The sequence below is a fragment of the Sminthopsis crassicaudata genome, chromosome 3, assembly GCF_048593235.1.
Source record: "Sminthopsis crassicaudata isolate SCR6 chromosome 3, ASM4859323v1, whole genome shotgun sequence".
NCBI lineage: Eukaryota > Metazoa > Chordata > Mammalia > Dasyuromorphia > Dasyuridae > Sminthopsis > Sminthopsis crassicaudata.
Window position 1 is genome coordinate 73365116 of NC_133619.1, and position 288358 is coordinate 73653473.

The 288358-nt window shown below is 33.9% G+C and overlaps 2 protein-coding genes across 48 annotated transcripts in view; both read right to left on the bottom strand.

The window, feature by feature from the left end:
* Nucleotides 1-2291: 2291 nt before the first annotated feature.
* Nucleotides 2292-220793, bottom strand: UNC80 (unc-80 homolog, NALCN channel complex subunit). 10 transcript variants are annotated; one of them, XM_074298820.1, is made up of 65 exons: nt 220630-220793; nt 219557-219605; nt 216148-216304; nt 214034-214335; nt 206922-207045; nt 206123-206196; nt 202509-202648; nt 183193-183454; nt 181689-181823; nt 180550-180772; nt 179563-179703; nt 177293-177561; nt 174883-175308; nt 169671-169817; nt 165266-165413; nt 160638-160786; nt 157702-157868; nt 155822-155911; nt 151545-151759; nt 151040-151146; nt 145573-145669; nt 141983-142155; nt 131474-131686; nt 125800-125971; nt 121024-121157; nt 109039-109204; nt 104380-104583; nt 103307-103407; nt 102205-102405; nt 95664-95771; nt 91921-92059; nt 80624-80805; nt 78137-78268; nt 76491-76677; nt 75575-75706; nt 73905-74048; nt 71943-72043; nt 69681-69767; nt 67757-67940; nt 66369-66463; nt 64568-64657; nt 63977-64078; nt 59859-60039; nt 58675-58943; nt 57051-57185; nt 55032-55170; nt 53426-53522; nt 51734-51904; nt 49852-49944; nt 47825-47860; nt 47262-47480; nt 43179-43379; nt 40837-40960; nt 39758-39883; nt 38410-38533; nt 37403-37609; nt 34020-34204; nt 32808-32973; nt 31702-31881; nt 24145-24283; nt 19567-19623; nt 11534-11615; nt 11329-11440; nt 7825-8030; nt 2292-6793 (listed from the first exon to the last, which is right to left on the bottom strand). In XM_074298820.1, exons 1-65 carry the CDS (start codon nt 220719-220721, stop codon nt 6518-6520), a joined length of 10086 nt encoding a protein of 3361 aa, XP_074154921.1. In that variant the 5' UTR covers nt 220722-220793; the 3' UTR covers nt 2292-6517. The 10 variants fall into 10 exon arrangements, with proteins under 10 accessions (XP_074154921.1, XP_074154926.1, XP_074154924.1 ...); XM_074298825.1 differs by having other exon boundaries at nt 169686-169817; nt 175072-175308; nt 220630-220792; XM_074298823.1 differs by having other exon boundaries at nt 151551-151759; nt 175072-175308; nt 220630-220792.
* Nucleotides 220794-242863: 22070 nt separating this feature from the next.
* Nucleotides 242864-288358, bottom strand: part of MAP2 (microtubule associated protein 2) — a 352478-nt gene continuing 306983 nt past the window's right edge. For 19 of the 38 annotated variants that reach the window (XM_074298861.1, XM_074298858.1, XM_074298859.1 and 16 more), the window contains 10 exons: nt 286469-288358; nt 286044-286250; nt 285735-285869; nt 280725-280786; nt 274648-274795; nt 268002-268342; nt 249650-249742; nt 247819-247900; nt 247140-247252; nt 242864-246967 (listed from right to left, as the gene is read on the bottom strand). The exon at nt 286469-288358 is cut by the window's right edge. In XM_074298861.1, the coding sequence (XP_074154962.1) occupies nt 246752-246967; nt 247140-247252; nt 247819-247900; nt 249650-249742; nt 268002-268342; nt 274648-274795; nt 280725-280786; nt 285735-285869; nt 286044-286250; nt 286469-288358 (3287 nt within the window). In that variant the 3' untranslated portion in view covers nt 242864-246751. The remainder of the gene's footprint in view (nt 246968-247139; nt 247253-247818; nt 247901-249649; nt 249743-268001; nt 268343-274647; nt 274796-280724; nt 280787-285734; nt 285870-286043; nt 286251-286468) is intronic. The other 19 variants (XM_074298853.1, XM_074298849.1, XM_074298851.1 and 16 more) reach the window with 9 other exon arrangements.

Here is a 288358-nt window from a genome sequence, read left to right on the forward strand (position 1 = left end):
GGTTTTAGTTAATTACTACTTATCATTCTAAGAAATTATTTACTTATTCCTCTCATTCTGGTATTTTTAATAGAAATGGGTTTTTTATTTTGTAGAAAGTTTTCCTGGAAAAAGTCAAAGTTTGTTCTGAATTTATTGATATAATCATATGATTTTTGTTAGATTTTGTTGGTAGTCAATTATGCTTTAATTTTCCTATTAGTTAATGAGTCCTATATTTCTGGTATAAAGCTTACTTGATGTTTTTGATATATTATTTTAGTCTTCTTATTAATGTTTTATTTAAAATTTTTTTTGTATCAATATTCATTAAGGAATTCACATAGTCACTTAGTTTGTCTCATCATGTAGACTGCCAATATTGATGACAGTTATTTTAAATGGAATTTCTCTTTCTATTTCTTCTGCAGAGCTATTGGTAACATACAGAAATGCTGATGATTTCTATTCTGCAACTTTGCTCATGTTGTTAATTATTTTAAGTAGTTTTTTAGTTGATTCTCTAAGTATATCATTTATAATCTCATGATGGATCTCTCTATCTTGAAGGAATAGTCCATTGAAGATTATAATTTGTTAGAATACACAACAATTTGCACTATGGGCATATTTCTCCAGTCTAGGACTCTCACTAGTTGTGTACAGGCCCTGGCCAAATCTCTTAACCTCTGTTTACTCTGTTTACTACCTTATTTCTATAGCACTTACCTCCCAGGGCTGTTGTGAAAATCAAATGAGATAACAATTGTAAAGCACTTAGCAAAGTGCCTGGCATATAGTAAACAGGAGGCAAATGCTGTTATTATCACTATCATTATTATACTTTTCAAGAAATCAGTGTCATATGCTGATGAAGTAGTACAGTGAATGGATATGGATAATAAATTTCAGAGTTGAAAATCTTAAGATATTTTCTAGGCCAGATGCATTTATTTTACAAATGTTTACAAATGCCCAGAGATCATGTAGTGGGTCAGAGATTTAGAATTGGAAGAGACCTTAGACTAATCCTTTTATTTCACAAATTAGGAAATGGAAGTCCAGAGAAATGACATACATTGCCCAAAGTCACAAAGTAAACAACAGAGCCTAGACCTAATTCCAATTTCATTGTATTTTCTGTGCATAAATTATTAGCCCTGGTTCAAGAAGAAAATCTGAATTCAAATTTTGTCTCAGACATTTACTAATAGTATGTTCCTGGGAAAGTCAGTAAGCTTCTTTTCCCTCAATTTCCTCAACTGTAACATGGGAATAATGATAACACCTTCTTCCTAGGGTTATTGTGAGGATCAAATGACATATTTATAAAGTACTTAGTATAGTGCCTGGAAAAAGTTGAAATTTAATAAATGTTTATTTGTGCCCTTTTCTAGTGTATTCTTCAAAATATATATTTAGTAAATATTTGTAGAATTAAATTCCATTATAATATAGACAGCAAAGTAATATGCTGACAAAGTCATATATGTTTATAAAACAAAATGCTCTGAAAATGGAGATTTTCTAGCAAGGATTCTTAAGTTGGAGCTCTGTGAACTTGTTTTTGAAAAATATTTTAATAAGTGTATGTATATCAATATAATTAGTTTCCTTTTGATGAGGTGTAGAGTGGTCTAGATTCTTGGTGGCCTAGAGATTAGTGGCTATGAGAGAGTTATTAAGAATCCCCATTAAATCAGCCACAGGTTCTAGGAGTTCCTAGAACTCATTCCTGAATATTAGTTGCAAAATGAAAGTTTATTGTTAGATGGAAATAGGTTTAATGACTGACTTCTATAGTGGCGGATCTATGGAAAATGGAGTTTTGCCTTTGAAGATGCAGTTCTCAGTGGACAGAAAGTCCTGGCAGCTGAGTGAACCACCAAAGTCTATCTGTAAAGACGTTAGTTGATGTATGCTTATTATATTGGGTATCTTAGTGGGGGTTGGGAAGCCTGAACTGGGCGGCCCAAGCAAGTCAGAATGGAGATTGGGACAACTGGAGCAGATTATAATCAGTGGGTGCTGGAACAAGCCTGGATCTACTATTAGAATTCAAAGGGATGCTTTTTTGACCAGGATTTGTGAATCAAAGACCCTGGCTTCCTTAACTGAAATGCCTCAGCCAGGAGGGGCTGGGAATTTGAAAGGAATCACAGATCAATAGGAAATACAGTTTCTTAAAGAGAACACAACCAGCTTCATTTTGTAGTTAAAAAAATTTAGAAAAAGTTAAATCCTGTTCCAGAGTAAGTCAGAATTGGTCTCGATATTCAGAAAAAAGGAAGTGAAGCACACTAAGACAATAATTTCGAGTGTTTTTATAATTACTTTATTATATGTGCATGTTCAAACAACAAATTCTAATATCTTTCATAAACATTTTTCAAATAATTTTCCATATGGTATTTGTCATGATATTTCTTCATATCCATGCTCTTTGGTCATTCAATATACAATTCTTCACAGTTATTCATCTTGGGGAAAATAAATTATTTTACTCTTTCTGTTTTTACCTCTAACATAAACCTTTGAGATGCCTAATGGGAAAATGTTCATCCTATGTTGTAATGACTATAAAAAAATACTCTGGGACAAACTGTGCAGTGATTTGACAGTGATCTATTCTTTAATACACATACATTGTTCTCAAACCTACTCAAGTACACTCTACCTTCAACTTGCTCTTATTCCCCTGAGTGAAAAATCAAAGCTTTCTGAAACATCACATGTGAGTCTACTTGCTGATACTAGAAACTGAGGCAAATAAGGAGGACAAACTGCTGGAATATTGTTCATAATAAGTGTGGAATTGTAAAAGGCAAGTCATGTTGACTGCAGCATTATTCATGGAGCCAGGCAGCAGATTCAGAGGTTCTGGTTTCTGTTACTTAGATAATTTGAGATAATCTGTGCATTGAGCTGAAACTGTACCCTTTTATGACCCTTCCTCCCAGAATCTTGCTTTTATCTTTACTGTCTTCTGAACCAGATGGCAGAGCAGAAGAATGACTTTTATTGACTAGAGAGGATGAGCTCCTCTTTCAAAGCAAGGGCCATGTGGTTATGGCTATAATAATTGTTCAAGGCTTAAACTTAGGAACTCTGAATCATAGGATTTAGAGATAATTTAACTTTCACTCTTCTTCCCATTTTACAAAGAAAAAAATTGAAGCCCAAAAGATGACTTCACCAAAAGGTTTGATTTGGGATCTACCCTAAAAATTCAATGCTCTTTCTATCAAGTCAAATCAAGATATTGGTTTATCCTGGCACTAATGTCCCACAGAATATTTTCTTGATTATATTTTGATGACTTGTGGTAAAATTCATATTATCAGCATAACTCTACATGCATTACTACAACCTTTTCTGTGACTGTTTTCCTCATTTATAAAAGAGTATCAAGTCAACAGATTATGAGGTACATCATAGGTTACAAACATTCAGCCCATGGGCCATATGTGACCCATAATACTCCCAAGTGTAGTCTGAATCATAATAAAATGTAATTAGGAAATATTTTGCAAAATAAATAAAACCGCAATAAAATATAGATAATGTAACATTTAAAACCTAAGCCAATAAGCCCATAGGGATCCTTATGTATAGTGGCCCCTGCTTTTATTAGAGTTTGATACCACTGGAGTACATGATATGAGAGAGACAAATGTTTCATAATTTGAAAGTAGGTGATTTTTATAAGAAAATGTTCAACAATCTATGCCAACATTTTAACTGACTAAATTAAATTTAATTGATCTGAACCCTTATCTATCAATATGGAATAAATAGTTTCAAGTTCTCTGAAAATCAAATCAAACTTGGACATTTTTTATGTTATTTTAGAAAGCAATTTTTGAATTTGAAGATTTATTCACGGTTGAGGCCTCTTATGTTTTCCCCAATATAAATCAATTACTGTTTATATACATGAAAAATTTAACAAATGATCCCTGTACGTAGCAACAAGCTATTCTGTTTATTCTTTCAAGATAAACAACATTTAGATTTCCATTCAGTAAAAGCACCTGCTTTCAAATGTTTTGAACATTAAGCAAATGGTAAAAATTCTTGTTAATTTTCTCCACCTTTGTTCCCTCCCCCACCATAAACTCCAAGACAATAATATTCCTGAAGATACAACTGTGACAGTTTTATGTACATACATATAAATACTTTACCCATACACATAAACATTCAACATAATTAAGGGCATCTGAAAAAAACATGGATACAGACAGCAGCAGAGACATAGTCCTAATAGGACAACACTCCCTCTGAATAAGGCCATATTTCTCAGAAGAGGGGCTTTTTTTTTTTAACCTAATGTACTGATACTTAAAACAGTGAAGAAGCTTCTAAAAGACTTCAACAGTAAAAGAGTGGAGGAGGGAATGGATAATAAACAGACAGGTATGATGTTACCTTTAAAAATAGCTCTGTGCCTTCATAACTATATGAAACTACTTAAAAGACACCTGTTGAAAATAGTATCATTTTTTCACATCTCATTTCTCTCCTTTTTTTTTTTTTTTTTTTTGCTCTCTTTTACACTTATGTTGGATTATGTCTAATCTGAATCAGTAAACTGGACTGGAACATGCACATACATTAAGACACTCACAGACCCAGACATTTGGAAATTACATAGACATAAGGCCCCTAACACTAATTGAGCAGCAGCATATTTTCTAAATAGCGAAATATACCAGCTTACTTAGAGAGATTCACAAAATCATCATAATAGATATGTACCTGCATTTGAGGGTTAATTGGCAGTAAGTGCAAGCTATATGAAAAATACTGTAAAACAAACAAAAGTACTTTTGGCCTCTCTAATTTTTGAAATTCTACTTAATCTAGGTGTAGGTAGTTATTTGTCTCTTACTGTTATTAGCAATAGATACTTATTCATTGCACTGAATTCTTGCTCAGGGCTATGAATAATTTCAATTACATTTTTACATCATTCAAAATATAATATAGGCCTATTTAGGCCTTCTAATTAAATTAGGCCTTTGAATAGAAGAATGCTATTTCTGTGTTAGATTTAGGTTTAATAGGCCTCCTCTGTATATGCAGATATAGTTTATGACCAATATAAATGAAGTATAGGCATACAGAATAATTTAAAATTCATTGTAATATAATTAAAGTTATGTTCAACTTCAGGATTAGAGTTTGCATTTACATACCATGTTAATTTAGGTATGACAAGTCAAAGAATCACAGAAGCATGAGTGTGTGATTTGCCTTATAAATGTGTTATTTTCTAATGTAAACAGTTAAATTCAGTTTTGTATTGTGAGATTCATAATCCTATGATCTTCTGATAGTAAGATGATTTGTTAGGGATCTGATTGTCATAATCCCTTTCATATTCCTTTGAATACTAAAGACCCATGTGAAAGCCGCACAAATAGGGCTGATAAAAACAATGATAACTTGTGACTGGGCCTTATAAATAAAGAAAATTTCTCATTTATAGGTATTTATCTTGTATCATGAATGTATACATCTGAGGGGCACTTGGAATCACTGATATCATAATGGAATGGCTATTAAGTTGCTTCTAATAATATAGTAATAACAGTAGCTAGAAGAGAGTTACATCTTTGAGGAAGGGCAACAGTTACTACCTGAGAATAAACATTTATTTCCAGTTGCCCCCATTGCCATGCACTGATGTAATCATTGCTATATAAGTGATATCATCATTTTTTAGCAGTTTTTTTCACATTTGGCTTTCATATCATTACAGTCTTTGCCTTTTTGAACAACTTTTAGCTTTGTAAAAAACTGTAACTCTCCTTACTGTTAATGCTGTACAACCAGTTATATTTTTTAAATGAATGGAAAGCTTTTATGACACTAGCTTTCAGTTTTACAAATATAATAAAAAGAACAACTAAAAGTAAGCATTATGAAGTCTAAAAAAATTGCCATTTTTCTCAATGATATTACTTTTGATTAGGAAAAATCAGCAGTGGACTTGCTTTTTTGTTTGTTTGTTTTGTTTTTTTTTTTTTTTTTTTTTTTCTATTTGCCTTTATGATTCTAGTATTTTATTTCATTTTAAATATAAGTTGCCACTCCTTAATAAGTCATATATTTATTTTGAAACTATAAAAATAAAAAAAGTCAGGTAAGATGTTAATGTGACCAATATCAAAGGGCTGGTTTCTTTGTTATAATATATTAATAAATTTGTTAGATAAACTTGATATTTACAGTACATTTGTAACAGATCAAGGCTTAATGAATCACAAATAACATGTATTGAAATGGCTCATTTTTCCATTCTTCTGTGGTATTTGTGATCTTCACAAAACCAAATGAGGGTAATCATTAATTTTATATTACTTTTTTGAAATATTCTACTGATTGGCAGCAACCTGCTTAGATTTGTGCCTTCTTATAGATATAAGGTGCTTTTTTAGTTGGCTAATGAAAATTTGTCACCAATCTCACCTAGACACTTTCAGCAAGATGATTCATTCTTCTAATCCCTGAATCCCTACTAAATCTAAAATTAAACATGAGACTCATCTAGGTCAATATCTGTCTCCCCCAGTTCAATATGAGTAAAACTGAACTGGCTTGTTAGTAGGGGATTCTCCATCCCATTTTCCTCACTGATATGAAGAATAGTGTCATCAGGCTGTAACAAGCTTGTGGTCTCAAGACCTGCAAAATCTTCAGTGTCTGAAAGCTGGGTAGATGAGGGGCTGTGTGCTGCAGCTCCTTGCTCTCCTTCGGCATCATCTTCCTTTTCTTTTTCTTTCTCTTCAGTTGGATGGACCTTACTCTAGAAGCAAATTAACCAGTTAGTTTGAGGTCTTCACAAAGTAGAGAAAACATTCTTTCTAAGATCCTTCTAGTGTCAAAAACTGTGCATTCTAAGATTGTGAGGCAGCTTGGTATAGCAGAAAGATTATTGGGACTTGGAATCAGAGGACATGAGTTCAAATTCCAGCTTTGCCAGTTACTACACATAAAATTTTGGGCAAATCACTTAGCCTTTTTATGACTCAATTTCCTCATCTAAAAAATGACAGAGGAAGACTGGATGACCTTCCATCTCTAAGATTATGATTCCCTGTGCTACAGAAGAGCTTCAGAAATAATTTTTTAAAACCACAGATAATCTCTCAAGCTTTCATAGAATATTATCAGAAAATAATATAATAATGATAGCTAGTATTATCAGACCTTTTTATGAAATGCTTTCATAAACACATTCCTTTGATTTTTCCTCTCTCCTCCTTCTTCTTATTTTTTTTTTCTTCTGTGAGGCAACTGGAGTTTAAGTGACTTGCCCAGGGTCACACAGCTACGAAGTGTTAAGTGTCTGAAGCCAGATGTCTAGAGTCAGAAGACCTGAGTTAATATCCAGCCTTAGACACTTAATAATGATCCTGGGCATGTCACTTAATCCTGTTTCCCTCAGTTTTCTCATTTGTAAAATGAGCTAAAGAAGGAAATGGCAATGCCCTCTAGAATTTTTGCCAAGAAAACCACAAATGAAGTTATTTTACAAATGTGAAAGCTGCATTTGAGCTGGTAAACATTTGGGGCAGGATCCAAACTTAGTTTTTCCTGACTCTAGGCTCCTTCTCTATTTACCATGCCTCCTTGCTGCCTCATAAGTATATCTTAGAGTTGCATACAGCATGTCTTCTTTCAAAACTTGTACCCAAAATGTTTTTTCTCTGTAAAACTAAGTATCTCATGAGGATTAACCAGGATTAAAATTTAGGAAACCAATACATGTTCAAATGATACCTAAAGAACAATACAGGAGGGAAGTCATTCTCAAGTCATCGTGAGAGCCATTACCTGGGAGGGACTCTGGCCATGGAGATCAGCAACTATGATGGCAGGGGAAGATGTGAGGACTGGTTTCTCCACTACTTCTGGTTTACCAGACTGACCAGGACTGCTCTTGCTGCAACACTGTTGCTGGGTGGTGGCAGGAAGGGTGTCTACTGGGGAAGATGATATCTCAGGCTGAGTCTCTGTGAAGGTCACTGATCGTTTCTGATCTGTTTCCATGAAGGCAGAAAATGGGGGATGAATAAAAAAACACAATTGATATCTTTGGCTCTCATTTGTCTGAACTAAATTCTCCCACCTTTATTGGCATAGTTACTATCAGTAAAAGTGAATGTTTTAATTTCATGCCTTTTCAATATAAGAAAAACTATTTTAGTCATTATTTTAGTAAAGTAAGGTCATTAAGGCACAGGGCATTAAGCTAATAAATTGTTATTCTTTACAAAATCTGTACTAACCTGACTTTAATTAACTAACTAATCACTTAGTCTTTAATGTGGCAGATGGACACTTACCACCTCATGCATTTATGCATTTTTATATTTTGTGTGTGCGTGCAAGATATCCATGCCCTAAAAAAATGGTCTGCCTTATGTTAATTTTTGTATCCTTCTCTTAAAACAGTCCTAAGCTCCAATACTTTTTAATAATTGAATTTCCTGTTTCAGTGTCTTTGCATTGACTAGTTTCCATGACTGGAATTCTCTCTTTCCTCAGCACTGCTTCTTAAAATCCCTGATTTCCTTAACTACTCAGTTCAAGTGCCATCTACTACATAGATGCTTTCCTAATCCCCTTACCTGCTTGTGTCCTCCATCTCAAAACTACTCTGGATTCATTTTGTATATGTTCTGTAAAGACTTACATTGGTATATGTTGTCTCACTCCTTAGAATGTAAGCTCCTTGTGAAACAAGGTTGCCCACTATCACCATTACTATTCAATATAGTACTAGAAACGCTAGCCTCGGCAATAAGAGCCGAGAAAGAGATTCAAGGAATTAGAGTAGGAAATGAAGAAATCAAACTATCACTTTTTGCAGATGACATGATGGTATACTTAGAGAACCCCAAAGACTCTGCTAAAAAACTACTAGAAATAATTCAAAATTTCAGCAAAGTGGCAGGATACAAAATAAATCCACATAAATCCTCGGCATTTTTATATATCACTAACAAAATGCAACAGCAAGAGATACAAAGAGAAATTCCATTCCAAACAAATGTTGAGAGTATAAAATATTTGGGAATCCATCTACCAAAGAAAAGTCAGGAATTATATGAGAAAAATTACAAAACACTTGCCACAAAAATAAAATCAGATTTAAATAATTGGAAAGACATTCAGTGCTCTTGGATAGGCCGAGCGAATATAATAAAGATGACAATACTCCCCAAACTAATCTATTTATTTAGTGCTATACCAATCAGACTCCCAAGAAACTATTTTAATGACCTAGAAAAAATAACAACAAAATTCATATGGAAGAATAAAAGGTCAAGAATTGCAAGGGAACTAATGAAAAAAAACTCAGAGGAAGGTGGTCTAAGTGTACCTGATCTAAAGCTATATTATATAGCAGCAGTCACCAAAACCATTTGGTATTGGCTACGAAATAGACCGGTAGATCAGTGGAACAGATTAGATACAAAGGACAAAAAAGGGTACATCTATAGCAATCTAATCTTTGACAAACCCAAAGATTCCAACATTAGGGATAAAAATTCATTATTCGGAAAAAACTGTTGGGAAAACTGGAAATTAGTATGGCAGAAATTAGATATGGATCCACACTTAACACCATATACCAAGATAAGATCAAAATGGGTCCATGATTTAGGCATAAAGAGGGAGATAATAAATAGATTAGAGGAACAGAGGATAATCTACCTCTCAGACTTGTGGAGGAGGAAGGAATTTATGACCAGAGGAGAACTAGAGATCATTATTGATCACAAAATAGAAGATTTTGATTACATCAAACTAAAAAGTTTCTGTACAAATAATACTAATGCAAACAAGATTACAAGGGAAGTAACAAATTGGGAAAATATTTTTAAAAACAAAGGTTCTGACAAAGGTCTCATTTCCAAAATATATAGAGAACTGACCCAAATTTATAAGAAACCGAACCATTCTCCAATTGATAAATGGTCAAAGGATATGAACAGACAATTCTCAGAGGAAGAAATTGAAACTATATCCACTCACATGAAAGAGTGTTCCAAATCACTACTGATCAGAGAAATGCAAATTAAGACCACTCTGAGATACCACTACACACCTGTCAGATTGGCTAAGATGACAGGAACAAATAATGACAAATGTTGGAGGGGATATGGGGAAACTGGGACACTAATACATTGCTGGTGGAGTTGTGAAAGAATCCAGCCATTCTGGAGAGCAATCTGGAATTATGCCCAAAAAGTTATCAAACTGTGCATACCCTTTGACCCAGCAGCGCTACTACTGGGATTATATCCCAAAGAAATACTAAAGAGCGGAAAGAGACATATATGTGCCAAAATGTTTGTGGCAGCTCTTTTTGTTGTAGCTAGAAACTGGAGGATGAATGGATGTCCATCAGTTGGAGAATGGTTGGGTAAATTGTGGTATATGAAGGTTATGGAATATTATTGCTCGGTAAGAAATGACCAGCAGGAGGAATATAGAGAGGCCTGGAGAGACTTAAATCAACTGATGCTGAGTGAAATGAGCAGAACCAGAAGATCACTGTACACTTCAACAACAATACTGTATGGGGATGTATTCTGATGGAAGTGGAAATCTTCAACATAAAGAAGATCCAACTCACTTCCAGTTGATCAATGATGGACAGAGGTAGCTGCACCCAGAGAAGAAACACTGGGAGGGGAATGAAAATTGTTAGCACTAATATCTGTCTGCCCAGGTTGCATGTACCTTCGGATTCTAATGTTGATTGTGCAACAAGAAAGTGATATTCGCACACATGTATTGTACCTAGACTATATTGTAACACATGTAAAATGTATGGTATTGCCTGTCGTCGGGGGGAGGGAATAGAGGGAGGGGGGGTAAATTGGAAAAATGAATACAAGGGATAATATTATAAAATATATATATATATATATAATAAAAAAAAAAAAAAAAAAAAAAAAAAAAAGAATGTAAGCTCCTTGAGGACAGAAACTATCACTTTTTTCTTTGTATCTCTAGTGTTTAGCACATCTGGCACATAGTAGGTATTTAGTAAATATTTGATTGCTTATGTGTTTGAAAAGTATCAACTTTTAAATAATAAACTCTTATCCAAATAGTATATTACTATCAGATAGAAAAGGATATGTGTATGGAGTCTCCCAAATCCTGGAAAATAACAGTGCTGTTTTGCATGGGGACTCTTCATCCTAAATTCTTACACTAAACAAAAGATAACTCTAAACTATCATCTTATACAATCTAGACACCCATTCCCCTTACTTAATGTTATTATGTACAAACATTATCATGTGAATGTTACCTTACCTGTTGGCTTTGTTTTAGGCTGTATGCTTCGGCGAGTAGTTGAGAGCCTAGCTCCATGACGACTTCGAGGTTCAGTCTGAGTCTTTTGCCGAGATAGAAGAGGTCGCCTTAGCTAAAAAAGAAAAGACAATATAAAGTCAAGAGAGACTTGAGAAAATCTACTGATTCTATCTTGAATGTAACATATATGTCATTGGGTACTTACCTGCCTCAGGCCTCTTTTCCTTCCCAGTGGTTGCTGAATAAGGAGATTCTGTTGGCCAGGTTCACTTTGTATACTTGCCACCCTGTTAAGTATCAGCAGTATTAACAGAATCAAAAATGCAGGAGAACTGACTCTAGCCAATGTGATCACAACCCATTAATGTGACACAGTCACTTCAAAGACAACAATGTCTTTGAAGGCTAACTGGGATAGGAATCCTTGGGTAGGGATTTCCAAATGTTAGAGGAGTTACGGAATTTGGCATAAAGCACTGTTCTTCCAAACTGTCAAAATTGAATTTCTTGTTTTTAAGCCATTCATGATGATGTACCCCATACCAAAATAATCATCTAAGGTGCCCCCAATTATGGAGTGTGCCATACACAGAAAGAGTATAATAGTATTTTGTAATCTCAAATTTTCAGAGGGATATAAAAAGGAAAAAACTCTCTCTGATATGAACACTGAATTTTTAAAAAATTTTAATTTAAATAAAAATAAAATGAACAAATGTCAAACACAACAGACACAGGTTCCATTTAGGTGAAGGGGCATGACACATGAACAGGGTCTACATTCAATTCATGTTTGCAGCCTGAAGTCTCTTTGAGACCAATGATTAAACATAATCATAAGTAGGTATGCTCAAACTCTTTAAAATTTTTTGATAAAATAGACTGTTATAGTGATCAAATTGACATCATTTGAAAATCTTAAATCTCACTTATTGTACTGAAATTTAACATGCAGTTTATAATATTGGCAATTTATATTCTTTCTTCCCTTCAGTTAATTAACTTATCTTTTGATTAGTACATTCTGATTTTTTTTTTTCATGGCATTGTTGTCAAACATAAAAAAAGAATTACTGGGGCAATGGGGTGTTTGTATGATTAGGTCAGTGATTCATGAGGGAGTATAACAATAGTGTCTTCTTAAAAAGAAGCTTAGAATCTTTGTACCTAATACACTGCTCTGTACACAGTAGATGCTTAATAAATGTTTGTTGAATCAAATTTAATCCTTTATATTCAAAAATGATTTGGCAGTGGGGTTTTTTTGTCTGCAAATGACTGACACATGAATGCTACTTTTCCCCTAAGTTGTATGCATATAGAGAATACTTTTAATAATAGGGAGAGTGAAAGTATTATAGACTTGGAACAAAATCTAATTCTGGTAATGAGGTTATCAGAACTCATTTAATATCTAATCTTTTTTACTGTGACCTTATAAAAGAGTTGTCACCCAATGTTAGTTCAATTATTTTATAGTGATTCATAATCAAATGTCCAGGAGAGAAAACTAATTATTATAGTAGTTGTTATTTTCAGACCCGTGATTTCACTGGTAAGGAACTAACTCAGTGAGAAAACACTCTCTATCAAGTTAATATATTGCAATGTAGAATTCTAGAGGATACTCTGGAGCATGGAAAAGTTTAGTGACTTGCCCAGGATCACATTGCTAATATGTATAAGAGGCAGGATTTGAATCCATGCTTGAGATTGACTCTTTATGTACTACCTTACATTACCTATCCACTTTTTTTTTTCTTCTAAGAAAGTGGCCGAATGCAGAAAGGTGGGAGAGGGAAGAATAAAGGAAGAACAGACTACAAGACACCCAAACTAGTATTTGGGGTCATATAAAAAACAGACATCCTATAGTGAACAAAATCAACCATAAATATGCTCAAATATTCCAAATAAACCATGTCATCTGTGGTCATGTCAACCATCTTGTTTCATCTCATTCATATTTTATCTAGACTAAATCAGTAATTCCCTAATGAGGTTGGTCTCAAAGGTTCCAAGTTAAGAACAAAGCTCATTTATCTGAGGGAACATGGTAGTCATCACTGAAACAAATAACAGTTGGAAAACATTTTGTCTGAGGACTAATAAAGTGATAGCAAAAGCTTATAACTAGTAGATAGGCTATCAAGTAATGAATTTAGAAGTGTGGGAGAATTGGGATGTATACTGAAAGAGGTGGTACACATAACACTAACGAGCCAATGGATTCTTAGAAGTGCCATAAAAAAGAATGCAATACAAATGTGAATTGTTACTAGCATTATAATTGGAATAAGCTACATACTGGAATATGAGAAAAATATATGAAATAAAAGAAAAAAAATTCACCTCATGCCAAGAGTGATAAATATACATGATCCAAATTCCAAAATAAGAATCATAAATAGAGGGCTTGCCTTAAAGAAGTATATAAAGTTTAAAATCATAGCAATTACTTATTTTGTATAAATGATGTATACATCAGAGTTGAAAGTATTAAATATGTCTTTGGAAATACACCCCTGACTGAGTAAGATTATAAGTGATGCTAAGATGTTTATATTCTGACACCAAATAAATGATACATATTTGTATAGACTGTAAATAGAGATTTAATAGTGAATAGAGCCATTTTGTAGAATGGAATCTAATCTTATAAATTTCTTCTTCAGGGGCTTATGGTTTAAATGTAGGCATATGGCTATATATCACATAATACTAAAGAAATTGGAAATAGTTTTGCAGAATTTGTAATATCTTCCTAGGAAAACACATAGAAGCAGAAATGCTATGTTAGTGAAGATCAAGTTGACTATACAAACTTTATCAAGCTCTTGTCTATACTATGTCTTATATTTCTAAACCAATTTATCTTTAAGAAGCAAAAGAAAATACATATATTTTACTTTATTGATGTTTTCAGCTATAAGAACTGCAACAACCAAATTTACTTCTTATGTCAAAGAATTTTTATTTTAAATTCTCAAGTTAAAATGCCTTACTTCTGGCCACCTGCATAACTGAGAAGTAGATCATTCATATACTAGTAATAGAAGTCCAGAACCTCCATCACTACTGTTCCTACCATATATGAATCAAAAGTGTCTACATTAGCATAATCCATAACACAAAGGATGCTTCAAAGAAGAGCAGTCAATATCAATCTTATCAGAGGACAAAAAACCAAAACAAAAACCAAAAACCTGAAAACAAATTTTCCTATCTGAAAGTTATTGTGTTATCTGAAGTTCTGAACCCTAAAAAAGAGCAATACCTAATCTTTTTTCCTTAATATTTAAAGGGAAATATATTAACTTATATACAGTAAAATTAAAGCACAGTAGAGTTTTCTAACCTAGACCTGAAAACACCTTTCAGAATTGTATTTAGAGAAAATTTTCACTTGTATTTTTGAGCTGCTAACAAAAATCACAATTGCAGAAAATATAATTCAGATTTTGTAGAAATCAACAGAAATAGGAATCCAGTTGAAAAAATTGCTGGATGACAGCAAATCAAACACCTTTGCGATAAAAAAAAAATTACTCCTTGTTTTCTCAAAAGGAATAAATTACAGGAGTAGCATTTTAATTGCAAAAGGAGCTAAGACAACCCTAGAAGGATTTTGTTATGAATTTTTCTCTCCTAGATGAATCATTCACTGTCTATATCATTCATAAATCTGCAAGAGACAGTTTTAGCAAAATAGACACCCTCATGATATTTTACAAAAATAAAATCCAGACAAGAATATACATGAAGAATTGTTTCATACATCAGGATGGTCATCAGTTCAGTACTAAATTTAGTTCATAGAGCTCACATTATAAACTGCCTTTCCTAACTTAAAAAAAAGTCACTTGACCAAAAAGAGAAATCATTTAAGTGAACCACTGGTGAGATCAATGCAAAATAAAACAAAACAAAACAACCAAACCCAAAACCAAGCAGGTGCTTTTCATTTCATTTTAGTCTCACAATTATAGGATGAGTCTTGGATATACTGGAAACTACCCAAATGGAGCAAAGCATCTTGTACATTGTTTATTCATTTTCTGTTATGTTTAACTCTTTATGACTCCATTTGGGGTTTTCTGGGCAAAGATACTGGAGTGATTTTACCATTTCCTTCTCCAGCTCATTTTACAGATAAAGAAACTGAAGCAAACAGGATGAAGTGACTTGCTCAGGGTCACATTCAGGAGGATGTCTTCTTGACTTTAGGCCCAGAGCCCTAAACACTTTGTCATCCAGGTGCCTATCCCATACATAGGAAATATTAAATCTGAGGTGAGCTTTCCACCACAGTAACAAAATTATGGTGGCATAGACAATGACATGGAGTATTCATGTAGAAGGGATGAAACAGAATCATACTGTTCCCCATAAACAATACTTCCTGTTTAATATTTATTGGGTACCCACAATGTACAAGATGTTATAGCCTAAACAACTTTGGATCATGGGATTTTGGTACTGGAGAGCTCATAACCTGATTGCTATTACTATTTATTAGAGGTAGTTTCCTTTTATAACCCCTTACATTTTTATCACAGCCTAAAGTTTTCAACATAATTTTATATATATCATTTTTTAAGATACTTAAAACAATCCTGGTAGGCTTTTATAGATAATGGTAGCTGAAAATCAGAGATATTTGACTTACTCCAAATCATACAGCTAGTAAACGCTAATAGGACTGTAATCAGGTCTTATCTCATTGAATACTCTCTCTCACATAATAATGATTTAGTTACAAAACAAGTGGGGTACATATTTCAAAAGAGATCTTTAGGCACTAATTTTCAGCTACTGAAAAGGAAATCCTTTTTGCCATTTCCTTCTCTACAGATGAGGAACTGAGACAAAAAGGGTTAAGTTTATCCAGGGTCACATAACTAGTACATGTATAAGGCCTTTTTTGAACTCATGAAGATGAGTCTTCCTGATTCCAAACCCAGTGCTCTAATTACTGAGCCAAGCACTAAATATAAATATTTTTATTCCATCTTGGTCTTTCCTTGATATATTATTAAACCTGAATAAATGCTCTCCTCCTCTACTATTATGCTTTAAATTGACTTTTCAGTAGGAAATATATTCTTTGACTAGATTATTTTAGTCTTCATTATACTCTACTTGGTATAAAAGACAATTTTGTCAATAAAGTATAAATAAGCATCTATTCCCACATGTATTAGTAGCATTCTAAAATCCTAAAATATTGAAAGTTGAGGAAACCCAAAGATTAGTTATCTAACCCAATCCTGACATTTTGAAAATGAAGAAACTAATATTCCTGAAAACAAATAGTGTTCTAGAATCCAGGTCATCTGACAGAAACCAGTGTCCTAGATCTGGGAGATCTGATAAAATGAATATTGTTTGCAGGAAATTTTAGGTTACAAAACTAAATTCCTATTCCCAAACCCTCTCTCACCCCCCTCCCCAATTAGATAAACTTTCAGTTTCCTCTTTTAAAAAATCAACTTGTTTATCAATGGCTACAGAGTCCTCAAAATCGCTGGCATTTCATTTTCCAAATAAAATTTCAATCATGTCTTGACTGTTCATGACCCCATTTGGGAATTTTCTTGACAAAGATATTGGAATAGTTTGCCATATCCTCTCCAGTTCATTTTATAGATAAGGAACTGAGGCAAACAAGGTTAAGTGATTTGCCCAAGGTCACATAGCTAGTAAGTCTCTGAGGCCAGATTTGAACATTTTAATTGCTTTAAAATGACTTATAAAAGCTGAGTTTTTCTTTGCATCAAAAAGCCTTGAGAAAAAACTTTCTTCTTCATATAAAGTTTTTACTGGTTTCATCCATATTTACCAGTGCACTATATTAATATAGTGTATATACAATATATAACCATTTTCATGAAAGACTAATCAAATTATGAGAGTGAATATATTTTAGTCATGCTGCTTAAAAATTTGTAGGCTCTGTAGTCTGATTTTCTTTGGGAATGATGTTCAATTTCTTTTATGTCTTGGACACATTAATTAATGTTGCTAAGACCTGTGCCTTTGGGAATGTAAGATTTTGTACTTTGAAGGGATGCCATGCAGAAAATATAAGCTAAGAACATTTCATCAGAAACATACTCTTCTGCTTAAATTGACCTCTTTTAAAATGCTCATATCTTGGTGACATAGTGAAGAGATGTCAGGAGATACATTTACCTGTGTATAGAAAAAGTGGATATGTTGCTTCCTAGTAGAACATCATTATGTTAACTTGGTTTACTTTCAGTAAAAATATTGCATCCCATTTTCAAGTTCAAGAGCTGAATCTGTAATTAGCTTTAAACCATATATATATGCATTGATAATTTATATACATAATACACATATAAAATGATGTTGAAAACTTTAAAAATGATAAAAAACGTACGGCGTTATAAAAGAAGTATAAAGAGGTAGAGTCAGACCATTCACATCTTTGTAACCAAGACTAGCTCAGCTCTAAATATTCTGACTAGTTGGCTTGTCTATTATTTTTCTTGCCCAAATGTAAGTAATCCTGAATATGTTTCCATGATCAATAGAGCAAAAGAAAACTAGATTGAGCTATTTAACTCCTTTAGAAAAATGCTCTAGTCTCTTAACCCAATTCCTTCCTCTCTCATTTTAAATGACATAAGGTAGTTCTTGACTACATAATTATAGGGCAAAATTCACAGCATGTGATCCAAACAGATTGATTTCAAAGATAGAGTAGGTCTAATGAAAATTTGATGTAATACATTATACTCCTACTTGGTCAGCAAAATTGTTTAGACAGTGATTCACTTTGAATACACCAGGGCTTTCCCAAAGACATTTCAATAGTTTTTTGTTTGTTTGTTTGTTTTTTTGTTTGTTTTGTTTTTTAAAGAATGTTATCTTGTTCAAACCTTAATTTAAGTGTAAACAGATAAGTTAAAAAAAAAAAAACAAGAAGATAACTGTTTTAAAACCCATTATAGACTATCTGCTTTCTTTAAAAATTATGCACAATTATACAAAATCATCTTGAGACCTGTTTCTTTTCTCTTATTTCCATTATGCCAAATAACTCTTATATTTGCTTCTTCTGCCAATGGAAGCAAGCTTTAGTTCTACAACTATTTCATGGTAAGAGATTGAATTTTCAAAGCTGGGGCTGTCAAACATAAATGAATGTCATGAATCTGGGCTAACAAAAGAAAAACAAAAACCACGTTTGATGATGGAATAAATTTCCCATATTCAACATGAAAGAAAAATGTGAAAAATGAACAAAACACCAAAAAAACCAAATGAGTGACAAAATTCTAAAAAGGCAAAATTCACAGGAACAGCCTCTCAACATCTCCTCATCTTTACTGATAAAGTAACAGACACAGGCATGTAACACTTGGAAGACAAGACTTAAAGAACAGATATTTACTTAAAATGGAAGACACTAGTGATGTACAGGAAGTATTGTCTCTCTCCTCCCCCCACCCTCCCATGAGGATCAGTTGAGAGGTATGACTATGAGAGTAAAATGGTAGGAACCATCAATGTCATTTATCTGAGTGTTAAAGGTGCAGTCTACCCCTTCTTCACAATCTTTAGATGCACAGCATGGTAAACTCCATATTGTGCTGGCAACATATAGCTTTTCTAATTCAACCAAGGAGCATACAACTCAGCAGTTCTGAGTTACAAATTCCCTATATAAGCAATATTTTGACAAGATTCCTAGAGTAAGACACTTAAGAAATTCCATAAAATAAATTCAGAAGGACAGTTGATATGTATATAACATTAAAATTATTTTTATAGTATTTTAAAAATGAATTATGATATAGAGTAAAAATCTGTCTCAATGTTTTAATAAAGGGTTTCTTGGTTGTGGAAACCTGTATTTAAATAAGTGAATTCATATTGATGATGTTCCTAGAAAATTACTAATGAGTGTCAATATGAGGGTAAAATATGTAACTGGGAAAAATTTAACACCTGGTACTTAAGACTGACATAAGAATTGCCCATAAAACTCTTCAGAACTGTTTCTGGGCTTTCAAAAAAAATCTTGTCTATAGTTGAAAATCTATGAAGGTTTGCTACACCTTTGACTTGCAGACTGGTATATCCATGAACAAGATGGGGAAAGGAATGGAAATAGAGGGAAAGAGGGAGTGAAAAAGAGACAGAGAGACAGGGAACAGTTAGTATCTTGGCACAGACACTGACAGACAGGTAGGATTGACACTGTACCTAGAGAGGCTGCCCTCAGCGGCCAGGCACTGGGAATCATCGAGGACATTAGGTTCACTGCAGGAGGGGTAGGGAGATGAAGCATTTAGGGAAAGAAAATGCAAAAAGGAAAAAAAAAGAGCATGCAATTGTCTGTTTTTCAAGAACTAAAAAGAAAAGGAAAAGTCAACAGAACAAGAAAGGAAAAAGGAGGACAATCAACCATTTGGCCTCACACTGGGTTCATTGGGGCACGGAATCACAGGGTAGGGAAAAACATTGGATACTAATTTAAATTTAATTAATTTAACTTAATTTAATTTAAAAACTGGATACCAATTTAAAGGAGCAATCTATCAAATGTTGGAGCCTAGAGTGCTCCAAATCAATATATGAATTTTGAAGTGTTTTCTAAAAACAATTTATAGAAAATCAAAACTAATATTTATTTTAAAATTATTTGGTTGATTTACTTGCAGCTTCATTGAAAATCATCTGTCTTTTGCTGTTGTTGTTGTTGCCTTTGGTAGTTTGAATCCAAAAGCCACTTACCATGAACTCCTAATAATAACTTTAAATTCTGATCATATATTTAAAAGGAACAAACAAAAGAAACAAAAGCAATATCACATGCTTAAGTTAACACTACAATGAGGATGCAAGTAAATTGGAGGGAATTGACCTAGGAAATTCTTATGAACTCAAAATATCTTCTCCTTCCTCAGCAATTAATATTGCCTCTATTGAAGTGATAAAAAGATAAATGTCAATAGACAAAAGCTATCAGATGGGCAAGAGACAAATAAGATCAATAGGTCATGAGTTTACTTTATGCAAAGAGACTTCCTTGAGGACTGGACTGGTGTCTCATACTTTGCTTGTAGAACATAGTGCTGGGCACGTGATAGGCACTCAGTAAATACTTGTTTGATTGTGCTGAAATAAATTACCATTATTTATGAAGTCTAGCTGTATTTATTTCAAAGTTTAGTGCACAATTGCACTAAAAAGACGGTACCACTCTACCACTACAAATGCGAGGGGGGGCGGGAATCCAAACCCTGATTTCCATTCTCTCTTCCATGAAAAAAATACAATAGAAATGAATGAATAAATATAGATTCTCTAATTTCAGCCTGTCTAGATTGCAATTCTGTTTATCCATCTATTCAAATGGATGGCAATGCAACATATTGACATATTGTCTTTTTTTTTTAACCGCTAAGTGTAAAACTAATTTCTTACAGAAGGCGAAAAAGGAAATGTTTGCATTTGTTGAGAACTGTTGAAAATTCGTATTTTAAATCTCCATAAAAATGTTTAGTGAAAATGGTTGAATGCTTATTTTCTTTTTAAAACCTTTGCATTTTAAATATTATTCTGAGGGCTTTCATCCCACTGTTTATTCTATGGTAAGCATAACTCATTGGTGGTGTTCAAAAAAAGGAAATGCCAGTAGATTATTTATTGGAATATCAGATTTGTCTTTTTTTGTGTTCATAACCAGTTCTCTGATTGGCTTCCTCCTTCTTTTTAAAAAATTTTTTTAAATACTTAGGAAAATCAAAATTGGAGATTACTAGTTTTTATGTCCCAAGGTTAATCCCCATAAGGACAAAATGAAGTTGCATCCTTACTGTTTGTAGAAAATGACAAATAATCAGTTTATCTGGTTAACTTTTACCAAAGCTGTGATAATTACTTGTTCATAGATCATAAATCTTGAGCTAGAAAGGACATTAAGTTTTACATTCTAGTTTTAGAGATGCAGAAAGTAAAACTTTAGGCATTTAAGAGCAAAGAAGGGCATTTTTGACTCCAGATCCCTTCAGAGTTCTTGCTATCACATCATACTTCCTATCCTGTTTACATGAAACAATGTAAAACATTAAATTTTATTAAATGTTGTTAGTTTTTTTTAAAGAATAACACATTTCCTCTCAATGATATCTTTAATAACTTACTTCCATATGATGCTTTATAGGTATGGAATATTTTATAGATGCTATTTCATTTAAAAAACTGATTATTCATTTTCTCTTATTCTTGTTTTTAGCTACTTAAAAATCTTTATTAACTTGGGCTTCATTTTATGAATTTAATTCTATATGTTTTGCTTAGCATTTATAGAACATTTCTTGATTTGCAAAATGCTTTATGTATTTTTTCTCATTTAATACTCATAAAATAAAACCCCTGAGAAGGAGGCTTTATACTTATCACCATTTTACAATTGAGGAAAAAGAGGCAGAGGCTACACCCAGGGTCATATGGCTAGTAATTATCTGAGGCCAGATTTCAATCAGGTTTTCTTGACTCTATGGAGCCAGCATTTTTTGCACCAAGTCATCTCCTAGGATCATAGAATGGTAGGTTTAAATCTTGAAGGGATCATACAGATAAATCACTGAATCTAATCTCCTCATTTTAAGGATAAAGTATCTGAGGCCCAGAGACATTAAGTGATTTGTTTAGGGTCTCACAGAAAATAACTATCTGAGATGTGATCTAGATCCTGATTTTCAGTCCAGTGTTCTAACTACTACTACACTATGCTATCTCTCATTGGTTTGGTAAATGCATTTACAACTTAAAAATATTAGATTCCAAACTATGGGAAGTTTGATAATTTAACTAATTTTTACAAATCTGAATTACCATGGCTCTGTTTTCTATTTCAAATATTTATATCATTATCTGTATCTCTCTCTTCCTTCTTCCTTCCCTCTCTCTCACTCTGTATATGTATAATACAAGGTCAGAGTTAAAGAACTGGACAACAGAGTATAATTAAGTATTTCTAGACCACTCCTTTGAAAGATTTGGCAAAATAATATATATTTTGATGTTAAAGGCTGTTAATGTTCTGCAGTAGATTTTTAAATTGTTCAGCTGAGCTTGGATTTTTATTATTTTCATTCACACTTATTATTGATTAACATGGAAGAAACTACTTTTAAGAAATGTTTTTCATCTGGGCCAGTGATTTCATCAGTGTAGGGAGCTCTCTTTGCTGTGAAAACTCCTTTCACTGAGACAGGTGGATATTCTAATTGCAATTTTCAGTTTTACAGAGTTTGTGACCCGAGACCCTGAGAGTTTACGTGATTTGCCAGGGTTACACAGCCAGTATCTGTCAGAGGCCAGATTGGAACCTTCTACCTACTACAGTCTATCATGTTAAATATCACCTTGAAGAACAGACTAAAAAAGATGGACAGAATCTTATAGAGTATCTAGAATGATAAGGAAGTTAAAGCTTTTGCTCAAAGTCCCTTATCTATTTAGCATCAAAATTCCTTTCTTGTTTCATTCAATACTAGAGAATGAACAGAGGTGCCTTCTAGAGAAGATACACACTTGATCAAATTCATCATTCCAGGAAAGTCCTCAGCCATTACACTTCTTATGAACCCTGATACTGAGGGATCACAGAGAGATGAGAGAAGGTCATTCACCAAGAAACATAGCCAGGTGCCTGTTTGATAGAAAAATTATTTCAGGTGTAAGGGAAGGAGATGACTGAGACAATCAATCAGACCTCTTAACTCTTATACCCTTGTCAGATCCAAGGGGGATGGAATGATAGATTGATTGCATCAATCAACCTGGGATAAGGAGATATACTAGTTTAATTGACCTCCACCCCTATAAAAGGACAATACTCAGAGCAGGAAGGATGCCTTTATATCTACTCAAATTTATAAATCTTAGACAACCACGTTGCAAATGAATGCATGCTCATTATGAAGAATCATAACTTTAAATTCACCCTCATATCATGCTAGTAAACATCACATCAATCATTTTAAAAATTAGCATAACTTTGAATGAAGCTGGATTATAGATAAAGTACTGTAATAATACTAAACCCAAAGGGGTTGTTGGAACTTAATACTGCTATATTATTAGAGTGGAGTTCTAGTGAGGGAGATGTATATATATATATACATATATATATACATACATATATATATGTATATATACATATACATATATATGTATATATGTAAAACTAAAGTGGCAAATACCTGTTAAATACATAAGACTAAGATCCCCATGCACTCTCTCCTTTTCTTTTTTTCTTTTGAGCTGAGCAGACCAATCAATCAACAAGCATTTATTAAGCCCTTACTATGTGCCAGGCACTGTCCTAAGCACTAGGGATACAGAGAAAAAGTGACAACAGTCCCTGCCCTCAAGGAGCTTACATCCTAATGAGGGAAATAACATGCACATACATAGGTATATATAAGGTACATAAAGAACAGATATGTTAAAATTAAAGGGAAAGGCACTAGCAGCTGGAGTGGTGGGAAGCAAAGCATTCCAGGGAGAAGGGTGAAGGGAATTTAGTCAGTGCAAAGGCACTGAAATATATTAAATTTTATTGTATCTAGAGGGAATTAACATGTAAGAGGCTAGAAAAGGTGATATCATGGTTAGTTTTAAATACCTGGGCAAGGAGTTTATCTTAAAAATTAATAGGGAGCCATTTGAAGTTTTTGATTGAAGTTCATAGTATCAAGTTTTGGATCATTTTAGAATTCCTACTTTAGGCTTAAAAAAGGGAATATAAAAAATAATGGGCTTTTTTACCTCTGACTGGGCAACATGCCCACCTCAGCCTGAGGTGCAGACATGCTGGAGACATGACTTGAGAATCGTCGCCTTCCAATGGCGCTCATGAGGTAAGCTTCTTGTTCACTTACCACACTGGGCATGCTCACCGAGTCATCTAAAAAGGACAAAGAGAGAAATGAGGTCAGAAAAAGTGACAAAATTAATATCAAAACTTCTATGGAAAACCTCCAAATCAAATACTCACTTGAAGGAACTATTCATTCATAATCTCTTCATTGACAAATTAATGACTAAAGCTAGCACTTATATAGTACCTTAAGGTTTGCAACGTGCTTTAAAAGTGTTATCTTATTTTCTCCTCATAATTATCCTGGGAGGTCGATGCTATTCTAATTGTCATTTTACAGATCAGTTTCCTCATCTTAAGATCACAGGGCAGTTAAGTTCGCTCAGGGTCCTACCACTAGTATCTGAGGTAGTATCTGAACTCAGGTCTTTCTGACTCTAGATTCAACACCTTATCCACTATACCTCCTAAAGCTTTTTTTTTTTTTTTTTTTTTTTTTTTTTTTTAATCAAAAGATCCAATATTGTTCCATTTTCTCATCTTCCATACTGCAAAATAATTCATAGCCTCTGCCAATTTCTTGCATGGTTTTCATGATTTACCTGGAAGTCAGTTGGAAATCTGAAAACTAAGGAACTATAAGGTTTTATATCTTTTATATTTTCCTAAGATATTTAGGGGAATCCTTTATTGAAATGAATTGCATAAGGCTATCGTTAATAGTTGTCTTTTTTTCCCCCTGAGGCAATTGGGATTAAGCCACTTGCCCAGGGTCACACAGCCAGGAAGAATTTAGTGTCTATGATACTTGAATGGGGGCCAGCCTTGAGGAAGGCAAGAGTACCAGCAAGGCTTGGGCTTTGAGGCAGCTCTACAGCAGCAGCAGTAGCTTTCGGAACCAGGCAACTGGTCAGAAAGAGATTTTGATAGCACTGGGTATGGATGTTGCTGATTGGCAATTTTGTTGTCTATATATAGTTCCAGAGGTGAGAAGAATGCTTGTGATTGGTCAAAAGGAGAAGGGACCCTGTTTATAGTTTTAGGGTCAAGATGAGCACCAGCACTTGCAGCAAGAGGGAAGCAGTGGCCCTTCTTGAGTAAATCATAACAACAGTGACCATACTTCTCCCTGGATCATACCCACTTAGTAAGTACCAAAAATTTGCAGACCCCCAGCACTAACTGAAAATAACAGAACAAAAAATGACTGAAACTTGGCATAGTATCTCCTCACTCTGAGTTGAGCAGAGCCCAACTTTAACAAAAAGTTCAAAGTCAAGAAATAGCCTGGAAAAATGAACAAACCATAAAAAACCTTGATTATAAAAAAATCTAATATAGTAGCAGAAACCAAGACATAAACTTAGAAGGTGGCAATAGTGTGAAAACAGATATAAACAAAGTCTCAAAGAAAACTGCTAGTTGGATTCATGACATTAAAGAAAGAGATAAAAAAAAAGATAGGAAAAAACTGGCAAAATAAATGAGAGTGATGCAATAAAATTTTGAAAACACCTTAGTAAAAGAGGTACAAGAAACACTGAAGAAAATAACATCTTATAAAACAAAATTGCTGAAATGGAAGAAGAGATACATAATTTCACTGAAGAAAATTATTCTTTAAAAATTGGAATTGAACCAATGAGAGCTAATGACTCTAAAAGACACCAAGAAACAATAAAACAGAGTCAAAAGAATGGAGAAAATAGAAGACAAAGTGAAACATCTCATTGAAAAAAAACCCAACTGATCTGGACAATATATAAAAGAGTGATAATTTAAGAATTATTGGACTATCTGATCAAAAAAGGAGCCAAAACATATGTCACGAAGTTATCAGAAAAACTGCCCTGAGATCTTAGATCCAAAGAGTAAAGTAGAAAAAGAATCTACAAACACCTCCTAAAAGAGAAAAATATCCAGGAATATTTTAAGCCAAATTCTAGACCTCTCAAGTCAATAAGAAAAATTTGCAAGCAGTCAGGAAGAAACTATCCAAATATGTGGTCACATTCAGGATCACATGAGGTTTGACAACTCAAACATTAAAAGAGTGGAGAATTTGGAATATGTTATTTGGGAAGGCAAAGGAGCTAGAATTAAAACCAAGAACAATCTACTCAACACAACTAAGTATAATCCTTCAGGAGAAAAAAAAAAGGATATTTAGTGAAATAAAGGACTTTCAAGACTTCCTGATGAAAAGATCAGAGCTGAACAGAAAAATCTGTCATTCAAATGCAAGACTCAAGAGAAGTATAAAAAAGTAAATGAGAAAGAGTAATCATACGAAACTCCATAAAGTTATATTGTTTATATCCCTATATGGGAACATGATACATGTAACTCTTAAGAACTTAATTCTTATTATAGAATTTGGAAGGAGTCTATATGATGATGATTACTTTCCCCTATGCCTCCACAAATAATGAAGGGCCAAGAAAGAGGGATACCCTGTAAGAAGGGGGCAGGAAGATGCAGAATGGGAAAACTTTTATCACATAAAAAAAATTTCAAGAAAGAGTTCTTATAATGAAAGAGAAAATGGAGTGTATGTATGGCAGATAATGCTCGAAACTTATTCTTATCAGAGTTGGTTCAAAGATGGAAGAAAATACATACACATATAACCCATATTTACAAAAATGCACTTGGGAATAGAAATCTCTCTTACAAATAAGGAATAAGAGGGGAAGGAGACAAGAGATATGGGGGGAATGATAAAATGAGGGCAGATTAAAGGAGTCATTGGTCAGGAATAAAACAGACTTTTGACAGGAAGGACAAAGTAGAAAGAGAGAAAGGGAAGACAAACAGAAGAAAATAAGATGGAAGGAAATACACAGTTAATAATTATAATTTTGAATAAGAATGGGGTAGTAGAATGGGTTAGAAACAGAACCCAACAAGCGTACATATTTGAAACAGAAAGACATATACCAAATACTGAAATAAAGTCTATTATTCTTTAGCTCAATAAAAAAAAAAAAGGAATAGGTAGCAACCATGATCTCAGACAAATCTCAGCATAAAAGAAAATTAGGGAAATTATATTTTGCTAAAAGGTTCCATAGAGAATGAAATAATGTTAAAAAGTCATTATAGAATATTTCTATGATAAAGGTCTCATTTTCTAAAATATAAAGGGAACTGAGTCAAATTTATAAAAATAAAAGTCATTCCTCAGTTGATAATGCAAATTAAAACAACTGTGAGGCACAATGTTACATCTATCAGAAATGACCAGTCCTGGATGGGATGAGGAAAATAGGTACACTGCTGGTGGAGACATGAATTGGTTCAACAATTCTGGAGATCAATTTGAAACTATGTCCAAAGGGCTATAAAATTGTGCATACCCCTTGATCCAGCAATGCTACTACTAGAACCGTATTCCAAAGAGATGAAAGAAAGTGGAAAATAACCTACATATATAAAATGCTTATAACAACTCTTTTTTGTGGTGGTAAAAAATTGGAAATTGAGGGGATTCTCATCAACTGAGGAATGGCTGAACAAGTTGTGGCATATAACTGTAATGGGATACTTTTATACTATAAGAACTGATGGGGGAAGTGGTTTCAGAAAAATATGGTAAGAATCATATAACCTGATTCAAACTGAAGTGAGAAGAATCACATCACTGTGTACAGTTATAGAAATGTTGCACTGATGATCAAATGTGAAAGATTTGGTTAGTCTGATGAATACAATGGTCTGAGACAATTCCAAAGGACTCATGTTGAAAAAAATCCTATTTGCCTACAGAGAAAGAACTGGTGAACTCTGACTGCAAAATGAAATTTCTCACTTGATTTATTTTGCCTTTTTTTTTTTTTGAAGGGGGGAGTCTATAGTTAATATGGAAATATATTTTATATTATTTCATGTGCATAAATTAATTGATATCAATTTCTTTGTTTTCAGTGGATAAGGTATGAAAGGGAGGGAGAGTATTTGGGACTCAAAATTTCAAAAGAATGTTAAAAATAAATTTTATATATATATAATTTTTTTTTTTTTGCTGAGGCAATTGGGGTTAAATGACTTGCCCAGGGTCACACAGCTAGGAAGTATTAAGTGTTTGAGAACAGATTTGAACTCCAGGCCTTCTGACTTCAGGGCTGGTGTTTTACTCACTGTCACCTAGCTGTCCTGATAAATAACATTTTAAAAAAGAATGTAAAAGGGTCCTGAGAACAAAAAGTTTAAAAAAAAAAACTAACATAGTGCTCATGGTTTATATTATTCACTTGGCAATTAATCCTATATTTCAAGGAACCTCAGAGGCCAACCCCTGTAAGAAAGGAACTCTATAACGTGTCCAACAAGTAGCCGTAATCCACTCTCTGCTTTATGAAGACCTCTAAAAGGTGGAAATTCACAATCTGTTGAAGCAATCCATTCCACTCTAAGCAACTCTAGTTGTTACAAAGTTTTTCTTGACTTCAAGTTTATTTTAGCTACTTTGCAACTTGTAGCCATTGCTATTGGTTCTGACTCAGGGACCAAACAAAACAAGCTCCATTTCTCTTCCATATGATTTTATTTCAAATGCTTAAAGACAGCTAACATGAGTCTTCCCTTCTTTACTTTAAACATGCCCATTTCTTTTAATCATTCTTTATATGGCATAGTCTCATGACCTTACACTACCTTGGGTGCCTTCTCTTCATCACCTTGGCTGTTGTATTTTGGATACTTTCTATGTTGTCCTCATATTATTGTCTTACATTGTTAGCTTCTGTGTAATTTCCTTTCCATAAGTTTATATCTTATTCATAATTCTATGTTCTGTATATGTTTTGTCTGATTCCTGTTAATAGGGAGTCAGAATAGGTAGTCAACAATTATTTGCTTATTGATATCATCTCACTTGATTCTCACTCAGTCATTTGTACTTCTCAAATCCCACCCCGCCCCACAAGTATGATGTCTTGATAAGGGCAGGGTAGGGCCAGCCCTGTAGAGAACAGTTATAGCTGGAGTTTATCACCATCCTGGGAGAAAAGCATTCTAACAAACTACTTTTCCCCAATTCTCTGCTCACATGTTAACTTTTGGCTTCTATTACTATTACTTCCATCCTTCTTTTACCCCAATTTCTTTCCTGGTGGGAGAAAGACCTCACATTTAGCAGGAAGAATTGATATTATTACAAAGAATCTGGGATGACTTTTCAGTTGTTCACAAAAAGTATCAGAATGTAACACTATTTTTCCTGCCATTCTTAAATTTCTAATAACAACCCCATCTCAAAAATTAGCATCTACTTATAAATTCTATTTCTTGGATTTAAGTAAAATTATTGTTACTGCACAGTAATGCTTCTGGGCTTCAGGAGTGAATAGTTCAGAAAAATACTTCACACTAGACTAAACTCAAGCTTACATCATTACCTAATATTCTGTATCTTGCTCAAGATGTGTGTGTGTGTGTGTGTGTGTGTGTGTGTGTGTGTGTGTGTGTGTGTGTGTATGTGAAGTAGCATCACTGGTGAACACTTTTAGGTACCAAACAGGCTACAAGTGTGCAATTGCATCATTACATTTGACTGGTCTCTTGCACTCATTTCATTTTCATTCTCACCACCATAGAGTGATATATCTACTTTCCATTCATTATCTAACTTATTGAAATTACTGGCAGACATGCTAGTGCAATCAACAGATGTGTGATTTGGCTGTTTCCAACAGGAAGGTCACAGGGCAAACTGTTCTGCCTATATGTGCCTTTGAGAGCCACATCTCCTTGTCACAATGACAATAACAGGATTTTTTGTTAGAGTTCTAGGTGTTTTTCCATGAGGAATTCTCATCAGTCTATAAACCAGTTGCTTAAGTACTTCAGAAACAAATGCACCCACAGATTTGATTTAGTATAACATTAAAATTATACCTTTGGGGGGGTTTAAAATTATTACTGGGTTTCTAAATGCAACTAAATATGGATTTTAACACTACACATTTTCCTATCAGAATTTTTTGATTCATATTTGTTACTCAAAATTTAATCTAGAATCCCCATCTTTAAAAGTTTTTACTAAATTCACGAGTCATAATGGCATAGTCAATAAAGAGGAGGTTGGGAAGATCTGGGCTCAATCTGCCCCTGAGACATACTGGTTGCCATTGTGGGCAAGTGACTTAACCCCTCACTTTCCAGGAAACTCTAAGTTCATGAGTTACAGAGCAACAGCTGACCTACATTGGTAGATGATGCTTTTTTAATTTAAATGAAATCCTTAAAAAGGCCTTTTCTTTTTGGAAATGTTCTATATTCTGTTCTTGGTACTTTGTTTTAATGAAATTTCTAGGTACGAACTTTTACACTGAGCGTCATATAATGGCCTATACAATATATCCTCAGGCCTAAGGGGAATCATGAAGAAAGTTCAAAAAGGCTCAAGAGAACTAATTGTTAAATTTTCGATGTGAATGTTTACATTTTGGGCAAAACTACACATCAGACCTTAGATTTATTGTTTTGTCCAGATTCTTTTAAGTCTAGATTCTAGGCTTACGTAAATATTAGAAAAAAAATGTTAAATGATAAAGACTATACTTTAAAGTTTCTCATGTATACATTATTTTAGGTCAATTGTTAAATATTTATCTTCCACATTTTCCTCCTAGATATATATGAAATATATCAATCTATTTCATTATACTGGATTTATGATCCCTAAAGAAGGACACTTTCATAGTTCAGGTCCTTGTTTAAAGCACTGTTTCCCACTTTAAGGTTTTACTCCCCTAATTCTTTGCTGGTCTCTTATGTCATAACCAGTATTGTTAGCTCCAGTAATTTAGGGATTACTGTCCAGTCCCCTGGTTCCATCATCTTGTTTCCTTTGCCTACTTTGGGGTTATTTTGGTGGTTTTGGAAGGGTTCCTGCATTTGAAAATAATAGCTATATATACATTTTATGACTTAAAAAGTTCTTTCCTCATGTCATTTGTGAGTTACACAGTGTATATACCAATAATTTTATTTTATATATAAGGAAACTAAGGCTCCTGCAAGTTAATTAAATTGGCCAATCCTATGTAGCTAGTTAGTATAAGGAAGAGGACTCAAACCTAGGGTGCTTGATCCCCAAGTTTAGTGTACATTCACCATATTAGTGTCTCAGGAAAGAAAGTGCAATACAAATTGTTTAATTTTATTATTTTTGTTTTTTGGACAAAAAACTTATGGTTGGTGGAACAGGTTGAATGTGAGCAACACTGCAGTTTGAGACCTATCTGTACACTTATTTTATATATAGTATCCCTGGACAATTATCATAAAAATTGAACTTTAATTACTTGGAACAGCTCAAGAATGATGGGATTAATAGGGTTATTATATGTTGATTACTTGTGTTGGAAGAATTATGAAAGTTTTCCTGATGAAACCACAGAAAGAGGAGCTGGGAAATAGACAAAGGTTAATAAATTCCCTCTTGGCTTTCATTATTTAGCTTGAAAATCCCATTTTCCAAATTTTTCCATGCTGCTTACTTTCTTCATCCTCCTCATCAGTACGACTCAGGGTATCTTGTGAAGCTTGCTGGGAGGGCTCACTGTCCTGCTCCCAAACAGTGCCAGTGCCAGTATTGGAGCGGGACATGGTAGCCAGGCTCAAGCGGTAAGCAGAAGTAGAGGTGCCCACTGTGCTAATAGATGTCTTCCCTTGATAGGCTATGAAAGGATGGAAAATAAATTTAAAAAATCATATTTAGAAATGCTCAAAACAAAATAAAACATAATATAAGCTCCAAAGATTTTCTCTACTCAAGAGTGTTACTTAGGAAAGGTAAACAATGCATTAAGGTCCCTAAATAGAAAAAAAAGTAAGTGGGACTGAGTAAGAAAAATGTAAGTAAGAAAAATGAATGGAAATATCAAGAATAATCAATTTTGGATGAAATGTGCTCACAAATGTATAAAGTGAAGTTGACACAGGTTACCTAAAATATTATCTAGAAAATGCTTTCATGTTGCTTTCTTGACAGATTGTATTTCTTTTTCTCTGGTTGATAGATAGGATATTGGTGCAGCCAACTCACCAATGTTCACCTTATATGCCTTGACAAAATCTGTCCAAAGTATCTCACGTTAAAAAAATACAAAATTCAAGAATAACTTCTACTTTTCTCCCCAGAAAATTAATTTTAATATCTCCCAAACCTATGTTGATTTCTTTAATTTTAAAGCAAAGATCTCAACAGTAAGCAGTAAGATTATTAAGTCACCAAGCCATGATTAAAATCTCTTAGTTTTTTTTTTTTTCTTTATCCCATTGTTATATTGAGCAAGGAAGACACAAATGTGTCATTTGCTGACCAAATGTACAGGTTATGGATGTCTCCTATTGGAAAAAATGTTTTATATGGGTTCAGTTCTGGGGTGGTAAGAATGGAGGGAATTCTTAGAACACTTTAGAGTGAGAAATTTCTTTGTTCTGTTGAAAAGAAATGCCTGATACATAGAAGATCTCTAACACATGTTAAAATATATTGAAACTAAAGAGACATTTTCAGATGAATTAGATCATCTAGGTGGAGTGATGTTTTGGAAAGACCAAAGAATGTCCAAATATAGTAGTTCTCATCAAGCATTCTTACCTGACCCACTGTGTACAGCTTCTTTTAGAATCTTAAGTTCACTGTTGAATTCGGTAATGAGAGAGCTTTTGCACAAGGGCCTAGGGATGAAGCGCCTCTCTAGCTGGTCAGCAATGTGTTGTCGGGCAGATAGCTCCTCATGGTTCTCAGCAGGTTGAGCTAAAAGCTGAAGGGGGAAAAAAAGCAACAGGATCTCCTCCTCCATTCCTAATACTGAATGATTGTTCCAGGAAAATTGTACATGGGGTGAATGGGGAAATGAGTTATTACTAAGCGTTTTCAAGTTATAAATATTTTAAAATAGGGTAATTATGTACTAATACTAGCTCACATTTATGTAGTGCTTTAAGATTTACAAAACATCTCATTTGGCCTTTACATCAAACTGGGATGTAGATTGCTGTTATTAACCCATTTTATAACTGAGGAAACTGAAGTTTATAGAGGCTAAATGATGTGGCAGTAATCATATATATATAGTAATACAGGATTTATATTCAGTTCTTGAGTACAAATCTAATCTATACACTGAAGTCTATGATTGTGTTTTTTCTTTAAAATATTTTGATAACTGTATATCAATGTAATTAGTTTCCTTTGTAATTCCATATATTATATTATGCATTTAAAAATATTATTCAGAAAAATTCAGAAAAAAATTTAGATTTTTCCAGACTGCCAAAAGGATCCATGAGATAAAAAAATGGTTAAGACTCCTTATTAGGGTGGATAAGAGTCTTATCCAAGGAATCAGAAGTCTCAAGTTCCAGTCTCACCTTTATCTCTTGGATGGACATTGCTAGTCATTTAACTTTTCATTTTGTAGGTGAGAAAACACAGTCCCAAATGGGGGAAGGAATTTGCTCAAAGTGTCAGAGGTAGCAAATGGCATATCTGGGATTTGATCCTACGTCCATAACTTTCCTTGGATAGTACCATTCAGTCCAGCTTTTTCTTTTTGGCATTTGGGATCTGCTGGAGACCTACAGACTCTGTGATAATGGATAATTTGTGGAGAAAAGTCAGATCTATAATTATAATTCCTTAAGTGTTTCCTGAGTCTCTATTAGTTGGCCTTTAGGATAGATAATACAAAACCTGTATTTATTCAAGTGCAAAAGTTTAGTAACATTTTTTTTTCTATAGAGATTGAATAATCAACTGTCAGGCAGTATTTGATAAACTCATCAACTTCAGAAGAAAAATACCCACCTTACACTGAATAAAGGGCCTCAGAAGAACAAAGATGGGAATCCGAGTTCGAACGATGAAGTCAAGGAAGTCCCACAGAGCCAACCCTCCCACCTTTCTTAGTGCCATCTCTTTGACTTGTAGACTCAGCCAATACCATTGACTACCAAGCTGTCTCTCAAAGCAAACAAGAATCACCTTCAGAGCTAGAGGTTGGGAAAACCAAAAAATGGCATGATTATTTAGTATTGCTATTGGGACAAGAAAGAGATTATAGGTACCACACTCAGTTATCAAAATTTGTGAGTATTTCAAAGTCAGAGACTTCAGAGAGATTTTTTTCCTCCCTCTTTTATGAGTGGTTAAGCCTTTTGTAAATGTAACAAGTTGGAGAACTAGATTCTAACATTTATGCTGACAGCCCAAACACTCTTCTAGCACACATTTAGTCAAAATTTTGTAAGTTAGTCAAAATTTTGTAAGACCTAGAGGGAAAGTAACTTAAGGAAAGAACAAAAGGGAATTTTTCAAAGCATGATTTATAATCTTTTATTATCTGAAATTTGTGGACTAGCTTATAACAAATAGTAATATTACCATTGATCTCCAAAGCAAAATGTATGAATTCCTCCTGGAATCTTCATTTTGAGAAAGTGTCCAGATTAGTCATATTTTACTTTCTGGACTATGCCACTGTGTGTCATCTACCTTCTCCATCTGTCCTGAAGCTCTTCTTTCCCCACTGGTGAACTCCTCTCAGGATCTCCATTCCAAGGAAGGGCCCAGACCAGCTCTTTCATTCTTTAGACTTGCTACTATGCCTTCTTCCCCTTCTTTTCAGATCCCTTTTATGTATTGTCTGTCTTTCCCCACTAGAATGTAAATCCCTTAATGCAAATCAAGACAACTTTGAGGTATCACTTTACATCTCTCAGATTGACTAAGATGACAGGAAAAAATAATGACAAATGCTGGAGGGGATGTGAAAAACTGGGACAATGATACATTGTTGGTGGAACTATGAAATGGTCTAACCATTCTGGAGAGCAATCTGGAACTATGCCCAAAAGGCTATAAAATTATGCATACTCTTTGATCGAACATTCTCACCAAAGAGGGAAAAAGGACTCATATTGCAAAAAAATATTATACAGTTCTTTTTTGTAGTGGCAAGGAGCTAGAAATTGAGTGATGCCCTGAGTTAGGGAGTGGCTGAATAAGTTATTGTATGAATGTAATTTGTTCTATAAGAAATGATGAACAGGCTGATTTCAGAAAAGCCTAGAGAGACTTGCATGAACTGATGCTGAATGAAGTGAGCAGAATCAATAGAACATTGTACAAGTAACAATATTATGTGATGATCAACTGTGATGGACTTGACTCTTTTTAACAATGTGATAATTCAGGGCAATTCCAATAGATTTGGGATGCAATTCAGATCCACTGAATGTGGATCAAAGCATAGTACTTTTACCTTTTTTTTTTTTTCTTTCTCATGTGTTTTCCTTTTGGTCTGATTTTTCTCATGCAGCATGACATATATGGAAATATATTTTAGAAGAATTGCACATGTTTAATCTATATTGGATTACTTGCTCTCTTGGGGAAGAGAGAGGGAAGAAGAGAGGGAGAAAAATTTGGAATAAGGTTTTGTAAAGGTGAATGTTGAAAACTATCTTTACATGTATATGGAAAAGTAAAATACTATTAAATAAATAACTATATGAATGAATAAACAACAAACAAATAAGCAAAAAAAGAATGTTATTTTCTTGAGGGTAGGTACTTACTTTTTGCTTATCACAGTGCCTGGCACATAGAAACACTTAATAAAGACTTGACTGTTGCTATTTAATCAATCAGTGAAGAAACATTTATTGAGCACCAACTATGTACAAGGCTCTGTATTGTGTTGGGGATATTAAAATATTTGAGAATTAATTTTAAAAAGATCCTTCAGAATAGAGATTTTTTATTTTTTATCTTCATACCCCTGTTATCTTACAGATAATTGGTGCTTAATAAATGGTTATGACTGTTAAAAATGACAAAAATGAAGCATTTCCTATACTTGATTCCTTGTGGCTTTTACTTATGCAACAACTTTTTCTGAGGCAATCACTTTAGTCAGTTCTGAGATTAGTTTTTATTTAGCCTATCTCTAAATTGAAGTATAGAAAAGACCTCACTTTGATTGTCAAGATGAGCTTTCACTTGTAGTGTTATTTGCAAAAATTGCCACTAAGACAGTAAAATCCTATGTTTACTTCCTTATTCCTTCCTTTACCAAATCAAAATCCAACTCACTTGAAAACTGGGGGTTTTCGCCTCCAATTCTGAGTCACATATGAGTCACCATACTGTTTAGTTTTGACTAATTACACCTACCTTCTGCTTAATTGTCAATTACAAATATGTTCTTTTTAAAAAATGTTTTTTTTTCAATTAAAAATAAATATCCTCTCCATTTCCTATTCTCTTTCCATCCCTGCAAGAAACATAGTAAAGCAAATCTATTACATTGACCACATTCAAGAAAATATTTGTTTCAATTTTCACCTTGTATCCATTATCTGAAGGTAGCATGGTTTAATCAGGAGTCCATGAGCATGGGTGGCCAAATATATTCTTTCCCCAAGTGTACTCACCATAAATACTCCTTACATTGTAGCCCTGCCTACTCAACTGCTCCAAGCACAAATTTTCTAATCCTTTCACTAAACTCCCTTATCTCCACCAAATTTTGTCTTAGGAAATGACAAAAGTATTGGGGATGCAGTAGCCTTGTCTATTGCACTATATTCTTCTTAAGACTTCTTCCCCCCTGCCATTACTTCCTGACTTCCAGTTCTCATTTTTTGCCTCCATATATTATTGCGTTATTTAGCCATCACTTTGATCATGGACCTCACTTCATGAGGCCATAATAGTGGCTTTTCACTACTATGTATATTATTATTAACATTATAGAAAGTAGAAAAGTTGAGAAATAGCATGACATAAGTGGGGGGACATCAGGCAACTTGGCTTCCTTAAAGGGAAGGGTTGTATTGGACTATAAGGAGACATAGAGTTTTGAGAGGCAGACTAATCAGCTAATAACAAACAATATTCTAGATTAGGTTGAGATTTCATATTATTCAAACCATAGCTAACTCTCATTTGTGAGTCATTGCTCAGGGATGGTGGGTAGATGGGTGAAGATTCTTTCCTACTTTTCTAAATGAAATTTTAAAAACCAAGCAAGCTAGCTTTTACATCATTGAAGATACTTTCATAGACAGTAATTGAGCCAAAAATATTTAAAAAACTATGGATTATGGACAAGTTTCATTTTCATTTTTTAGTATTGTTTACCAATTGCCAACTCTCTTTTTGCTATTGTTAAGATTCTTACTCACCTAAATATGCAGCCTGGCTGGTAGACTCAGCCAGACCTTCTCTGCGCAAATCCTTCCCAGCATCTCCAGGAGTGGAGCAGTGGGCTGGGGAACTCTCAAGCATGAAGTTCTTGCTGCGAGATGTGCTAATGATTCGAGGAGGTAGGAGGATATTGATAACCGTCTGGAGCAGCAGAAGGACCTCAGGCTGCTCTAACCATGGGCTATCTGAAAGGGGCAGAATTTGGGATGGGAGAGTGAATGGAAAGAAAAGAATTAAAATGCATGCTTCCTCCCCCCTTCATTACATACAGTAAAATTCAGCCCTGTTTCCAATTTCAAATTGCAACATCTATAATTGAGGACTTAACCTCCAGCTCATAAGGTTCTGAGGCACAGCTTCTCCTATGGACAAAAACAGCGTTATTGGTAGCCCAACATGTTTTTTCATAGCAGAACATGAAAGACTCAATGGTCTCAGAGAAATTACCTGTGTTCTCCTTTAATATACTCAATGACTGTTTCCCCTACATTTGAGATTAATTTTTCCCCAATAAGGGTAAATCCCCATAAGAAATGGAAGGAGGAGAGAGAAAGAGAGAGAGAGAAAGAGAATGCAAAATGATTATGTGACAATTGCCAGGTTTTAAATCAACTCCTTGATAGTAAAAACATCAATTCTGCCTCTTCCCCAGAAAAACCTCACCCTCCAAATGCCTTTCCCATATTGATACAAATCTTCAGTCAATGCTAATTAAGTTTAACCATATCCTCCTAACTTTTTGCTGTAGTGAATCATTTCCAAAGGGAAAAATCTCATCCAAAAAATGAAGCGGAGAAACTGTTGTTCCATATTGACTCTACTGAAAAGAAAGGGAATACTTTCTAAGGTATCTTTGGTTAAATCCCTCAGGCAACCTCCAGTGAAAGCCTTAGAAGAAACACTTTGGTCATTTAGGAAGACAACACCAATTACAACAATAAAAACAACAACAACAATGTATTTCCTTTCATTAAATTAATCAGACCTTTGCTTCCAGATCCTACTGTGAGCACAAATGGGATGAGCAGATTTAAAAGCATCCCTTCCCTTCTCTCCTGATTGGTGAATGGGGAGATCACATGGCTTAAGGGGAAATCTTCTTTTAAAGCCTGTGCAGTAATAATAAAAAAAAAAGAGATATTAATTGACTTCCACCCCCTCTTTTTCACAACACAACATAGGCGGTGATTTCTCTTTTGCTCCTGTAAATTATGAGTATGGTTGTGGTCTATGGAAACACTGGATTCACTCAAAATTGAAATCTGACCATGCATTTGCCAGAATAAGTATTAATATTACTAAAAAGAGAGTGGCAAGGGATATAATTTTGGAAATGGCATGGAAAACAATATTCATGGAAATTAAATTAATTTCCCCCTTACTTTTCCATCTCTCCCCACCAATGCCCTCTATTTTAGAGGTAAATGAGGAGAAAGAGAATGAAAACTTGCCACTTGAGAGTCATTCAGTCAGGTCTGACTAAAAAATCCTCTTACCCCTGAGCAGGGCACTCTTCAAGTCAGAAAGAGCTAAGCAACATGGGAAGAAATAGATAATATCTTTACACTGGTAATTGAAACCACATCATTTTAAGAAAATTTATCTTGTTCTAAGTGACAATTACAGTTTTGTGTTTAAACTCTCCTCTACAGTTTATACATGATCTGGTGACTGTTCTAAGCTGTTGGTTGCTGGTTGGTTGAAGGATGTCACCCCCTTCACATTGGTTCATCAGCTATTGGTTGTGCACTTCTTTGGGACACAGTATTTTTAATGACTTTGATCTCTCTGTAATTGAATGAAATGCAGACAAGCTAAGGAGCTTGCCATTCTGGCAGAGATAAAATAAATATATAAAAATCCCAATCACACACAGATAATCAATTGACAAAATTAAGAAAATTAAAATATTCAAAGTCTGTGATCATCTCAAAAAGATTTATTTTGTAATTATCTTTGATTCTTTTTGTCAGACTTTAAATATTTAGTGCAGCAATGAGCTTTAAAAAAATAAAAAGCAAATACTGTGAGTTGATTATCTGTGAGTGATATTTTCTTTTTCTGTGATGTCTATGTACTGGAAAGGATTTCTGTAGTGTTTACAGGTCCAAATGATTCAGCTGTTTTTGTTTCTTCGGGAGAATGAAAGAAATACAAGTGAGGGCTAAGCTTAGGGCTGATGCTTTAAGCTTACGTAAGGTTAATAGTGTTTAAATAATGTATTTTTTTCCACAGATTTTGCCCAGCCTTTGCAGCAAAAAAAAGAGAGCACCCATGATCTGGTGTCTCAACTAAAAAATTAATGAGCCTGACAACAGGCCAGGCAGTCACACCTGTATCTGCAATGCTACAAGCCGGACAACAGCTGTGCTGAAGGGCAGAGGTGGTGAGAGATAAGGGCTGAGATGAAGAAGGGGTAATCCATCAGCAACACTGGAAGGTCCTACTACTCCCATCACCTGAAATACAAACAGAGCACATGACCAGCCTTGGCAATTGCATTTTCATGCAGTTACAGTTGAAGGGTTAAATTCATTGGAAAAATATAATCACAAGGTTGGACATTTTGCTTTTAATATTTTCTCTTATTTTCTTCTTATAGTGTGTAATATCTGGAGTCTGGTCCATTTACTCCATTCAGTCACATCTTGAGTATTGTACAATGTTTAGATCCAACTAAATATACAATGAGATATGAACTGTAAAGCTATCTCATTATTCATAATGAAGAGATTGAACATACTTACTCCTTCATTAAAAACTATTCAAAATATATTTTGTGGTGAATGTGCTGATGACGATGATAATGGCAACTGATCTATTTGCATCAGGCATTCTAGTGATACAGAACTGATTACTCTACAAATTAAGCAACAAGCTAATCTAATGTGCTTTTATCTGATGAAATGCTCTAACATGGCATCTACACATTGCACAAAACCTCAGGACCAGACTCTTGATATTATTTAAGTGGTAGATTAATTGGTTTCATTCATATATATCTTAGCCTGGCCAACTCACAGTGCCATTTTGTACTTTTCTCCCCAAAAATATTTCTCTGGGGATTTGAAGTATCCCTTCTGATACTAATATTAGCCAGTTGTGCGGTCTCCACCACCCCACTCTCCAACTCGCAGCCCTCAACTCTCAGCTCAACATACTGAGGCAGAAGTTCAAAGTAGTGCGTGGGAAGCAACATACCTGAAACCCATTACCACAGGGATCAGTCCCAGCATCTCCCCATGCACTACTCTGAAAATGGACCTCATCATTTACAGTGTCACCTGAGCAGTCTGCTTACATGGATGGGCAGGGGTGGGCAAAGTGATTGATCTGTAATCTTCAGTCCAAAGAAGTCAATAGCAGAGTGAAGTTTAATAAAGTTTCATAAGATTGCCACTTGGCTACTCACCAGATTGACACAGACATTGATCAGAGACCTAAGGTGAGGCAGGAAGGATATGATTGGCTGCCTCTGAAGTGTCAAACAAACCCCTTCAATCAAATTGCTGGCAGGCTCCCACTCAACCTGTCGCCTGGAATACAACAGTAGGTGCCATTAGCTGCTTGTTCTTCTTTCTAAGATGCTTGGAGACAAGGTGAATGTGACACAGTGATTCTGACGGGAGGAGGAGACATTATAAGACATGATGGGTATCTGAGACAACAAAGTGCATCACACGGGATGGATTTTACCCATGTTGTTCCAAAAGTACAGAGCACACTGAGAGGGGAAGAAGATATTGGAAACGTAGCAGAGGCACTCCTGCCTCACTTGACTAAAGACACAAAATCTATTGAAGAAAAAACAAAGATGATGAATGGGTTTCATATTAAGTTCTTACTATTTTGTTCTAAAAGAGGGTCCTAAGAATGTCATTATGGACAACCCATCATAGAGTGAGTCATTGTAGGGGAACCATCTGAATGTATATTTCTGAACTAGTCTTGTCAGATGGCATGTGAATAGATGCCAATAAAACATCAGGGGATTATGTATTTGGGCATTTATTAGCTTCTGCTATAATGAAGATCATATTCAAAGGCGGTTAACTTGAGAACTATTCTTTTTTGGCCTTCCTAAAAATAATTTTGGAGAAGATGGGGGTTGCTTAGACTGAATGGGAAGGTGTCAGTTACACAAACTGACTTCTTCATTCAGGTTTTTTGGGTTTGTTTGGTTTTGTTAAGCCCAGTCTTCATGGTGCCCCAGAACTGAGAATTTAGTCTTTGCATTTTTTACTTTGACACTAGTAAAATAAATGGATTTTGGCTTTGCTAAAGCCAACATCAATTTCAGGGGTGTCCATGAAGTGGGGTTACATGACTTGTCTTTTCTTCGTTAAATGATCAGAGCATCATTTGGCTGCCTGACTTGAATGGAAATGTCTACTGACATCTGTGAAAGCCAAAGCATTCTAGGGACCCACAAACCCAACACAGTCAATTTCATCTCTTACAAGTCCTGAGGGGAAGCTAAGAAAACAGTGGGTTAACAGAACCCCTAGAGGGGAAAAACCCAGGAAGTGATTTAAGAATTGGTATTATTGGTTTTATGAAACAGACCAATTCTAGTCTATCTGCTCCAATAAGTAAGGTGTGAGGATCAAAAAAGTGAGATAGGAAGGAGTATAGTAGGTAAAGAAAATGTACAAATTGATGTTGCCAACAATGACTAGGAACATTTTTTGTTATTTTCTTCTGAAAATGCAGAATATCCTAAAATTTACCTAAATAAAGGAGTGACTCAGCTTGAATTGGAGTAATTCTTAAGAATGGGAGGAACATGAAAAAAATCACTAAATTTTGAGCAAGACTTTGTTTAATTGGAAAGGAGGAGAAATGCATCCGCTAAATTAAATTAAGCTTTTCCAAATCAGCAGGATGATTTCTGTGCTAATCATGACCCTGGCTTGCCAGACCTGATTGATGCATTACTTGATTAAATGAACTCTCAGCACTTGAGGGCATAGGATTATTCAGAAGAATTAGCTTTCCAATTGGGTTTGTAGAAGAGACATTAGTTCCAGAAAAGGAACTAATTTTTCAAAGGACAAAGTATTTATTACCATTTCTGAGGGTAAACTTGTCTTCATGTATTATTTTACAAGCTTATAACTGCACTAAGACTTTTGGGACACCTTTTACTATTATTTGGTGTAACACGTTCAATACTTTTACTAAATTTGCTTGGAGAGCTCTTATAAAGGGCAAATATTCCTCACTACTGGAAGTGATCTTCCCAATTTGCAGTGATCCTTTCCTTATCTGATCTCATGGAACTTTATTCTTATTTGTATCATAATTGATTTTTAAAAATATTATACTTAGTATTCATATTATACCGTATGTAGGGCAGTGTAGTGTTTGGGAGAGAAAGATGACCTTGGAGTCAAAATGATTTGAGTTCAAGCTCTGTCTCTGAGATATCCTGCCTATGTGAATGATTTAAATTCTCAGAGCCTCAGGTTACTCCTAAAACCATAAATTGCTCAGGAGATGCTGAGAAAGTAGATTTCAAGATTACCACTTTTGCTTCTTTAAGAAATTTCTCCCCATCATTGTAACTGAGAACCTATCACCTAAGGCAATTGTAGAAATAACACTATATGATATAATACTAGCAATATTACATTTGACTCATTGTTTCAATACATTGCAGTACATCAACATCAATAAAATGACATGGTTGAACATCAATGCTTGTAACACTAGAGACAGACTTAAATATTTGTTTCCATTATACCTGCTCACCTCAAAGTAGGCATCTTGTGAATTTTATTAAACATACGATCCAATCTCTTTAAGATGAGGATAAGAGCAGGTCTCACTGCTTCAGCAGTCCAATCAGTGATTGGCAGCATTTCCATAATATATCGTCGAAGCCCCCGGCTTTCCATTGTCTGGGTGTCATAAGGTGCCAGCTTCAGAAGGGAATGTGCAATTTCTGCCAACCTAAAATTATTGCCCATTAAGAAGAAGCATGGGATTCCACAATATGTTTCTCTATAGAGCAGCATCAAAACCACCCACTTTTCAGGAACACTCACTTTTTTCATGACTGGTCAAAATAACAATATCTCATTTTATACTTTTAATTTGTAGGATTGTGCAGTTTTTCTAGAGTTTTTCTAGTTTTTCCAGTTTTGCTAGAGTTTGCCAATAATCAGAAACATAATATACATATGATCATAACTATAAGAATACATAGGCATATATATATAAATATGTACAAAAATTCATATTCATGTTCTTGTATAACATTGTTTTTCATTAGGCAAAAAAATCATGTTTACTATTCAAAGAATAAGCATACATAATTTAATGTACAGCAAATTCATATTCTCCAAAGTGGCAATTTGCTTTCTGGGTAACTTAACATTCTGATTAGTATGAATAAGTTATTAATTTTACATAATCTGAATCGAATGAAAAACACAAGATGAAACTATAGCTGAACATTACTGAAATTTTTTTTGTTGTTGTTGCTGTTAGTCCAAAGTCCATATTAGGATTTTGTAGTGTTACTGATATAATTGGTAATACTTTTTTATTGCCAAACCAATCCTAAGTTACTTTTATTTGGCATTCAAGACTTTCCCTAGGGTGGCTCCAACATACATTTGTAGCCTTATCTTCTCCTTTTCCTGTTGATACTACTATAATGATTCTGTCATGAACTACTTCTCATTGTCTGAACTCATATCACTTTTTCAAAAACTGTCTCTGGAATATGTTCTACTTTCCTCACTTTTTCATCTATGTCTGTTGAAGTCCTTTCAAAGACCAGCTGAGGTTCATGTCCATGAAGCTTTTCTTAATTCCAGACAGCAGGAAAATATTTTCCCTCAATGTCTCTGTTAAAAGCACCTTTTTTTTTTGGGAGGGGGGTTTAATATTATCATATTAAATAAATTTATTTAATTATCATATTAAAGAAATATTTATTTATATTCTATCTTGTATTATAGAATTGTTGCACATTTCTCTCCTGGTAGATTATATGCTTTTTGAGAGTAGGAACTGTATTTTACTCATCCCTGAACTCATCCCTCATGGTTGTTGAATAATTATAGTTGGTATTAGTCACAGGTGGAGTAGGCAATCACCTACATAATGTGAACTGAGGGGAAATAAACTGCTTTCTTGTTTGTTTACCTTAATTCCTCATTCCTCAATATTTTTCTTACAAGTTATAAAATAATAGAATTCTAGAGTTGAAGATAGTTTCAGGGGTCAGTTGATCAAACCTTTAGGTGAGAGATCCAAGTCTCTTTAGTATCTACCTGATAAGTGGTCATCCTAAAATTCCTCAAAGACTTTTACTGAGAGTGAACATGCTTATTATCTAAAGTTTCTACATATCTAATACTTTTGAGTTACTAAAAACCTCTTTTATATTTATTATCACTATTAGACATAAATAATATGTGTGACTAGTTAAGAAATTTTTTCCTTGACAAGTGGTGAATGGGACAGACAAATTTTGATTAGGAAAGTGACCAGGAAAGGACCAAAGCTGTATGGGAGGAGTCATTTACTTGGAATGTGATCATGGAAAAACCTAGATAATTAGGTAGGAGTTGAAGGAGTAAGGGTGAGACTGAGCTTGAAAGAAAAGAGTCAAGAAGGAAAGAATGGCAAAGGCAAATCTTTCTTAATCTACAACTTTGCTGAGGGTAGGCTATGAATAACGATCCCTGGAAGTCACTTTTAAAATAAATATTTTTCTGTATATTTGATCAATAATGATTACTTATAAAAAAGTAATATGCATAAAATTCTAATTATTTAAACTTTTTGACACATTTGCAATTGCTTTTTTTTCTCCATAGAAAAAAACAAGATATCTATTCTCATTACTATCTAAGAATGAAGCCTAGAACATTCAAAAACAAACAAAAAAAAACTTATAAGGAAACAGAATGTAGCAGCAAAAGGAAGCTTTCTGAATATCTATTTGATTTTCTTTTCATTAAGATGACTGCCTTTTTTTTCAGGCCTTAGGCATGTTTCAAGACATAATATGTTTTAAATTTCAAACCAAATAACTAATTTTCCTATCAGAATGGTGTATGTCTTTAAGTTTAAATGATATAGAGGGTATTAGGCCTTAGATGCATGGACATGGATGAGAAGACATGTAATCTATCCCTATTCAGGGCACATGGAATTTTCTTTCTGATTGAAAATTTCAGTGTGCAAATTCTATTGCTTTTTGCAGTACTGCCTTAATTATATTGGATAAATTCCTTTAGAACAGACCATGTCTAATGGGGTATGTGCCCCAATTGTAGGTATCAATGGCAAGAATATCATATTTGGAGTTAATATGACCTGACTTTCAACCTCATCTCTGCTACTGATGGATGACCTATATGATTTTGGCCAAAGTGCTTCCCTGGGATTTTCTTTCTCCTCTGCATTATGAGGGGATTGGAATAAATGATCTCAAAGCTCTCTTTTAACTGTAACTCTAGTGTTCTACATTGTGTGAAAACATGAATACTCATTGACCTATTAGATTCACATATATTTTCACTCTGTTTAGGCTACCATCGATCCATTAAGCATTTTTTTTTTAAAGTGACAGCAAGTTCCTTAAGAAGCTGGCTCAAATTCAGCTGCCACATAATCCACATACACTTCTGATATAATATCATTGTTCAGCTAAGTCATATTACACTATTCCTAAGATTTATATTTCATTGTGCTCTCATGATTGCTCTTGTCCCTCCTCCAGTTCTTTATGACTTTCTTTTACTTTAGATTGCCACAAAATGGTTATTTAGAGATACTGATGTCACAAAAGTCTCCTTCTCTAGCCTACCAAAGCTGAATTGTGATTAAGTTTTATTTTAATGAATTATAGGATTTCAATATAAGAATTCTTGCTTGGCTGTTTAATATTAAATATGACTCATTTAGATAATACATGGAACAATTATATGTATTTATATAGGAAATATAAATTTCAATGTTCATGAATTCTTATTTTAAGCCTCATAATCTCTCTTCTTTTGCTCCAGTCACTCTGCACATGTCTATGTGACATTCACAATTCTAAGATATCAATGAAAGAGATTCAAAACAATTAGATCTACTATAAAGTACATTTATAAACGTAGTGATGAATAATTTTTTCTTGTAATTAACAAGTTTATGTTTTTCAAACTATTTTCACATGTGATTCTATAACTTGCCATAATGGATTAGTTTGGGGCCACTAAAACTTATGTAGTAATTGTTATATTGCATATTTTCAGAAGACATTGATAATTGGTTTGGTCATTAATATAGTTTTAATGATTTTTATAAACAATAGAATTTTGATTTTATATATATATATGCATATATATATATATATTTGATTAGCATTGCTTTGGTATTTGCCTAATCTACTTTTCAAAAAGCTCATAGTGGATAGTAAGGATTACTATTTTGTAATTCTTAAAATACCTTAGAAATAATTCATATTTCTTTTTGAACACTTCTCTTTCATATCCTTCAGGGCATTGACTATGATGGTGATTGTGAAATCTAGAAAAATGTCATCAGTTTTTGCACTTTACTTTTCTATATTCATTGATAAAGAATATGGGTCTTGATTGTCTGTCTGTCCCCAGTTCATATGTTGTTTTCCAAATGCAGGAATCTTCCCATTTTGCTGGGATAAAGCATAATTTCAAAAAAGCTTAGCAAGAGAACCAGTGTCCCAAACAATAAGATTTTCCCATCAAATCTTCTTATGAAAGACAATAAATCATATTTTTACTTCACTCTGAAGTTTCACATAACCCCCTAGACCCACAGCTTACTTGACAGTAAGGACAGTACCTCATATGAGATTTAACATCTAGCAGCTCCAAGGCAGTGACACGAGGCTCGCCTGCCAAGTTCTGTAAGATCTTTAATCTTGGTCCACAGTGTTTATAGAACTCAGTGCAAATATTTAGTAGGGATTCTCTGGGTCTCCGGAACTCCTCTCTAGCAATTCGTTCATCCAGCTCCTCTCGGGGAAGACCCTGCCCTTCCTCCAACAAGTGTAGGTTTTCCCTGGGGAATAATAAGAATTTTTAAAAAGGTTGGCAGAGTGGGATGAACTTTGTGGGTCAGGCAGCTGCAGGTAACCAAGAACCCTTCCTGCTGAACTCCTACATCTGAGAGAATAATTGTAAAGCGATAACCTTTCTGCAAGAGCAAAATAAGTGAGAAAGCTTAGGGGATGAGGGTCACTCCAACCCAAGAAGTTCTGTTAGTCTTCCTTGCTTAGACACCTTCTCTGGGCTTAACCAGAAAAGATCTTGCCTTGCCTCAATTATCCGCTGTACTGCAATATAGTTCAGAGTTCATCCTGTCATGGCAGAGAGAGGTGAGATAGGACACAAGCCTTACTGTACCTGATAAAGTGTAGCTTCGCTCCTTGTTCCTGGTACCTGCCAAGTGAAAAATGTAGCCTGAATCATTATTGGAACAACATGCAGCAGCTTAGAATTTCATCAGTGAACACACCTTTGTCAAGACACATAATGACACATGTACTAAACCTGAGTAAGGTTAAAACTACCTCATTTGGGGACTATAGATGGTAACTACAACAATATCTGTCTATTTTATTAGGTCTGCACATTCTGAAAATAAATAGATATAGGAAAGTTTAGCCAGAGGGAAGGGCATTTGAGATGTTTTGCAAATAAAGTGCATATGAGACAAAATTTTATTACAAGGTCTTCTATTTTTCAGTGGACTAGGGAAAGAAAATTGCTTTGGAGACATTTTATTCATCAGCTGATAAAAGAGACATCTAAGGAAATCTTTCTCCCTTAATAAACCCCTCAAAATTGTGTTTATCCAGATTTTCTGAAAATATCTCCTGAAAATATTATTTAAATTATAGTTAACTTTTAATCATTCATGCTAATGAACAGATCAGAGTTTTGAATAATCTGAAATATCACTTAATTTAAATGTCATTTATGTTTTATAGTTGTGTTTTTATATTTATGTTTGGATGTAGGAGTACATGATGTTTATTTGCCTTTTTTTTTTTTTTCTTCCTGAGAAAGTTAAGTGACTTGCCCAGGGTTACACAGCCAGGAATTGTTAAGTGTCTGAGATCACATTTGAACTCAGGTCTTCCTGACTTCAGGGCTGGTGCTCTATCCACTGCGCCACCTAGGTGCCTTGAGTATATGATGTTTAGAAAATTAACTGTGCATAATAATTTTGTCATACACAATAATATACACAGAGGCAGCTTGTAACAATGAAGAGATCACTGACATTGAAGGTAGGGAACCTGGGTCCAAATCATTCCACTGATATTTGTACCAAGGGTGACTTTAGGAAAGACATTTAGTCTTTGGTCTTCAGTTTCCTCATTTATAAAATGAGAGATCATAGGATCATAGATTTCAATCAGAAAGGGATCCTAAGGTCATCAAGTCTAATACTCTAATTAGTGACTTCCTCAGGGCACAGTTAATATCTGAATCAGGACTCGAAATCAAGTTTTCCTGATTTCAAGTCCAGTACCCTATTTAGGAGGTTAGAATAGATATGGCCAATGAGGTCTTTCCATTTAAAAACCTCTGATGATGAAAAGATGACTTATGAGAGATCTAGAGAATTTTCATTTTCTTTATTTTCATTCCCTTGCCACCTTCTTCATGCTGGAAAAGGTAGATCTTTCTAAATAATTGTCATTTTTTTAAAGGAGGGGAAATGGACAATCCATAACTTGTTTTAGTTGGTAAGGGCTTTCCTCCAGGTTACTGACATCCTGGGGAACACACTCTTCCACTAGTCCTATTCTATTTCCCCTGATTTGTTCACCTGGGGACCACCTTCTTTGCTAAATATATCAGCTTGATTAGATCCAATAAGAGAGGATTGCTCACATTAATCAGATTATCTGAAACTCAAAGGATTTTAAAAATCAAAAAAGATGTCAGGAGAAAAAATATACCAAAACATCAACAGATGGGTCAGTGGTATGACTATCTGAGGTATCAACAAAATATTTAAGTAAAATGCTAGTTGGCCAATAAACTTGAAAGCAAGCTTTAAGAAGTTAAATCATTATTTGGACAAAGTACAATGTGGTTAATTTGTCCACTGACATTAAGGAATTAATTATACTTAGCAGTGAGTAGAATTGGGCATTACCTTCCCATTTCTTAATCTCTCCCTATGAAAGTTAAGAAAAATGCATCTAGAAAAGAGACATATTAACCATCTAGCTCATTCCATACATGTGCATTTATGAAAGTCCTATGGACTTAATAAGTATTGATTACATAGCTACTATGTGCCAAGAATTCTCCTTCAATGAGCAGCAGGCTATAATTTAGAATGAAACAATTAATGTGTGATGATGAGCAAGGTTGGTAGAAACAAAGTAGAATAATAAATTACTGAAAATTACCTTGTGTTCACTCCAGATGACATAGTGTGGTTAGCCGTAGTGGTCCCTTTATGGCCTTGATCACATCTGCTCATCTGAGGGGCTGTCATAGGTCTACAAAAGGATCAAGCCACAAGCTGTGAGTGACATCTATATCCAAGAAACGATCTGGCTATGGTGGAGAGTGTTCTAGACTTGAGATGAACCTATAAGATCATGCACTTGAGCTAGAAGAAACCTTAGCGTCCATTTAAGCCAGTCTCCTTTCCCATCCCTTTCTTTTTGACAGATGAGGAAACTGAGTCTCAGAGAAGTTAAGTGACTTATTCGCAGGTACATGGATATAAGTAGCCAAAATGGGATTTGAAACTGGGTTCTCTAACTCCAATTACAACACTCTTAGATGACCTATATTAGGACTCATTCATTTACCAAACCAAGGATAATTATAACCTTCTAGAGCCTCAGTTTCCTTATCTGTAGAATAGACTTTACAGTCTAGAATAAAAACATTTTGAAAACCTTAATGCATTACATAAAGGTGAATTATTGTTAGCCTTTATTTCCATATTGGCAAGATGATAATCTATATATTTTATGAGAACTTTGTAATTTTTACGAGTATGTTGTTTAAGTTCAATTCTAAACCATGATTATTAAAACAATAGTGTTGTTGTTGTTTTTTTTTTTTTTTCCTGAGGCAACTGGGGTTGAGTGACTTGCCCAGAGTCTCACAGCCAGGAAGTGTAAAGAATCTGAAGCGAGATTTAAACTCAGGTCTTCTTGACTTCAGGGCTGGTGCTCTATCCACTACACCAACTAGCTGCTCCATCAATAGCGAATTTTTAAAATAATTAGTGAAATTCTTATAAATAACCCTGAAATGTTTATGTAAGAGGTTTTAGAGCTAAAAATTAAAACCTACAGAAACTCCAAATTTAGTGACTTGAGACCAGAAATAGAAAATATGTGTAGGAGACTCTAGTCATCCATTCCACACTCAGCTCCTCTACTTTTCTTAACAAATGATTACAGAATAATAAGTCAGAGAAGAATCATCAGAAACCATGTGGTCAATTATTTCTCTTCTTTTAGAATATATTGGAAAGAAATGGAACCAAATGAATCTCTAAAATGGTAATAAATCAACAATCTAGGCATTTTTAGGCACTGTAATGATGCCCAATTAGTTATTTCATTCCTACTATTTACTTAAAAACCTAGATAAGATTTCCTTCTGAATTGATACTTCAAGGATAAAAAGCATACATCAATAGGAAAAGACAATGATCTTGTATGTGTGTGTGTGTGTGTGTGTGTGTGTGTGTGTTGTATATGCATGGATGTGCACAGCTTTTAAAATCTATTTTTGTCATGTTCATTTCCCTTTTTATGCATACATATAAACTGTCAGTCTACTGGCATAACATCTGAAAATCTAGGAATATCTCTAAGCCAATCAAGACACTTGAGTATATTTTAATTCATCTAAATAGTTGAAAGAAAAAAAGTATAACCATGAACCATTAAAGCCCAAGTTTTCAATATTTTGGCTATTTGGAAATGAATCCTGGTTTGTGTTTTGTTTTCGAGTCCTGGGCGCTTGTGTTGTTGTCTTCCAGTCATGTCTGACTGTTTGTGACCCCATGTGGGGTTTTCTTGGCAAAGATACTGGAGTGGTTTGGTATTTTCTTGTCCATTTGATTTTACATAAGAGGAAACAGCTAATGGCTTGCTCAGGATTACATAATTAGGAAGTAATGTTTGAATCTAGATTTGAACTCAGATTTTCCTAACTCCACACCAGCTCTATTCACTGCACTGCCTAGTTGACTCATGACATTTTTTTTTAACCTACTGTTAACATGGTTTAAGGCTTAGATGTTTCTGTCAATAGGATTACCTGGTGAGAACTTCCACACTGTATAAGAGGGCCTGCAGGGATGTCGCCAGAGCAGCTGTGGCTGCAATCTCCTCTCGGGCAGCAGGTACTGTTTCCACTTGGGACGTCTGCCTTTTTAACTTTTGTAGGTAACATGGAACTAAGGCTTCTAAGACCATCAGCATCTGAAGACTTCATCAAAACAAAAATAAATCACAGTTTACATCATGTTTTCATATACCTGTTTTAGTTAAAGTCATGGAAAAATAAAATATACAAGAATTATGCAGTCTAGGATCCCTATTAATTCTTTCTTAGGATCATAAATCTAGAGTTGGAAGAAAACTCAAAGGATATTTAATCCAAGCTCATATATTTTTACAAATATGGAAATTGAGGCCTGGGTAGATTGTGACTTGTTTTAAGGTCACATAGCTAAAAAGCATCACTTTGATCACATAATTTGGAATCATGTCCCTGATTCTAGAATCAATATTCTTTCCACTGCTTCTTACAATAGTTATGATTCTATGCATTTACATAAATAAATATCTTTGAACCAATTCAGCATTATTTTATTGACACTGCTTATGACTAAAACTAGCTGATTTTACAAGAGAAATTAATGACTTAAAATGTAGTTTTGATGCTTTGAGATCAAGAAAAAACACAAAACATTACCCAAGATATTAGGTCTAAATCATATTTTTGGTATGTGAGAGTAGAAGTTATTCATTTGATGGGGATTGTTGACGAGCATAGCATTACGAGCAATGCTTCATGGCATGTGTGAAGGCTGGGTAGACAAGCAAATAAAATGAAAAAAGTTGAACTGATGAGGAGAAGGAAAATAGGCAGAGGTACAAACACTGTGAGGAGAGTAATAGGCCATAGAATTGGAAAGTGTGTAAAAGAAAGCTCAGAAAGATGATATTCAAATACAAATACTTTCCTAAACAGATGTTCGACTTTTTGGACTTGGAACAAAAATAATTTCTGATTAAGGTGTCCTTCATAATTTATAAAAAGTATAATATAGCCCCATTTTTCTGAAGTACAAGTAGTAACTCAAATTAGGTTGGCATAGTCCATTCATTCAAATTATTACTCTGTTTTTAGAGTTCTTTTAAAGTGAATAGTCAGTATTGCTTTTTTATTAGCATCTCAATTATTTGTATGTGAACGGATGTTTCTGTATGCTTATATGTATGTTTTCTGAAAATAGTTGTTTCTCTTGTATATGTCAAAATTATCTCCCATGTAATCTTATTTCTATTATTTGTACTATATAAAAGCACTTCATTTTAATTATTCCAAATTTCAAATTAGAGGCATTCAAATGAATGAATTACTAGAGTCTTTGATAATTCACTTAATTGACATTAGATTAAAATATGACTTTAAATATTTTAAATTTAAAATATAATTATATATATATATATATATAATTTCCTTAGTATATAGTGCACCAGATTTTAAGTCAGTAAAATCTAAATGTAAGAATTCCATTACATATATATATATATATATATGTATATATTTGCATATATGTATAATCCAAAATGATTCTGTTATTTTCAATTACAACCTTCACTCCATTTGCTAAAGATCATGCTTCCTGCATTATTTCTCTTCCCTCCACTTCCTCAGGTGACCTTAGGACCAGGCACAAAACACAGAATGAACAATGAAAGAACAATAAATAATTGTTACCTTCGGAATGATTCTGGAGCATAAGCTACCACAGTGACACAGAGTTTGATGGCTTCACTAATAGAGAAAGTCAGATCCTCATTCCCATAGCAAAAGTCTGAAGGGGCAAAAGTTGAAGGAACCCGATTTAGTGAATTCTTTTAGTGATAAAGAAGAGTTTGTTTTCTAACATTTATTTCAGTAGTTGTGTTTGAATGTTTCATCCCTTTTAAGTCATAGTCCTTAAAAGAAAACATTCCTTCATTTCTTCACCTACTAATTAGTGCTCTTTTATTTTTAATTATTATTTCTCCCTAGATTAGAAATGGAAAATTGATAACATCATTGTGTATTCTGCAAGTCTAAAGTCTGGCAGGCTCTGTATTTATTATTTCATCAGTGTAGGAAATTTCCAGTGTGGAAATTCCCTGAACTAATGCAAATTGGCAACTTATCTGCAACTTGTATTCTTAGAGAGGTGCCTACCACATTGGGAAATTAAATGACTTTCCTAATGTCATATAAAAATCATGTTGTCGGGAAGTATTGATTCCAGGTTTTCCTTATTCCAAGAGCAGCAATTTATTTACTATTCTGACTTACCTCTCTAACTAAGGATAAGAAGAGAAGATGATTTGTCTTTTAATAATGTAAATAATTTTCTTCCTTTGAACAAGGACTTTATAAAAATAGCATTTTTAATATATAAAGACAACTTTTAACTACAATTTTTAACATTCAATTAAAAAAAATTTTGAATTACAAATTTTCTCCCCCTATTTCTCACCTCTACCCTCCCTAAGATAATAAGCAATTTGATATGGATTCCACATATATAATACATATGTGGAATTATGTAAAACACATTTTCATATTAATCATGTGTGAAAGAAGAACCAAAAGAAAAAAAAAACCCTGAAAAAATAGGATGAAAATAGTAAAATCAATCTGAATTCAGATAACTGGATATGAATAGCATTTTTTATCATGAGCCCTATGGGCTTATCTTGAATCATTGTATTTTTGAGAATAGTTAAGTCATTCACAGGTGAATATCATATAATATTGCTGTTATTGTGAATAATGTTCTTGAATCAGGAGTTCTTAACTCTTTTTTTGTGTCATGGGTCCCTTTGGTAGTTTGGAAAACTATGTATCCCTTCACAGATAAGTGTTTTTTAAGAGCAGAGAATACATTTGATTTCATAGGAAGCCAATTATGTTGAATGTGGTCATTGAAATATTTTAAAAACATTCATGAATTGAAGTTTAGAAGCCTCCTCTATACTCAAGTTACTATACTTTGTGACAATGACAAAGATACATTTTATAGGGATATTCCCTTAGAACAAACTTTGAAGATGGTTCAAAAGACAAAGAAACAAAGTTTCATCCAATGTAATCTTTGTTTTTGATTGGCTGCAATTCTCCCTAGTAGTAGTTTAGAAAGCATTTTTCATGGCACAGGTGGTATTTCATGACATTCAAGAGAATACAGGAGAGGTGGAATGTCCCAGTCAGTTCATATTATTGGCTTATATGTCTCCTGCAGTCTTGATGCCCAAATCTAAATTTAAAAAAAATCAATGTTGTAGGGGAAAAAATTCCAAAGAGATTTGCTTTTTACCTAATGATTTCAGAGGCTTTTCTGCTTTCACCAGCTCCAAGATGTCCAATATATCTGTGGTTTCTCCCTCCAGAGACTGCAACAAGTCAAATAGGCATTGTGCTGACACACCTTTACTGGGCCCGTTATTGGCTGCATCCTGTGAATATGACAGTTTTTTTTTTAAACATGGATTTCTGCCTTCATATTGAAATCTCTGTTTGTTTAGTTTAATTGAGATTCAAATGTCAAATAAAAAAATTAAGCCACATATTTGCTTACTTATTTCTAAGTGAAATGAAACAGCAAGATGGCTTGGGAACTACCGTCTCTCCTTTTATTTATTTCTCTTTAAAAAATTCTAGGTCCTTTTGGGAAATAGCACAGTACTTTTAGTGATTGCTACTAATCACTGCTTGCTATCCAAAAAGACCAGTTCAACACCAATATTTTCTTAATACTAGCTGTGAATTGTGGAATGAATCAAAATTACATGTAACTCAGAGGGCACAACCTCATGGTTCTAAGTCAATCGAAGCATTATTTACCAATGTTGACATGCATAAAAAAGTCAATAAAAGACATCTAGGACATATATAACTGGAAAAGGAAATGGGCATTTTCAATATGCCTATTCATTTGAAAGAAGACATGTGGGAAGCTTGAGTGCCATACTGGAAACTCAGAACTTTAAAAGAATTAGAACAGGGTCTCCAGTATGTTGCATGAATCTTATATGAGCAGATTATTGCAAGCCATGACCAAGAATTGCACAGAATAAGAAAGCATGAGGGGATGACAATCTACATGAAACTGTAACTGCATCCACATGTCAAGGGACAATTATTAGATCTTGCTTCTCATCCTCTCAGAGATAGGACATTATCTCTAAGAAATGAATGGTGTGAAGAACATAAGAGAAAAAATGGATTTCTATAATTGTAAAACACTGAAACAATTCAGAGAGAAAAAATTATATTAACTACTCTTGAATAATCTGTAATTTTCAGTAAAGTCTTTTATGTTCAAGAATGCCTGAATGATCTGCATTTTGAATTCTGATTTGCAATTTAAAGGCTACATAAAAATACATCTACTCACTGTTCCTTGACACTTGATAGAACTTTAATTTAATGTAAATTGCCTTCCCTCTACCCCTTCTTATTCTATGCAATTCTTGGTCATGGCTTGGAATAAACTGCAATACAAGTGCACCACTGTCCAATACAAGATCCATACTAGAGGCTTTGGTCTGATTTTTTAAAGTTGTAAGTTTCTAGTATGACATTCAGGCACTCTTCTATGTATATTTAGTCACATTCAGGTACTTTTCTCCCATTTGAAAATACCATTGTTTCATATAGTTCAAAATATGGCTCCCCAATAATTTCTGAGAAGATAGATTACTATGAAAATATATTAGCAGATCTCTTATACTTCTAATCTATCTGTTATCCTGCTTCTCATGTTGGCTACAAAATGCTCTTGGGATGGTTTAAGTTTATTCTCATTTTAAAATGCCTAAAGACTCATTTTTTTTCCTTTTTGATTTTTTTGTAGTTCTATGAGATACTGTACATAGATTTTTGTCACTGTCTATTGATATATTTTGCAAATAAACTCATATGCTAAATCAGTAATCTTAAATGCTGTTCTCTACTTGACAAAGAGTTCATGTGTTTGAAAAGGCAGCTCCTCAACTCTTTCAACCTCTTTACTGTGATGATTATCTCATCAGTTAAGTTTCTTTAGAAATGTGGATAGTCTGAAACATCTTTACTTTTTTGGCCAATTCCTTTTTCATAATAGTTAATGATTTAAGTTGGATTGGAGTCCTTGGTTCTTAAAACATATTTTCTTACTTTTTCATTTTCAAAGTGAAAAAGAAAACAAGAGAAACAGCTTTTCTGGAACCTGATGGAGGACAACAGAAGCCAGCCTATGCTGATATCATGGGATGCATTTGTCTGCATGAAACAGAAAAGAATTCCTTTATTACTGTTGTCCCATAGATCAAAGAAAGGGAGAAACTTTACTCACAGGAAATTCTAGGAGAGGTGCCACACTAGCAAACAACTGCAGCACAAATGGCTTTCGATGAAGAATGTAGAATTGATGACATGCAAATTCAATGGCTTGACGCAGCTGTGGGTTACTTTCATAATCAGCATACACCTGAGTAAAGTAAAAGGACAAAAAACATAATTGCTTGTAACAAATTACTGTTTATAGTATAAAGAACTCTGGATCTAATGTCATAAAAACCAAGATTTTGTTCCCTCTTCTGCCAATTTCTAGTAGTGAAATTTAGGACACTTTAATCTTTCTGAGTCCTATGAGGCAGCTACTGGGCTAGTGGAGGGAGCTCTGGACCAGACTCAAGAAGATAGGAATTCAAATCTGTTCCAAGACACCTACTAATTGTATGACTATGGGCAAATCACTTAATCCCTGTTCACCTTGGTTTCCTTAATTGTAAAATGCACCTACCTTGTAGGATTGTTGTGAGGATCAAATGAGATATTTGTTAAACATACTTAGTACAGTACTGCTACATTTGTTCCTCGATCACATATTACTCTTCATGACCCCATCTGGGGTTTTCTTGGCAAAAATACTGGAGTGGTTTGCTATTTCCTTCACTAGCTCATTTTACAGATAAGGAAACAGAGGTAAACAAGATCAATTGACTTGCCCAGGGTTATATAACTAGTAAGTATCTGAGGACAGATTTGAGTTCTTATTGACTCTAGGTCTAGTGTTTAACAAAATGTACCACCCATCTGCTCTGCTACTTAGTGGGTGCTATATAAATGTTTATCACTTTCTTTTTCCTTATTTATAAAATGGGAATAATAAATACTTGTATTATCTATACACTTCTTATTCCACTATACTACATAGTTACCTGTATTCATAATATGTTTTTATTAAAATTGGGAAATAAAAACACAGTCTGAGCTGTTCTGTCAAGGAAAATACAGCTAAGGATGGGGGAAATCCAATTAGATAAGACCAAGAAAGTTTTACTTCATCCCACAACTACTAGTGCCCTTTCCCTTTTGGTCTGTTTTTTGCACATGACAAATATGGAAATACGTTTAAAAGAATTGTACATATTTAATCTATATTAAATTACTTGCTGTTTTGGGGATGGGGGAGATAAGGAAACAAGGGAAACAAGGGAGAAAAATTTGGAACACAAAGTCTTACAAAACAAATGTTAGAAACTATCTTTATATGTATTTGGAAATAAAATATGATTGAAAATTTAAAAAAACCCAACAACTAGTGCCTTCCCATTCAAATTACCATGTATTCAACTACTTTGTATATATTTGTATTTTTCTCTTTGTTGTTATTCTGTTCTATTTATATAGGTTCTTATATCCCCCTCACTTCTCCATCATAATGTTAGAACTTTGTGAGTAGGGTTTATTTCCCACTTTATATTTTGGCAAGTCCTGAAATGGTGTCTGGCACATAGACAACAGTAATAAAATTGTTGATTGATTATCAGAAGAACTCTTTAAGATATCTTATGCTACAGTAAGAAAACAAAGTGAAGCAATTGGAAACCTTGAATAGAATTCTTGTTTGAATATAATAAAGATTTTTTCTCTCCTGGAATTGAAAAGGGAAAGATGAGAAGCTTCAAACTCACTTGCAGCATGGTAGGGAGGATCCACTGGTATCCACTGAGAGAGAAAAGATGGTTGAAGTGTACAGCTGTGTTAATGACAGTAGCTGCATATTGCCTGAGCAAAGCACTGTCTTCAGGATGTAAGATCAATGCTCCATTAAACACATTGAGAAAAAGCATGATTTCATCTCCCCAAGGAAATTCACTTGGCATTCCTAGAAACATTTCCTCCAGAAGCTTAATCCATAGACTCTTTTGAAGAGTATCAAGACCAAATAGCTCCTTTCCAGCTGTTGAAGGCAGTACAGACAGAATAATGTATTAGCAGAGTCAGCTTCAGAAGGCAATAACAATTGACCTTTTAAGGGGGCTTCTTTAGAGGTGGTATGGCATAGTGGGTAGATAGCTAGCCAGATTTGGAGTTAGGAAGACCCAAGTTCAAAGCCTACCTCTGGCATACAGTGCTTGTGCACCACTGTCCAAATCTTTTAACCTATCAGAGGCTCAGGTGACTCTCTAAGACTATAAATTGAAGGACAGTTGCCAGTCTCTTTTAGTACAGAAAGTTTTCTTACCATGGGTTTTGAGCTTCAATGGAATCACAAGTTTGGACCAAAAATTATGTTTAGACTTGCAAACTGTTTTCTTTTATCATACCTATCATCCAGTTACTATGTAACTATGTAATACATAGTATTCATCATACTATGAAGTATATAATACAAATGATATTTTCTCCATTTTACATATGGCACAGAGAGAAGTGAATTGATTTGCTGTAGACACTTCTAGTTGATTAGTAATAGAGATTCAAATCTGTATCACCTGAATCTAAGGCAAGAGCTTCTTGTTGTTCAGCTGTGTTTTCTTGGCAAAGATTCTGAAATAGTTTTCCACTTCTTTCTCTGGCTTATTTTTCAGATGAGGAAATTAAAGTAAACAAAGTTGTCAGGGTCACACATTTGAGGCCAGATTTGAACTCAGGAAGATGAGTTTTTTGACTCTAGGCTTAGCAATCTATTCATTATATTGCCTAACTGTCATTTTATTATGGCACACTTGTCTCCTTTACAAGGTAACCTCACACACCATGCATTCTGAAAAGACAATGAGCATCCCAAAAGCTTTGATAAAGAAGTCCCCTCATATCAAGAAGAGAGGATGGGAGGCAGGAAAAAAGGAGGATAAAATAGTCTCCCCTGTACCTTGAGGATCACTGAAGAGTGAGAATTCAGCATCGATAGCACTTCGAGGGAAGGAAGGAAGGCGCAGAAGATCCTCCTGGAGCATTGAAACATGGGATTGCTTGTGGGCAATGGGGATTTTCTGGGTGAGGGATATGAGAAACAAGACACGTCCTACTTCCTCAAGCTTCCGGGTAAATACCTATTCAAACAAAAAACAGAAAAGCCAGAGAGAGAACTGGAGTTAAAATCTCTGAAATGTCAACACCCAAGGTAGAAAGAATTACAAAAAGGTCTTGGTGAAAAAAAAGATCTTAAGGCAATTTTTTTCTGGTATTGGCTCATTTCTTTCTTCTATCATTCTAGCAAAGAAGAGGGTTTCTTATATATTTCAAATTCCCATGGAGTATGGCATACATTAAAAGTATAGAGTTCCATTTTCCTTTTATATTGTCTCTTAGTAGTAGCTTCTTATGGCTAGAATTAATTTTTTTGGCTTATATATTCCCAATGCTTTTAGCACATAGTATTCTCTTCATAGATCTATCATCCATTTATCTATCTATCCATCTATCTATTTATCTATCTAATTTCTCTTTCTTTTTGTCTCTATCATTTGAAAAGAGATTTTTTTATTTTTTCTTTGTTTCTGTGTTGTGAAATAAAGGACTTCAAGTGGAAATTGGTTAAAAGTGCCAACATTTGCCCTTTCTTCTTCTCATTCTGTCTGCTGTTGCCTATTATCTCCACCATTGTTATCTTTACACTAACAATCCTAAGAGATCAGCGTAAGAATTCATAGCCAATGAACAAATCACATAATCAATTATAGACTTGGTGGCCTTTGGAAAAGTATGGTTCTTACTCTGAATTTATGTGACATGGACTAGGGTTCTCTTTGCCTTAACAAAATTCCCTGTGAAGCAACTGAATGGGGAAAAATCTTTGTACTTTTTGGATAGAAAATAATTAGAAACAAAGTTGAAATCCCTTGACTGAGGAATGGCTAAACAATTTATTGTCCCATTAAAAATTTCTCACCAATCTGAAACGTAAATAAGAGACAAAAAATACTGCCCATTTTTCTTTGAAATTTCAGTACTTTTATGATGTACATTTCATACAATTGTCTTTGAGAGAATAAAAGTGAATCTCATTCTTCTGTAGCTCCTCTTGATAAATGGAGTTTCCAGGCTCAATATCAACAACGAAAATAATTTGGAGGCCCTTTTATCTCTCTTCCTCAATCCATCATATTTCAGAACTCTGACTATAGATTTAACTTTGTCTTATGAAATTCACTTTGGAGGAACAAGCAGAAAAAAACTGAGAATTTATTGACTTATGTGTACAAAGTGAAGATTTTTATAAAGTGAAGAATTTTTTTTAAAGCATGTTATCAAAAATAGCAGAATTTTGACATATTGCCACTTTGAGTTATTTAAATTTTTTATTAGTATTTTTTCTAACAGATTATCCCAAAAGTCTGTGTGAAGCCTTAAGCTATTAAAACATTAGCTGGGACTAAACTTCAGGTCCCTTGATTTTAAGTCCTTTGGTCCTTCTTTGTCTCACCACTCTGATTCTTTTTCTTTTTCATCTAGGTTGATCTATAGCACTAGACTGGCTTTTCCTGTTCAGAATTCTATGTATTTTTGCTTTATGAAAAAAAAGCTATTATGATCCAAGTTTAGAAAGTAGATAAATTGAAGGAAATAGAGTTATTAAAACTATTTAAACTATTAAAGCTTAAATTGCCCTAACAATTTTGGAACATCCTGTTTATCACTCTTTCCCATAGAATCCACTTCTATATTAAAGTATACAAAAAAAAAAAAAAAAGAAGGAAAAATACAGTTCAACAAAATCAGGACATGAAACAAACATGGCAACTTATCAAAGTGGCACATTGGATTAGTTTTAAAAATAAAGAGACATTTCCCCTTTTCCCCCCTTTCTTCTCTCCCTCTTTCCTCTCCAATCCTTCCTTCCCCTTGCAGTAGCCTAATCTTTAGTGTTTAGACTTGTGGTTATTTTGTTTTTTCTTTTTCTTTTTTTTTTTGGTAAAAAGTTATTTAAAACTTTGCTTTCATTGCGAAGACTTTTGGATCCTGTTGTTTTGCTATTAGAAATAGGGACTAGAATGACAGTTTTACTAAAAAAATTTTCAGTTACTGATTAAAAATCTTGGAAATTTTTTGTTATTAAATAATAGATACAAGATATAAAACCATACACATACATATATGAATGATCTTCTATTTTTCATTTTCAAAAATAATAGATTATGTAAAGTAATGGTGACAATAATTTGAGAGTGACAATTTCATGCAAGTGACAATTTCATGCAAGTCTCACTGAAACTGCCCTTAAAGCTGGTCTGTATTTGATGCTCTGGCTTTGATTTAACTAATTTATCATTTATATGCATAGGATGATCAAAGTGATTAAAAAAAAGTAAAAATATTTTGAACACAACTCTTATTAATGCTAAATCAATATGACAACTAGGAGATTTAATTTGATTTTATAATTTAATGATATATTCAGGTATCAAAACAAGGTAGTATTGATGCTTAAATATCTGATTTTTAATAATTTTATTAAAAATAAATTTTGGTTCATTGTTAGACATAAAATGGATATATTACTAGAACATTAAATTTTGCTTCTAAGTGAAGGCTGATTTGGGATTAATTATGTTTACTATGTTTTTCTCCACACATATACTCCAAGAACTGAAGAAGCTTAATATAGATGATGAGACCCAGAGAAAAGAAATGATTTTTGACCAGATCTCACAGCATGTCAGTGGCAAGAATGGGACTAAAATTAAGGTTTGAATATTCCAAATCCATTGTTCCTTTTCCAGCTCACCATCCTGTCTGTCTTTCCTTCCTTCCTTCCTTCCTTCCTCCTTCCTTCCTTCCTTCCTTCCTTCCTTCCCTCCTTCCTTCCTTCCTTCCTTCCCTCCTTCCTTCCCTCCCTCCCTCCTTCCTTCCTTCCCTCCTTCCTTCCTTCCTTCCTTCCTTCCTTCCTTCCTTCCTTCCTTCCTTCCTTCCTTCCTTCCTTCCTTCCTTCCTTCCTTCCTTCCTTCCTTCCTTCCTTCCTTTCTTCCTTCCTTCCTTCCTTCCTTCTTTCCTCCCTCCCTCCCTCCCTCCCTCTCTCTCTCTCTCTCTCTCTCTCTCTCTCTCTCTCTCTCTCTCTTTCTTTCTTTCTTTCTTTCTTTCTTTCTTTCTTTCTCATTTATGTTGATCAACTGCAGACCAGTTTGGGGACTATTTAAAAAAATCACTGAAAGCTAACCTTATTGGGCTGCTTTTAATGCTTTTCAATATGATAAATATACCTGACATATTTAAAAGGTCAAATCATATGCAAATTAGAGAAATGAAGTTATATTTAGAATCTATTGATAGGGAAACAGTTCATGATAAATCAAGGATAAAAGAAGTTAACATAAGATAATATGAAGTAAACTAAATATGAAGTATAAACTAAAAATTTTTCACACAAAAAACCCAATGCAGTAAGATTAAAAGTAAAACAATTAAATGGAAAAATGATTTGCAGTGCCTTTCTCTGATAAAAGTTTCATTTCCAAGATATATAAGGAACTGATTAAAATTTACAAGAATAAGGGTCATTTTCCAATTGATAAATGGTGAAAGGCTATTACAACAGTTTTCATGTTCAGCTGTTTTTTTTCAGTTGTGTTTGCCTTTGTGACCCCATTTAGATTTTTCTTGGAAAAGATACTGGGGTGGTTTGCCATTTCTTTCTCCAGTTCATTTGATAGATGAGGAAACTCAGATTTAAGTGACTTGCCTAAAGTCACATAGCTAGAAAGTATCTGAATCCAGATTTGAACTTAGGACTATGAATCTTTCTGTCTCAAGGTCCAGCCATCTGAAAAATAATCTAAATCAGTAGTAGAAAAATTCAAATTAAAATAACCTGAAAGTACCTTAAAATAAATATGTATATATTTATGTGCATGTGTATGCTTTATATGTAACTTCATATGTACAAACATACATATATATATGCACACACATGCACATAAATGCTTTATGTAACTCCCTATAAAGAATCAAAATAGGTAACAAATTTATATTGATAGAAGAATATCATAGTACCTGTTTTTGAATAAGCTCTTGGCCTTTTTCTGGATGCATGTGTACAAGATTCAGCTGAGGTGATACAGACCTCCGGAAAGGATAAATGTCACGCACATAGGTCTATAATGGGAGCATATAAAAAGAAAAAATAAAAAAGTTTCAAAAGGTTATTTTTTTTTATATTAAGGAGAAAGGGAAACCGAAGGTCAGGCAAACAAAAAGCACATTTCTTTGTCTTCCTGTTTCTTGGATTTTTCTTGTAACAAATAAGCCAGAACAACTCAGGTGGAGTAACCTGGGTCAACTTTTCCAGGTCACTAAAGAAATATATTAGAAGCAGAAATACCCAAAGAGATGGGTAATTCACTAAGTGATTCTCTCCAAAGACGATATCCACTTCATTCATATGTTAGTCATCTCCCTGTGGCTTTCCTCCCAACCACTGGTTGGAACCATTTAAATTTAATGGTTTAGGAAAGTGAATTAAGAATTGCACAGGAAATAAAAACTTACCCAAGTTAATTTTGGTCTATTTTTTATCCCTTAAGTAAATAGGAGTTACAAAAATATAGAAGCTTTAAATAGAAGCTTTATAATAACTATCCATACCTTGTTATAGTGGATAAGGTTCCACCGTTTATCCATGAGAAAGTAGTGTGTTGATTGAGTTTCTGGTATGTTAAAAAATTCTAGACACTCCTAGAACAACAACAAAAAAATTTTAGGCATTTTTTACCTATTAATCCATATGCTAAGGATAATTATATTTGGTAACATGTTATTTATCCTGTATGAAATAGCAATGAACTATTTCATATAGATATTTTCCAGAAAACTGGCTTATTTCTTTTAGTTACAAATATTTTTAAAGAATTATTTTAGGCAGATTAAAAATGTATTCTGAGCTTTATGGGAGTGATTTCTAGCTAAAATATCAAAAAAGGGTTTATTAATTCTTTCCACTGGGTATTAAGACGCATCTGGTAGCAGTTTCAGATAATATTGTTTTTTTAAATTTATTCTGAGCTTCATAAGAGTGATTTCTTACTAGAATACCAAAAAAAAAAAGGATCTGTTAATTCTTAAAAAAAAATATTTCTGTGGGGAGCTTAGCATAGTGCCCAGGACTTGAAAAACTTAGTACATTGCCTTGAAACATATGAGCTATTTCCCATCTCTATGCCTTAATATTGTTTTCCTTTAGGCTAAGAATGTTTTACCTCTCATTTCAGCCTCTTATACCTGACATCCTTTAAAATAGCTCAAATGACACTTTATGTAGGATGCCTTCCTACTCCCTCTAAGTGCTAAGTACCTGGTATTGTCATGGTTCTCCTATGTAAGGTCCATAAAGGCTGGATCTATTTCAGCTTAGCATTGCCTGTCACTTAGTAAGTGATTAATAAATATTTGTTAATTGACTCACTAAACATAGTATACTAAATATAATGAGTACATGAGACTATAATTAGGGGATTCATTTCTTCACCATAATCAGGAATGGTAAGGGGATTTAAAATAGAAGCTAAAGGAGTGTCAATCTGTCTCTACACTGTTAAGTGTTCACTGCTTTTCTCTGTTTTTTTATGATTTTGTCTCCTATTGAATGCTAGCAGATTTTAGTATTCATTATTATGTTTAGATATACCTAATTGTTTGGGTGAAGGACTGAAGGTGGCTTCATGATTCTCCAACAAAGTAGAATACATAAATTTTATGTTCCCCCTGGCCAAATGGATTACCCTTGCATTTTTGGATTCTATTTTATACCCCAATTGAGTTTTTCTTATAGTAACTCCAGGTAGGGACAACAAGTCAAAGACAGAAAAATGACCCTTTTGGGATCATTCCCCAGATCTGAATCCAGTCTATGAGCCAGAGTTATTTTATTAGAGAGTATGTGTTAAACATCTATGACTACACTGACTATATTTATATCTATAGTAATTAGTTTTTTGTATACATGTTTCCTCTTAGTAGGATACAAACTCATTGAGACCAGTACTTTTTATGTTTCCGTATTTGTATTTCCTGTATATTGAATAGAATCTCACATATAATGGTCATTTGAAAATGTTGATTTCAGTGGATTTAATCTGATGACCTTAATATAACCAAAGTGGTTATGTGTTCATATTTTGATTTCTGGATGTACTGTTGCTGAGCTATTTTTGTATCTAAGAGTGTGTATGAGTTGTGACATTCTAATTTAAATTTAAATATCAGCAAAGTCATATGTAAGGAAAAACAACGTGCACAGAACATTATAGTCTTTTTTTCCAAAGCAAGTGAATTTAGACATTTGTGTAAAAGTAGCAAAGACACCAAGGAATTCTAAATAGATTTTCACTAAGATGAGTCATCCACATAAAGAGGAAATTATACACTTTTGTCAATAAGTCATTTCCACCTTCAAAAGAGCTTCAAATTGTGTGTCTTCATGTACAGGTAACTGGGTTGGGATATCGCATTCATTCTGCCCATGTACGACCAAAGTCTTGGTACCTAGGGAAAAATTTTCATAAACTGTCATTTTCATGACAGAAATGGTATATTTCTTCCATATATATGCATAAGATCAACTAAAGAATTCTAGTCAGTAATAGTAATCAGTTATTGAGAAAAGCTATTTTAATTTTTGGTACTCACCTTTTACTTTAAAGTTAATTCTTTAGACAAACAACCTATCCTTTAGCAATATAGAACTCTAAGAGAAAAAAGAAACTGAAAAAAAATCAGATCTAAGCTCATCTAACAACCAAGAATTTGTATCACAATTCAAAATAGGTTTATATTCTCTGCTGCTTGGTTCATGAAGTTATGCCCATGCATTTCCACTTTCTAATTGCTGATATGTTTAATTTTTCCATAATTAAACTTGATTTAATTTTGAGATATCTTAAAAAAGTAAGTAGTGTCAATAACTAGATATTACTTTGCAATTTATACTAATTTAACTGATTCTTTTCACTGATGATTAATACTCAGAATATTAGAAATGATATTTTATTTCTCTTCTCTAATTTATACAGGATCTCATAATCACTGTTATAATAAAATTATAAAAAAATAGAATACTTCAGAAAACTAAGTCATTCAGGATAGTTTAAAATTCTAGAGCTTAGATCATTCTCACTCTATTTTATTTCTTTCTTTAAGGTTATTAATCTATTCTTTTTTCATTGAGCAGTTACTTATGCAGGTTACAATTCCATGGGACCCCTGCCATGACTACTATACTTTATTCCTTTAACGCCAAAATTTCAATCAGAAAACCATTCAAATTCATCAGGCCACCCTGTGATAGACCTTTTAAATATACCAAATTGGAAGGTACTCAAGGACTGATTCACATGGATCTTTGTTTTCACATCTCCATTTTAATCTGGCAACTGCTGACTTTTAAGACATCATTTTATTCTCAGACTATATTAAACAAGAATTCTTGGATTCCAAGTGGATAGGACTCAAATTGTTTTTGCATGAAAAGAGCTCTCTAAGTTTCCAATTTTATGGTTAATGAACCTGTTCTTTAAATAGATTTGATGTAATCTTAAATATATACATATATTTACATATATACACATAGACATTTATACATATACAAACATATACATATATAGATTAATGCAACATGATATTTGTTTGCATGTTGTCTCCCTTATTAGAGTGCAAGCTGAGGGCAGGCACTGCCCTTTTTTGCCTCTATATATTCCCAGTTGCCTGGAAAATACTTGGTGTTTAATAAGTGTTGATTAATCAATCAATTAATTAATTAATTGAGAATGATTGGCTTACCTGGCATGGAGGCTGTGACCAAGAGTTTTACTTCACACTGCTCCTTCTTCATTGTCTGCTTGAGGTCTTTGAAGAAGAGACCTTCCACATACCCTACTACTTCCCAAAGGAAAGTCAAAGTGGCAGAAATGGCATCCATTCCCCATTCACAGGGTGTGCGCACAAAATACATGATTAATCCTACCTGGAAGGCATAGAATGCAAAGAGTTTATGTGGTCATGATGGATCTTCTGGAAACTATCAAATGGCTTCATGGGTGTGGATAGTCCCCCAACCACACATCATGATTGTGATTATGGTTTAAAAAAATACACAAGTCTGTGTCCATTCAGGCCATGAGTCTCTGATTTTCTTCCACTTTCTATTATGATCTCACTGGTAAAAACAATACCAAAATCTTGTGGCTGAAAATTTATGCCCATGGATACTAGATCTAGTTAACTGATTGACTATAGATTATGTTAATATTTCTACAGCCCTTCAAAATAAAACCACTTTCTATTTATGCATCCTTCAAACTGTTTGATGTCTTCATCTAGCAGATTGCATGATGGTACTCTAGTGATTTGATAACTGGGAAACTGATCCTAAAACCAAGCAATAATTTTTGATGTAACATTGAAAGAGGAAATCATTCAGTCAAGAGTAGAACTTCCTATTTCCACATCACATCAAGATTATTTTAAATTCTGCTGATATATATTTTGTGTATCATATTTGCCTAGATATTATTAACACAGTGGGAGTTTAATAAGTTCTTGTTGAATTGACTTGCATTTCAGATTGTGTCTATCTGCCTATCCTTGGAGCAATTCTAATTGGTGGGGTCAAAGAGTGGCTCCTAATGTCTACTTTTGTTTTTCCTATCTCCATATTATTTCTTGTTCTCTGACAAGGTCTGGGAGAAAATGATGGGGGCAAAAAAAGAATAGCATCAGTTTCTTTTATTCCCCAATGAGCACCAGCCTTGTCACTTGACTCCCCCCATATTAATTACCTCCATTTCTTTCTATAGGTTTTATAAAGTATTAGAATGAACCTTAGAGATCATCCAGTCCAATAACTTCACTTTATAGGAATGAGGAAACCCACTTGCCCAAGTTCATACAGCAACTAAAAATGGAGTTGTTATTTTCAGTAGTGAAAACATAGCAACTAGACCATGGAGGATTGTTGGTGATAGTGGAGAAAAGGGATCTATAAAAATAACATTTATTTAACATAGTCATTAAAATATCTCACATTTCTATGGTTATTTAAAGTTTCCAATGTGCTTTTCTCACCTTAGGGGTGTAAAGATTATCACCACTGCAGTTATCCAAGGTCATGCCTGCATTTGTCTGTCTGATGATCTCTCTTTATTAGTTATCTTTCAGGTCAAATGAATTACAAAAAGGTATCTTCAATTAATTTAGGTATTATTTTCATATTTCAGATCAAATGAATTACAAAAAGAGATCTTCAATTACTTTAGGCATTATTTTCATATTACAAATTATAAGTTGATTTGAGGGCCCACTTCCTGCTGCTTGTCCCAAGTCCCTATTGTAAGGCTATACTTCCTTTCTTCTTTGTTTTCAAAGTAAAGTAATACATGTAATGCGCCTTAACTACTAAGAATATTCGCAACAGTAAAATGCTGATAATACCTCTACCTTTTTTTGTTACCAGAAGTCATTGTTCGATTTCTTACTTATTTACTTCCACTTACTAATAAAAAAATGAGTAACAATGTGAAATATTGTAGATTTTTAAAAATCAATTCATGATTTTTTACAAACAAAAAAAAATTATAGGAGCCAAAGTAAGCCACTGTTATTGATGCTGAATAATGGAAGTACATATTTCTTTACTGTACCCAAATGTTGCTGCTTCCTAGTGGAAAAATGGGCACTCCCATACTACTTCACTGAAGGAACTCACCAGGTAGTTAAACAGGATATGTGATGTCTGAGCTGGAAAGTCTCCAATATTCAGAAGAAGTTTTCTCAACATATACATTAACTCATCCTGAAAGACAGAAAGTTGTTTAACTATATTGGACTATTTTTTTTCCTAGCTACCAAGTTTTGAGAACTTAATTCTATGAAGAATTCAGCGGAAATTTTTTTTTACTTTTGGCCTATGTTACAATTTTTTTTTCATCTGATACATTCTCAAAAAATAATACTCACAATACTCACATTTGCATAGTGTGCCTTCGCAAATATTCCTTGATATCAGTTGGAAAAATATAACACTCATTTTATAGGTAAGTAACTAAAATTAAGAAATTAAGGATTTGTCCAAGTGTATATAGCTACTATCAGAAGTGGGTTTCCTGAATCCAATGTTATATAGTACTACCTGTTATAGAAAAGTATTAGATAATCATGAAATAATGTAAGGCCTTCTACATCATTGAATCTTTTTCTAGGGACTAATTTTTTTAGTAATCAGATATAAGTAGGTTATTAATTTTAATACATAAAATTAACTGAGAACTATTTTTGCCACAAATTGGACTAGAACAATAAAATGTAGTCTGGTTAATTTACTATCATAATTAGACCCACCACCTTCTTCTACTCATATGAGCTAATTCTATAAACATGACTTTGTTTTACCATGGCCAAATAGAAAGTCATATTCATGAAAGGCTACATAAGGATATGAGCCCATGGATACACAGTGCTTTTCAGAAACCAAATACATTTGTCCAGGCACCATTATTGTAGCCCATCAATGAACAAACAACTTATCAGTAATGTTGAACCTCATTGCTAAGAAGACTATCTTTCATTGCTTATCTCATGGAGTTGTTGTGAGGAAAATGCTTTGTAGACTTGAAAAAAAATTTATTGTTATCTTTGATAACAAAGCTCAGCAAGCGTCCTGCATAGACTAGTTACTTAATAAATGTTGGTTGAATTGAATTGATATTTACAATAGACTATACAAAGCAGATATATTGGAAATTCTCAAAACTATTTGAAAAAATATGCCTGATTAAAACCATTTGGAATACAAATTAATATTTCTCCGGTGGTGCTTTATGAATGTTATGACTCATATGATCATCAATAGAAAAAGCAATTAGGTGGAAGGGCAAGTTCTCAGGGGTAAGAAAAGATTAGCAATTTATTCTTGGACATGTTGAATTTGAGATGCTGAGAAAAAACTAGGCTAAGCTATCTAGATCTCTAGCAATTATTTGAAACTATGGACCCAAAGCTTTGAGAAGAAGTTTTAAATAGATTTGGACATTACTTGCATATAGGCAATAATTGAAGCCACTCTCAGCAAGAGTGAGAGTGTATAGATAGAAGTTGATGACAGACAGAATCTTGGAGAATATATGCACCTTAAAAGAGTCCTAGCACTTCCTCTGAGGAAGAGACAGCAGCCTAGCAGCAGATGACAGCAACAGCTCAGTGAGGAATACAAAGCCTGACAATAGAGGTCAGCAGCAACTAAATAGAGATGAATATCTAGGTCAGTGATTCTCAAACTTTTTGTTCTCAGGACCCCTTTAATCTTAAAAATTACTCTTAAAAAGCTCCTCTCCCAGGAGCTTTTGTTTATATAGGTTACATTTATCAATAGTTATATTAAAAATGAAAACATATTGTCAGACAAATAGATTTTTTTAAGGATCCCTAAACCACACTTTGAGAACCATTATAGCAATTAATGTCAGTAGTAGCTCTGAGGAGCATCCAAGTCAGAGTAGAGTATTGGAGAAGTCTTGTTATCAGAAGGGAGATATCCTGGGGTTGATAAGTGACTGAACTGATAGAATCACAAAAAGTATTCCAGCTTGGATGTAACCCTGGGAGTAAGAGTTATCTAAAGAACATTTCCTCTCCCATTGTCACTAGGGAAGCTAGTGAGAGATTATTTTCCTTTTTTTGGAATTTTTTTCTTGTTCTTTACATCAGTATATCATTTAAATAAATGCCTTTTGCTCTGAATTTGTGCACTGTTTGGCTTAGTGTAGAATAAAAATATCATTGGGTAGATGATTTATGGGGCTGGTTTTTGTTTAGAGTAAATAACAATCCCAACAGTACTATAAGTGATTGCATAACTTTCAATGTAGTATGTTGAGGGGAACCCCAGGTTATATTAATATCACTTGTGAACTTAGCTTTATAAAGATATTATGATTTCCTTTTCTATAAAATCAGCAAATAATTAATTTACCTGTCTGTTGCTTATGGTGAGTTTTTCTAAGAAATGTCGAAGGACTGTTGAAGGATCTTCAATTAGACAATTCCACAGGACCTGCTGGGCTACTGCACTCACTTTTAAAGAAAAAAGAGTATTAAAAAAGGGAGAAATCTGGAGATTGCTTGTTAAAATTATGAATACTGAACATTTTCTAAGACCATGCCAATTTCTTTTTGCCTTTGAAAATCTCTACAGAATGATTATACCTCATTAAGTAGATATGCATATTCTTCTACATGGAGAAAGTAAGTAATAAACTGCATGACTGCTTTTGTGAGGTGTGGGTTATTTCTTTTGCATGTAAAATATTCAAGAATACATGTTTTTATAGATTTTCATTAAATGTGTCATGGAGGTATTGAGTAGAGTCGAATGAATATTAGATTTTGATTGAGGGAGACCAGGCTTCTGATTATATCTCTGACCATTATTAGTTGTGTGATTAAGGCAAGTCATTTAACTTTACTGAGCCTTGGTTTCCTTAAATGTAAAATAGGAATAATAATATCGGCAGAATCTAGGCTGGTTGTGAGGGAAAAAAAAGATAAATCACATTATGCACTTTGCAAATATTAAAGCACTATATGAAATAAATACTCTCATTTTGGAAAATTAACAAATCAAATGAATACATTAATATTAGGAAATAACTTTAATAAATGAAAATGAAAAAAATTGGGAGTAAAGCAGTATGATTAAGTAAAAAGAGATCTAGACAAATGTAAACATGACTTCTAATTCTAATCAGCCCAGTCACAAATATTTCAGAGGAACATAAGATTCAGAATTGAAGATGTAGCAACATAAATCCATATCTATAATACCCTGGAACAACAGCTCAACAAACACATTATGTTGATGGTGGAGCCAAGGCTAGGGGTATTACCTTAATTTATGATGGGAAATTCAAGTCTCGTTATGATTGACTTTCAAAGCTGTTATATAGAGTCCATAGGTCATTTTTATCTCTTCTAAGCTTTTCTGTTATTGTCACCCTGAATCATAACCATCTAATCATCTTTTACTTTTCATTCTCACTCACCTCACTTATCCTAGTCTTGTCATTTCTTTGCTTATCACATTCCCTTCATTCACAAAATCATCAGCCTAGTTTATGCTCTCATTAACTCTTGCTTAGAAATTTGCAATAGCTTTTTACTTCACCTCCCTGACCCAAGTTTTTCTTCAATTGAATCTAATTTCCATTCAGCTACAAAAGTGATTTTCTAAAGCACAGATCTGACCAAAACATCTAACCTCCCTACCCCGCAAATCACTAAACACCTGTGGCTTCCTTTTACTCTAAAATCATTATAAAGTTCTCTGACTGGCAATGAAAGTTCTTTATAAGCCTATCCAGTCTTACCTTTTTCATCCTTTTATACTTTTCTCACTTGCAGATGTTCTACAATTCAACTACAATGGCTTCTTTGCTGTTCTTAGAACCCAACATTTCACAACCCCCCATCTTCATGGCCATACATGCAAAGGCATAGGCTTGCTTGGAAGGCTCTTCCTCCTTATCTTGACCTTTTGATTTACTTGGCTCCCTTCAATATTCACTCAAATTATCCCTTCTATAGGAGGTCTTTCCTGGTCCTGTGAGCTGCTACTTCCTTCCTCTCTGAGATTATCTTCCATCTATTTTGTATGTATTACGTATGTTCCTAAGTAATTACATTTCATCTCCTCAGTTACAATGTAAGTAGCTTGGGAAAATATTTTTGCCTTTCTTTAGCAAAGAAGCGCTTGGCAAGTATTTACTTGGTAAGTATTTACTCAGAATAATCTCTTTTCTGCTAAAGAGCTGTACATGAAATCAAGAGCAAGCTTTAAAGGAAAAATAGAAGTGATTTGTGCAAGGAAGGATGAAAATGTGATGGGTTCCTGTCATATTTTTAAAGCATCATAGTAATATAATTTTCCAAATTGTACCTGCTACACCATCTTCCCGAACCTCTCCATCTTCCATCAAATGAACAATGGGCAGTACTGCAGCACAGATGCATGCTGGAAATACTGCCTGAGGAGGCTGTGGCACATGGTGATTGGGGGTATGCTCTGTAGTGTGTTCTTCATCTGAATGATGGAAAAAGGGACATTACATACACAAATACAGAGATACACAAATACACAGTATACACAAATACACACTATACACATCTGTATCTATAACTGTAGCCATATCTATGCCTCCCCTGTTAAGATATAAAGAGACACCCTGCTTTCCATAACTAAAGCTCAGCAAGCAAGCTGTGCTGTGAACTTGGCATTTCATCTCAGCTACAGCAAAATCTAGTTTCTAGTCATGAAACCATGCTATGAATCAAATTTGTTACTGTTATCCTTCATTGCCAGGACTATAGCTCACTGCACAACCATCTCTTCACACTATCTTGCCTCCTGCCCTCTGCCTTCTCCCTCCCCACTAGGCCTCCAGGACTTGTATCTTTATTTGCAAGGCATTTTCCTTACTTTGAAATTAAACTTCTGTTTGATTTTTGACTCATTTTTGGACTGCTTTGCTCTGCTCTGGGTTAGAGATTGTTTCTGGAATCATTAATAATCTATATCTATATATATCTGTATATCTACAACCACATATATATCTATATATATATATATATCTAAATTTCTCTTTCTCTATATACACATATATCTGCCTAAGCACTATTTTATTATGAAAGTACAACTAAGAAATCTAAAATATTGCTAATTGTTTTAAGCAGTGTAATTCTATGATAGCTTAAAGAACATTGATTATAACAATTTTCTTGTTTTAAAGGTTTATGGAGAAAAATTTACAAGCTGTCTAGGAATAAGAACTCTTTTTCAGAGACATTGAAACAGGGATGCATGAAAAAATAATTTCAGAAGTATTCCTAAATGAGCAGAAGCTAGTTCATAGCAGTGGCCTGAAAAGAATGGGATCCAAAATAAAAATTTCTCATAGCTTCAAAATTAATAACAACCATGTGTATATTCTTTTGAGGTTCATAATTTTGTCTTGTGTGGCCCTGAGAAATCAGAGAAGTCTAGTTACCCACTAAAATCTACGTAGTATTATCTGGTTGAGTAAAGTGCCTAGGTATAGAAGTTCTTCTTAGTTTCTAGTGACCACATTACAAATCATTTGTCAGTTTACTGTAGCCCAGAATCCATAAATATAGACCATTATTTAGTTTTCCATTCATGGGATATAAAAGCTATACAAATTCTATCAACTTCTATCAGAGAAATGTTACTAAGTTTGGCTTAAAAAAAGTAAAACAATATCAAAGCAGAATACCAGAGCAAATCCTATTCATCAAAAGTTGGCATGGTAGTAAGGGAATTGCTCACAACAAAAGTGGCCACTCACTAGTGGGATTGAGCCTTGTAATAATATTTAAAAAAACCAAACTGGCTCCATTTGCATAGGGTGATTGTCAGTTTGAATGAAAAATCATCCTATAGCCTTGTATCTTATCATTATTTCTAGATTGCTAAATGTCAAAATGTTCTTTATTTATGAAAATGCAATAATGAGACGTGAATGAGAAATATTTAATCCATGATTATTGTGAAGAATAGTAAAATATAAGATATATTTCCAATAGGCTCACCTTCTGCACTGACAGCTGATCGCACTGACCAAACAGAGCCACGGCGAAAGGAATAATTCCTATGGGAAGTACTTGATGTGCAGGATGGACTGACAGAAAGACGTCGGGATGCCAGGTTAGTGACTTCTTCTACTGACAGAAAAACCAGAGAACATAAATTTTGGTTTTTCAATAAACATTAACATTACAGTAATGAGGATTTTTATTTTCATAGTATCTTTTCTTTTCACAATACAAGTTGACTAAGTTTGCGCTTTTGGGAAAATGTGCACAGATGCACATGTACACACATTGATCCATCCCACTGAAAGACAAGAACTCTGTGCAATATTACTGATCTTAACAATAATTTGGAAATTGTATCCTTGGAGCTGTTTGCCAGACTGTTCCCTATATGTTATTCCAAGTCTTGCATAGTTAGTTGAGCTTGTAGGGATTCAAACTCCCAAACTCAAGGACATTCTTCTTCACTAGGTATTTTCTAAATTCTGTTTGCTTCATATGTACAGCAATTATCCTTTCTGGGTTTACAAACACAGCATTGTTCACATAATTTGGTACATCATCGTAAGAGTACTAGTGAATGAGTTAACTAAGACTAGCTCTACAAGTTTCCATCAAACAATAACATAAGCTTTCCATTGATCTTTGGAGGATATGAAAAATTTACTTAATTAATTGATTTCTTTATTATGAATAGTATATTTCATTTAAAACAGAACTATTGTGTTCTTAAAAATTCTTCCATTTCCCTTGAAGGTAGTGATATATGAGAAAGTAGAATGGAAGATTTGATTCTTTAGCTTTCCCCTTCATATAAGTAGTCAAAATGATGAACATTTTTAATCAAGACTTTTCACTTCCATGATCTCTTCCTATAGTCTTACTTGCTTTTCTAAGAGAAACTAAAACGCACCTTCTTCTTCCTGCTCTGAGTTGGGAGTGCAGGTGGGCTCATAACAAGCCTCTTGGGTGATGGGAATGGCAGTAATGAGGCTGGCTTCTCGACCAAGTCGCTTTTTCTCTTCCTCTTGCTGTAAATTCTTGAGGATATGCTCTGCTCTCTGATGGGACCGTGATACAGCTCGGGCAGAAAAAGATTTCTGAGGGTAAGTGAAAACAGAAACAAATTTATGTTAAAGCTACTGATAGGAGTCTTGAAAGGTAGATAAATAGCACATCTGGGATCAGGAAGATAAGGGTTTTAGCCTTGTGTCTTACATAGATTAAACTATTATACTATATAATCCAGAGAAAGCCATTTAAACTCTCAATACCCTATATAGTTTTCTAAGATTATAAATTAAAGAACAATTGCCAATTTGTACTGGGAGATGGAGTTTCCTTAATTAGAGTTCCTTAATCAATGAATAATATGTTTGAAAACAGAAAAAACAAAGGAAAAAAATACTAGATCACAGTTTTACACAAAGGAATGAATGGTAAGCATCAAGTCCAAATGAACTACATAAAGAAAAATAGCCATGCTTGGGAGAGTTCAAAGCGATGACTTCAGTTAATCCCACATTTTAAAATCTGTTTCACTTGGTATCTTAAGATTTCAGAGCTCAATGTAACTTTTAACAGTCATTTAATACAATATCCTCATTTTACAAATGAGGAAACTGAGGGACCAGAATTAAGATCAGGATCACACAGCTTACCAGTAGGTAACTTAGCCTGGATTTGAACCAAGTCTTCTAACTCTATCCAGTGTTCTTTCCAGAAGAGCTTTTTAGGAATACTTGTGATTTTTTTTTTTTTTTTGACAGTATCTATTTTAAATTAAGGGAAATTATGTCTTTGATTTCCTTCAAGACTTAGCTCAAATCTTACCTTCTTTATTATTTTTTCCCTTGGAGATTACTCTTTATTTTTGTATATATCTTGTAGGTGTCTATTTTATGAATATTCTATCTTCATTAAAATGCAATCTCCTTGAGTGCAGGGACTTTTTTTTGGGGGGGATTTTCTTGCCTTTATATTTTTACCATTTAGAAACAGTGCATAGCATATTGTAGGAACTTAATAAATAATTTTTTGATTGACAGTCTTTTAAAGAGAATTTATTTCTAATAACTTTTGAAATCTTACAGGAAGAAAAGGGTTCTCTTGACAAGAGGCACAATACTATTGTATGGCCAGTCTCTCTCTGATGATATTTTTTTTCTTTTTTATTGGACCTATGATTTCATTGTTAACAAAGTTTAACATTTTCTCTGTGACCTAGATTCTTAGAGAATAGTCTGGGACATGAGTCATTAATCAATAAACATTTATTAAGTACTTATTATGTGTCAGGCACTATGCTAAGCACTGGTGATACAAAGAAAAGCAATAGTCCCTGTCCTCAAGGAGCTCACAATCTAATGGCAGTATCAACAAGAAAACAAACTGTTTAACTTTCAAACCAGGTAGCTAGGATGTAGAGATGAGGAAGAACATTCCAGCCCAACCATAGAACAATCAACTTTGCATTAGAAAAGCAAGCCAGACATCATATTGAAAATTTTAAAAGACATTGCTTAAAGCCTCTCTAAAACCAAATTATGTGTCACTTACTGACTGATCTTCATTAATTGGATCTTGCACACTCCCACTACATTGTGGTACCCATGGGGGGTCAAACATGGGGACAGAAGGCATTCCCAGTACTGGTGAAGGCAGTGTGAAATTTATGCTAGGAGGAGGAATCTGTAAGGAAATAGAGAGATTCTCAAGTAGAAAGAGAAAAGATTATAGGAAGAGACAGTGTTGTAATGGCTGCTTCTAGGGATCCCAATGGTGGTGAGGCTCTGGTAGTAGTTCCCAAGTTCTTCAAGATTTTGATAACAAAAAAATATATTTACACAGCATCACTGGACTTAGGAAAGGTTTCAAGTGCCAACTCTGTCAACCTGCTCTATGATCTTAGATAAGACATTTATGTTCCCTGGACCCCAGTTACCTCCTACAAAAATAAAGTTGTTGGACTATGCATACATTTTTACAGTTTACAATATCACATATGTAATAAAAATATGTATATTTTTCATCCTTGGTCTCATTTTATTCTTCCTTCCCCTGTGAGATAGAATCAACATCATCCCTACTTCATAGAAGAAAAAACAGGTTAAAAATAATAATCTTTGTTTAAAGTCATGAAAAGTATGAAAAATATGAATTTGAAACTCATACCCAGGTCTTCTGACTCCAAGTCCATAATTATACTCACTGCACCATACTGCTACTGACCAAATGACCTCTAACTTAGATCCTTTGTAACTCTCAAATGCTTTATTTCTTGTTCAGAGCCCTGGAAGGCTCCATCAACACAGCATTTAAAATACAATCCCATTTTAGCAAAGCCCTATAAATTTGCAATAAGTTATCCGTATCTATATGTACAATTCTCCTTTCTTTCTTCTGTCACATTGATTTTCATAAAGCATATTTCCGACCATATCCCTCCCTGAAGTCAATAAATTCCATTAGCTCTTTGGGATCAAATATCAATTCATCTCTTTGGTACCTAAAGCCCTTCACAAGCTGGTATCATCCTACCTTTTCCAGCCTTATTACACATCACTCCCCTCCATTTATACCCAAACTGATCATTTTGCTATTTTTCACACTCAGCATGCCATCTCCACCTTAGCACCTTTGCTCTGAGCTGTCTTCCATGTTAAAAATGTATTCTCTCCTCATTTCTGTTTCTCAGTGTTCCTAGTTTTCTTCAAGGTCCAGCTGTTCTTTAAGAAGCTCTTCTACCTTGTATAACAGGGGTGGGGAATCTTTTTCTGCTAAGGATTATTTTGATATTTAAAACATCATCTATAGGTCATATAAAATTATCAACTTAAAAACTCAAACAATGTGACGGGGTTGTATCTGACTTTCAGGTCATAATCTCTGCAGTTGCCTTGGCAGGGCCAGATGAAATGATTTTGTGGGCCTAAAATGGCCTGCAGACTAGACATTTTCCATTTTTATTCTAAAAAAAGTCCTTTTTGATTCCTTTAGTTCCTAGTGCTTTCTCCCACCAAATCACTTTTCCCTCTAATGTCATATATGTTTTAGGACATATACACACACATATGATACACCCACATCATATAATGAGTGTCCTAAAAATCTTAGTACAAATTTAATATTTAACAGTTTAAAAGCTTTTGAAAATTTACTTTATAGCTCAGAATTTACAGCCATGTTACATAGGGCAATGATTTCTGATATAAAAAGACATTTGTCCAGATGAAATTAATTTCATTCTGCTTACTAGGACACAAGGAGATAATTTTGGCTATAACTGAGTATCACAGAGGGATTACAGCCTTCTGGCTCTTTGTAATGGAAAACTCTGTAATTACAACTGTAAAATGACCATTGAAATGCTAATGATAGGCACTATGGTGTGACAGAAAACATTATGGACCTGGGTTGAGGGAGATCTACTGTGGTACAAGCTATAATACTATTGACAAATCACTTAATCTTTGTAAAATGGATGTAATGTAAATTGTGAATATAAAATAGAACAAATAATTGTTGGATTATTGGGAAGACATCATGAGATAATATATAAGAAGTTGTTTTGCAGTCTTTAAAGTGTTATATAAATATTGTTATTATTAATGAAAAAGCATTATTTAGTCAAGCTCAATTTATAGCCCACTATTTTAGATTAGCAGGTATCAGGAAGTTTGAATTCTTAAGAGTTATTCCATTAAATGTTTTGTATGACTTCATAGGTATAATGGATACTGTATTTCTTGTTTCTTTATGAGTAAGGGAAGGGATGGAAGGAGGGAGAGAATTTATAACTGAAAATAAAAATTAAAAATTGCTCCACTTAACCAGCTTTGGCAAATGACCTACCATTTTTTAAAAAATGGAATTAAAAAATGAAAATAAGTTTGAAATGATTTCACCAAAAAGTTTGAAATAATATTATCAAAAGAACTTGGAATGATTTTATAGAAGTTTCCTTCCAGGTTATATTGGGTGGGTTTGAAAGTAAAAGCTTAAAGTTTAGAGTTTAGGGATGTTCTATAACTGACCCATGCTCACCTTAAAAATCTGCTGAGCTCCTTCCTCCATCCGAGGCCATACCTGATAGCGGAATCTCCAGAGTGTGTGGAACTTGAGGATGGCATTGAGCCGTTGTACAGTCTCTGGGTGATGGAACTCTGACATAAGCATGTCAGATACAGCCTCTGGGACTTTTACTGCACATAGCAGGAACATGGCAGCTAGAAGGAAGCAATCCAACATTAATCAAGGACATGTCACTGGGCTTATGCATCTGGAAAACAACTCTCCAGCTCTGGTGAAAAGATCCCTGAGGGGAAATGAAACCTGTCCAACTATGTGGGCAAAAAACAACCTCAATTCAGACAAGGGCATGAAGCACCATCTTTTATTCCACCCACCAGTTTCCAATTTGTGATTTTATAGTGCAATGACATTTTGACAGGGCCAAAGAATGGTGACTTTTGCTAGAACTACTCTAGTCTATGAGCTCCAGTCAAATAACTCTAGCCACTGACCTACTTATAGCAAACTTCTGGCTGTTTTTTAAAAATTGGATTCCTCTGTTTTTGTCATTTGATCCAAAGTGCAATTTTGTTTCAAATTAATAGCTTTTCTGAAATTTTGTAAGATTTTTAAAAATGAGGCTGGCCTTCTAGTGAAAAATATGTTAAAAAGCACATCAATTTTTCTGGATAATTTTTCAAAAATTCACATTTCAAACAATTCAGCTTTTATGAACAAAAAGGAAAATTCATAATTAAAACTATCCAAAGGTGATAAAATGAGCTATCTTGTGAGGTAGCATGTTTCCTCTTCTTGGAAGCCTTCAACCAGAGGCTAGATAATCACTTATTAGCTATGTAATGAGAATTCTTTTCAGGAAGAGATTAGAGTACAAGACTTCTGAGGTTTCTCTCAATTTTTAAACTCAAATTTTTAACTATGATGCCATTACTACCCCAAAATGAAAAGAGAAAAATATGGAAAGAAATTTTGTGAGTTTTAATAGTGGCTTTTATCTAAAAGAATCAGAAACAAGATCATGAACCATAATAATTATATATCAGAATTTAAAACATGAGCCACATAAATCCAGGTTGGAAGAAGGAACCAGTGCTATGGTGAATAGAGAATTTGCCAATCTATTGTTTTACTTTTCACCAACAATTGTCAGGTTTTGCTTATCTTAAGAAACTTTCCCTTCATTCCTATAGCTACAATTTCATTTTACATTCATAGATGAGGACTTGAAGCTCAAAAAGGTTGACTTGGCCACTGTTATATAGCTAGCAAATGTCTAACATTGGATTGAGACAATACCACTGGTAGAGTAGAAAGAGTACTTCATCTAAAGGCAAAAGTACAAAACACTTTCCACATAAATAAAGTCAGATACAATTGGAAAAATATTAAGTGCTCTTCGATGTCCTAAGAATATAATAAAGATGACAATATTCCCTAAACTAATCTATTTATTTAGTGCTATACCAGACTCCCAAGAAACTATCTTATTGAACTAGAAAAAATAACAACAAAATTCATCTTGAAGAACAAAAAGTCAATAATTTCAAAGGAACTAATGAAAAAAAAAAATCAAATGAAGGTGGCCTAGCTGTATCTGATCTAAAACTATATTACAAAGCATCAAAATCATTTGGTATTGGTTAAGAAACAGAAAGTTGATCAGTGGAATAGATTAGGTTCACAAAACAAAATAGTTAATAACTATAGCAATCTAGTATTTTACAAACCAAAGACCCCAGCTTTTGGGATAAGAATTCACTATTTGATAAAAACTGCTAGGAAAATTGGAAACGAGTATGGCAGACATTGACCCACACTTAACACTGTATACCAAGATAAGGTCAAAATGGGTTCATGATCTAGGCATAAAGAAGGAGATTATAATTAAATTAGAGGAACATTGGATAGTTTATCTCTCAGATCTGTGGAGGAAGAAGGAATTTGTGACCAAAGAATAACGAGATCATTATTGATCACAAAATAGATAATTTTGATTATATTAAGTTAAAAAGTTTTTGGACAAACAAAACTAATGGAGACAGGGTTTGAAGGGAAGCAATAAACTGGGAAAACATTTTTATATTAAAAAGTTCTGATAAAGGCCTCATTTTCAAAATATATAGAGAATTGACTCAAATTTATAAGAAATCAAGTCATTCTTCAATTGATAAATGGTCAAAGGATATGAACAGACAATTTTCAGACAAAGAAATTGAAACTATTTCTAGTCATATGAAAAGGTGCTCCAAATCACTATTGATCAGAGAAATGCAAATTAAGACAACTCTGAGATACCTCTACACACCACTCATATTGGCTAAGATGACAGGAAAAGACAAGGACAAATGTTGGAGGGATGTGGGAAAACTGGGACACTGATACATTGTTGGTGGAACTGTGAATGAATCCAACCATTCTGGAAAGCACTTTGAAATTATGCTCACAGTTATCAAACTGTGCATACCTTTTGATCCAGCAGTGTTTCTACTGGGATTACATTTCAGGGAGATCTTAAAGGAGGGAAAGGGACCCACATGTGCAAAAATGTCTGTGACAGCCCTTTTTATAGTGACAAGAAATTGGAAACTGAATAGATACCCATCAATTGGAGAATGGCTGAATAAATTATGGTATATGAATGTTATGGAATACTATTGCTCTATAAGAAATGACCAGCAGGATGAATACAGAGAGGCTTGGAGAGACTTACATGAACTGATGCTGAGTGAAATGAGCAGAACCAGGAGATCATTGAACACAGCATCAAGATTATACAATGAGCAATTCTTTTTTTAAAATTTATTTCTTCTTATTTATTTATTTATATACTTAATTAATTAATTAATTTTACAATGATCAATTCTAATGGACATGGCTCTTCCCAACAATGAGATGATTAATGCCAGTTCCAAAGATCTTGTGATAAAGAGAACCATCTACACCCAGAGAGAGGACTGTGGGAATCACAACATAGCATTTTCACTCTTTCTGTTATTGTTTGCTTGCATTTTTGTTTTCCTTCTCAGGTTTTTTTTTCTTTCTAGATCTGATTTTTCTTGTGCAGCAACATAACTGTATAAATATGTATACATATATTGGATTTAACATATAATTTAACATATTTAACATGTATTGGACTGCCTGCCATCTGGGGGAAGGTTCGGGGGAGGGAAAAGATTTGGAACAGAAAGTTTTGCAAGGGTCAATGTTGAAAAAATTACCCATATTTTGTAAATAAAAAGATATAATATCTTTATATCTTTATAATATTATTATATAACATATTAAAATTATTTATATATTATATAATATAAATCTTATAAAATATTTAAATATTTTTATTTATTTAAATATTAAATATTTATTTAAATTTTTAATTTATGTTAATTAATTTATATTTAATAGTTAATTTTTCATTTACTATTTTTATTATTTAAATATTTAATAATTTAAAATATTTTAAATTTTAATTATTTAATTTAATTTATTTATAATTAATATTTAAATATATTTTTATTTAACTTTAATTTTTATTCATTTATTTAATTTAAATATTTAAAATTTTTAAATATTTAAAAAATTAAAAAAAAATAAATTAAAAAAATGAGGGATTAAATGATTTCTAATGTCTCTACAGGTTCTGAAATCTGTACTTTTACCATTCAACTTTTATTCCAGCCTCATCCCACCCAACTGAAGTAACATTTACAAAACACGTACCTTCAGGGCACTTTTCTAGGGATTGGAAATTCATAGGGAAAATATAGTGAATTTTGAACTGGAAGACAAAATTTTAATGTCTAATGATGAGTTGATATATAAGATAAGAATAGAGATTGCAAGAGCATATAGTTGTCCTTGATGAATTCAAGTCACTTGGTTGAGATTAATTACATCCTCAGATTCTAAAGAAGCTATTTAGTATGATTTATGAGAAATAGCATTGATAAAAAGAGAAGAATCTCAAGAGCAAAGAAGTCAATTTTCAACAAAGCTTAGAGAACAGAGCCTACAAGCTCTAGGGCTTGATTTAAATTCTCAGCAAAATTCTAGGATTATAATTTACATTTATTTATTTATTTATTTATGATTAAGTTAATGTTTTATTAAAGAAATGGTGGTAAATATCTAGAAAACAAGCAGTGATCACAAAGATCAAGAATGTTTCATGCTAGTTTCAAACAATTTCCTTTTTAAATTTGTTTTTTCATTTTTAGATAGGGTTATTAAATTGGTAAATTGGAAGAATGCAAAAGATATAGATTACCTCAATTTTGATGAAGTATTTGATAAATCATTTCATTCTATTTCTGTAAGAAATATGGAAAAATGTGGAATAGATTATAGTACTAGTAGATGAAATTGGAACTGAAAAATAGTCATTAATGACGATGTCAGCTTGAGAGGTCTCAAGTGGAGTACCTCAGGGATCTATCTTTAATCCTGGATTATTTAAATATGTTTATTTTAAATAATTTTAATTTTTTAAATTAAATTTTTATTTAATTTTCAATCAGTGATTTGGATAAAAGCATAGATGGCATCCTTGCCTAATTGAAGATATAAAGCTGGGAGAGATAGCTAATGAAATGGATGAGAGTCAGAATCTAAAAAGACCTTGGCAGACTGAAATTTTGGAATGAGTCTAATAAAATGAAATTTAATAGTGACAAATGTAAAGTCTTACATAGGAAATAAGAACTTCCTCTTCTACCCAGAACAAAACAGAAAAGATGATTTTGGATACCAATTAATTGTAAAATGTGAGAAATTATTATTTCTCTCTGGTATTAATAACTAATCATCGTATTAGGAACAAGGTTTTTCCTCTTTTCTATTTCCTCTTCCAGTAATCAACCAACATGTGAAATCTCTCTTAAAGATTTACTCAGGTCAAAATCTAATTAGACTGTAAAAGAAATTTTAAATTTGGGCTCTCATTAATTGTTAAATATTAATGTTGATTGCTAGTCTGAGGAATATTTACTCTTTAAAGGGCTCACTTCAAAATGCAATCCAAAGCCACGAGGTGTCTTTGCTCTAAGAGAGATAGCCAAATGACCATCCTTTTATTAACATTCTGGACTTATTAATAAAATAATTAAAATATCCAGAAACTATGTCTCTTAAAACTTTTTAAACACCACAAAAGATGTAAGGGTTTTTATTGGACTATAAGAATAACATGAGTCAATGGCATGATGTGATTGCCAAAAAAAGTTAACATGGTCTTGAGAGAACTACATCTTCCCAAAGTAAGGTGGAGATAGTCCCATTATACTTTCCCCTGATTAGATCACTTTTGGAGTATTGTGATCAGTTCTGAAAAATGCATTTTGGAAAGGACCATGACAAATTAGAAAACATATAAAGAAAAGCAACCAGAATGATGAAGAGTTGAGTTTAAGACATGGGAGAATTGATTGAAAGAACTATGTCTGGCGAACAGAAAGGAGAGAAAGATAAAGTGGGTGGACATATTATTTAATCTTCAAGTACTTAAAAGATTGCCAAGAGGGAAAGAAGTTACATATATATTTTTATAATCAAGATGGTAGAAAAGAAAAGAGAATAATGGGTATAAATTGAAAAGAGTTGAGTTTGGGCTTGGTGTGCTGAAACATTTCTTATAAGTCATAGCTATCCAAAAAGGGGATGGGCTGCCTTGGAAGGGAGAGGTTTTCCCCTCAGTGGAGTTTTCAAGAAAAGATTGGATGACTACTTGTCAGTTGTGTTGCAGTAGGAATTCTGGTTAGAGTCTGGGCTGAATTAAGAGGTCATCAAGGTCCTTTCTAACACTGAAATTCTGTCATTCTGTGACAACATTGACAACTTTCAAGGTACACACTGTCAAGGATAAGAACAACATACACAAATAAATGTAAGTTAGAAAGTTATATGTATATAACGACAATAGATGGATTTACTTAGGGCTTGATGTATGCTATCTCTGATCCTCATAACAATCCTATGAAATAGATGCTCTATTATCTCCATTTTTATATAGGAAAAAAACTTAGTTAGAGAGAAACTAAATGGCTTGCCCAGGGTCATATATTTAGTAAGCATATTAATAAGTATTAGAATTCAGGTCTGAGATCAGATAGAAATAAGAAATTGGGATGGGAGAGGGCCCGATCTAGGAGGATCGGTCTAGGGGATGTTATCATTTTACTAGAATTTTTGACTCAAGCTTCTTACATGTCAGGTTCCCATTCAGCATGGGAAAATGCCCCAAAGCTCTAGGAGAATGACTTATTGTCACAAAGTAGAAAGAGAATTATGAGAGCCAAGAGAACTGGATTTTATGCTTTGCTATATTGCTGAATTTTTAAAAAGTCTACAGCAGGACTTCTTAAATTTCCACTTGTGACCCCTTTTTACCTGAGAAATTTTTACATAGCCCAAGATATATAGGTATATAAATATGCATACCCATCAAACACTTACTCATAAGAAATCATAATTTCATGATCCCCATATTAAATTATATAACCCCATGATGGTGGCAACTCATAGTTTAAGAAGCTTAGGCCTAGAGAATGTCACATGCCCTTGCAAAGATTAGGTTTCTTTATCTGAAAAATGATATAATTAAATTAGGTGATCCTCTTTTTAAAATTCTTTGTATATAGTCTTTTCTAACTCTTAAATTTTCTTATTACTAGGTACTTGAATAATAGATTTTCATTCCACTTGAGACAGAAGTAGGATGTACTGGAGATAATTCTTTTGGTTTGCAAGACTCAATTGTTAAGATTTCAATGTGAATAATTATATCTCAGAAATGAGAAAATGCTACAAATCAAGGCTGTATTTATTGTTCAAATTGTCTAGAATTTAAAGAGTGATTGAGAAAATGTTAATAATGCATTTTGAATTCTAAAATGTGTCATGCATACCTATACTTTTCTTCTAAAGAAATGTTTTAAAAAATTTAGCAGCAGACTATTGGGTAGAGGTCAAAGATCTCAATACCTCTCAACTTCTTTAAACAACCTTCATTCTCTGCTACCACTTTCCCATTATACTTGGACTTGTCAATTCTTTGCAGTAGAATGTCTGTCTTAAATGCTTCCCTGAAATTGCTCTTTCTTTTCTTTTTTTTTTTAAATTAAATTTTTTTATTTACAGAACATATCTATGGATAATTTATCAACATTGACCCTTGCAAAACCTTGTATTCCAAATTTTCCCCTCCTTTCCCCCACTCCCTCTCCTAGATGGCAGGTAGTCCAATACATGTTAAATATGTTGAAATACATTTTAGATCCAATATATGTAAACATTTATATAATTATATTGTTGCACAAGAAAAATTGGATCAAGAAGAAAAAAAAACTGGGAAAGAAAACAAAATTCAAGCAAACAACAACAGAAAGAATGAAAATGCTATGTTGTGGTCTACACTTGGTTCCCACAGTCCTCTCTCTGGGTGTAGATTGTTCTCTTCATCACAAGATCATTGGAACTGGCATTTCATCTCATTGTTGGAAAGAGCCACGTCTATCAGAATTGATCATCCTATAATCTTGTTGCTGTGTACAATGATCTCCTGGTTCTGCTCATTTCACTTAGCACTCACATCATTTAGAGACTTACATGAAGTCTCCCCAGGCCTCTTTAAAATCATCCTGCTGATTGTTTCTTATAGAACAATAATATTCCATAACATTTATGTACCATAATTTATTCAGTCATTCTCCAACTAATGGGCATCCATTCAGTTTCCAGTTTCTTGCCACTACAAAGAGGGCTGCCACAAACATTTTTGCATATGTGAGTCCCTTTTCCTCTTTAAGATCTCTCTTGGATATAATAAGCCTAGTAGAAATACTGCTGGATCAAAAGGTATGCATAGTTTGATAACTTTTTGAGCATAGTTACAGATTGCTCTCCAGAATGTCTGGATCTGTTCACAATTCCACCAACAATGTATTAGTGTCCCAGTTTCACACGTTCCTATTCAACATTTGTCATGTAATTGCTCTTTCACTAAAAATATTTATAGTGGCAAGTTCTCAGTGCTTGCAAGGAACTAGAAACAAAGACAATGTTCATCCCTTTCTTATTCCAAATTTCAAAGTTTCTGTCAAAGATACCATCATTCTTCCAGTTTCCCTGGTTCATAACTTTAGCAGTCTCATTGGCTCCTCCCTCTTTCTCAACTCACATCATCAATTTAGTTGCAAAAAATTGATGATTCTGTCTCACTACATCTCATTTCTGACCTTTTCCATTCACATGGATGACACTTTATTTCAATCCTTCAACACCTCTCACCCGTATTTCCTAACTGCTTTCAGAACTTCTAGGGTATCTTTCATGTTGTTTCCAAACTCACTTTAAACATTGATTTGACCATGTGACTATCCTGTTCAATCTACTGCTGGGGAATCACTTTTTTTTTTTTTAAGGATAGAATATATGTTTTCTGCTTAGTTTTTATAGTTCTTCATTGCTTGGTTCCAACTTATATTTCCGGTCTCATTGGAAATTATCTTCCATCTTTCCCCCTGAGATGCAGCCAAAATGTTCATGATCATCAATTGTTCATAATATAATATGATATGATATTTCCTGTCTCGGTGCTTTTGTGTTGTCTATCTCAAATCCTGGAATTTATTGCCTCCTTTTATCTATACTTCTGAGGCCACTGAGTGGTACAATGGTTACAGCATTGGTCCTAGAGACATGAAGGCAAATGAATAAGATGATTGTAGAAAAGCACGGGAAGACATATGAGCTACAGGAGAAACTAAACTAGGAAAACAACATATACAATGGCTACAATAATGAAATGAAAAATAAGGCACCAAACAATGAAATTTATTGGCATGAAATAAATTATAACCAAGCTTAGCCCCAAATAAGAGCAATGAAAATTACCCCCTGCCTTTCTAGCAGAGGTGGGGGAGACTAACAGTATTTAATACTATATATAATAATGGATTTTTTAATGTGTTGGTTAGTTTTGCAATCTTTTTCGTTTTTTACTCTTGGTAATAAGGTATGCCACTTGAGGAGGGAAAGAGAAAATAATAAAACAAAATATATCAATAAATATTTGATTTTTTTAAAGGAAAAAAGAAAAAAATTCTTATGAGAGACAGCATGATTGTTCAGTGCCAAATCTTGTCTTTTCTCATTTCTTGCTCTCCTTGCCTTCTTTATTCTATAAAACACTTAATGGTTTTTTTTCCTTAAAACTCTCCTTCCTTGGTTACTGTGAAATTATCTTTTTATGCCATCTCTCTTCAGGGAAGCAGTTGCTCCTTCTCTTTTCTTCCCAGCTCCCTTTGCTCCTCTTGGCATCCCACAGCGATCTCTAGATGTGCATACTTCAGTGCTCAGTGTGCTGTTGCTGCTAGCCTTACCTCCCTTTTAAGGAAAGATTTTATCCATCTTCATGGCTTCAAGGATTATCCATAGAGAGGTGATTTCTCAATATATCCCTCTTATAACTCCTCTAACCCTCTGCCCCACATCTCCAATTACCTTTTGTACAATACTACCTGAATCTTCCCAATCATCACTTTAAACTCAACATGTCTAAGATCAAGATCATTATTTTTCCTCTCAAATTAATTTCCTTCTGGAGTCTCTTTATGTCAATAGTATCATTGTTTTCGTAAGCATTCAGCTTAAAACTTTTGAGTCATCTTTGACTCCTCTCATCTCCTAACACTTCCCTAACTCTCCTCTTGCTCTCTCATTGTTTTGCAAATAGGGTATGTCCATTCCTGCCTCTACCCTTTGACTTACAAGTTTCTCCTGTCTAGAATGTCTCCCCATCTTTGATTGGCCAAGGTCTAAACTTCTATCACAACTCAGATTAAATATTTCATTTTCTTCAGTTTTAAGTATCATTCTTCCTTTGAACTCCTGTCTTGTTTCTTTTGCCCTTTATCTAACATAACATTTTCTACCTTATGTTATTGTTTTATTTCTGTCAGGCACAAAGGTACTTCTTAATTTGTTCAATGTCAACATGGCAGAAGATTTTTAGTGTAGTATTCCAGGCATGCATACTAGGGGACTATGGTGCACAATAAATAGAGCATTGTCCTGGAGTAAGGAAGAATTAAATGGCTTCTCACACTAACCAGCTGTGTAAGCCACCCAACTTCTTTTTGTATCAAATGGACAATTGAGGGATGATCAATTGGATAATTGAAGATAATTGTAGAACCTACCTTGTGAGGATCAAATATTTTAGCATTTATAAAAAAAGTGTTTAGTACACTGTCCACTACATAGTAAATTCTATATACATGGTTATTAGCTTTAACCTTTTTGTCAGTAATTTTTGTGGTTAGAGACCTTTCTATATCACAAATGTTTTGCACAGTGGCTTGCAAATGATGGGGGTTGAAGTCCCTTTAAGATTTCTTTCTGATTTCCCAACCCCCATGGCTGAATATCCGGGCCCAGCCCCCACCGGATCTGAGCTAGCTTGGGTTTTCTCAGCCCCCCACAAACAATTTCTTCCTTATCTGAAAAGCTCGACCAAGAACTTGGAACTGCCCACAATCTTTTAGGTATAAAAGAGCCAAGCCAGAGCTCTCTCTTTGCAGGAGTCCTTCCCCCAGCACATGGTATCCTTCTGGCCATGTAAGGGTTCCTGCCTGCCCAGTGGCCACCTTCGGCCCTGGCGTCTTTCTAACTGAACTTTACTTCCAAATTTCTACAGTAAACCTTTTATTTATCAATCTAGGGCCTGTAAATTCATTTACAGGAGACACTGCGCCTCATGGGATCTTTGCACCGACAAATGGGGTTCCCCCTTTCCTTTCTCTCATCACATATAGTAGGCACCCAATAAATATCAGCTGCTACTACTGCTGCTGCACAGTAGATACAGGGAAAGAAAAATAAACCAGAATGAAAAATATGCTGGAAGTATTGCTACAAGACAAAATTCTATATATTTTTTATCTCCAGAATGTGTTCATCAGCCCAGAGTTAAAAGCCAGTAGATCCAATCCCTCATCCTGGGAGATAGCAGCATGGCCTCCAGAGGCATGGATTTAAATCCCCAAGCTGCCATCTACTTCTCATATGATTTTAAAGTAAGCATTGACCTTTGAACTTCAGAGAATTGGACTAGATAATTTTGAAGGTCCTTACAGTTTGAAAATTCTATGATTCCTAGGAACTAGGAAAGATCTCAACTACTGCTATAGCCAGAACAATATGTCATGCTATTTGTTTGATCTAGGAGATCAGCCTGAATTAATAAAACCATCATTTTAAAATATGAGCTGCCACAATAAATGACTCCCGGGTGGGTCTTGTTTTTGTGTTACCTGCAGCTCCAGCCATGTGCTCATCCATACTGAGCAGTAGCTCCCAGGCTGCAGGCTGGATGTCTCCATACATCTCTTCGGTCAGAATTGGTGCTGCTTTGATTAGCAGAGACAAGGGAGCTGGGGACAGGCTCATAACCTTGAGACAAAAAAGAAAAAAAAATCTATCACATTTCAAAAACATTTAAAATGAGGGAGAATACTGACAGTTTCACAAAATTGACAGTCTGTTTAATTTACTTTTTCCTAGTTCTTTTTCTAAATGAGAATAAACCATCATCTGAAAGAAACTAGTTAGATGATGAGCTCTATTAGAACTCACTGTTATATCAAGGAGTCACTAGTTATTTGCAGATTGATTTAAAATAAAGTTGTATTTTAATATCTCTTTCTAAAGCTCTAGGGTAGAATCAGTGTAACAAACTGTTTTCTGGTTAGTGGAATGATGCACAGTAAGAAGAAAAATACCTCTTCATATCTAAATTCCCCATTGATTTTGGTTAGGGTGCACTGAACTGTTATAGACAGTTTTGTACTGTACTATTACATTTCCAGAATATTAGGAAGGATGACCAGGTGCAAAAAGTAGTCCTTACAGTTCCAATGTTAACATGGGAGGAGTTCTCCAATGTAATACACCACAAGAATATGTGCTTGACCATGTATTGTTGGATACTTTTTGTCAATGGTTTTAAAAATTAAGTGATATGCTTATCAATTTGTATATGATACAAAGTTGAAAGGGAAAGCTAACTAATAGTGGATGAAAATATCAGGATCCAAAAGAATTTTGAAAATCTAGAACATTGGAGTGAATCTAGGATGATAAAATTCAATAGGGATACATGAAAAATTTTTCATCTGAGTAAAAAAAATGAATTTCATAAGAATAAGATAGGGGTGTAGACAAAGTTTTTCTGATGCACTCCTGACTAGTTTCCACAGGACATTCTTTATAATAGCTCCTCTTATATGTGTTATAATCCTCCATTAGAATATGAGCTCTTTGAGGGTGACAAAAATAATACTAATGAGCTCCTGGGCTTCATTAGGAGGGTCAGAGCTTCTAGAATCAGGAAGACGAGTCCTACTGTCCTCCTATCTTGTCAGAATACTGTGCTCCATTCTGAGCATTACTGTTTAAGAAGGTCATTGACAAGTTTGAGAGAGAATAGAAGAGAAACAACTAGGAGGGGGAAAGCTGAGACCAAAGAATTAGTTGAAACTACTATATATGTTTAAATAGGAAAAAAAATCACTCAGTGTGTCCGTTGTCTTTAAGTATTTGAAGTGCTGTTATGTGAAGGAGGAATTAGACCAGTTTTGTTTGGACCCAGAAGGCAGAACCAACTGCACTGGGTATGACTTACAAGAAGCTAATGTAAGCTGATGTCAGGAAAAACTTCCTAATAATTTGAATAGTCCAAAGAGGCGAATCAACTGCCTCAAGGTCCAGTGGGTTTCCCCAGCCTCCCTCCTTCCTTCCAATACTATAAAGCAGAGATTGGACAACCATTTGTATATGGCTTGTTCTAACAGGTCCCTGAGGGTCTTTCCAAATCTTAAATTCTGTAATTTATTTCATTTTCCAAAAATACAAGCTGTTTCCAACTTACAAATGGACTATTCCAAAGTTTTATTTGTATGCCAGCTTCAAGACTCCAAATGCATTTTTTTCATTGAACTCATGTGATAAATTATGATTAAGTATCAAAAGTAGCCCATAAAAATCTATTTAGCATCAATTACCATTTCTGTTGTTCTGTAAGTTTTTATGAGCTAGCCTGGGAACTTACAACTTAAAACATTGTTTCTATGGAAAGAGGTGATCTAAGTTAGAATCTAGTAGCTAGAAAATATATCTTTTCTCTTTAGCTCTCCCTAAAGCTAGGATTCCCTTTTGGATAGGCATTAAAAAGGAGTACAGGGAGCAGAAAACAAAAAGAAAAACAAAATATTTAAAAGTTATTATGGTGACAAAGAAGAGCAAAACACACATTCAGAAGATAACAAAGTCAAAGTTCCTATTATTCAAAGCCTCCAAGAAAAATAAGAATTGGGCTCAGACCATGGAAGAACTGAAAAGGAACTTTGAAAATCAAGTAAGAGAAATAGAGGAAAAATTAGGAAAGAATTGAGAGAGATGCAAAAGGAACTACAAAAAGCTAAAGAGGAGAATGACTTAAAAAATAAAATTGGCATTTGGTGCACCATGGAAAATAATTCCTTAAAAAATAGAATTCAGCAAATGGAAGATGATGAAAAAATTATGAGAAATCAAGATACAATAAAGCACCCCCCACACACACATTTTTAAAAAGTAAAATATCTCATTGGAAAAACAACTGACCTGGAAATTAGTCCAGGAAAGATAATTTAAAAATTATTGGTCTATGTGAAAGTCATGATCAAAAAAAGAACCTGGACATCATTTTTCAAGAAATTATCAAAGAAAACTATCCTGATATTGTAAAACCAGAGTGTAAAATAGAAATTGAAAGAATCCGCTGATCACCTGAATATTTCCACATATTTCCACAAATACCATGCTGCATAAAAGTGAAAATACTATGTTATGGTCCACATTCAGTTCCTATTGTCCTCTCTCTGGGTGCAGATGGCTTTTGTCATCACAAGTCCATTGGACCTTTACCTCATATTTTACATTTAAAAGTTGAGGTAATTTGTTCACATCCAAAATTGAACTCATCATCTTTTTCCTTAAAGGGTCCCCTTTTCCAAATTCCCTGCTGTTATTAAGGGCACTACCATATCCCCTAATCCTCTCAGCCTCAAAAATTAGAAGCCATTCTCATCTCATTATCTTTCACACACATGTTCAATCTGTTGCCAAAATTTTATTTCACCTTTGCTTAAGTTTACCCTGTTCTATTGTCTGATACAGTACTACATCATCCTACTTATGATCTATCATAATAACCTGTTGATTGTAAACAGAACACGTGGAAACCTTGGAATACTTGGCTGCCCCTGGTATCTTACCATTCCAATCCATCTTCCATTCAGTCACCTGATACCTGGAAAAATGTGAATCAGCTCATATAACTCTCCCCCTGTATTCGATAAACTCTAGTGGCTCCTTGTCTTCCTCTATTTGGTACTCAAAGCTCTTTATAACAGTCCACTTGACATCTTTTTAATATTTTTACACCTTATTTATTACTATATACTCTTTGATCCTACGACATTGACCTCCTAGCTCTTCCATGAAAAAACACTCTAGTTCTTTACTCTGGACTTTTTTTTTCCTGTCTGTCCATGTCTGGAATACTCTTTCTTCACATCTCTGCCAAATCTTTCTCAACTCTTCTTAATTTTAGTGCTTTCCCTCTTTTAAAATTTCTCATTTGTTCTATATTATGCTTATTTGTGAATATTTGTCATCTCCTCTATTAAGATAGCGAACTCCTTGATCAGTGAACATTTGCTTCCTTTTATATCCTTCATACAAAGTCAACACTTAATAACAACTTATGACTGACTGAATGTATGCTGATATGTTGTGTGCTTTATTATTATTATTTTTTTCCTAAGACAATTGGGGTTAAGTGGCCCAGGGTCACACAGCTAGGAAGTGTTAAGTGTCTGAGGTCACATTTGAACTCAGGTCTTCTTGACTTCAGGGCTGGTGCTCTATCCACTGCATCAACTAGCTGCCCCTGTGTACCTTAATTTAGGAATGCCTGTAAACATGTTATTGAATGTGATGCAATGGTCAGTACCTGATGTCTGATGTATTTTAACATCCCAGAGTCCTTTTTGCCTTCTAGATTAGTCTCTGTAACTCTCTTCTTCAGAGAGGGCGTCCTCAGGCATGACTTATCTGAGCACTGAAAAGAATAAGATATTTAAGTTAAAAAAAGGAATGGATTCCATCCAGGGACATGCAGATCTGAAAAGAAATTAAAGTCATTCTCCAATCTAAATAAATTCCTCAAATCTTCTTCTAGTCCAAAAGTTCCTGAAAGTCAAGAGACATTTTCATTAATAAAAAGGTTATTTAAGATTTATTTGGCTTATCACATCTATGGAGAGAACATTTCCTCCCCTTTTCTTGCTAAGTAAGCCCTCAACTCAGCTCAAGTTGGGTTCAATCCTTCCTCAGATATTTAATAATAGCTAACATTTGCATAGCACTCTATGCTTGACAAAATACTCCAACATATAGTTTCATTCCTTCTTGACAATAGTCCTGTGAGGTTATTGTTAAAATTTTATTGATGAAGAAACCGAGGCTGAGTAGATTTGCTTAGGGTCATGAAGCTTGTCTAAAGCAGCATTCAAATTAACATGTGACGGAGCAAGTCACATAAACTAGTTTTATGATCTTGGTTAAGTCACTAAACTTGCTGAATTCATTTACTCTTTGATAAAACAGGAATAATAATACCACCCCCTCACCAGGTTATTTGTGTAGGCCAAATTATGTAATAACAATGTATGAAAAGTAATGTAAAGCAAGCTCCAGATAGTGTTATTGCTGCTATTTGTTATATTTTGATTCCAGCAGTGGAAAAACCACTGATTTTTAACTTTTTAACTTAAAAAAAAATTGTTGGTTGGTCCTTTTGCAATCAGAGAAGCAGCTGGAAGTATTGTTTCTGAATGAGAACATTCACTGATCTAAGTCCTTCTAATGAGAACATTCACTGATCTAAGTCCTTCTAACCTTCAGCCATGTTTCAGGGGCTACATCATGTGGGAAGAGATTAAATAACTCTCCTAACCCAGAGCCAGTACATGCTGGTCGTTTCAGTATTCATTCTTTCCTCTGGGCGTGGGTTTTAAAAGGCTGCTTCTTCAACCTACACAAAAAGAGACAAGTTGTGCTTCTGGTTCACTCTTGAATGGGGTTACAGGCAGAGTTTGTGAGAAACAAGGTAACTCTGAGACTACCCATGAATTCCAGAAAAGTATTTAAAGTGTTTGACCCCAAGGGTTTACAACATTGAATTTATGTGAATAGGATGGCTCCATCTTTACTAAAGAATATGCTTTGAAACTGTGAGTCAGAGCTCATGCCGTGCTTTCTAAAGACAAAAAGAATGCAGGTGCAGACTTTAGAACATCTATAATTTGTGCAAAGGAGATTTGTTTATTGTTTTTTTTTTCTGGGAATGCAAAAGCAATTCATAGAATAAAGCATGCTTACATAAGTTAATTTGGAGGCTGCTTTCAAATCATTTGTTTGTACAAGGAAAGTCATTCCTCTCATAGGAGTGCCAGGGGAAAATTAGCTTCACTTCTGAATAATTATAATAATGACAGCAGCATAACAACTTGCATTTATACAAAAGTCTTATTACAGTTTAAAGCTCTTAAAGCTTAAAACTTAAAACTGTATAGTATTTTATGCTTTACAGATTGTTTTCCTCATGACAATATGAAGTAGACAGGACAGGTATTATTATATATACTTATTTTTTGGATGAGTATGATCATTGTTTCATTGGAGTTTATTTGAAAGTCCCAGGGATGCAAGTCCCTTTACCAACACAATTTAGCACCCATCTTGGAACCTAGAGGTCTTATATAGAGTTGCCTTGGAGGGCATTGAAAAGTTTAATGACTTGCCCAGGCCCAGGCGTTCACTGTGTGTCAGAAATGGAAATGGAATGTCACCTTCCGGTTCATCTATCAAAATCTGCACTTAACAGATGAGGAAAATGAGTTTCAGAGAGATTAGATGATTTTTCATTTTAAAGGAAAGTTCCAAGGTCAGTCATGTTTTTCTTCCTCTTAAGTTTTCCAGGTTTCCTCAAGTTCGTTCTGGCCCCGGATTTCTCACAGAGGAAGTAATGACTCCTCCCTTGCATTCCCTTCCTTTCATTGGCTAGTTCCTCTCAGAACCTCCATGTTTAAGAAAGAGCCCAAGCTTTCCAGGTTTTTGTTCCTCTCCCAATCCCACATGGATTCTGGACTTGCTCTATCATGAATCTATACAGGCTCTTTCTTTCTCCAAACCTTTCTCCCTTTAAGCTTTTAAAAAATATTTTGTCTTCCCCTATTAAAGTATAAACTCCTTGAAGTCAAGGACACTGCTTATATTTTCAGCTTAACACAGTGCTTGATGTACTTAATAAGTGCTTGTTGATTTGATGTTTCCCATAATTTCCACAAGTTTTTAGAAGTGGAAAAATACTGAGAGATAATAGGATTTCAGGAGGGTAGAACAGCCATATAAAAGAAAGGTTATCTGTTTAGAATACTAAAAATGCTGATTCCTGGCTGTTCTATTAATGATCAGAATCCTTTAGCAGGGGTTTTGTTTATTTAAAAATATTTTAATTACCCTATTTCAATGATTAATTTCTTTCTTTTAATTCACAAATGGTTAAGAACTCCTACTTTAAGGTTTTCTGTTAAAATAAAGTGGTTTTATGAACATCTGGAAACATCACATGAACTTGAAGATAGCAGATGGTCTGGACTCAGGACCTATAGATAGAATTTATGTTAATAGAGGCCCCAAATTCACACATTATTGGAGCACTGCTCCCAGATGGAATTCTGGTCTAGTGGGAACTATTTTGGGAAGTTTACTGAAGGAGTTACAACATATCAGGAGATTATTATAGGTATCCATAAAACTGGAACCTTTCCCTAAATACTCCAAGAAACATTATGGAATGCTCCTTTTGGTATTTTTAGAGGAGCGTAGTTTGCCTTTTTGCTGAGACTTAATAGTTAAGATTTTTTTTTAAAAATATAACTTCTTTTTGGAATACTGTGACTGGGATAATAAAGCAAGTGATACAATTGTTGTCAGTACTACTTGATTATCTATTGCAAACATTTTCCCAAGTTCTTGTGGGGGGATGAGCCAAGCAAAATGTTATATCCCTAAAAGGTAATATTGCTCTTCTATGTTAGGAGAATCTCTAGTGTTAATATATGTTTTAATAAATTATGAAAGAAAACTAATGGATAGTTATGTTGCCCTACCATATATAAAGCTAATGTGGATAATATATCACTTTTATACACAATTTTCAAGAATAATTAGATCTGTAAACATTTTGCTTAGTTTTTGTAATATGAATTATTCTTCCTAGCAATGACAAGTAACTTTTTTTTCTCTTCCTTTTTAATGAAAAGCTTCAGCTTCTTTCCATATTAGTATGGTAATAACATTGTCTCATATTTATATTATACTTAAGGATTTTCCAAGTATTTTTCTTGCAAAAATTCTGTGAGGTAAGTAATGCAAGTGTTATCATCACTTTAAAAAATATAAACAAAGAAAATGAAGTTCAGATAAGTTTGATGATTTGCCAAAGCTCACAAGGCCAGTAAAAGTGTCAAATAGGGATTTGTTCAGTTCTTCTTATTACTGGGCCACAGTCTTTTTACTTATTCAGTGTATTATATTAATATACACTATATTAACACTATAGAGTATAATATACACTATAATCAAAACAATGTATTCATACATAATATAATTTTAAGATGTATGGTTATATATTATATAATAATATAGTATATTAATACATCAACATGTTAATGTTATTAATTAAATTATGTTTATTTAATTTAATTTATTATTATAATTATATTATTATGTATAATGTATTTATAATTATAATATTATAATTGAATGTTATTTAAATATAAATTAATTAAATAATAATTTATTAACATGATAGATAACATGTCAACCTATATTGTTATTATTTATTATATCTAGAGCTCTATACAAGAATATGAAATAAAGAGAAGAAATTTCTGTATTTGAGAAACTTCCAGTTTAGCTGGGCAACTGATGGACACTGATAAAATGATAGAAGTAAAACAACATCCCCAAATGAATGATATTATAATACAAACAAGAGCTATGAGTATAGAAACATGAATTAGAACAGTGATGAGACCCAAATGAAAATATGCTCATTTTTTCATAAATGCAATTTGCTCTACAAACACACCTGAAGAGACACAAGAATGAGAAAGTGCTGAATAATGGGTTGCTCATTAGACCTTTGTCTGATTCTGCTTTACTATTTTGCTATCCTGTTTTAATGGAAGCTCAGGTTTACAGACTAGGGGTCATTTTTATGGCTTATGAAAAATGGATAAATGTTAGAGTATCCTGAAAGAAAAGATAGATTGTGAAGAAGGCTATTCCCATTTTGGAAGACTATATTGTTCAAGTGAGAAATGAAGGACCACAAATGCCATATGGGATTGGTTTGAGAACTGGCAAATAATGCTATTGATGGCTTTTGAAAAGAATCAGAATTGGTTTTGTTTTCTTCTCAGGAATATAAACAAAGATCTAGAACCCTTTCCCATGATCCTGAGGTCAACTGTGGCTGAGAGGCACATGTGAATGATCAACAATCCATGCCTTTAAAATTAACCAAGAACAAACAAAAAAGAAAAAAATATATCACTCATCATACTTTGGTTAAAAACAACAACCAGGGAAATAATTTGGTTTTCACTTAAGCATGTTTAATGGCAAACAAACATCTTCATCTTTTTATATTCTCTAAACATTGGAATAAACAACACTTTTTTTTTCCTTTGGCTCCTGAAAATCATCTGTAAATCACGATGCTATTCTTCTTCCCTCTGAATTTAGGTACATTTTGTCTTGTGATATCCTACATTTGTTCCTGTTTCTGATGGCTTAATGTGGGTGTGTTTTTCACTCAGCTTCATCATAAACTCTTTCAGGGCAAATGCTCACTTCTCTTTTGTACCTCCCACAGTTTCTGGTATAGTGCTGAAACTTTGGCAGATGCACACTAAATACTAATTGAATTGGATAATCAATGAAGGAGAATCCTTTGGTGAAGCCACTGGACAAATGCAGATTATTAATAGTAGATGTAATGGCTATGGGCAAAAAGCAACTGCTATTGGTTGCTTTACCACTAGGCTGGCAGATTGAAGGTCTACTGCTTCTCAAGGGCAGGCTTAAGATTTTTGAGTTTTTATTAACTTTGAAAATTTCAAGTGCTCAAATTGGGTATTAAAATGTAGCTTCATATTGAAAAAATACCTGTTTTATATTCTTTATATTTATATTTAAAGAGAATATTCTCTTTAAAGCATTTCTTTCAGCTTAACCAGCATCACATAGCCAATCATTTGCCAGTTAATAGTCAAACAATTTCTTATAGTTTGATAGGGAGAAAAATATCTCTTTATTGTAGGGAGAGATGCTTCTTTTTGTTTTTGGAAATCAGAACAAAAATTTTGTCCTTCTTTCACCAATTTACATGTCTTTGTTCTGAATCATACATACACTGTAGTTTTATTTAAATTGTTGATATAATTTACAACTTATAGTTAATTTTTAAAGAAAGTTCTACCCCAGGGGAACAAAAATTTTAATGACATGGACTCTTGATAATTTTGTGAAATGAATGGATTCTTTTTCAGAATGATGTTTTTAAATACATAAAATAAATTATGTAGAATTAAAGATGAAAATAATTATATTGAAATATAAAAATTTATATTCATTTATAATACTAAAATATCAAATATTTTTTAAAAAGCAAGTTCATAAACTCATTACAATTGGAAGGTCCAAGAGCTGCAGATTAAAATTTTCTGTTGTATTTTCCCATTATTGTTATATGTCAGTTTTTACAAACAACAAAACTTAGTAATCATTTAAATTAATTTCAATGCATAAAGTATTGTAAGATCTATTATCACTCCTTCTAAAATCCTGTCAGAATTCTTTGTCCCTTAGTTATCATTTACATATGTCATCATTACACAAATTACACATTCTTATTTTTTCATTCTGGATTATTTTATAAAGATCTTTCAAAATTTCTCTTCATTACATCAATATATCACAGCTTATTTAATCATTCTTTCAATTATTGGAATTCAGATTGTTTCCAGTTTTTGTAATTACAAATAATGCTGCTATAAAAATCTTTGAACACATAGCTCCTCTTTATTTGTTTATTTTTTTGATTATTCTTTCCAGGGTATACTCCCAGCAGCAGATTGGTATTGGGTCAAAGAATATAGTTCTTTTTATAACTTTTATTGCATATTGTCAGATTGCTCTCCAAAAAGAGTTCTACAAAGTTAGTTTCACCAGCAATGTATGAGCATACCTGTTTCTCCACAGTCCCAACAGCAGTGAATTTGGTTGGTTTTATTTTTATTTTTTTTCCACTCTCTGAATAGTATCTCAAAATATTAATATGTTAACATTCATGTTCTACCTCAAATTATCAAAGAAATATAAAGCATAACAAATGCCATATTGAATTTTATGCCTCTTACCTCTTTTTGCTTCTTGCCCCGAAAGGCCACATTATGAACTGTGTTATCTTCTCGAAGGGAATCCACAGTGTCCCCATATAGCAATTTGATGGCCCGCACCAAGCGAGCACAGGAACGACTGTGGTGGAGGTAGCAGTGAGGGTGGCAATAGTCAATGTGTGTGCAGATGAAACTTTGCTGATTGCACAATAAGATCATGACCTGAAACACAAAAAGCCCAACAGCTTTTTTTCCCCTGGAAAGGGAAACTGCAGGTGATGGAAGAGAGTTAAAGAACATGTTAACTTTCTGGATATAGAACCACAATTATAATAATTGTATAACTAGTTTGCTTTTGTTTTTCTGTATTAACACCTGATCCAAGAAACCCTGTGAAGAAGCAAATGAAAGCTTGTAGATGACTTTTCAAGGAATTAACCCATTTAAGGATATATTTATAATAGATTTATGTTATATATGTTATATATTATTATTTATATTATATGCATGTATAGGCTGGCTTCCAAGTTTTGATAGAAATCTTAAACTGAATCCACTTAATAATCCATCTGTAACACATATAATTTTATTATTATATTATTAACATTATAATATATATGTATATATTGGTTTTCAAGTATTGATAAACAAAGATCTTACACTTTAAGCACAAATTTAATAACCTATAATTGTAAAGTATATGAAAGAGTATGAAAATTATTATAATCAAGAGGAAAAAAAAGGCAGGAAAGAACTCTTAGAGACTGGAAAAATCTGGTCTTTGACTCTGCTTCTGTTAAAGTATATTTCTTTTTTATATGTACTAGTCATGATACCTAGTCTCTACTTCCATTAGCTCTAGATAGTTTAAATTTTGGCCTATGGCTGATCTTAGAGTCATGGCTGACTTTGAATTAAATATGTCAATGTCACATCAACTTCAACTATTCTCTAGTCTTTAGTTAAAATAGATACCACAAACATTTTTGCCAATTTCTGGTCGATGGTGGGGTAAAACTGTACAGAACATCTTATTGAAATTTCTTTCAGTAGGAGGCCAAAAACTTGATTTAAGAAAATACACTGCCTACATCACAGATAGATGCTTGTTGACTTTACTCACATGAAGCCATGACATGTTCCTGTGGTAGTTTTCTTCAGTGCCAGTGTTGCTTAGACCCTCAGGCTCAATGCTTGGCTCACTTGCACTCCAGGGACTCCCTTCTTCAAAAGAAAAATACCAAAAATGTTTTATTTTTCTCCAGTTAGGATGAGTGTGTGTTTATGTATGTGAGTAGTAAAGCTGTCCATGCTTGTGAATCCAAGGGAAAACATTTGCTGTTGGACCACCTTTGCCCAGCTGGGTACCAAATAGAACAGAGGATCCATTGGTTTTATAGACTCTAGGAGACTCTCTCCCCCTTGGCCATCAACATGACTGGCAATGACAAGGAGAGTTCAAGTTCATGGTTACCAGAAGGGTAGGCCATGGCTCACATATAAAGGGTGAAGAAAGACAAAATTAAATACAATTCCTTGTGTTGTTGAGATGCACAAACTATTAGAGTTCAGTGTGATCAAATTAGGCATTCATTGGCTGGGCTGTGCAAGCTGAAGTTGAACAAGAACACCAACCCTCACAGAATGGCTTTCTACTCTGCTGCTTCTCTTGCTTTTCTTACTACCCCTTTGCTATTGTTTCTATGACTAGTGTTATCAACCTACAGGTCTATTAGTTCTGGAGAGCAAATCCCTGGGTACACAGAGCTAAGTAGGGAGATGAACTCTATACCTAAACTCACCAGGCCAGTCTTCTCCATAGGAATTCGTGAGGGAGGGATTCTTCTTAAAAAATATTACTCTAAAACCTTCTATCTTTTAGCTCCTCAACTTCTGTCAAGCAAGTATCTTCATTAGTATCCCTACAGTGCTTCTGGGTTGACTCTTGACTCAGGTGTCTAATGAATTTCATTAAACAATTGGTGAAGAAAACAATAAAGAGTTAATAGTAGGGCTGCTTTCCTTACATTGGATCTATTTTGCTGTGATGTCCCAAAGCCTAAGTGCCTATTCTTTTGTTTTTGAATTACTGCTATTTATTTATTTAGATATTGGCAATCTCTTTAGCCAAGGCGTACTAGAGGACACTGCCTTTTCTCCTCCCATTTCCCTGTCCACCCATGTCCTCTATGTTACCTATATCAGTGACAGTGTCCCTGCTCTGGGACAGCTGCAGCTCCTCATTCTCAGACTCTGAGTCCTGCCGTGATAGCTTGGTACTCTTTAAGCTGCCGGCCCGGCGAATACTGGATAAGGAACCCCCCTTCTTCACCCGGAAACTGCGGGTTCCTTTAATCTGGAGCAGGCGGGAGCCTCCTATCCTGATCTTCCTGCTGGGAACTGCATTAAAAGATAAGATAGGACTTCCCCCACTTAGTTCTCTTCATCCCAGGTTGAGATCCCTACCCTCCCCATTTTGTTCCTGCCCTACCCTGCCCCTTTTCTGTTGGCCTGTTGGTCAAGTGACTTCCTCCAAAGTCATTGCCATTGAAGACCTTTGTGAGTCAGACTTATGGCAGAATGAAGATCTGGGAAAAAGTTTGCCTAGTAAATAGTGTTTATCAATATCAGAACCAAGCTGTTTTCTTCCTTGCCCTGGGTTCACAAGCATGAGTATGCCTTTGAAGTAGAGTTATTTAGGATATTTAATATTCATCATTATTGTTCCATCCAAGAGAATGAATGACAACCTTTAAATAAAGTTTTTGTAATGGGACTTACACGGTTCTTTGAGCAGCCGTGTAAACCCATTCATTTTGGAATACCTTAAGCACTTAATACCCCAAGTGGTTCCTCTCTCTCCAAGCCAGCAGTAGATCTCAGCTTTGACTCTTCAGCAAGGCCGCTAAAGGATCTGTTTTCGTTCTGGTTTTTTTGGTGAGCATGAATATGAAATGGTTCCATTTCCAATGCCCCTAGTGATTTCCCATGATCCTCCTCTCAGTCAAAAGGCTTGGTGGCATGTGAGTCCAAATGTTGCAACACCCTGAGTCAACCTTACAGTCTACATGTACTGAGAAGAACATGCATTATTCATCTTTTAGTGTTCTGTGAGTAAGAGAAATTGATCAGTAGAGAAAAAAAAAAAACAAAACAATTTTAGACGTGAAAACCTGACCTGTGTATTCAAGCCTTCGCTTTCTATATGTGTATATATGTATATGTGTATGTAAAACATACAGATATATTCAGATGCATATGCATATCTCTGTCCCTATATATCTATATCAATACATATATATCTTTTGAAGGCTTTATCCCAGTTACCATTAGTTCTTATTCATAAGAGTCAGAGGGGAGAGTTTACAGAATGATGGTACATTAATGACTCAGTGGTCATATTTATGACATCAGTTATGCCTTTCAAAGTACAAAGAGAACCGGAAACTTAACCAATTATTGAGGTGGATATAAAACTACAAACTAATTGAATTGAGCTTGAAATCACATTTTTCTGCAGAATCCAAATCTAATAAAGAATATGCCCCAAAAGTGGCAATTTCCCCACAGCTAAGACATAGGCAATTGTATAAGCTAATGTGATGGGACTGATACTAAAGTGCCAGTTAGCTATACAGGTTTATTGGCAAGTGAGACCTCTCAGAGAAATTATTTTGGACCAATGTGGATACTTTTTAATCTGATTCATTCTTGCAAATGACTAAAATTATCTCTATACAGATGGAAAATTCCTTGGGGGACTCCTTTAGCACATCTGGATAGAACTGGAGAAAATTATAATTCCCATAGCACAGTTGAACACAGCCAATGAAGACTTTACAACATCAGGCTACATTTTAATTATAGTGCAAAGCACTCCAGTGTATGTTTTCCACAGTGCTATTTAAACTTAATTACTACATCTTTGTTTCTACCTACCTGCAACAAGGAGAAACAGAATAAAATTGTAATTTGCATCACTACTAATATATGCCTCAGTCTATCAAAACAATTTTGCAACAGTGGATTTGAAAGAAACAAGTAAATTTGTAGGAATTCCTAATAATGGCAACACCCCACCATTGTTTGATTTCGTAGATTCACTCAAGCTAAAACTGTACTGTGATCATTTATCTATTTGTTAGCTTATTTATTTTGGTGAGGCAATTGGGATTAAGTAACTTGCCCAGTAACATAGCTAATAAGTATCAAGTGTCTGAAGCCACATTTGAATTCAAGTTCTCCTGACTCCAGGGCCAATACACTTTCTACTGTACCATCTATGGCCCCAGTACTGTGATAAATTAAAGAGAATTAAAATGCACTTTGTTTTGAGGATTGGGTGATATCCCATAAAATAATCTGGAACATTTTTGGGCATCCCAAAATAAGTATTTCAAACTATTGAATCAGTAATTCATAACTGAGAAAGCAGAGAAATGCTTGCATGCATGATCATTTCTTCCTCTGGATTGTATATAAAAATGATATAGTGATCCTTCAACAATGAAATTTAACCTTTGTTTTCATGACAACAAATAATCAGCAGGAATGTGGAAAAGAAAATCTTGTTGATTTGGTTGTTACATGGGTCTTCTTAATTAACACAAATGAATTACTTTACACTTAAATTTCTGCTTAGGTTCAGTTGATTTCAGACATGTGTAGAGAGATCATTAGTATCCTTTCCCCTCTGATATATGTTCTTGCGCACGCTGCCTAGGAATGGATATTGGAGTTGACTGAAAGTTTCCCAAGGGTGATTGGGAACTTCCAGACCTATTGCTCCCCAGATGACTACATCATCATCATCTCCAAAACTTTCTGTTTTTTATTCAAAAAGGAAGCTATAGCTGCTGATATTCTCAGGAGAGAAATTCAATGTGGGCAGTTGAGAAACAACTGGAATTACAGGAATGGGGAAATAGGCATTAATCATTAGTTGGTATGTATTATGCATTGTTTTTCTAAGAGTGCCGAAGTATATTGGGCAGACTCATGTTTTTTCTGCACTGAAACCATTTGATGAGCTAAGTTCTTTTTGTTAAAAAATATAAGCAAAATATAATTTGCCAAAAGAAAACCCAGCTTGGGACCACCAACTTGGAACTAACACAGACTAGCTCTCTATAACTACAATTTTCTTATAATTGACCATCCTAGTAATTAATTCTGGATAATTCTATTAATTAACCCAATCATTACTACAAAGGCTGGTATTGTAAACTACATGAAATTACCCAATGAGCTCTGGGTTGTGGCTTGGTTTGGCAGTCGCATCTTAGACAATTCTTCTCCCTAAAGAGATCTCTGATTATAGCTGTCTTTGGAAGGATCAAAATGATCATCACAAGCAGTTTATTTAGCCATTAATACTATCTAGTTTTTAGCTTTTGAGAAAACAGATGGTATGAAATCACTTAAGTCATCAGGGAGTTCTGGTCTTAACCTTTAAGTTGGGTTTAGCAACTGATAACGAAAGCCTCCAAAATAAGCAAATAAAGATTCAAATTTTTTAGCTGATCAGTTTGAAAAACAGAACCTTCATGAAATGCTTCTTCCTTTATGTGTATGTGTACATATATGTTTATATCAACAGGTATATGTACAGTTTCATTTTTACATTTTACATATATGCATATGTATACATATATTTAATTTTTATGCTAGTGATTTCTTGTAATCTTCCTATTTTGATGTACCAAATTTACAGGAATGGGGAAATAGGCATTAATCATTAGTTGGTATGTATTATGCAGATTCATTTTGGCAAAAAGCCTTGATGAAAATCAGGAAACTAAAATAATCTCTAAGATAATACTACCAAAACAAAAGTATTTTAAAATGACTTAGCCTTTACATAGATTTGTACAAACATATTACCAGATCTTTGGATCACAGATTTAAAGAGAGAAGATCTTTAAAAGTCATTGAATCCACCTCTCACATTTTATAAATGACAAAGCTAAGGTTCAAAAAAATTGAGACCAATAATTTCACCACCAAGTAAGATTCAAACTCAGATCCTCTTGAATCTAAACCTACTGCTATCTATGAATACCTTTTCCTCCCCTTCCTCCCACTACTTTATGTAATTTAATGAACTAAATCACCATATAGTCTTTGTATTGCAACACTTGTATCTTGACAGTATATGGAAAAATTAGCATGAGATGTGCTTTTAAAAAAAAGATGGAAGGCATTTTGTTGTCCTTACCAAATACAGTTGAGGCTCTGACTTCGACTATTTTTTAAATTTGCAAGTTTTATTTTCTTTTTCTTCCACTTCCTCCTTCTTACATTAATTTTACATTTTTAATGATTTATGAGACTTTTGGCACATTGTTAGATCATACAATGTCATGCTATAACTATATAGGCTTCATTGTATGCCACCAACTTCTAATCATATTTATTTATAATATGGACAAAAATTCCATCTTTTTTCTCCCAAATAAAAGGGTTGTCCATTATGAAACATATAGCAAAAATGGTCCAGAGCACTACCATTCACAACAGACACTGAGACTATTGTTTTGAAATAATGCAATGTTCTCATATTTTAATTGATGAAGGAAACCTTGAAAAGGCAACTGAGATAAGGAATAAATGAAAGACTTGCATTGATTTCTTTTGCTTTTATTTCGACCACTGGGAATTAAGTCCTTATCTCAGTTTGCCCATGACTTGGTAAACTATATTAGTCTCTGTCATTATACAAAGCCCAGTCATAGAGGTCAAAGACAATAAGCTTCTTGGGAATATTTCATGGTTTCCTTTTGGCACATATTTCTTGCAAGCTATACGCTCCACAAGAAACACTGAACCATGAAAATGTCTTAGTTTTTTACCTACCTTTCTTCTCCTCAACACCTGTGTCAGACTTGAGAGTGTGACTGCTGCTATGGAGAGAATCTTTTGCATCTTCGTTGTCATCTAGGATACCAGCAAAGCTGATCTTCCTCTCATACCTGTGCCGGTCTAACTCAGGATCCAGCCGAAGTCGGCAGCTCTCAAGGTCCTGAAATACGAAGGTGGAACATTCAAAGGTATATTCCAAAAGAACTGAAATGGAAGAAGCATACTGAGATCCATTTAAAATCTAATAGTTATGGCTGACTTTCTTTCCACTGGATGCAGTAGAATTTAAAGTCTGAATACAGACTTTAGAATACCTATTTAAATACCTATTCTTGAACCTGTAGCATAATACTTTCCTTCCTGCCATCCCTTAATAATCTTGCAATCATCTATTTTTTTTTTTTTTTTTGAGGCTGAGGTTAAGTGACTTGCCCAGGGCCATACAGCCAGGAAGTGTTAAGTGTCTGAGACCAGATTTGAACTCTGGTCCTCCTGAATTCAAGGCTGGTGCTCTATCCACTATGTCACCTAGCTGCCCCTTCTTGCAATCATCTAAAAGTCCTTCATCACAGTTCTATCTGCCTGTCTTATTAATTAATTAATATTGGCTGCCCTCTTAGCATAGATTTGCTTTTGAATTTTCTTGTAATATTGGTGAGACCATAGGGGCTATAATCTAATTTCCTCACTTTGAAGGGGATGAATTAGAGCCCTAGATATTGAAAGTGACTTGTCCAAATTTACATAATGCAGCAAATGGCAAGGCTGGAACTTAAACACAGATACACTTACTCCCACTGTGACATGATGCCTGGGAGAACCAATTTTCATCTACTAGGCAACGTTACTTCAGGATTGGGGAAATACAACATATAAGGAAAGCCCAAGTTAAATGGAGCTAGGTGATGCAGTACATAGAACACCAGACAGTGAGTCAGGGTACTCAATTTTCTAAGACATTTACTAGGCAAGTCATTTAGCTCTATTTGCCTCAGTTTCCTCATCTGCAAAATGAGCTTGAAAAGGAAATGGCAAAACTCTTCAGTATCTGTGCTAAGAAAAATCCCCAAAGGGGTCACAAAAAGTCAGATGCAAGTAAAAAGTGAATGAACAATATTAAGTAAATTATATGCCATGCACTCCTAAACAAGTCAATGAAGATTTATTATATTCTATTGAATTAAAGGAAACACCTTCTACCTGACATTTTGAAGTAAGCTTAAGTGACCCACTGAATATTGAGAGGTACTAAAATAGTTTCTTTTTTAGATTTTGGTTCCATTGGTCTTTTTTCATTCTTCTCTGATTCTTTCAGTGGATCTTTAACCATGTTACACCCACTAATGGTGGAGGTCTCCCAAGGTTATTTCATGGGTCTTTTCTTTTTCCTCTATACTACCTCATCTGGTGTTCATCTGGTGTCTCATGGGTTCAATGATCATTTTTATATAGATGGTTCTCAGATCACATATTCAGCACTGGTGTCTCTTCTGAACTACTATAAAGCATCAGTAGCTATTTTTTTGAACATCTTTAGTTGGAGAATCATAAGTACCTCAAACTTAACATATGCCAAACAACTCATTATTTCACTCCTCAAATGCTCTTCTGAATTTCCCTATTATTAAGGTGCTCATTATCCTCTCAACTTTGTTGTGAGCCTCAACTGTCATGTCAACTCTTGAAATATATTTTCCCACAATGTTGTACATAGCTATCACTTTAGTTTATACCTTTATTGCTTTCCCTCTGGACTCCCAAATTGCTCTCTTTGCCTCAAGTTTTGCCCTACTTCAAGTTAACCTCCATCTGACTACCAAACTGAATTACCAAACACATAGGTCTGGCTATGTTACCTCCTTACTCCTTACTCAGTAAACTATAATGATACCCTGTGATCTCTAGGATCAAATATATTTATCATCTATTTGGCATTATATATATATATATATATATATATATATATATATACATAACTGGCTTTTTTCTATCAGTCTTTTTATACCTTTCTTCTCTTCAAGTACTTTATGACCCAGTGATACTTATTTGCTTTTCTTAGCACACAACATCCAGTTTTCCATTTCTGTGGCTATTCCTCATGTTTGAAATGAACTCCCTATATATACCTGCCACTGAACTTCCCTAATTTTCTTTAAGGTTTAACTCAAATCCAATCTTCTCATGGAGGTGTTTTTTCATTCTCTAATAACTAGTTGCTATTACCTTCCCCTGTAAGACAGTCTTTTGACAACTTTGTATATATCCTGTCTACACCTACGTATTTGCAGGCCATCTTATTCACTAGAATAGAAGTTCCTTGAGGATAGAAACTTTTGCCTTTTTTTCTATCCCCAGGGCTTAGCACAATGACTGGCATATAATAGGCATTTATTAAATGCTTGTTGATTGATTTCCTGGGAAATTCTTAATAAATTTTAATGAAAAATGAATTATATTACCTAATAACATATATTCTATTTCATAGGAAATTGAAGAAAAAAATCTCTATCTTTCTGTGTTGTTAGTATGTAATAGAATTTGTATGTTAACATGTAATAGAATTTACAAATAGAATTTGACTGTTTTTTCAGCAGTTTTCAATTAGACAAAATATTATATTTTATATGTATGATTGCTCCTCTGTATAAGAATGTAAAAATTCACACTGGTACTTCATAAATGCTTACATTTGTGGAAAAAAATATGCCTAGAAAAATGTAAATTCCACATGGAACTTATTAGAATGCTTTCAAAAGAAGTCTAGAAATTTAAACTACCTCCCTGAAATTAATCCATTAAAATATATAAAATACTGTTGTATTTAATTTTTATTTTCTAGTCAAAGATAATTAGTATGCATTCCTTATTTTGAGCACAAAATAAAAATTGGACTATACTGTGCTTCGATTTGAATTATCTCCCCTCACTGAACATTTTCAATATGTTTCTTAAATCTAAAACTTAGGATTGCATTTGAACTCCAGTACTTTAATTTGTTCCAAATAATTCTTTATGATTAGATTTTGCTTGGTTTTATAGGGTTAGCTTGTGTACATATGTGCATGACTTACCAAAAACAGAGTCTGAATAATGATTGAACATTTGCTTTTTTCTTTGTTAGTTGAATGATATTTGTTTGCTTCCTGAGCACTAATGTGTTTTAATAATATAGCTATATTTGTGTAGCTCTTTATAGTTGTAAAGCACTTTCATATACATTATTTCTTTGGATCTTCTCTAATGTGTAGCATATAGTTTAAATATTAACTTCATTTTACACGTAAACAAACTGAGACTCAGAAGTTAAGTGACTTGACTATGTCTGTAAATCCAGTATATGGCCAATCCACAGATGAATCCAAATGTTTTGAATCTTAATTTTTGTGCCTTTCACATTAGACTGTTTCTTTTTATCATCACTTTTTTTTTCAATATGCATTCAATTAATTTTATTAGAAACATTTTTAATAGGCTTTAAGAGCCATAGTTAGGACAGAGCTCATAATTCTATAGAATTTCTTTGATGGTCTTTTTTGGAAATTAAAAGGTTTAGAATATAAATTTTAAAAAAATCAATTATTCTCTCTTAGATAATCAATTATAAAAACTTGGCTTTTCTGGGATTTTGTGTGTATGTATGGTATATAATAGAGAGGTGGTGAGATAGTGTATGTGTGTGTATGTGTGTTGTGTATCATATATATGTGTGCATAGATCTGGAGAAATGGACAGGATGGAACTATATAAATCCACTTCAGGATTTACTTAAAATGCCAATACATTTTTTTTGTTTTTGCCAATGCAAAATTGTGAAACAGGTAAAGTGTGTCTGGTACTGGAATACCTACTGCCCTTTTCCTGTATATTTACTTCTATCATGTCCAAGGCACTTAGTGATATGTTACCTCCATGCTAATATAGTATATACATATCCTTTTCTTAGAATAGTATTTATTCTTGCTTGTGGTATTTTGCACCAGAAAGATAGGATTTTGGTCGCTTGTTTTTTCATTTTTTTAAGTCTATGACCTTGGATGTTTTAATAGCAGACATTGGCATGGTCTTTTATTGCATATCTGTTTTTTTTTTTTAAATCATATATGTCTCTTTCTTGGCAGTAGGCTCAGATTCTTACCAGCCCTCTAGGGCCCATTATTTTCACTGCTTCTTGTTGAATTTCCTTATTGATCCACTCCTGTGCCTCTAGAGACATTGATGCTATTCCCTACACTAAGTCAACTGTAGGTTTCCAGTGCTGTGAAAATGTTATTGCATTAATAAAATACATTGGATGTTTGCAAACACTCCTGCTGCAAGTGTTTTTATTAAATCTTTAGAGCATTTTCATTTTGGCAATATTTATGCTTAGTTCTCAATTTTTCATTCTTAGTTCAGTACCATTGCCTAGGAAATAATTTCAAGCATTTACAACTCTTCATGTTGGTTTAATCAGGTTTAGAATGCTAATTTTCTCTTCATGACAAATTTAGGATTTAGCTTCACAGCATTCATTAATGTTAAATGGAGTCATGCAGTTTAAACTCATGCACATTTAGTGAAAGATTTACAATTTTTAAAATTTATTAAATTTGTGTTCAAAACAGAGTTCATTATCTTTTACTCTAAACCTACCCTCTTCCAAACTTCCCTATTTCTGTTTAGGGTATCTCAAGTCACCAAGATTTACAATCCTGTTGTAGTAAGCTGATTTCAGAAAAGCCTGGAAAACCTTATATGACTGATGCTGAGTGAAGTGAGTGGAACCAGGAGAACACTGTATGAAGTAAAAGCAAGATTATGTGATGATCAACTATAATAGGCTTAACTCCTTAGTAATGCACTGATACAAGACAATTCCAATAGACTTATGTTGGAAAATGCCACCTGTACCCCAAGAAAGAACTATGGAGATTGAATGTGGATCAAAGCATACTATTTTCACCTTTTAAAAATTTTGCTTTTTTTCTTTCTTATGGTTTTTCCCTTTTGTTCTGATTTTTTTCTCAAGATTATTCATATGGAAATATATTAAAAATGAATGTATATGTATAACCTTTATCAGATGTGTAGGGAGGTAAGGAAAAGAAAAAGGAAAAGAAAAATAAACATGGAACTCAAAATCTTACAAAAATGAGTGTTGAAAACCATCTTTAAATATAATTAGAAAAACAATATCCTATTAAAATAAAATTTTATAAAAAGAAAGGAAAAAGGAATCTTGCTGTTCTTGTCACCATCTGTCAAGGACCACTCCTAAGTGAGAAACCCAGAAAGCCTGTAAAGGATTAAAGGGGATTGTACCATTAAGGGGCAGGTTGGTTCTCCAGAAAGCCCCCCTCAGCTGTGAATCATAACACACTTGAAGGAATTGCAAATCAGTCTTTACTGATGTTGTTTGTGAATTGGGAATGAAATAAATCAGAGTCAAGAGGTCAGAGAATGCACCTGCCTCTCAGTCTCCTTGTATCATTATCATCCTCTTACATGAAAGGATCTATTCTGCTGGTTAGAATTAGATTCCCAGCAGCCACTAGCAGGTGGCTCCCGTAACAACCACCCTCTCCTTCATCCCCATGGACATAAAAATTGCCAGGTCTTGTCAGCTTTTACCTAAAAAACATTTCTCCTATTTGTCCCTTTTCCTCTATTCACACAGGTGGAAACTTTTTTTTTCTTTTGAGCAAGACAATGGGGTTAAATGACTCACTTGGGCTTACCCAGCTAAGAATTTTTAAGTGTCTGAGGTCAAATTTAAACTTAGGTCCTCCTGATCCCAGGGACATTTACCTGCCTCACCAACTTTGTTGCAAGAGCTTTCTAATTGATCTCCTTGGCTCAGGTCTCTCTCTTCTCCAATCCATCCCACACAAAGCTGCTTGTGATTACCAGCACCTAACATATGGTAAGGATTTAAATGCTTACAGATGAATTGCCCCTAAAGTATGGGTTTGACTGACTCACTCTTCTGTTCAAGACTCTAATGGATCCCTGTTACCCCAAGGAACAAACGAACTCCTCTGTTTACCTTTCAAAACTCTTTACAACCTGGCTTCACATTACATTTCCAATCTTATGCATTTCTCCTTTTCATACATACTGTAGATGAGTCATTTTGGCTTTCATGCTGTTTTTCATATATAAATCTTGGTGCTTATCTCTAGCTCTTGGAATCCCTATTTTCCTTTAAAGCTCATGTCAAATACCTTTTGTCTTAGGAATACCACTACTAGGACTGTATCCTCAAAGAGATAAACAAAAAGGAAAATGACCTTTATGTATAAAAATATAGCAGCTCTTTTTGGGGGGCAAATAATTGAAAATTGAGGGGATGACCATCAACTGGGGAATGCCTGAATAAATTGTGATATGCAATAAGAAATGATGAACAGGATGCTCTCAGAAAAACCCAGAAAGACTTCTATAAGTTGATACAAAGTGAAATGTACTGTGTATAAAGTAATAACAATGTTGTAAAATGAGATCAGCTATGAATGATATAACTATTTCTCAGCAATGCAATAATCCAAAACAACTCTGAACAATTTACAATGAAAAATGCTATCTATACCCAGATAAAGAACTGATGATATTGGAATGCAGATTGAAGTAAACTTTGTTTTTTATTTTATTTATTTTTCTTGAGGACTTTTTTTGTTGGGGGGGGGGTCTGTGTTTTCTTTCACAACATCATTACAGAAATGTTTTGCATGACTACACATGTACAACCTATATTGAATTGCTTGCATTCTCAATAGGACTGAGGTGGGAAGAGAGGAAGAGAAAGAATCCGGAACTCAAAAAGTTTTAAAAATGAATGATAGAAATTGTTTTAACATGTAACTAGTGAAAAATATAATACTAAACAACAAAAATACAAAAAACAAACTTCAGGTCAAGTATCGTTATCTACATGAAGCTTTTCAGATCCCTCCCCCAACTATTAGCATCTTCCCTTTCCTCCCAATCAAATGAACTTGTATTTATTTTGTATGAATTTGTATATATATGCCACTTTCACCATACAATCTAAGCTCCTTGAGGGGAGGTACTGTTTTGTCTTGTCAAACACAAAATCTCAATTTTGCTTTCATATAGGAGTTTAATAAATCTTTGTTGAATTTGATTGATTTCTGGCCATGACTTCTCCATGTGACTCTGTTGTAAAATGGTTACTCCATTCCCAGCTTAACTCATTCTCCTGACTGCTCCACCTCCCCACCAGCTGCCTTGCCTGTTTGTGAATGCCCTTATCTCCCTTTTACTATCCCCATTCCCCAGTTCCAGGTCCTCTTTATAAGGTTTTTCTCTTCCATTATAAGAATATATTGTATTCGGAAAAAATTGTTGGGAAAACTGGAAATTAGTATGGCAGAAATTAGATATGGATCCACACTTAACACCATATACCAAGATAAGATCAAAATGGGTCCATGATTTAGGCATAAAGAGGGAGATAATAAATAGATTAGAGGAACAGAGGATAATCTACCTCTCAGACTTGTGGAGGAGGAAGGAATTTATGACCAGAGGAGAACTAGAGATCATTATTGATCACAAAATAGAAGATTTTGATTACATCAAACTAAAAAGTTTCTGTACAAATAATACTAATGCAAACAAGATTAGAAGGGAAGTAACAAATTGGGAAAATATTTTTAAAAACAAAGGTTCTGACAAAGGTCTCATTTCCAAAATATATAGAGAACTGACCATAATTTATAAGAAACCAAACCATTCTCCAATTGATAAATGGTCAAAGGATATGAACAGACAATTCTCAGAGGAAGAAATTGAAACTATATCCACTCACATGAAAGAGTGTTCCAAATCACTACTGATCAGAGAAATGCAAATTAAGACCACTCTGAGATACCACTACACACCTGTCAGATTGGCTAAGATGACAGGAACAAATAATGACAAATGTTGGAGGGGATGTGGGGAAATTGGGACACTAATACATTGCTGGTGGAGTTGTGAAAGAATCCAGCCATTCTGGAGAGCAATCTGGAATTATGCCCAAAAAGTTATCAAACTGTGCATACCCTTTGACCCAGCAGCGCTACTACTGGGATTATATCCCAAAGAAATACTAAAGAGCGGAAAGAGACATATATGTGCCAAAATGTTTGTGGCAGCTCTTTTTGTTGTAGCTAGAAACTGGAAGATGAATGGATGTCCATCAGTTGGAGAATGGTTGGGTAAATTGTGGTATATGAAGGTTATGGAATATTATTGCTCAGTAAGAAATGACCAGCAGGAGGAATACAGAGAGGCTTGGAGAGACTTACATCAACTGATGCTGAGTGAAATGAGCAGAACCAGAAGATCACTGTATACTTCAACAATGATACTGTATGAGGATGTATTCTGATGGAAGTGGAAATCTTCAACATAAAGAAGATACAACTCACTTCCAGTTGATCAATGATGGACAGAGGTAGATACACCCAGAGAAGAAACACTGGGAGGGGAATGTAAATTGTTAGCACTAATATCTGTCTGCCCAGGTTGCATGTACCTTCGGATTCTAATGTTTATTGTGCAACAAGAAAATGATATTCACACACATGTATTGTACTTAGACTATATTGTAACACATGTAAAATGTATGGTATTGCCTGTCGTCGGGGGGAGGGAATAAGGGAGGGGGGGTAATTTGGAAAAATGAATACAAGGGATAATATTATAAAATATATATATATATATAATAAAAAAAATTAAAAAAAAAAAAAAAGAATATATTGTATTTGTATATCTAGAACTTAGCACAGTGCCTGGTTCATAATGAACTTTTAATAAATACCCCCTCTATCTGTCTGTCTCTTGAATTATCTCACAAAGTCTATCTAGTTCAGTCTTGTATGTGACTGACTTCATTTCCTGTTTGCTCTGTTTCTCTCATGGTTTCATAGTTTTGATTCTAGCCTGGCAACCTCACCCTGACTTTTGAATGCATCCTTGACTTCTTTTGGTTTTATTATCTCTGGACTGCATCCAAACTTCATTCAATGTAACTATATGACCTTGAAAGTCTTATGCCCTCCACCCTACAGATGTTAATTCACATGAAGATAAATTTAATGTCAGCAGGAATATATAAAACATATATATTCTGAAGTCTGGGGCAAGAAACTGAAGAACTTAGTACAATTAATATTTTCATCATTCATGCTGATCCAAAGTAAGGAGATGGAGGTAACAAAAAGTGAATAAAAATATGAAATACTCCTTCAAGAATGGTATTGGTGCAAGAAAAATCAGAATGAGGTGGGTGAAATGCAAAAAAAAAAAAAGCTTTGGGGAACAGGAGAAAGAAATAAGATCTCTGCTTGAGATGGCTTAAGGTTACCAACAATATTGGAGCACTTATTGCTAACCTACTTGGTACCTGTTTTCCCTGTCAAGGAGAATGGTATATGGACTGGAAAAACCACAAGAACCACAAATGTTTGAGGAGCTGAAATCCAAGAAAGTAAGACCATTCAATTGCTTTTGATATGTTCAACTCATAAAATATGGAATAAATGCATACAGGAAAAATACCATGCTGAGACCTATTTAGTGAACTCTGCAACATTCTCTTGAATGGTACTAATGTTACAGAACGAGAAAAGGTAGTTATTATCCCAATTTTCAGTAAAAGAAAGAATAATAGTCTGAAAAAGATAAACCAGAGTGAAGATTTCTAGGCATATCAGTAACCCTACACCATTTTCCTAGAGAGGGAGGTGGGTTGGACCCATATAGATATCACTTTTCCCTCCCCCTCCCTCTTTATAGCTTTTCAGATACATGATTCTCCACTAGTGATGCTGATAACTACCTGAATGCATTCCTCAATTTTTTAACAAACTTCCACATCATAACTCTCACAAATCCCACATCATTATCCCTTCTTCATTCCAATAAGAAGGAACATCTTCTCACTTCAGCTGCAATTATTCAAACTCCTTTCTCTTTCCACTGTTCACTCCTTTATTCCCATGAACTTAATTCAGATCTCCCTCTGAAGCCACCCATCTCTTTCATCATACTCTTTGGAATGCTTGTTCTACAAGTAACAAATCTGCTTTTATCTGAAACCTTTTCATTGCCTCCTTCTTCCATCTTGCAATTGCTGAATTTTGCAATCACTGGCTCTCTCCTGATGACATAGCTTCCCTAGGCACCCTTTCTACGGTGACTGCACTTTCACATATACCCCCTGACTCAATAGTTTTAATGAAGGAATTGGGATCCTTCTTGCTCCCCACTGACTTTTCCAGCCTTCCCTTTATTTCCATCATTCAATAACCTTTCCTCCTTTAAGATTCATTCAATCTATATTGACCAACCATTCAAGATACTGATAGCTGGTATCAACTGATTTCCCAGTCACATATGCACAATATAAAAAATATGTGTGTATATGAATTTATTTGAGTAACTGGGAGTTTGGAGTATCTGAGGAAGTATATATATGTACATATATAAATATATGTGTATATAAAAGATATATATTTGAGAAACATATACCTTGCTCCCTGCTATGTAACTTTGTGATACAATGATACTGACCTCCTTAATTTTCTTCATACAATACATCTCACCTCTCAACTTTGGGTATTTTCTCTGGTTGTCTTTCATGTCTGGAATGCTCTCTTCTTATCTCTAACCTGGCTTCTCTGGCTTCCTTAGAATTTCAAGTAAAATTCTACTTTCCAAAAAAAGCTTTTCCTGATTTCCCTTAATATTCCCTAAGTGTCTTCCTTCTAATGATTCTCTTCACTTTATCTTATATCATATATATAATAGTGTGTGTATGTATGTGTTAATACATATACATACACACACATATAAATCTAATTAGTACAAAATTGTTTTAGTGTTATCCACTTGTTTATATTGTGAGCTTCATGAGAGCAAAGACAGTTTTTAACTTTCTTTGCATCTACACAACTAAGAACAATGCCTACCACATAGTAAGTGCTTAATGAATGCTTATTAACTGAATTTTCTAAAGGGATCACTAGTGAGTATGATTTAAAAAAATGATTTTAAAAAAAGAGCCATTATTCTTCATCAGGAACAAGTAATTACAGATAAAGTAATTTTTTTTTTTAATGTTACAGATAGATTGGGTAGAAGTAGCTGGATTTCAGGAAGATATCAAGGTGAGATTTCGGTAGCTTTGCAAATCTTTAAATACTATGGAAATGCTATTTTTTTTTTATTGGTAGCCTTATCATTACCACTCAAGACTTGAATGATAATGTGCTTACTGGGAAAAACATTCCCCCTAGAGTAAAAAACAGCGCCAAAAGCACAGATATTATTGAAAAAAAAAAGAGTAGGGTTTTATTATTGTTGATGTTATTATTATCATTATCATTATTACTCATGACTTAGATGATACTATTCTTATTGGGAGAAATATTTTCCCAAAGGAGTTAAAAACATAGGCAAAAGCACGGATTTTATTGAAAAAAAAGTAGGGTTTTATTATTGTTGATGTTATCATTATCATTATTACTTATGACTTAGATGATTATGTGCTTATTGGGAGAAACATTTTCCCAAAGGAGTTAAAAACAGGCAAAAGCACAGATTTTATTATTTAAAAAACTGAGTTTCAGTTATGACACACAATTTGCCTTTTTTTGAAAAATTGGGGCACATCAATAACAACAGTATTTCCTCATTAAAAAGGCAACCAGTTAGTTCCTGGATCTTCACAGAGTAACACCAATGACAGTGGGTCAATTATTTTCTCTGGAAATGTAACCTTTTGTAATATCTAGGCAGAAAATTGTTTTGATAGGATTTTTGGGAAAAGAATGTTCCTTTTTTTAAAAATAAGAATCATGTTGAATTGACTTATAAAGTTTTATTAATTTGTTTGTCCATGGAGAATGTAGAAGGCTGAGAAAGCAAAAGAACCTTTGTGTTAACCTGTCTAAGCTATTTTCTTATTTTTAGTTTCCATACTTTACTTACCACCAAAGGTTCAGTACGTGGACGGGGCAAGCAGGAGAAGGTCTCTCTTAAGAAGGTAGTGATCTCTAGTAGAAGTTGGCAGGCTGCCATCTTGAGAGCAAAGGGGCAGCCACATTTGGTGGGGTTTACAGTGCCTATGAAGTAAGACATTTTTTTTTAAAGGAGAGCCCAGTAGAAAATGCAGAGATACAGTTTAATGGACACCATTACACATGTGTAAAATAAAATCATATAAATATGTAAAAATAAATATTACTGATCAATATCAAATTGAAGACTTTAATTCCTTGGAGTTTTGTCTTTTCACCCCTATGAACACTGATTTTTTATTTTCCAATTTTCTAAAAACAGTCTCCTGGCATCAGCTAAACTAAGATAATTACTTGAGTACTTTACCTACCAAAGAATAAAGATCCCAGGTTCAGGAACAAAATGAGTTAAAGAAAATAAAAAATCAAATGCTGATAATTCCTTACTTTAAAATCTAACCAGATTCAAGTTATCCTAATTACATATAACAGGATGTTAGATTAAATAACATGCTGGTCTTGTGGTCAGAAAGGAAACACAAGGTTAAATTTAAATCCTGCTTTTTATATTTATTAATTGTTTTATCATGAGAAAGCCACCAGGTGGTGCAGTGGAGAAAAGCCTGGGCTTGGAATTGTGACCATCCAGTACCAACTCCACCTCAGACTATTATTGTATGATGGACAAGTTACTTCCCGTTCTGCTTCAGTTCTCTCAAATGTGAAATGAGGATCATGATAGCATTTACCTCACAGGGTTATTGTGAGGAGCGAATGAGATAATATTTGCAAAGGGCTTAATGCAGTGCCTGACACATAATGGATGTTTAATAAATGCTTGTTCCCCTCCCTCCTCATCTGGCTCTCTAGAATCTAGCTCCTTTATTAGATTTTCCATAGTTATGGTTTTTAGTGGTAGAAGAATTCTCACTCTTGTGCTAGATCCTTTGTATGCTTGTATGACATAAAGCAAGAAAACTTTATGTTTATGAAATAATAATAATTAGCAGGCAATATAATATTCCAATGGCCTCTAGTTGTGTGGTTCTACTATAAAGAGAAGCCACATCTATCTGAACCAATTCTATCTCACTGGTGATAGCTAATCTTTGTCTCTCCCAGTGCCTAGCACAGTACTCTAAACATTTTATTTTAGATTGTTGTTGTTCAATTGTTTTAGTTCACATTCAACTTTGTGATTCTACTTGGGATTTTCTTGACAAAGACACTGGAATAGTTTGTCCTTTCTCCGGCTTATTTTACAGATGAAAAACTGAGGTGAAGTAACTTGTATCACACAGCTAATAAGCGTCTGAGGCCAAATTTGAATTCAGGAAGATGAATCTTCCTAACTGCAAGTCTGGTACTCTATCCACTGACTGCCCATATGTTACCATATATTAAGTATATCAACTGCTATGTATTAACCATATATCTAATCTCCCAGTTTATTTTTGGCCCAGACCTCCAATTTCATGTGTATAGGGAAATCTCATGAGGAAAACTCTTGTCTACCAAAGCTATTCTGTAACAGACAGTCCTAAAAAGTTGCCAGTCACATCAAGAAATTAAATGATTTGTCTAGTTATAATGGTGGACCTTTAACCCAAATCTCCCTAACTGCAAAGCCGGTATTATATCCACTATGTCACATCACCTCTTCCTTTGGACATAGTAGTCACAATATTCATTAACATTAACTGAATTAAATTAAACAGGACTTTCTTAAAAAGATCAAATGGAAAAGTGGATATATAGTTCTTCTAAGAGTTAGAAAGATCTAGGTTGAAGTATCACCTCTGACATACAAAGATTGTGTGATCCTGGAAAAGTTGGTCAATCCTTAAGTATACTAGGCAACTATCAAAATTTTTGAATTCCATAATTTGTGATCACCTACACTGGCAGAAAGAATTTTTTTATCTGGCAGTTTCTAACATCAGTGAAACTGACTGATTCAGTCCCTTTCCTACAAAATATGAAGGGAATTTCCCAGAGTGCTAATCTCTTTTATAGAAAGGGAATCAACTACTTTTAGTTTACATAGGGACTGGTAGTTGGTTGTAGGCATATAGAGAATATTCCTTAGCTGATCAAGATATTTCTTTATTGTCACTTTGGATTGAACAGTGGTGATCTTATGTGATCAGTGGCCCTTTTTTTTCCCATCAAGGACCAAGGAGACAGCATCTAAAGGTTTCATAGCAACATGATGGTGGCGAAGAATACAAATCTACCATTTTAGAAAATGCTTTTCACATCCTGTGATTGAGGCACACTAGCAATTATTTCAGATGCTGGTCTTTTCAGATGTTGCTAAGTGACATTTACTGAGACTGTTTGCATTATTTTCTCTCTCTGCATTTTGTTCTCAAGGTTGCCATCCCAATTCATCACGTCAACAGTACAAACATGAAAATGTTTCAGAACAAAGGACTTCCACTTGAGGTGCATTATAGACCTATTTTATGCGGAGGCCTCCTTTGAATTTCCTTGTACTGTTTCTGTTCTGTACCAATACCCATCACTATTGAGTACAAGGGTACTTACATCAGGGATTAATCCACCAGGACTCTGCCTGGAATAAAGGGACTAACACCTAAGCTTCTTTCTTCTTATTTACCACAGTGTACTCCCATATGGAAGAGTTTTTAGAAATCAAGCCTCAATTTAAACCATCGCTGTCTGAAATGACCTCTGGAAATCCAAAGCAGTTCTAGGATTCACAGAATCATAGCTTTAGATCTAAAGGGTTCCTCGGAGGCCACTGAAACCAATTCCCACAGTCTACAGATGAGGGAAACTGAGGCACAGAGAAGTTTGCATAGATAGTGTCTAAAGCAGGATTTGCACCTAAGTATGATGCTATATTCATCATGATATCTTGACTCTCAATAAATATTATTATCCCCACATTATAGATGAGGATACTGCGGTATGGAGGGCTTATACTTCCAGTAACAAAAGCTTTTACTCCCTTCTACAAGAAGCCTTTCTTGGCCTTCCTAAAAATGTAAATCCTTTCTTTCTGAGATTGTCTAGTTTTTCTTGTGTGTAGACACATATGTCTGTGTGTATTTGTATGTTATTTTCTCCATTAGAATGTGAACTTTTGTAAAAGCAAATATCAATCACCTTTGTATTTCTTTATATTCCCAATGTTTAGCACAGTGCTTGGCACAAATAAGTATCAAATAAATTTTTGTTGACTTGTTGACAGCTAATAAGTGGCAGAGGAAAGTTTTGAACTTGGGTCTTCCTCATTTCAGGGCTACAACTCTACTACATTATAATACTTCTATTAAATGATTAGAGATTTAGGTCTGTTCCATGACCTTGTGTTTTATATTTTACCCTTATATGATGGGTTGATACATGAAATAATACCACATATTGTTCCTTTAGTATTGGCAGAAAGGGCACTAAGGTGGCTAAAGGACCGAGGGTAGGACTTGGGAGTCTGAATGATGTGAATTTGAATTCTGTCTCAGAATTCTATCTATGTGACTTTGGGCAAACTACTTAGTCTTTGTATATAGTCTTCTTAATCTATAAAATAGGGATAATTATAGCACCTCTCTCCCAGGGTTGTTGTGAAGATTAAGTGACTTAGCATATACAAAGTGCTTTGCAAACCATAAAGTAATATTTAAATGATAGCTATTAATTGTGCAATGAGCTAAACTATAATCACATTCTTAAATTCATGACACTATGAACACATACAAAATATTCTAGATCATGTATGTTGGATTTTTTGTTCAGACTTTTGATTTCCACATTACAGCAAATGCCCAGGGTAAAAAATCCACCCAAATATGCAAAAAAATGGGGAGAACTGCTTCCCAGCTTAGGGTTTTAGAGTCTCACTGCTTATAGTAATGAGAGGTTAAGTGATTTGCCTGGATTTTCACAGCCAGGATGGGCCAGAGATCAAACCTGAACTGTAATGTCTTTCTGACTCCAAAGCCAGCTGTCTCCTGCCTAAGTCATACTGCCTCTCATCAGCAGAAGAAATGAAATAGATAGCATAATATTATCATCTTACACTCCAGATAAGGCAGGAGTACAGTCACACACAGATGCTAGTATGGTACAGTATACATACATATATACACAAATGGTCTTGGAAAGGGACATATGTGAATCTTTTTGAAATTCTATGAGATAAGAATGGAATTTGATTTTCCAGTTATAAATATGGAATGACCAGCATTCACATTTTTAACACTTGTGAGGTTCTTTTCTTCTTCCTTTTTTTTTTTAAAGGTTTCAATTGGAAGTTGAACATTGCAACATAATTCAATTAAATATTTCAATACTTCAGTGGCCTTGGTCATTTGGAAAGTATTTCATTTTTTCATGTCTCTCTACACTGGTTGACTGCATGTCAGTCTCAAAATCACAAGGGAGATAAAAGGAAGGAAGGGAAATTTCTTAAATACCAGTAATTTTCCATGACTTTAAGCAGTGATATACTCTCAGCAGGTAATAAACAAGTTAATATTTGTGCAATAGCAAAATGCAAAAGGACAAATACAAAGGCAAATGGGTATGGAGGCCCATCTTGAGTATGACTCATTGCCCTTATTTTATAGCTCCTTGTTATCTTTTCAGCACCCCTGTCCACATGCTTTACAAACATGCACAGCAAGAAAGACTGAGGCATGGGGGGAAGACAGGGAAGTGGCAAGAATATGAAAGAGAAAAGAGAATTAAGTGCTCTTTCTAAAGCAGAGGTTCTTACAAGCAGGGGTTCTTGTAGTAAAGGGAGTCTCCTTACTATCATCTAAAAAGTCTTCCTCCTCATCCTCTTTTCTCAGTTTCCTCTTGGTCTCTTCATCATAAATAAGACCCAACAGATTAGCTGGGCTCTCGCTTTCTCCATGGCACAGTTCATTCAGTCGGATACCAATCGCCTGCCATTGGGTAGAAAAGAATAAAAAAAACAACACACAATTTCAGTTTCTGAGAAGGGGTTCTTGATGTTACAAAGAATAAGATCAGTAAATTATTCCCAGCATACTGTGCCTTGGCAACACCATTTGCCTGATTTTACAAATATGGAAATTGAGAAATAGAAAGCATTAATGGCATCTCCAAGATCTGTAGGGTCAGCAGTTTATAGAATTGGAATTCCATATAAACAGTCTACATACACACACAAACACACACATACACACACACACACACACACACACACACACACACACACACACACCCCAAACAAGAAACTTCTAACAATCTACCATTTGTCAGTTCTATATAGGGATAGGCACTGGATATAATTTTCAATTGGAAAGCCAGCAGCAAGTGAGAAAATTCTTCGTTTTAGCTTCTCTTCAACTTAAAGTGTAGACAATAGTCTACTGCACGAAGAGATTAAATGACTTGCCCAGAGTCCCACAGCCTGAGAGATAGGACTTGATTCCACACCTTCCTGGTTGTAAGACTGGCTCTTTAGCCAAAAGATCATGTTATTTAATGAATATTTTTCTTTTTTTTATGGGCAGTTTGTTTTATAGTGAAACTCTAAGAGAACAGATGATGCTTTGATATAGAGGTTATTGCTACCAAACAAACAGAAAACAAAACAAAACAAAACAAATAACCAAACCAAACTAAACAAAAAAACAAGTTGGCTCTCAGAGGCTTTTTTATGGAACTGGAATTTTGCATGCATTCTGTCGTGGAAATTATCTTTATGTATACCACTTAATGGAACACTTTTTCCTGGCTGCCTTTGTATAGGCTAGGGGGTTTTCTTATGTGATATTACAAATGTGCAAGAAAAATAAAATGAACTCAAAAATATAATATACTTTGCACACACATATTGTTCAGTAAGTTCTTCCATCATATCTGATTCTTCATGACCTTATTTTGGGATTTTCTTGGCAAAGACACTGGAGTGGTTTGCCATTTCCTTCTCTAGCTCATTTTATAGATGAGGAAACTGAGGCTGACAGTGTTAAGTGACTTGCCTAAGGTCATATAGATAGTAAGTGTATGAGGCCAGATTTGAACTTTGAGCCTTCCTGACTTCAGATTTGGCCATCTATCTTCTATTCCACCTAGCTTCTCACACATTTCTATAATCCCCATAGAAATAGGAACTATTTAAAGTAATTCAGTAATGACATATAAGCAGAATTTTGTTTTATGAAGATTTAAAACAATATGTTTTTTTCTCCAGAATCTCAGAATTGTCATCTTATTAAAGCACCCCCCACTTCCAAATTTGCAAATAGAAACAAATTCATCAAGAGGTAGCTGGTGGTTCAGTGGAGAGAGAATGAAGACCTGAGTTCAAATCCAGCCTCAGATCTTACCAGCTGTATGACTGGGCAAGTCATTTAACCTTTAATTTGATTGACAAAAGGGATTGAATGGATCCATGGAGAAAGAAATGGTACAATACTCTGTAATCTTTGCCAAGAAAACTCCAAATAGGGTCATGAAGGACTGGACATGACTGAAAAACAACTCAGCAACATATCCACCAAGGCTGCCCAAATTATCTGTTTAATGTTCTTGCCCTTTATGAAATAATGCACTCTGTTGTGAGCAAATCAGAGATATCGTTATAATGAGCAAAGTACTGGACAGGTTCAGATGTCCTAGAAAGGGGTCCATCAATGAAATTCTGAGCCAAAATCCAGTTATTCTCTCTCTCCTATTTCAATACTACCACTTCCAATATGCAAAAATATTTTAGGGAACATTCTAAGAAGATTGTTGGGGAAAAAAGGCTCTGTTTATGCCAATATATTGGGAACAGCACTTTATGAGGTATCAAGGAATTGAAAGCAAAATAGTTGTCCATCAATGAGGGGAATAACTAAACAAATTCAGATGGATGAATATATTTAGTAAAAAATTATGAATATGATGAATATAGATAAGCATAGAAAACTCCCATAAATTATTATAAAATGAAACTAAAAAGCCAGGAAAACAACACAGGCTACCCACAACAATGTAAATGGAAAGAAAAACAACTATAAAACAACCAAATATGAATATTATGAAATTATAAAGAAGCTTGGCCCCAAAGGAAAGATAAAGTAACTTTGCCTATTCTCTGGATGGTAGTATGAGGAAGGGAAAGGCATGAATGTGAATCATTAGATAAAATGCCAATTTCTTCCAACATACTGATGGTACTTTTTCCCCCTCTTCCTTTTTTTGCTTATACCTTTCAAAATACATTTTTTTTTGAAATGAGAGTTGGCTCTTTGGAAGTAGGAGAGGAGTGATATGGGAAGAAATCCATATAGAATAAAAGCAAAATATATCAATAAAACCTATTTTTATAATAAAAAGCATGATGTCCCAAAAGATTATGTAACACACTAGTTTGTGAACTAGCAAAGAACAGAGTTAGAATATGAATTTAATTTTTTTCTGTTGACAAGCCCAACTTTCTACTATAACATTTCTTATTACTGAAGTCCCTTTTATTCCTTCAAGGTCCAGTTAAAATGCCATCCTTTTCACAAAGTCTTTCTTAATCTCACTTATCTCTCCTTCCCTTTCTCTACCTTTCCCCTCCCAGGAAAGTGAAATTTTTTTTCCTCAAATTTCTCTTAGCATTTTGCCTCCTCTGTCCTTCTGGCTTTTTCCTTTGTCATATTCATGTACAAAACTGTGAGTTCCTTAAGAGCAGAATCTGTTCCTTATCTTGTATCCCCAGTGCCAAGCACAAGAGTAGGTACTTTAATTCAATTGAATTCTGCCCAATGAGAATTTTAAGCAAATTACTAAATAATAATGTTTTCATTGATGAATACCAAACCAAAGCAGACATGGAGTTGGCTAAAGTATCATAAATTTAAAAAAAAAATGCAATTAGTGCTGAATTCTTAGTATCCAGGGAGAGCATGAGCTGGTCTTTACCTTTCAGATTTAGTGGCAAACTTAACCATTATCAGAAAAAAAGAACTAACAAGGTGATTTTAAAAGCTCTGGCAAGATAATTTGATTTTAGCTCTAAATCTGATAAGCTCTAGCCAAGCATGACTAATAAGAGGAAAATGCAAAAGGAAACCCAGAAAAACAGACAGCTGGGGATGAACTTTTCATAATAACATCTGGAGTTTCATAACTTCTTGGTCTCAAGAGTTCAGCTTCTCTTAACTAAGACAAGCTTTCAAAATCTCTTGTCTCAGTAATAAACAACAAAATCATACTAGGAGATGCTTCAGGGCTAAAATGCTTGATTCCCATCTGTTAAAACTCCCAAGTAAAGAGAACAACTGAATAGACTTTCAGATAGGAAGGAGGGAAGGGCGCAGTGGGCTGCTCTGAAACATGTTGTGGTTATTAGCATTGCTTATGAAGGAACATAATTTGAGGACTTCTTAATATAGTTTCTGAAACAACTTGTTCATTTTAAACATAACAGTAACTACCAAGAGGCAACATGGTGAATGGATAGAGAACTAGTTATAATTTCTGGATGGTCTAAGTTCAAAAACTACTTCTGACTCATTTAAAATATATGACTTTAGGCAAGTCATTTACCTTAGCAAAATGCTAAGAGAAATTTGAGGAAAGAAGATTTCACTTACCTGGGAGAGGAAAGGCTGTAGTTAAAGGGAAGGAGAGATCAATGGGATGAAGGAAGAGTTTGTGGAGAGGGTGGCATTTTAGTCAATTAGAAATGTTATAGCAATTAGAAATGTTATAGGAGAAAGAAAATTGAGCTTGTCAACAAGAGAAACCTGGATTCTTAGAAATACTTTAAGTCCATACTTTGCAAAAAAAAGATGCTCTATTTTCATCAACAGAAGGATTTTCAATATTTACAATGATTTGTATTTTCCCCAACACTTTACACAATTACTTTCTTTTTGTCTTATAACAATCCTAGGAGGGAACTTGGATCTCTGGTTTTTAGGCTGACTAACTTTGTGGAGAGCCTGTAAGATCAATTAGTACTCAAAGCATATTATGTAGATAACTAAATCAATTTTGCTAAATGGCAGCAAAGAACTAGTTGGAAGTAATAGATGCAAGAATTAGGAAGAGGTCTTTGGGCGGCTTGGAATTGATTGAAAGCTAATGGCCTATCTCCAGATGTAAAGGAAAGAAAATGTTTAGATAAGCAGAATTTATAACAAGTACTGAGCATCTTGGCAGCACAGTGGACAGAGTTCCAGGTCTGGAGTTAGGAATATTCATCTTCCTGAGTTTAAATTAGACCTCTTATACTTTCTAGCTATGTGACCTTGGAAAGTCACTTAACCCTATTTGCCTCAGTTTTCTCATCTGTAAAATGAATTGGAAAAGGACAGAGTCAGTTACAACCAAAAAAAAAAAAAAAAAAAAAAAAAAAACTGAACAACAATCATGACAGTTTTTACTTAGAAATTAACATTTCTTTTGATCTTTGTTCTATTTTTGAGTATTGTTACTTACAAAATAAAACATTAACATTATTTAAAAATTAATATATTCAAAGAAAAAGCACATGGATCCATCCAATTTTAAAAGCAATGATCTTTATCTGATAATATCAGAACTAGAATGTTTTTAATAAAAATTTTATAAAAGACATCATATTATCTAGATTATTGTAAAATCCTATTATATTTGGCTTTTTGGGGCATGATTCAGGAGAAATTTGGACAAAAAAGACCCTTCTATATTCTCAGAAATATTAATAGATGCACTAGAATGAATTATTAAGGGAATTCAGGTATTTTATTATAGTTAATAATTTTAAAACTGATACATTTTCAAAGATGTGATAGGATAGTATAGGAGCAGGCTGGTCTCTTTGATGGGAGAAAATGGGTATAATAGATGGCAATGGCCTTATGTTTTAATCCTACCTCTGATACTTAACTACCTATATGATCTTAGACAAGTAACTCACTTTGTAGGACTTAGTTTCCATATATACATATATTTGCTGAGACAATTGGGGTTAAGTGACTTGCCCAGGGTCACACAGCTAGAAGTGTTAACACTTCCTAACACTTTCTAGTTTCCTTATCTTTAAAATGAAGAGTTTAGACTAGAAGGAATCAGGAATTTTTTCTGTAGGAATCTTTTCTAAGTCTGAACTAGCAGCACAATCTTTGCATCAACTCTATCAGAAAGAGACAGGGCAGGCATTAATATTTCTATTTCAATGAAGAGGAAGCTAAGCTTCAGGCAGATACCACAAACCACAGATTTAGTGGTGATCTGGAATTTTAATCTTAATCTTCCAACTTCTTTTTGCAATAAACACTATACCAATTCTCATAGAATGAACTCAAAGACTGTCCTCACTTGATTTTTCCTTTGACTTTATATTTTAATGATTAGGGAAAATAATTTTAAAATTGTAATGTAATGTAACTTCCATAAGAAGTCCTCACTACTCAATTTCACTCATTTTTACAAGAGAAGAAATAACTGTGGCTCACATCTCCCCATTGATAGAAGAGCTTGGCTGCATTCCACTGTAACTTTTGGTTCCGCTTGTTGCCCACAATTGGTGACCGGCCTCGAGAAAGGCCTTTCTTCGTGATGTTGACATGATGTCCCTTCATCCACTCAGGCCAGTTGCCACGGTTACAGCGATGAACAAAGCGCGCACACTCCAGAAACAGCGCTGCCCTGGCCACGACTGGAGCTTCCTGATTCAAATGGGAAGGAATAAAGAAATCAGAGATGATTAAAGCAAAGAACATCCAATTGTCCAAGTAGGAAATAAATGTGCCATTTGGGAAATAGTAATTTTGGGAGGGCCTCAGAATGAACAAATGATTGTTTTTAACCTACTTACTTATATACCTCCATTATTTTTCATTACTCTCATACTGGACTTCCAAAATGATGTCAGTCTAATGCAGTGGCATGAGGTCCACAGGCTTGAGAACTTTGGATCAAGAAGAATAAAATTTCAAGCAAGATTTTGCTTTTGAGCTCGTTGATTTCAGAAATAGCTCACCAATACAAGATATATCCACACCCACCACCCACTTTTGTACATTCAGGGGGCAGCTGTGTCATGCTTTGGCATGCAAATCAAGGTATGTGGGAAAGTGCTGGGTTTCACTGAATATGTGGAGAAAGAATGATCCTTCTCATGAAGCAGGCAAACACTCTAGTTCTAGTCCTTTATGTCCTTAGTTTAGTAAAATTCTAGAGCATTTAATTTCCCTCCAGTTAATTCAATTTGTGTGAGGTGAATAAAAATAAGATTCATACTGTCCCACTCAACAAAAGGTTATTGGCTGCACTCCATTGAAGCTTATTATTCAGTTTGCTTGGCCTCTGAGACTTTGTTTAGTCATCTGTGAAATGGGGTTAATACCTTCTCAGTCTCCCTCATAGAGTTTTAAGAGTCAGATGAGATGCTATATGCTAAAGTGCTTTATAAATTGTTGAATACTATATATGTAAGATACCACTATTGTTTTTGTTATTTTAACAGAAGGATGTGGCCATTAATATCATGAAGAGCAACATAGGGAAATGGAGACTAATTTTAAAATTCTGGATTCCAAATCTGGTATTTGTTACTTGATATATCTATAATCCAGACCTAATCACTTAACCTCTCTTAGTCTCAGTTTCCTTATCTGTAAAATAGAAATAATAATTCCTTTACCTATAGGGCTTTTGTTAATTGTGAATGAAATAATGTATGTAAAACAATTTGCAAAGTTTAAAATAAATATAAACATGGTTATTATTATTTCTACTAATCATATTAGCCTATATATACACATTATGAAATATATGTTACAAACAATATGATCAAACTCATCCTAATTATCATAACATTACCACCTGGTTGATCCAAAATATATCTTCTGGCCAGTTAGAAAACAGATTGGGATGAATTGGTCTATTTTTATTATAGGAATAATACAAAAGATGTAAGCAATGACTTTTAAATGTATTAAAATTGGAAAATATCTAATTCATAGGAAACAAAGAATTTTGGGAAATAAATTGTTGTTGGAAATATTACATATATATATATATATATTTAAAGGCAGTGTTAAGATTGGGGGAAGGGGAGGGAGAGAAGGATGTACATAGGAATCTCAGAATGTCAACTCAGACAAGCTCTGCTATGATCTTAGAACCAAAGACACTATAATCCTTCAAGGGATGATGAAATATGAAGTTCTTCCTACAAGTTTATCACATCACAATAATTAAAAAAATAAGATGTTAATTGAAGGCAGTAAGAACTAAAAAACTTAACAAACAAATTACTATTTAGTCTCTTTTAAAATGGTGATTTTTATGTTCTATCTCTAGTTAGCAACAAATTGTCACAATAAGTAGATCCATGAGTAATTAGGTAAAATATCTGAGAAGATAGAAAAATTGGGTGATATTTTTGGATTATAAAGTAGAAGGGATTTAGTCTATTTTTTTGGTAATTCTTTGAAACAAAATCCCAGGTCCAACATGCTATTCTCTCTCTCTCTCTCTCTCTCTCTCTCTCTCCTCTCTCTCTCTCTCTCTCTCTCTCTCTCTCTCTCTCTCTCTCTCTCTCTCTCTCTCTCTCTCTCTCTCTCTCCCCCTCTCTCTCCTAAATTCAATTATGATTAATTTGCATTTCCTATAAGAAACATTTTAATAGGAAATATTTCCTAGGCCATAGGTAGAATTGGAATACATTTAAAATAATTAAATAAAAAACCAAGCACAGTTCTTTAATTTCTAGACTAAGATATTTTTTTACATACAGTTTTAGAATGAATAGTTTAGAGGATTCTTTCCCTTCTTCCTTACTTTGTTCATTCCTTCCCTCCTTTGTTTGTTAGTTCCTCCTTTGCTTGTTTGTTTCCCTTTCAATAGTGAATATACCATTCATTTTTTATCATTGTTCTGACCTCTCCCTTCTCTTATGACTTTTCTTCTGCAGTCATCCCATTGTTTATCTTCTTTTGCTTTCTTATATCTCCTACCACCTCTTCTGTCATTTATTGGCATTTTAGTATCATTCTGTAGCTATTTCCTCACATTTTTCCCTTTCTATTTTTTTACTGTATCTCATATATAGATATATTGTGCATTTGGGGTGTTCCCATTGCTTCTTTTGTCTTAGCTTTCATTTATATTGTACAATTCTCCTCTCTTTCGACTTCCTATTTTTGGCTTTCCATCTTCTCCTCTACATAACACCTACTTAAAGAATTCTCTAACATTTTTTAGGTTGATTGATCTAGTGACTTCCTCTATTTTTACTACAAGAACAGTATGCATTTGGAACACAACTCTATAGATATCTTCCTAATTGAGTCAAGTTACTGTAAGAGTTATAAACTTTCATAACTCTGAAGTCCAGTGATGAATTGTTACCTCCCTCAATCAGCATATTTCTGAACACCTACTATGTGGAAAAGCACAATGTAACTCCCTGCTTTATACAGAATTATGGATAGAAGTCTAGAGCACTTATCGGTGGAGCTAAATGTGGGAAACATGATTTTTTAGAATTTGTTTTATGATAGTATAATGGTTACACTGGATCACTTGAGAAAGTAGAAAGTTTTTTTCCCAAAATTTCCTCAATAACTATTTCTTATAATGCTCAGAAATACTCTTTATGAGACTAAAGCATATTTATGTACATTACCAACTGTCATAATTTTTTAAAGGATTGACTAAGAATGCACAAATAAAGCAAACAAACAATTCTAAAAAATATGTCACCAACTGCATTGCATGTACAAGGTTTAAGACAATTCTCAGGGACTAACTTTAGGAGTATGATGATGATTCCACATAACAAACAATTATCTCATGGGGCAATATATCTACAAAATAAAATATTAGACATGGACACATCTGTATCAAAGGAGAAACAGAATAGTGCAATGGAAATGTTTTAAATCTCACATATGATACTTGATTACCTCTGTGACCTTAGACAAAATTCTTTAAGTATCTTAACCTCCCCAACCTTTAGTCTTCTCAACTAGAAAAAGAGGAATATTGGATATTATACCTTGTGGGTTTTTTTTCACCTTGACTTATTTGACTAGGAGGCTGACAAATTTTTGAACTGTATGTAACCAATCACTTTCCTTGAACAACTGGTTAAGAAGGTACTAGCTTGGGCAGCTAGTTGGTGCAGTGGTTACAGCACCAGCTCTGAAGTCAGTAACTTAACCCCAATTGTCTCACCAAAAAAAGAAGATGCTAGCTTGAAGGGCAATGAAAATGACATTTATTTTTAATATGGCATACTTCTATCACCTGGAAATCCTGGTTTAATGCATGTTGACTGGGATCCTGAGAACATTTTTCAGATGAATGTAGGAGGAGAATATTATGAGGTGGATATTTTGACTTCTAAAATTAATGAGTGGGCTCTCTTCCCCCAATCCAAATCCATGCAATAGTGATTCTGCTTTTACTTTCTTTTAATTCTCAGATGGCAAAAAGATAACAAGATGAGAAATTTAAGGGCTGAATGAAGAATGGATGACCTTAGCTTTGGATCTCAGGTAATTATTAGATGCCGATTACATCAGCCCATTAGGAAAAAAACCCTTGAAAACAGTTATTTTCTAAAATGGTGACTACTGCAGAAAAAAGTCAGGGCAATATACTCAAGTTGTTAAAAATACCAGCTCTTAATTCTTAGGAATTTCACAAAGTAAAACTCAGGTATTGTTACTAATTGATCCTGAGGAATTTCTAATCCAAACTTACTGATAGAATAGAGACATTTCCATCTTAGCTACAGAATATGCCCTTAATGATACAATACTTGATCTTAATGAAGTTTGCAGTGAGGTAAATGTGACACTTAATTGGCGTATTTAATTATCTGTGTAGATAGATGAAATTGTAAGATTTTAAAACATTTATACAGTGCTTTAAGATTTGCAAAGATTTTTTTACATACATTATCTCAGAAGTGAGGCAGTTTATTTGGTGAAAAAAGTTCTGGTTTTGGAGCCAGGGAACTTGAGTTCAAATCCCAGTTCTGACATTTACTCTTTGTGTGATCTTGGACAAGAAACTTGACCTCTCTAACCCTCAATTTTCATCTGTAAAGATACAGGTTTGAATTAAATGATCTTCAAAGTCTCTTTCAGCTTTAACTCTGTAATCCTACGATACTGTGATTAAGGAATAATCACACAATTCAAAGGTTGTACTATTTATTACATTTCTATAGAGGACTGGTGAGACGCTTAGCATCTTGGTGCTTTATAGCCAATGAAGCCATGTTTGATAGAGATATCCTTTTCCCTTTCTTTGAAGCATACATGTTATTTTATAGAATATGGAGAGAGTCAAGGTGCAAAAGCAAGGATTATGATGCATGGTCTAGTAGAATAGCAGATGGTCCATAACATGGATTTAAAACTCAGAGTATGCAGAGGAGGAAATGAGGCACTCAAGAGTGAGATGGAACTAATGTCTTCATAAGATCCTCACAAAAAGTTGAGTCAAAGTGCTGGTTTTCAGGCAGAAAAATGGAAATCCTTGGAGAGGATTCTTCCTGAACTTAAACATAAGTCACTTTCCCCTCCTTTGATAGATCTTACCTCTTAACACGCAGTGCAATCTGAAGAAGCAGCAAGAGAAAGATGGAGATATGACAGAATGGACAGGGATGAATTGACATCACAGAGAAACACATCACAAATGGAGAGAAATGAATCAGGCGAATGTTGCATAGCTGAAAAGAACCACAGGTTACTACAATGAAAATTAAAACTAAACACCAAAGCAAAAATTCTACTCTACTGTTGCTCCCCAAAAGAAGGATTTTGCATGTTATTTTGAAGTAGGAGTAGGTCATAGTTTTTAAACTTATCTCCTGAAAACAGTTCTCCTTTCATCTCCTCTCTGTATTGGATTGATGCCACCTGAATGCTTGTATTCCATCAATGAATGGTTTCTTATCCCCAGAGTAGCACAAAAGGGGGGGGGGAACTTAACAAGCAAATGAAAAATACCTCTTTCATTAAAGTTATCTAGTTGAATTTTCAAAGATGTCTAAAAATATCATTATGCAATACAGTTCTTTACCTTCAAACATTTATAAACTAAAGGACTTTAAATTTCAAGCTTTCCTCTTTATTTTTCCACTGTCATCTCTTAAATTTTGCAACAAAAACAAATGAGTGGAAGGTATTTTTCACATTTCCCTGCAGATGCTGTTTAAGAAAATACTTTATTGTTACCTAAGAAAAAGTCACTGAATCTTAAGAGGAATTTCAGTTTTCTGAAAGGCACTAATTGATATTTCCAGAGAAGAGAATATCTTTTTAATTCAAAGAAGAGGGACTACAGACTTTGGTCATCCATATCATTTAAAGTCAAGATTCATTTTAGTCACATTTGTGATATTCTGCAATCTAGTTGGACCAGGCATTTCTGTGGAAAGAGCATTATGCATCTTCTGGCCTAATTACATTTACAGTCAGTTTCTGAGGCCATGCTGACACAGTCAGACTGGTGCAGGCTGAACCACAGAAGCCTCATCAACCCAGTGAGAAACTAATTTTCATCTTCCTGGGAACAGCTTTCTATATAATTCAAGGACCTAGAAAATAACAGTTCTGAAATGAACTGGAACTTTGGCTTTCACAGAAATGTGTTATATTTTCCCCAATAGTCTGATCTGAGGAGGAAAATGTTAGACGATTTCTTTTTCTGAATGTATTAAATCATGGAAGTATCTGGAACAGTTTGCAGAAAGCTGCCTCCTTGATACTCAATCACATATTATGTGGATGTAGGACAATATGGAGACTAATAGAAGGTGTCACTGGAAAGATTCCTTGGTAAATACATGAGACTACTACATTTCTTTTTAATTGACAGATGTGACTTCACATTGAAAATGTGACAAATAAGCTGTAGATAATGAATTCAGAAAGACTTATGTATACTGCTCAAGGCTAGTAGAGAAATAATAGGAAATCTATGGAAATTGTTTTGAGGGAAGTCACTGTCTCACTTCAAATAGGAAAGCATCAGTTCTTATAAACCTATAGAGAAATCATTATTCTATGGGCTTTATTTTTTCACAAAATAATGAACAGTCTTTCAAGAAACTATCAATGCTAAACTTTAATTCAACAAGGAAATGAACCTAAGCTATCACTAGACTGTCACATTAAGTAGACTTTATTAACTTATCATTTAAAAAGAAAATTAATTAATATTGCTTCTATAGACTTACCTTTTTCTCTTAGCAAGTCTCAATCTATTTGGGAATAGGTTGTTAGGAATTTGGTAAAATTTTGCAACATTTTAGTTACTTTTTTTAAAGCACTATATGAAATGCACAGCAGAATCCTGTTTTAATAGCTTATTTTAAAGTGTGTCAAATCCTGCTCTCTTAAAATATTATAACTGCATATAGTAAATGTATGATGAACATGACAATTAGTTAGAATGGCAGGTGTCATTCTTGTGAGAAATGTCCCCTTTTTATTTGCAAAGATGAAATCAATTAAAAATAAATTTGAGAAGTTTTTGAGGATTTCTATGTGATGTTTGGTATGTGGCAAACCAATTTTCTAGCCTTTAGTCTCCAGTGAGAAATTATCTAGAATGAAATAGTTGAAATTAACATTTTTTAAAAATGGAAAGATCATGTCTCCACAATATTTTAAAGCAGAAAATTGTGAAATATTTTAATTCTTACTTTATTTTGCTAGGGATTTCTGGCAAGTATTGTTACCAATTGGAATTTATGGAACAGAATTCTATTTTTTTTTCCATTTTGAGAAAGTATATTTAAGTTTATAACACCAAAATAGGCACTAATTAATCCTTTATTGCCAGAGTACAGTGATGAACAAGACTATATTATGTAAAATCCAATCTTAGATGTCATCCCTTAGGCAGTTACATGGATCTTTTTGACCTCCTAACTAAAATGATATAATACATCTAATGTAGTAGGCTCCTGTTTTAATGAGAACAGCATGCTAATCTACTTTAAAATCACTGATGGCAGCAAAAAAAAAAATGTATTGACTCCAAGTCTGCTGCAAGGCACAAATTTGGGTTCCATATTTATTACTTAATCTATATTGAGTTCTTTGCCTGTATGAAGCACCAGGTATCTGACAGGCTTCCTTTCCCCCATCCACTCCTGGAGCAGTTGTGGTCAAAAGCAATATTGTAGTTGACAGATAACTTTGAGAGAAAAAGAGACATAATATTTGTGGTGACTATTACCAATATGGTGGATTTTTGCAGCATGATCTAGCAAAATGGTACTGACATTAGAATAAAAAGATCAGAATTGAAGTATTGAATCTGACACTTACTAGGAATATGAACTAGGATACTGTACTCTCTGAGAAACTGGTTTTCTCATTTGTAAAATGAAGGTAATACTCAGATTTTCTATCAGGAAATGAAGAGGAATTTTCAAACTTAAGACACTTAAAAAGATGCTCTCATACTTAATATTATTTTTTGACTTTTTATGTAATACTGTTTCATTTTGTGTATATATATAAAGCTTTGACAATAACGAAGGTCCTTTCAAAAATATCAATGTATTTGAGAGGAATTACATTCATTTCTTGTTAATTTCTTAACAAAAAAAAAGTCAAAAGAGGCTGAGCTGAACCTAAAACTAGAGTTGATTATCCCTAATTTTTGTCAGTTGTCATGGCAACAATGCTAGGGGAAATATTTGAAATAAATAAAAAGCTTTTCCTTTGCATAGATTTTGAACATGAACATTTCAGAAGTCTGTATATACTTATGTTTTTATAACTCTGTTATTTGACAGAATTTTTTCTTTGTAAGCATATTAATAATTTTTTTCTAACAAAAAAATGTTGGTTATATAACTAAGATAGCAAAATGTCATTGGTGTTTTTCTTTTTAATAAAATATTGAAAATTATTTTCTTCATCTAAAAGATTATGCTTAAACTTTGGATTTAAAATAAATGCGAAGAATAACTTTATGTTTATTCAAATTCAGACCTTTAGATTGAGCGACAGGGAACAACAGTACAATAGTAAATTATTTAGCAAACAACATATTCTGGTATCTATGTTTTTGAGAGCCACAGGTATATGGCTATTAAGTATACTTTGAGTGAACTCTCAATATTTTTCTTATATGTAGATATCCTCTATCAATAGTTAAAATAGGGCTTTGAAAGTTTTTGCCTAAGAAAAATATAAAAAACATAAAAACAGAGGCTGAAATCCACATTTGAAATTTGATCAACTCAGCTTTGCATTAAGGAAAATTGGCTAAACAATTCAGTTATAATTAGTCAAGACTCCATGAATATAGTTGTATTTTGGATTAGGGATTCAGTTACTCCATACTTCTTAATTTGAATTATGTTTAAAGGCTATATGTAATCTTCCACTATCTTAAAAGTCAAGAGTTTTAATAGAGCTTTACTTAAATCAATCAGGGAATAAATAAGACACCTAACTTTCTGCTTTTTTGAGGATATAATTCCTCATCTGTAGGTTTAACCACATTCTAATCTTTGGGACCAATTTGGTTAGTTGGCAAGGGAAAGAGAAGGACCCACAAATATATAACCCAAGCCTGTTTCTATTCCTGCTCTAATTTTGTGATTAGGTTTTGTGATTAGGCCCTTACCTCAATGCTTGTGACAAAGTCCCAGCCTTATACCTTAGTTTAGGTTCACCATGCTTGTGCCCTTATAAGTATTCCTGGCCTAATTTCACTGTTAGAACCCATCCATAGTCACCCAACATCTAGAAAATGAGTTTTTTTTTGGTACCTGGCTTTCTCACCTGAAAGAAGTTTTAAGACAATAGATCCCAGTCACTGAGACTGTCTAACTTCTAGTTAGCTTGGAGATAGATGGATAAACTAGATATTTCAAAGGCTCTTCTAATCTTATGATTCTGTTTTTTTAATTCAATAAAGCATGCTTTCAAGAAAGAATGATGAAAATTTAAAAAACCTTCAAAAAGATAATTTTTCCCCTTTAAAATATAGCCTGCCCTGATCAGACTATACTGAAACATTGTCTCCAATTCTAGGTATGATATGGAAAGAACGAAACAGAAAAGGGCAGCCTTGATGGTAGGGAAACTATGCCATAGAAAAATCCATGGAAGCAACTAAGATTGTTTAGCTTAGTGAAATCTTAGGGAGAAAAACATAGCTGACTTCAAGTATGACTGTCATGTGTAAGAACCATTAAGACTTGTTATGCTTAGCACAAGAAAATCAATGAGTAGAAGTCACAAAGAACTACTAAGAATAATGAATGGAAGTTTCTAAGAGATAGACTTGGCTTTGATATAAAATGGGATGGGACACCTCTGGAGTTATGAGTTCTACTGCACTAGGAGAGTTCATGTAAAGGGGGCATTAGATGGCATTTGAGGTTTTTTCCAGTTCTGAGATTCTGTCATTTTGTGAATGATGATGGTGAAATGAAAAAGCATTGAATTTAGAATAGAAAGACTTGAATTCAAATACTGGCTCCGCTATTTACTATCTGTGACCTGGACCTTGCTCAACCTCTTTGACCCATACTTTCCTTTTCTATAAAATGGGAAGATGAGATAACTTTTATGATGTCTTAGTCCTCTGCCATCTCTAGAAGTGATATCTACAGACTTATAATTGTCTTATATGGTACTGGTTTGTTACAAAGTTTTCATATGCCTTAGTTTATAAAAATACAAAAATTGTCATAAAGGTTTTCCAAGTTTTAAAATTTTGGATTTATTGTTTCCCAGATTTGTTGTTATCAATATACCACAATTCTTAATACTTCAAAAGTAGAAGGTAGCTATAAGAATTAGAAGCGTTTAGCTAAATTGAAATATTTTCATTTGCTACTCTTTTTGCCTATTCTTTGCTTTGACATGCAAAGAAAGCTTTGGGTTTTGCTATTTGTGCTAATCTCAGTTGACAGTGTCACTTGGAAAATGAGAAAGATTGGTTAGAACCTTAAAATTACTTACCAGATCTAGGGCAGCTGCCAGGATGGAGGCATCAGGAATAGTACCTGGTTCACAGCAGTTTAACAGAAACTGAAATCTCTTCATGCCTTGTCTAATTGCTCCCAGATTCACTACATTCTTATATTTTGCCCCCTCCTGGTTGGAGCTCAGATGGTCATCAAAACTGTGGCAACCTGAAGAGGTAGACAGTATCCAATGGGAGAGAAAATTGGAGCAGATATTTAAAAGAGCTGCAAAAGTTGTTTCACCTATTCCTCTCCCATTTCTTCTCTCAATATCAATAAATAACAAACATCTATCAATAGTTAGTTATTTATTAAGCACCTTATATGTGGCAGGCATTGTGTTAAATGCTGATCTAAACAAAACTATGACTGAGATTGCAGGTATTTAATGAATCTCGTAGTAAATAAAAATGTGGTTTCATTTTAAAATAAAAGGGAAGAGTATATTAAAATATGGATCACATGATATGATCTGAGGCTTAGAATGTAGAAAAAATCCCAAAGAATGAAACATGAAAGTCAGCCTAGGAAGAATAGAAAACCCTTAAGAATGGAATTCTCAAGACCCAAAGAAAATCAGTTTGATAATAAGGAAAAAATGGAAGCTTTTTGAAGAGACTGATGTGAGTGCACAGGAAATCCCCCTACTTAACTTAGATCTTTAAAAGCCTTATTCAGAAGATGAAAGCAAGAGCAGATAATGGTAAAATTAATGCAAAAGCATGACACAGTCTTGTAAGAACAGTGTTAGAAGTAATAAAATTAGGTATGAGTTTTAGCCATCCGGGAAAGCTAAATAAAATAATAAAAATAGGAATGATTATTGTTCTGGTATAGGAAATAAGAACAAAAAGATAATAGCATTGTTTGGGGTGGATGAGACAAGAATGAGATATGGTACAAAGAAATTAGACTATTTAATTCTTATTTTTCTTCTGCTTTCCTTAAAGAGAATACTCTTTGAACAGGAAAGGACAAAATAATAATGACTAATAGTTAAAAATCAAGATAATTAAGGATATAAAGAAGCTAAAGTCCATTTAGGTGGCTTGGACAAGTTCAAGGTCACACTTCCTCATAGGAAGTGCTTTGAACTATAAGATTAGCTGAGGGCAAGTGTCGTTTTGGTTTTCAAGAAAGGAAAGAAAATGGAAAGTAAAAACTGAAGGCAAAATACTAGAAAATATTACTCAAAGGAAGATTACTGGAAATCTAGAAAAATATGCAATAAACATAAGGAGTCAGAACAATTTCATCAAAAACAGATCATGAAGAGAACTTAGAACTCTTAAAAAAGGGAGATTATTAAAATTTTTACATTTAAGTAGGAAATATTCAATGAAATAAAAATATATAATAAATAAAAATTATTTCATAAAAAAGAACAGACCATTCTTTGTTAATCTCATTTTTAAATTTTTTAAAAATTAGAGCCAGTAGACTGATAGACGCAGAGAATGCTATGTAAAGGGAACATCTAGATTTCTACAAAGATTTTGATAAAGTATTATGCTACTCTAATGAAAAATATGGAGAGATGTGGGCTACATAAAATGAATAATAATTAATTATTAGATGTCAAAGTGGAAGTAGGTGTCCAATGTAGTGTCTTGGTCCATTTCTCAATGCTTGGTTCTGTGAAGTTTAATGTTTTCTTAATGACTTGGATAAATACTTAAATGGAATGTATGTGGTGTGTGTGTGTGTGTGTGTGTGTGTGTGTGTATACTTAAAGAGAACAGAAAACAGTGTTAACTAACTGGATAATAGAATTGAAAAGGAATTGTGCTGAAACTAAAAACATAAAATTAAAAGGGCTAAATGTAAAATTTTTTACCTAGGTTAAAAAAAATCAACTTCAGAAATACAGTATGAGGGAGGAGATACAAAATAGCAATTTATTTAAAAATGACTGGGGTATCTATAAACTTGATATATGTTCAATTGTGCTGTCAGTCACAAAAGCTATTGTAATCTTATGCTATGGCATAATGCCATTAATTTGGAAAAGAGGATAAAAATGAAAATCACCAATGCTGAATGGGCTTTAAAAAGATAGGCATAAACAAAATAAATAAACTCTTGCTAGAATTCTGATTTAGACTAATTTCTGTGTAACAACATGCAATAATATAAGAGATGTCATTAAACTATTCATACTCTTTCACTGAACAATTTCTATTTTTAATAAATACACCAAAAAGGAAGAAAATGGAAAAATTCCCATATGTATGAAAATATTAGGAGTTATCTTTTTAATTGCATAAAAAATCTGGAAATAAAGTGATTATAATCATCTGGGGAATTACTGAACATACTATTGTATAAGAATGTCATGAAATAATATTTTGATTAAATGATATTTGTAATATAGTAGCTACTGGCACATAGTAGCCACTACAAAAGTACTTTTTTCTTTTTCTATCCTTCCTTCCCTGCCTTTCCTTTTGCCCTAAAAATAATGCAGCCTAATCCAACACAAGTATTTGTGTGTCTGTCTGTATGCATGTGGATGTGTGTGTGTGTGTGTGTGTGTATATATATATATATATATATATATATGTATGTATGTATTTGTCAATAATGCACTATGCTTATCCTTGAAATCATATGTTTCTTGTTCTAAGAAGTAAAGTATATTTCTCCTTGGTCCAATGGTTCTCAAATATATGTGTGTGTGTGGGTGTGTGGGTGTATAATGTATGCATGCATATAAATGCATATATACATGTATACAGAAAACGTTGGAAATAATAGTCACACTGAATTCCGATGGGGCTATATTTTGAATATTATGTTTATTATGTGCAGTTGTGGCCACATTTTTACATGAGAACTTTATAATTTGTAATTGATCCAGAATATAATCAGAAGGCCTTAATAATAGAAATCCTGTCATATGAAGAAGAGTTGGAGGATCTGGAAATGTTTAGCTCAGACAAGAAAAGACTAAAGGAAGAGATGATATTGTATTCTAATATTTGAAGGTTGGTACAAGAAACAAATTATTCTCTGCAGCTTTAGAATATAAATAAAGGGTAGACTTGGTCAAATTTCCACAGAGGAGTATTCCAGTCATATTATTAAGGAACAGACTGCATTGTGAAGTAAAAAGCTTTCTAATCCTAGAATTATTCAATCAGAGGCTGGATAAAAATTTGTAAGGAAAGCTGTTAAAAACACATATGTATGTATGCATATGTAAAATAAACACATACAAATATATATAAACATACACACATATATAAATATACAAAATACATATGTATCTATCTACCTATGGAAAGTCATAGTACATGACCTTTATGATCCAATCCCACTCTCATATCCTATGCTATTATGATCCTAATAACAAATTGGGAAGAAAAATGGCAAGAGAAAGCAAAATAACCAATAGAAAGGATATAAAGGAAATATGAAAATATTATAAAATAAGAGGAAAAAGACAAAAAAGGAGAGAAAGAATATAGGCATAAAGGGAAAAAATAAAAGGACAAATGGGAATAGATTTTTAAAATTTAACCATACTTTTTTCTTCAGTATAATGAAGCCTAAATGAATTTCTGATGGTTACATGTCATTTACCAAGTCTTTTGAAGAAATTCTCTTCATCATCTCTTCCATTCTCCATCCCACTTCCTGGTCCTCCTTCAGATAGTTTTACTGCACTGGTGAACTTAACCTGAGAAAATAGAAAACTGGTTTTAAGAATAAAGCTAAATTAGATGGCAGCATGTTCTGGCGTGACTCTAATCCTTGCCTTGGAAATGAAGTGTTTTTAGCACATAAACTTATTTTAGGTTCTTCAGGATTCTTCAATAAATTGTGTTAATCATTATAGTATATTCTCACATGCTGGTGAAAATATTGCAAAACAAATGGCAGCACAGTCAGAAACCAGATTAGATTTTTGATCATGAAGCATTAAGAAAAATTTTTAGTAACAATAATGATATTATTTTCCTATTGTTGTCATTCAAGGGAGCCTCAATTCAAAGTCATCAGCAAAACCAGTCTTCCTTTCCCTAATCCACTTCAAATGGATAATAAAATGCTAAAGAGAACTAAACATAATAAAATAATTTTTAGAAAGGCTCAGCATAACTTAATTTACCATTAATGCACTATGCTTATTCTTGAAATCATATTTCTTGTTCTAAAAACTAAATTGTATTTCTCTTGGCCCAATGGTTCTAAAACTTTTTTATACTTTAAAATTCCAAGGCAGGAATAACAGCAACAAAATAGATTTCAAAAAATTAAAGAAAATGAAAAGAGAAGAAAATGGGTTATGGGGGGGGGGGAGAAATCACATTTTTGTTGCAATTTTTTGGTTAAAGTTCTTTATTCTATTTATTTTTTTTTCCAAAGATGTGATTTCATCCATGTAGGAAGCAGCCAGGGAGAAAACTCCATCCACCAATGCATAGCAGTGACTGTTGTCAATTTATAATCTTAGAGAGTCACTCGAGATACTGAAAGCTTGAGTGACTTCTCATGGATTACACAACCAGAATATTAGAGGCAAGTCTGGAAACCAATTTCTTTTGGTCTTTCAATGTAGCTCTCTATCTACGCAATTAATTTTCTTCTCTAAAGTGAATCTTATATACATTATTAAAAAAATTAAATCTTGTTACTTTATCATGATCAATTGAAAATCTTGTTTGTTCACTCTATGACTTCGTTTAGCTTATGCATACTAAGTTTGGAATTAAAAACTAAACAAAATATTGTATCCCTAGAAACTAATATTGCCTGGTTTAAAATAGGTATTGAAAACATGCATGTTAATTGCTTGAAACAGACAATAAGAAAGGACTCCAAGTTAAGGAAAAGATGCCAGACCAGAGACAATGGCTTCTTACCAGCTCCAGGAGCAAATACAAATATTATGTTAGGTATTAAAATCCCTTCATAAACTAGCCTCTTCCTATCATTCCAATCCTCTTATACTTTATTCCTCAACACATCCTCTTTGGATCAAAGATATTGGCTTCCAGATCATTTCATGAACAAGACATCTTGCCTCCCAGCTCTGGGGATTTTCTCTGGTTGGCCCTCATGCTGGAAATGCTTTTCCTCTTCCACTCTGACTACTGATGTCCCTGGGTCCCTAAAAATTCCAACTAAAATCCTACCTCCCATTTGAAGCCTTCTCCAATATCTCTTAATTCCAGAAGCTTTCCTCTGTTAATTATTTCTTATTTACCTGTATAAGGCTTGCTTTGTATATATTTGTTTGCATGTTGTTTCTCCCATTGGATTATAAGCTCTATGAGGGCAAGGACAGTCTTTTTCTATACCTAGCATTTAGCATAGTCCCTGGCACATAGTAGATGTTTAATAAATGTTTATTGACTCTAGAACTGGAAAGAGTAACACAGATAATCATTTTACTTATGGACCAGATTCTCACAACCTGGATCCTTCCTATATTTTTAGACTTCTTTCACCTTAATCCTTCCCATACACTCCACAAATCAGTAACACTGAGCTTCTTGTTGTTCCTCACACAAGACACTGACTCTCCCAACTCCAGAATAGGGATTTCAATTCAATTCCTTTAAATCTACATCTGGTCCTGTTTCCACCTCAATGTGAACACTGCTGAGGTCTAAGGACAATGAATAGCTTGCCCATGATTAAGTTATCATTAGAAATAGGATTTCTTAACACCTAAACCAGTACTTGTCCCACCAACCACATACCTATATTTTCTTTAGCAAAATTTTCTTTTGCAAAAAAAGCTACAGAAAGAACACTACTTTTCACAAGATACTAATGAAGGGGAAAAAAAACACTAGTAAATAATTCATGTGAGAAAGTCATTTTTGCATCCCAAACTTTAGTTATAAAGGGAACAAGTGCACATTCTACTTGAATCTAACTCTACTTTTTCCTACTAGTTTATTATTGGTATATCATGACGCCCTTGGTGTGTTGTTTCATTTTGGGTTTTCTCATTTCCTTCTGTCAATTTCTGACCATGAAGAGTAGAGAATAAAAGTAGTTGTAATGATTGTGAAGCAAAGAGAATATGAATGGTGTATACATGTTTATGTATATCTATGTATGAAATATATTTAGAGGGATATGCAGACTTACTGACAGGGTGATTGAACTGACTATGTGATAGTTTGGAAGTGCCTCATCAAATTCATAGGTATGTCATGAATTGAAAAAGGTTAGAAAATAATGCCCATTAATTGGGCATTTGGAATTATTTGAGACAATTTGAATCAAAGCAACTGAATTCAAATCCCAACCATGGAGTTCTATGAGTGTAAAGAACAATAAAGGAGGCCAGTGTTAAAAACTGCATAGAAGTAAAAAGTATCAGGATTGAAAAGAGGTCATATGATTTATAAATTTAAAAATTCACTGGTAACTTTGGAAGCAGAGGTGTCAGTTGAATGAAAAGGTTAGAAGCTAGATTGTAGAGTTATGAGGGGAGAGGGGGGAAAGAGAGAGACAGAGAGAGAGAGAGAGAGACAGAGAGAGAGAGAGAGAGAGAGGTGTGAAGGCACTGATTATAGCTGGCCTTCTCAAGAAATAATAGCCAAAAAAATTGAAGGAGACATGTGGGACAATAGTTAACTGGGAAAAATGGATCAATTAAGGTTTTTTGAGGCTGGCAGATATAGGGACATATGTGGAAACAGAGAAGCAACCATAAGCAGAAATAATTCAAAGATTGGTCATAGCAGGATGAAAGAAAAAGCAATATGCTGGGGAAGACTGAATGGATTGGGATCACCTATGCGCATAAAGGGGTTAGCCTTGGCAATAGACAGGAGCACTAAAAAAGGGGCAAAAGACATCTGAGTAAAGTAAGATGAGGCAAGGAGAGGAGAAGAGGAAGTTCTCAATTTTTCCCCATTGAATTATAAGTCAAGGTTTTCAGTGAAGGGAGCCATGTAAGGCTCCTAGAGGAATGAAAAGATTTGGAAAGAATGCTATGATAAATAGGATAGTGAATCCTAGAGAGGTCTAAAAATGATCATTTTGCTGTGCTGAGGGCCCAGTTTATATTATGTTACATGAATTAGTAGTGGACCTAGTAAGGTTTTAAATTTTTTCTCCTGCTTCATTCAGCAACATGTAAGTTGGAATGAAAACAATACTATATAGAAGTAATCCAAGATTGAGGCATAGTAGGGCAAGATTGGAAATAAGATGAGGGGGCAAGGAACTTAAGAGAAGAGAATGGTGTAAAGTTGAACTAATTCTCCAAGGGGTCAAAACAGAAAAAAGGAAAGTGCAATCATCAGTGCAGCAGTGACAGTCTGGGAAAGAACTTAATAGTTAGAGGGATCACAGGTCAAAGATAATTCAAAGAACTAGGTTTGCAATTGCAAGGCAGAAGGTGGAATGACAACAGATTGTTAAAAGATAAAGGAATTTCAATTCATGAACATGGAAATGGAAATTGGAAGGGAAGGAAATAAAAGGGTTTGATCATTTCTGTATAAATCTGTGAAGTACCCAGTATGAGGGAAGGACTTGGGGAGGAGAAAATGCCTGTGATCCAGGTATTAAAGTTATTAAAGAAAGAGCATCTTAGAGGACATTAGATGACATTTATCAGAATTGGGTGATAGATATGGATTGAATGAATCTTAAAAGGGATGAATTTACTAAGTGATGGCATTAGAAAGAGTTCCTCAAAATGGCAATGGGGAGCAAGAAGTAATCTAACCCTCTATCTGATCAGGGAGTAGAAGAATATGAGTGACAGTATAACCAGTGCTGGAAAAGATGGGTAGGGAAGTTGTGTCAGTTATGAAAGGGCCAGGTTTTAATGACTGCAAGAAGATGGAAAAAAAACAGGAAAGAAAATGGTTTAATAAAAAAGGTAATTTGTTACCTATGGATGCTCAGAGAGCACAGTAGAAAGGAAAGGTAGCTTTTAAGCATGGAATTGGGGGTGTAGGTGTGCAGGGATAGTTTTGGATTAAGGGGGATAGCAAGAGAGCAGGCAAGGAGGAGAGAGACAACAAGGATTAGATAATGACAACGAGGTTCAGAATGGCTGGAATGGGAATAGTATGACAGGGTACAAATCTGTTAATCATTGAGGAGTGAATTCAGATGGTTTCTCAACATCTGGCCTCAGGGTAGAGAATTTTCAGGACATTAGAGAACAGTGTATAGTTGGAAAGCTAGAAGAAGGGAAGTAGAATTTATACAGGTGACTATGGAGACAGTGCTATGGTATTCCCTTCCTTCCAGGTATGCATGGGCAGCAGAGGTGGTAAGAGGCGGTAAGATAGAATGTCAGAGAGACTAGCAAATTACTCTTCATTTCTCATAACAAACTACTTCCAAGGCCTATGTTTGAGTGGTCATTGTGACCATATGGTTTCTGTAAATGCAAAGTACCTGTGGGAAATAACTCTATTCAAAAGGTGATGTTCTTCTCTATGTGCCAAATGATGTTTTTTTTTTTTTTCTTACTTTTGCTTGCACACAATGGATCAGATTTTTTCACTTATTTTTAGTCTAAATTGTAAACAGTGTGTTTTCTTTCCATAACATCAAGATTCCATTAAATTGTTTATTTTCAACATTAAAAATCTGCCAAATTATGATTATAGACAGAGCTGGAAAGGAACTTGAGGCCAGAGTATCCAAGCCTCTCATTTTGCAGAACAGAAAGGTGAGATTAGAAGAAGTTAAATGATTTGGTGAGAAATAGGATTTGAATTAATATATTCCTGATTTTAAGACTAGACCTCTACCTACTGTGCCTCTAAAGTACGTGCATACAGACTACTATTCATTGTCAATTTCAATTGCTTTTCTTTGATATTTTCCAAATTTGTTCACTTTAAAGTCCTCTTTAATCACACCTCAGTGGACTTCTGGGGTGAACAGAATGCTGGATTTGAAGTAAGACACTAGATTCAATTTTTGCCTTTTTCACTTACTAGTTGTGTATTTGATAACCTTTAAGTTTCCTGGTTCTAAATCTATCACTCTATAATATACCCAGAACTGAAAGTTTTATTAGTCATCTAACTTTCCCAAAAAATGATGATTAGTTTACCTTCGAGCTTTGCCTGATGAAAGAAAGACGGTCTACTGAGCTAATGTCCAAGAGATCTTCTACACCATCCGCTAGGCCCGAGAGAGATGATCTCTTTAGCCAGTTTCCTATTTAATAAACAAAGTCTATTAACACAGTTCAATATTGTCTCCAGTCTCAATAAGGTAAAAATTCTAGGATATAGCCTTAAAACAGGGAAAGGACCAATATGACGGAATATGAATGAGAAGAAATTCTTCAATTTATATGTTTTGGGTGAAAGTGTGCAGTATTGGACTTTAAATAATATGGTCATGTCCATTGCCTAGGGCACTACTTGGGACACAAGAAATGGTTAAAGAATACTTTTTGATTGATTAACAGGATGAATTAATAAATTCCTCCCAATCAACTGGGTGGAATTCCTGCCCCCTCTTAAACTGCCAGTATACTTATGTACAAAATAAAATACATACATACATACATACAAAAATTTAAAAATAAATAAATAAATAAATAGACCTACTTTTACCTATGGGGAGTTTGAGTTTCTTTCGAAGTGAAATCCTCCGGGAACGTGAGCGGGATCGCCTATCAGTGGTTGTCCCAGAGTGAGCTGTGGTACATTCTGATGTGTCCTGCTCTGATTGGCTGCTGGTATCACTTGCTGCACTCTGAGATTTGAACATCTTGCGCCAAAAATCTTTGCGTCCTAAATTTGCCCCTTGCATTTGTTCATCACTGTGAGCAAACAAAGTCAAGGATTAATAGCAGCAAAACTCACTTTTTTCAGTGACCACAAAATGATCATACTTTTAATCTATCCTCCAAACTTGCCAGTGTGCATTATCTCATACTTAATTTTAGGTAATTGTATTATTATTGATAAGGAAAATAGTGTGGGAATCTTTTAGTGAATCATAGAACCAGAAGAGATTTTAGAAATTGGATATAATTCAAGGATAAAGACAAATTAAGTGCTTTTTAAGGTTAGAGTTTGAGATGGGATTTGAACTAAGTTTTCCTGACTTGCCAAGACTGGTTATTAAATTTTTACCAGCACACCACTGCATTGATTCCGCCCAAAGGTATGCAGAACCATTGTTATATTGTCAAATGAATGTGCCCTCATCTATTTTCTTTTACTTTTTAAAAAATATATGTGTTTAATTTGACAAGCATTTTAGTTCCTGTGAGTCATGATAAAAGAGACAATTCATTCTAAAATGTCATTAACTTTATAACTCATTCTGGTAACAGTTATTACAAAGCTTAGGGACTGAAAGTTCCAACTACTGAGAAATGAGAGACACTTCAATTAGGTTTTAGAAATCAACATGAACCAGAAACAAGTGCTATAGCCAGTGTTTATGGGATTTTAAACAATAATTTTAAATTTGCTTGCAGACCTTGGAGACAGATTTGGAATCTTTCCTAGGTGCAGTGTAAAATATTCATTTTTTCACATAGCTTTTATGGAGAAATATATAGAATCCAATTACATCTCGCCAAAGCTTGCCAGTGATTTGTATCCTCTGAATTCTTATTTGTTAACCTGAAGTTTTAGGGTTGTTTTTTTTTTTTCTATTCTAAAATGAACTCATGCTAGTTTGCTGGAAGTGAATTCCTCTGCAGGGTCACATCAAATATTCATGTTGCATGCAGTTTCTCACCTACAGAGAATTCATGACATTTTGATCAGGGTAGGAGTAAACTCTCTGAAGAGGAATAAAAGGATCCAGTGGGACCATTTATCAGCTTTGCCTGAGAGGGTGGTACATTAGCTTTGTCTAATGAGTTTATATCAATACTGAGTTCCAGAGAAATGAGAACTTAAAAACCATTATTAATTTGAGTATTACTCAGTCAATGTGACCTTTATAGAAAGGAAGAAGAGTAAAAAAGAACATAGGCAAAGGAAAGAATAAGAAATATGGGGGGGAGTAAATATGTGCAGAGTTATAAATAATATAGGTCACTGAGACTTTGTCATAGAGTGCCAACAGGGATAGAGAACAGGCATGGGGTCAATTGTGGACTTAAAGCATAGTTTGAGCAAAGAATCACCAACTGATCTCTTGTCTCATGCTGTTGATGGAGGAAGTTTGTTGTGACTTGTCTGTGGCAGGATGACAGGTCCCATCAGGTCCCATCACTATGATGATGCTTTTCTAGGGAGTCCTCTTTACTATCACACTAGTGCTATTGAATTCAAATGGAGTGGACTACTTACACATTTTAGAACTTGGGAAACTGTATCATGTGGGATGTATTGGGTCAGCACATGTCAGTCTTATATATTTTGGCAGAAGAGATTTCAAAAGGTTCCAAGAAAGAATAGCTAGTATCACATGGATGAAATTCTTGGAAGAAATCAACTATTAAAACTCTAAAGAATGAGATTATGAAAGCTCAAAGAGAAACATTTATTCTGTTTAGCCCAGATCAGAAGAAAAAATTAGAAACAATTATTTAGAAATTATAAAGAGATTTACTATTAAGAAAAATCCCCTAACAATTTTTGTCATTGCTGTTAATCATTTCAGTGGTATCTAACTCTTTATGACTACGTTTTGGAATTTTCTTGGCAAAGATACTAGAGTGGTTTGCCATTTCCTTCCCCAGCTCATTTTAGAGATGAGGAACTGAGGCAAACAGGGAAAAGTGATTTGCCCAGGAATACACAGCTAGGAAAGGTCTGGAACCAGATTTGAACTCAAATCTGAGCTACACAAAAGTACAATGAACTGCTAATAGTGGGTGGAGAGTGAACTTGCTTTATGTTGCTGAATTTCTCTCTCCTCCTGCCCCTTACTTGAATATTAAGTGAAGACCAAATAACATTTCTTGGTCATACTATGGAAATTTTCATTTATGTACAGGTTTGACTGATATATCTTCTCTGAATTCTAAGACTCTGAGTCCAATTCCTTTTCTTGGATTTGTCTGGAATTTTGTTACTTTATGCCTTAGTTTCCTTTTCTGCAAAAAGAAGGCCATATTATCTATTGTGTTTAAAGTAAAAGAAGCTGTTGATTCATATGGAGCTCCAAATCAGGTGTTAGCACACATCAAAATTTCTGAATTTACTGAGTGGCTCCATCTAAGAAAGGCAGAGCTAGCTGCTGATCTTCAATCTGTAGAGGTTTGAGGTTAGCTTGTAGGCAGAGAACTGGGGTAAAAGGGAAGGAGAAACATGGAAAACAAATTTCTCCTTTCTCTTTTACCCTTGCCAGAATACTAGTATATTCAAAATAGACATTCTTCTGGCCAAAAGGAAAACTCAAAGAGGAGAATATATCTAATAGAGGGGACAAAAGGGAGAAACATTTTTTTCTACTGATTACATGATTGAGAATGGATGAAATAGTTGATAAGCAAAATGAATTTTGATGAACTCATGATATAGAATAAGACACATTTATGGAGATATTCAATAAAAATTTTTGTTTGATTATGCATATTTTTAAGTTATTATGATTTGTTCTCCACACCCCTCTACATAGAAAGTGGATAGGAGTGAAAGTCAATATTGATTAATTAAAATTTGAAAAATATCTTACAAAGTTAAAAAAATAACTGCTGATTTGTCATTGTTGAAATATATGATGATGACTAAAATATGATTACAAATGAATAAATCAAGAGGTGCATGTTTATAGGATATGTCTTCAGAGCCATATGTAGTTAAATAACATTATAGCTTGAAAGCTATATTAATATATTAATGAGTTTTTCATAGCACTATTTCTGTTTTTTAAGCACTTAACACATCTGCCACATCATGATAAAGCTGATTTGATATCTTTAAGCTTTGCGAATGTGAGAAGTGGAGAAACTGAGGAAGGGTCATTGGGTATTGCCCCAGTTGGAAAAGGATCAGATTTTGGGGGAAGAAGGGAAGCTATGTTTATTCAAAAGTAGGACAATGTAGTATTTTTATTCCATTGGTTGCTAGTACTTTATCATCCAACAGACTTACTCTTTAGTAAGTCTTTGAGTAACCATTTCTTTTAGGTACACAGATTTCTGATAGTCACTGAAGGCAGTACAAAGGATACATAATCTTCATCATCCAGGGGATTGAAGGAAATTGTACTTTTCCCAGTATAAGGAAGGGGCTGAAATATCAAGGGAGGGAAGGAGGACTCTTGAGGCACAGGACAAATTTAAGAATTTTTAATTTCCAAGGAGAGGAGAAAGGATAGATTCAGTGATCAACTGAAGGGAAGAAAAAGTGTTGCTATTCCAAATTGAAAATAATCATGAGTAGTAGATGATGAAGCCTGCTGTCCATGTCCTGACAGACGTGTAATGGACTCAGGGTACAGAATGAGACTTTTTTGATATAGATAATGTCGAAATTTATTTGATTGACTATGTAAATTATTACAAGTATTGGAGAAAAAATATATTTGTTAAATTGAAATAAAATTAAATAATAAAAAAGAAATAAGATTGGACAGTCAGAAATTATATGATTGAGAGGCATTTCTGGTCACCATGTTGAAGGGTTTGAATTTAACTGGGCAATAAGAAGTATCTGGAAATTTTTAATAGCAAATCAAAATGAGATATCCAGAAAATCAATTTGTTCATAATATATAGAACCACATACAGGGAGAATATAATATAGACAAAATTTTAAAAACTCTTTAAGGCTTAGCCTAGAGTGAAGGGAGAAGAATCAGAAAGGAACAAATGAATGTGAACCATTTTAATGGACAATTCAACAATTCCATAATAGAATTTTTTCTTTACTGAAAAGTCATTGGGATATATCTCTGCTTCTCTGCTACTTACTGCTCTGGAGTTTGCAAGGGGCGGCCAGACATGTAGCTGCGACACTCATCAGCTGCTGATACCTGGCCTTTGTCTATTCCAGCCTCAGACCTGTGGGAATAGTTTATTCTATCAATTAAAATATGTTAATTTCCATTCAATAAAGTGGGCAGACATTTGTAAAAACAAACTTGATACTGATAATACACACAATACTAAAACAATCTTTAATCCTGTTGAAAATGCCATCATTTAATAATAATATATACTTTATATTAAGATCTAACAAATGTGAATTTAGCTCTTGCTCCTTTTAAATGTAGGAAAGGGATTGGACCTGTTATTTTATTAATAATTAAGAATTCCCAAATGGAGAAGTTCATTCTACCAATGCCTATGAATACCTTCTCTCCAATTTAAAGAGTTGCTTAGAGGGATTGCCCAGAGTCATATAAGCAGAATGTGCTGGGGGGGGGGGGGGGAAGGGGGATCTTGAACTCAGTCTTTTCTGGCTTCAAGTCTAACTCTATTTAGTATACAATTCAGCATGGCATGCTGGGAGAGACACAGAAACTATGATTCCATGGTATATAGAAATCTTAGATAAGGAAACTGATTCATAATCTTAGAACTATATCTAGATCAGAGATGTTAAATATGTGATCCATATGGTCTATAATAATGTAAAAGCCAAAATAAGATAAAAATGGAATTGGGTAATGTTTACCAGAATAAATAAAAATACAAAAAATGGAGATAATATCACATTTTAAAACTCAGTGAATTTGTACCCCACATAGATATGTATATCTATATGTATATTCTTATGCATAGATTAGTAGTTCCCAGTTATTTTTGAACTGGTCCACAGCACTAAGACATTATTGGCTTGCCCAGAAAATACAATATGCTTCAGAAGGAGAAGTTGAACCTAGGATCTTCTGCTCAAAGGTTAGCCTTCTATCTACTATGATATACTCCCTCTGACATTAAAATACATCCTGATAATATGCTCTCCAAATAAAGTTATTAAGTCATATAGCATGAAGAACCTCAAATTTAAGTATTTACAGATTATTAAAAGAAAAAAAATGGAATAATTGAAAAACTAATCCTGGTCCTGGACACTAGATAACTAAACTTCTATTATTTTTCTATTACTAGAGAGACTGAGGACTACTTTAGTTGTATATGGTATACATAATATGATTTTTGGCATTTTGGCATTTATGTTACAAGAGAGGGTTTAATTGAAATCGATAACATGTCTAGAAATGACTGTGATGCAAAAACAAAAGACATGGACATTTTTTTTAATTTAGAGGTTTCTCTTTATATCTACTAGGACACAGAATTTTTTATATATCACACATCAAACGAAATTCGATATTTCTAACAGAAAAATAATTTAGGAAATTTTCTTTGTTTATCAATCATATTCTGCTGCTTTACTTCAAATGTGTCTAAAAAGGCAGCTATGACATAGTGGAAAACTAGCCTTCATGCCAAGAAAATGTGGGTCTAAGCCCCACTTTTGACTCATACTGCTCAGGTGACCCTGGCCAAAGTATTTAACTTCTCCATACCCTAAATTACTAAGGCTATAAGTATAACACACACACACACACACACATATAGATGCACATTTTTTTTCCTATAGGGTCAATGAGCTAATACTCATTGTTTTATTTTTTTTTCCTAAGGGTAGAGCTAATACTCATTGTTTTATTGAGCCTAATATCTACTAAAGACACTGACATTGTTAGTTAAGAGAAGGGTCAACGACTCCTATGCTTATAGAACCACCAGGATCTGAATACAAAATGCAAAGGAACAAAATACTACATTGTCATAGATTGAGAGAAACATTCAAAGAGTTCCTTTCCCACAGACAAACATACCTTTTGCTTCCTGAGGGTTTTGAGTCCTGCTCTGCCTCCTCTGATCTTTTCCCTGGGGCTAACTTTTCTGCGCTGTCTAGCAAGGCACTCAGGGCCACCCTCCTGAAAACATTTCCATGAGCTTCTTTGATGAATTGAACCAGCTGCCGGATGTCACAATAGAGCCCCTGTGTAATGACAAGCATAATGTATAGCAGGAAAGAGAGGAAACTGTATCAACAGATAGTTTTCTTATGAAGTCTGATCATGCTGAAATTAATAAAATGAATGATTTACCACTGCACTTAATATACACAGAAATCTTTCAGGTGAAAACTTGAAGAACAATTTCATCCTATATTTCTAGAAAAATTAAAGTAAATTGTCACTAGGTTTGTACTTGAAAGATCAAAGAAATTTTTAAAGGATCCAAATGTATGAAAATATTTATAATAGTTTTTTTTTTTCTGGTAGCAAAGAACTGGAAATTAAGATAGTGCCCATAAATTGGAAATGAATAGATTTTTGAAGTTATATTTGTATGTATACATGTATACACATAAACAACGTAAATGTGCCTATATAATATCTGTAATGAGAAGCCATTGTGCTATGATGAAAGGGACAGTTTAGAAAAATATGAGAAGACCTTGGTATGAACCAAAAAGGAGTAAAAAGAACAGAACTAGGAGAAGAATGTATATAATAACAAAAATATTGCAAAGATAACATTTGAAAGACAGCTCTGATCAATAAAATGACCAACCACAATACTGAAGCACTAATAATAAAGCTTGCTGCACACTTCCTTTCAGAAAAGTGATGGACTCTGGGTAAAATATGAAAAAAATGTGTTTTAGATATGGTCAATGTAGAAATAGTTTCTTGTTTTTTCATTACCTATTCATGCTTATTACAACTTGTTTTTCCCCAGAGAGAAGGTGAGTGGAAGATAAAATAGATTTTTGGTAATTGAAAAAAATAAAATTAACTTAAAAATGGTCAGTTGTGGTACATTAGACTTCAAAAATATTATCAGATACAATGTAATAATTATAAGGCTATAGCCCCATTTCTCTAATTCCAAGTCTTCTATGGACAATTCTTAATTATGATCAAAGAAAGAAGTGGAGAGCAGCTACTCTTTTGGGGTTTTGGTTCTAGTCTTTTACCTTTGTCCAAAAGTATTTTTAAACAATCACCTTCCCCTCAATTAAAATTGGTATACTCTCTTCTGCAATAAGCCAGATCATTTCAAAAACAATGTGATACAATGGAAAAGTTCAGAGATACATGCCACTTTTATAATACATATAAAAACCTGTTCACTTCTAGCTCAAAATGATATTTAAATAGCATTATTTGTTCTGTATGGATCTAAAGAATTATTTTGGTCAATCAATTCCAATTGGTCTATTACGATTCATTGAAATATGGATATTTGTGATGAAATTGTCTTGCTTGTGATCAGTAATGAGGATGGGGCCAGAATGGGGATAAGTAAACCCTCAAAAAGGTATTTTTGAGACACCTAGTCATTGAGAACCTTGCTCTGATGATTTTGTAATTTAGGAAAAATAGCTTTATCTTGACCTCACTTTGTTTAGTCTATTTTCAAATCTACATCTTTCAATTCTAAATGCTTTTCTGAATTTGAACAGTAACTGTACGCCATCTTCCCACCACTAACTTAAGTGCAAATGGGCAGAATTATGCATATGAGGATGTTACATGTGTAACTTGTTAGATTGCAGCAGGATCTGCAGGCATCTATTTCAGTCAGCTTTGACTAAACTATCCCAAGCTACAATTTCTTCTGAAGCAATTAAGTGATCGGCTCTTGCAGGCCATTCCCAGTTATGGGCAATTTAATTAACCTAGTCATGCTATTAGGAATAGTAGATGTCAGATTATAGCCTTCAACTAACATACAATGGGAACTACTCTATGACATATTTGCTTTAATTACAAAAACAAAAAATAATTTGGAATGATGTTCATAAAATCATTAGCATCTTGTTGTAACCTAAATCTACTTTATTATCTTTTAAAATTATTTTTTACACACCCAAAACACAAGCATTTCCTCATTCATAGAGAAAAGGAGGATAGCATATGAAACTGTGAATCTTCATTCTGCATGGCTTATTTCATCAAGCATTTTAAATGTTCATTCCAAAAATGCCCTAATTGTTTATGATCCCTTCTGAACTTCTTTTATTTTCTTCTATGTATTTTTAAATGACTAACATCCTTTCCTTTCTTTCTCTTATTTGCCTTGACATCACCACCCCCTCTGTAAAACCCTGCTATGTAGCAAATTAAGTATAATCAAGCAAATTGAACTCACATAATTGTCTTGTCTGAAACTGGTCATTCTGAACTTCTAACTACTAAGAGGGCATTCTGTTCTTCAAGACCTTTCTAAAATTTTCAGTTTAGTAATTATAGGATTTAAGGGCAGCCTCATACATACTATTCCAAAGAAGTTTTCTGGCTATTTATAAATTCATTCTCAGGACAAAGTTCACTCAAAACTTCCCACATTCAAGACAAGACTGGGCTTAACAATTTTAAGTAAATCCACACCTACTTTAACTTTAATTTTTTTTTTTCTTTCTTTAATGGAGCTCAAAGTCCATTGCAAACATCTCATGAGTGATCAGAGGATTTCATGAGATAAGTGATAATAATTCCTTCTCTACTTTCCTCTTTCCCATCTCAGTAATTCTTCAGTTGAGGAAAGTGGAATAAAGAGAAGGTAAATGTGCTCTTAATATTCCCTAGTAAATCACTCACTCCTAGTGCTGACAGAACAGTGACAAAATAGAAGACTCTTTTCTCCAGTCTATTATTTCCCCCCAAACCTTCCTCTGTCTTTTCTCTTCTTTGTTGCTCTGGTTTTAAGCTCTCTCGTGTATTTGAGATGACATATCCTTATGCAAAGAGATACTCACCAGGTTTTCAGGGCTATGTAGTTCATGCGTAGTAGATGCACAGCGGGTGATGAGGGATTTAAACATAGCACTGACAATAATACCTTCTACATTCTGAGCTGTGGATTTGTTGTCCACTGTGGTGAAGTTATTCCCAAACCCAGCCTTATCTGGAAAGCAAAGGTACAATTTAAAGGCAATTTGCCCAGTGGAACAATGGGATCCTGTGAACAATTCACTAGCAAAAGAAGACACATAATGAAACAAAAATCATAATAATACCCTCCAGACTTTGAAACAAATAAACAGCACTTCCTTTATAGCCTCTTCTCTTAGGTAACTTTTATCTTGTTTATAGAATCTTTTGATAGCATCTAAGGGTGAAAATAAAAAGAATGCCAGATCAATCAGAGAATCCGCTTTCAAATCTTAGCGCTAGCGTACTAGCTGTGTGAACTAAAGGAAGGCTTTGTACCTCAATTTCCTCATTTGTTAAATGAAGGGGTTGAATTAGTTGAGCTCTGAGTTTTCTTTCTACTCTAAATATATTTTATAATTCTAATCTTTTTTTTTTTTGAGAAGGAAAGACTTTCAGATGTAGAATCATTTTTTTTTTTTTTAAAGTGATTGCTTCTGTTTGAAATGGGGCCATAAGGTCTAAATGGTATATTAAAAGGTTTGCCAATATTTTCAGTAATGGGTTGCTAAATCCTCACCTAAATCATTGTATTGACAGAATAGGAAGGAAATTCTGAGAGGATGTATGAAATGATACTACAAGGCAAAAGAGCAGGAGAATTCTGACAAGGAAATTAATCCAACAACAACAACAAAAACCCCACCTTTTATCAGGCACCAATAGCAAAAGGCAAACTATGCACAAGGAAGAAGCATGGGATGGTGGATAGTGATTATGTTCAGATCTTGCTTTTAACAAGTGTGGCCATGGAAAACTCAAGTTTTCTGAGTTTCAAACAAAATTTTTTTTTGAGGCAATTGGGGTTAAGGGACTTGCCCAGGGTCACACAGCTAGGAAGTGTTAAGTATCTGAGACCAGATTTAAACTCAGGTTCCTCCTGACTTCAGGGCTGGTGCTCTATCTGCAACTCCTAGCTACCCCTCAAACAACTTTTAAAGGCAAGGAGTTAGAGGCCAAATCATCAATAGTTAATGGTGATGTTTCTCACATCAGGAGTTCCTACACGTAAGAATTCACAGGTCCTAGATGTGAATATAAGCACAAGGGATTATATCATATTCTGGGAATATCAAGCATGTAATTTAGGGAAACAAGAGATTATTTTCAGCTGAGGAGAAGGAAACACCTTTGTGGAGAAGGATATATAACTTGGCCCTTTAAATAAAAGGATTTGGAGTTAAAAAGGTATTAAATGATAAAAGGATTAAAGATAAGGAGGGAGTCTAATACAGTATATATGGAGGATAAGTGGGAGCAAGGCTAATTTAACTAAGCAATAGGATATATATATATATATATATATATATATATATATATATATATATATATATATATATATATACACACACTATATATATTTATATATATAATGTATAATAAGGCTATCTAATTATACATAATAAGATGATAGGTTGGAGCTAGGCTATAAAGTATTTAAAAAACCAAGAAGATGCTTATTTCTAACCCAAACGGTAATAAGAAACTACTGGAGTTTATTGAGTAGGGGAGAGACAATTAATCCTGTATTTTGAGATGATTACTGTGGGAACTATGTGGAGGATAAATTGGAAAAAAATAAAAAAGAGGACAATTTGGAGGTAATTTTAATGGTCCATTGGAGAAGTATTTTTACTGTTGCAATTTCAACTAGAATGGTGGCCATTTATGCTTAGATATGTAATCTTCCTTGATTAAATGTAAGCTCTTGGGGTGGAATAGAGGAAGGAGTGGTTTACATTTCCATAATAAATGATTTTTGAATAGGATGGAGTGGTAAATTGGAGGGAGTACAGGATTTGGAGTTAGGAGGATCTGAATTCAAATTCTGTTTCATATATGAATTAGATAGTGACCCTAAGCAAGTCACTTAATTTCAATCTGTCTCAGTTTCCTTATTTGGAAAGTGAGGCTAATAATAGCATCTGCCCCAAAGAGTTGTGTGATAAAATGAGAGAAAATATTTGTAAACAGTCTGTAAGCTTTAAAGAACTATTTGAACACTAGATTATTATTATTATTATTAATTGATTGGAGAGAATAGGATGATATAAAGAAGAATAAATGAGATAAAATATGCAAAGTTCTTTGTACATCATAAAATTCTATAAAAACGCTAGATAGTAGTAGTAGAAGCAGTAGTAGTAGTAGGAATATAACTAGTAATGGCAGTAATTGTGCAGGTAATAGTAATAGTAGTAGTAGTAGGAGGAGGAGGAGGAGGAGGAGGAGGAAGAGAAGTGGTAGTAATAGTCTACAACTAATGTGAAGTTATGTTAGAAAAATAGGATGGAAACAACTCACAAAAGGACCTTAACAACAGGGCTAAGGAATTTATATTTTATTCTACAGGCATTAAGAGTTAAAAAAAAAAAAATAGAAAAGCAATTTTTGAGCAGAGGAGTAAGTCAGTCTTATGTCTTATAAAATTAGCATGCCTAATGAGAAAGATGTATTGGGAGGAGTTGGAGGAAGAGACTGTGACACAGAGATAAAATATGAGGCAAATTACAAAAATACAGAGAGGATGCGACAAAAGAAGAAATGAAATATGTGAGGATCTTTGTGGAGGTAAGTCACAGAGAAACCCAGGAAAGGAAGTATGATCATATAAACCAATATTTTATCTTTAGTGGTTTTGAGCCATAAAGGCCCAAAGGATTTTAAAGAAATGTCCTAGCAACCCCTAACTAAACCCTCTCCTCATATCTGAGGATCCATGAGGTATTGGTGAGCTCTGGACCAATACAACCTTTCCTCTTTAGAGATGTCCCCCGCCCAAATCCTGATTAAATACCCAAAGATAGAGAAGGAAGCATGGTGGTAGCAAATAGCTTCAGTCTCTTACAACAAGTCATCAATATCTCAATCTAGCATTGAAGAAATAATTATCACTACTGCATATTCATTAGAATGTAAGTTCCTTCAGGGCAGAGACTTTTTCTTTTAGCTTTGCTTAGTATTTCAGCACTTAGCATAATAATGGGTATATAGTAAGTGCTTAATAAATTCTCATTGACTAGACTATGGATTGTAAAGAATAGGGGATAACCAAAGACTGAGGCCCCAACTTTAATCAAGTTGGAGTCCATGATCAACTAATCATCGGCTTTTGAATTAATCTTTAGTTAATCAATTTCCCTAAAGAAACACATTGCTTCCTTTTCCATGTCAGGAACCAGCTTGTTAACTATAAACATCAAATTATTAAAAATTATACCTAATACATTTTATTCTGTAGCATATGCCAATATTAGCTTCCAGCAATAGTATAAATACACAATATTTTGCAATCAATAATTTTCCTATTGCTGTATACTTGGGAAATACATAATTGCTTTTCTGTTTGTTGTGATGCCCATGTTTAAACACATTTAACAGTCTTTTTTCTCACATTGAGGGTTAGATGGAGAAGAGGCACCTGGTGATAAGAGAAAGTGTAACAAGGGACTTGAAAAGAAAGTTTGTTTCTATGTAAATCAAATAGTTTCTTTATATTGACTTTAACAGATACTATTACAAGTACTTTTATTTAAGCTATAAAAAGAGTAAGAAAAACAAATGTGAATGGAAGTATATAGCTGCATCTGCTTTAAAAATACATTTGAATTACATTGTCTGTTACTGATGAAGTTTGGATATAGCAAGTATACCTGAACAGTGATAGAAGAATCAAATATTTAAGGGATTTCAAGGGTCATCTAGTCACATACTTTCAGTTTACAGATGAGAAAATGGGCCATATATGCATGGCTAATAAGTGACAGAGCTAGGGTTTGATCTGACCTTTTCTGTAGGAGTTTACCTCTGGCCATTTTCATATGAACAGTTTAGAGCTCCATAACTACGTAATTTTAGTGTAATTTATTTATTCTGTCACATAATGCAATGCAGAAATAATTACAGACAATTTTCAAATTGAAGTCTCAATTCTATTTTGTCTATTGCTTTTATATATATGCTTCTTCATATTTACACAACATATAGCACATGTATTACATGTATGTGCATATATCACATGTTATGTACATATATGTGCAACTGTCCATATTTCCTTTTTAATTTCTTTTGAGTCCTTGACACAATTCCCTTGCACCAGAAAGATAAGAAAGATGGTAGAGAGACCAACCATCCAGAGGCTGAAAAACAGTTGAGGGATCAAGAATAAAGACCTCTAAGAATAAAGATCTATCAGACCACATATAGTTTCCTCATTGCAATTTAGATATTACTAATCAAGATATATTTTGCAAAGTAAAATTTACCATAGCATGTTTCCCAGTAGATGTCTTGAAGATAGCACTCTTCTTTCCCCTACTTCTTTAGTGTGGAAATACAAGCTTATATATTTCTAAATACATTCTACCTCAAAGAACTTGGGATGACCCCCAAATAATACACGGTCTACCTCACCATGGTCTCTCTTAGTGTTCATGCTGACAGTCATACTTACTGTCAGTGACTGGTTCCATACAGAATCCTAGTAAAGCATGCAAGAAATCCACTACATTATTGAGGGAATCCTTGTTCACATAGTCCCTCATGGTTTGTCGAAACTGCATTTTATCTAGCTTATAAAGCTTAGTGAGGCAGTTCTGGGCCTGCAATAAAGTAAGAAAAGTAAAAAAGTCAAGAGTATCTACTTAAGTGACCTTTATCATTCCCCTCTTCCCACCCTGAATCACCAGGAATCCTTCTGAAAGTATGAATTTATTCTGTTTTGCCTATTGTTGTTCTGTTTATTCTATTCAATCCCAAGAAACATATAAGCGATTCTTATGTTTCAGGCCTTCTAATGAGTGCTGAGGTACATTAGAAAGAGTGCTGGCTGTGAGGGTCAGAGAACCCAAGTTCCTGATTTTACTCTTTATTACTTATGTAATCTTGGACTCTCAGTTCCTCAGCTATAAAATAAGGTATTTGGATTAGATGACTCTGAAGGTCTTTTTCATTTCTAAATTGTTGATTCTAAATATAGAGCTCACATAGCTCTTGCTCTCAAGCAGTTAACTATTAACCAAGCATTCATGCCCAAGTTAAAAATTCTTAGCAGAAACAATTCATGAAAAACATGAGAATTATCTCCAAAAAAATGACCATTAAAATGAAGGGGTTGTAATAGATAGTCTCAAAACTTCTTACAAACTCTAAATTCCCAAGATTCAATGTACATATATTATCTGGAAGTAACAGGAGATTGTTTAAGCCTCTTCATTAGCATTTTAGTCTATCTGTTGGCTTAGTTAACATCTTAGAAAATGCAATGATACTGGCTCTACGGGGGATAAATGTAAGACCAGTAAACCACAAATTTTGCTAGAGGAAAATGGGAATTGATAATGATAACCAACAGAACTAATAGAAAAGGGCAGACTTGAAGATGGATGTTCCAGTAGGAACCCTGGGCCCTGGAAAACTAGTGCCAATATATAGATGCCAGATTATGGAAGGCAGATCCAGGATAATTTGACACATGAGACACTCCATTAAGTGTGAATGCTAAAAACCAAACTTTTTAGTACTGAAACTTGGACATTTTTTAAATTGCCTGGAAAAGACTAACATTAAGAATTATTAGTTTGTTTCCTAATGTACTCTTAAATCACAGCTGTGTGTAGAAATGTAACTTGCTCAATAGGGAAATAGGAGGGAAAAGGAATAAGACAAAAATAGGAAATCATAAAAAAGGAGGGAAGGTTAAGAGTTAGAAGCAAAATAAATTTTTGAGGAAGCATAATAAGGGGAGAGGAACAACTGAAAGTTATCATAACAAGTTTGAATGTGAATAGGATGAGCTGAGTCATAAAAAGAAACAGATAGTATATCCAATAATATGCTGTTTATAAGAGATACTCTTGAAACAAAAAGATACACACAGATTTAAAATAAAGATTGGAGTAGAATCTAATATGCTTCTGCAGAAGTTAAAAAAAATTAAGAGTAACAATCATCATTTCAGACAAAACAAAAGAAAAAATAGATCTAATTAAAAAAAGATAACCAGAAAAGCCATACTAAAGTTTATACTAAAAGATACCATAGATAATTGAAGTAATATCAAAAAATTTTACAGCAAATTTCTCTGAAAAAGTTCTTATTTCTAAAATATGTACTGAGTATGAAACTGATTTAAATTTATAAAAATAAGAGCAATTCCCCAAATGATAAGTGGTAAAAGGATATAAATAGGGAGTTTTCAGAAGAAATCAAAACTATCTATAGTCATATGAAAAAAAAATGTTATAAATCGCTATTAATTAATGAAACATAAATTACAACAACTCTGAGATACCACTTCATATCTATCAGAAATGAAAAATGCTAAAGAGAATGAGGGGGGGGGCGAGAAGGCACATACACAATAGATTTGAAATTATGAATGCTATAAAATTGTGCATAGTCTTTGATTGAACAATACCACTAATAGATTTGTACCCCAAAGAAATAAAAGAAAAAGACCTATATGTACAAAAATATTTATAGCAGTTCTTTTTGTGGTGGCAAAGAATTGGAAATTGAGGAGATGCTCATCACTTGGGGAATGGCTGAATAAGTTGTAGCATATGATTGTGATGGAGTTCAATTGTATTATAAAAAAATGACGAGATGGGTGTGGTTTCAAAAAACATGGTAAGACAAATTAATTAGGTTTAATTCTAGGGAAATCTATCTATTTTTCTAGCCAGTAAGTTCATTATTAATATTTACTTAAAACCTATAGGCAAATCTTTTTGATATTATTAGTATAGAATTAGGTTACAAATTAAGGTAAGGGGCATTTGCAGATTGAGTTAACATTCTAATAATGTTAACTGCTCCTCTGAAACTTCTATGATCTTTTTCTTTCCCCATCTTCACATTAGAGCCTATTATTTTTACTAATATGGGGGCTCCTGGAACTGAAACTTCCACCATTAATAAAGACAAACAATTTGGCATTGACCTCTCTAGTTTACAGAATTATCTAGGAGTATATCTTAAAAACAGAACTTGAATTCAGGTATTCCTGACTCCAAGGCCTGCTTTTCAGCCACCATACCAAGATATTTCTCTAACATGGCTTCATTCTCCATGAAAAGATCTTGGTTATGTCAGCAATGATAATGATCCTCCTATTTATGTTGATACTGTTGTATACTCTCCAGAATCTAAGAACTTAGGTTAATTTTTTTTTTTTTTACCAAAGAGTTTTTTTTTTTTTTAATAACAACTCCAATCACGACAATCATGAAGTAATATTTCTCTTTTAATTCCAATTTTCTTTCTTAAGTAACTGGCTGTTGCCATAATGGGATGTTTTCTTAAGTCCAAAACATAGTCACTCATATTGTAAAGTAAAATAAAGATTAAAAAATGGATCTGTAAAGGCAGAGGCAGTACTGTTCTTCAAGTTTAAAAATTATTATTACTAATTAATTATATTGTGCTTATAATTATATAATTATTTTAAAAATTATTATTATTATTAACAACAATTATATGGATTGGAATCTAAGACCAAGTAATAGTATCCAGGACTCAGAACTGAGATTGCTATAAAGCTGAAATTTTAAAAAAGAGTACAAATAAATAAAAAAGTTATAAAGGGAGAAAGAAAACAGATTGGTCTGAAATTACTCAAAGAAACAGCATGTTAATAATGTTGGGTGAATAATTCATGACAAAATCTAATATTAAAAAATTGGGCTGGCAATAGATTTGACAAGGTCTTCAAACTTTGATGAGATTTGTAGATTGAACTCCAGGATTTAGGTTTGCCTATGTCCCTTATTTTTTAATACAAAATCTTGAGAAATAAAGCAAGTAATCATGTTTCAACTTAAAATAACAAGTGAGAGTTATTTCAGCACACACATGCTTTGTTTTTCAGAATTCATTTTGGTCTGAAGGGGAAAGTTTAAAAAAAAAACAACAAGGATCTAGAGCAGGGGTTCCCAATTTATGGACTTGAGGGACCTTGATACTATAAGGGATTAGTTGCAAACCTAAATATGCATCAAGCAGCATCATCTTTTAGACTAAATAACATCTTTAGAAACAAATGTACATGGATTCTATGGCAATTAATAAAATAAAAATCCGTTTAAAAGAATTATTAAATTCAGAATATTTTTCCAGTCAATGGACAACACACTGTCCAACTACTATTATATAAGGGTCCTAGAAGTTTTTTGATGTTAAGAATGAGTACTCATATTAGAAAATTTGGGAACCTCTGATCTAGAGCATTAAAATGCAAATGAATCAGAACAAGTCAACATTTTTTCCCCTCTAAAATAATGCCCATTAACCCAAACTGTTGAGTTTCAAGTTTCACATAGATCTCAAATATATCAACTTAGATATTTTGAAATAAGATTCAGTTCATATAGAACAGAATTATGGGACTTAATACTATCTATTGCTACTATTTGTCCACTTTCCCCCACTAAAGTGCATTTCCTATCAATATTAATATATTTTATATAAAACAAACACTAAATATTTAATTCTTCCCCCCTCCCTGCCCAATAGATACATGGCTTATGACACTTGAAATTAGTTAAATTTATCTAATTTAATAATGCTTATTATTTCAAGCTATTGTTCACATATTCCAATTACAAATCTTTTCACCAATTTGGAGCTAGCCAGATTATACGAGGCCAGTGGCAAAAACATTTTTCTCAATTTTAAACTTTCCTAAATCTGGGTTTTGTAATGCCCTGAGATAAGTAAGACCATTTATTTTCCAGGACATTATATTGCTGCAAAGCATTCAACTTAATAGGAAACTATGGTGCCTCATTGTCAAGGGATTTATTTATAAGCTGGAGGGGGAAGGGGAAGGGAGATGGAATCTACTTTAATTCTCTTACATTCTCTCGGAATACCTGGTGTCTCAGACGATCCCCAGAGAGCCCTCGGTGTCCTTCTCCACAGCCATAGGCACAACCCAAAGATTTTACAATTTTGATGAGCATAGTTAGAGCAAGCCTATGGGTGCTTACAGGTGTGCTTTCATCCTGGTACCCGTGAGAAAGGGGAAAAAAAAAAGATATTGGTTTACATTCCCATTAATGCTTCTGGGTTAATTCTGCATTTACTTCTAATTGACTAACATATTTGACCCAAATAATATAGTGTGTGTGAGTGCATGTGTGTGTGTGTGTGTGTTGCAAGCAAATCCTACAACCTGAGGAATTTTTTCATCTTGATTTGAGTTCAGCTACTGTCCTCCCCAGGATCTTTTTTTTTTTTTTTTTTTTTTTAAGTATTGTGGAGCCTTTTGACAATCTGGTGAAGCCTTTCTCATGATACTTGTTTTATGTCTATAAAACAAAATAGTAAGATTTCAAAGAAAATTTATTATATTTAAATATAGTTATCAAAGTATGAAAAGTTCATAGATTTCAGGCCAAGAACCCCAATTCTTAAGTTGTATTTTAAAACTTTTTTTTTTTTTTTTTTTTTTTTTTTTAACAGAATGCATATCCAAAGGCAGAATGAGATCAAAACCTTCAATTCAGCTTGGTTCTCTCCTTGGGCCTTAATATCAAGGTGCTTGTACTATATGTGGCCCCAAACCCAGATTACCCTGCCAATTGGGCAAGAATTGGGGTGTAAGGTGTTTGGGATGTGAAGCCAGCAGAGAGGCTTCCTAAAGTTGCTTTAAAAACAGCATAAAATGTTGCTCCTGATGCATAGGTAGGCAGTTAGGTGGTTCAGTAGATAAGAGTGATGGGTTTGGTATCAGGATGATTCATCTTCCTGAATTCAAATTTTTCGGCAAGTCACTTAATCCTGTTTAACTCAGTTTCCTCATCTGTAAAATGAGTTGGAGAAGGAGAAGGCAAACCATTCCAGTACCTTTGCCAACAAAATCCAAAAGGGGTCATGAAGAGTTGGCACTCAGGGAAAGAAAACTACTGTCTAGCTGTGATTCTAGGCTTTACTATGGCCTAATCTAGTCTCAACCAACTTGATTTCACAAATAGAGCCCTGGAATTATAATAAGAAGATCATCATTCTAATGAAATTAATTAGCAAGGGATCTTGGGCAAGTCTATTAATCTCTTGGTACAGAGCCATGGTAGAATGGTATAGCCAGAAATTTTTTCATGTTACAAACTTGGTGACATTGATGGTACTTACATGCCTTCAATATCATAGAGATGAAAGAGTTATCCTGGATAATTAGGGAGGAAAGGAAGCTACCAGATGATGGACTCAGGGTAACTTCTCCCTCCCATACCATTGTTTCAAAATCTCTATTACCCACTATGGGGGCAAGGTTTTCAGTCTGAATCCACCAGAAATGAATGCATTTATTTTGTTGCTAGTCTCAAGCACAGTCTGTGATACTAGCCTTAGACACAAAATTTTTGATTATGCTCTGTGTCAAAATGATATAAAACACTGATAGTGCCTACACTATCTATCTTTAAGACTTGCTGAGCAAAGCATTGTAAATGACACTGTTTTATTATCAGATGAGATAATGATGTAAAAATATTTTGAAAAATGTTGTGTTGTATAAATATAATAAAAATATTCCAAGATCATCTGGTTAGAATAATGAGCTTTGTAATCACATACAGAAGAAATAAAATATTTCAGATATTGGTAGAAGACTCTTAAATTTTTACTTATATGAGTTCATTTATCCCCTGGGGTAAATGGATGAACTAGGCATTTTTTGTGTCCTACCAGGGGAAAGAATATTATCTTCCACTTATGGAATATCAAAGTGACAATTTGTTTCTGATGAATAGGGATTGCTTTATTATTGTCTTTACATCTCCAGGGCCTAGCACGATGCCAGTCACATAATAAGTGCTTAGAAATGCTGGACCATAGATTGATTAAATTATCAATATAAATGGAGTCACCCCTTATTGTCCTATTATTGCCTGCCCTTGAAATTAGTTCTCTCATTAAGAAGCGAACACATAGTAGGGAGGGAAAAGAAAATATTAGATATTTCCAAATCCCTTCTATATTAAGAAAGGTGCTTAGTAATATATGAAAAAGAGAATGGAACATATTGCTCACATGTATATTTCTTTTAAGAATAAATGATAAAGGGCAGTTACTTGGTGTAATAGATAAAACACCAGCCCTGAAGACAGGAGGGACTGAGTTCAAATCAAGTCTCAGACATTTGATGTTTCCTGGCTGTGTGACCCTAGGCAAGTCACTTAATCAAAAATGCCTCAGCAAAAAAAAAAAAAAGAATAAATATTAAAAACATACTAACTCCCAAACCATTTTAAAGCCCCCCCCCCTTTATGGAGGCACAATATTAAGGCTTAAAATGAGGGCAGCTTTGTTTCTAGCCATGCTAACAGACATCACAAGCTTTGAATGAGAGATCTGGGGCCTTTTGGAGAAGTGATTTATGCATATTATCTATTCATTGCTTTTTTTTTTTTTTTATAGAACATAAGCTATTTGAGGCCAGAGAATGTTTTGGTTTTGATTTTGTATGTCTAGCATCTAGCACAGTTCTAGGCATATAGCAGTTATTAAATGCTCATTGAATTGATTTATTTTATCTTCAAATTTCAAAGTACTTTCTAAATATGAAACAATTTCTTATTTCTTCTTTTCTGCACATGCAATCTGGAATCATGGTCATGTCCACAGAGGTGGACAGAAAAATCTGTTTACTTAAAGAAGGGGATCTGGGAACTAGCTAAAAGTAAGTTATATGATTTTCCTCAAATCCTGGAGCAAGTTAGCAAACATAGGGAGAAATTTGATATCCTGCCTTTTTAATTTTTTTTCTTTAATCATCTGAGGATTTATATGATCTTATCAGCCTGCACAATTAAATGATCTTCCAAGTTCTAATGAAAATGAAATGCTGAGAAGAAAAAAACACATCTATAATTTAAGAAGTACAAAACAAATATTTCTTGAGCCATAAGCAAATTATTTTAGAGAGGCATTATACATGAAGAGTTCTGCTTTTTTATTTTTATTTTTTTCCTGAGGCTGGAGTTAAGTGACTTGCCCAGGGTCACACTGCCAGGAAGTGTTAAGTGTCTGAGACCAGATTTGAACTTGGGTCCTCCTGAATTCAAGGCTGGTGTTCTATCCACTGCACCACCTAGCTGCCCCCTAGTTCTGCTTATTTTAAATAGTTGACTACAATGCTATTCCAGAAATTACTAACTTGGCTTTAAAAAAAACTTACAATCCTCTTAAAAGGAAATAATATGTTTAAATTATGCCTAGAGAAATATCCAGCAATTTAGTTCCACAAGTGTGGCTGTGAAAGACCCACAAATGAAGTAAATTTTGTCTTTTATCTTTCTAGCTTCTCTTGAACATATTTAGCGACCTGGTATCATTATTAGGGTCATATTTTCCCTCTCAGACAGTCAGGTCCTTGAAAGGTCCTCTGTGATGCTTCAGAAATTGGAAGGAACAGGATAGATTTTAGGATTCCTCAGGGGCAAAAGATGATGTCAAGGATAGGAAAAGAGTGAAATATTGGAGAGAAGGGATATACAAAAAGATAAGAACAAAAAAATGGGAATCCAAGGGAAAAATAGTGATTGGGAGTCAGGAAGCAAACATAGGAAGGAGAGGAGACTGACTCAAAGCTGACTCATGAGGAATTTGGAATGGAGGAAGAGAAAGGAAAAACATTTAGTCATAAGAAAACTTTTGATAACTAGTCAATTGCAGAGAGACAAAGAGAGACAGAGACACACAGAGAGAGAGAGAGAGAGAGAGAGAGACAGAGAGAGAGAGAGAGAGAGAGAGAGAGAGAGAGAGAGAGAGAGAGAGACAGAGAGACAGAGAGACAGAGAGACAGAGAGACGAGAGACAGAGAGACAGAGACAGAAAGAGGGACAAAGACAAATGCAGAGAAATAAAGACAGAGACAGAGAGACAGAAACAGACAGAGAGACAGAGACAGAATCAGAGAGAGACAGAGACAGAGGCAGTCAGAGACAGTGAGAGAGACAGAAACAGAGATAGATACAGAGATAGAGTCAGAGAGAGACAGAGAGACATACATAGAGAAACAGAGACAAACATAGAGAAAGATAAGAAACAAAGACAGAAAAGAGAGAGTATCACTATTTTAGATCACAGATAATAGTATACAGCAACAGTAAATATTATATAAAATTTGAACTTTACATAGTTGATTATTATTTATGAACACTCAAGTGATTCAGAATTAGTATAGGGAATGTGAAAGCTATATTATTTGGCCAATAAGTTAAAGCCCACATAGAAAAAGGAAACTAATGTATGAATTGGACTTAGGCAAGGTATCTCAAAGGCATGGGTATTAATTAGGTTTAGTAACATTTAACATGATTTTTATCCCAAAAGCTAGAGAAACACATAGAGTTTGATATCAGAATGGATCAACAACTGAGGGACTTGATGAGTAGATGAATGTTCCTAACTTCCTAAGACAATGGTTGTCAATGGCTCTTAAGTGTGCCTTAAACTGGGAAAAAAATAAGGTAAAAATAAAAGGGAAAATTGATGCAGTTTCATATTTGTTTGCTAGCTATTGTCCAAAAAAGAAAAAAAAAGTAACTCTCAGGGGTTTAGTTGTCCAGAAAAATAAGAACATGTGATTTATGACAACATTTTCATGCAATGCAACAGGAAGGCACTCTGTCACTGACACTGTCTGGTTGGCAACACTTTTAAAATTTAGAATTCAGAGTTTCATATAAATAATTTACTGAAGCACCTTTGGGAAATCAAAGGCCTGTTTTCTCCTTTTCTTCATAGATCACTTATATTTTAGCCAGTAGTCAGGGTGACAGCAAATGACTTTCTTAAACTTCATGTACAAAGCAAATCTTAAGGATTATAAATTACAGAAGAGTCTTTGTATTTTTTGTATTTGTATTTCTAGCATGTAGCATTGTTATTGTCACATAGAAGGTATTTTATTGAGTTGAAGTGATGAAATAACATATCCAGACCCCAAACCCAAAATAATTGTTGTTAATTATTGTTCTAATTCAACAGACTTTTTGCCAACAAGCAGTGAACATAAATGAGGGATGATATCTTAATATGACTTGCAAAGGAATTCAACCATACCTTTTCTTGATTCTTATCATTTTTTTCGTAAGGGCCACCTCCACCACCTCCTCCACCACCACCACCACCTCCTCCTCCTCCTCCTCCTCCTCCACCTCCGCTTCCTCCTCCTCCTCCTCCATCACCTCCAGCAACTCCTCCATCACCACCTCCACCTTCTTCTCCACCTCCATCTCCAGTTCCACTAACCAAGGGACCACCAAATCCACAGGTTGTGCTTCCAGAAGGTCCCTTGAGCTGAAAATTTCCTTCACTTGGCCTCTTTTCTGTAGTCTCATTTTCCTTATTCTCACTTTTCTTTCTGTTCTTTTCTACACAGGGGACCACACCAAGCTGGAGCAGGCACTCAACAATGTTCAGGGCCACATCACAGATGCGAGAGCTGATGTCATGGTTTAGGACAAGATAAACAGCCTTCAAAATCACCTGAGAAGAAAACAAGCAAATCCCTTGCAAAATTACCTGAATTACTCCATTTTAATTAGTCAATCATTCATTCATTCAACAAGCCTTTACTAAGTTCCTACTGTGTACCTGGAACTATGCTAAGGACCAAATATACAAATAACCTTAAAAGAAAAAGGCAGTCTCCACTTTCAAAGTGCTCACAATTTAAGGAGGAAAAATTTGGTCAATATTCCTTAACACTGTTCTGAATTAAGAATTCTTCATGGTTTGTGAATTTTGTCTAATGACCAAGTGATGTTGGACAGATTGGATATAGTATTTTGCATAGGGCCATGGCTAGGCTGATTTTATGGTGTTGGTTTTAAAACTATATCATTAGTCAAGAAAACATTTCATAATATATATCTTCCCAAAAACTTGAAATGTATTATTGATACTATTCAACTAAGCTTTCCCAAATAACTGAGATGTAAAGGTCATTTTTCTTTTTCTGATGAGAATTCTGGGACAAAGTATCAGTAGACTTATCATGTTCTGTAGTCCTTCTCTGCATTTAGTCATCAAAGTCAGAGCAGACATATATAGATATAGATAGATAGATAGATATAGGTCTAAGTGGATATATATATATATATATATATATATATATATATACATATATATATGTGTGTGTGTGTGTGTGTGTACATTTTTATAGATATATGTATATCTATACAAATATATACATACATGTTTGCACAGATACATATATCCACTTTTGCCTATATCTACTAGTTATCCTCCCTAGGTAGCTTAATGAATTTGTATTTAGTCTCAGAAACTTGGATAAGTTACTTAAAGGAAATAGTTATACATCTTTACAAAACAAAGAAATAAACCCCAAACCAAAGCCAAAGAAACACAAAAATTTTAATTGCTGTATTTCCTAAAAAACCCAAACAGGATCACAATGAGTTGGACAACTGTATGTCTGAACAACAAAAATATATGTAATAAACATGGATATAGATATGGATAGGTATAGATAAATATAATTACATATAGGTATAGGAACAGATATGGATATAGATAAAATGTATAATCTACATATATAATTTATATCTATATGCCTCTTTGGGGTATAGGGAAGACTGTATAGAGAAAAAGTGAGAAAACTCCTTTTACTAATACAGCTCAATTGCTCTACAGTTATAGTCAGAGATAGTTGTCTAGTCCACTGAGAAATTTGTAGTTACATTAAAGAACTAAAGCCACTTTCAGATTCTGAGGGTAGCTCTCTATAAACTATTGTACATAATTTGTGTGTGTGTGTGTGTGTGTGTGTGTGTGTGGCATGAGTATACACACACTACACATACATACAAATATATGTAATTAATCTCTCTCTTATATCTATTTATCTATACATCCATAATCCTTAGAATCTTAGTGCAGTTTTGAATTTTAATAGAATTTGGAACCCTCTGTAACATAAAAACACATGGATAAATCTATATGTAACTATATATAAAACTCTATTGATAACTATAGTTCTGGATTGTATATGGACTTCCTAGTACAGAAACTTCTGCTAGTACAGACTGACAATCCTCATGTAAATTCAAATCTTAGAGAGCTGCCTAGAACATTGAGATGCAAGATCTGTCAATCAGTCAATAAGCACTTATTAAGTAACATAATTAATATGTGTTAAAGGAGGGTCCCAAATCTAAGTCTTTCTTCTTTGAAGGTCAGTCACAGATACTTAAAATTTTCTGTAGTATAAATACTCTACATGGTAGGAGAAAGTTTTATTAAAAAATCACACATGTAGATTTATTCTCTTAAAGTTTAATTTTCCTTGAAATTCATACTTCTCTTTTTATAACATATGACATTCTTTATAAAAATGGCAGTAGTAAGAAGTTCTTATTTGTTCACTTGACAGATCATGAACTCTATAAAGAATATTCATTTGTTACTTTATAGAATGAAAAAAAAATCATTATTTCTTGTCCCTTACCGAAAGATCCAGCATGCCATTCTTGTGAACAAAGTTATTGGTCCCATCAATATGTTCAGTATCCTCTAAATAGCTATAATTGATGCAGGAGTCAGTTAGACTTCGGGGCAGATTGGCACATGCCAGAGGTTCATGAGGCATTTCTGGAATAGGCACCTGGTTGCATAGCTTTCTCATGTGCTCGCTGAAAAAGTCTGCATAGCCTACATTGAATGATGCTAGGGTTGTGTTGAAGGTAGCCACTGTGATGGTGGAGATCTGGGATCGCACTGGGAAAAGAAAAATAATGTCTTAGCATTCCCTTCTGAACCCACAACACTATTTCTTATCCAGAATTATTAAATAAGATGACAATCATCACAGTTTTAGCTTCATGGGTTCTTGATTTCTTGCTACAATATTTAAAACTGGCCTAAACCACCACAAAAATATCATATCAAATTATGTCAATACATAAAGCAAGAGTTCTTAAGTTTTTTGGGGGTCATAGAAATCTGGTGAACTCTCTGGTATTCTGAGAATGTTTTTGAATCCATAAAATAAAATTCACAAGAATATACAAGGAACCAATTATATTGAAATAATTCACATTTCTTTAATATTCTAGATTTCTTGTTCTTCCAACCTCACCACTTTACCAATCTCCAACTTCACCTACTACCTTCACTCCTGCTTTTATGCTGCTGAATACTTCCAGGAAGTGCATAAAATTTGGTACCACACTGGACTCAACCTAACTTTCTAGGCTTATTCTCTCTACTTTCCTTTGCATATTTTATACTACAGTTAAAGTTAGACCACTTAACAGTACTTGAACACATCCCATCTTTTTCCATTTGGGGTCTTTGTTTATATGATATCATGTCCTTCCGAACTATACATATATCCCCTTGTGTCTAACTGTGATGCAGGAAATAGATTTGTCCTAACCCTAGAGGGCATAATTAAGAGCAATGAGTTGCAAAGAGGTATATTTAGACTCAAAGTAAGGGGGAAAAAAACCAGCCCAACTTAATAACTGTAAAAAAAATGAAACAAAAATTCAAGGGGAAGCAGACTCTCTTTTCCTAAAGTGCTTTAGATCAAAGTTAGATGGATCCTTGGTAGGTATTTTTAGAGGGGCATGTATGAATATCTTCATCTAGTTTAGATCAGGGCTTCTTAAACTTTTTTCAATAACAATTCCTTTTTGCCTGAGGAATTTTTATGAGACCCCAGAGAGATAGGTATATAAAATAGGTATGCAAATGAAACATTTACTGATAATGAATCATAATTTTGTGACCCTGCCCTCAGTTAGATGACATCCATTATAGGGTCATAACCCACAGTTTAAGAGTCTTTGGTCTAGGTAACCTTTGAGATTTTAATCAGCACTAACATTTTGTAATTCTCTAATATTAACTGGTTTCCCTCATTACAACTGATCAGTTTTACACAACTAGATCACTGACTGAATACACATATCCATATTTTGTCTATTTGAGCTAAACTATTTCATTCTGACTACATCCATTTTGTACCTTCTAAATCATGGTTATCACTCATGTGATTTAGTTAATACTAAAATAAAGACTTAAAAAATTAAAAGACTTTTGAAAAGATAAGAATAATTGGAAACAAATGTCTTAGTAGAAGTATTAAGTATTATTGAATCACTTAGTAAACAAGAAGAGAGTACAATATGCCAGGAGCAAGGAGGTAATGTCATGATGCACATTCCTTAGCAGCCAATATTGTTTTATGTGTTGTCCTTTAAGGTTAAAAACCTTTGGATTTCTTTTAGCATCCTAGAAAATGAAGTTGAAAAGTACATGGGATCAAATAGGGCTTTTGTCCCCAAATGCCAACCTGTATCATATTTCCTCCCTATAGTCATCCTAACTATCATCTAGTGGTTCTTTATTGGCCCTAATTGCAGTCTGGGATATCTCTCCCTTAGTGGTGCCTTTATCTGCTCCCTGTCACAATATGATTAAACCTTTCATCTGACTGTCCACTACCATTTACTCTATTCCAACACATCCTATGTGTTTTTGCTCCAGGTGAAAATATTCCTAGCTAGTACTCATTATGAAAATACTAGTCTCTGGGTCTTAAAGTATCCTTGTCAGATGCAATTAAGTAGCTACTGCTAGACAGATGCAGGATGGGAGTCCTTTAAGGATAAATGGTTATGAGATATATGCTTCAGTTCAGAAATAGAAGAAGGGCCACAATGCTCCTGAACTCATACTTCCTTTAGTTCCCCTTTCCTATATAGGACATACCTTCTTTGACAGTATTCTCTCCATGACTGTTTGAGTGATCTGGTAAATCACTGACCAGAGTATGATGGGAATGGGAGTGCCTGGCACTTAGACTTTCCATTTCAGTGGCTGCATCAGAACTTCCCCGTCTGGTGAATTTGCCTAAGATGAATAAAAATATGATTTAAAAATTTTAGAAGATTCTGTTTAACTAATTATTCTTTATCTCTGAAAGGAGAGGTAGGAGGAGGCAAGAATGATGAGAAAGGAGTTTTGCTGAACCACAAAATTCTGATTATCTTTAAAATTTAGGTTCAGGTTTCTACATGAAGTTTCTTTGAAGATAGGACAAACCCATTTTAATGTAAATTTCAGGAACCACTAGTTCTACAATAAACCAACAATTGTTTTTAACGTCAGCTGATGTTGTTACTTTTAAAAAAAAAATTTGGACAGTGGTTTCACAGGTAAGGGGAAATTCCTAGAGGAAACTCCCATATTCTATGTATGCAAATTCTGTGCAATTTATAGTTTCTAAGAGTTTTCTGGGGGCACTAAGGAGTCATGACTTGCCTAGGGTTTCATAGTCAATATGTCACATTAAGAGCCAAGTATGAATCCAAGTTTTCCTAATTCTGAAATCTCAACTGATCTCTCCATCCTTCCCTTCCTTTATTGTTTCCATTATTACATTTAATAAAGATATTTGTATATATCAGGGTTATTGGCCTAACTTTGGATCTACAATGACTCTTTGGCCTTTGATATATTTTAAGACTGGACCTCCAGAACCAAGTGATTTGACAATTTGCAGTTATCTAAATCCCACAAAGGAAAATCCCAGATAACTACCTAGCCTCTGCTTTGCTTGTGACAGAATTAAATTATACTCGGGACTTGTACTTCAGTTCAAGATCTTTAACCTAACTATTCTAGAAAGGCCTTGAATCTCTGTTTTTGCAGTGTTATATTAGAACATCAAGAAAAACACTTAAGTCTTGTAGTCACCTAATATGGTGGTTTGCCAGCCCCCTTTTTCAATACCACGTCTGTCTTCTCCAAGACCAGAAAAGCTCCCAAATGAGAAGGTGCTGCGAGTGGGGGACACATCCAGGTGATCTTCATGGAGCAGGAAAGGCACTCCCATTCGACGCTGTCTTCTCTTCCCCGTGTGGTGAAATGGGATAGAACCTTTGCGTTCTCGTTCTCGATCTTCCTTGCGACTTTTAAACTATGAAATGGAGTGTGTGTATGAGAGAGACAGATAGAGAGAGAATTAGAGAGAGACAGATACAGGGAAAGACAGAAACAGAAAGAGACAGAGAGAAGATAGAGAGAAAAAGGGAGAGAGAGAGAAAGAGAGAGAGAGAGAAAGAGAGAGAGAGAGAGAGAGAGAGAGAGAGAGAGAGAGAGAGAGAGAGAGAGAGAGAGAGAGAGAGAGAGAAAAGATTACACACAGTTCAGTTATCCAGAGACCTTAAAATTGGGAGTAAATGACAGATAGTATTCCAGGAAGAGGTCAGACAAAGGACACACCTTTGATGTTATCCAAGAGCAAGGGAAGAAGACATATATCTTTCATTGAATTATTGACTAGCATGTGTCTTCCCTTACTCTATTTTGGACACTAGTGACTCATTGTCCTTTTCTTGGAATGTTTCCTATTGCTTAAAAATAATGAAAAAGATAGACACAGGTAGTTTTTTTCCACTCATTTATATTTATGGTCTGTTAGCCCATTTGTGTAAAACACAATAATAATATAACTAAGGTAATGGGTTTATTACCATGAGGCCCTGACATCTTTGCTCTAAAATAGTCAACTTGAAAATGTGTGGCATTAGTCACAAGGGGAATTGGGTGAGATACAGTGAATGACTTCCATAAAAAACTATTACCTTCACGAAAAAAACCCCAACATCAATAAAAAACAGCTCCAGATGCAAACTAAATCTATATAATTGCCTTACCATTTTCCCATACAAATAATTAGTATTCACCAAAATTAGAGTTATCATTCTCTATCAGAACGTCTGTACTTTCCATTGAACAATACTGTCTCCCACCAGGTACCCAGTTTACTTAAAGTTGTTGCTTTTTATTTTTTCATCACCAATATATTAGGCATCTTTGGTAATTTTACTCACCTTCTTAAAAATGTTCATGCCCAAGTCTGAAGAGAGATCTGGAACTGCAGATCTGCGCAAGTTGGTCAAAGACATTTTAGAAAAGGCCTCTGTACTTAGAGATTTTTCCTCCTCATTACACTTCATGGTAAGATCCTAGAAAAACGATAAGGACAAATGTGGAAAAATCAAACCAATGGGTACTTCCTATAAGCAGTATTAAGATGGTACAATTCTTCTTCAGGTTTGATTTGTGGTTAGTTATTGGATTACTTGCTTTAAAATTGCTTATCAAGTATTGAACTTTAAACCCTGACATTTCATAATTATTGCATTATGTCATTGTAAGACTTTATTTCATGCATTATTAACTTTGTGTCCTAGTTTTCTGGGACCAATTTCACTGTGATGTTGTATATTCTAGAAATCTGGAAGTCTCATATCCTAGTTGAAATAAAGTGGAAGACTAAGACTAAGCAATGAAGGCTTTTTACTGCAATGATTCAGGCAAGTTGTTACCCACTTTGACCAGGGTCACTTTCTAGCAGGTGAAAATACATATTTGTTTTTGCTAATACAGACTCCTATTTAATTGCTTTTTCAATCTATGTAACTATATCCATATGTTAGAATTCTTCTAATAAAACATTTCAATCATCTATAATTTGAAATATTATAAGGTTCAGATAAATAGATCTTCATCTGTGCAATGAGATTTTGTGATTAGATGTTTTATAAGGTCCCTTCCATCTCTAAAACTATGTTCCTATAAGTCCCCTCACATTACCTAAAACTTTCTGTGCTTTGTTATTTCATCATAAAAGATAAGTAAAAAATATAGTAGGTTTTTTTTTTTTTAACAAGTTTCAGTATCTGTATCTGGATAAGAGTAAATATTCAGCACACTTTCCAAGATTACCTATGTTTACAGCCCCATATAATGAAAATTAATGTTTCTTAGAGATGACTAAGAAGCACTACAAAAATCAAGTAATTAATTTTGAGTGCAAGTATAAGATGTAGTATCTATGTGGCCCTGGGCAAGTCACTTCACACTTTCTCATTGCAAATTTTCTATCTTTAAAATAGCATCACCAAGTTTTGCTCATGAAATTGTTGTGAGGAAAGTGACTTATAAATATTAACAGGCTCATAAATGTGAGTCATTATCTATCTATCTATCTATCTATCTATCTATCTATCTATCTATCTATCTATCTATACACCCAACCATAGTCTCTCTCTCTCTCTCTCTCTCTCTCTCTCTCTCTCTCTCTCTCTCTCTCTCTCTCTCCCCCATCTCTCTATCTATCTTCTTATTTGAGAATTAAATTTCCTTGAAAAGAATAATAAAAAGGCCAAAAGTCTAGAGCAAAAGACAGAGGAAGAATAGCATTTTTTTTGAGGGGGGGAAATCAACTATAATAAATCCTCAAAAATGATATTAATTTTCAGAGAACTAGAGGAAAATGAATGGTTGGTAATTTGTAAAGCCAGTGCTCTAAAGTGTAATGATTTTTCTTACTTGGGTTTTATGAGTGTTCACTAGTGAGGGAGTTGCTGCCACCATGGAACTGCTGCGGGGTCTGGGCAGATGCAGAATCTCTGGCTCTGGAGACTTTTCTGGTTTCTCTTCTAACATGTGTCTTAATCTCTGCAGATAATACATCAGGGACCACTGAGTGCCTTCTTCTGACCAATGGGGCTGGAGTAGGCAGCGTAGTACAGCGACATCAAAGTAGGTGGCGTAGCGGGATCGTTGGCAAGGAGGTATCACTAGAGAAGCTCTGTTTCAAATCAAATTAACCAATCAGCAATTATTCAGTAGACATTTAGGAAAAATTTGTCCCATGTCATGCATTGTGCTAGGTACTTGAGATACAAGGGCAGATAACCACGGTCCCTGAGTTTACTTTTCCCTAGGGGTTCTAATTTCAGTTGTTTATTCATTTATCTCTTCATTCATTGATCTATTTATTTTTTACATCATGGACCCTTTGGCAATATGGTGAAATTTATGGAAACCTAAGAATATATTTTTAAGTAAATATAATAAAAGACATGGGATTATAAAGAAAATCAATTATATTAAGATTATTATTTTTTAAAGTTCAAAATCCTCAGGTTAAAATTCCTGTCCTTGGATGGTACACCTTAATTACAGATAAACAAATCAAGATATATTAAAATACATACAAAGTAATTTTTCAAGGAGTGGGAGAGTAATACTTGGAAGAATCAGGTAAGACCTCTTAAACTTAGTCTTCAAGGAAGGTAGGGGTTCCAAGTCAAAGTATATTCATTATTAACTTCAAGTCAGCAGAATCCTACTTTACCACATGCCTCACAGGATTTCAGCAAATTTCAAACATAGTTTGTATGATAAATTTGGAGCTATCTACATTTTGCAATGGGATAGATTTCTGATGCACCAGGAAATACTTATGGGAAGTCATTCTAGTTTTAATTGTTTCTTAATATTTTCTCATCCTATTCCATCTAATTGAAACACATTACAAACTGTCTTCAGATTACAAACTGTCTTCTCTTAATTTTTTGAGATTTTCTCTCAGCTAGACAACAAAGACTGATGTATTTTCCTTTTCAAATGGAGCTATTATTATGATGACCCCAAGGTTGCAGCAGGTGCAGACCAGTTGTATATGGTCTTATGGTCTCTTTGGAAATCCCTCCCTCCCCACTGCTGCAATTGAAGCTCATTGTTCTAACCAGATGTCACCACTCCATAAGCCTTGCCAAACTTCTTTATGGACTTTTAGTTATTTAAATAAGTTATGTAACAGACTCTCAAGGCTGAGCCTTTCATGAAACTCTGACCCTGTGGAAGCATATTTAAACCCTGCTCCCTCTGACCCTTCAGGACACAACAAATATTCCAAGATGTTCCATATTTCAATTCCTTTGCCTCTATGAAAGACCCTTGTTGTTAGAACTTTGGTAATTCTTTTTATCTTGGATTGACATCATCTACCCCTAAATATGTAAACATATGCATCTAAATCAAAAAACTCTTGTCTTTGCTAAGGGCATGGGTCAAAAGTTATTTTTTCAAGTCAAGCATATTTTGTGTATAGAAGCAGGTTAAATAAAAATGCCTCAAGTTCCTGAGCCCTCACCCCAAGTAGCACCCCCACGTCACATTTTTAAGTAAGTTAAATCATACTAGAATCCTGAGACTTGAAGAGGAGAAGTCACGAGAGAGTAAGTCTAAGGAGGGAATTTGGAAGTGGGGAGGCTTTTAGTTCCATAACTTCAGCTTGGAGGCTTGCATTTTTTTTTTTTTTTTTTGGTATTAAGTCAGCCTCTAGGAGCTTATGAGTCCTTCAAAAGAAGGATAGGGATAGGAACTGGACCTGTGATTTCATTGGTATAGGGGATTTGGGGAATAGGAAACTTCCTCTATGAGTACACTGGGTTGGTGCCTTCTCTGTAGTTTAAACTATGAGAGTGTTACCAAGATTATGGAGAGGTTAAGTCCTTCTTCAGGATCACACAGATAATAAGTGTCAGGGAAAGGATCTGAATCCAAATGCTTTTGGCTTCACAACTAGTTCACTAGCCACTAAAACATGCTGTTTCACTTCCTAATCAAAGAGTAATGCTCCTTTTTTTTTTTTTTTTTTTTTTTTTTTAATCTCCAGGCCAAGACTATATCTATTCAATAACAAATATCTGAATAAAATTTAAATACCAGTCATCCAGGTGAGTCTAAAATCCAAACATTTACCATCCTGTAGATAGCAAAGCCTGAATAATTGACTGAATTTTTAGAATTTCTATAACATCTATAATATCTACATTCCATAGGAATATCTATGATGTGGAAGTTTGTGGCTATGGCTTAATCAAACCAATTTCAAGAGCACCTCTCTGCATTAGATGTAGGTGGAATTGTATCATGCCTTCCATATTTGTAATTTACTATAAGATCTTGAACAATTAGTTCTCTTTGTCATTTTTTTTATCTTGGTTTGCTTTTCAATTCAATTCAACAAGAATTTATTTAGTTCCTATTATATGCACTGTACTGAAGAAACAAAAAAGAAATTAGACATAGTCCTTGTCCTTAAGGACTTATAATTCAATATTTACAATGGATCCATGACTATTCCTTCCATCCATGTGGACTCCAGTCCTTCCATGCTATTTTGCTTTTTAAGTCTTTTCTAAATCTTCCAATAATGATCTACCTTAATGAACCAGAAACCTTTTTTCTAGTTATTTTAATACAATAGATACAATCAAATGAAGAAAAATGACAATCAAATGTAATAAGTATGTTTGACACATAAATCTGTGTAAGTGCCTGCTATTATTATTTCAACAACAGAAACTTCTTAATGAGAAAATTTAAATGGAGAAATCCATCATAGTCAAGGGAGATGACAATAATAAAGATATGGAAACATGAGCAAACAGGATAAAAAATACATAAAGTTAGGTAGTTTAGATGCAATATTGAACAAATACAGAACAATAACAAGCAAAGCTGGAAAAGTAAGTTGAAGACAGATTGGAGATAGCTTTGAATATCAGATTTGCAATAGACAGTCACTAAAGATTTTAGAGAAGACCAGTGAAATGGGTTAATTGGTGTATTAGGAACATTGCATTGACAGTGCTATGAATGATAGAATGAAGAAGCAGTATAAAATTAGTTAGGAGGTTACCATAACAAGAAGTGAGAAACATTTAAAAATAAAAATCTGGTTGTAGTAGAAACAAAAAATTAGGATGGAATAATGAGAAATGTTGGAGAGGTACATTCAACTGGGCAACCAGGTGATGTAGTGGATAGAGTGCTAGGCTAGGAACCTGGAAGACTACTTTTCCTGAGTTTAAATCTAACTTTAAATATTGCCTAATAGTGTGACCTTGGGCAAGTTACATTACTCGGTTTGCCTCAGTTTCCTTCAATAAAATGAATTGGAGAAGGAAATAACAAACTACTTCAGTATCTTGCCAAGAAAACCCCATATGTGGTCATGAAGAGTCAGATACAACTTAAATTATTGAACAACAATAACAACAATAATATTCAACTGAAGTTGACAACCGATGAAGGGAAAGATGATTTTGAGAGTATGAACCTGGGTAATAGTGTGGATAGTAGGGCCATTGACAGAAATAAAGATATTGAAAAATCAGGTTTAAATGGAATTGCCTATCATACTTATCTAGGAATAATAATAGTAATAACTAATAACAACAATTTATATTTATATAGTACTTTAAGATTTACAAATATTTGATTTTACAAGATACTATTATTATTTCTATTTTACAGAGAAGAGAAAACTAAAGCTAAATTAAAAATTAAGTCTGAATCCCACAATTGTTACATTTATCAGGCAGTATTTGAACTGAGGTTTTGGTGACTTCACATCCAGAGGTTGATTACCTCTTCCTTCTAGCTCTTAAGAACATAAGTACCAGTAAAACGTAACTATGATTTTTAGCTTTTTGGCAAAAAAGAACAGTAAAATTGAAGGCAGATTGGTAACATGTACTAATATAAGTTTTTTGGATTGAGTCACATGTCTTGAATTATTTTAAGGTACTATAAAACCTATTTTTTTTTTTACCAAAAATATCTTGAATTTGTCATTCAAATAAGTTTGCTATGATTTTTGTATCTATTATTAATTCAAATAAATGAACATTTTTTTTGTTAAGTGCCTGTCAAACAATATCCTAGGTCTTCACCTAAACAAAACAAAGACAAAATACAAAGACCAAAGTCCACAGTCTCTGCCCTCAGGGAATTTAGATTTTACTTGGAAGGAAATCACATGTATAAAGTATCATACAAGGTAGGAGAGATAGGGGCCAAGAACATATCTAGATCAAATAGCAGAGAAATATTTAAGAAGATTGAAAACATTTCATGAGAATTGTTTATATCTATCCCCCTTTGCAATTGGTTATTTATATTATTAAACATCTCATATAATTATTCTAACATTCAAAATACTTCCCTGTAGTAAGTTATTTATTTTGAGGGATCTAGTAACTATTTCTGAATCCCTAGACTGATTCCTGATTGTCTTTCTGATTTCAGGACTGGCATAGTACCACATGGATGCCCAGTTGAATATATCCGTCCAATATCTCTCATTATCATCCCAATTTTTTGTTTCTACTACAACTAGATTTTTTTTTGCCATGTGTTAAATAAGTAATGCATTGTTAGTGAAGTGTATATAATTCTAATAATATTCAGATAATTCTTAGGAGTAAGATTGTGGAGGACAATTATTATTTTGTAGTTTTTTTTTCAGTCATTTTTCAATTGTAGTACAACTCTTTGTGCTTATTTGGAGTTTTCTGGGCAAAGATACTGAAGTAGTTTGCACTATCCTTCTTCAATTCATTTTATAGATGAAGAAATGGAAGCAAATAGGGTTAGTGACTTGCCCAGGGACACACAACTAGTATATATCTGAGGTGAAATTGGAACTCAGGAAGATGAGCTTTTCTGATTTCAGGCCCAGCACTCTAAATTTTATTATTCCAGTGGGTCAAAATAATGACTATTTGTCTCTGAAGAACTACCTTAATTCTTTGACCACTAACTTATTTAGTTTAGCCACATACTAGAACTGATTGTAAATATGATGTCAAAGCAAATCGTTATCAACTGCTAAATCCAGTAAAAATGTGGTCACTGCTTGATGTTCATGTAGATATAGAAAAAGAAAAAAATATTTTAGGTATTTGGGAAAAGTGTCCTTTTACTTAAAAAAAATAGAAATTGCCATATTTTGATTTTGCATCATCTTTATTTTTAAATATATTTCCCCTCCAACACTGAAAGTCATTTTGTGCAAAAAAGAACATATAAGAAAGAGAAAAAGAACAAGTAATCCTGTAAAAACTAGCTATCTTTTGAAGTTCTAAAACCATTGTCTTTTATTTTAAGAAACATATGTCTTACTAATACATTGTTTATAGAATTGTGAATTGATCCAACCATTCTGGAGAGCAATTTGGAACTAGGCCCAAAGTACTATCAAATTGTGTATCAAACTTTGATCCAGCATTGTCTCTATTGGGTCTATATTCCAAAGAGATCATAAAAAAGGGAAAAGGACCAACAAGTGCAAAAATGTCTGTAAGCAGCTCTTCTTGTGGTAGCAAGGAACTAGAAACTGAGTGGAATGGCTGAATAAGTCATGGTATATGAATGTAATAGAATATTAATGTTACAAAAGAAATAACCATCAGGATGATTTCAGAAAGGCCTGGGGAGACTAACATGAACTGAGATTAAAATGAAGTGAGTAGAACCAAAAGAACATTGTACATAACAACAACAAGATTATGTGATGATCAACTGTGATGGACTTGGCTCTTTTCAACAATGAGGTGATTCAGGCTAATTCCAATAAACTTGTGATGGAGAGAGCCATCTGCATTCAGAGAGAAACTGTGGGGGACTGAATATGAATCACAGCATAATATTTTCACCTTTATTGTTGTTGTTTGCTTGCTTTATTTTCTTTCTCATTTTTTCCCCTTTGGATCGGATTTGCGCAGGATAATAAATATAAAATATGTTCAGAAGAATTGCATATGTTTAATCTGTATTGGATTAGTTGCTGTCTAGGAGAGGAGAATAGGGAGAAGGCAGGGAGAAAAATCTGAATGCAAGATTTTGCAAGGGTGAATGTTGAAAACTATCTTTGCATGTATTTTGAAAATAATAAAATATTATTAAAAATACAAAAGCAATATGTCTTATTGGAAAACTAAATATGTCAATTTTGTCCAATTAATGAATATTTGAAATCTACCAGTGATATACAGCTGAAAGGAACTTCATGATGCAACAAAGGAGGCTGTTACAGTATAAATTACTTTCATAAAGAGAATATATCCTTTTCTTATATAGTGATTACTCTATTTTATTTAGTTTATAAATTCAGATTTTCACCTATATATTGTCTTATGGTGGCCACACATGAATTGAGAAAGTAAAGTCAACCATGTGTGATTAATAACATTTTCTTTTGGTCAAAAATACACTTTTCTTATGAGAAGGTTAAATTGACTTTACAAGCAAAAAAGGGAAAAAAGACTGTTTTCTAAATGTAAAAGATGAAGTGAAGATTTTTTAAAAAGGAAATTTAATGATTATATTTGTCTGTCATCAGATCCCCACTTAATAGAATTCACAAAGCCTGACTGTTGGATTATAAAATTCACACCCTGGGATAAAGAAACTAGCTTCCTGAAAACAAGAAGGAAATTGATGTAAGTCCTGAACTGTGAGAATTAGTCATGACCCCATGAGGTCTTTTTAATGAACCAGAAAGTAAAACCTATACTTTTACTAGGTAAAAATGAAACTTATTAATTCAAGAGCTTGTACCATAGCTAAATGAGTATGGAGTTCAGGGAATAGCCACATTTAGTTCACTCAAGGTTAAGTTAAAGGAAATGCTTTGATTAAATTAGGTTGGTAGGAGTAAACAGCTTCTGTTGCCAAGACATACTCATTCTTTAGTTATTAAAGCCCACTTCTGTTCTTTCCTGTGATTAATAAATGGGCTTCATCAATGTAGGGATATTACCTGTCCTTCAAAAAGTCCGTAGGCTTTGTCAGCTCTATGGCAACAAGCTAATGAAGTTTAATGGAAAGATGCCATAGTTCATTTTCTCTAACAGACCACTGATTCATTTCTAATTCACCAGTGGTGTGTAGAGACGTATGAAAACCAAAACACAAGAAATAAGCTTTCTTCACAGAGACATCTTTGCTGATTTTGTTCTTTATAGAGAGGCAATTGTGTGAAATACAAATTTAATTTTGTTAAAAATAAAATGCAAAGTATACATATATGTATATAAATATATTTATAGATGCATTGATGGATATGTATTATTTCAGATTTCAACTTTAACCCTCTACTGAGAGGGTTTTCCCTGAAAGGGGAAAAGAGGGCTTTCCATGTAAAAAATGTAAGCCTTTATATTTTATGACTTTGAAAATTTTGCCATGATCCAGTTCAACTTAATTCAACAATTATTTGGTTAATTATTTGGCAGAGCTAGAAAGACAAAAATGAATCAGTTTCTGTCTTCAATAATAATAATAGCTAACATTTATACAATGCTTACTATGTGCCTGATAAGTGCTTTATAATTATTTTCCCATTTGATTCTCACAACAACCTTGGAAAGTAGTTGATATATTATCCCTATTTTACAAATAAGGAAACTGAGGCAAACAGAAGCTAAAGGACTTGCCTAGTGTCATACAGCTAATAAGTTTCTGAGGCTGGATTTGAATTCAAGTCTTCCTCATTCCAGACTTGGAACTCTATTTACTTTCCCAGCAGGGGCAGATAACAGGTGAGTCAATACAAAATATATATTCCAAGTAAATTGAAAATAATTTAAAGGGATAGCATCAGAAAACACTAACTGAAGGAATCAGTGAAAGCCTCTTATAGGACATATAGTACTTGAGCTCTTTTGTGGGTAGCTTGGGGCTTCAGGGAGTGGAGATAAGGATGAAAAACATTCCAGGGATGGGGGACACTGCAAAGGCATAAATTTGAAACATAGAATATTGTAGGAAGGAAAGAGAAAAAAAAGGCTAGATTAGTTGGAAGGTAGAATGCATGATTTGAATTAGAAAAAATGAATATGGAAAAATAAGATGCAGTAGAATTGTGAAGGATTCTAAATAACCAAGAATTTGCATTTTTTTCTATATCATTAGGGAGCAGCTAAAGCTTCTTAAACAGAAGAGTTATATTGTCAGAAATGAACTTTAAGATCAATTTTTTTTTTTAGTGGAGGGAGGATTTGAGAAGATGGTAGAGAGCTCTCCAGATGTCTTTAGCTGATAAAGAATATCAGTTATACATGTGCTGCTGAGGAGTGACACTGGGCAAAAAATGAACCAGTACACCTAGTGAAGGTACAAACAGTAGGGCATGAATGCTGCTAGTTGCAGGCACTTTCAGGAGGGTGGAGATCTTGGTTTGGGATTCCAGGCCAGAGAGGAGAACTGAAGGGAACCCAGAGTCATCATCTCCTTGCCACCCTCTCACTCCCCAGGATTAGTAATGGTTACACTAATAAATTCTCCTTAAAATGAGCAGACAAAAGAGAAAAAGTTTATATGACCAGTCATAGAAACTTACTATGGAATAGGAAAAACCAACATTCATCTTGAGAAGACATTGAAGGTAAAAGAAGCCTCTCCTACCCAAAGAGTAAGGTTAAATGGTTACCTGCCCAGAAAAATAGGTAGCATAAGATAAGGTGGGGAATAGAAGGGTATTTTTATGGGAGTGAAATAAGATTTGTAAATGCATGGGAATGGAATAAAGAGGAAGGGAAAGTGTGAGGGGATAAGATAGGGATGGATACATGGGGGGAGGTTAAGTAATAGCAGGTCAAATTAATGAATAGAACTAAAAACAAGAGTTTGCAGAGATAGGAAATAAGAGATATATGCAAACACACTAATAAGGATCAGGAGTAGAATTTATTAGAAAAAATTAGAGCTAGTAATTATTGATCTCAAAGTTAAAAGATTCAATTAAAAGAGAAATTTATAATATATGCCAACAATATCAATATTGTTTTAAAAGCCTGTCTAGTTATGCCTGGAGGTTTATGTATGTGTATATATAGATATATGTATATGTGTGTATAAATATACATGTATATATTTATACACACATACATAAATATATCCATACATATATTAAGTACTAGATTTCCAGTTACCAAAGTTTTAGCTTTAGAGTTTTCTCTATGCCTCCCTCAGACTCCTCACTATCATATCCATTCATTTGCTAATTCTTTTCAATTCTACTTTCACAAGATTTTTTGGAAATTATTTATTTAATTAATGGAATAAAAAAATCATTTCTGTGGCATAGTATAGTAAAAAGATGATTGAACATGACACTGCAAATTTGTATAACTCACTACTTCCTTTAAATATATAATAAAGTTATCATATACATTTTTTACTCCTTTTTCTTTCCTCTGTCTCACCCTAGAGATGGCTAACATTAGAAATACCATACACCTCTACACAGACACACACACACACACACACACATCTATTCTATAGATAATTCTATTTATCAGCTCTTTCTCTGTATGCAGATATAATCTTCATATGTCATTTATAATTAATTTCCATTAATATAGGCCCCACTTTAGTTCAGAACCTCCTTATTTCTTCCCTGGATGATGGTAGTAGCCTATATGTACAATCTGCCTCCCTTTATCCTATCCACACACTATTTAAAAAAAAAAAAAATATATATATATATATATATATGCATACACAAAAATATATATATATATATACATACATATATAACTAAATAAAAAGTAAGAAAAAAGCCAAATACAAAAAGGACAGAAAAAGAAAAACATAATAAAAATATTGTCATGTGCCCAGCAGAACATCAGATGTATAGAAGTTAAAGAAAAACAAGATTTAGTGGAAAAGATAATGAATCTTGGCTTGGATGTATTGAATTTGAGATGTCTATGAGACATACAAACAGGAATGTCTAGCAGACAGTTGCTGATGTAAAACTAGAGCTTAGGAAAGAGATGAGGGTAGATGAGAACTGGATTTGTAGATCTGGAGTCATCTGTATAGAGATGAAAAGTGATCCTATGAAAACTGATAAGATCACCAATAGAAAAAAAGAGAATAAAATTAGATGAATTACTTTGTTTCTTTAAGGTCAGAAGAAGAAATAAATAGATTTTTTAAATGGATGACTTTTATTTTTAACAACAAACTGTGGAATAATGGAAAAAAATCATCATTACTGTTATTGCTTCAATAATTATAATTATTAATACTATTATAAACTGGTGATTTGATAAACTAGTACAAAATACTATTACAAGTAAAATGATCACAGTACCTTTGTCTCCAGCATAGGACAAACAAGACAGGATCTAATTTAACAGTGCATATTAGATAGAATGCTATTTTGCTTTATTTTTAATGTAAAAGTAAAACTTGAAATTATGATCATTAGGTATAGATTTATAGAAGGAACTCCTGATGAGAAAACTTATCTATCAAAGCCAATTGGCAAGTATCCTATAACTTAGAATTTTAAAAATTATATATTATATTAATATTCATTTTTTATATACATAAAGCATTCTTTACCAATGACATGTTTGAATGGAAAAAAAGTCATTAGGTTTCTTGATGACACTGAGTTCTAAAGACCTTAAGAAACAGGAATAGAATTCAAAGTGACCTTGTTAATTATAGAACCTATTTATAAAAATAGGATGAAATTCCATAGGGAGAAATTCAGGTGAATACAAAGTCTGGAAATATGTGAGGGTAAAATTGATAGGGATTGCCTAACCAAAAACAAAATAAAACAAAACAAAACAAACAAACAAACAAAAAAAACAAAACCCTCCTTTGAAATAGACTTAAGAGTACTGGTAAACCATAAGCTAAATGAGTTAGCAGTATATCAATCAATCATTCAACATTTTGTGGAGGTGGAGCCAAGATAATAGAGGGAATTGAGCATTTCTGCTGAGTTCTTCCAATCCAATCCTCTTAAGAACTTAAAAAAATACCTCAAATCAAATTTCAAGCAGGATAATCAAATAAAACTCACAGTATCTCATTTTTCCAGCCCAGGACAGCTTAAGAGGATTAAAAGGTCTGCCTATGAGCACTGAAGTAGGGCTTGGCTAGGAACTAGAAAGGAGGAAGCAGATCACATCACCTTGGAAACACCAAAAACTTAAGACCTCCAGACCTAGCTACAGAAGGTTAAATAAGCCATTTCCACCCTCTCAAGGTGAACAGAGTTCAGCACTAACATAAAATCCAAGGAAAAATAAGTAAAAGTGGTGATTACAAAGGTTTGAGAAATACAATTTCTGAGTAATTTAATAATTGTATTAATAATGCCAGCATTTTAATAAAAGGATGATCATCAGACCATTTTTCTCTTAGACCAAAGACAATCATGATGGCAGGCTTATGGCTAATATGCACTTTGGGAAGAGGGGTATTCTCAAGAATAACAATCAACTCTGATTGGTTAACAACTAATGAAAGAATGAATATTACAACAAGGACTTGGACCTAAACTTTGATTATGTCATTTGCTGGAACTAAAATTTGATTCTGTCATTTGCTTCTTACCTTCCCCCTCTCCTTAAGCATTGGGCAATCTATTTAAAAATTTATCACTACCCAACCCAAATGGCCATCCCACCTGGGTGAAGTCTGGATAGAGGATAAAGTTAGCTCAGTCTTCAAAGACCGAGGTTTTGAATTTCATGTAAAATAAAAAGGGGAAAATCTGAATCTCCTTAATCATTACTTAGTAATAATCATTTCCCTAACAAATAACAACAAAAAGTAACCTAGTTATAAAAAGCTTTTATGGAGACAGGGAAGCTCAAGTAAGATAAAAACTTTAAAAAGACAATGATATTGAAAATATCTACAAGGAAAATGCAAATTGAACATAAGTCCAACAAGAATTCCTGTCAGCACTAAAGAAGAAACTTTTTAAAAGAGTAAAAATGACTTTAAAATAAAATAAGGGTGATAAGGAATAATTAAGGAAAATGAGAGCAATGCAAGAAAATTATGAAAAAGTGAGTTAACAGATTGATAAAAGGGAAAAAAATCTCACTGAAAAAAATAGCTCTTTAAAATTGAAGTTGGTTAAATGGAAACTAATGACAATGACAATGATACTGACAAACAGACAAAATCAAAAGTCTAGAAAAAAAGAAAATGTAAATTATCTCAATGGGGAAGAAAAAAAAAAAAACCTCAGCAGAAAAATAGATCCAGGAGAGACCATTTTAACAATAATTGGACTACCTGACAGAATTGAAGGAACAGCCTATATATCACATTTCAAGAAATTATCAAGAAAAACTGTCATCTTATCTTAAATCCAGAAGCTAAAATAGAAAAGGAAAGAATCCACCAATCACCTTCTGAAAGATATCCCCAAATGAAAACTAAGAATATTATGTAAATATAGCATTATATAAATTTTAAAACTCCCAGGTCAAGAAAAAATATGGACATAAAAGTTATTCCAGTATCATTGAACTATAATCAGGATCACACAACATTTAGCATCTATATAAAGGAGTGAGGGAGTTGGAATATGGTATTCCAAAAGGCAAAGGAGATAGGATTATAATCAAGAATAAACTATCCAGAAAAACTGAATATAATTCTTCAAAGGAAAAAGTGGAAATTTAATAAAATAAAGGAATTCCAAGCAATTCTGATAATACCAGATTTGAATAGAAATTTGATATTCAAACAGAAGACTTGAGAAAGGTATAAAAAGGTAAACATAAGTGAAAAATCATAAGGGACTTACTAAAATTAAATAGTTTACATTCCTCTATGGAAAGATGATACATGAAACTACTAAAAACTTTGTCATTATTATTGAAGTTAGGAGTCTACAGGCAGAAGGCATGAGTATGAGTCAATTATATTAGTATCATATCAAGAAAAAAGAATGGACAAGGGAGAAAGAGGAATGTATTAGATGAAGGGGGGGGAGAAAGAGAAGAATGGGAAAATTATGTCACATAAAAGAGGCATGCAAGAAAAGTTTTTATAATGAAGGGGAAAGTGAGAGTGAGGAGCAGGCTATGCTTGAATCTCACTCTCATTTGAATTTACTTAAAGAAGAAAATTAGACATATACACACACACACTCTAGTACTTCAGCACAGAATTTATTTTGTTCTAACAGAAAAGTGGGAGGGACAGGGACTAAGAGAAAGAAAATGGTAAGAGAGAGGATAAATTAAGGAAATTGATGATCAAAAACTAAACAATTTTTTTTAATTTTTTTAATTTTTTTTTTTTTTTGCTGAGGCAATTGGGGCTAAGTGACTAAGCAGATTTTTGAGGAAAGAACAGGCTAAAAATATTAAGGACAACTAGAAGAGAACAGACAGAAATCCATGGGCAGCAGTCCATCACTGTGAATGTAAAATTGAAGTGAATAGCAGAATGTATTGATTAATAACCCAGAATGTAATAACATATTGTTTACAAGAGACACACTTGAAACAAAAAGTCATATTTAGATTTAAAAAAATTACATTTAATAAAGGACTGTGGAAGCATAGATTGTAAGTAATCAAAAATTAAATAATCTAACGATAAAAATGACTAGATCAAAGAACCACAAATTGTACATATCAGTTGTTTACATTTATATCAATATGTTTATATCTGTCTTTATTCATGTGGCAAACAAATTGATAATTTCCTTAAGTAACAATGGGGCAGCATACCAAAATTCATGGGATGAAGTCAAACAATACTAAAAAAGAAATTTATATCTCTAAACGCATCAAAAAAAGGGAGAAAGAGCAGATCAGCAAATTTAGCATACAACTAAAAAAAAAAACCTAGAAAAAGAACAAATTAAAAATTCCTAATTAGTTACTAAGTTAGAAATCTAAAAAATTAAAGGAGAGATTGATGTAACTGAAAGTAGAATAGAGTAATACAAAACAAAAGTCATTGAATTAGTAAACAAAATCACCAATTGGTTTTATTTTTAAAAATTAAAAAAAGATAAACTATTGGTTAATGATTTTAAAAAGAAAAACAAGTTACCAGTCTCAAAAAATGAAATGAGTGAATTCACAACTCATGAAAATTAAATTAAAGCAATTATTCAGAGGTACTTTGTCCAACTACATGCCAATAAAAGTAATAATCTAAATGATATGAATGCATATTTACAAAAATACTAATTACCCAGATTAACAGAGAAATAAAGCATTTTAATAAGACTTAGAAAATTAAATCATTCAATTTATACTATAAATGAGCTGCTGAAGGGAGAAAAAACTCCAGGACCAGATGGATTTACAAGTGAAATCTAGCAAACATTTAAATAACTATTAAATCCAATATTATACAAACTGTTTGAGAAGGTAAAGAAGTTCTACTAAATTCCTTTTGTGACACAAATATAGTTTTATACTTAAGCCAAAGAGAGCAAAAACAAAGAAAGAATAATATAGGTCAAGCTCCCTAATGGATATTGATGAAAAAATTTAAATAAAAGACCAGAAAGGAGATTACCACAATCTATCACAAAATCATACTTTATGTACAAGTGAGGAACAATCAGGAAAGTATGGTTGGTTCAATTTTAAGAAAACGATTAGCATAATTGACCACAGCAATGACATAAACAACAACAATAAAAATATGAGCATATCAATAAATGTAGAATTTCTTTGACAAAATTTCATATCCATCCCTATTGGAAATATTAGAAAGTATGAGAATAAATGGAGATTTCTTAAAATGATAAGTAGAATCTCTCTAAAGCCAAGAGCAAGCTAGTTATACTAAGCATAAACTAGAAGCATTTCCAACAAGATTAGGTCCAAAGCAAGAATGTCTATTAACACCATTACCACAGACTTTCTTTATCACCATTATTATTCAATATTGTACTAGAAATAAGACAATAAAACAAGAAAAAAAATTGGAAGAATTTCTTATAGGCAATGAGAAAACAGAACTTTCACTCTTTGTAGATGATATGATGACATACTTAAAGAAACTTATGAGTTAACTAAAAACTGTTCAAAATAATTAGCAACTTTAGCAAAATTATAGAATATAGAATAAAACCACACAAATCAGCATGTCTACATATTACCAAATAAAACCCAGCAAGAAGAGATAGAAAGAGAAATTCCACTTAAAATATCTGCAGACAATATGAGATACTTGAAAGACTACCTGCTAAGCAAACCCAGGAACTATATAAGTGCAATTATAAAACAGTTTTTCACATGAATAAAGACAGATATAAACAACTGGAGAAATATCATTTGCTCATGGATGGGTCAAGCCTATATAATAAATTTATTTATTCAATGCCAAACCAAACACACTCTCAAAGAATTATTTTATAGAGTTGGGAAGAAAATAATAAAATTCATCTGGAAAAACAAAAAGTCAACAATACTAAGGGGAATCAATGAAAAAAAAAAAGTAAAGGCAATTGGCCTAACCACCTCAAATTATACTACAAGTAGTAATCATCAAAACAATCTGCAACTAATTAAGGAATAGAAGGATTGATTAATAGGATAGTGTAGGCAATCTCTACATACAAGCAAATGACCTCAATAACTTGAAAGAGTTCATGACCAAACAAGGGATAGAAAGGATTATAAGATGCAAAATGGGTAATTTTGATTACATGGAATTTAAAAAAAAAAGTGTACAAACAAAACCAAATGTAGCCCAAATTAGAAGGAAAGCAGGAAACTGGAAGAGGAGATTTTTTTATAACAAATTTCTCTGGAAAAGTTATCATTTATTTCTCTGGAAAAGTTCTCATTTATTAAACATAAAAAGAATTGAATCAAAATTATAAAAAAATAGAAATGATTCTTAATTGATAAATGGTCAAAATCCATTAATAGGAGAAATCAAAGTTATCAATAATCACATTAAAATGTTGTAAAATACTATTGATTAGAGAATTTTAAATTTAAACAACTCTGAAATACTACCACACCTATCAGATCAGCTAACATGATAGTAAAATAAAGTGATAAATGCTGGAGAACTTATGGAAAGTAGATATATTAATGTATTGTTGGTGAAGTTGTGAACTGGTCAAACCATTCTGAAGAGCAATTTGGAACTATGCCCAAAAGTCTATTAAACTGTGCCTATCCTTTGAGTCATCAATACCATTACTAGATCTATAATACTGTTACTAGATCTATATCCTAAAGACATATTTTAAAAGATCACAAAGCAAGCAGAGATGAGATAGTAATTCCACTAGTGGAGACGAGTGGATAAAGAGAGGTTTTTATTGAAGTTGGAGGAAGCATGGACATGTTTGAAGATAGTGGAGTAGACAGACATAGTAAAGATAAGTGAGAAAGGTGGCAATCTGCTATGGGAAATGATATGGAATGGGATCATTTATGCATATAGAGGAGTTAGTGTTAGCTAGGAAAAAGGTGAAAGGTGGAAAGAGACAGAAGGCATATGGATGATATGAAATGATCAGGAGGGAGAAGAGAGAATTCTTGGTAATATCATTTTTTTTTTCAGTGAAATATGAGGCAAGGTCCTTAGCTGGGAGGCTTGAGGAGAGATGAAAATGTTTGGAAAAGTTGCTGTCTTGAGTGGGATAATTAGAAAGCTGCAAATGGATTGCCTTGAGGACATAGTTGAGAATCTATAATATGAATCTGTAGTAGATACATTCAGCATGATTTTGTGAATTTTTTCCAGCATCAGTCTACAGCATGAGTAGAAGCAATGACAGTGGATGGAGGAGAGTAATCCAGGACTAAAACATGGGAAGGTAAGATTGATGATAAAACAATGGGCAAAGAAGTTAAGAGAAAAGGACAATGAAGTTGAAGTGGTTCATTAAAAGGTAACAATGGGGAAAGTATCATGGTTATTGAGATAATACAAATTAGAACTGATTGAAATATTTGGAATTGTTTTAATTAAAGAGATTTTTTTGATGGGAAGTCTAATAGTTTGCCTTCAATTATTTGAATGGTTATCATATGGAAAAGTAAATTATTTTGTGTGGCCTCAAAGGGGAAAAAAATAGCTATATAAGATGGATGGCATGACAAAAAGATTTTAGTTCCCTCTCCCCCTCCCACCCCGAGGCTGGGGTTAAGTGACTTGCCCAGGGTCACACAGCTAGGAAGTGTTATGTGTCTGAGACCAGATTTGAACTTGGGTCCTCCTGAATTCAGGGTTGGTGCTCTATCCACTGTGCAAGATTTTAGATTTGATGTTAGAAAAAAACCTTTTAATAATCTGGGCTTTCTAAAAATGAGATAGTGTTTTCTCTCCTCACTGGAAGTCCTCAACAATTGACAGGGTATGTTATAGTAGAGATTCTTGCTCAGGTACAATTTGAATGAAGCAGCCCCTGAGGTTCTTTCCAGTTCTAGATTCCATTTTCTATGCCTGGGATCCTGTTACCACTTTGAGCAAACTATGTAATACTTTCAGTGATTCCAAATTGCTCATTGTTAGATGAACTGTTTAACAGGTAGCTAGTCTTTTGTATACACTTACAGTGCAGAGCCTGGTGTTAAGAAGATCTGAGTTTAAATTTAAGTGCCAACACAACCTTTATTTACTTTAATTCCCTCATTTATAAAATGGGTGCTAATAATAAAGTTGTTGTAAAGATCAAATGATCTAAGTTCAAATCTGGCCTCACTTAGATTCTTATTAGCTATAGAAACTTTGATAAGTTACTTAACATTTATTTGTCTCAGTTTCCTCATTTGTAAAATGGATAATAATAGGACCTACTTCCCAGGAGTGCCATGAGGATCAACTGAGATAACATTGTAAAGTGCTTAGTACAATACTTGGCACATAGTAAGTGCTATATACATGTTAACTTATTATTATTATTATTATTATCATTTTGTCATGCAGTTATTTGCAATCATCAAATACGTATTAATCTCTTTCTACATGCCAATCACTAGGGATAAAAAGAAAAGCAAAAACAGCTTCTTCCCTCAAATAGGGTATTGTCATGGTAAAGAAAACATTTAAACCACAATATACATAGAAGATACTGAAAAGATAGATGGAACATAAAATAACTTTAAAAATTATTAATCATCATTGCACTGGGGACATGGTAATCTTTACTAAATGATTCAAATTATTGTATACACATTACTGGAATGATGTACATCTTTCATTCTTGAAGATCAATAGTATCATGAGGATGATGTCTTGATTTTCGAGTGTATTTTATTTAAGTGAGGCAGAATAGAATAGAACAAATCCATTAAGTATTAGAAGTTCTTTGCTTACTTTTTGTTTGAAATATAGGATAAATGGATTCACTGAGGTACAATAGCATGTCTCTGATATCTACTATTCAAATGTATTATCATTTGCCTACATGCCAAAGACTATAATTTAGTTGAGAGTAAGACTTTCATTTTTCTTCTTTGTTTTACCAAAACTAGCAAAGGGCTCTGCACATAAAGAGTGATTAATAAAAGTTGAATTAATTGAACCATAAAATAATACTAATTCCCAAACCTACTAATTCTGACAGGTGCTTGATAAATGTTCATTGAAAAAAAAATGAATGTCTTAGCTAAGCAAATTAATTTCATGAACAAGATTATAGAGAAAATATTTACCTCCTATAAAAGAATAGTCTCAAGCAGTTTTAAAGTACCTATTTATGTATAATTGGTATAATAAACTCATTTTTAGCTATCACCCTAGGCAAGCTTTTTTAAGCCTCATGTGAAGTCTTTCTATTTAACTGAAAATAATAGAACTGTATTTTTTAAAGAATATTTTCCAAGTGGAACTTTACACTAAATCAGACATTTTCCCCAATTCACCCAAATAAATGAGGTTTTGTTATATGGAATCTAAGGAGCAGTTTTTTTGAAAATTTGAAGGAATTACCCTTTTTAGTCAGCTAATTCATATGTATTTACTGATTTTACTTTTACTAGGAAAGAAAAAAAAAAGCAGCAATTTTTTATAAGTTGAGACAAAAAACACACATAAATATCTAAGCATTCAATGTTTATGTTATATATAGATATACATTATACATGCATATATACCATCTATTCATTCATATTGTGTGTGACATACCATTACACATTTTCACATACATGTGTGCAACATGTGCATACATATATGTGCACACACATACAGATATAAACCCATATATACATGTCTGTATGGTTTTTAGCATCAACATTCCTTACCTAGAATGGGCAGGGCCTCTGTCTAGGGATGCTTGTGAGGACACACTTCCATCAAAGGAGTTTCCCCGATGACAGCCAGGAATGGTAGTCTTGGGTGAGATGGAATCTGATTGGAATGATTCACCCACCACCTGCAGACCCTTAGAAATTGGAGAAACCAAAGGAATTAGTTGTTTCCATGTTTAGCTGTAGTATTATTTAGTATTTAACACAAATGGAATCTTTATATTTGTTAAGTACTTTTTCTTAATTGATCATCACAGTACATGTGCAAATTTAGAACATCTATTCCTTTAGATTCTCCATCTGTTATATACTGTAAGCCAGGCTGGATATTCAGCAACTAAGCATTCCTATCCAAGGATTTTCTTTCCTTTTTTAAAAAAAAAAATAAATTTTAATCCATAATTTTTGATATTTTTAAAACAAAAATCCTTTAAAAATAAATTCTTATGGCTATTTTGTTGTATACAAATATTCTCTTGTATCCCTTATCTCCTCTTTCCTAAATATTCTTAATTAGAAAAAGCTATTTAAAAGAAAAAGAGATAGGGAAAAATCAGCAAATCTGATCAATATATTTAAAAAATTCTAGCATAAATGTAATATCCAAGAGCCTTCTGCTGGAATTTTTCCAGTATATGCCAAGATGATACAGTATTTAGAAGATAACAACAATCCCCAGACAATTAATCAAACAAAAGATCAGTTGGATTACATAAGAAGAAGAGATTGAAAAAAGACATGGGTTGCAATAGAGCAATACTTATGAAAGCAGGTGCTGCAAATTAAATTTGAAAGACAAGGTTCCCTCTGTTGAGCCATTCATCAAAGTAAGACCCAATCCATCTTTCTGGTTGGATATTCAACCTTTACCATCATGGTTAATTGCACATTCATCAGTTTCCACATGGATAAGGTTATTTCAGCATTGTAAGATTTCAGTCTCATGGGCTTTGTTGATAAGAGTCCACTGACAATAATGATAACTGACTAGTTCATTGGTATTCAAACTGCTTCCTTCTAGATATTTACAATATTTTCCTTGGGTAGGAGAGCTTTGAATTTTGACCATGTCCTCTTCATTTTGTCTTCTTCCAATAGATTTAGACAGTTTTCATTTCTGATTTACTAATTTTACTGTCTTTAAAAATTGAATTTCATGGAGTCCAATAATTTTAAAATTATGTCTCCTAAACATGTGTTCTGGGTCTGCTGTTTTTGATATAAGATAGTTTACATTTTCTTTTATTATTTTAGTTTTTGAATTCATTGTAAGTATTTCTTGCTATTCCAAAGAATCATTTATTTGGTCTATTCTAAATTTCAAGGATTCTACTTCTTGGATGAGATTTACCAATTTTTTAAGCTATTTGTTTGTTTTCCACTTCTTTCCTTCAGAAGTTCTATTTAATTTTTAAAAAATCTTTTCATTTCTTCTAGCCTTGTGATAAATGCGACTTTACCTCAAAGGAGTGTTCTAGTAAATATTTAACCAGCTCTTCATCCTCTACCTCCAATGTTCATATAACACATTTTAAACTTTACTATGCATTGTATTAAGATTTTCTCCATCTCTTCCTTAAGTCTAGATAGTCAACAAAAATAAATTAAACTGATACATGTGACATTTGCCAATTTCTAAAGTGTAAATTCTAACATTGAACATTTAACAATCTGCTTTTGCAAAACAGTTTGAGCTGGCTCCACCACAGTCTTGCCTTTGAGTCTAATTGCAGTTGTTACAGTTACTCCATATGTTGGGTAATTATGTTTATATTGATTGGTGTTTTCCTTGATTTACTCATCACTCAAGCTTTAGTTCCTCATTTAGAGCTTTGTGCCAAGACTGGTTCTGCCCCATGGTGTGCTCTTGGGTGGATGGTCATCTTCCTGAGTTGCTTGGGGTCCTACACATACCATCAGTTCCTGGGGTTCCCTTCTCCCCCAGATCTTTGAGGCACAGAGTGCTAGATATTTAAGGTCCTCTTCAACATCTAAGAAGAGTATTAGGGACCTCAGATACCCTAGGCCTTGGCTGTCCTTATCTAAGCCTAGGGCTGTCATGCAACACTCATCACTATCCAATGCTACTGTTTGAGACATCTAAGGACCTCAGCCAGGAACTTTCTCAGGTTAGTCTTGTCTTTTTGCTCTCTCCAGACACAGGATCTTGTGGACTATATACATTTATGGAAGCTGGTTTAGTAGTGACTTTTCTTGCTATTGCCCTATGGATTCTGGCTAATTTTTGTATTGTCTGGAGATGACAGAAATCCCCACTATAGTTTGGATTTTTTAAAAAATCTGTATTTGGACTGGTATGTACCTTAGGATTTTTCTGGAATCAGAAATTGGGTGCTAGATAGTCTGCTTCCATTTCAGGCAGCCTTCTTGGTTGGAAATCTTCCTAGAACATCTTTGTTTTCATTATCCTAATCCAATTAAGGTCTTCACAAATCCCCAATTCATATCTTCCACCCTACTTAGGCTATCTTCACTATCACTAGATAAATTTTTTCCTCTTTGTCTAAAATATTCTTCCACCTCTACTTTATTTGCACAGTCTTCTCTATCTTCAAGGCCTAACTCATTTCTTATTTTCTTCATGGTGTCTTCCTAAAACATATTAATCTTGTTTTCCTTTACTAAATAGCAATTTAAACTTAACATTCAATTAAATATTGGCTATAGTTGATTAGATCTTGGTTAGATATGGATGGTTAGATTTTACTTGAAGACAGATTAGATTGCCTTATTTTTTTTTCTGTATCTCCTCAGAACATTTAGCACAAAGTAGAGAATATAGTAGGTATTAAATTAAAATTGACTGAATGTTTAAAGAGGATAATGAAGCATTTTTGGAGAACTTCTAAGGATATTCAAGGTATTACTTTTATTCTCATCATCATTACTTCAATCATTCAAGAATATATAATTTCCTTTGTGTAAACATCCCCTCTGCCAAAGACTTCGGAATCAGAAAAATTTGGGTTCAAATCTTGCTTCTGATATTTACTACCTTATATGAATTGGAGGAGATTACTTTAGCTCCTTAGCCTCAGTTTCCTACTCTGTAAAACAAAGGGAAGTGATAAGATAACCAGTGAGGGTCATAACATTAGAGATTTAGAATTGCAAAGAAACTTAGAGGCTAATAAGTCTAAGATTCTTATTTTAAAGATGAAAAAAACTGAGTCACAGAAAGTTTAAATGGCATAGTATTTGAACCATTATACCATGGTTACTTTAAAATTTGTGCCAAAATTTGGAATGAACCAGGGAGCTTTAAATACTTTTTTAGTTCCAGATAAACAATCTCAAGATCCTTTCTTCCCTTGGTAAGTAATCTTCATGAGTTTCTACAGTTAAAAATTAATCACCTACCGAATGAAGAGATGATAAAAAGTCCTAAACTTAGATAGGCTGCTCCCTGGATGATAGGCATTTAGGCCATTGCTAAGCTGGTACTTGAAGCCTTTCTAGCTTGATTTGGACTGCCCCATTTGTGTCCTGCTGGTATAGTCTTTGAGAACCCATAGTCATTTTAAAAGGAAGGGACACCAGAGAGGGATTTTAGTAGAAAATCATCAAAATTGTAATAATTAATTTACCTCCGAGTGTCCTGTGCCTTGATTTGGTGACTCACAGGCTTGACTCTGATTATTGATTGGAGAACTTCTCTTGGCTACAAAGATAAATGAATTCCACAGAAAGATTAAAATGGGAATCTAAATAACATTTATGTAATTTAATTCCAACAACAACAAAAAAGGAATATGATATATTATATAAAAATATTCCTGAAAAAATAATGAAGATATTTTTCAGAACACTTGTTCTGTGGTCATCCAAGCAGTCAATTTTGAAATATATTTTAGATTTTCCACTGTTTACTACTATAAAACTTTGTTTTCTTAATAATTCATCAGCTTTATTTTCTAACAAGAAAACACTATTAACACTTCCATTTGAGATAAAGGCCAGTCCAATTATAATCTAAGGAAAGGGGGTAACAAGAATACCTTACAAATAATAGGATTGTTGGATTGAATGCAATGGTGAATAATCAGAAAGGGCTTCATTTTACTTTTGAAGATACACAAAGAGAGATGCTAACTTACCAAAGTTATAAAATAAGACAAAACAACATGATCCATACTAATCAATATTTACCATTATTTTCTTACTGTAATTATATTTGCTAAGATTTATATCATTATTAAGTTTGGTTAATAAGTATTTGTTTATTGACAGGTTCTACATAAAATTGGAAATCTATTTATCAGAAAGAACTGCCTTTTTAATGACCTCTTCATTAAAAGAAATTTATCCTACCATACTCATGTTTCCATAAGATAATATTTTTCACTTTGGCTCATTGGGACTTTAAACTAAATTTAAACTAATTACCTGTAATGATGTTCCGGATAGGTTTCACCAGAGCTGTAAAGGCAGAGACTTCAGGCTGTCTGTGCTCCCACATTGGCTGCCAAATAACAAGACCACTGGCCAATCGAAAAGTCAGGTCGGATTCCTGGTGAAAAAGAAAAAGCACTATCCTTCAAGTGGACAAAGGGTTACTCACAACAGAGATGAATTAATTAAAAATGGCATCTAGTAAAAAGTATAAGAACATGATTGGGCATCCAGCTTCATAGAAGGCTGGAGGAGAGACAGGAGACATTATATGCTAGGATAATAAAGAAAAGTAAACAATTCATCACAACAACCTAGATCACCATCTCTTTTCAACTAACAGAAATATTCCACCATATTGAGATGTGCCCCCTAAATCAAAGCTTCTTAAATTGTGGGTCACATAACTATATGTGGTTATTGTGAACTAATGATTTATTATGAGTAAATGTTTGATTTATATACTTGTTTCATATACCGATATACCTAGAGATCAAAAAAAATGTTTTGGATAAAAAGATGTTGCAAATGGAAACGGTTTAAGAAGTTCTACTTTAAACAATCATACCTGTTTATAGTTTAGCCTGACACATAGTAGGAAGTTAATAAATATTTATTGATTGATTAACAAATAATTGTGGGGAGGAAGTCTATTTTCCTCATTATCAGCAGCAATGACCAACTGCTACCAATAACAAAGCTATAGGAATAGCCTGGAAGTGATAGTATCCCTCAGACCTCATCTTCTTTTTCTAACCCAGCCCTCATAGCTGTGAGAGCTTTTATCTGGAGAAACAACTCTTGTGGAAAATGGGGTACCAACTGTCAACTAACACAGGCCAGATAATCTAGTCTAACCAAATCACTAAGACACCTTGAAGGACTCATAAGATATATCATGTATCAAGCAAGCTAAACAACCTTTACTACTATCTCCCCTGATGGAGACAATTAAGCACACTGATCTCAAGAGCTTTGGGAATGACAATGTTTTTAGTCTACTGCCTTCATCCATAGTACTGGGAAGGAACCCAAGGGGAGATGCCACTGGCTAATTGTCCTTATAGATGTTTGAGCCACAGCTACTGAAGAACTTAAAAAGAAAGTTCTTTTCACCAAAGGGCTTGGGAGGCACTGTCAAATGGCTCAACATCAGAAATTGGTATTTTATCAGGGACTATGACATTTAAGAGGATACCTTAATATGCCAGGAGACTTTTCCATTTAATTTGTAGCTGAAACACTATTTGTGTTGTTTTTCCATTAAAATGGAAATTGTCTGAAAATAAGGACTCTTTTTCTATTTGAATCCTTTTCACTTAAAACAGTGCTTTGTACACACTAAACCTTTAAAGTGCTTTATTAATTCATTCATTCAGGTTTCAGAAGACCTAGTTCTTCTGATCCCTATCTAGCTACTTTACTTGCTAAGAGCATGGACCATAGTCATTGATTTTGTTACCTCTCCTAATCTTAGTCATGGTGTCCTAATATATAGAAAGTGCGCAAAAAATATTTATAAAGTTATTGATTGTATGAATTGGTAGTAGATGGAATGTTTCTATTTTACTGTCCTTCCTATGTTAAGTGGGTATTCTAATCTGTTGCCCATGTGTCCTTCACCAGGAACAGTACTTGCATCAATAATATAATATACCCTGAAAACAGTATAATTATCTCTTCTCTCCTGGTTAGCTTTTAGTCCATTTAAAGAAAAGCTAAAACAAATGTGATATGTTAAATGCTATTATAAATTATTAGGGAAGAGGAAGAAGGGAAAGAAACTTCTAGAGAAGCTTTATTTTTAAGTCTCCACCTCCAGATAGGGAGTTGGAGTGAAGACTAAAATATGAACATAGCTAATTTAGGAATTTGTTTTGCTTTACTATACATATTTGTAATCGGTTTTGTTTTTCTTTTTTTCTAAATGGGTAGAGAAAGGGAAAATGCCAGGGAGAGAATTCAGAACTAAAAATAAATGAAAATGAATTTTTAAAAAGGCTATGTTTTTGTTTAACAGTTTTTAGATTTTTTTTTAAAAAAGAGTAACTGATTTGTGTACGTAGGCTTTTAAAAGAAAAAATTCCAAGTGGCAAAATATCATATCTCTTAGTTGTTTTTTAAGGCTGGGGGATGGGTAAGCAGTGGGAGGGAGGAGGACATGCTTGCTTTATAAATGTTATTTACTAAGGATTGGTTGTGATAGAGACAAGCTGACAGACCAAAAGCTCTTTTTAAAAGATATTGGATTTCATGTCTGGGCAATTTTTCATTCTTCACTGTCAGGTTCTTTTTATTTATGTTTTTGCTTTTTAAGAAAATGAAGTAGGAAAAGAATTCAAAATTAAAAATTAAAAAAAAAGATAAAAATAAATTTATTTTAAAAAGAAAAGAAAGTGGAGGTTTTTATTTTATAATCTTGAAGGATAGAAGCAGAAATGTGAAAATTTAATGTAATTTCTCTTAAAAAACCAAAACCATACCAAGCCCTGCCTTAAATCTCTTCTTCAAAGTCCAATATATCCTCACCAGCTGTTATTATTCATACCTCAAGTACCATAATTTGCCCTCATTCTCTTTCACTGGGACTATTGTAATAAACTCTTAATTGATGTCTCTGCCCACAGTGTACCTCTCCAATCCATCCTTCATACAGCTGCCAAAATGACAACCCTAAAGCTTGGATTTGGCCCTTCCTTACTCAAGAAGCTTTTCTGATTGATTATACATTCTTCTTCTTCACACAGTCTATGCTCCAACCACACTTGGCTCTTTTACTCCCTGCACAAAGCATTCCATCTTTTGTCATTGTCATTGCTCAGCTGCCCTTCATGCTTATATTGCTCATCCTTTTTACCTCCTCTTCTTGGAAACCCTGTCTCCTCTCAAGATTCACTAAAATTCCTCTTTCTTCCAGAGGCCTTTCTCTATTCTCTTCATCGTTCATATTCCCTACCTCCCAATCATTGTTTACTTAGTGTGTATTTCACATTTACTCAATTGTGAAAATGTTATGATCCTCTTTCCCTAATAAAATGTAAGCTTTTATAGAATAGGAACAATCTCACTTTTATATCCAGAACTTATAAATCCAGAAGGGTGGATATGATACACACACACACACACACACACACACACACACACACACACACACTCACATATATATCCAGAAGAAGAATAGTGTCTATCCACTTTAACCTAAATTAATGCCGAAGCCTCCTATCTGGTCTCTCTGACTCCAATTTCTTTCATTAAATCTCCAAAAACCATATGAATGCAATAGAATATTATTGTTCTATAAGAAATGATGAATAGACAGAATTTGGAAAAAATCTGGAAGGACTTTCATGAACTAATCCTGAGTGAAGTGAGCAGAATCAGGAAACCATTGTATGTAGTAACAGCAATGTTGTGTGGATGATCAACTTTAAAAGACTTTGCTCTTCTCAGCAATACAATTATGTAAGACAATTCTAAAAAATTTATGATAGAAAATGCTATTATCATCAAGAGAAAGAACTAAGAAGCCTGTATAAAAATTGAAGCATGTTATTTTTACTTTTTTTCTTGTTTGTTTTTTTTTTTTTTTTTATTTCTCATGGCTTTCCCCCTTTTATTCTGATTCTTCTTTCACAACATGACTAACATGGGAATATGTTTAATTTGATTGTAAATGTATCATCTATATCAGACTTATTGCCATCTTGGGAAGTAGTGGAAAGGAAGGAGAAAAATGTAAATCAAAATATTGTAAATGTTGAAAATTAATGAATAAATTTTTTAAAATTTTCATATACTAGTCAAATTACTAACATACATCCGACTGTCATATCCTGCTTAGTTACTCCCTGAGCTGTTGATGAGGAACTCCAAGTCATTTTGCCTGCTTCAAGAACTATGTAGCCTATGGAAAGGCAAAAGTGGAAACTGTCGATTGTTTTTCTGTCCTTCATTTTTGAAGAGAACAAATGACATCATGGAATGATGTCTTAAATTATGTGTGGACTGATTTAAATGTAGAATTATAAAACATTGCCAGTTTCAGGATCTCTTTTGAAGGCTGTTGGCAAGACAAAAGTCAAGATGACTGGTGATATTTCAAGATGTAATGGATAATCTTGATGTCTTTAATGTCTGATCAAGCTCTAAATATTCCACAGTGTTCACTGTAGCTGCCTTCATGACTGTTGGAACAAACTGTTCTCATTTGTCCATTCTGCTGGGGGAACCTTCAGATCCTTGGGGTGGACACTGACAGGTTTGTAGCCCATCAATTAACCTCAACCTGATCTGTCTGCTGAGATGGTTTATTGGTATGTAGCCACTACACATGCTATAGCTTCTTAGACCCAAAGATAAAAGTTGAGTGTTAGATAGACACCAAAGGTAGATCAGCAGCTCAGAAAAGGACTTATTAAACATTCACATCAGACGTGCTCCTTCTCTTTGAATACCCCATATACCCAAAATGGTTAAGAGGGGCAGGAAAAGGGCCACAAATTCTTGGGGTATGATTATATGGTTTATCATCTTGGGCTCAAGTTTCAAGTTTCCTATGCCACAACTATTTGTGGCATAGAATCCATTGTTGTAGATGCTATATCATTTCAACAAGAGATATAGAAAACATTTTCCCACAGTTTTTAGATGAAGAAATCAGTCATAAGAAAAAATGTTCTAAATCACGGTTGAGTAGAGAAATGCAAATTGAAACAACTCTTAAGATATCACCTCATACCTATAAGATTGACTAATAGTATGAAAAGGAAAATGATCAATGTTAGAGAGGATATGGGGAAAATTGGGATACCAATTCATTATTGGTGGAGTTGTGAAATGATTCAACCAATCTAGAGAGCAATTTGGAACTCTGTCCGAAGGACAATCAAACTGTGCATCCCTTTGATCCAACAATAACACAACATACCACTGTATCCCAAAGAAATCACACACATAAGAAAAGGGAGGGAAGGATCTATATGTTCAAAAATATTTATAGTAGCTCTTTTTGTGGTGGCAAAGAATGAGAAATAGAGGGGATACTCTTATTGGGGAATGACTGAACAAGTTGTGTCATTTGGTTATAGTGAAATACTATTGTTCTATAAGAAATGATGAATGGGCTGATTTCAGAAAAGCCTGGAAAGGCTTACATGAACTGATGCAAAATGAAGTGAAAAAAAACAATATTGTACATCAAAAAAACCAACCAATCAACATTGTGTGATGCTCAACTACTGAGTGACTTAGCTCTTCTCAGCAATAAAATGATTTAGACAATTCTAAAGGATTCATGCTGAAAAATACTATCCACATTCAGAGAAAAAATGGATGGAATCTAAATGTATATTTAAGCATACTTTCATTTTCTATGATTCTTTTCTTTTGGTTTGTTTCTTCTTTCACAACATAATTAATATGGATATGTTTTACATGATTGAATATACATAACATCTATGTTATATAGCATATATAACATCATATAATGAAATTGCTTATTGTCTTAGGGAGTAAGTAGTGAGGGTGAAAGGGAGATAATTTGGAACTCAGAATTTAAAAATAGAATATTAAAATTGTCTTTGGAAAGTTGGAAATTGGAAAAAAATGTTTTTAAAATTATATAAAAATATCTTTTCCCCAGATTGGGATGGAATGGGTAGGGCAAAAATGAATCCTCCTGATTCTGTGTCAAAGTTTGTTAAAAGCCTTTCATATCCCCAAATTAGTTTCAGGGATCAAAGAAGATCACAATTATGTGAATTTACAGTTTGCAAAGATCTTTAAAATGTTGGACTCAGAAGGACCTGAATTCGAATCTAGCTTTAGACACTTATTAGCCATGTAATCCTGGTACGTCACTTCACTGTATTTACCTCAATTTCCTCATTTTGAAAAGGAAATGGAAAACCACTCCAATATTTTTGCCAAGATAATCCCAAAGAATCCCAAAGGATTGGATATGATTGAAAAACAACTATACAACAACACTTTATCATTGATACTATTAGCCATTTTAATTACATATCTATGAAGCATACATTTTTTTAAAACTTGAATTTTCTTGAGATTTTTTTTTTTTTTTTTTTTTTTGGAAATGTATATTTTCTTCACAACATGACTTTTATAGAAATATTTTGCGTAACTTCACATGTACCTTCTCAATGAAGCAGGGTCATGGGGAGGGAGGAAGAAAGAGAATCTGGAACTTAGTTTTTAAAATAAATGCTAAAAATTGTTTTACATGTAACTGGGGACAAATAGAATATAACAATAGAATAAAATTATATATATATATATATATTAATTTGAAGTAAAACTATGAATATTTATTTATTTTCCTCCCTTAAGTATTTGAGGTCATTATTAGGCTCAGAATTTTTGTGGACTTTTAGTTTGTTTTAGCATAACTGTATCTTTTACTGTGACCTTTAAGGGTTACATTATCCAGATAATTGAAGACTGGGATCCATCAGATTAAAATTAGCTTGAAAGATAGCTCTCCTTATTCATTCCTACACTCAAAATCACAGAATACTAATTCTGGAAGTGGTCTTTGATCATACAGTGCTACATTGGGAAGGAGCCTTAGACCATATAATGTTAGAATATAAGACATGTGCTTATGGAGTTACAGGAATATAAAATTTGTTGTGAGTACAGTCTTCATTTTGTCAGAAAATTTCTAAATCTTCCTATCCTCTAATACCTCCCTTGTAAGCCTATCAAGTAGTTTGTTTCCACCACTATCTTTAGACTAAACATCACTCTCTGGGATCTATTTACAAAATCACATAACCTTTAAGAGCTGGAGGAGACATTAAATAGCCATCTAAAAAACATAAATAAAAACAATGATGTTTATTATTCCTGACAATTAGTGATCTAAATTCTTCTTTATAAGGATGGGGGAACCAACCACTTTGAGTTCATTCCACTTTTTCCTGGTTCTAATAGTTTATAATTTTTTTCTATGATCCAATAGCACTTGAATTTAAGACATTTTCTGCCTATGCACTGATCTGCAAAATAGTCCTATCAAAATTTGGTCTTGCTGAGATGAAAAAATAAATTAAAGTAGCTTTTCTTCTCTCTAGACATCTCCTTACCTTGATCCGGTGTACCAGAGGAGCAAATAGGAACACAAAGAGTTCTACAGTGGCCATGGAGTTCTGGAAGAATTTCCTACGACTATTCTCTTCTTCTTCATGGGAGCTGCCTCTCCGAGGGTGGGCTGGTGATCCCTGGTTTTCGACTTGATGGATGAAGGCACTGCTGCCACCACCCCAGCTGGAGCCTCTGTCACCTCCCCCAAACCGATCACTGTTGCAATCCTGGGGGGCCTCAAGCAGCATCCAGTGCAGTGTGTGAAGGAGCTTTGTTTCTGCAACACCTAGTTTATCCTGATGACCTGGATGAAAAATATTTGCCAGTGACATCTTTTGAGAAAAACTGGAGATTTTGTGAACCAAACAATCAGTTTCAAATGTAGGGGCTGTGAGACTTCTGCTAACTAGTTACCAAGTGATAGGGGATGTACTCTATGGCGTAACTTCCCTTCCTTTCTGTGGGTAGTAATAAAAGTCAAATGTATGCGATGTAACACCATGTTAAAGGTTTATTGCTTTAAAAGGCATAAAAGCTACTAAAATCTATGGTGAATAATAAAACCATAAAGCAGTACTTTTTAGCCCAAGGTGAAATGAACTTTTTTTTTTAATAGATAACTACATATCAATATAATTAATTCCCTTTGTAATCCTAAGTATTTTGTTTTATACATTTAAAAACATTCTGAGAATTGGGTTGCCAAAGGGGTCTATGACATAAAAAGCTTAAAAATCCTTACCTGAAAAGGTTTTCTTTTAATTCATGTAGGTAGTAGAAACATTATGAAAGTTTTTAGTAAAATTGAAAATGTCTAAAGCTTTTTCAAAATCCTTGGAAAAGTTTACTGGGAAAAAAAGGCTTTTCTTAGGGAAATGAACAACAAATAGTAACAAATATTTTCACAAAAAATATCTCATCTGGTTTATGTCATTTCTTCCTTTGCTCCTGAAGCAGTCTGGATATTGACTCATATAAATTCAGTCTCCTTTATTGATGCATCAGAAAGAATTAGTGAGCTCACACTCACAATTCTCCTTAGGGAAAGGATTAAAATTTCAATGTAAAAGGGGAGGTCCCTTTGTGTAACTACAGGAGTGAAGGAAGTATGGGGTAGAGGCTTGGTTACTGGATGTTTCTGTAATATTAACTGGGACTGCATTTTAGAATACTTTTTTTTTTTTTTCAGGGTTTCTATACATGTTTTCTGAAATCCTTTTGTGGCAGAGAATCATTTTAAATCTTTTTCTCAATGTGGCAGTACAACTAGTACAGGTTAAAGATTTGCTGGCTCTGTAAACTGTCATATGTCTAGCAGAGCATATTACTAGGTTCCCTTACCATGTGATTTATATTGGTAGACATTAAGCATGAAATCTTTCAGTCTTTCTGTCACTAGGAATATAATTACACTGATGATTACCTGAAGGAATGTAGAAGGGCAAATATCAAGTATATTCTGCTAAGAAATTTTTTTTTGCAGTTGTGTCTGTTAACAGAGATAACAATATAGAGTTTCATTGATCGACTTATGAAATTCATGTGGTTATTTTCATTGATAAATTCAAGTAGAGAAAATATAGATTAGAAACTAAAAATAAAGATAATGATTTTTTAAAAAACAAGATATAGTCAGCATTGATTATAGTTCATTTTAAGAATCAAGTAAAAAGAATAAAGAAGCAGTATAGCATTGTGGATGTGTTGTCAAAATGACCTAGACCAAAACTGCACATCATGGGCAAATAAATCACTCAACCATAAGCTACTCTCAAGACTTTAAGCTATAGATTACTTGTGAAACTGGTAAGTTCAAAGAGTTCTTATAGTATCCAAATCACTGGGTTTGGACCTAAAAATGTTATCGTGATCCAAAGTGATGTAAATATGATTTTAGCAGATGGACTTCTAAATCCACAGTCACTTAGGAATGGACTAAGTCCAAAGGCAAAAATAGTGTGATCGTTATAAGAACAAAAACCAGCAACAAGTAGTTGCAGTCATAGAATGAACTGTCATTAGTTTTCTGGGAAGCACTCTGGGGACACATTGGTTCAGCCAGATTCTCATAGGTAGATAAGAATACACACTATATAGAACATAGTGGAGTACCAACCCAGTTTATTTCTGTTGGAAAGCAGTGTTGCAGTGCAGTGCAGAACATGAGGCAATGCAGCTTGGACCAACTCCCAGCGGGAAATGCTCTGGATGGCTTCAGAAAGGGCTGGAGAGAGGCCATGAAGCTTGTTTTCTACTAAAACTCGTTCAAAGGACTAGAGGAGGGGAAAAGCACAAAAATTATTGCACTAGACATTCTTAATGCCAAGTAGAGAATAGATTCTAAGATACCTTCTACTAAAAGGTATTTTTATTTAAAACATTTTATTTAATAATTTATTTCCTTCCCAATTACACATAAAAACAATTATTAATATTCACTTAAATTTTTTTTTTTGAGTTGCAAATTTTCCCTCTTCCTCCTCTCCTAATCTTCTACAATGAGAAGGCAAGAAATTTGATATAGGTTATACATGTATAGTTATGGGAAACATATTTCCATAACAGATATTTTTAAAAGATAAAAATAGTAACTTACATTTACATAACACTTCACAATCTACAAAGCACATTAAATGCATTATTGTGTTTTAAATTCATAGGTAGAGCAATTATTATTTTCTGTATTTTATAGCTGCCAAAGCAGAGGTTCAGAGAGGAGTTATATAATACAGTAGAAAATGCACTGGATTTTAGATTCAGACGACCTGGATTTGAATTTTACATAGCATAGATCTGTGACAATGAGTAAGTTATTATAACATTCTAGGCCTCAGTTTCCTCATCTGTCAAATAAGAAGATTGTACTATACAACTGTTAGGTTCTTTTGAGTACTCACTCCAATGACTTTATAGGATTTTAGTTTCAGAGATGAAAGTGATCTCAGAAGCCATCTAATACAACCAGTTCATCATATGGATGATTTTCCAAAGATAGTTAGCATAAGAGATGAAACTCAAACTACAGATCTTCTGGTTCATTTATACTATACCATGTTATCTATGATGAAAATTCCAAGGTCAAAATTTTTTAATATTGTCATTTTAATGATTACTATATCTCTGTATGTCTGTATTCAAATCAATACTAATCTATTATAATTTTAAAGCTTTCAAATCTATTTATGTAATTTGAATGAACTACATAGCACGCATAGATGTTCATTTCCATACAATGGGGAAAAAGAAACTAGTTTGGTCTTTTTCCTTTAAATAAGTTAAATAAGATAAGTATATTCAAACATTTTTTTTTTTTTTGAATATTCCATAGGGGTTGTTTGAAGGTTGCAGAAAGAACCAAATATCTCAAGAGCACTCATGGTCAAAATTGTTATCAATGAATGTTCACTGCTTTTGTGCAATTTTAATCATAAACATAATGACTTCTTGCTGAATCTAATCCTGGGGTCATCTAAAATGACTCTCCAGTGTCTCTATAGTCAGAGCTGATATTTGGTCCTGATATAGGAACTACTGCCCCCAAATCTAAGCTGCTTTTGAACTGACAGTTTCAATTATTTTATGTTCTTTTCTGGAATGTCAACTGTGCAGTTTTTGCTAAACATTACAGAATGAAAATGCATTATTTAACTCTTTCTGCTTCTTTCTGATTTCTGTGTAATGCTAAAAAATATGTAGGTGGAATTAAGTTGGGATTGAGGATGGAGAAGATTGGGATCAAAAAATAAAAGGCCAAATTGGTAGCTAATGCCCTACAAAGAACCAATTCACCAGTTTAGTTCACATGAGTACACAGAATTAAAAAAAAAAGACCTTGTAATCAAAGCTATTCTGTGATTCTGTGGCTCTGTTATAGAGGGAAAAAAAGGAGAGATCAGAGTTACGGTCTTTTGTTTTCTCTTAACAAGCTAAATAAAAGCCTTTAGATATTGCTTGTGTTGTAGATCCAAATACTTTTACAGTCTTCAGCCTCTAAGCATCTGAAGCATTAATTAACCAAAGGAGGAATTTAAAAATATAAAAGATTTAAAAGCCTGCACACACCTAAAACTATCTTTGAGGGCAGCTAGATGGCGCAGTGCATAGAGTACCGACCCTGAAGTCAGGGGGATCTGAGTTCAAATGCTACTTCAGCCACTTAACACTTATTAGCTGTGTGACCCTGGGCAAAGTCATTTAATCCTAACTGCCTCACTCAGAAAAAAAAAAAAATCTTTGAGTATACTTCCTACAACAAAAGGTTGGTATTATAAATGGCTTGTTTATGAATTCTGGATAGTCATGTCCTTTTCATTTTAAATGAATATTCAGCTAATGAAACTTTGGATTTTGTTTCCAGGCTAGAAAAAGTTTTTTTCCCAGGTATACATACATTCAACTCCACTTCACTCCCAGCCCATGCACTCGTTCCATACACTCAGTTTGTGTGTTTTACTTTATTCATCCATTGATTTTATATAAAGACATTTGTCAAATAGATATGACTAATTATAGATGGATGGGCTCAGTTAAAGTACAAAAAGTTATTCAGGGCCATTCAAAGGTAGATGAAGAATCAATGACCTTGTATGAGAATTTATTGTAATTAAAATGTCATGTTGCTTCTGACTTGAGCTAAGCAGAATCGTATATCGATGAACCTATGAAAAAGTATTGTATCTTTAAGAACTTTGTTTTGATAATTTTGAAAAAAAAAACAAGAAATTCCAAATTGTTTACCCCAAGCAAAATCTAATGGCTATAATATATTTATATATAAATATAACACATTTATATATAATAATGACTGTTTATTGATTGGACCAGGGTCCATTTAGTCATTTACCATTTAGTGTGCCTATCTGAAAACAAATTTCATATACATACATACATACATACATACATACTATGACAATAGAAAAATAAAGATCTCAATTTGGCATCCCAATTCATAGCTATACTGAACTCCATTACCAATCTACTCAATGATCTCCATTCCTCATTTTTTTTCAGTCTGTAAAATGAGATGAATAGTGTTTGACTAATTTTTTTAATCATGGAGAATTTGGGAGGATAAATATGATTATAGAATGAAGCATTGTTAGCTCTCTGGAAAATATACATTCTCCCACACATAAAAGAACTACACATTATTATAGCTATTTTGTTGGAGGATATACTGATATCATTTGTTAGTAGACAAATAAATTCACCAACTCAGTTTTAATAAGTTACCATGTTGTGAAATTTATTGGACCAAGTGGGCTAAAGACTTCTGAGAACCTGAAGGCTACCTTTTAAATATTAACATCTTTTTCTGATGCTTTCTACTTTCATATATTTTCAACTTGTTATATAAATTTGATGATTCACATATAAAATCCCACAAGTTCATATTATTTTGTTTCTTTGAGTATTTTATATATGTACCTCATATGCAACTACTGCTGAAATTAATCACATGTTTTTCTTCTATTTATCACAGTGACTATGATGGATTTGCCAGTTAAAAAGTGAAAATCACATACCACACAGGAGGCTTCATATTGTTTTCCCAGTTTGGGCCTCAAAAAGGCACTGAAAAATTAACAAATTTTTGTAAAATTGAAGCAATAACAAGCAAAACAAGGTATTATATATTTACATATATATATATATATATAAAATCATTAAATACCCTTTGTATTTTCACAGCTAACAACATGAAAAGCATAGAATCATTAGACTCAAATGTCATGTTTAAGAACAGTAATGGACAAGCATTTGTTGTCAGCTACAGTCATTGTTTTTATAGAGTAATTCTATATTCAATGGTCTTGTGTTTAGTGTTAAAGGTAAGAGTGAGATTTATATAAGAAATGGTACTTGGTGTTCTTCAGATTTACTAGTAATATTGTTGAAAACTGGAAATGATTATACCTTCTTAGACTTGAACTGAAAGCCACAATTTTCAGAATCCATTTTTACATCTGGCAGCTATATATTTTAGAGGTTGCTTATTGGGAAAGGGTTTGGGCCTTTCCAAGAAAAAAGGCAATCCTTGGCTGAAAAGCTTTTCTCAGGGGCTTTAACTAGGAGGATGACAATCATGTCTAAGTGAAAGCAAAATTGGTAACAAGTGGTCATAACAGGCACTCTCAATGTGAGAGACTGGACAAACAACAGGTCACTGGTCTAAAATCACAGTGGGAGGCGGAGGAGAATCAGTACGTATAAGCACGTTTATCTTCCTTGTTCCTCCTCCCCCTCTTCCCTTTCCAGCTATCGTCCTCTATCTCTAAATAATACATATATGTGTGTATGTGTGTATGTACATGTATACACACATACATTACGTATAGATCCAAATCTATATATTTGATAGTTTCCTGTCGGTATGTCATCAAACTTCATTAAAACAAAACAAAAACAAAAAAGGATTCCAAAGGCTTGCTTTTTCCTCTCCAGAGAGGGAGTTGCACGCATTGGTGCTGCAGCAACAGCAGCAGAGCATCCGGCCCCATCCAGAGCACCTCCAGTGGCCCAGGGAACCGGGGTTGGGGGGAACGGGGAGGAAGTATTTCTAGGACCGCGCAGTGCGGCGTGTCTCTTTGCCCCTCACCTGGTTTGCCTCCAAAGGAAGGTCTGGATGGGGAGGGGGATGCCTCGGCCGCTGTCCTGCTCCTGGCCTTCGGAGCTTTTCCTCTTCACCATGATGGTGGCTCCTGTGAGCCCTATTGAGGGACCCAGCACTGCCTCCTCGGTAGCCGCCGCCGCCTCCTCTTCCTCCTCCTCCCGCTGCTCCCCCCAACTCTCATCCCCTCCTTCCCCGAGGCAGTGCCGGCTCTCTCCGCCCAGATCTCCCGTCCCTCTCCCCTTCCCCCGCCCCCCTCTGCCGGTGTAAAATGGCTGCGGGAGGAGGGGAGGATTGGAGGAACAGCGAAGGGAGGAGGGGGGAGGAAGAAGATGTCCGCCTCGCCCCCTACTCTCCCTTCCTTTGCTTTCAGCACCTCCCACTGTGGACAGCGACCCGCGTAGGGTAGTTCAGCTTGGGGTTATGGGGAGGCAGCAAGCAGCGATCGGGTGAAGCTGTAGATAGTTTCCACTCTGAGCATCTCCCTCCTGTCCCGCTGCGTCTTTTCCTTTAGCCTAATTTGGCTTCTTCAGCCCGCAGTATAACTGTTTCTCTCCTACTAACTGTACCCCAGGAGTGTCCACTGTTTTCCTGACCTCCTGACAGTAGTGACTGGACGACAGCACCGTTTGGGAAGGAGGAGCATTTGGGAACTGCAAAGCTGTCATTGACACTAACATCACTCACACCTTTAGCAAGGAGATCAGGTGCACCCCTTGAGTCTCCACCTCCATCCCAAGGTACACACACACACACACACACACACACACACACACACACACGCAGGCACACACTCCCTGTCCCCGAAGCTCAGCAGAAAGGGGTCCATGGAGAGGGGGAAAAAAAAAAAAAAAGTGTAAACCAGGAAGAGCTGCAAGCTTGGCAGGTCAGAGAAAGCCGTAAATTACTGTGATGTGAGAATTTAAAATGTCAGCAGGAACCCGACATTGCTTGTACTGTTTCTTTCTGAGAAATGGAAAACCCAGAGACCAAGATGAACCAGTTGTGGGTGAAAGTTAATTGGTGTGAGGAAGAGCACACATAATTATCTTATGCAGCCATTTATTTTATTATGGTCCATTGGATACATTTGAGTGACACCTTTTTGCTCTTTCCCTGGCTACCCTTTTTTCCTTAAGCTCAATATTTGTCAAAATGTTTGAATATCAAGGTTTCAGAATTATATGAATTTTAGGAATATTTACAACCATAAAACTAAATGTGGAAAGAAGCAAAAATATGAATAGAAAGAAACATCAGAAGGCTCATCTGTCTAGAAATAAAACATTCAAAATTGGGGGAGGGGTAAGGCATTATGTCATCTTCACCCATATAAGTATTTGCATATAAGCAAAATTACAGGCCCTGCAAATGTCTAAGATGAATATACATCAAGAGAGCCAAACATCTGCAGCTCATTGTGAAAAGCTTGGCTTTAATATATGGGAATTTTCACTCTCATGGATATTTTCTCTATGTTCTTACTGTTCGTAATGATATTAAAAATTTTTTTTTCCACATCATGATAATTTACTCAGTAGAGGACAGTAGTTCCTCCTCCTCTTCCAAGGGATCCATCGTACATAATAAATAATATATTTAAAAAAAAAAAGAAGAGAGAAGTCGGCAAAAAGTATGGAGCTCCCTTCTTTGCAAAAGGGGAGTGTGGGTGTTATCTGCAAGCCACACATTCTTTATAATATCTCAACTTTCATTTTTTATTTTCTTGAAACTGACAACTTTTAATAATACAAATCAATTACATTAAATAAGAACATACCAAATTAAAAGTAATTTATTAATTTAGATTCTGAAAAATGAATAAAGACCAGGATAAAACAAATTCCAAACAGTGAAATAGTGTATTTTGCAAACATATTTAAAAAAAAAAGCAGGAGGAAGGAAATGAGAAGTCATGGAATCATAGATAAGAGGTGTATTTTTTTTTGAAATGTAGGATAAAATGGTAAAAGAAAATATATATGAATATTAATTATGAGAGTAATCAAAGTATTATTGTAATTCATCCTTCATTCTCAAAGAGGATCAATAACATCACAAAGGTGATTTCGACTTGCACATGAAATAGATTCAATTGAGGCAGAAGTACAATGGAAGATCTTTTCTTTTCTAAATTAAGATTTTTCCCAGATCTCAGTTTGTTTAAGGCAAAATTCATTTAATGATTAAAGGCTATGTAAAAATCAAGATAGGAATAAGGAATGTCATCATTTAAATATTCAAAATAGAAGGTTATGTTGGCAGTTAGACTTCTCATGTGGACAATAAGAACCATATTTTCTCTTTTTGGTGTTCTCTTGTTTTCTAATAATGTTTATAAAGCATCCAGTAAGTATAGAAACTATTCAAAGTATTCTTTCCAAAATGTCAGGAAGGCTTAAATAGAGGCAATGCAATAATGTTCCAATAAAATTATATAAAAAAGAAACTGAGACTCAAAGTTCCCAGTATGATCAATTTAATAACAAGGCTAGCAATTACCATTAAAAGGGATCCAAGGCTTTTTAGTAGCCAAATCTGCAACAGACAGTCAGACAAGCTCTTTTATACAGTTGAAAGGGTAGCAGTACTAAAAATAATTTAGTGACTAAGACTATGATTGGTCTAACACAGAGATGGAGTGTAAGCTATGCTTAGCTTGACTCAGAGGAGGGATTAAAAAAAATTCATAAATATCTTCTGGAAAATCTTGTGGTAGGCGAGCATGCTGTGACCAGGTTGACTCATCTCACCTCCACAGTCAACAATTTCACAAATTTGAGTTACAGTAGGCTTAAGGGAATTCAATTAGCATGATGGAGGGGGGGGACAACCAATATATTGTGAATTGATTATTAATTTTTAATATATCACTAACAACTAAGCCTTATTAAAATAATAAAAATAAAAGGAGCCATCAATTTTCAATTTCTCACAGGGTAGTCAAAAGAATACTAGATTTGGAAATAGCTTTGCTATTTACTACTTGTGTTGATATAGACTAAAATACTTTCTTAACCTGAAAAATCAAGAAAATTTACTAGAGTCTACTAAAGTCCTTTATGGATCGATCCTATAAAATTGGCTGGATGGGAAAAGAGCCAAATATAAAATGCCAAAATTCTACTTTAATAAAAATTTCAGTAGAAATAGAACTACAATTACTCTTTTGTATTTTCTTTTTTGGATAAATAAAAAAGATAAATTAAAGCATTCATTAAGTACTTAATATGTGCCCTACACACACTATGCTAAATGTGGGAATACATACATACATACATATACATACATATATATATAATTTCTACAAAGAACCTATGTTCTAATGGGAGAATTTAACACATAAAAACAATTGAAAAATGGGGATAGTCGTCAGGAGAGATACCCACTAAGCAATATAAAATCCAAAAGAACAGAACTGAGAGAAGATTGAACATGCCTGGTTTGACCACTTCCTCAAATGAAAATTTTGGAAAAGAACTTGCCAATTGGAGCAAGAGAAAAACACATCTCCTAGGGTTGGGAAGTAAACTCTAGAGAGAATCTAAGAGAGGAGTGAACTTATCACGAACAAATATAAATATTTCAAAATACAAAAAAAAAAATTCAAGAAAGAAAATTTTATAGTGAACTCGTAACAGTTTTATAAAAATATTGTCAGTACACACACACATTATTTCAATAAGGCAGCAACAAAAATTATTGAATTTGTGTCTCATTTATATTTCTTTGGACATTGATTATCAATATTTTTGTCTCACATTTACTACATATTGGTTATGTAATGATGGGTAAAATACTTAATGTTTTAATGAGCCAGGTATTCTCTAAAAATTGCAAAGAAAATCTGCATTAGTAAAGGAAGTTCCTCATCAAGGGTCCCCTGTACTGATGAAATCTTAGACTAGTAAAAAAGAAATTAAATAAAAATTTTTTAAAATCTGACAATACAACAAATTGTGATACTTTATTGCTATAGTTTATACACTTAGCCAGTTTATTTTTTTTCCTTAGCCAGAGCAAGTAGCACTTTATTATTCCAAAAACATTACTGAAAAATCATTATCAGTCTCTAATACAATACTAGAATAATAATAGCTCATATAACTTTAAAGTTTGCAAATTGCTTTATGTAAATTATCTCATTTGATCCTTCCAACAATATTGAGGAAAGTGCCACAAGTATCACCAATTTACAGATGAGAAAATTGGGGTTCAGAGAGCTTAGGATCACATGCACACTTTATGACTCCAATTTTAATTGTACCACCTTTTCAGAGAATAGAAAAGAACATATTTTGAGAGTTGTTGAACAGTTAAAAAATTCAATTGACTTGGTATATATGGCAGTTGGAGGGAAGAATGTGTGTGTGAAAGAGATAATGAGGGAGCCAGGATGATTCCTAGGTTTATAAGCCTGAGGGATTGGGAAGATGGTGGTTCCTTTCACATTAATAAGAAGAGAATTGGGGGAAAGAGAAGATGTTTTGTCCTAGGAATATTGTCCTGGGCATAATGTTAAAGATGTCTATTGGAATCCAGTTTGAAATGTCTGAAAGGCAGTTTAAGATGCAAGATTACAGTTAAGCAGAAAGACTGGGCAGGAAAAGTAGATTTGAGAATCATTAGCATAGAGATAATAATTTAATTCATGGAAGCTGATGAGATCAACAAGAGAAGTAGAACAGAAGTAGAAGTAGTAGTTTTAGAAAGAAATTTATATTTAATTATGGGTGAAATTGTAAATTCATCCAATCATTCTTGAAACCATTTTTAATCATATTAGAAAAATTCTGAATTGTACATATCAATTTGAACAATTTGTACAATTTCTGGACATGTACCTGAAAGAAGCTAATAAAAAAGGTAAGTTTTCATATATGAAAAATTGTTCATACAGCAATTGTGTGGTGAAAAAAATAGAAAAAGTAAGTCCTTTAATTGCAGATTGAATAAATGACAGGTGAATTTAATTAAACATTTTAATGCCATAAAAATGAATATTAAGGATTCAGAGAAAGTTGAACCTTGCAGTGTTATTAATTGGCCTGATTTTAATATTGTTGTGTCTCAGGGAGACCCAAGAAATAGAGAGATGGGGAAAAAGCAGGTCAGTTAGATCATGATTGGCACTTATCATTTAAGTTTGCTGTGTTATATGTGCACGATTTGTGGTAACCCAAAACAATTACAGTAGTAACATCAATATAACTGACAAAATAGTAACAATGTTACAATAGTAACATCATAGATCACTGATCACAGATCACCATTACAGGTATAATGATGAAAAAGTTTAAACTACTGTGAGGATAACTAAAATGAGATATAGAGGCACAATGTGAGTCCATGCCATTAAAAATGGTGTTGATAAACTTGCTTGATGCAAACCTTCAATTGTGTACAAAACACAACATCTGTGAATTACCCTAAGAGTAGTATAATAAAATAAGATATACTTATAGGGCAGTGTTCCATATCTATTCATTCCTCTTCAGATTGTACTTTTGATTCTCCACAAGAGTTTTTCTATCATGCCATAGAAGCCCTTTCATTTTGTAAACTCACTTCATCCCTGGATTACTTCTCACCATTGACAAAGTGGTCAAAGGCTATGACAATCAGTTATCAAAAGAATTATAGACTTTTAACAAGTAGATAAAATTTCTTCAAAACATTAATAAGAAATAGGCATATTGAAACATCTGTCATTTTGCCTCACACCCAGAAAACTGACAAAAATAAGAATAGTCAGTGTTGGAGGGGGATCTGGAAAAGATAGGCACATTAATATACTATTGTTAAAGGTATGAATTGATCTATCCTTTATGAAAAACAATTTGGAATTATGCTAAGAAAGTAATTAAAATTTCATACCTTTTGACTGAGATATTCCACTCCTAGGTATAAATCACAATGAAGTCAATTATGCACTAAAATATTTTAGAAGCATTTTTGTAGTAACAAAAAGCTGGAAATAAAATAGATGCCCATAGATTAAGAAATGCCTAATAAAATATTACTCTGCTCTTAAGAAACAATAAATACAAAGAATAAGCATGGAAAGACATATAAATTGATATGGAGAAGAGTAAGCAGAATGACTAAAACAATGAAAATACACAGCCCACCAGCAATTACAAAAAAATAAAACTAAATGCTAGAAAATTGTAATGTTAGGTCCTCATTAGTTTGACTAATGAATCCAGTGAAGCAATCCCATTATTCCAACTTACTCTGCAAATTTCCATTGGCCTAGAACCAGACAATATTTTACATAATTTTAACTTTGAGTAGTTTAATTTCAAATACATCTAAACACTTTATGAGATTCATTTATCACATTAATCAGGATCTAGCTGTACAGACCAAGTTTGACTGCCCAAAAGATATATAAGAATTTACCTTCCTTCTCTCTTTGCAGAACTGGGGCATATGGATAAGAGATATTACATATGATGCCAAACTTGCTTGATAAATTGATTTCTTTTGCCAAACTATTTTCCCTCTTCTATGTTAGTTTTTGTAAGGAATGGTTCTCTTAGAGTAGGTGGAAATTGGGAAATATTCATATTTTTAAAAGATACCAATAAATTTAAAATTTAAAAACAATGATTATTCATAATACTTGAGAAAATTCAATGGTGAGGTCAGAAAAATTAATTAGGTAATAATTAAACACAAACTTATAGGGATCTGTGATGTTTTTATGATAGATAACTCCTCATATGATAGTGGTTTATAACTTAAATTTTAATAAATTTATTGAGTTCTTTTGATAACTGCATTTTAACATAATTGATTTCCTTTGCAATCCAATGAATTTCATTTTATGCATGTAAGAATATTATTCTGAAGAGGCAGCTAATTGGTGCAGTGCATAGAGTACTAGCCCTGAAGTCAGGAGGAGCTGAGTTCAAATATGGTCTCAGACACTTCACACTTCCTAGCTGTGTGACCCTGGGCAAGGCACTTAACCCTAATTGCCTCAGGAAAAGAAACATTATTCTGAGAAGGCATACATAGTTCCAAAAGGAAGATAGGACACAACAAAGATGAGAACCTTCACCATATGAAAATTCTTTCTATTGATTCTTCGTAGATGAATAAGTCCCTTAGAAGACAGTTTGAAACATATAAGAGTCCTTCCCATGTTCACAGAGGTGGCAAGAGTCAGTAGAAGAATTTGAAAACAATTTTTGGATTCCTTAAAGAGTCACTATCCACCACCAACATGCCACTCTTGTAAAAGCATTTCATAAACATATTTTTAAAATGGAAGTTTTTTGTTAGGCAGCTAAGTGGCAAAGTTCCTAATGCATTTGATCTGTAGTCAGAAAGATCTGAGTTCAAATTCTGTCTCTTACACACTTACCAGTTATTTGACTATGGACAAATCACTTAACCTCTGTTATATCATTGAGGTATATATGTAGCAGTGGGATATCTAGGTCAAAATGTATAGAAATGTGAGTTTCTTCATCATAATTTCAAATTGCTCTTTGTAATGGATAAATCAGCTCATACCTCTACCCAACAGTGCTATTCAAGGTTCAAATTAGATCAGATATGAGAATTGCTTTGTAAATGGTGAACAGTTATAAAAATATTAGCTATTATCTTATTCCTACAACTTATAAACTATTAAAGAGCTGCAGTGATGACTTGCATATTCCTTAGCCATATCTTAGAATCCTTACAGACTTCTGGCATTTATCTTTGTATGTTTGTAATACAGGCCTCTGAAAATAAATGCTGAACTCAGCACCTAAATAATTCATTTTGAGCTCTTATACCTGTTTGTTTATAACTAGATATAGCCTGCTAAAAAGGTGTGAAATCTTCCTGGCTGTGGGACTCTGGGAAAGTCACTTAACCCCAATTGCCTCAGCAAAAATAAAATAAAATAAAAAAAAAAAAGTATGAAAGACATAGCCCACAGGCCAACAACAGTCCTTAGTGTGGCTTCAGTCTGATTAAAATGTAATATTTAACATATTTAAAGTAAATACAGATTTAATAAAACATATATAGCATTGCATTTTAAACTTAGTTGATATGCAAACCACAAGGATAATTATATATGATTTAGTGACCCCATTTTTTATTTGAGTGGTAGATTTAGAGTTAGAAAGACTTGGATTCAAATGCTCTTTTTCACACTATGTGACAATGAATGTAGAAGGCTACAGATAGTAGGAGAACTCTGGGAAAGGTATACTTGAATCCAGGATACATATCAATTGCAGATGCTTATAGTTAATCACTTATTCAGTGTGATTGATGAGATAATGATTGGGGGCTCTAGAAAGCAGGATATTTTTAATCACCCCATGTTAGGGCTCTAGAAAGCAATAGTACGTTTTGTCACCCCAACTTGGGGGCTCTATAAAGTACACTACAATTGAACAAATCCCTTAAATCTTTTATCTAATGAATTATAGATGATTTTTTGATTGGGATTTTCATTGGTGAATGGAATTTTCACACCAGGAATTTCCTCTATATATGAAACCACAGAATCTTTACTTACTGACTTACATGAATAGAAATGGGTTTTATTTTGAGTTTTCAATAAGGGAGTGTTACAGAAAAGGAGCAATTTATTATTTCCATTCCAGTTATCTTTCAAAGGACTATTATTTAATTTGTCATCTCCCACTTCCATTAAAAAAAAAAACCCACAGCAACAAGGGAAAAAAAAACACAAACATATATCACATTAAAGCTCATGAATAGGGTTCAACTTGCCTAAGAATGATGTTTATATTTGGGGAAATAAAAACCCTTAGTTAAAAGGAATTTTTTCAAAGTGGGGGTGGGGTTCATTGCTTTTCTGATTGTTTTATAGCTTAGATATTCAGAAAAATACTTGCCACGTGATGGGTGGTTTCCATGGTTCCAACTTTTGTCATGGCAAGACACCAGAAATAGCCAAGCACCATCATTGGCATTAGCTGTTACACAAGTGAAAGTACCAGAAGCATTTAGAAGATGATGATCTTATTTCAAATGGGACTTGTTAATAATGTCTTGGTAGAAAAAAAAGTATTGCACTGTTTATCACAATATGGTCATAGTAAAGCCATTTTTTTCATCTTTTAAAAATATACTGAATAGATAGATCACTTTGGAAAATATTTCTGTTTCTGATATAGTAATGATAGGTCTCTTAAAAACATGGGATTTGGTTTATTTAGTTTTGTTTTAACTGAATTTTTTGAATGGAAAGACTGTTGCTCTAGAAGTGTTCAGAAAAAAATCCTGCTGAGTTAGAGAACTTCATATTGATGGGGTGGGGCTTAAATCTGGTTTAAAAAATTACTCCTTTGTTTTGCAATTATATATTGTTTTGCAATTAATTTATTGTAATTCACATCTCTTTTATACCATTTGTTAGTGTGTGTGTGTGTGTGTGTGTGTGTGTGTGTGTTTGTGTGTATAGGTGTATCTGCTAATGTCATATATCTTGGCAATGAAGTAATTCTAAATTCCATAAGATTTTACCAATAGCCTGTTACAGCAAGCACAAAATGTTTTTGAGTAAAGCCAAAGAAGTGGTCTTATTGTCCAAGAACTGTCATAGCTATATTCAAAGAAACTCATTATAAGAGTACTAGTCTTTGGTCTCTAGATAATTCATTTTTCCTACCATAACAAATCAAAAGTCTAAAAGATGGAGGAGGTGAAGTTTTGATATCTTTTCATATAGTGAGTGTCCACACCACTGATTTCCTATTTTTAAATTATTATAGGAAATATGTTTTATATAACACTTGATCAGACTTGAAAAGTCTGAAGTAAGGATCACTTAAGGGAATACAACATTTGGAGTTTGCTGGAAAACCTTAGGAGAAATAAGCCATGTACTATAATACTGGTTAGTCCCTTAACTCAAGTCCCTTAGTTTTCATAATTTTTTCCCCCTGAAAGTGATTGTCTAGATTTCAACATAGTACATAAGGATTCCTGAAGTTAATCAGAAATATTTATTCATGATATGTTTACAAGACAGATAAGTGTACAATTCAATCTAACAAAAATTATGTTCAAAATCCTGTTCAATGTGTTGGGGATACAAAAATGAAAAGTGATTGCTAATGCTCTCAAAGAACCAACTGTTTGAAAAGTGTGAAAGTGTGTAGAAATATGGTGTATATATAAATAAGCATGACAAAAAGTAGAATAAAATAAGAAGAAAAGAGATCTAAACAGACCAGTCCTGTGCAGTGACCAGAATGTTAGGAGTAAGGAAATCTGGAGGTCAAATGCAACTTTTGATATTAGCTATGGACACTGCTTTGCTTGTATTCTACAGATGGAGAAGGAAACAGATGGGTGCCAATGACAACCTGGAGAGAGACAGAAAAAGAGAAAAACCTCAAAACCAAAGAAAAGGCCTAAAAACATATGACACTGAAAGAGAATGGCTGATAATGAGACGGTTACTTCAAAACCAGCAGGAATTATTGGATTTCCTGAGATAAAAAGTTGTTGATAAGACTGTTGCCGAACTTCAAAACCAGCAGGAATTATTGGATTTCCTGAGATAAAAAATTGTTAATAAGACTGTTGCAGAACTTCAAAACCAGCAGGAATCATTGGATTCCCCAAGATGAAAAATTGTTGATAAGGCTGAAGTAGGACTTCAAAATCTGCAGGAATCATTGGATTCCCTAACATATAATAAGACTATTGCAGGACTTCAAAACTTGCAGGAATCATTGGATTCCCTACATATGTGAAGTAATGGACAATAGATTGGTTTTGGACAATTTCTAGAACTTATGGACATGTATAATTCCTCATGTTGAATCATGTTATTTGTTACATTGCTACTAGCCTGTGTTACTATGTGCTTATGTAATTTATGTAATTATGTGTAATGCCTCCCATGTTGATGGATTTATGTATACCTGTTTCAAATGAGACCCTTCAGAAACCCGCTAATCTGGTTTGATTCCCAATTTTCCTTTGGTTTTCATCTTTCTTCCTGAGTCGTCAGGGAGGGCATAATCACCCCTTTTTTTGAGGAGTCAGGGAAGGTGTGACCACCTTATGTTCTAAAATAAAAGAAAGAGAGAGATGTTATGGACCAGAACTCTGAAACAAGGATTCTTACAAGGTGTTAAGTCAGTGGAATTGATAAAGACAATGTTTATCTAGTTTAGCATGGTGCTTAATAGTACTCTAGTTAAGTACATGTACTTAGAACTTAATATTGTTCCACAAGATTCACATTGATGATAATGGAGTATATAACAGCCAGCAAAGGCTGAGACAGATTCATTCCATAGTCCACATTTGTGGTGGCTGGAGGCTGAAGCACAAACCCCTTGGACTTAAAGAGATTCATTCACTCCATCTCACACCACCATGGTGGCAGACTCTCCTCCTTTGCTTCTCCACAGAAAGCAAGATTCCCAAAGGCCTCCAAGAAAGCTAGCCGAAGCCCCAGGCAAGGAGACAAGACTTTGAAGGAGATAATAAAGGATTTGGACTTTAACCCCTGGCTACACTTGTGGTGATTATTGAATTGAAAAGAAGGCTGCTCTAAGACCTCCAGAGACCCCAGGAAAACCGAAATAGAGAACATTACAAGCACCTATCTTCCAAGGTGGTTATAAGAGTGAACTGAGATAATTTCAAAGTGCTTTGCAAATTTTAAAATGTTATGTAAATTCTAGTGAAGATAATGATGATGATGATGATGATATTGATTTTAGAAAGGAGGACCCATTTTTATTAGGTGATCAGGAAAAAAAACTCCATGGTGGATGTAGCATTTGATTTGGACTTTTAAAATAGGCATGACACCATCAATCAGAGAATAACTGAATAAGTTATGGTACATGGGAGTAATGGAATATTGTTGTTACATAAAAAGTAATGATGAATTGGCTAATTAAAAAAAAAGATCTGGAAAGATTTACATGAACTGATGCTGAATAAAATAAGGAGAACCAGGAAAACACTGTACAGAGCAACAAGATTGTGTGATGATCAATTCTGATAGATTTGGTTCTTCTCAGCAGTTTAGTGATCCAAAACAATCCCAATAAACATTGGATGAAAAATGCCATTCACCTCCAGGGAAAGGACTAGGGAGACTGAATGCAAATCAACACATGCCATGTTCATTTTTAAAAATTGTTTGTTTTCTTGTGTTTTTCCCTTTTATTGTGATTTTTTTCTCTGAACATGCTTTATATGGAAATATGTTTAAAAATTAATGTGCATGTATAATCCCCCCAAATGTTGTTCTATATGTAACTGGGGAAAATAAAAAAAATGAAAATATATTTTTAAATAGGTAAAACAGGAATCATGATATGAATAGATAACTGGCCCTAAGATCAGGAAGACTAGGATTCAAATCCTACTTTGCATATACTGGTTGTATAACCTAGGCATGTAATTTGTCTTCTTAGTCTCTATCTAAATATGATTTTATTTTCTCACAGGAATTTCTTTCTCACAATTTGAGTTCAAAAGATCACCTCCTAAATCTTTTATTTAGATTCACAATCATTGACTTCACAGTTCCTATGACAGTTAACCCCCTTAAAGTAAAAGTTGAAGAAAAGATGTTGATCTACATCAGTAGCAGGCATTTTCTAAGGAGTTCCTTACACTAATTAAATCATGAGTCCAATCTCTTTAGTTTTAAAAGATAGAGTCAAGATTCAGAGGTGGAAGAGAAAGCACAATCCAGCTACAGGGAACAGCATAAGTAAATGTCCATAAGTTTGAAAATGTAAGGAACAGAAAGTAATTCAGTTTGACTGGAGAACAGTATACCTGAAGAAGAGGAATATGAGATAAATTAGTTGTTGTCATCTTATAGATGAGAGAATGCAAGGGAAAAACACTTTGAATTTTATTTAATTTATTTAGAAGGTAATAGGGAACCACTGAAAATTTTTGAGTAGAACAAAACATAATTTGATCTATGTATTAAATTATTTTGACAACTATATGAAGAATGGATTATGTATGTGTTTGGGGGCAGAGTAGAAAGTAAGTCTTGGGAGGGATGTTTGTCCTTCATTTTGGAAGAGGATCAATGATATAATGATGTTATTGGGGTCAAATTATGGTGTGTTGGGCTCTAGCTGTTCAGTATATGAGTTCCAAAGACTCTACTACAAGTTGGCACAAGTGGTCTGTTAGAACATTTGAGATAGGGAAGCCTTTGGATTGATTCAACTCAAGTTTCCTTTGCAGTACTATGATTCCACTTTGCTTAAGGAGTACAACATTTTTTTTTGATGCAAAATATGCCATCCTAGTCAGTCTTATGCCAGTATCTCTTAAGTCTTACAATATGAAAATTCTTCAGAGAGATCTTGAGAGTGTTCTTGTACTACTTCTTCTGACCACCATGTAAACACTTGCCTTGTGTGAGGTTTGTCTTAAAGAATCTTTTAGGTAAATATGAATTTGGTATGCAAGTTGTGGCCAGCCCATGGGGATTTTGCTCTTTACAGGCAGTTCAGTTTGAGAAAGGACCTTGGTATTCAGAGCCTTATCTTGCCAGGTAATCTTCAGAATCTTCCTAAGACAACTTAAGTGGAAGTGGTTCAGTTTTCTGGCACGACACTATTAAGCTGTCCAGGTTCCACAGATAAACAATAATGAGGTCAGCATAATGGTTCTTGATCTTTAGTCTGGTAGTCAGGGAAAGAACATCATATTCTTAGTTAACCATAAGTGTTATTTTTACACTCCTTAGACTGTATGAAACTATATTTTATATAAACAATTCTGGATCCAAACTTCATGTTCATTCATTTCAGTTGTTATTGATCCTATATATATATATATATATATATATATATATATATATATATATATATATATATATATATATTTTTTTTTTTTTTTTGGCATTTGGTTTTTTTTGACAGAGATACTGGAGTGGTTTGCCCTTTCCTTCTACAGCTTATTTTACAGATGAAAAACTGAGGCAAACGGGGTTAAGTAACTTGCCCAGGGTCACACAGCATAGTTATTTTCACCTTTTTTTGTTATTGTTGTTTGCTTATTTTTCTTTCTAGCATTTTTTCTCTTTTGATTTGATTTTTCTTGCTCCACATGATGAATATGTTTAGGAGAATTGCACATGTTTTACCTATATCAGATTGCTTTCTGTCTTGGAAGTGGAGAAAAGGAAAAGAAGGAAGAAAAGTTTAGAACATAAGGTTTTGTGAAGGTGAATACTAAAGATTCTCTTTGCATATATTTGGAAAAACAAAATACTATTAAAAAGAGGATTGAAATAAATTAAAATGAAAGGCCTGAGTATAACACTTATATGAAAATCTAGCAGATCACCATCAACAGATTGTTCTCTCCTTTTCTTGGGTTGTTCTTACATTCTTTTACTAATCTTCAACCAGATATCTGATGTTAACCAACATTTTTGATGTAATTTTAAATTTAAAGAAGAGAAATGTGTATGTAAGGCAAAATCAAAAAAGAGGAAGTAAAATAGAATAGTGGAAAAGGGATTAAAATTTTTTTTTTTTTTTTTAAGAAGAACATGCAGAAGTGGGTGGAACAGGAGGGTTGAAATGAAAAACTTCCTAATTAAGTTACTCAAAGTAGAATATTCCATCCTTTGAGCTAGTAGGATCCTTTTAGGATTTTGTTGGATCCAATTCAAATGGCTGGAGAAAGTCATTTCAGAGTGAAAATTTATAATATATATTGTGTTGTTGATTTTCTAGATTTAAGCCAGTAATGAAGAAAATGTTCATAATGTGGGTTAAACTTAAAAGTGTGTGATGAGTTAAAACTTAAAAGTGATAGGTTCATTTTTTGGAAGAATCAATTGTTAAATACTTAGGATAATCCTGGTTCCTCTCTATTTGAAGCTTTTGAGTTGCTGATCTGCAGGACACTTCTGGAAGTAGGAATTCTTGTTCATGGATAAAATAGACTCTGAGATCACTCACAATTCATAGATTCTGTGATTTGATTGAGAAAAAGAGTCAATTTAGGTGGAAAAAGATAAATTTTGTTAGGACATGTACAATTTGAAGTGATGGTGCAGTGTTTGTAAGGCCAACCTGGAATAAAAAGGAACATAACAGGATGTTGTACAGAGATTAGCTATGTTCTATTGGGTTACAAAGAATAGAAAGAGGAGTGATAGTTGAACATTGCAAAGAGGTAAATGTCTTGATATTAGGAAAAGATTCCTTAACAATTAGAGCAACATAAAAATTCAATGGATTGCCATAGGAAATAACTTCTCTTTCACTAGAGTCATCAAGTAAACTTGTTGGTCATGTTACAAAGAAGGATTTTTGTTCAGGTATGGATTGGATAAGTTTAAGGCATAATATATGTAAAGAAATATGGGATTGGAAAAGAATCTGGGAAATTGTTTTTCTCACAGTTGCTTTCTGTGCTGATTTCTAGATGTGGAGAAATCTGAAATGAAGGATTAGAAGTCATATAATATTTGCGATAGGTTAATAAAATAAATAAAACTCTAAACTGCCTCATGAACTCAAAACTGATTGAACTGCTACATCTAAGAAAAGTTGCCCTTTAGATATTTAATCCAATGATCCAATAATCCAATTTTAAGTAAAAGCAATTTCACAAAGTGAAACACCGTTAGCTTTTTCTCCAAACTGTAAATGAGAGTAGTGAAGTAATTTCAAGTTGCTATTTCAGAACTAATGATGTTACTGCAGAGAGAATGACTTAGCTGAAAAGTCTGACTCAAGTCATTCAAATGGCTACAATAGAAGAGGGAATGTAGCCCCTACATCTATGATATAGCATAAGATCATAGGATTTTTAGAGCTGAAAATGACATTAGGAATCATTTATTCCAACCTTCTCAGTTCTATAAGAGGAAATGGGAACAGGGAGGAAAAGTGATTTGCCCATTTTCACACAAGCAATAAATCTCAAAGCCCTGGTTTGACCCTAGATATTTTGGGGAAGGGCAAAGGAAGGGAATAATTATTAGTAAGGAAGGAAATAAGCATTAATGTGCCACATATTGGACTAAATGCTTTATAAATAGTGTCTCATTTGATCCTCACAGCAAGTAGTTGAGGGCTAGATAGTCCACATAAGTCTTTCCAAAAAAAGCCTTGAATATGAGGAAGATATTATCATTCCCCTTTTCTAACTGAGGAAACTGAGGCATATATTTTACATAGGGTCATACAACTAGTAAGTATTTGATTTGAATTCACTTCTTGACTCTAGGTCTAGCATTCTATCCACTGAGCCAACTAGCTGCATTGTCATGACTTAGGACTTTTAAAGACATGCTCTTTTGTTTAATTCAACAAGAATTTAGTTCCACATTTATTTCAGCAAGAATTTATTAAACACTTAATATATATAAAGGTGAGTCACAACCATTATACAGAGTTGAGCTTGGAGTCCAAGAAAGAATAATGTTCAAGTTTCTTACAATTAGATACAGTCTGAATGGCCTTGGACAAGTTATATATCTTTTCAGTGCTATAACCAACTCTCTAAGACTAAGCATTGTAGAGTAGGTCAGTGAAGGGAGTTTTCTTACCAGTGCTTAACTGCATCAATGAAACGATCAATTACAGTCCCCATTCTGCCCTCCTTTTCATAAAGAATAAAATAATAACAAAAACACTGCTAAGTGCTGGCAATATAAACTCAAAACCAATGTCATCTTTAGTCTACTTTTCCATTCTAGTACCCCAATATGTTCTTTCTCAATGTTTTCATTCTTAAAACTGCCAACTACTTATAAACAGCTATTATCTGAAACATTTCACAGGAATAACCAACTTATTATATTGGTAACCCTGATTTTTACTTATTTTCTGTGGTGAGAGAGAAATGAGAGTAATTACAGTAGACGCCAGATTTTCTGGAGATCATTCTTAATAGAAGGAATGATAATAAAGCAGGCTGTTTCTATGTCCAATGAGGATAATGAGTATGTGAAATGTCCGCTTAAATGGGAAAAATAAAAAAAAAACAAATATAGGAAAAACAAGGAAAGAAAAAAAATGTACTGTATTTTTCCCATTTCTATGCTGTTGAGGACAGAGCATTGGATGAAAGTTCTATATGATGTAATCAAAACCTACTCTGTGCCAGACACTGTGTTTAGGATTGGGAATACAAAATTTTAAAAGGAAAACTGGTTTTTGCCTTTGATGACTTTACAATCCAATAGAGGAAAACAATATATAAAAGTTACCTGCAAAGGGGGCAAAAGGTAACAGCTGGTGGCAAAGGAAGAAATGGCTGGGATTTTGATTCCTCTAGACAGGAAGGCTATGGGAGCATTCTTTTGTTTCACTCTCCACCCTCCAATAAGAGAGGTAGTAGTGATTTAGGGTACTGATAAAGTATGAATACCAGACTGAAGCAATCTCCCTGATGATGAGTCTGAGAAATCAATTTATCCCAAGGTTTAGAGGTGGGCTGGGACATAATGATAATGAAGGAGAAGAAACTAAGCAAAGCAGATGGTTGTCTATTCAACCTGAGGGTTTTTTTTTTTTTTTTTTTTTTTTTTTTTTTAATGCAAGCAAAGACTTGCCTCAATTAAGCTAGAAAAATAAGATGCTTTTTTTTTTTTTTTTTTAAACAAGTGAATGAATGTACCAAACCAAATTATAATATGCCTTCTAGGTATAATAGCGCCTCACTTTCTGAGGCTTTTTCTCCATGAATAAACCATAGGATCATAGAATGTCAAAACCAGAAGGGAATTCTGAGATCATCACCCTTTCATTTTACAGATGAAGAGTTTTGGTGAAGTAAGGGGACTTTACATAAGTGATCTTTATACTTTATCATACTACCTCAGAGTTGGACATTTTTATAGTCCTTTCTTTTATCTTTTGTAATTTTAAAAGTCAAGTAAGACTTTTAGATAGAAAACATTTAAGAGTAGTGTGGCATAATGGATAGCATATTGAACTTTTTGTCAGAAAACATGTGTTTGAGTCCTAACTCTGGTACTTATTATGAAAACTGCTTGTCCTTCCTGGACACTATGTACCTTATCTGTAAAATGGGAAGGATATCTCTATTACCTACTTCAAAGGTTGTAAAAATAGCTTGCTATGTAAATGAGTTATTATTAATTTTTTTTTGTATTTAGGAAAAGGGATTCAGTTACTATTATGTATGTAGGTGGTGAGAAATCAATAGATTGTAATATTTCGTATAATAATATAAATACATTATTTTTATAAAACAGACATATATGTATGTGTGTATGCTTTTTTCTTTTAACAAAATCTGTTATCTCTCTTTACCATTTCCCATTGAAAATGACTATAAATACATTCTTGTAGGAATTTAGAATCTCTCCTCTATATCTCTTTTCACCTCCTACTCATATAACTCACGTACCTCCCAAGCTAATAAGCTTTCTGAAGAGTTGGATGACTAAAACTAGAAAAAAAATTTTGTAGCCCAGCTGGCAATTAGGATATTGCAAAAACATAGAGACCAGTTTCTTTAAGTAATATTTTTTCTTTTACTGTCTTAATGACAAATCCAACATAGGAATCATTATTTACAAAATATAGAAATTTCTGTTTAATGTTTTCCATTTTTGTGCCTTCCTCCCCTAGAGGTAGATAGGTGGTGAAGTGGATAGAGTATAGGCCCTGGAGACAGGAAAACTCATCTTTATGAGTTCACATTCCAGCCACAGATACTTAATGGAGACAGGGTGTTACCCTGGTCAATTCACTTAATCTGGTTTACCCTAGTTTCTCATTTATTAAACAAGCTGGAGAAGGAAATGGTAAAGCACTCCAGTGTTTTTGCCAAGAAAACCCCAAATAGGTTAATGAAGAGTTGGGCAAAACTGAAAAACAATTCAATGACAAATCCCAGGTAGTGCAATGTTCTGTATATAGTAGGCATTTAAAAATCCTGAATTATTTTAAATGCATTTCTCTGAGCTTTCAGGGTCCCCCGCTGTGAAATGAGGGGATTGGGCTATATTAGGGCTTCTTAAACTTTTCTACTCATGACCCCTTTTTGCCCAAGAAATTTTTATGTGACTCTAGATGTATAGATATGTAAAGTAACTATATAAATCAAACACTTACTGGTAATAAATAATAATTTCACAACTCCCACATTCAGTTATGAGATTGCATATGGAGTTACTACTTACACATTGAGAAGCCAGAGAATAGATAGCCCACAGAAGGGTTTTCAACTTAGTGTCTATCTTCCAAAAAATTTAAATTGAAGTTACATTAAATGGAGCAAATGTAGGGCAAATCCAGAGAACCAAAGCAAGCTTTTCTCATTAGTTAATAAAGATAGAATGGGAGAGGATGGAATGGGATAATCATTGATGGATAGCAATAGTGGAACTTTTGAATATAAAGTCTCACCCCAGGTGGAGCTATCTAGAAACCTCTCCTTTATTTATCTAATGAGAAAATCAAGTTACTATTTGAAACCTCAAAGTTATAAAATATCTGCTCATATTGCACATCCTCCCTAACTTCTTTTTTAGAGCTAACCTGCCATGAGTTATTGTCTCCTCATGGTATCTTTCTCCTTGTTATAGCTAACTCTTGGCTTCACTATAGATTATGCCTGCTAGTCCATAATGGTGTATTCCCATCTCATTCCCTTCCTTTTAATGACTTCTTCCTCCTCATTAATTGTGAGTTCCACTAAGGAAATTGTCTTTCCCCTTGTTAATTGTTAAAATCCTTGCTAACTCCTTCTTGCTGTAATAAATATAATAAAATAATAAAAGCCTTTATAACCTAGTATTGTTACAATCTTAATATTCTTTGTTTTTTTATATTTTTCCATACTAAGTTTATATATGCTAAAAAACCTGAGTGATTTTGGGGACCAGCTGATTGCAATAAGTTAGCATGTCCTTTGCACTTGTGCAAAACTGGCTCCTTCACACTCAAAAAATTCTCATCACCAGAGTTCTTAACATTGTCAAATGGCTTAATGTCAGAAGCAGCCATGGTTTTGGAAATAATACGAGAAAGATGCATTAACATCAGCTTTGCAAAAATAAAAAATAACAAATTAAAAAAAAGCAATAAGAGTAGCTTCGTTTCCTTTCACTTTTTGCTTAGTCATACCCAACTCTTTCAAAGATGAGTCTTCCTGACTCAGGGCTGGCCATCCATCTACAGTGTAAACTACCTCCCTTCTTGTCTGATTATCTCTTTCACAGCACAGCCTGTCAGGTTCAGTCTTGATCTAATCAATGATATCTTTGTAAAAGGACTTCAGTCTATTATGTGGTCCTATTTACCGAGTGACCACCCCTCCTAAATGTGTGTTGTTTCTCGCATTATAAAGTAAATTAAGAAGAGCAACCATTTTCCTTTTTGCATTTGTTTGACAAGCATATAACATGGTGCTTTACACATTATATAAGTTTGTTATCTTTATGCATTCATTCATTCATTCATTGGATGACACAATAATTCTGTAAAGAGGTACTATTATTATAGGTATCATGTAGATAACTATCTTCTAAAGATCTAGCCCATAAATATAAAAATAAAAGCTTATGTTAAGATGACATTTGCCTATCATTACTTGCCCAAGGATGAACAACTAGAATCTGATATACATTTTTATGTCTATGCCTCCTCACTCTAAGACCCATGTTCTATTCATACTTATTGTTTTTCATTCATTTCAATTGTGTCTGACTCTTCCTGACCCTTTTGGGAGTTTTCTTGGCAAAGTATGCCATTTCCTTTTCAAATTCTCTTTACGGATGTAAAAAACTGAGGCAAATGGGATTGAGTGACTTGCCCAGGATAACACAGTCAGTAAGTGTCTGAGGCTGGATTTCAAGCCAGGTGTTCCTGACTTTAGACCTAGAACTCTATCAACTATACCATCTAGTAATCCTTTCCACATGATGACATCTAAATGGACAAAGTACTTTAGGGTTATTAGGGTTATTCTTAAATTTAATTTTTATAACAACCTTCTGAGGGGCATTATCTTGATTTTTTTTTTTTTTTTTTTAGGTAAGGAAATGGAGATAGAGATTAAATATCTTGTCCATCTTCACACAGCCTTGAATTCAGACCTTTTCTGATTCCAAGTCAGGTTCTTTCCCCATTATATCATATTCTCTCCCTCTGTGATGGTGCAGTAGATAGAGTGCCAGCCCTATAATCAGGAAGAATTGGTGTCAAATCTTGTCTCAGACATTTCCTAGCTGTGTGACCCTGGGCAAGTCACTTAACCCTATTTGTCTCAATTTTCTCACCTGTAAAGTGAGCTTGAGAAGGAAATAGCAAACTACTATCTTTACTAGGACAACTTTAAATGGTTTGAGAAATGGGTGTTGGGCATGACTGAACAAGGCCCTAGATTACAGCCTTCAAGGTGGGATTTGATGTTCTGAAAACTAGCTTAGGAACTCCTGGAAAGTCAAAATGGATACTATGTTCATTTCCTCATGGTCACAAAATGAACAGTTTGAAGCAACTTTCTAAATTTCCTTTCAACTCTAAATCTATAGCCTTTTGACATTTCTACTACAGAATTAATGAAAGTATTGTATAGTAAGTGCTGTGGCTCTGGGAGCCATGGTTATAATGCATTCATTATTTAGCTTGTTGCCCTTTATCATTTTCCATTAGTCCATTCATTAGGAGGTTATAACTTATTAGTGAAACTTTGGTCCATGGTAGATGAGGCATTGAGGGACACACTGCTATTGGGTGGATGAGAGAAAGGCAGGAAGTTTGTCCTGTAGAGACAATCCTATGGATTGTTGAGGCATCCCATCAACAGGAATGGGAGGGTTAGGGTGAAGACACTTGTTGGGCCTTATTTACTGTTATCTAGAGGAGCTTGGGTATGGTTCAAAGCAACAATATAAAACTTAAACAGAAATGTGTTCCTGGGGGCAGCATATTGACTTAGAAAACCACAAATTAACAATGTCTATGTTGTATTATATTTTTTATTTACTTAGTTAAACATTTCCTAATTACATTTCAATGTAGTTCAGCTACATGGGGGATGGGGGTGGGGTTGTGGGCTGCACCTCCAGCCCGGGGTAAAGGGGAGAACAGAAACAAAGAACATAAGATAAACTTGTTGCTCCTAATACTCTTCTTGTCCTTTGAACAAGTGTAAAATGAAACACATACATAAGTATAAACACACATACACACACACTCAAATGTTGGTAGAAGAAGTCTCATGAGATAGGTAGTTAGATGACAAGCAATTTTATTTTGCAAAACAATCACTATTCAGCAACAAATACAATTGCAAATCTGATTGAAAAAACATGAACTAACTACCACCAGCCACTGAAGAAATGCCTCTCTATGGTAACAGGCTCTAGAATTCTCAGAAAAAAAAACCCCATAGATTTGTAAGGTATGTTTTAACACTTGGAATCCGGGCACACTGTGTGTGCATTTTTGCTCATTTTTTTTTCCTCTTTGCTAAAGTGAAGTGAATTGTTATGATTAAGCTTTTTTTTTTTTTTTTTTTTTTTTTTTTTGAGTCTGAAATAGGCAGCTTTGTTGTAGAGGGAATTGTTCCAGCTACTCACCTAGGCTAGAATCCTGTCTGTATAATTTTAACACAACATGGAATTAAACTGAAATATCCATTTTTTGAAGGAATATATGGAATCTGTCTCCAACATTATGGATTTACCTTCAAGCAGAAATCTTTTTTTCTGTCACTTAAAGGCTAATTATTCCATTTTCTCTTTCTTCTGATATGAAAGATAGAAAAAAAGTTTATATTTCCAGTTGTGTTGGAATCAATTATGAGGAATATCACTACATTAATACTAATGTAATATTATTTGGTTCTTAATATACCATTTCCTGTATACCTAGTAGGAAAAAATATAAAGTCTATCATAGGTATCAGTAGACTGACTGCCTTTGCATTTTCCTAACTTCCTTCAATTTTTCCTGTCCAGTCCTTTTCACATCCTTGCTAACTGGTGCTTGCTATACAGGACTTTTGCTGTGGATGGGACTGGAGCCCATCATCCTGCTAACACTGCAGGTGAATCCAGAGAGAGTTGGTTCAAGTGAACATGGCCTTTAAAACTCTTCATAAATCTGGATCATTGTAAATTAAATGTTTCTCAGTTGCAGGTGATTCCAGAGAGAGAGTTGGTTCTTTTGTGAACATTGGCCTTATAACTCTTCATGGATCTGGATTACTTAAAGTTACAGTGAGACTGATTCTCACTAGCCAAAGCCAGAGTAAAACTGCATATAGAAGATCTAGAATCAGGAGCTTTTTTGAGCTGACTTCTAGACCACCAGATGCATTGTATTCCTTGTTAGTATTGTGTTTGCAAAGCTTATGTTGAATAGTGTTCTTGAGAGTGAAGAAAAGGCTTGGCTTTTTTAAAGGGGCTTCAAGAGCCCTGTAACGTAACCTGTGTGTTTCCCTTGAGTCAGCAAAATGTGTTTCTTTTGGTTGGTTTTTACAAAGACTCATGATTCCTTCTGAGCAAGGCAATTTACTTGTTCTGAAAAACATGCTAGGACTGGACAAGAAATGACTCAAATGTCTTCCACTAAACTAACTCTGGACTTTTAGATGCAGGTAACTAAACTTAACCATCCTGAGTTGTTTTTGTTTGTTTTTGGAGTGTGTTTGTAATTTAAATCTAAAAAATACTTGAGTCACAGGTTAAATGCTATCCTGACCAGATGGTATTCAATTTCTGTCAAATGGATGTTCCATAGTACCTTAGTTGCTAGCTAACACTATCAAAAGGTGTAAAAAATACTGGCAACTTCTTTTGCACTTGGTGGTACAGAGTCAGAGCAAAGTGTTCCACACTACTGGTTTTCCTGCTTGTGTAACATTAAGGACTTTGATGCTCTACACCAGGAAATATTTCTGTGTAAATGCCAGGGTTAGTTTAAGCAAACTCTACTTAGCAATTACAAGGCAGAAATTAGAAACCCAATTGTCCCACTCAGTTTCTAAATTTACAACATTTGCATCAAACAACTGACTGATAGACAGTGTTAGACAGGATTGGAAGTATATAAAAGCTCTGTTGAAAACTAATAAAGGAGGGATTCTCTCTATTTCTAGGGTTTTTTCCTTGGGGAATTCACATTAATGACAATATCAGATGGGTCATTACACTATCCATGTAGCTCTCTGTCTCTTCACCCTTTGGATTTTTGTTAGATGATCCACACTAAAATGTTGCTGAAGTCCACACTCATTCTCTCCCTCTACTATCACTCTCAAGTGATGGAACTGATTTAGCTCAAAAGAAACAATAAACTTCACTATCTAACTTGCACATTCTTTTAGCTCAGTCATTAAAATGAGGGATCTTAAGAACACTTAAAATAGCAAAGAGATTCCATAAACATATCAACCTCTCTGGCCCTATTTAGGGACAGCTCAGAAATGGACCATGGAAAATGTTTGTCAATGAGCTTAAAAATCAAAAGTTTATGATTTAAATGAGTTCTTTCCTGATTTCTAGATAAGCTCACTGTAGAAAATATTAGAACTGCTCTCTTACTTGAGAAATCATCCTAAGCTGTAGTATTTTTTAGCGAAAAGTTGATTCAGTGTTATACAGAGTCCTGAAGGATAATTCCATCAAATTGGACACTGGATCTCCACTTTTTGCTTCTATGTACACTTAAAAAAAAAGATTCTTCTAATTGAAAGCATCTTTGCCTTTTTGGTATATGGACAAATGTTCTATTTCAATGGGTGGCCACCTCTGATAGTATATCTAATTTAGCAAGGAGATGATATCCTGAGGAGAGGAATTTCTCAAATTCACTCTCCTGGATTCAACTTTAGCAAATGAAAAAAAAAAGTAAATAAATAAAAGAGGCCATCATTTTGTAATTATGGGACTAAAACCCAAATTACTTCTCAATTTAAAAAATCCCAGAATCTCAAACCAACAGTTTTTCAATTCTTTTACATATATCCAGACCTTCCCAGAAAACTCTATGTTGGTGAAGAGAAACAAAAAAAGGAAAATAAAAATTCTAGCATTACAGAAGAGACTTGTATCTGGCACTATAACAGGGGCACGGCTTTTAATTGTTACAGAAAGCAATTTCATGCTAACAGTTTTTCTCTTTTTAAATGTTTTGTGTGTTTTTTTTTAATAGGGAAAAAACCCTGCTAACATCTACTTTCACATACCTAAAATTTCAACACCAAAGGGTGCAAGAGACACAGATACTGTGAATAATAAAGTATAATATTCAAGTATATGAGGGAGTATCACAAATGGCCACAGAGAAATATATATATATGTATATATATATGTATATCTATAATACTGTATCAAACAGATGGAAAGGATGTGAAACTTGTAGTGTGGACACAAATCTAGCCAATTAACTGACATCCTAATCAGACACAAGTCCATAGTTGTGGAAGTGCTCCATGACTAATAGCTGCTCTTTTACATCACTTCCTCAAAAATACAGTTCAAGTGTTCTTCAACTACTTTTTTAATTAGTTAAATAATTTACCAAAATCACCTATACACTGATTTAATTATCCAGGCCCCAAATGTTAATAACTTAATTGAATCTTTCTTCCCATTTATACAAAATAACACTTTTTTTAAACTTGTTTTTTTTTTTTTTTTTCTTATATGTTCTTCTCATCTTGTAACCAGACTCAGTTTAATTTAATCTGTAATAAGTTACAAAAGGACAACCTTGTTGCCCATAAACAGACCAGTGAAATGAGCAGCTTGGATATTAACGAGGCTCTTCAGAAAATAGTGGATGGCCTTCAGGCACATGAAAGGTAAAAATGCATTTTTATCATAATACTCCATGCAAGACAGAGCAGAGCAACAAGAATCATCCAATGGAATATATTGCAATTGAACTCATATAAAGCCAATGAGTCTTCTTGCTGCAAAGGAAAATCAGGTCAATTTCTGCACGTATTTAAATTTGGGGAATTATTTTTATCATAATTGGTTACCACAATCTTGGGATAAGATTTATTTTAGAATTTGTAAGGATTGAATATAACACCTGCTCTGAGCCCGCTCCTGCCAAGAACTCATGATTAAATAGCATTACTTCATTCAGTGTTAAATGATACAGATTCATAAGCCCTGCTTAGCAAGGGCAGCAGTGACATCTTCAGCCAAAGTGGCAAGCTGGGGGGATTCGAGCAGGTTGATGCTTCCAGATGAGGAGACATTGCTGAGTCGCCGAGGTGAAGCCACACTGGATCTGCCCGGAGATTGTGTGATGATCTCAGCACCATGGTCTACGCGAGCCTTAGCATGTTCTCTGAAGTTCAATTTTTGGCTGTCAATCTGTTCAGGACAAAAAATATTTATTAGTGATTCAGTCATCATAAATGGGAGTAGGGAGTCTTTTAGTCTATGGATCTGATTTTCAGATCACCTATACATGCTGGCATAGCCCCACTCCTAATTTCCCAATTCTTTCATTTGCGGATAATTTGGCTTGTAAAAAGTCCCATACCTTGACATTACCACCTCCAGGTATATGGTGGGCATTGTCAAGTGAACCCACTTTAGCTTGTGCCTTTTCTTTGAAATCCAGCTTCACGCTTTCAATTTTCACACGGCCACCGCCTGTATGAGACAGAAAGATTTTATATGCAAGGATGAATTTGCTTTGGTTTTTACTCTTGTGAGAGAATAGGTAACAAGTTTTTAAAAATTAGAATGGGATAGACAAAACCAAATCACAGGATGGCATGTCATTTAACTTCAATGACCTTAGCTTTTAAAAACAAATCTGTAAACGATGGTTTTATACTAGCAGTCCCCTTACAGCTCTAAATTTGTGATTATTATGGTCTTTATGATAGAAGTTGTATAAGGAATCTTTAGAATGTCACCGAAGTCTTTTTGCCTTTTGACTACTTAGATAACAGTATTAAAAATATCTCAAAGGGAAGTATTGACATGCTATACAGTTTAATTTTTATGCTATATAGTTTAATATTTAATCTCCAGTGTTTCCCCTTTTCTTCATTTCTATTCTGAATAATCAGGGTGCTATTGGCTTTAATATATTGAATTTGCATGTAACCAGTTGGAGAAATTTCACAAATACAGTATTTGTTAGAAAGTTAAAATGAGCATGATCCCTCTAAGATAATTATTTCCATTCTTAAACTGTTTTTTATTGTTACCTGGCCTATGACGGATGTTCTTTAGGGAACCACATTTGGATGTCACATGACTTAGGTCAATCTTCTTGGTAACAATTTGTATCTGCATAAATCACATAAGATATATTTTAGATGGCTTATGCACACAAACTGATGTTCAAGCCCATCCTGAAAAGCACGCGTGCATACGTGCGTGCACACACACACACACACACACACACACACACACGCATGCTTGAATACATTTGGATAAGAAGGAAGGACCCAAGTGTAAAAGTCCTGGAACAGAAGATTTTATTAGTAGAAACAGGACACACCACAAGAAACAGAAACAACTGAATTAATAATATAAACTTTCATCCAATCAAAGCATTAAAGATCATCATGTTAAAACCTCTTATAAGCAAACACCCAGAGGAAGCAGAAGAAGATGAAGTGGTTAATATTGGAAAATGCTTTGAAGATTAAAAAAGTATCAATTGTGACCAGAAGATATCAGCTATAAGTAGAGTATTACAAACAGGCTTTTCCAAAATAATAAGTGATCACACCTTGGTCAGTGGAACTTCCCTGAAGCACCTTGTAATAGCATCATGGCAGTGCTCAATTCTTTTTCCTATTTGTTTTTGAGTGTTTCTCTGCTCAATTCTTGGAGGGTGGAAATTTTTCCACCTGTTTTCAGATCATTCAGACTTTCAATTCAAACCTTGCTGCTTAGACATTTTCATCTACTGCCCTTACAATGGAGGATAGGAGCAGCTGGTTGAGTTAATCCTGTCTTCCTAAAATTCTTTTATAATAGCATGAAGCATTTAGACTGACTACACAATCCTTATCAGTGTCCGAAGAAGGAAAGGAAAAAGGAGCCATGAGTATCAGTCTCTGGCACCCAGCATTTAACCCATCCAACCCCTTTCATTAAGCTCAACAGTGAGCAATATATTGATCCCACAGCAATTATTCTCCAAAAAGTGATAGTTTCAGGAACCAGCTGCTAGGGTGGGAATGCTATTTGGTTGCTTCCCTCCCCTTTCCTTATGTTCATTTGAGTGGTGAATGACCCATAGCTAGGAAAAACTTGAACATCTGGCTCTGATCACTTGCCATTTGCTGTAGGGATATTCAACCAAGAGGAAATCTGTATGCTGAAATATACAGAATAGACGGGATTGAAGTTTCTTCCTACCCCCAGAAAGAAGCTGCCTTGTTTTCTGACTGTAGACCATATCAGTTGTGAACTGGAGACATTTAATGTCTGACCTTTGGATTTATACTTTCATGTCCTACCTTATTACTTCTGTTCTAGTGAAGGAGAGAAGCATAAACTCTTAAGAAACAATGGAATTTCCACTATTTTATTTTGAATTATGCATAGAATTTACTTGATCACTTCTGCAATATTCCAAGTGAATAACGGAGGTGACTAACTGCTTTGAATACCTATAAAAATCTTAGCTTCTATCTCCTGTGCAAGTTGAACTGCCATAATTTCAATGGAATAATTGGAACACGTGGTTCAGCTAGTTGATATTGTATTTTCACTAGAAGAGGAAGAGAGCATTAGGCAAAGACCAGTGAATCAAAATGATAAAGTAAATGAATCTGCTATCCTCCTAGCTTCAAAGATATATCTTATGCAGTTTAATTTGCTGGAGGACTCATAAGGGAAGGATAGGAAGCCTATTTCTCACAGACAGGGTTGACATACCACTAGACCAGGCTGACACATTAAACAGTAGTGAGGAGAAAAAATGCTTGGGAAGGAGCAAGATGGGAAATGCGACAGAGGGCTGACTCTTCAGGTTGCTCACTCACAGTCAAGGACACCCTTCAAGTAGCAGCTTCTACTTACATTTCCTCCCCCTGCAGAATGTTTGATGTTATCCTTGGAACCACATCTGGATTGAACCTCGCTAAAATCCATCTTCTTGTTTAAAATCCTAACCTAAAAGGAATTGGAGGGAGCTTACTGCAAATGTTTTTCATTCTGGGGAGCAGGGGAGCAGGAAACCAGAAAGATCCTTCTTTTCCATGTGTGGTGAGCCAGTTTTATGAAGGATGAATATGAATCTGCCTCAATATTAATTTGACAAATTCATGAAGAATCCCAATATTTTCTATCACTCACTAGAATTTAAAAACATCAATGTTGTCACTTAACTGTAAACTCTAGAAGGCAAAGGCTATGATGAATATTATCTAGGGAAGTCAAAGCAAGCCTATTTCTTGGACTTAGAAGAGCTGAAGACATTTAGTGTCTGACCTTTGGATTTATACTTTCACATCCTAACATATCACTTCTGTTCTAGTGAAAGAGAGATATCCAATATTTTAGATGAAATCTAATGCTAAGTCAGGGATTCTGGTCCTCATTCTAGAAACCTCAATAATCCAGTTCATTCTAAACCTTCAATGACTATGGCAGATTTCTTCTTCTTTGTTCTTAACAGATCACTTGAAGACTTGACTTCTCTGCTAATCATTTTGTTGTGCAAGAAACCCATCTTTGCTTCACCTTAGGATTCCCTCTGATTGATTTTCTTTATTGCTTAGAGTTATCGATCTCCTCTTCAATGAAGAATGGTTGGTTACCTTTTAGGAACACTAGATAAACTTTGAAAAAGAGAGTGAATATGTTAAAAGAGAACTGAATTTCACAGCATGAGTCCTGGAATTGCAGATTTATCAACTACTAAGCCTGTGGAAGCTGTCTTACCTTCTTTCAGTAAGTTTCATTTCTTTACATCTCAGTAAGATGGAAATAATAATATTTATACTATTTTCTTTATCCTCTTTTTAGGGTTAATGTGATCAAGAATAACGTGCTTTATAGGTGCTATACAAACTATAAGCTATTGCTACTACTACTACTTATTATTATTCAGTTGTTAAGTTGTGTTTAACTCTTTGGTTGACCTGGTAGACTATAGCATGTCAATCATGTCCATTGGGTTTTCTTGGCAAAGATACTGACTGATTTGTGAATAAAAAGCAAATAGAGCCTAAGTGATTTGCCTAGTATGATACAATTAATAAATAAATGACTGAGGCTAGATTTCATTCAGGTCTTCCCAACTCTAGATCCAGAGCTCTATCCACTGAGTAACTAGCTGACTTCCACTACTAGCATTATTATTACTATAATAATTAATAAAGGGGAAAGATTGGAGGCAGGATTCCATCCTAGCAGTGATGTTCTCTTTAGAGAGAGTTAGTATGATCAAACCTGAGCCAAAAGATTAGGACCAAAGATGTGCAAAAATGGTTAAAAATAATCCAAGATCAGGAAACCCAAAGATTATTATGTATACACTACTGTCACCTATTAAAAAGAACTGCTTACCTAGAAAAATACAGGCATATATATATATATATATATATATATATATATATATATATATATATATATATATATATATGAATGATGGAGTAAAGCAAAATTCTTCCTCTCAAAATATCCTTTTCCCCCACTGATTTCCACTGGACAGGTAAGTGGACAGTAATTAACTTTATCAAACTAGCATTATTTCAATGCCCTTTATAGTAATCATGGAAACCATTTCCATTCTCTTCTTGAGCATTAAGTTACTTAACAACAAGAAAGAGAAAGAAGAGAAAGACTAAATATTCTACATCCATTCCTTTCCCCCTTTCTCAGCCTCCCAGGTTTTATTAAACAGCAACAAGTAGAATGTGATTTACTCCTCACTCTCTCATTTTGTTGAAGAGATATTGGACTTAGAACTCATTTTACCCTTTAAAACTGTGAGAAAGTCAGAAAGCTGGATCACTGTTATCAATTGCTCTAGCTTACCTTTTTGGTTTCCATTCTTTAGTGAACTTCATTCCCTGCCTTTCAAATGGGGGATAGGATCAATTTTAAAATTTCTACAGGCATAATTGTTTAGAAGCCCAGGCAATTATTGATATGAAAATGGAAAGTTCTTTGTAATCTGTGTCTCACTATTGAGCACTATTTATTTGTAAATTCATTCATTTATTTTTTGAGGCAATTGGGGTTAAATAATGTGTGCAGGGTCACACAGCTAGTAATTGTTAAGTGTCTGAGGCTGAATTTGAACTCAGGTCCCTCTAACTCCAGGGCTGGTCCTCTATTCACTATACCCATCTAGCTGCCCCATGAGTACTATTGGAAGATCTAATAAAATAGCACGCAATTAAGGTACATCTAGGGAGCTCTCAATAAACCATGTTGTTGAAACTCACCATGAACCCCCAATCTACATGAAGGTACCAACTTTGACCCTTTTTATTACTCATTCTTGGGCCTTAGTTGTTTCTTGGAAAATGTGGCTTAAAATAAAAACAGAAGCTTAATGATCTCCTGATCTCAGATGCTCTTCATACCTTACCACTGCTACTGAGGAACAATCCAAATGTCACAAAAATTGAAAATGCTTAGGAGCAACTGTTTTCTACCTTCTTGAGAAACAAGCACAAACAAATACATACCCCAGACTTCCATTAATCTTTAAGACTGATGTCACAACAGAGGAGATAAAAAGAAATGAAAATATAAGATAAAATTGACTGAACTGGATTAGTACTGCCCAGCTGGTCTGTCCCCTGCAGGGATATATCACAAACACCTCTCTTCAGTGACTCCAAGAAAGGGCCTAATTTTAAAATGGGACTTCAGAAGGCATGATGACTAAATTTGAGTATAGGGCATATAATAAACAACCCATTTTAAAAAAGGGATCACAAGAAGAGTCCAAATTCAACACTAAACCTGGCTCTCTAAGAAAGATATAGTATTAACTCTTGATAGTTGCATGGATTTGAATTAATGAGTACCATTATATTTCAACTTTCATGATAAACTATTTTCAGAAAAAGAAGCATGCTATTTGTTTTGCTAAAAATGCTCCATTCAGATGGAATCTCCAGGGGCCTCATTAGATTGGATATGAAATAGATATCTGAATTCTTCTAATTGCATTTAGGAGCAGATTGGGGCTTAATGGACCCTTCAAAGATCTTTGCCTGTAATTGACTTGTTCACTAAGGAAACACAATCAGAGATAATAGGAAGTGATTAATTCAGTAAAAAGCCATTTTTTATAAAGATAATATTACTATTTGCTTACTAAATATTAACGCTTTAAATGTTGATTGTACATAATTTGCTTTTTGTAATCCAAAGAACCAGCTACTGAATGGGAGGGGGCTCTATGAGATCCTGAAATCATTAATAGGTAATGATTAAATATAAATGTATATTTTATAATAAAACATTAAATATATATAAATATAAATTATTTATCCATATGCAATAAGATATTATCTTATGGAAGTATCTTTATTAATCCTCTATTTGCTTCAATTTACAGGTTTTATTGTTTTCCCTCTGTAGCAACTGTAATACTGAATATAAGCTCTTAAGAACTTAAAGGTGATGATAGTTTTGTCAATGTATGTTCTATTAAGGCTGTAATATCATGGTGTGTGTTTATTTATTTATTTTTTTTGTTGACATTGTGTTTAGCACTTTAGATGCTGCATGTGTAGAACTGAGTAATAACAGTATTTATAGGGTACTTATCAGTCTCTCTATGTACTGGAAGAGAGTTTGTTGGTGGTATTTCCATGCAGGACAAGTTTCAGTCTAATAACTTTTCCTATTCAGCTGATTACTGTGGAATTCTCCCAGCTTTGCTGGAGGAAATGTCTGGCTCTTCAGCACTACAGACTTCCCAAGGCTCAGTTAACAGCATATTCTGCCACTCGATGTAGTCATTTCAAAAAGCAGGAAAAAATGCTTGTTGAGGATGGTAAGGTCATATCACAGAGCAATTTTCTGATAAGAACTGTCAGTTCTTATTCTCCAGTCTCTAAATAGAAAGTAGTTTCTCAGGCACTTAGATGTCAATTGTCCTCATGTTTTGTGGAATACATCTTAAGGGAAAAAACAGTCTGAACAAATCTTTCAAATGTAGATGTTGAAATAGCAGGCTAGAAAATATAGTAGACCTTTGTGTGACAGAGAAACTGACTCTCTGAGATTTGTGAATGAGAGATAGGAAATGGAGCATTCATAGGAACATAGAAAAAGAGTTCTAGAACTAGAAAGGAATTTTGAAGCCCTCATTTCCAATCTCCTCATTTTATAGCTGAGAAAACTGTGACTCACTGGGAATAAGAGATTTGCCCAAGAGTCAACTCTCCTTCCCTAGTACCCACAGTGTCCTATTCCTACAGATAATGGCAAAACAGTTTTAATGTATATGTCAACTATTTCAATTCAATGGACATTTGTTATTTGTTTTTTATTCTTGAAGAGTACCATAACACCAGGGAGGTGATACCTCCCTATATATGAATGCACTGTATTTAAGTGAAGCAAGGTCCTTTAAAGTCACTAACTTCATTTTCCTCTTCCAGAGCCATCTGGGTGCAGTGATCAGATATAGATCAGAACTACTGGAGATGTCCCTGGATAGAATGGGAGACCTTGACCTTTATCAGCTAAGGTCTTTCCTAGTCTCAGTTTAATTGACCATTCAGTAATTCAAGACTAGGTAAGAAACAAAGTGGAAAATTCCTTCTTTTACTAGTCACAGAAAAACAAAAAAGATCCAGCCTGGGAGGGGATGACATTTATGAATTATGGTGAAGCATTGTGCTAAATTCTGGAATTATAAGAATAAGACATGGCCTAACCTCTATTCTCAGAGATCTTATTGGAGTGAGAGATTACACAAATTAGTGTAACACAGAGTCAAGTATTATTTTTGACAGGAAGAGGAAGGAGAAGGGATTCACAGTGCTTTGGGTAAATCTGAGCAGAGATGAGTCACAGAAATTGTCACAAAGTGACATTTCATCTAAGTTCTGATAGAAGGCAGAAATCAGAAATGCAGAAATGAAGACAGAAAAACATCAACAATTGATTGAGTCTTTATGTCTCATATTTGTTGTTAGGATAAAATGACACAAATCTGAAGGCTTTATATAAAAATGTTGGCTATTATTGTTCTTATTGTTACCTTTTATTCTTTGTGTTTTCTGGTGAAAGGAAAGACTAGAGAATAAAAGACATTTCATCACAAAACTGGATAATTTTTAAAAAATGGTATGGTGATGTCTTTTGATTGTGCATAAATTATATTTAAATGAGAATTGCATGAAGCCATCAGCTTCAATGTCTTCTAGAGTGACTACAGTCTGGTAATCAATAATAAATTCCCTAATCATAGGATCATTGAATTTAGATCATTGATAATCTAGTCTGTTTCTTTTTAAGTAACAAGAAACTGAGTTTCAGACAAGTGATACGGCTTTTTTTTGAAGTATATAGGGAGGTGAGAAAAAGCTCAAAATCAAGTCCTTTGACTACAGATCCAAATCTCCTATACCATTGTGTCCCATAAAGTTGCTTCTCAACTCTTAAAAAAACTTCAATTGCTTCCTTTTTCCTCGTGAACAAAACCAAAAATCCTTGGCTTGATATTAAAATCTTTCTACTATCTGGGCCTAATTTACTTTCTCTGGTTTGTATCCTTAATGCACGAATCAAACAGGAACACTCTCTGTTTTTTCAGTATATCTGAAACTTTCCCACCTTCCCAATTTTTGCTCATGCCATTTCCCTCCATCTGGAGTGTTTTCTTTCCCCACCTCATCCTTTAAAGAGCTTACCCATTCATTCTAAAAAAACTCAGCCTAAATATATCTTAATTTTCCCTTTTCAATTACTTAAGTAAGAAAAAACTTCATTTCCTTTAAACTTCTGTAATATCTTGTGATATTTTAATAGTATTTATCATGTACTCATTTGTGGTGTTAGTGTCTAGGTATGGAAATATTTCCCTGACTAAGATTCTAAATATAGAATGTGCTAAATAAATATTTGTTGAATGAATGAATGAATGAGTGAACAAACTGGGTACTAGAGTAATTTTTTTTGGGGGGAGGAAATTATAAACCAATTAGAAATCTATACAAATTAGAATTTCTTACAATCCTCCAATGTAAATCTTTACTTTTGTCACTATCATTTATGGTAGTGGTTGAAATGATGGTCAGAGTAATGAATAGAACAGAATTTTAGAATGAGGGCTGTTAGAGACCTTAGGAAATTCAATCATTCATTTTTTATAGATAAAGTACAACATATAACTATTAACTTTTTTTCCCCCTTAGGATTTCCAGTATGCTCTATTCTGTGCATTTAAAAAAAATATTTGGATATTCTTTGTTTTTTGTTTTTGTTTTTTCCCCTCACCTACATTCCTGTTGTTTTTTTCCCCCATGGGAAAATAAGAAAGAGCTTAGATTCATAGTGCTTTTATAAGAAATGGTGATTTGGGATTAAAAAAATGACATCTTTTCTTTTCATTTAGTTATTGTTTTGGAAGGAACACGAGGGAAGCTAGTCTAATTGGACTTTTGTGAGGTTATCATAAGCTAAGTATCATTTTCCCAAAATTCTATTTTCAACAGCTTTTACTATAGTTTCTGAAAAGTTGTAAAATACCTGCTTTTTGGTTTCCATTTTGACAGCTCAGTTGAAATGATGTTGTTATACGGCTAATATTTAATTGCTCATGCAGAGAGATGAACAATCTCTTCAAAATAGTCTTGCTGCAGGAGGAGAGTGATATAAATGGAAGAGGAGGATTTTATCTACAAATGTGTAAGAGAACTAAGAAAAATTCATAAAATGCTTATGGCTGCCACTTGAGACAGGATTCTAAATCAAATTCTGATTTTTGACCTAGTGCTTTAATATGGAAATGGCTGTATCTGCAAATCTAAACTATGTTTCCAGGGAGAATAACTTATGAAGTCATGGGAAATCAAGTTCAAAATCTGTAACTAAATTCTTTAGTCTTTTCATTCTGTTACCTTTGGCCTTCCTTTTTAATTTGACCAAGTGAGGACAACTGGATGTTCTCTGACTGCTCAGGAATCTACCAGGTAATGATTTGAAGATTTATTCTCCTGGTACTTAGTTATATCTTTCTACTAGGGTTTTTTCCTTTAGTCTCCCTGAATCCTAAAATCCCTGTTTATTTTTTTTTCCACAAGTAAACATTTTGAAAAAAACTTTTTAATGTTTTATTTATTTTATTTCAAATTTATGGAATAAAACAAGCATTTCCATAACATTAGTATAATAAAAAAAGATTTCCACATGAAAATCAAAATCTATTATGCACAACTTGTTCTTCCTTTTAAATATATAATAAAGTTATCATATAAATTTATTTTTTTCTTTTCCCCCACACCTTACCTTAGAGACACAAATTGTGTGTGTGTGTGTGTGTGTGTGTGTGTGTGAGAGAGAGAGAGAGAGAAAGAGAGAGAGAGAGAGAGAGAGAGAGAGAGAGAGAGAGAGAGAATGTGTGTGTTTGTATATAAAATCATTCTATATATACTTTTATTTATCAATTCTTTTTCTGGATATAGATAGCATCCTACTTCAGATATCTTTTGTAGTGAATTTAGGTATTTATGATAGTCAAAATGATCAATTTACTCGAAGTTGCTCTTAAAACAATATTTCTGTTACTATTTACAACACTTATTTGATTTTGCTCATTTTACTCTCCATTATTTTGTGCGTCTATTCATGTTTTTCTAAGACCATTGAGCTCATAATTTCTTATAGCATAGTTGTACTCCATAACAATTATATATAGCAAGAAAAACCAAACAAAACAACTTCTTTGAAAACATGTGCTGAGATTTATTTTTATAATATAGGGGATGAAGATATTCTTTATTTTTATGTGTTATCCCCATGCAAATTGTTTGACTATTCGAAAACTGAATGTAAGACTGAAATAATCATGCTGTATAATACCTGCAAGGTTAGGAATCTGCCCAAAGCAATTATGCCTTCTTTTTCTCTCTTTCTTTGCTAGTTTAACCATGTACTGCTGGCAGAGGGCCATTAACATGAACTTGCCCCTTTATTTCTCACATTGCAGTTGCCCAAAGATATAATGAGCAATTTGGGTGCTCTGAGCAACAGCTCAAATATAAAGTATGAAAAAAGTTTCATTTGACTTAGTCTTAGCCTGTGATTTTTTGCTGTGGGGAATTATCTCTATCAGAGCAGAAAGATGACTTTTCTGAAATTTATAGTCTAAATTGACAGAAGCACGGAGAATTTAAGTGACATACTTAGGATCACAAAGCCTCTATGTGTTGAAAATGGGAATTAATTCAGTATTCAACTCCAAAAGTGACTTTTTAATCACAAGACCACACAAAATTTCATGAAAATAATCAAAATCTAAAATAATCTAAGTAATGAAGAGAAAATTTGTTGATCAGGAGAGGGAAGAAGTGACTCTAATGCCTTCAACTCTGTTGCTAGCATGTATTTGATTTTTCTGTCCTATTCAAATGGCAATGTTCTGGATATAGAGTTGCAGTTGTCCCATCCTAGTTATAGAAACAGGCTATCATAACATTATATCTTTCATTCATTTAGACTTTACTTCTTTTTTTCATTATTTCCCAGGTATACCAGGAATTATCCTAAATTGTTTTTTCATAGAAAATATGGAGCACATGAATTAGATGAAATTGAATGAGATATATTTCAAATTGATATAAAGATTAGACTCAAAGAATATTTGTTATTTCAAGCTGGCAGAAGGTCTCAAGTGGAAAGCCCCAGGAATTTGTGCTATTAAATATTTTTTGATGAGTTGGATTGAGGTATCGATGACATAGTTATAAATCTGAAGGTGACACAAAGTTGGAAGGAATTAATCATGTATGAGATAATAAAAGATCTTGCCAGACTAGAGGATTAGGCCAAATCTAATAAGAAGAAGAGTATAATAGGGATAAATGTAAAGAATGCAGTTGGATCAAAAATTCAATTTCATAAAAATAAGAAGTAGAGAGTATTATAAAATCACAATTTCTCTAAATAGGTAGTATACTTCAAGCTTTTTATGAGTCAGTCATATCTTCTAGGAAGGAATAAAGAGATGAAATTCCCTCTGTATGTTGCTGTAGTCCGGCAACAGCTAAAAAAATATGGTTACTACAGCTTAAAAAGAATATCACTGAAAACTAGAATGATGAAAATCATAGATGTCATATCACATCAGGATCATTTGAAGGAATTCAGTAGGGAACCATGATAAGCTTATTTTATTTTGACTGGCTATGTAATTGTTTGGCCCTGAACAGTACAGTGGATGGAAGTCACAAGAGGCACATTTAAGATTGATATTGGGAAAAAGAATTAGAGTCATTAAAAAGTGGAATTGGCTGTTTCAATAACCAATGGATTCTCTCTCACTGGAGATCTTTGGCAGAAACTGAGGACCATTTATCCTCTATGTTATAGTTGGGATTCCTCCTAGTTATGGGTTTTACTGTATGGCCATTGTCATTCCTTTCCACACTAAAATTCTGTGTATCTATGAGATCAAGCATATAAACAGACTTAACTGCATAATTTTCCAACTAATCATAGGCAGATATTAAAGCTTACTTTACAAGTAAATTCTAAAAATGACAAAGAAAAGGAAAGGGAATAAATATTATATATCTTCTGTATTGCTAACTGATATAACAGAAATCATCTTAATTTTATCCACCCTGTGAAGTAGGTACTATTGTGATCTCCATCTCAGCTGAGGAAATTGAGGCAGACAGATTAAGTAATTTGCTCAGAGTGACAGTTATTAAGTGTCTGAGGCTGGATTTAAATTTGTGCTCTTGAGTTCAGGCCCATTTCTTTACTCACTTATGCCACCTAGCTGCCTCTATGGACTTATAATTTCATTTGTCTTCTATATATTACAATGCTTTCTTCTTGTAAAAAATTCTACCTCTTTGAACTAGATCTCAAAAATAGTCTAAGTTTTTGGGGAAAAAAAAACAAAAACAAAAAAACAACCCTCCCCCAAGGTTCCTGCTTTCTGACTTAGGAATGTGCTTTAGAAACACAGACTCCCATGAAAAGATAACATAAAAGAAAAAAATGGTATAAACATGTGTGCAGAATTTGTTTACCTGGATATCTTAAATCCATTGGCTTATGGAACCAGGTTTAACTTTTTTTTTAGATGTTGGACTAAAAGCTGTGGGTCTCTATAGAAACAATTGCCTTTCATCCAGCTGTTCATATTTTGCCTGGGAGATGACTTGACTACAGATGAATGATTTCATAATTATTGAATTTAACAAAGACATATCTACTCTACAAGATCATTTGGGCTCTATTAATTAATCTAAAACACCTGTATGAGACTAAGAATATTTTCATTTTTTTACTCTGATAAATTTCACTCAAAATGATTTCAGTTTAAAGGATTACACTGTGTATCTTATACTATTTAATTTATTCCATTAATCACTAAAGTTATTTCATTGACTGGTGCCATTTTCAAGAGGAAAAAATATGATATAGTAAGAAAAATACCTATTATCAGCCTAATTCTGTCTGTCCACTGTTAAAACTTTTGTATATGAGAAAATATGAGTGTGATTCAGCTTTGACAAAAAATGAATCACTTCACTTCAGGACAGCATTAAGTTCCCCAAATATTTTTATATCATCTTTGAGAACTTAATGGTTCCATCTCTATTAATTGCTAGAGAATAGATGGCTAACTTTTCTTGTTTATATATGTATCTGATTATAGATTACATTTCCTTTTGATGGGTATATCCTGGAAAAAGCCATTAGCTTAGCAAATATGCATTGTCAAGATATTAGACTAGATTTAAGTGTGGGAGATATCAGTATAAATAAGTCATGAATATTCCCTGCAATTAACTTGTTAAAGAAGAGATATGATATCACTAAAATATTTAAATGTATTTCTGATGTCATAAATTTGGATGTTACTTCTGTATAAATAACAATTCATTCATTCTTGTTCATCCTATGTGACTTTTGTCCATATTTTCCCATAAGTTTGTTGTAGGAGGTCCTATCAAATTTCCAAAGCTTTCCTCAATTTTCTTTTAAGATTGTGAGACTACTAGTGGAGTACTCAAATTATCTACCTGAGCAGCTCATCCTCTCTTCCTATCCTGATATCATCTTTCACCTCTCTCCATTACTCTTCAAGGATTCACATTACTGGTGATATTTTACAGGCTGATCCTCCCATGTTTCTCTCTACTACTTCCCATAATGTTTATTTTCAGTATTTTAGAGAATGTTGAGCTCCATGTTTCATAAAAATTCAATGCCAGCAAAATATTGACACTAAAAGATAAGCCCTAATTTACAGAAGATTTGCAATTTGTCGAAAGAAATCCAGTCCCTTCTCCTTTTTCTGTTTAATTATTGGTTCAAAAAATGTCCATGAGAACTATCAGGATCAGAAACTGTTTGTGTATGACAAACTGCAAAAGTTTGAATGAGGATCTTAGTAGTAGAAATGAAAAAAGGGGCCTTTAATGACACACTAAGCATGTAACAGAAGACCCCCAAATCTACATCTCTACTATGATCTAGGCAATTCTTCTTTCCACTGAGATACTCTAGAGGTACTTGAAACTTTACATATATAAAATTGACTCCATCTTCTCTTTCTACTCTCCAGCCCCAGTTGAATCCTCCTCCTTGCTAATGATTAACAACTCATTGTCTTTTTTTCTTTTTTACCATATCTTCCCCTTTGTCCCTTTCCATATTGTTTCAAAGACAAGCCATAACAATTTTATGTTTTATTGTTCAAGATAATTACATTATATTCCTTAGAATGCTAGGTGCACATCTATTGGAGGATTTATAGTAGAATATGGACAAGCAATGCATAGGATCACAAAATGGTGAATGAAATATGTACCAATGTATGACCTCCACATCAGTGTGATCAAAATTCATCAAAGTACCTTTCACTGTAAGTACTGTAATGAGGCAGTACAGGATTCTGAAAAATGTGATAAATCAGAGGTGAAAGATCAGGGTCCAAGACCCATAATAGTCACTCTTACAGTCTTGGGAAGGTTACAACCACTCAGAGATTCATTTTCCTAATCTGTTGAATGGGAGTGATAATATTCATATTATCAGGTGAGTGGATGTTCTGAGAAAGAATGTTTTGCTTTACAAATGTTGATATTGACTAATATATCTCATTTCTTCCTTCTTGGATCCTTCTTGTATATAACATTTCTAAATTCTAACATTCCCATGTACAAGATCTGATTATGTTTCCTCCCATCTAGAAACTTCAATAGCACTTCACCACATACTGAATGAAATTCAAATTGATGTGTTCAAAATTCTGCAAAGTTTGGCTGTAATTTTTCCTTCTCAACTAATTTCCTACTATTTTTCTAATGATTTTTTTTTCGCAACTGTACTATCTCATATTCTCTGAATACACGGGGGTTTTCTCACTTCTACAAGCATATAGATTTTGTTTCCACTACTTGTAATGTTCTCCTTTTTTTTTTTAACCCCAATCTCTACCTGAAGAAATATTGCTAATTCCTCAAGCTCCATTTGTGACATTTCCCTCTTCCTTGATTCTCCAATCCAAAAGGTCTTTTTCTCTTTTAAAAATTTCTACTATATGTAATTTGTAACTCATCACTATTTTGTTGGCACTTTTCATATTTTCTTGACATCCTCCCAATTAATCTACAAGCAACATGGTAATCATCTGTTTTTTCCACAATATTTTCAAACAATAAATCAACAAAAATGACTTTTGAATGAAAAAATATAACTTAAGAAAATCTGACTAATAAATAATGAGGCTGCTACTCATTGTAAAGTGCTACAGATGTTAATAACATTCACTCATCACTGAGATCACTGGCCAAATATATTATTGACTGATCTCTTTTAATTGTTATTAAAATTAAATGCTTTCTGGTGGGGGGAGATAATATAAAGAAGCAATCTTTACAAAATGTATAAAGAAAGATTTCCTTTTGCATGACTATTTGAATTTAGTATGAAAAAAAAAAGAAAAAAATGTTCAAAAGAAATGCCTCACCTGAAAAATGCAATTGCTGGCATCTTAGTATAATTTTTTTTAAGTAATAAAAATTGGAATGATCATTGAATAAAAGAAGTAAAACCCAACTAAACAAGGTTCTCAGAATGGTTTTATTTGGGTCATTTATGAATTTAGGTTTTATAACAAGGGAATTAAGCCTAATGTGCACCTTATTCTACCATGTATTTTCTGGAGGTACAGATTATTAGCTAAAATTGTTAATTGTTAAAATTTACCATAAGTGATAATGAGTATTTATAAAAAATTCAAACAATTAATTGTGTTTACATCAAATATAAATTTTGCTTGTACTTTTCCCTGAAGATTTATTTTTCCTCTACCCTTACCTTTCTCTTTTCTACTTTCCCCCTTTTTTTCTAAAGTAGCTTTAGCACAATGGCACAGATTTAAGATATCTCTTTGTATATGTACTTAATTTAATATGGTCAGAATACTACATATCTAGAATCAAGCCCAGAATCAGGACTTGGTACATAATTTATAAAGGAAAAGAAGTTATATATTGTAAAGTTATATATTGTAAAGAAGATTTGGAATTGGGGATATGGTTTTGACATTTATTACATGTATGATCTTGGGCAAATAACTTGGTCTTTCTTTTCTGTACCTCACATTCCTGATCTTTAATATGAGGAATAAGATAAGACCTTCGAGTTCTAATCTATGATTTTATTTCTCTGTGAAACTCAGTTTTTCAAGAACTTTTGCACTGCTATCTCTGTAATAAAATAGGGAGCAAACTCAGAACCTTCCTACATTTCCCTATGTATTATTTCATTGATTAAGATACTCACTTCAATGATGTCAATTGAAGTCTTCCATGCTTTAGTGGACTAGAAGTTGCCTTCATCCACTTTCTCTAACCTGGCTTATTCTGGACCATAGATACATAGTTCAATTCACTACTATCACCACCACCACCACCACCACTAATACCACCACAACTATCAGTAGGTAGTGTTTATATAGCACCTACTAAGTGCTAGGGGCATCTAAATGGTGCCATAGTGCATAAAGTACCAGATCTGAAGTCAGGAATCCTCATCTTCCTGAGTTCAAATCTGGCTTCAGCTACTAACCAGCTTTGTCATCCTGGGCAAGTCATTTAACACTGATTGCCTCAGTTCCCTCATCTATAAAATGAACTGGAAAATGAAATGGCAAATATTCCAGTATCTTTGCTGAGAAAATCCCAAAGAGAGTCATGAAGAGTTGAATAAGATTGAAAAAAATGAACCAACAACAACAATTTTGCACCAGGTCCTGTAGCTAAGCACATTTATAAATATTATCTCATTTGATCCTTACAATAAAAAAGTGAGGGAAATAGAGAGAAATTTAAGTGATTGCTTAAGGTCACACAGATAATATTTGTTTCAAGATAGATTTAAACTTAGGTCTTTCTAGATGCTTCCATCATTCTGGAAACCTATCCATCTTGGTTGATTCTGTCAGAGCATATATTTCCTAATTTAGATTCAAGAATTCAAAATCACTCTCATGTCTAGATGAAATATCAAAGGGCAATTTTAATGAAGTCTGTGCTACCAAATAATACTCAAATGAACTTAAAGGTCTATGATACATTCTTTAGGAGATGTTTCCTAAAAAATTATACTTCAATCTAATCTTGCACACCACAGATTTTGTCTCACTGTTCTCTCCATGTCTTAGCTTCATAAACCTGTTTGCATTATGACTTAGAATTGTGTTTTTAGCACTCCCTTAATATTTTTTCTCTCTCCGTATTTTATCAGTTCTGATACTTTGATTCCCTTTACAAATAGTATGCATGTGCAGCTCCAATTCATGACAGAGACCTTTAGATATGGTTATGGACCACCATAAAAAAGAATTTTCTTTCTTCTATATCACTTCTACAATAACAGTTTTTCATGACTTTCATGAAAATTGATAATATCAAAGATATACAATATTTTTCATCAGCAGTCTCCTTCCTTTCTCTTTTCTTTGAGAGCAATTTTAAGAAAATAGTACAACCAACATATTAGAATATCTTCATTGCTTTTTCCCCTTTCAGAAATGTACTGAATTCACTGAATAAGCAAGGCACATCCCTAAAAGAAGACTTCCCCTTTTTCTTGACAATAATTATGTACTGGGCTAAGGACAAAAGTCAATCAAATAACTCCTGACTAGCATGGCAAGAAAGGGAACTTCTTATGTTTCTTAACTTCAAAATCAGTGAAGCATCTAGAAGACTTAAAAACTGGTCATCCCATCACAATATAGTCCACATTCTCAACTTTCTTCCTTTTTTTCTTTTTCCCCACAAGTTAAATAAATTTTATAGGAATTTGTCTAAGAGATCAGAAGGCTAACATTCTGCTATCTGTTTCTTGATATACTGAGTGAGTAAACACCTCCTGCTTGGTCAATGGAGATTCATTATAATGCTTTTGCTTTGGGTTTGCTCTTTTTTTCCTAGGTCACCTGGAAAGTGAGACTAGATTTTATTACAAGTTAACTTTTTGCCTCCAATGAAAGGAGAGATTGTCTTCAAATGAGATGCTAGGAGCATGGTTATATTTTTAGTATAATTTACTATAACTTTTCGTGATCAGACATATTAAGATTTTTTTAAAAAATATGGTAATCCCTAATATAATTTCATTTCAGCTTCTATGCACAAAATTATTTCCAATGTTGTAAGGTATCATATAACATAGTAGAAAGCAGTTCAGTGCAGATACTGAAATATTCACAATCAGAGAAGAAAAAGAAAAAAATGGAGAATAAACAAAAATATACATTTCTGATGGAAGCTAGAAGATAACCAATAAAATTGATAGGGAAGCACCCCATCATTCTATTTCACCCACCTACTTAAGGAACATTTGGGAAAACAACAATTACATATTTTAAACCTTCCAAGTCAAATTCTACTTGAAAATGGTGCTCCAAATATTATAGCCTCTTTTTAGTTTCAGTTACATTTCTTATGCATATTACACACATTTTCCTTGAGATCATAAGCAAAAACAGATTCTACTGAATCTTAACACATTCCAGAATACAAATTGAAAAAAAATGGAATCTACTTAGAGAAATGAAGGATTTGGAAATAATGATGAAAACTTATAGTCTCAAAATCAGCTCCATAATCACTCCAATGAAAAATTTGTCTTTGATCAAATAATGTAAAACAGCTCAAACTACTCTAAGAAACTAATTATACATTAATATAAAAATAACAAAAAATTTTGAAAATTTTCTAACAGTTGAGTATGTGCTTTCAAGTGACAAAATGTTGTCACTTGGTTTTTCTCTCGGCTATCTTTCTGATTCTCTGTCTCTGTCTTCCTTGACTCTCTCTCTCTCTCTCTCTCTCTCTCTCTCTCTCTCTCTCTCTCTCTCTCTCTCTCTCTCTCTCTCTCTCTCTCTCTCTCTCCTCTCCCCAATCCCATTTTCAATTACTTTCTTTTGGGAACCTTAATCAAATAAATATTTGGACATACCAGCCAAGTTCCTTATAGCTCTATTCATCATTAGTATAACTTTCCAAACCAAAATACTGGTCCCTTAGCTTGCCTTTTTAAATGTTTTCTCCTTTTTAGAAAGTAAACTTTTTGAGGTCAGGGACTATTCCCTTTTGTTTTATTTTCTTCTAGAGTTTACCACACAATGCTTAATACAGAGTAGGTGTTCCATAAGTGCTTTATTCATTCATTTGAGTATTCTTATTTCTTGTCACCAAAGCTTAATGATCCTCAGGGAAGAATCAAATTAGGAGACTAGGACATGCTTTTTTTTTTTTTTTTTTTTAACACTGAATAACACATGTATTCTTTCTTCTTCTAAAGGAAAAATTGGCCAAATGATTTTTCCCCCAGCATGTAGTGCATATGCTAATGTGACAGAACTAAGCCAACTTAGAATCCCTTGTCAGTAGAAAGAGTACCGACAACTTAGAAGCTTCAGACCTTCTGGGTAAAGGTTAAGAATATGACTTTGTCATCAGCATGATGAAGTAAATACAGACCACAATAAAGGAGTTGAAACTGGAACTCTATCCTCTAGAAATAGAATATGACTAGTCTTTTGTTATCAATATAGGCTATATTTACAAAGTTGTGACCAAGTTAAAGAGAGAACATGGGAAACAGTGCTGTAACACTAGAGAGTCCAAGTAGAAAATTCATTGCTGTGGTGGGAGAGAGATGAAAAAAAAAGGGAGGGAGATGAAAATGATAATAATCCAAGTTGGCCAAGTGAATAATAAGAGATCAGCAGCTAAAATAACAATAACAACAAAAAACAACTAAAATTGATATTAGACCTTTAATTTAGGTCTTCTACACAGCAGTGAAAATTATTCCTCTCTCTTCCAATAGATTCAGCCAAGAAGAATCTCCTATAGGCAGCCAACTTGCATGAGTGATTCCAATGGAAAATTCAACACTTTTTTGCATAATAACAGCAACAAGAGCAAAAATAATTTATCTAATTTTCATATTCATATTTATTTCCAGGCTAGCTATTCCAGGCAAGCTCCAAACTCTAAAGCTAAATGAATCTTCAATCTACAATCATTTCTTTCTTTCTTTCTTTCTTTCTTTCTTTCTTTCTTTCTTTCTTTCTTTCTTTCTTTCTTTCTTTCTTTCTTTCTTTCTTTCTTTCTTTCTTTCTTTCTTTCTTTCTTTCTTTCTTTCTTTCTTTCTTTCTTTTCCCTTCCTTCCTCCATTCTTCCTTCCTTTCTTCTTCCCTCCTTCATCCCTTCCTCCCTCTTTACTCCTTCCCTCCTTCTTTTCTCCCTTCCCTCCATCCTTCCTCCTTTCCTTTTGTCCTTCTTCCCTCCCTCCCTCCTCCCCTCCCTTCCTTCCTTCCTCCCTCCCTCCCTCCCTTCCTCCCTTCCTCCCTTCCTTCCTCCCTCCCTCCCTTCCTCCCTCCTTCCTTCTCTCCCTCCCTCCCTCCCTCCTTCTCTCCCTCCTTCCCTTCCTTCCTTCCCTCCCTCCCTCCCTTCCTTCCTTCCTTCCTTCCTTCCTTCCTTCCTTCCTTCCTTCCTTCCTTCCTTCCTTCCTTCCTTCCTTCCTTCCTTCCTTCCTTCCTTCTTCCCTCCTTTCTACCTTTTTTCTCATCTTACTTGCCCCTCCCTTTTCTTTTCTATTTTCATATTATGATATAATATGAAAACATCCTCATTTCCTAAGAATAGTTTGGTTAAGGTAAATAATTATATATTCATTTAGTCCTTACCTGTCCACCTTTAGGTTGATATCTGATGTTGTCTGTGGATCCAATTTTGGACCTTACGTTCTTCAGGTCAGGCAACGGTTGATTAATAAGCCGTAGTTGTTTAGGGGTGGCTGGAGATTTTGGAGGAGTACGTATGATAGCAACCTTTTTCTCAGTGGGCACCAGGATACCAGATTTGGGAGTTCCTGGTGTGTGTGGGGTTCTGGGATAACTAGGGGTACCAGGAGTGCCTGGAGTACGGGAGGAATAGCTGGGTGGTGTACCAGGAGTGATGGCAGTGGAGCCTGGAGTGGTGGGTGTTGATGTACCACTTTTTCCTGTTCTGCGAATTGGTTCTGACCCTAGAAGAAAGAAGCAACAGCAAATAGGGTTCAGTTTTCCAAGGTGGATTTTCTTTTAAGATCAAGATAGCTATTTTAACAAGTAGGTGTGGTGGCACATGTCTATGATCCTAGCTATCAAGGAAATTGAGGCTGGTGGATTTTTTGAGCTTGGGAAGACTGAACTACAGTGGGCAAAGCAGGTCTGGTGTTCACAGTAAGCCTAGCACCAATGTGGTAAGTTCCTGGGAGTGGGGTGAATGGGTCAGGTAATAAATGGAGCAAATCAAAGTTTCCATGGAAATTGAGAGTGGGAGAGAAGGAGAAAAGAGTGTGGAGAAAAGAAGAGAAGAGAAGAGAAGAGAAAAGAAGAGAAAATGAGAGTTCTTGAGAATGGAGGGGAGGAGAAATGAAAACAGGGAGAATTCTAGACTGACCCATGACATTGCTACTTGGTGACACTTGACAAGCATTCAAGTTCTATCAATTCTGTATAGTTAGAAATTAAAATGAAATTAGACACTTGTAGATCATCTGAGACTTAAAAGGGAAGATTAGTAATAGTTAAAGGGAAGGAGTACTCAGCAAAGATACAGTCCTGATTTATCTAAAAAGTGCTCTCGTAAGAAAATTCTTTGATCACAAGGGTATGGAGCATCCATCAAACCTGACTCCTTGTGGACTTGCCGTTTTATGTCTTAAATGATCAGGACCCCGTATTAATAGGTGGAATCCTGGGTCCCTGAACTAATCAAGTCTGATTTATGGAAACATATTCCTAGCACAATAAGTTACTTGACTTCCAAGGGTCTTAGTTCCCTCATCAAAAAGATTCTAAAATTCTAAAGTTTCTTATATTTTAAAATATATGATTGCAAAAACCTTTAAAAAATCCACCAGTTTGAGTGAATTATAAGACCACAAGCAAGATTCAGAAGATTTAGGAATGACTCAACTTTTGCTCTAAAATATTACTCACAGACTCAAAAACTCATATTACCTTTCATTTTCTGGAGTTTAAAATATTCTGAACTTATCATAATGGCATAAAGGATGTGGAAAAAATGGAACTTTTCTCCTTATATTGTTAGAGAAATTGAATATTATGTGTTATGCCCAAGACATCAGAGGAAATTTAGAAACAATTGGGAGCCAATATTATCATGATTTTCACTATCCAGAAATCTTTTACAGGCATGAATTTGCTTTCACTTTCTAAAATAAAATTGAATATAAATTATTGATCTCTAGGTTCCTTGATCTCTACTTAAAAATACAAATCTTATTTGAAATGAGCCACAAGCAACACTGTTTTGAAGTATCCTCTTCCATAAGAGGCCATTTTTTAGCAATGATTCTGAATCTTCTCTTTTTCATGTTCAGTATTCCATGTGGAACAACGGCTAGAGCACTTGAACCTAGGGGCAAGATGATCTGAGTTCAAATGTATTCTCAGACAATAGCTGTGTGATTGTGAGCCAAGTCATTTAGCTTCTGTCTGTTTTAGTTTCTTTATCTATAAAATAGGGTTTACTCCCTATTTTAGTAACACTTACCTCCCAGGCTGTTATGAAGCTCAATTAACATATATTTAATATATATTTGCAAAGAGCTTTGCATTAAAGGGCTATATAAATGCTAATTATTATTCTTCCCAGTTTCTTTGAAGGAGTATACATTCAATTTTCTAAAAAATCTTTTCACATATGTTACATTTCAAAGTTGTTTATGTAGTCAGTAGGTTTTTTAGATTTTTCAATAAATTAATTCAATCACTGGGTGCTTCAGAATCATCACACTATTTATCTCCTTTCCAAAGGAGTTCTCTCAAACTATCCTCCCACCCCTACTTAAATTCCACTGAAATGCTTGATTTTTGATTGCCTAATTACATCAGGAAGTTGATGCCATGACATGTAAAGAAACTAACAACCTTTACAAACTAGTTTTAGAATACAAAAATGGAGGGAAAACCTTCCCTTTTGGAAAAGCCTTTGAGTTGCTACAAAATTCTAGTCACAGCAATTGCCCTGTTTGAATGTGGAGAAAGCCTAATTAAAGATAGGCTGTCCTCTCAGCAATTTGTTGAAATGATTTTTAGCCCCAAGGAAAACTTATTAACTCTATAATCATTATGAATTTTGTAGAAAATTACTTTATGTGTCAAGGCAGTTAAAAATCTGAGACAAAACTATGAGCACCATATTTCCTTTCCAGATGATGAAATGCTGAAATCTCAATGTCTTTCTTAACCATTTTTTGGGTACTCAGCTCATATCACAATTTGTGCTGGAATAATTAGGTCTTTGACTGTCAAAGCATAAACTTGCCTTCTCTGGGTACATACTTTGAGGTTACAAAGGCTAAATTCACATTCTTTGGATTATAAAAAAAATCTAACCACACATTTTTACAGATCGAGTTGTTGATAAACTCTTCACAGCAATGAATTTGCTTTTTACTCTGGCTAGACTTTCTCCTGTGAAATAATTCCCTTTGCTTTTCAAATAGCTTTACAAAATGTCAGCTACTTTCTTGTCTGCAGTAAGAGAGAATAATATAAAGGGATAGGTAAAATGCCATGTGGTCTAACTGTTCCCATGCTTACTAAGTATCGTTATTTACTGACAAAGTATATCTTTTTTCTTCAGATTATAGAATCACCTGGAAGGGACTTTAGCTGTCCAGATGTTCAATAATTTTCACAATTAGAGGTAAAATACTGACAACCTGAATAAAAATAAATTTTGTAAGAAAATTGAGATTTACAAAAGCAAGTGACATCAAGAGGCTATATTTTAACTAGTTCCCAATGAATTTTAGTTTAAAGACATGCGATCATGGATTCAATATAAACTTGGTTCTATTATCTGTTTCTGTTTGGGTGGATACCTGTAAATATAATTCAAAGTATTACTGATATATCCCTGAAACCCTTCATGGCTTGATTCCAGCTTTCTTAAAGATTGCCTCTATTCCAGTCAGAAATTCCCAATTCTTTTCTAAATTAACTAAGGGAGAAGGTTGTACAAGGAGGTATTCTAGTCTGAAATTCCCATCTTGGTCTAGGAAATTGACATATATTAAACTTCAGAACATAACCATGCTATTCATTTTTAAAGATGAGGCTTGAATTGTCATTTTGAAGATTTATAATCTTTGGACAATTGAACAGAATAATATCCTAATGCTACTTTAATACAATAAATGTTGCTAAGAATTGGAACCATGCATAAACAACAGACCATTCTAGGAAATAACTAGCAGTATGGTTGGAAGAAAGATCACTGAATTGACACTTAAGTATTTAATTTCTCAACCATTCATTGTTATTTGTTGTTTGTCTTTTGTTCTTAAAGAGAACCATCAGGGACATCAAGGAGGTAATGTCATGACATGCAGATGAATTTGATTTAAGTGAGGGAGAGCTGGGAAAGGTCATCTGCCTCACCTTCCCTTCCAGAGTCATCTGTGTCCAATGGTCCAAAATAGATCAGGAGGACTGCAGATGACCCTAGATGAAGTGGGAGACCTTGGACTTTTAAAGTTACAGTATTTTACAGATCTCAACAAACTATGCTTCCTCCAAAATGTGCTTGATTTAACAAATATTTACAAAAATTTCTCTGGGCAATCTCCCTTTGCAACATGTCCTTCCTCTGATGATAAGACAGTAGATTTTCATGGATTGAAATGACACGAATTATGTACAAATAAATATACAATAAACTATATTGGCTATATTGGAGTAAAAAAAATGACATAGCTGGAAGAAATCTAAGAAATCCTATCATTTAATCTGCTCATTTTGCAAATAAGGGAGATCCCAGGGAAATTCAGTGTTCTCCCCAAAGTTTCACAGACAGTATCAGAGTCTGGATTTAATCTTTTAATTCCAATTTTAGGGCTCACTCCTACACTATAGTATCTCTACCACACAACTAGCAGTTTTAGAGATGGAAATGACCAGAGTAATTACCTAGTTCAACTCTATAATTATACAGATGAAAAAACTGCTACAGAGAATTTAACATTAACTCATCTAATTAACTATAATTCCAGGATTAGAATTTGGGTCGCTGTACTCTTAGCCAATCTGTGCTCTGTCCAAGCCAGAAAAGTTTTAATATAGAGGGCACCCCAAAAGTCTTGGATCCTTTTTAAGCAGCATTTAAGATTTTTGGAATATTCTGTATTTATGACCGTTATGATGGTCAACATTGATAAAATAAAATGAGTCACTTATAATAAGTTAAAACTAGAGGAATGTATACAATTTAATGTGCACATATAATATTTATTATAACTTCAAGTAGAGACCAAAATATTTGAATTTTTGAATAATCATTTCATAATCCTGTCATCAGATTTATTTTATTATGGTTAAACATATTTATTTTTTAATTTTAATTTTAACGTCACTTTATTTTTTCATGAATAAATGAATGCATGCACTTTATAAATGGATGATTGAATAAATATAAATATAAACATTATTAAGTTTGGAGTTTGTGCTAGCCTATCGTAATTATTCCCAGTGATTTTAATTATATGATCATATTGATCCTAACATAATCAGGTGCCTAGAAGCAGCTAATTTGAGCGGTTGAATTACACTAGAGGGCTTGCTTGGAAGTCAGAAGATCTGAGTTTAAATCCAGATCTAGGCAGAAGTAGCTCTATAATACTGATCACACCACCTAACCTCTGTCTGTCTCAGTTCTTTCATCTGTACAATGGAGATTTACAAAGCAGGTTAAGTATATTTTAAATTAAAATGTCCTACTATTGGGATAATTAGATGGAGTAGTGGATAGAGTACTGTATTTGGAGTTAGGAAGGCCTGATTTTGAATCATACCTGACACTTAGTATGTATGTGCCCCTGAGCAAGATACTTAAGTTCTGAGCCTCAGTTTCCCCTTCTATGCGATAATCATAGCTTTTTATTTTGCAGAGGTATGGTAAGAATCCATTAAAATTATATGTAAAGTGCTTTGCAAATCTCTAAGGACAATCTAATTAGCTACTATTGTTATTATTATTGTCTATGTTAATTTCTTTTCTTGGATTTGTACTATCATATGAAAATATTAAAACACAGATGGTATATTTTTTTGAGAATTTTTTTTACCCTATTCCATCTCCACAATGATACCATCAATAAGTTTTGAATCAAATGGCTATTTTATGTTTAATGACAGAAAGCATTTACTTGAGGGGGGAAAAAATCTCAGTATCCTGATTCCATGGAGCATTGAGATGATGCTTGGCTAGCACCATTTATTTGCTCAAATCATTCAAAAAATTGAGATAGAAAAAAAGATTCATTTCTTTTTCAAATTTTTAAAAGACAAATTCATTTAAAGAAGACACAAAGAACATTTCCCTCCCTTCCACAAGGACCTATAAGTTTCTTTACTTGCAGGAGAAAAAACATTTAAGTAATGCTTGAGGGAAAGGAAATTGGCTCAATAACCAGTAATAAACCAACTAAATAGCATGCATGAGAGCAAAATCAAATCCAACTTTTCTTGAATAAATCTGCCTTGAATAAATCAGTGGGTTTTTTTTTAATAAAAATGACTTGAGTTGATTGTGATCAGGACTATTATTTTGATTAACAGCTAAAAAACAGATGTTAATTTCATTTAGATAACACATGATCCACAACAAAAACAACAAAACCTGCAGTATTTGCAAGTTTATTCAGTGCTGAACAGATATACTCTACATTTATTAATTTCAACACACTAGGTGATATATGATAAGTTGACCTAGACATGTAAGATAAAACTTATTATTATTGGTTTTAGATTTTTGAATATCATTTAGGAAATAGGAAATCAACTGACCAATGATCTTGGCCAGAAGTTCATCTACGTATTTTTTGTTTCTGAAAAGAACAGTTGAGCTATTGAAGTATACCATAGCAAATATGAAAGTGACCAAAGTGGTATTTTAAAAGAAAATATATCACTGTCCCATAATTGAAATATCAATAACAGCTAAGTTTATTATCTCTTTTTGTAATAAACAAATATCCTCTACTCTAAAGAGTCCCAAATGTGTTGCTGCACTTTGATCAGGTCTATAAGGAGGGGGAAAATCACTTTGAGATTTATATTTCTCATAATTTCCAGAATAGCCAGGGGACTACCTCTTGATCACAAAGTGAGCCTATTATAGTCTGCCTAGAAGCTCTTTAAATATTAAATATTCAGGTTCTTCATAAACAATTTTAAAAGATTAAGAAATAACTTTATTATATATCCACCTGAGACATTTGCATTAAAATAAGAGAAAAATGGATAAAAGCATACATACTAGTGGTTCGTCGAACTGAAGCAGACATAGAAGTATTGAGGGAGAAGGAATTCTCATCTCTGTCTCCTGATACCCCTCTTCGAGTAGGAAGGATGGAAGAAGGCCTGGGCAGAGAGGAACGCTTTTCAGGGCTCTTGCTTATTCCATCCTAGTCAAAAGAAAAATCAAAATCAAATGTACCATTGAAGGGATCTTAATATTCATTCCTTCATCATCATTTATTGTGTCTCTACTGCAAGCATTTTAATAGATTTTTAGATATACAAAGACCAAAACAAAATGATTGCTTCTCTCAAGGAACTCATTCCATTGGAGGGCAGTTGGTTAAAATGTACACATATAATTAAAGAAAATACAAGATAATCTCTGGCATCAGAAACTGAGCACCAACATCAATTAAGGTTGATTGAGGGGGGATTTTTATGGAAGTTGGCACTTGACCTGGGCCTTAAAAATTCTAAAAGGCAAAAATGATAAGAGATGCATTCTAGATATGTAGGACAATTTTTGATGTAATCATAAGAATTAGGGGAACTTTCTACCCCTCTTCTTCCCCTTCCCCTACAATCATTTTCATCTCTTAAGGCTGTTGACATCACAATAGAAAGATTAATTACTGACCTGATAACTTAGTGAATTTTTTTTGTTTTCAAAAATATTGAGCCTTTAACATTATAGATCAACTTTGATACAACTCTGTTGTTTTTGTATATTATATTGTAAATTATATATAATTTTTAGCAAGTAGACTATCATATTTTTTCAATTCTTTCATTGCCTATATCATGCTGAACTAAACAGTTTTCCTTTCTCTTCTTTCTACACCCTTTATAATAAGATAAACATCTAATTTTCACACCTATCTAAGGATCTCTACTTCTTGGCTTTAAATGTCAGTGTTTTACTGAGGCATTTGGAATACTGTCTTATTTAGGGAAAAAATTCTAATGCAATTAAAGGCTCAAATGACAAGCTTTCTGAAGTATATTTACTTATGAAGAATTAACTAGATCTGAAAAAAATCACTGAATGTAGTATTTGGGACTAGTAAACTACTAATCTATTCATTAAAAAAAGAAGGTAACAGGTAGTTTATACTGGTATAAGTGACATCATTTTTTGGAAATCCAGGCTAAAAATAATTTTCAGAAAAAATTACATTTTTTGGTTATTGGCTACCTGTAAAATGAAAATAGAAACTTGAAATATTTTTTAAGTTAAAGGTTATGTATTGCGATTTTGGGGAACCTGTTTTTATGTATTTCCTGATTTCTTCCCCAATAAACTTGACCTAGATCATATATCTGATTAAAAAGACAAGAATTCAGGTGAATCTACTGAGGAAAGTCATACAAAAATTGAAAATGGAGAAAGGGAGTTATTTTAGCAGTCTCAGAACAATCTGACCTGCCTCTTAAAAGAAACAGTTATTTTGTCCTGACTGTTGGAGGCAGGGATCTTTGACAAAGCCAGATTTTAGTCTTAGAAAATAAGAAAAAAGCATAAAATAAAAGTATATGAAATTCCTCATGTAAAATATAATTAAAATATAATAAAAAAGAAATCTAGTTCTAGAATACACATATTTCCATATCTGGTTAATAGACATGGATACTGCTATAGAATTGAGGATAATATGATATGTATTCAAATGAAACAATGGGTTTTCTCCATCTTGTTTAGGTTAAGCCAAAATCTATGAATGAATATTATATTTCTCCAAATATTATAATGCTCATGCAAATAATGATAACAATGACAAATACTTCTCCCTTTTTGGTGAGTATTCTGAGAGGTAATGTTGAAAAGGGGATGAAAGGGGAGAGAGAGCTAAGGTAGTCACTTACTGAGGTAGAAGGGTCTAAAGCATATAATATTGGATATGGAAAAACCTAGGTTGTTTGGAAGCCAATTAGAAAGTGGCAAAAGGAAAGAGAGAAAAAATGACTATACCTAAAAGAAGGAAAATGATAGATAGAACAGGGTCCTGAAGGAAGGATGGAGAAAGGAAGGAAGCAAATAGGCAAGCATTTATTAAGGTCTATTATGTTCCAGATACTTTGCTTAATATTTTACAGTTATTAATTCATTTGATCCTCACAACAAACCTAGGAGATAGGTGCAGTCATTATTCTTATTTTATGATTATTCTTATTTTACAGATGAGGAAACTGAACGAGGCAGACAGAAGTGAATTGACTTGTTTAGGATACCACTGTTAATAAGTGTCAGAACCTGCATTTGGATTCAGGTCTTTCTGACTACAGATCTAGTCCTCTATCCACAGTATCACCTAACTGGGATTAAAGGCAAAATTGTTAGCCATGGGAATAAGTAAGTCCATTTTTCCCCCTTATATAGAATGAAGGGAGAAGAGAATAGGTGAAAAAAATGAGACTTTAGAGGTTTCTAGATGGAAGAAATCAAGGAGACCCTCTTTGTTTCCACATCTTCAATAAAACAGAAATCATTAAATAGCATGGAGGAGGGGCTGAGAGTATGAGGAGAGGAAAAACATATAAACCATTTACTGTAGGAAATGGGAAAGAGAAATGAATAAATAGTAGACCACATGAGTTGCTAAGCAACAGTGAAACCACAGCTTGTAGCATAAATTCATAGTGAATAAAATCTTCTTGATTTTGAGCCCATTTCCAGCAATGCTTAACAGCCCAGATTCAAGAGGAGAGAAAATCAACTGCACTTACTTGGGATAGAAAGCTCGGATAAGGAGAATAAAAGACAAGATGAGACAATAAAATTTAGTGTGATAACTGGGAAATGATTTAGGTGCTTGACCATGGGACAAAGAAACAAACATTAAAGTGGAAAAAATAGTGAAAAGGAGAAGGAGGGAGAATAAGAGATGGTGATAATTCAAAGTATAAAAATTTAGAAGTGGTAAGTTGTCAGGTTATGGATTTATGATTTGGCCATGAGCATACCCAGATTTTTCTGTGCTGGATATGGACATAGTAGATATTTGAATATTTCTTAACATGATTGCTGAAGTCTTTGAGGAGGTTGAGAGGGGATGAGATCTATGGGAGAAGTTAATAATAATAATGGTGATAATGATGATGATGATGATGAGGGTAATAGCTGACATTTATATGGTGCTTTGCAGTCCTTCTAAATAATTTATTAATGTGACTCTCACATCTCCGTGAGGTGGGTATAACCATCTCTGTTTCACAGATTAAAAACTGTGGTTTACAGTGGTGAACTGCCTTGCTTATTATCATATAAATAACAGATGTTAGAAAAAAATTTTTTGCTGCATCACACCTTCCCAATTTTCACTTTGCTCATATATATGTTGATAACTACCTATCTTACAGGATCATTGTGAGAATCAAAGGAGGTAATTGGTATCTGTAAAATGCTTCATATTTTTAAAGTCTTACATAAGTGTGAGCAATTTTGCTAACATGTTAATTACTTCAGAGAATAGTATCCCTAATATTTTGATTATATGCTTAATGTGAGCTAATTCACCTTAAGGTACTATATTGATGATGAGAAAAAAAGGAGGCTATATGATAGAAATATATGGATGATCATTACATCTGGCATTCAAAGCAGTGCTTCCATAATCTATTTGTCAAATACAGGAAAAAATTGTTACGCTGTCTATGAGTTCTAGGATTGAAGTCAACACTCCAGAAAGTATATTTAAATCACAAGGCTTATATTAAAGATGCCAGAGAACCTGGGTAGTCTGTGTTTCCATGTATGCTTTAGATGTACAATTCCATAAATGTACAACTGTGCCCAGTAGGACATATCTATTGGGAGATTATTAAAAATATAAGGATTTGTTATAGAAATTACTTTCTTCCACAAAAAATGTTAGTAAGACTTGACACTCCACCAAAGTCATGATTAGCACTGACATCTCATCTCTAGCTTAACCCTCTGCTGATATATCCATGAGTCAATGAGCACTCACAGATTGGACACTGCATCTTCTCTTTCTACAACCCACGGAAGCTTGTGTGGGAAGTATAAGTGGGTCAGTACAAGTCATCCCACTTGGCTGTTCCCACACACAATCAAAAGTATGGTTTAGAAAAATACAATAATGACATTGTCTTCAGTGCTAGGAGATGACTATCTCTGCCAAAAATGCAAATAAAAGAAAGGATCCTAGGGGTCATAACCATTAACAAAGATCCAGTAGAAATCATTGGGGTAAAGTTGGAAGTTAGGGGAAAAATGAGGTTGTTAATAAGATATTCTCATGACATGAAGCTCTACTTAATTGTCTACCTGATGTTGCTGCTTTATAGCTTATTCAGAAGATGGAAGAACTGAGCTATAGTGTATATAAATTTTATGCTATCAAATTTAATTCATATAAATATTTTATAAATTTAATTTTTATCATATAAAATTTAATGTTTATTAAAGCACAAAGAAAACATTATAGTGGATCACAACATAGTTTTTTTCACCTTTGTGTTGTTGTTTGCTTGCTTTTTTTCCTTTCTCATTTTCCCCTTTTTTGATCTGTTTTTTCTTGTGCAGCATGATAAATATGGAAATATGTTTAGAAGAATTGCACATGTTTAATATATTGGATTGCTTGCTATCTAGGGAAGGGAATGGAAGGAAGGGAAGGAAAAATTTGGAACACAAGGTTTTGCAAGGGTGAATGTTGAAAACTATCTTTGTATACATTTTGAAAATAAAAAATATTATTAAAATAACATTGTAAAGTATTAGCCACTTTGTAAAGCAATATATCTGAATAAATCACCATCTCATCCAATTGCGCCTTACTTTTACATGACGATTTTTAGTGTGAGAATAAATGAAACAAATGATGTCAAGTGGCTAAAAGTTCCTAAATAAAATGATATTATTAGTGTCCAAGAAATATTTTTCTTTAAGAAAAAAAGAGAGAATTCTAGGCTTGGAACCACGAAAATGTATTCAAAACCTGCTAGATGCTAATTATATATCCTTGAAAAGTCACTTAATCTGTGGTATGTGAGAAGTGTCCCTGAAACTTAGACAACATGTAAGTGCTTTGAAAGCAGGATTCATCTCATTATTTTTCTTTTGTAGTCCCAGTCCTTGACATAGATTCTACCACAGAGCAACCATTTAATAAATATTGGTTGTTTGAACAACTGATATCTCCTAATTAATTTGGTTATAATCTGCATAGTGGAGAGAGTTTTCCCCCGGAAAGGGTGATGTCACAATTCCTTTATGTGTTATGTATATAAATGCTTTAAAATTTTTGGTAGTTTTACGGACTAAACAAAAGTAGAAATCAACGCATCCCTACTGATTGATTGGATCCTAATATCCTAAAAGCAGTTAAGATTCTTGTAGCGATGTGTGAATCTACTCTGAAATGACTCAAGCTTCCATGATTTGCTATGTGGTTATTTCAGCTAATCACAAGGCAGCTTTTCCTTCAGCCCACAAAAACTCTTGGCCTTGTCTATCCCATATCTCATAGAATAAGGGAATATTTGTTTTTAATGGCACCTAATAAGAATGAATTGGGAAAGCTAGGTGCCCATTCCAAGTCACATGGCCGTGTCAGATAACCAGACTGCATCCTTCTTTCATGCTGTTTGTTCAGGTTAAGATCATATCTGAATAGTGGAACTGAAGAGGAGAAATCATTTGGTTAAATTAGTTTCTGAAGACAAACTAGATATTTTGTACTTGAAATACTACCTTGGAGCCTCTTTAATTTAGAATGGTTTTCTCTATAGGTCAAATCTATCATTTCCAAACCTCTTCAACACTAACATACATAGTTAAAGATGTTTACAAATAGATTACTTAGCATTTATCTTTTATATTGCTCTGAAGCTAGGCACAAGTGATGCATGATAAATCACTATCAAATATCTTTATCAAGAATATGACTGTAAGGAAGCCCCAGAATGTAAATTTTGTTTAAAAGTTTTAAGATTATATTTCAAGGGAAAGACATAAATTCCTTATAATATGGCAGTTAAATAATTAATGTCTCAAGAAGTAAAAAAAAACAAAAAACAAAAAAAAAACCAGAATCAGATCAGGAATAAGAAGATAATTATTTTACTTACTGTGAATTTGTCCTTTGCTTGTTTATATACACCAGAAGCCTGGTTAGTTTCTCCACCTGCTGCTGTTAGACCAATAACAATAATAAGGAGAATGTTAAAAGCCACAAAAACATTGAAATTATGCCCCTAGTGAAATGGATTATGTTCATAGAGAACTGCACAATGAAACTTTGTTTATTAGGTTTTATAAATCATAATTTGTAAATATAGGAACATGGATGAATGTGTCACTGAGCCACATATAAGCAGCTGGGTAGTGCAATGAGTGGAATCCTGGACCTTGAGTTAAGGAAAACCTGAGTTCAAATCCAGTCTCAGTCATTTACTTACTCTCTGTGTAATCCTGGGAAAGACACGTAACCTTTCTCTGTCTCAATTTCCTCATTTGTAAAATAGGGATAATAATAGCACTTTGTAAAACAAATATTATCTCATTTTATTCCCAAAACAAATATGGGATGTCACTATTGCCACTACTACTACTACCACTACTACTAACACCACTGCTACGACCATGGCTGGTACTTTTCCTCCTGCTCCTCCTCTTCCTCCTCTAGGTTGTTGAGCAGTCTCATATTATTTGATCTAGTTTTATGTAGCCCAAATTTTTCATCTTATTAGATTCCTTAATCTTTCAATTCTTTCTAATATTCCTCTCATATTCTTCGTAGTTTTCATATTCTCTAGTATTCATATTCATGTTGAATATGTTCATATTGAACATATTCAATTCATATTCCTCATATTCATATACTTGGAAGTGAAAATTCCATTTTTTCCCTTTTTCACTCCAAAGGCTTTATATAACTATATGTAAAATTATATAAGTTTTGAATATAAGTATAAAAAGTACAATTTATATAACTAAAAGCAAGTTACTGCCAAGACATCTTGGGTGTTCCTTTCCTCACATAATTCAAGTGATCTCTTTGAACTCTAATGCAATAAGAAAAGAGGGGGCAGGAAATACCAAAATCTTATATGGAATCATAGAGTGTGAGGAATGAAAGGAATTAAATACTGACTCTACCATTTACTCTTTTGGGCAAATCACTTATCCTATTTGACTTGGCTTTCTTTTTTTAAAATGAAGGGCTTAAATTACATAATCAGGGTCACATTAATTACTAACAGAGACAGGATTAGTACACAGGCCTTCAGTACCATGTCCAGACTTTTTAAATATATTTTATTTAAATTTCCCAAAACACTTCTCAGCTTCTGTCCTGAGACTTCCCCATGAATAGGTGGGTACCCTCAATTCCTACACAACCTAAGACTTATGCACTGTTTCAGATGTTCATTTACTCAAAGGTTTTGTTTTATTGTGGTGATAGCAAAGAAAAAAATGTAGCTTACATTTTTTTGAAAATGATAATCCATATTCATTAAAGATCCCCAGTTCTTACTCTGGATCTGTAAGGTTTTGTCATATCCTCAGCTTTCCATCAAACCTGTCAATGTTTGGCTTACCCTAAGCTTTCTTTAGCCTTTGATTTCTAATATTTATATATTTTTGTATGTACACAAAATTTTTCTTGACTTGAAAAAGGAAAGGGGATAGAGAAGGGGAATAACTTAGAAAGAGGAGAAAAGGAGAGAGACATTTTTAAAGTTCAGGATGTAAGGTAGGATGCATTCTAAACATGCACTCCCTGCATTGTTATGACCACATCTGTTACTGCTGTTTCTTTTTGGTAGTGTTGTATGACTCTTTGATTTTTGAACTTCATCCTCCCTTATGAAATTTTACCACAGATTTTTTCTGTTGATGACTTACCTGATCCCACAACTTCACATGAATTAAACAACCCTTCAATCAATTCCTTGTGGTTTTGGTAAAAATTCAAATATGGTATTCTGGAGCTCTTCCAGAATCAAACAACAATAACAATAACAATAACAACAATGAGTAAACAAACAAATTTAATGCTGGGTCACAGTGGTGCAATTTAATAACATGAGGTGATTTTCTTCAAGCCTCATATAGTAAGTTGCACATTCTATTCCTTGTGACTTTTGGAATATTAGTAATAATGAAAGTAGTTATTTTACATGTTCACACTAGTACATGGCAATGTAGACATTGGAGAAGATGTTTAGATGATGAAACAAACTTTCTTATGGTCATTTTCCCCAAGCCCAAGGATCTTAATTCTTTTATTTCCCTTCCCTCTTTCATAAAATAGGAAAGCTCAATTTTAAAAGGTTCTTTTTTAATCTCTCTGACTCATCTGTTAACAGGATTGTTTTACATTATTTAAAGGATGAATTGTTAATTACTGACAAAAATCATTAAACTAGGAAAGGATTTATTTTGTTTGAAGATTATTCTAACAAATTATGAATTAAATTCTATGAGGGATAAAAAAATACCTTCCTACTTTTATGTTTTGATTCCACAAAATTTAAATCACTGACAATTTTGCCTTGAAAAAGGGTGTCCAGATTCTGTCTGTTGTTTTAGGCTATATTAGTGTCCAGAAATAAAAGTGACATTCAAAAATAGTGGCTGGATAACCTGAACCCTTTGCCCTAGTTTGCACAAAATATTCAGAGTCAGAGAAAGGCCTTTAGCTCTTTAGATTGCTCCTATTAGAAGGATTTAATGAAAGGTGTAGCTAAGAATAGTATGATAAGGAAAATGGGTTGGGTTGAGGGATTACACACATTGGATCATGGATCATCCAAGTATTAATAAAATAATGATAATTTTGATTGTATTAATTATTTGATACACTTGACTTTAAAAGTAAAATTTAAAAAATTTAAGTGGGAAATTTTATTCTATGCACCAATAATTTCAGCTTTCTTGTCACATAAAAGTAATGTTTCCTAAGATGTAGTTTCATGTTTTCCCATCAATGCCACATGATCGTGACCTTGAAATGTTGAGTGTGTAACTCTACAGGATAGAATAAAAACTTTTACCTAAGGAAGAGACGAATCATAATCTTTCTCCCTCATAAATCTTAAATATTTCTTTTTAATCCATATATAATATTTCACTAGGGAATTAGTGGTTTTTGTCTTTTTACTTACAATAAGAAATTCATCTTAAAACTGGGAATGTAAACCACTATTATCTTTACAATTGAATTTTTGTTAATAGTGAGAGATCTAGCTCCTGTCATCATAACAATTTAGGAAGATTGAGTTAGCCTACTACTTCACACTACTACCCATTCTTTTTTAAAGCCTACAGTGTAATGTACAGAGAAAAAGACAAGTGATGGATATTAGTGCCTAACAGATGACACAAAACAAATACCAAACAAGAGACAGAAGTAGTGTCTCATTTTCTTCATGGGGGCTTATAAGACTTTAAAACTTAGTGGTATGTGAGTATTAGTAGCACTAACTACTTCTCTAGACTAGTTCTAGATAAAACAAACAAACCAACAAATAAAAAAAATCTCACTATACAAACTTCTCTCTTTAATCCTGATAAAATCATGCTGTCCTTGTCAGGAGGATGTATGAAGTGAAAAAGCTGCAAGTTAGAAGCTCTTATGCTATAGGTTCTCAAACAAGGTCCAAGTGACTCAATCTAGCCACCCATCTAACTAACTAGAAGAATGATCTCAAAGAGGAAGGTGCTGAAAATCTAAAAAAGGTAATTTAATTATACATAATTCCTAATGACCCATTTAGTTCCTAGTTCACCATAGTCTTTACAATATCAAAACCCTAAATTCTAAGCTTTATTATTAGGGGTCCACCTATAACTATAAGCACTTATTTCCCAAATATACCCTAGATACATGGGGCTTGAATGGAAGCATATTTACTGATTCCTATAGGGAAAACATTTCATGAAATATTTTGTACTTTAGAGGATGTCAAAGAACCCTCACAATCAAATGGATTCTAAGATTCAGGTCACTTTTTGAGCTATTATAAACCTTCAGAGAAAAACCATCCAAAGGTCTTTCTTTGGCTTGGAATGAAAGGAAAGGGAAATCTTTTCTAATTGTTTTCAACATCTGTTAACACTCTATGTGCCTACCAGCTAATAAAAGTTAAAATGATAAATCACAATAGGAAATTAGGTAATGTAGCATCCTCACACATTTATAATATACATAAATTATGCTTTCAAATCCAGGGAGTTGTATGGGTTTCCATCTTTTATGGCTGTATATTTCATCCCCTACCTTTCCAAGACTTAATGATATAGGTTATGCTACTTCGCTTAATAAGAACAAATAAAGAGATAATAAAAATAAATAGGCTTCACAGGCTCAGACAGCCATGGAAAACCATTTTTATCTTATAGCTGTAAGTGCTAACTATGCAGGTAAATTTCACTGGTAGCCCATCCCATTTCTTTAACCTGATTTCAAAGTGTCAGTGCAGAAAATGCCAGTGCTCTTGAATAGGAAAGTCTTGATAATTTTTGATTGCTGAGAAATAAAATCTGCTGAGTTTATAATACATCCCCCCCTTTCCTTCTATTTTCTTACCCTCCAAAACAACATAATTTTGCAAATCACATAGTGCCACTTAAATTTACCATATTTTTCTCTTTCATTTAATAAATCCTCAGATTCTTTTGGTGATTTTAGTGAAATTCATCAACATCAGTAACAGATTTGGCAGTGCTGATGTAGAAAAAATGAGAAATACATATGATTTTAGGCATGAGGAGAAAAAAATTAAAATAAATGGAGATGAATACCACGGTGAAAATTGTCACCATTTTCCCACCAAAACATACAGAATGGAAAGCAAAATCTGTACAACATATCATTCAAACACAATGCTAGCACACACTCACACACTGATATGTCTGAGCATGATGATAAGCATATACATGATAATGACTTCTGTCTGGGAGAAAACAAAACAAAATAATGATACAACACGCTTAATAGCAATATTGTTTATGACATTGTAAAGTCTCAGAAGAAAAAAAATAAGATGAAGAAGCTGCTAAGGCAATGGGATTAAAAAAAAAAGATAGGTGTTTATGTTTGCCAGCCACATTGCAGAATTGAACACAGTCACCTGTCGTTTTCCGCTTAACACAGGAGAGATGAGTTGGTCTAGTATATTTGATAGCAGGTTTTAAAATGATTTTCCTGGAAGGAGAGTGGGCCTGAACTTCTGTTTTTTTACCAAGTTCAGCCTTCTTATAAACTGCTATGGATAAGAAAACACAAAAGCACACAATCAGGAAAAAATGAACAAGTTCAATAAAACTGAATAAAATCTGATAAATTATTAACGTTACCACTGTACTGGCCACGAAACAGTAATCTTGAAGTACTTGGCATACATCAAAAAAAATAAAATAATAATGATTGTTAAATGAACCTTTTTTCCTTCTCACTTCATCTCTGGAGACTGTGCTAGGTTCCTTTTTAGCTATTTTTCTTTCAGGAGTGGAAATTCTGCCTCTCCCAGTTTTAAAGGGTTTTTCTTTCCTATGTTTATCGAGAGATGGTCTCCGAACTTCCTTCTCTGCTTTTTCTTCTTTAGGAACAGTCTCTAACTGCTCTGTCATGATGCTTCTATCATCATCTGTGGGATCAAAGGAAATTATAATAACAAAACAAGAGCAACATCAGAAATTAGTAAGGGACATCAAAGGTCCTTGGGATTTAAAAAATGAAATATAGGGATACTTTAAAATGTTAGGGTATTTATAACTATTTTGGGCACTGGACATTTATAATTTTTGTCCATTTAGGTTACTAAGTTTTGTTAGGTAGCAAGAAATAAAAAAGGATAATGCACACCTTGAGTATCCACCCAGAGGCTGTCAGCATCCATGATGGAGTCATCGATGGTTGTTTCATCTTTGTAATCATCATATGTTTCTGTCTTGTATTCAGAAAAGCCAACATCTTCCTTTTCTGGGGAAGCAGGGGCCTCAGGGGATCCTTCCTTGGGCTCCCCAACTGCTTCTCCAGCTTCCTCTATTTCCATTTCTTCTTCTTCTTCTTCTTCAGGGGGAGAGGCTCTACTTTCTGGCTGCTCGAGGGCAGCAAAACGCACACTGTGGGAACCAGTTTCTCCTTCGTCTGTTGTGGTTTGCACTACGGTGATGAAGTCATCCTCAATGGTCACCACTGACTCAATTACTCCCTTGTACTCAGGCATCTCTGCTGCACCCAACTCCACCAATTCCTCTTTGACAGCCGGAACGCTCAAGTCTGTTATCTGGAGAGTTTCTGAGCGGAAAAGTAGTTTATCATATTCTCCTCGGGCTTCTATTTCTTCCTCTTCTTCCCTCTGAGTCTCCTCTGGTTCAGATACAATCCCTTGTAGCAATGGTTCAATCACTTCTGAGGGAGTGATGGAGATGTCTGGAGTTTCCTTGACTTCTTCTTTTGGCTGCTGAACTTGCTCCATCTGGATATCAGGCCCCTTGGTCTGTACTACATAACTCTTTGAATCACTTACTGCTGGAGGCTCTTCTGCTGGCAATTTCACTGTGGTGTCTTCCTGCAGTACAGTTACTTCTGGGGTCACTTCTTTTTTGCTCTCATCAGCTTTCAAGGATTCCATAGTCAGACTCTCAGGAGTGTGATCATGTTCTCCACTTGACTCATAGGATTCTTCCTTATCTACTGCTTCCTGATGCACCAGATCAGGCTTGGCCACTTTTTCTTTGACTTCTGTCTCAGAAACTTTGCTGCTGTCTTTCAGGTGACTGGGCTCAGTACTGGGAAATGTGTCTCCCTCAGGGGGTTTGTCTGGTTGAACAGCCTGGATATGAGTTTCTGTTCCTTTCTCGGTATCGACTACCATTCCTAAAGCAGCCTGCCCAAAGTCACTGATCTTAGCTTCAGGTTGACTCTGCTCAACTTTCTTGGCAGCAGTATCCAATCCATGGTCTGCTTTTGGGGATGGTTCTGCCTCAGTCACCTCTGGCACTGAACTAAGACTCTTTTCTGACTTTTCACTAATGAAAATAGAAGTCTCTTTTGGTTTGATGGGCTCTTTCCCAAATACTTGTTCAAAGGTCATTCCTGTTCCAAATGCTTCCACTTTATCCACTCCCTCTGCTTTTTTGGGGTATTCTTTTTCTACCAGAAGCAGCATTTCTTTGGATTCAATGTGTTCTTCACTCTTTTCTAGCACAGTATCCAATTTATCATTACTTTTCTTTTCATGATCAAACTCTTTACCAAGATCTGACTTATCATCAGAGATGGGCTGGGCTAGCTCTCCTTCACTACTGAATTCTTCTTTGACTCTTCCAGCTGCTGCCAATTTCACTTCAATTAATGAAAGATCAGTGGCCAAATCTCTTCGGATCTTGTCATCAGAACCATCATAAAAGGAGCCACTTTCACCTGATAGATTATCACTGTCCTGGACAGGTGATGGTAGAGGAACTGTGTATTTATTGAAAACACAGTAACCCAGATCCTCAAGTTGACTGTCTGCTTTTGTGGCAACATGGTTTTCATCAGTTAGAGTAGTCAAGCCAGTGCTGCTCTCTTCAAGTAGTGTCTCAGATGGTACTGATTTCCTTCTTGCCACCTCAGCATCTGCACTCATAGAGGCTAACCTGGACCTTGTGCCTGCTAGATCCAACATTTCAGGCAAGTCAGGGGCCATCACGGACCCATTTTTATAATAATCTTTGGCCAGGAAAGGTGATTCACATAATGATTCTA

Bases quoted from the DNA above. Each gene is read 5' to 3' on its own strand.
- UNC80 (XM_074298820.1), bottom strand. From the start codon at position 220,721: ATGGTGAAGAGGAAAAGCTCCGAAGGCCAGGAGCAGGACAGCGGCCGA. The intron at 155,912-157,701 runs GTATGTTTGTCT...CTATTCCCACAG, and splicing joins AAACCCTCAGGAAGCAAAAG to GTCTGAGGCTGGAATAGACA. The intron at 24,284-31,701 runs GTAAGCAGCATG...TGTCCTTTTTAG, and splicing joins TGATGAGGAGGATGAAGAAA to ATGACTCGGTGAGCATGCCC.